This window comes from Myodes glareolus, chromosome 3 (genome assembly GCF_982192425.1).
Source record: "Myodes glareolus chromosome 3, mMyoGla1.1, whole genome shotgun sequence".
In the NCBI taxonomy this organism is placed as follows: Eukaryota; Metazoa; Chordata; class Mammalia; order Rodentia; family Cricetidae; genus Myodes; species Myodes glareolus.
The window spans coordinates 14,531,229-14,819,586 of record NC_142028.1 but is presented as its reverse complement, the minus strand read 5'-3'; the positions used below and the strand labels follow the sequence as shown (position 1 = coordinate 14,819,586).

At 41.5% G+C, this 288,358-nt stretch overlaps 2 protein-coding genes, 2 long non-coding RNA genes and 1 pseudogene across 5 annotated transcripts in view; 3 read left to right on the top strand and 2 right to left on the bottom strand.

Annotated features, from left to right (window-relative positions):
- Positions 1-13,094: 13,094 nt before the first annotated feature.
- LOC146895338 (uncharacterized) lies at positions 13,095-33,945 on the bottom strand. The gene is made up of 4 exons (XR_015000780.2): positions 33,829-33,945; positions 16,279-16,374; positions 15,362-15,587; positions 13,095-14,916 (listed from the first exon to the last, which is right to left on the bottom strand). It is a non-coding gene; the product is annotated as an uncharacterized LOC146895338 (long non-coding RNA).
- A 33,303-nt stretch (positions 33,946-67,248) lies between these two features.
- LOC146895339 (uncharacterized) lies at positions 67,249-118,062 on the top strand. The gene is made up of 5 exons (XR_015737414.1): positions 67,249-67,352; positions 110,914-111,066; positions 113,549-113,737; positions 115,375-115,428; positions 116,075-118,062. It is a non-coding gene; the product is annotated as an uncharacterized LOC146895339 (long non-coding RNA).
- Positions 100,257-208,850, bottom strand: Slc15a5 (solute carrier family 15 member 5). Its single transcript, XM_048432855.3, has 9 exons — positions 208,517-208,850; positions 203,537-203,759; positions 187,657-187,826; positions 170,699-170,910; positions 164,465-164,651; positions 151,082-151,264; positions 136,443-136,574; positions 104,041-104,149; positions 100,257-101,015 (listed from the first exon to the last, which is right to left on the bottom strand). The coding sequence occupies exons 1-9, from the start codon at positions 208,848-208,850 to the stop codon at positions 100,871-100,873; spliced, it is 1,695 nt and encodes a 564-aa protein (XP_048288812.3). The 3' UTR covers positions 100,257-100,870.
- Positions 208,851-235,760: 26,910 nt separating this feature from the next.
- On the top strand, positions 235,761-237,056 carry LOC148122539 (phosphorylase b kinase gamma catalytic chain, liver/testis isoform pseudogene; annotated as a pseudogene).
- A 49,105-nt stretch (positions 237,057-286,161) lies between these two features.
- The window catches only part of Mgst1 (microsomal glutathione S-transferase 1), a 17,468-nt gene continuing 15,271 nt past the window's right edge, over positions 286,162-288,358 (top strand). The window contains exon 1 of one of the 2 annotated variants that reach the window (XM_048432476.3): positions 286,162-286,320. The gene's annotated coding sequence lies outside the window, so the exon portion shown is untranslated. Of the gene's footprint in view, positions 286,372-288,358 lie in introns of both variants that reach the window. The other variant, XM_048432477.3, reaches the window with a different exon arrangement.

The following is a 288,358-nucleotide window of genomic DNA, read 5'->3' as shown; positions in this document are numbered from 1 at the left end:
CTCTATAAATCTTTAGTGCTCTACAGACAACCAAGTTTTCCCTCAAACAATTATGTTTGTTTGCAGAGTCTCACTTATACTTATGTAGACACGCTGGTCTCCTGCTGCGGTAGAAGGTGAGTAGTTTTCATAGCTTGGAGATCCTCCTGCTTTGGCCTCCTAAGTCAAGGATTACAGGCATTTGTGTCACCACACCCAACTGGAATCATCTGTTCTTCTCAGTGCTCATTGTCACAAGGCAATGGTTGAGCTTCCAGGAGAACAGCTTGCAGCTTATCAAGCTACATCAACGAGTAAGGAAGAGAAGGGCTTTTAAATTCAGAGATAGAAACAAGTCCAAAGCTACACTCTCCAATCAGCTTTAACCACCATAAAGCTGTTGGGTTGATCTCCATCTGTCTATCTTTTCTCTCTCTAAATTGGTTCTGAATTCAACTGGGACAGGAAGATGTTATTTATTGGCTGTTTCCGAACACCTAACATATGTTTTCCATATCGAATGCAGTTGATAAGTATTAACTGTTGACAAAGTCAGAATGTAAATTCCACGAGCTCAGAGCCTTTGCTTATCTTGTTTGCTGCCATTTCTCTAGCACATAAAAGTTGTTACAAACAGAAAAAAAAAACAGTTCAGATCACAATATTTCCACTTCTATTTCAGAATAAAGTATTTAAAACACTTCATAGTTGACTACTTACATTAACAATATCTCCTTGAAGGCCATAGTTTAAGATTTCACTAGGAAATTTCTGGGGAGTGCTTTAATTATACACAAGAATGAGAGCTATAGACACTTTGTTGTTCATAGGCTCAAATAACAGACAGCAAACACTACACAGTAGAGATCCCATACCAAGTTCTCCTTGGACTCTCAGCGAAGTCCTAAGAGACACAAAGGATTGAAAACATGGTTCACAAGCAGACCTGGAGATTGTAATATCTCCTGAACCATTGCTTCCAACAAAGCATGAGTGATGGAGGATATCAGAACATGGGATTCTGGAAACCATATTTTCAATATAGAACAATGATTCTCGTTACCAATGAACACAGACTTTCAAATCTGTACTTTAATCCTTTCTAGTTAAGAGTCAGAACTTGGCAGAGAGAGTTCTAGCTAGACAGAAATTTCTAACTGAGCAAGAAACCAAGAGGGGAGAAAGTACTTGGAACTCTACATTGGAAGAGGGAAGACCTGAGAAACTTCTAGAGAAGAGGCCTAAAGATAACCATGGTGTCTCTTAAGCAAAACAGCAAGAATTTATCTTCCAGAGACCTCCAAGCAACAAAGATAATCCTAGAGCAAGAGAACAAAGAAGCACTGGAGGAGAGTGGGAGAATTTTTGATGCTAGAGGAAAGCAGAGGTTAGCTTAGAGGCAGAAGAGGAAATGGTGATGCAGTCTCCCCTGTAAAGTGTTTATTATTGGTCTTTATCAAATGTACATACAGTAAAATGCCCAGAGTTCTCATTTTTGTTTTTTAATTTCTTTTTAAAATTTATTTATTATGTATACAGTGTTCTGCCTGCATATATGCCTGCATGACAGAAGAGGCACCAGATCTCATTATAGCTGGTTGTGAGCCACCATGTGGTTGCTGGGAATTGAACTCAGGACCTCTGGAAGAGCAGCTAGTGCTCTTAACCTCTGAGCCATCTTTCCAGCCCCAGGTTAATTTTTTAAAATGGGATAGTAGAAACCAGAGCTATCATTTTTGTGTGTAGACTAAAGTGTTCGCTAGGAAATTCTTAGTGAAATTCCAGAGTTAGTCATAGTCTAGAAGACTTGACTATTAGAGTTGATGCTACGGTACCTTGGATGGGTCAAGCATATGAACAGAATTGTTTGTCATGATTCTGTGTCTGCAAAGCTCATTACTAATGCAGCAGAACCATTGTCATGCTGGAATAGCTCACAAACCCAGGCTTTATTGATGTGGATTCCCCTTTGTATGCTGTGAATGTGTTTTCTTAGCATTGGTTAATAATGAAACACCTTTGGCCTATGGCAGGACAGAATAGAGCTAGGTAGGGAAAACTAAACTGAATGCAGGGAGAAAGAAGGTGGAGTCAGGGAGATGCCACATAGCTTCCAAAGGAGAAAGATGCCAGAACCTTTCTGGTAGGCCACAGCCTTGAGATGATAAATAGATTAATACTTTAAGATATAAGAACTAGCTAGAATGATGCCTAAGCTACTGGTCAAACAGTGTTGTAATTAATATAGTTCCTATGTGATTATTTGGGTCTGGGCAGCTGGGAAATGAAGACGCAGTCTCTGTTTACACTTTGTGGTTAGCGTGCTTGAGTTTGAAATCTACCCAGTGACTCTCTAGTTGGCTATAAGATAGGTTGTGGGGTAAAGGGAACACTCCTGCATTGCTTGTGAAAATGTAAGCTGGTACAACCCCTTTGTATGTCAGTGTGGCAATTTCTCAGAAAATTAGGAAACAACCTTCCTCAAGACCCAGTGATACCACTTTTGGGTATATGTCCAAAGGGTGCTCAATCATGCCACAAGGACATGTGCTCAACTGCTGTGTGGGAGCAGGGTCCTTTGTTTGTCCTAGGCACCCAACTAGCTTACACCCAAAATAATCACACAGAAACTGTATTCATTTAAACACTGCCTGATCCATTATTTTTAGCCTCTTATTGGCTATCTCTCACATCTTGATTTAACCCATTTCTAATAATCTGTGTTCACCACGAGGTTGTGGCTTACTGGGAAAGATTTAGCATGTCTGACCTGGCAGCTCCATGGCGGCTCTCTGTCTGCCTAATTTCTGCCCTATCAAAAGGCCAAGGCAGTTTCTTTATTCAACCAAGGAAAGCAACACATAGACAGAAGGACCTCCTACACCATTCAACTATGTTCATAGCAGCATTGTTTGTCATAGACAGAACCTGGAAATACCCTAAATGCCCTTCAACCAAAGAATGAATAAGGAAGATGTGGTACATTTACACAATGGAGTACTACACAGCAGAAAAAAACTGACATCTTAAATTTTGCAGGCAAATGGATGGAGCTAGAAAACATCATTTTGAGTGAGGTAACCCAGACCCAGAAAGACAATTATTACATGAACTCACTCATAAGTGCTTTTTAGGCAAAGAAAACCAGCCCACAAATCACAATCCCAGAGAACCTAGAAAGCAATGAGGACCTTAATAGAGACATACATACATCTAATCTACATGAGTAGTTGACAAAGACAAGATCTCCTGAGTAAATTGGGAGCATGGGGAACTTGGAGAGGGTTGAAAGGAAGGGAGGAAGTAGGGAGGGGAGCAGAGAAAAATATAGAGCTCAACAAAAATCAATAGAAATAATATCTGTAGGTTTCTCATCACAAAGTCTTACTTTCTTCCTCTCTATAAATGTACACATGGGGGTTAGGACAGCACTCTCCACACAAAGTTGTAACAAGAACATGAGTCAGTCAATGTACATATAGTTTTTGTAGGCCCATTTGTAGAAATGTAATAAACTGTTAAATTGGTTATCAGGGTACAGAGATAGTCATTCATAAAGTACTTGCTGTGCAAACATGAGAACATGTGTACGGATCCTGTAAATAAGCTGGGTGCTGTGGTATATGCTTTTAATTCCACCAATGGGGAGGTGGAATTAGGTGTATCCCTGGAACCCTCATTGTCAGATAAGCCCTAATCTGTGAACTCCAGATCAGTCTCAAAAAGCAGCAACAACAAAAAACAAAACAAAACAAAACAAAACAAAAATATGGCCACTAGCAACAAAACAAACAAAACAGGATCAACCAAAAAAACCAAGTAGATGGAGCCTGAAAAAGGATAAAAAGATACTTGTCAACCTTTGGTACAACATATTCACACCCTCAAGATAGGAACGTGCACAGAGCCAACCATCCAAACAAATGTATGTGTGACCCTGAAGCTGCGATTTTGCGGGATATTTGTACATTGTGTGAAGATGTGTTGCTGTGATTGGTGTAATAGAAAGGTAAATGGCCAATATCTAGGCAGGAGGTATAGTCGGGACTTCCAGAGACCTCTGGTGGTGTGGGAGAATTGTCTGTATTCTGTCAATCATATTCTAATAAAACGCTGATTGGCCAGGCAGGCAGTATAGGTGGGAAAGCCAGACAGGAAGTAGGGGTGGAGCAAAGAGACTGGGAGCATTCTGGGAAGCAGGAAACTCCCTCCGCCACTCCTGCACAGACCACCGAAGAGGCAGCATGTAACTTGCCCATCTGAGAAAGGTACGGAGCCATGTGGCTAATGTAGATAAGGATAATGGGGTAACATAAGTTATAAGAGTTAACAAGAAGCCTGACCTAATGGGTCAATCAACTTTATAACCTTATAGAGTTCTCTGTGTGATTGATTTTCCTTGGGAGTTGCTGACTGTGGGGTACTGGGAGGGACAGATACCCCAACAAGTCGGCCCTGTCATGTTGCACTCTGGGAAGAAGAAGGGTGCAGTCACCAGCCAGACTCAGAGGAAGCAGGTTGGGCAGTATAAATATGAGGTAATGAACCATATGCCAAAATATAGATTTAAAAATATGGGTTAATTTAAATTATAAGAACTATTTAGGAACAAGCCTAATCTATGGCTGAGCATTCATAATTAATAATGTCTCTATGTCATTGTTTGTGAGCTGAATGTTCATACCTGGCAAACCTCTCGTGAGTCCCTGTAGTGAACTAGCTAAATGAGTAAATACACAATCACCATCATCTAAGTGTATGAGTTTCTGTTTATGTCAGCTTCTCAAAGATGAGGACTTCATTTTCTTCTGCAATAATTTGTGTGTGTTTGTGAATGACACGCTTCTCCCCCATCCTCCTCTTTCCTCTAGGAGCTTCAGAGACATGTAAGTTGGTGGTGTGAGCTTTGCTTTTATCATCTGGAGATAAGCATTATTTCCATTGGATGATTTTGTTCTTTTCTCTCCTTCTCCATGTGCATATATGCGTATCTCTATCATACATATGTCATATATATATATATTTAATTTAGTCTAAGAGTGTATGACTCTGTGTGGGTGTGTGCACAGATATTAGAAGGTGTCAATCCCCTGGATCTAGGGTTATAGGGTATTATGAGTATTGTATGTAGATGCTAGAATTCGAACCTGAGTTCTCTACAAGAGCAGTATATGCTCTTAACTGCTGAGCTTAACCCCTGATATATCATGGAGACCTTTGAATGTACCTTGTATAGTGCTAAAAGCGATGGTAAATCACAAGAAGCAAGCAAATGCATACACACACACACACACACACACACACACACACACACACACACACAGTTTATTCTCAAGCACTTGGAATTTAGTTGAGGAGACAAGCCATAAGCCTTAAACACAATGTAAAATGGCAATATAAAATACAAGATGTGTGCCAAGACCTTTGATGACAGACGACCGATTTCACTTTCCAGCCTTGGCATTATAATGTTGTCAGCCTTCACGATGTGTAATTTGGAATTCTGAATCCTTTCTTTTACACGGAGATAGCTTTAGCCTACAGATAATTATGTGAAGATCCCTCAATTCCATTGTTGTTAGAGGAACATAATGCCTGCATCGAGAGATGCTAGAGATGAGATGAGCACATAAGCCAAACTCTCAGTGTCACTAACGTATTTGGAATTTGATTCAATTGATGATTAGAAGAACTCTCAAAAGCCATCCCCAAATTCGACTGGATGTGCATGAATATAAATGTGAACAAAAGTTTCAAGACTGTGATATTTGGATAAATGTAGTGAATAGGTTTGTAAGAAAGATGGACTACAGACACTCAGATAGGATGCAAGACTAGGAAAAGAAAAACACTGAAGGCATTGTAGGAAAAAGAAGACAATCATCATGACTTGAAGTAGACTAAGTGAGAAAATCACACTACGGATCAGGAAGAGCATAGGCAGGTCTGTTTCTGTCACATTTTGGAATATTATACTCGGAAACATGAAGAGATGAAAAGTGCCAGCGGCTATAGGATCTGCCAGATTGGCTTGTGAGGTGTGTGTGGCCCAGCTATCATCTAGGTGTGTGCGTGTGTCAGGGTGTCTCCTACACCAACCATGGATTATCAAAATAATTATGCCTTTTTCTGTTCTTGTTTGAGAGACAAGCATTGGTTGGCCTTTACCTTGAAGAGGGAGACTCCTGAAAGTTTGTCATCAGACAGGTGCTTTTCAGGAAATAAAAATACATGGAATTCTCAGACCAATGATGATTTTAGGTTTACTATGGATGAACTGAAATTCTAGGTCTAAAAGCAAGTGGACCTGGTGGCGGAGGAAATGGAGAACAACCTTAGCTGCTAACGGCCGTAGCTGCTGCTAGACTTCCCCTGGGCTAACTGCCCGAATACAAGGCTTGGCATTTTTTAAATAATAATAATGCTATGCGGAGAGAGGAGACTAACGACCTTAGGAAAGGAAAGTAACCGAATGCAAAGAAGAATCAAATAAAGTTTAAAAAGATGCTAAAAGATGAGATGCCCATGCAGTGATGTTGTTTTTAGAAGTATTGAGAAAAGGGTGATGAATGGCAGTAATGTGAGCATTCCGGAGGCTGTGGCAGAGGGGCAGCCTTGAGCTGGAGGCTGCTCTGAGCTACCCTGAGTGCCCAGCCAGCCATGACTGCACAGGAAAACCTTTTGTCAACCTTAACCTCTAAAGAGAAGCTGAGACAGCTTGAGCAAATTTAATTATCTTCAGGAAGCTACATAAAATGATCTTGTTCATTAGAAAAAAGATAACATGTTATAAACCACAAACGACCAAAATTTTATATGAATATAAAAGGAATTTCAAGTATGGAATAAAATAGACAGTGTTAAAGATAATATTTACTCAAAGAAGCTGACTGTGCATATGTAAATGTGATGAAAGGAATTCTTTTATATGACCAAGAGGTGCTTTGGAATCTTATATTAAACCTACAAAAATTAATCAATAGAAAACAGTGAAGAATTTAGGAATATATATGTTTCTCTCAACATGATTTACTTTTTTTAAAAAATAGACTTTGGAATATACACAGCATAAAAATTATTCCCCATTTAAAAATAATTGTCTGCCATGCATGGTGGTGTATGTCTTTGAATTCAGCACTCAGGTGGCAGAAGTAGGTGGATCTCTGTGAGTTCAAGGCCAGCTTTGTCTACAGAGTGTGTTCTAGAACAGTCAGGGATGTTGTTACATAGAGAAACCCTGTCTAGAAAACCAAAAACAAACAAAAAATGTCTAAAAACTGCTATATGATATTTTGTTTGTATTCCAACACATAACGCTTGCCTGAAGGTCAGAGGGCAGACCTTACCACTCGTTAGCCATAGAGGCCAGGTAGTGGTGGCCTTTAATCCCAGTACTTGGGAGGAGGAAATAGGAAGATCAGGAGTTCACAGTCACCCTGGGTTACACGCGATTGAACCAGTCTAAAAGAGAAACAGAACCAGGAGGTGGTGACTCACACCTTTAATTCCAATACTGCGGGGGTGGGATGGAGACAGGAATATAAAGGAGGTGGAGACAGGCTCTTGGGCCCATTCAGCCTGATGAGTCATAGAGACAGGATCTCCCCATTCGATTGAGATTTCATAGAGGTAGACATGGCTAGTGGCTGGCTGCTCCGCTTCTTTGATCTTTCAGCTTTCGCTCTAATATCTGACTCTGGGTTTTTATTTAATAAGACTAATTAGGATCACACTTCAAAAAACAGAAATGAAAAGAAACTTAGAACAAGGACACAACCTGTAAATCTGAAAAATTTCAGTGAACAGGGTTATATATGTACTTATGCTTGAGTTTATTGTGTTTGGAAATTCATGCAAAACACCAGAAAAAAGTTAGAAGACAAATGATTCAAATTGAGGCCAGCCAAGTTAGCAATCAAAATATAAATGTACTTTACAGTTCATTTAGTTCCAGGATAGTTCATAAGATAACCTGTTTGCTTGCTGGCACAAAGCATTTAAATTTAGAATTGATTTTGGTAAGAATGAACATCTTCTGAAAAGTCAAAATTAGCTTCGGTGTATCACCTTTTCTTTGCAAAAACCTTTGATTGCTCATCATTGTTTATTGAATTAAATGCACAGTTTGCAACTTGATTTCTTCCTCCACAGTCTAGATGATTCAATCTACTGTTCCTATCACATTAATTGATGGCTTATCTCTTCATGGTTGGTCACTAATTTTTGTAGTAAACAGGGTTATTTTAAGTGTCTTCCTAATAACGTTGAAATCATTTTACATTTCTTCACCTTATCTTAGAAGGTCTCCCTTGTGTCTCTTTGGAACTGAGTTTTGAAAATTAAAATGTCTGTGAGGTCAGTGTAGATCCTGGAAAGGATCAGACAAATGGGAAAGGCCACTCAGTACCTGAAGGTCCTGTCTCTCTATACTTTTCATAGTGGACATGTGATGATGTTAGCTTTGAATTCTAGAGCTTTCCATTCTTAAGGAGAAGCCAGAAATTTAGCTCTTATATTACATCTTCAAACTTTGAACACCTGTAACTGATTGAAATTTACTTGCCTTGATTTGTTGTGTGTGTGTGTGTGTGTGTGTGTGTGTGTGTGTGTACGTGTGTGTGTGTGTTTCCATGTTGTGATTCTTGTGTATGTCCAGGTGCAAATACACATGTTGTATTGGGTGACTATCCCCATCACCTTCCACCTTATTTGTTGAAGTAGTCTTTTTGTTGAACCCAGCATTCATCAGCTTGCTTGGCAGGAATACTTTGTGTCCACTTACCAGCAGTAGAATTGCAGATAGGTCACTTCACCCACGCAGCATTGAAATGGGTTCTGAGGCTTGAACTCTGGTCCTCCAATTTGCATGTCATGTTTGTTAACTACTGAACTATCACCCCAGACCTCACCCCACTCTCTGGCCCCTTTTGCTGTAGTTTTGATATTTGCATATCTACAAATTCAGGTGTTGAAATCCTGCTCCTCAGAGGTGTGGGCCTATGAGTAGTGGTTGGTCACAAGGATAGAGCCCTCACAAACAGGATTAGTAGCCCTACAAAAGCGCAGAGAGCTTTCTCACCTGTAACACATGAGAAGCGGCAGTAATGACCATTTTGAGAAAGAAGAGAACCCTCACCCGGTCTTGAACCTGGACTTTTCAGAACTGGAAGAGCTAAATTTCTGTTGTTTTTAAGTTCACCGGTCTACAACATTTAAAACTATAGCAGCTGAAGTAGATTAAGATACCCTCCTTCATCCTCAGGTGTTTCCTTTCTCTGAGTCTATGAATTGTCAAATCCTTCCTGAAAGTGAAATTTGCCTTTATTTTGCTCATTTGAAGACCAGCTTTGCTCTTATTGCTAAAATCTCTGCAGAGACATATCTTACAATGATGTTCAGTTTCTTAAGAAATGCTTCTAACTTTGACTAGAATTGAAGGGAACCCACCTTACAAAAGCCTGTGTCATGGAGACTTTCATTTCTGCCGAACACTACTGAGTTAATATCACAGGCCTAAACTCTAGTGGAAAAAGAAGTTACATCATATTTCTTAATAGATAGTGCATATCTGCACTTTCTAATGCAATACCTTGCCTGGGTAGAGTTGTCATAATTAAGTAATGGTTGTCTGCACAATCTTCAGTTGCTGACATGTATGCAAGTGGCTGAAGAATGTATGTAAGTGACTGAAGCATGTATGTAAAGTGTACCGGGAGCCTGAGGTTCACCTGCTCCTGAAATCCATGGGGTGAGGGTTGTTTCAAGGTGGGATCCCTAAGAGCTTTATTTAATCCCACTGGCCAAGAATAAGACCACTACCACAATTTAAAGATAAATTTAAAGCATGCTTTAATCAAATACTGTCCAGGTTGATGGGCTCTGGCCGGGTCCATCTCCAGGTTTCTAGAAAATGGCCCTGGGTCATGGTTTGCAGAGGGTTAAAAAGGCAAACCCCATAGTTCATGGCATTTCTCATCAGATCCAGTCAGGGGCAAGCACACATGACATATTATCTGCCTATGTACCTTCTGCCCGCAAATGATCAAGCACATCCCCAGCAGAGGGGCCAAACAAACTTGTTTAGGGGAGTGAAAACCTATGGTTTGTTGTCTCCCATAATCAACAGCCTCCAGCACTTCAGGTACTGTCTGTCCTTGAGCAAAGGGTGTGCAGATCAGAGGCATTTTTGTTTCAAGGATCTTTTAGGCACAGTAATTACAACTTAAAACGTAACTTTTTTCTCACAGTTTGCCAGTTGTTGTTTGAGAAGACAGGAAGTTTAGAGGAGCCAGGATCCAGAATGCAGTTAGTCTCAGGGTTGGTTCTACAGACCTGGAGGGTATAGATGAAGACATCCTCCCCTGCCCCAGACACTACTGAGAGTTAACAGGCAGTTCTTGAGCTGTATAAACTACATTGTTTGAGCCAGGCGTGTGTGACAGGAAGAGCAGCTAAACTCCAATCAAGCACACAGCCATTTGCCCTTGGAAAGCAAAAAAGTTACCTGAGCGCCTTAAGTTAATTTTCCCACGCATAAGATAGGAAAACGAGAATGGCTTCCTTGTAGAGTAATCTTTATTTCAAGATTAAGTGAAATAATATATGTGAAAACCCTTACTTAGATATGCTATCATAGTGTTTACGTTTGTTTACTTGAATAGTGTCGGCTCTGGCTTCCTTGATGGGACTTACTTCATTTCTTGGGAACTCTCTGAAGCCAGCCAATCACGACAAAGTGAAATCTGGTTCCCATCTTGCCTGTGTCTGCTTCACTCGACAGCAGTAGAGCCTACGTGTGCCAACAGAAACCCTACGCCCTGCAAAGACATTTACTGTCTAGCCCTTTACAGAAATAATTATGCTGATTCCTGTGTAATTTTTCACTTCTATGAAGTATGCAAACATTTGGCTTCAAGGCTGAACTTGAAGAGTGCCCCAGCTAGACCCTTTCAGGTTTGCTATTTATTTTTCCTATGGTCACAGGGCAGGAAGGAAAACACCTGTGGGATCTGGGACCAAGACAATAATTGCTTCTAAGTCTTATCTCCTACAGCCAGGAGAAAACAGTCAGAAAAAAAAAAACCCTCTGTAGAGAAGGGCAGAATTAAAACTGTCTGGGGATTTCCACAGTGTTTTTGCTCAGAGAAGGAAGGATGGAAGGCAGAAGAAAACATTTCCGATTTCATGGAATTGAAAAGTGAGGGGGATAAGTTTGAGCAGGAATACCTCTCGTTGCTGTTCTCACACCAGTGGATAGGTACTGGTAAAGGTCCCACTAATTCTTTGATTTGTTTAATAAAAGTCATTAAAAAAAATCAAATGGATCACTGGGCAGGAATTTGACCAGAAACACCTCCCAAGTGATAATTAGCTTGCCAATTTTTCTCAGAGTTTTATGTTACCATAAATATTCATGACACATCTCCCATCAAACTCTAGGTTCTTCAGGAAACAGTTATCAGTTTAAGAAGAACACGAACCACACTGATAAAGCTAATTGGTTAGGGTTTCTCTTTCTCCTTCATTTTAAATAAAGCTGTCGAACGTTCCCAGGGTAATGAAGACCTTTGTTGTTATGACAACTGCTTATTCCTTTGCCTTTGAAGGAGCTGGAGATGTGATAGGCAGTACACATCAGGAATAATTCAAACAAATAATGAGCGAGACGCAGCAGCATAGATGAATAAACCAGCGTCAACTTAAGGCCGTTCATTGGCCTTCAGTTAACTCTTTTCATGTCGAAATGTATTTGGTCTGAGCTGGTCACTTGTCCCAATTTCCATGGTAGTTATATTGAGAGATCTTGCATGTTTGTGAATGTGTGTGTGCGTGCGTGTGTGAGCGAGTGAGTATGTGTGCACTACTCACTGTCCAACCTGCTTTTCTCCTAGGCTGCCTGAAACACCTGTGGTGAATTTGTCAGGATGACAGGGCGTCCTCTGAGATGCTCAGGGAAACTGGGCTGGATTGAGTTCCTCTCATTTTGCGCCAGCAAACGGAAGTGAGAGGGTAGTGTTTACACTATACAGTCACAGAACAGTGCTCCTTTGGTGTCTGCGGGGGGTCCTTCCATTCCCTTTCATTTTATAAATTTAATTTTTTATTGAGAAGTTCATACACAGATATTGTGTTTACATTATTTTCATGCCTCTCCCTCCAATACCGCCTGTGTCCCTCTTCTTCATGACCTCTTCTTCTGTCTTTATCATTGCTACACACAGACAGACAGACAGATACACACACACACACACACACACACACACACACACACACACACACACACACATCCTGCTGGTCCAATTTAGGGTTTCTCTAACATCTCAGTCTCAGTGCTTCAGGTGACCTATGGAGGGTCGCACCCCTGGAGAAGACAAACACTCCATTTCTCAGTAGCCACTGATTTCTACCGCTCTTCACCTAGGGTTGGGCCCTGTGAACTTCCCCTATCTGGGTTGGCATGCCAATGGTGCTGCCCTTATGTGGGTTTTATTTAGGCAGTTATATTAGTGAGACTTCATGGGTACAGCTTCCCTGTCCTGTCCACAGCCTTTTCTCTCTCATCTCTCTATGAATCTCCTGTGGACTTGCTGGCAAGCTTTCCTTTCAGTAGAGGACCTGGAGAGTGGGAGGGATTCCAGCTGTCCTCCACCAGGAAGTGGCTAACTGGGAATTTAAACTTCACTCTTCTGATTCCCATCGCTCTTTATAGGATGCTATTAATAGGTAGGAAAACTGCTTTGAGTCATGGCTACATATGAGAGGCTCTTCTGTGGAAGGCTGCTGTCACTGCCTTCTTAATTCTCATTTCCCCACTAAACATTTCATCTTCCAGCTCCAAGAAATGACATATTTGTGGTTATGATCATTTTATGGATGGAACACAGATTTTTTTTAAAAAATGATGTAGATTGTGATATAAATTATCAGCATTTCCAACGCTTACAGACTAATAGCATCTCTTCCAGTAATTCAAGATCTTGTTGAGATATAAAACATTTCAAAATCGTCTTAGTGACCCTCAGATATTAGAGTAGACAGATAGATGATTTTAATGAGTGCTAACTACAAAACAAGACTTGGGTACGTTTTTCTTTTTCTTTTCTTTTCTTTCTTTTTTTTTTTTTCAAGAACAGGGTTTCTCTGTACAACAGTTCTTAGTTTTTCTTTGCTTTCTGTAGTCATGCTGCAACCTATAGGAAAGAGAAAATAAAAGCCAGGGACATTATGATCAGATGTAGATGATAGGTTATTGGCCCCTTGCTGGTTGGGAATTATAGCTATCCTAGTGTCAAGGCTTAAATCTTAATTCTTTAGACTCCACTGTTACATTATTCTTAGAATATGGATGGTCAAGTATTTAGTTTGTATTTTTTTCTGCTTTTCCTTTTATTGAAACAGATTGGTTTCTTAGACAATATATCATGAGGACTTGAAGGAGACCAAGATGGTCATGTGGTACCACTTTGGAGGGAGATGTAGTGGCAGAGGATGAGCCTATAGAGTGCACAATATCTTTGGAACAACTTTAAAAAAGACAGGTCTTATGGGAAGATGGTTCTAAGAAGTGGTTTCCTGGAACTGGACAAAGAGTTGATGGAACGGAGCAGCATGCTTGGTGTGGACAAGCAGAGCTAGAGACCACCGTGGGACTCTGGCCACCACGGAGCCTGTCTAGCCCTGTTACCCTATGCCAGAGCCACTACTCAACCCACAGTGGAGCTACTGCTGCTGCTTGCACTGCTCTCTCTCCTTGGGGAAGGAGCGCAGATGGCCAGGTAAAAATGTTGCCACAGGAAGCCATGTGGATGATGCCCATGACCTGTGCTGCCACAGGAGGCTATGTTGAAGTCTGTGGTCTGTGCTGCCATAGGAGGCCATGTTGTAACATGAGGGAGGCCTTTTTGTTTGGTTTTCTGTCCTGCCCGGTTCCCACAGCTATTTAGCCCCAAAGAAAAACCACACAGAGATTTCTATAAGTTATAAAGCTGATTGGCCCATTAGGTCAGGCTTCTTATTAGTTCTTATGACTTATATTAACCCATTTTTCTGATCTATGTTAGCCATGTGGCTCAGTACCTTTTTCAGTGGGGCAGATCATATCCTGCTGCTTTGGTGATCTGGGCAAAAGTGGGAGGAATCAGCTTCCTCCTTCCCAGAATTCTCCTGTTCTCATTGCATCACCTCTACTCCCTGTCTGGTTTTCCTGCCTATACTTCCTGCCTGGCCAATCAGCGTTTATTTAAAACATAATTGACAGAATACAGACAATTTTCCTGCACCACCATATTGATGATGCCATGCCACAGGAAGCCATGTGGTTGATGCCCATGACCTGTGCTACCACAGGAGGCGATGTTGATATCTGTGGTCTGTGCTACCCTGGGAGGTCATGTTGATGATGCTGTACCACAGGAGGCCATGTTGATGATGCTGTACCACAGGAGGCCATGTTAATGATGCTGTGCCACGGGAGGTCATGTTGATATTTGTGATACCTGCTGCTGCTAGGGACCAGATTTTTGTCCACAATCCTTACTGCCACTGGAAACCATGTAGAAATCCATGATCTGTGCTGCTGCTGGCTGCTATCAGCAAAAAAGCTTCTTTTGCAGTGCTATTGATGACTTCAGACTCATCAATGAGAATGAGAGACCTGGAAACTTCTGTGACAACCTCTCCACCCCCAACAAAAAGAAAACAACAGCAACAACGAAAACCAAACCAGTTCAGACAGGAAGCTATTGAAGAGAGTCCTTAAATACTGTGATTAAAGATGCTGAAGTGTAGCTCTTCACAGCTGATGGTTTCTAGTATGTGGGAGGACTCAGTTTTCTTTAAGGAGCTGGTGACTGGGAGGTTGAGCATGCTCCAATGAGTATGTGTACAGCATAAATTGGACATTGGTGGTGTCAGTGGCTCAAGAATGGGAGGGTGGGCCTGTGAAGAATGAAAAGCAATTATGATTGAGGTACATTGTACAAAAATCCCCAAATAATTAATAAAAAATATGTTGGAAAAAATACAAAAACCAGTATCTGCTGATTGTAGTTTCTCCACTCTCTACTCCTCTCAATTCCTTCCCAGATCCACTCCTTTCTGTTTTTCATTAAAAAAAAAAGAACAGGCTAAGAGATAACAACTAGAGAGGACAAATTAATATAATAACATGAAGCAAAACTACCATATTGAAGTTGGATATGGCAACCCAATAGCGGGAAAAGTCCCAAAAGCCAGCACAAGAGTCAGAGACCCATTCATTCTCAGTTAGTAGTCTCATAAGAATACAAAGGTGAAAGCTCTCATATATACACAGAGGATCTAGTGTAAACCCATATAGGCCCTGTGCTTGCTGCTTCAGGTCTCTGTGAACTCATATATGTACCTTTGTTAGTTGATTCAGAAAGCCTTGTTCTTCTGGTGTCCTCCATGTATTTTGAATTCTATAGTCTTTTCATCTCTTCTGTGGGATTCCCTGAGCTCTGAGGGGGAAGAATTTGATGAAGATCTCCAATTTAGACTCTCTCTCCACATAATGTCTAGCTGCACATTTCTGTGTCTGTTTCTATCTGTTGACAGAGAAAGCTCTCTGATGATGACTGGATACCCATCTATGAGTAAAGCAGAATATCATTAAGAATAATTTTATTTATTTTCTTACTTTTAGACCCAGTGTTTGGTTTTACCCTAAGACTCTCAGCTATCTAGTCTCTGGTTTTTGGTAACACAAGCAGTTTCAGGTATGTCTTCCTTCTTGTAAAGTGGGCCTTAGATCAAATCAGACTCCCACAAGTTCTGCACCGCCATTGCATATTTTGCAGGCAGGACAGACTGTAGGTCAAAGGTTTTATGGCTGGGTTGGTATCTGTGTTTCTCTTTCAGTAGCCTACAGAGTGCCTTCTCACATCAAAGAGACTGGAATGTGGGGGCAAAGGGTCTATTTGTGGGTGTTGTCTTTGGCAATGCTCCCTCCCATCAGTTTCTAGAGATTAGTCTTTTGTCTTCACAACAGCCTGGGTTATTTGGGGATTTCCATGGGATTGCCTCCTCCCTTGTCCAATAACTCAATTGAATGAACCCTAGTTCCACCACTGGGAGCCTTGCCTGCCCACAAGAGATTGTCAGTTGAGACTCTGTATTCCCCACTTCTAGGAGTCCAAATTAGGACCACCTTCATAGATTCCAAGCAGTTTGCTCTGTATTAGATTTCTACACGTTTTAGTTTGGGTTTTATTGCTGTGAAGAGACACCATGACAATGACAACTCTTATAATGGGAAACATTTAACTGGGGCTGGCTTACAGTTCATAGTATTAGTCCATCTTCATTTTGGTGAGACATGGTGGTATGAAGGCAGACATGGTGCTGGAGAGAGAGCTGAAAGTTCTATATCTGGATCTATGGGCAGCAGAAAGAGACAGTGAACTGTAGATGGAGTCTTCCATTGGGACTGCTGCCCAGCTCAAGAATAATTACACAGAGACTAAATATTAATTATAAATGCTCAGCCAATAGCCTAGGTTTGTTACTATCTCTTACAACTTAGTTAACCCATCTTTCTTATCTAAGTTCTACCACATGACTCATGGCTTATTACCTCATTTTCTACTCATCTTGCTTCCTCTGTATCTAGCTGTCAACTCTTGAAATTCAATCCTTCTTCTTCCCTGCATCCTCCTAGTCTGGCTCTCCCATCCAGTCTCTTCCTGCACCGCTATAGGTCAGTCAGCTCTATATTAACCAATGAGAATAATACAAATACATACTTAACTTACGGTGTGCAAAGATTTTTCCACAGCAATGAGCCACTGGTCCTGGGTTGAGTGTCTGAGACCTCAAAGTCCACTTCTCGTGACACATTTTCTCTACCCCATCTCTCTTCTTCACCTAGGCTCTCCCACTCTTGTCCCCATATGCATCCAGTCTGCCATAAAATCTATTCTTATCCCCTCCCAGGGACACACTGCAAACCTCAGGTCTTTCCTCTTTACCTAACCTTTCTGGGTTTACAGATTATAGTTTTCATTTTGAGGAAAGCCTTCATTTTCCTAGACTGGTTTCAAATTCTTTGTATTGCTCAGGATGGCTTTGAGTTTCTGATCTTCCTACAGCTACCTCCTTAGTGCTAGGATTACAGTTTACATCACCATGTTTGGTTTACGTTCCTCTGAGGAGTTATGCCAAAGCTTTATTCATGGTGGAAATATGTGCCTTACCAATTAAGCCACTATTCAACAATGAGATCCATGATTTGCTGTAGGCAGAGATAGGAGGGCAATGGAAAGTTTAAGGCCATCCTGGTCTACAAAACAAGTTCTAGGAGAGCTAGGGTCACATATAAAAAATCTTATCTAAAAAATAAACATATAGAGAAATAAATATGAGATACCATGTCTATAATTGTGATTTATCCTGCTATCATCAGTCAAACATCCATCCATTCATCCATCCATCCATCCATCCATCCATCCATTTATCCATCCATCCATCCATCCATCCATACATACATACATACATACATCTGTCTATTAATTTTCTGTCTATTAATCTACCGTAAGCAAATTCTAACAACAAGTAAACATGGGGTATAGAATTTTATGTTATATTTTACATTATATTTCTGTATTTTGAAAATAAGTTTATCTGGGTCTAGTGATACAACCTTTGGAATCTCAGATACTTGAGAACTGGGGCAGGGGGATCACAATTTCAATGAATGTCTGATCTACAGAAGGAGTTCTATTTCTCACCAGGCAACTTATTTGAGACTCTGTTTCAAGATAAAAAGAAGAAGATATGAAGTCTGAGCAATGCACTAATTTATGATTGGAACAATAAGTCATTAGGTGTCAGTTTAATACTATTTATTTTTAGTAGAGTAATGCCAGTAGGTTCTTCTCTAGGGTCTATGGCCTTTCTAGCCACGGGTCCTTGGCCTTGGTATGGTCAGGTATAGGTTGCATCTTGTGGCATGAGGCTAAAATCTAACCAGAAGGTAGTTGGTTACTCCCATGACATTTGTGTCACTGTTGCACCAGTGGGTACGTCTTGCAAGGCCAATTACTATTGTAGCTTGCAGAGTTCACAGATGGGTAAAAACTGATGATGACATTTCTCCTCTGCTGATGTGTACATCATCATCTATTTGTTTGAAAGCCATCCTGGTGGGACGAGGCTTCTAGGTCACTACCAGATTGATTTCCCCATGATCTATGACTCAAGTATGTGGTGACTTCAGCAATAAGGGTTTACTGCCAAGCTTTGGAGTGTAACCAAGAGCAATGACAATAACCCATAATATGTTGAGATCTATGGGACTTCACTGGTCAACAACTCTAATAGAGACAAACGTTTCTTTCACTGAGATTTTATGGTAGCCTTTGGTGTCCAGTAGGGGTTTAGGCGAAATAATGATTTACTATTATAGCCATAGATTAGTACCACTCTCAAACATCGTCAGAGGAGCTTCTTTGCCAGTCTACGGTTACTGACACAGAGGCCCACAACTGGTCAAGGTGCAGAGAAAAAGAGACCACATCTAAATGGGACATTTCTATTATACCCATGCCTCCCAAGGCTCAGGGATCACTGTTGAAGAGTGGGAAGGAAGAGTGTAAGGGTCAGAGGCAGATGACTACAGCAAAACAGTGTTTTCTGGACACAACAGGGCAGTTGTACACATGAATTCACTGTGGATTTGACAGCGCACACAAGATCTTCTCTCAAGTCAGACAAAATCCAGAGGCAGACAAAATCCCAGAATGGATAGGAAGGGTAGGTATGAAGCCTGCTCCTGGCAGAGGGGATATAGTACCCAACTTTAAAGCCCCTGGCAGACAATCCTGTGAGGTAAATGGTGAGAATAATGGTGAATAAGCTAAACTCCTTGAACACAGTTGATAATGAGCATTACACACGTTATATTATTATATACTGTGTTTGGGGGTAGAGACTTCAGAGGAGATGTGACTGGGAAGGGAAGAAGATCTTTATTTGCCTCCTGCAAACCACACCTTGTTGCTGGGGATAATGACAACAGCCTTCCATGATGCTGTTCGCCAGCTTTTATAATGCAGCAGAAACAGGTGTAGATGCCGCAGTAAGAATGTACTGCGGTTTTGCAGGATGGGAACACTTTTATTTTTTCATATTAATGTTTTCATTGGAATAAAAGAAACTATATTCAGCAGATTCTAGGAGAAAGAGTGAGATAAAATTTATACTGTTTACAGTATAAAATGCCTTTGCATTGAGTTGTAGTTTATGAAATAATCTCAGACCTCAAAAGCCTTGATTCAACCCTACAATTTCTTCTCCTCTCCCCAATGAAATAGTGTGTTGCATGAATACAGTGACATTTGGGGCAATCCCAGTATGTTGGCGAAGAGCATTATCTTAGTTGTGTGTAATGAGAGTCCTGTGGGCTGGAAAAATGCAAGACTGTTGTGTCTCCCAGCATTCCTGGGAACACATTCTCTGAAGAGAGCTGGGGGCTACTGTGAGCTAGGAGAGAAAAAATAAAACATGACTAAGCTGGCTGAGCATTGCATAATTCTCAAAATACAAACTGCCACTCACTTTTCTTTTCGATACACTTAAACACCTGCAAAGCTCTGAAGAGAAATTTTAATGACTCAGTGCAAGATCTGTGCATAGAATTAGCATGTTTGAAGGTAATTTTTCTCTTCCTTTAAACCATTGTATGAAAGGTGTGATAGTTTCTGAGAATGAGATATACGGACTATGGACATAATGAAACCTTGTTCTACAAGGACCATTTTAGACCATGGGAATGGTGCCTCATTTTCATCTTTTTGACAAGAATTAGTGGTCATGCCTTCCACACAATGGGAAGTACCTAGTATATTGTTTCAAATGGAAATAAGTTAATTTTAAAATTATATTCATTTAGTGTGTGTTTGTGGGTGTTTTGTGTATGTGTGTACATACGTGCACATGACATGGCATGTATGTGAAAGCTGGAAGACAACTTGAGGAGTCCCTTGTCTTCTTCTGTCAGGCATGTCATGGAGACAAAGCAGGGTCATTAGATATTTCCAGCTGAGCGTTCTCACCCTCTCAGCCTTCGCTGTTACTATATTGTATAGGAAGTCCTTCTCTGCAATGAACAATCCAAATGAAATGGTTGCAAACATCCTCTGGGCTATTCCAAATCCTCTTCCACTTTTCTTTTCTTAAAAAAACTCTATAATGCATAACCCCATTGATTTCTCAAAATGCAAATATTCTGTGAAGAACTGTCACACATGTTCCAGTGAAAGACTTCATCAGGTCACTTCCACTGTGTCACAAGAGAGCCTGGTCAGCACGAAAGACTTCAGTGCTCTGGGAATGGTTAGAATAGGGGACTAGGAAAGTAGGAGGCAGGAAGCAAATGGACTGAACACATTGACATATACACACTATAAACACAATCATACACACATACCTGAACATCACATAGTCACACACACTCACACATTTTATGCATACACACATATACACATACATAAACACACATATACATATACAGAAACACACATATACACATACACATATACATACACACATACATGCACACACAGATGTACATACATACACATACATGTACACACATGCTCACACACTCATGTAGAATTTTGCCCTCATGCTACCATGAATGAATGCCATTATCATTCATTATTTGACTTCACAAAAAAGTAGTGTGAGAAATAGATCTGGTGGTTCATTTCCAAAGGCTCTTTAAGCCCATCTACAAATTAACCTAATCTGTTACCTGTTGTTCTTCCCCCAAAGCAGAAGTTCATAGTAGGAAATTACCAACAGCCAAGCATGCCTGCAAGGTTGCACTCTTGCTATGCTTTAAAATAAACAGGATGTAAAATGTAGAGATAAACTCATGCTTGGGTTTGTTGACAAAAGGACAGTTACTAGTCATAGCATTGCTTATGATGATTAAAAATGGGAACAGGCTTAGCGATCAAGTATAAGGCATTAACTAATCCATGATTCAGTTAGAGGATAAAAAAAATCACTGTTAAAATTATGTTAGAGGAGAGGCATGCCTGTGAAGGATTTCTCACAGTCTCTGCATTCAAAACATTGTCAGGTTTTAATTTGGGGCAAAGTCATCAGCAAGGCCAAGCACATGAAAGCCAAGCTTGAAATGAACAGAGGATGTAGAGAGGGCAGAGGATCAATCAGAGGATATTTGTTTTTATTTGTCTTCTTTCCTGTCTTTCTTTTTTTTTTTACTTTTTGATTAAGTAAAAATATTTGAACATTGTTTTTTGTTCTAAGGAAGTGCACATTTGAAAAAGGTCTTACTTAACATACTGGGTTCTGGATGCAGCATTGAGAAGAATAAGTCAGAAACAAAGGTCTATCTGAGTTTGGGGGAAAATCAGATCCAGAGGACGGCGAAGAAAAGAAAAAGCTGGGCATACAATATGTGTGTAGAAAACACAAGAAACAGGGTGAGAAAAACAACCAACCAATATCTTACACTTACATGGAAGAAAAATCTTGCTCCTTCTAGTGTAGACTATAAGCGGGCTACAGATGAATCTGTAGATCTAGACAAGGCCTGAAGTTAGGCATAGGATTATTTGTAGAGAACGAGAAAGAAACATTAGCTTCATGGATACAAACTTTTAATGCATGCCTTACATTCTTTGATGCTAGCTCTATTACTCCAAGGAAGATGGGAGCAAAATATTTTAGGGTATTAAGAAGAGGAATTTACTTGTGTGAGGGAGTGATGGAAGTCCTACTTCTCCATCTTGTCACTGTCCCTAGTATCTATTTATTAAATTCCCATGATCAAGACCCCGAGGAGAATAAAAAATGATGAGAGATGTGAGCCAGCCTCATGGAATTCACATCTGGTGCAGGAGGTGAATCATAGCCACTGGAAGAGCTAGCTACATTTCTAGGTAATTTTGCCTTATGTGATGAATGTGGCATAAAGATGCAGAAAGAAGATTAATTACTTCCAGCTTGAGCCGTCAGGGAAGATTGAACTTTAGTTTGTTCTTATAATAAGCAAGTATAATAAATATAAATATAATATAATATTATAATAAATAAGTATACTTATTTGTTGTTCCTTTCCAATAAGGTAGACAATTCGGGATTCATCTTCAGCCCTTTCACATCCCCTGGGATGTGACAGTCACTTAGTAATAAAAACCACGATTGAATAGATGCACTACTGAAGAAAATGTACTAGATTATGATCACAGACACATCACAAAATCAAGGAAAAATGCAAACAGCGTTTGCTGGGCATTCATGAGTGTCATATTTCCCCCACTTATTTTAGTGACTCATTTAGTTGTCCTGACAGCCCGCTGACATGATTGCAAATATCTCCACCTTAAAGACTAAGAACCAGGAGGTCGGGAACAGTCAGGAAATCTTCTCATTTGTACTGGGCTTAGAAGTTCCAGGCTTCAGACTAGCTGGGGGCGGTGAAGAGATGGATGCACATGGTCACTGTGAGGACACGGCTGCCTCTAGCTTGGTAGCACTACATGACGGGTCTCTACTTTTACAGTAGCTAGTTATGTCTCCATCCATGATTTGGTCATTGCATCAAACCCTACATAAGATATCAGACCCCAAATCATCTTGGTAAAGGCCCTGAATGCTTGACCTCTGCTTTTCTGTCCAGACTTGACCTCAGGGAGCTGTCTCCATTCATCTCTATCCATGCTCCAGGTTTCTTGGCCACTCACTCTTCCGACCTTCTCCCAAGAGCTTCCTCATCTCTCCAACGTGCTTCTCCTCTAGGTGTTTAGTAATCTTTCCAAACAAAGCCCATGCTACTTCTTTTCTTTCCATGTAGACATGTTGATGGTCTTGATACCATGGAGACGTCATTATTTTCTCCTCTCCCCAAGCACCACTGCTGATGGAGTTCTTTCTTCTGTCTCCAGGGTACATTTTACTATTTCTATAGTTCCAAACAGTCTTTCTATGTCTATGTATGGAAATAAAAGAAAAATTGGAGCATTTATCCACATGGTCATGATTCTCAAGTTTTGTACCATCTGTAACCCTTTCTCTTTCCACGGAGTGAAGAGGAAAATATGCTTATTCTTTATACAGCGAAGCTGCATATGCTTGGGCATTACTCACTCAGAGTTCACATATGATTTTGGTTTTAACTAATTCTGAAATCCCTGCTCCCTTGGCGTTGTGCTCTGCCCTACGTACATTCTGTTATCTTGGGCATTTGTTAGCTGCTCAAGAAAGACAGCCGAGGGGTTGCCCACAGTGCAACTGTGCCTGCCTTGGTCTTTTCCACATGGTTTCAGAGCATCTGAGTCTGGGAGAGAAATGTTGGCATCCCAAGAGAGGCCATTTCTTGGGAGCAGCATGAAACAATACCCCTGATTTGCTCTAGGGATTAATTAGCACTCATCTAGTAAATCCTTTAGAATTTGTCCTTTCTGCAACAGAAAAGCATTTAAGATTTGAACTAATTTGCTATTATTTAATGAGAAGAAGGACAGTCTCTCAGAACACCTTTTAAATCTGTATAAAGCCAAAGATTCCCAAGCCATATACCATCACCACTTCACCCAAGGGGGTCAGGCCTTGCCTCTAGAGATTTGGTAAGGAGGGTGAGCAGGTGTGGCTGTCACTGTAAGTCAGATCCGAAGGGAGCATTCATGGTAGGGCAGGATGGCAGTGAAGATTTGAAAACAGAGGGTCACTTGCTTCAACTTCAAGGATATTTACAGGTAGTCCTGTTGACTGCGTCCCGAATAGGAGATCATGAGAATGGAAGGCTGTTCTATGAGCTCTCAGGAAGACTTTGCTGGTTCCTTCTCTCTAGCTAAAAGACAGCAGGAAGAGGCTCACTCAAGCATGCATCATCCCTGAAGAACAGATTTCTAGCTCTTTCTAGCTCTTTCTCCCTTCTTCAGATATTTCAACGTCCCCAGTGTGAGGGAACGCTAAGGCATAATTTCCAGTTACCCCAACTTTAGACATCGGTCTGAGTTTTTGTAATTCAATTTTACTTTTTAAAGAAATCTGATAAAATTTCTGCTGTTTTTCCAAAGAGAACAAATGTAGTCATGTACAAGGACCAAATTAGAGTGTAAAATCAAATTATATGTCAAAACCGCATTTTTATGTGTTCATTTATACCATTATTGAAACTGCAGAAATTCCCAAAATGTGTTGGCAACAACTCAAAACCACAGGAAACTGAAGAAATAACCTTAACAAAAGTCTTTTTCTGACGGGCTCACATTTTATTGACCAAACTCCTTGAGTTTAGGAACGGAAAGTGTGGGTGTGGGGCACGATAGTGCACACCTGTAAAGAATCAGTTTAGGATCATCCTGGGCTCTATAACATTTTCCTCCATAGAATCTACTTCCTAAAAGAGGCTGTATAACGACCAAAGATGCCAGGAACCGTTCCATTTTCTAGAACACGCTCAGCAAAGAAAAGCACAAAGCTCAAATGTCATTTTGACTACACAGTTGTTCACATGGAAGGTTTTTTTTTTGTGTGTGTGTGTGGGGGGAGAGGGGAAAATGAGTTCTTAGATGTCTGTATGGAAATATATAGAGCTGTTACCAGATTACTCTCTTGAAAGGTGAAAACAATTTATGAGAGACAAGTCTCGTTTTCCCTTTATACTAGAATATAAGGCTGAAAAAAATTATTTGAAGCCAGTTAAATGAAAATCTGAAAATCTGAACTGACTCCTGAGTTCACCCCGTTGGAAAGGCAAACCAACAGCTTTAATTAAGTTAACTAAGATAAAGTTTTACTATCATGCACAAATCATGTTGTGGCTCATGTCCTTGACCTTATGTTACCTAAGACACTCATTTAACATGCTTCTTGAGTCCTCCCAGGCCCCAGGGATTGTGCTATGGCTGGAGACGTGGAGGTACACACAAGTGTGATCCCCTGCTAAGAAGTAATTATTAGTATCATGGGGATACCAGCATGTAAATGAACCAGGGTAAAATAGCTAGAATTCCAGTTTCTCTCTGCATAGCTCTTTACTATGGTGTTAGGGCATTAGAAAATGTTTTCCGTCTCACAGTTTCATTTTCATCTTAAGTATAATTCTTGTTTACTTATACATGTGCTATGTATTTGTCTTTTTGAGACACGGTTTTTCTGTGTATCTCTGACTGTCCTGGAACTCGCCTTGTAGACCAGGCTGGCCTCAAATTCACAGAGATCTGCCTGCTTCTGCCTCGTTGAGTGCTGAGATGAAAGGTATATGCCACCCAGCTTTGGTAGTTATTTATATTATAAAACAAAATGCAGACACAGTCAGTGCCAATTGGTGGTCTAGCGTTGGCAATAATCTGTTGATCCCACTGTGTGGGAATCAAGACCACCACTCAAGTTAAGGCCAATTAATCAAGCGTTATTTGCTGGGCCCAGGACTGAGTGAGTCTTCAGAGTGGGAACTGAGAGAGCAGCGCAGGCTGATTTTCCAGACTCCTAATACAGGGAAAAAGTGCAAAGTGGGAATTTCCAGAGGGATTTGGTAGTGTAAGGACTTGGCAAGTGGTAATACAGAAGCCGACAGCAGATGATAGTGTTTGATGGAAGGTCTTGGCAGAACGTCTTATCTCATCAGGTAGAGTTCAGGGTATGGTCCAAGTGTGAGTCAAATCAAGTTCCATGAAGTGGGGAACATGTCAAATTCCAGAAATAGGCTAATGCATGGTCATACTTGATTTTTACAGTAAACAGCAATGGATTTATTCTGACCTTATAACAAAGTGATTTCTAATCTAAAGATGGAGTCAGGCTGGTCCATCAAAGCACAATCCAGGTTTAGAATTAGAACTGGATACAATTGTTCCAGAACCCCCTCTTTGTTCTTCACCCCATCCACAAGACTCTTCCTTTTTTCAAGGCAACCATTCTTATAAAAACATCCACTTTTTGGTATTTCCTCATAGTTTCACCAAAAATGTGTATATATAGGCATTATCATTTTGATGTTTTACTATTTTATGCTTTTAAGTATTTTAAATTTTACTTTTTGAGACAGGGTCTCATGTAGTCATACCGGTCTCAGGTTCTCTGTATATCTAAAGGTGACCTTGAACCACTGATCCCTCTGCCTTTATCTCTCTAGTACTGGTATTACAGACCTGTGCTAATATATCTTGGACTATTGAGAACTGGGGATCAAACCCAGGGCCTAGAGCATGCTAGGCAAGCATTCAGAGTTAAATCCCAAGTCCTTCCATGTGTAGGATCTCCTGTATTGTTTTCCTTTCGGTAGAATTTGGTTGTTTCGGAATAGAAGGCGGTGATAGCAGTCCCCTATGGCCAAGTGATTTGTCTTCTCCATAAATCCAGCTGCAACCAGGCACTGGACCACATTCCTGTATGATCTTTCCCACAAAGATTTCCCTCCCCACTGGATCCATTCAGATATCCCTGTGACTGAAGCTTGTGTTGCTCTGAATCTGGGTAGTGGGAGCCTCATCAAGTCGTCCTGGGGAGTTTTTATCTCAACTCTGGACTGTTCTTTTGTTATTTTGATACACACGCTCATGTTTGACGTCCAGGCTGGCTTCAGACTCACTATGTAGCCAAGACTAGCTTCAACTTCTATGCTCTTGTTTCCTAGTATGCTTCTTTACAAAAACATTGGCTTCCTGTGTGAGTGTGCACTACCATGTTTCCCTACCCTCTGGTATTGCTAATGTCTTTCCTATCTGGCATGACGAAGACTTCCAGACTCATCTTTTCTATTTCTTATCTCAGAGCTGGAAATTGCTACTTCCCCTAAAATCTCTGGGTGTATGAATGGGGAAGAATTCCCCAAATGCTTCACAACTGCCATTAGGAGGCTAGAGACATTCCTGGTTTCTAAATGTCATTATACATTCATAATGATACTTTTAATTTAAACTTAGAAGTTTAAGGTTTCCAATCTTTGTTTTATTATGGTTACTTATTATTTGTAGTGTTGTCAACAAAACCCAGATCCTTGTGCATGGTAGAACAGTGCTCTACCACTGATGTACATCCCTAGTTCTTCACTTAAGTTTTATATTACTTCTGTATTTCTTTTCTTAACTACTAAAAAGCCATAATTTTCTAAGACAAAGCAGATAAAAGTTTCAGAGTATTGCATAATTATTTACTTAATTCTAGCATTACATATTCAAGCAACACAATACCATCACTGGCAATGTAATTACCAAAAATAATTAAAAATTTTTGCATACCCTCTCCCCACTCTCCCGTTAATTTTTATTACTGTACTATACATTCCCTAAGCATATAGCCATTAATATTATACTTTTTCATTTTAATGCTTGTTTGATCTTAGTTCTGTATTAACTGCGGATTTTATATATTTAGTCTCACCATCAGTCCTCATGTCGATGTCTCTCTAGTGACTTTGCTTCTCTGAAGTGTGTTTCTAGAATATTCCCCAGGAGGGGCTCTTGGGGATAGTGTTCTTTGAGCTCTTGCATGTTGTTAACTGTTTGTTTATATTCTTTGTAAGGTGGTACAGCTGCTTAAAGTTGCTTTTCTTACATTTCCTGGAGACATTTCTTTCTTTAAGAATATTAATTAGGCTATTCTATTTGCATCAATCATAAAGCATAGAGTTGAAAAGTCTTTCAGTAACTTTTATAAATAGCTTGCTTTTCTTTTCACTCATTAGATATTTGAAAAATCAGTTTTCTCCTTTGAATTCCAGTAACTTTTGAGTAAACTCTGCCTTTGTGTGGTCATTCTGAGTTGATGTTTTGAGACACATGTTATTGATGTGGGATTACCTTCTGTATGCTATGAATTTGTTTTTATTACCATTGGTTATTAAAGAAGTTATTTTGGCCAATGACTTAGTAGAGTAAAACCAGACAGGAAATCAAAACAGAGATATATAGAGAAAACAGGCGGAGTTGAGGAATGCCATGTAGCTGCCAAAGGAGAAAGATGCCAGCCACCAGCCAGAACCTTACCATAGGTAGGCCACAGCCTCATGGTGGTTCACAGATTAATAGAAATGGGTGAATTTAAGATGTAAACTAGAAACATGCATAAGCTATTGTCTAAACAGTGTTGTAATTAATACAGTTTCTGTGTGATTTTTTTGGGTCAGGGCAACCAGGAAATGAACAAGCAATCTCTGCTTATAAAATGGTGTCCAAACTGACATTGGTATGAATCTTGGTTTATTGATACAAATTTAAGATCAATTTTGTGTTATATATATATACATATATACATATATATATATATTTCTTGATTAAGGTATTGTGTTTGTGTAGCTAATTTAAAAATGTAGTGTATAATTAAGAAATATAGGTTAATAGATAATTATCTATAATAGTCAAGCTTGTAGTTATGTTAGTTAAATTTTCTAGATGTACAGAGATATATTTCAGATGGATTGGTAGTCTTCAAGCCTTTCAAAGACTAATAGAATATGGCATTTAAAATGTTTTTAGAATTTGGGACTTTTCATGACAATGAGACTCATCTGTTCCTGGCAGCACCAATCGACTCCAAGAAGAAGATGGGTATTGAAGAGGCTCTTTATGGAGTTTGTTAGCTATTTGGGCAAGAAACTGCTCTTGCCTGAACAATTGATGGTATGCTGGACGTGCAGGACCCACAGACAAATGACTGCTGAACTTGCTTAAGGTGATGATCCTTCAGGGTTCCTGCTTCACGAAAGAGTGTGCCAGACATTCTGCAGGATACAGAAGAAAGTACTGACAAACTGCCAATAGAGGTGAAACAGTCTTTCAAATTTTGATGTTATTATTATTATTATTATATTTTCAGTGTGTGGTATTTTTCTTCTTATGCTTTGGAGGGTGTCTTGATTTAATGTTTCCAGTTCTGTCCTCATCCTTCTGTCCCTTCTCCTTGGGATTCCCATGTCATGAACTGTAGACAGAAGTTTATATCCTGCCCAGTTCCACAGCCATTCAGTCCCAAAGAAACACACAGAGGCTTATATTAATTATAAATGGTTTGGCCTATTAGTTCAGGCTTCTTATTAACTAGCTCTTACAACTTAAATTAATCCATAATTTTTGTTATATTAGACACATGGTTTGGTAACTTTTATCAGTGAGAAATTCTTATCTTACTTCCTCTGTGTCTGGCTGGTGACTTCAGACTGAGCCTTTTCTCTTCCCATTATTCTTCAAGTGTGCTCACCCTGCCTATATTTCCTTCATGACTACTGGTCAATCAGCAATTTATTAAACCAATACAAGTGACAAATCTTTACAGGGTCCAAGAGCATTATCCCACAGCAATGGACTTCAGATTTGCTCTGGTCACTTCCTCTCTGTCACATTCTCTCTAGTCCTTATTTCTCTGTTCTCTGTCTCACTTTCTCTGAAGGTATCTTGTACTTTCGTGTTCTTCTGGATTCTTTTCTATTTCTGATGTATCTTTTTCTCATGTTCTTCCACATATGTGTCATCTGATTTCTGATTCTTTCTCATTTTCTTTTCCATTTTGTATTATTTTATAACATCTTCTAGCTCATTTTGACTCTGTACAGTTTAGATCTGTCTCTTGTAGCTACTATGTCAAGGTTGTAGTGAAGGCACTCTGTTCCTTCTCTTCTCTTCTCTTATAGTAACTTTTCATAAGATTTGATGTGGATTCTCCTTTGCTGAGCCTTTCATGTAAAGTTGTCTTTCTGTAGTTGTAGTTCCTGGTCCAGGCTGCCTTTGGCAGCTTTGGGGAGTTTCCTTTTTCCGAGAGTTCATGACCTTGCTGTCTGCTTCCACTTTCTTCTGTATCTATTCCTTTCCTTTCTTCCATTGGGCTTTTTCTGTTCAATTTTATTTCCATTCCAGCAAGTTCTCCTCATTGCAGGGCTATTTTCTCAGAGGTAGGCCTGTCTTGGAGGAAATCTCAAAGGATTCCATGTTTACAACTTGCTTCTCCAGTCCTCTCCTCAGTCCCTGGCGCTCCCTGACACCTAGACTGACTGAAGACCCCTTCGTCTCCAGGCCTGCTGGACAGGCAGCACCTTCCTTGTCTTTGCTCTTCTTCTCTTGTTTCCTCTCTGAATTAGTTGCTATTGGTGCTCAGTCCAACCTTTGTGGTTCATAAAAAAAATATAGAGCAAGGGTTTGTAGCTCACACCTGTAAAACTAGCACTCAAGAGGCAGAGGCAGAATAGCAGTGAGTTAAGACCATCCCGGTTTACTTACGGAATTGGAGGGGGGGGCAGCACAGACTATATAGCAAGAAATTTTATCTCAATAAAAACAGGAGGTGGGTGGGAATCTACTTAGTTATTTCACTGTAGATGCAGGATATGGATATATGGGTTTGTTTGCTACCTAATGGCTTTGTCTATGATAATAAAGACATCTAGAGACAGAAATAAATACATTCACACAAGGTATCCATTGTCACAGTCTTCTCCTGAACACAAAGTATTTTCCTTTACCCCTCATGTATTGTCTCATTTAATTTTCACATCTCATTCCAGTAGGAATAATTACCATTCATATTTTGCATAGCAGGTGTCTCAGGTTCAAGAGCTCAAATATTTTCATACAAGACAGAGCAAGGTTTTAAATGTGTATCAAAAAAGTCATAAATCTGTGAATATTTATGACAAAACACTTGAAAATCAATTCTTTAAAGTTTAAACCCAAATGTGTTCTGACCAAAAGGTTGTAATTTATAGTTATGAAAATATTAGAAAATGTTCACTGTGAACCTATAATTTAAAAAGTCTCCTCTGAACAGCTTCATTTTCTATAATATGTATGCATTAACTTCTAAAATGAGTTTTATGAAGGGTTTGTTTGTTTTCATTTTTTATCTGTGTGTGTTTTGTCTGCATGTGTGTCTGTGTACCATGTGCATAATGCAGTGCCCAAGGAGTCCAGAAGGGGGCATCAAATCCCTGGAACTGGAGTTACAGATGCTTATGAGGTTCCATGTGGGTGTAGCAAACCAAATCATAGCCCTCTGTGAGAGCAAGCGGTGCTCTTAACCACTGATCTAGTATGTATTAACGTAAAAATGAAACACCTGACTTTGAACTTCACTATAGATGTTGAAGTGTGGTTGAAAGCTTTCTGGCTAGTGTTTCAAAGCTTGCTTAATCCATGGTACATATGAATTCGATGTGCATAAAGTCAGTCAGACAGACAGACAGATGCATACACCCCATTTGATTAAAGTAACAAGACCCTTGCCTGCCATGTCATTTACTTGTTGACTTGCATGAAGATGTCATGATGATGTTTAGACACTCCTGAGTTTGGATGCTGGGTCTTCATCTTAGGTATGCTCTTAGTTTCCTTATCTGGAGATTGGGATTGTTTCAAAGACTTTTGCTGAACATAAACATTAGAATGCCTGTTAATCAAGGTCCCCCAAGTGGTATTCAGCAATATTCAGCACATGCTACAGTTTGTATGGAAATGGTTATTTAACAATCAAACAAATATAATGAGGAAATCAGGCTTTATTCGGGGCAAGTTTTATAGGATTATAGCTATTGTTTATATCAAGCCTTTAGGAACAGCCAGATTCCTTTTTTATGCTTATTTGTTTTAGAAGGGCAATCATTTTCCCTACAATTTATCAAAGATCAATGATATACTTTAAAAAAATCCTTCACGGGAGGAGACAAGCTTCTCTAAGTACCTTTAGATCAGGTGGTCCAGTGTGGAAATGGCAGGGAATACATCACACAAAGGTCAGAGACTTGGTGTAGTTTGGAAACTGACTTCCTGCGGTGCTCTGGAACCAGACTGGAAATTTCCCCACTGGGTTGGCACATGCTCACCAGAGCCTTTCTTGGGTCTCCCCAGAAACTGATTTAGAAAGTCATTTACAACTCTGGTCAGGATAAAGAAATTGTACTGAATGACAACTGCGCACATGGATTAGAATTACGAGAAGATTCTATCACAGTCATTTAGTTGGTTCTTGTAGGACCGGGCAACACACACCTTCCCTTCCCCCTGAGTTCAGTATTTCATGGTGTCTGCAGTTGAGACAATAGGAGCTTTGAGTTTTATTGAGCACGGACCCCTTATTTGAAATCTTTCACTCTCCTTTCTATCAAGTACTTAATCATGTGTTAAGGTGACAGGATGCTCATTAGAATCAATAGCCAAGACAGAGGCCATTTTCTTGTGGACCCTAGGGATGGCTGAGAAGGGCGGGGTCTGATGCTCGTGTGGCGAGAAAGAAACCCTGCTCTTTCAGGCGGCATCCTAGGTAAGGTACATCCCTTACCATCAGTGACTGCCTTGCTAGTCACTGACTGAAGCAGGTGTCTTTAGAAAAGTTTCTCTATATTAATGCAGCCAGATCTCGTGTCCCTGACTTAAGAGTTATTCCAAACCCTTATCATGCCCATAGGTGTTCCTTGCTGCCCTCCTTGTAATATAAGCAATGTAATCTCCAATCACTACTAGCTGCCATTTGAAACCTTTTGTTCATATGAAACACAATTTTGGCTCTAAAGGGCATAAAGGGGAGTTTATTATGATACAAATATGAGTTACTATGGCCTGTAAACATGGTTCTAGGTTGTGCTGAATGGCATCTCTATTGTGGGAGAGAGTGCATCAACTTTAGTAGACAGGGAACTGATGGAAGCAATAAATCAAGGCGTTCATCAGATACGTTATTGGAGACATCAGGTAGCTGGGTTGGTAAGGCATGGAAGTCTTTGCTCTCAGGTTCAGATGATGACAATGTCCTTAGTTTAAGAGCTGATACAAGCCTGCGTTCTATTAAATTAATTGATTTGGAATTAATACATCCAAAGGTTTGGTATAGTACGTTTGGTACACAGATAATGATTAAGCAGACTAAAGGTGGCCCAAAATAATTGTTTTTTTTTAATTTGCAACATTCCAACTCTCCATATTCATGAAGTTTTAGTCACTCAGAACTTCAGCACAGGTGTGTCTTTTCCAGGGAATTTCAGATCACACTTCTGAATAACGTACTTCGTGATCTTGAACTTGGCATGTCTTCAAATGCATCTACCATCTCTGTTTCATGGGCTCTGACTTTAGATGGAGCATACTCAGGAATGTGGTTCTTTTCTGAGCAGGCCTGTGAATGTTCCATCCCCTAAAGTGATTTCTTATGTGAATATACAGAGGTTCCCCCATGTAGAAAAGAAACATCTCTTACCTCAAAGGAGTAAAAGAGTCATATCTGAGTGGCCGTGGTCTGTGAACACACAGTTAGGTCTTTCCCCAAGTATCATGCTCCATTTAGAAGCCCATTTCATGTCATTTTTTACAGTATCAGAACAAAGAAAGTCCTAAGATAACACACTTTCAAATCTAATGGAGGGCACATCATGTAGGCAGATTAGAGCGACACAGGGGAAGCCCTGCAGTGGGCATTATCTGCTATCTGACCACATTTCTAGCTGCTCGTTTGGTGGAAATCATGACTCTGTTCATGCACTTCAAAGCACTCAACAAGTCGTCATTAAAGATGTTAGGTCATGTATGGGGACCAAAGGTGCCCCAAGATATTTTAGCTCTGGATTCACAGCATCCAATGCTGGGTTCCACATCACTGAAATTTCAGTCAACCAGCCCTGCCAGATAGTTTCTTTCCAGGCTTCTCTTGCATACTCTGACTAGATTCCCACACGCCTTTGTTCATATGTACCATATAGTCAAAAAGAGTCACGTTTCTACCCAATGCAGCTTACTGTGACTGAATGTTCCTTTGCTTTGGAAGTAACTCCTGTGTTTGACACACCAGCTGTAACAGACCCCCCCCCCCATTTCATTTCTTGACTGTGCTTACTTTGGACTCTTCAAGAGGCAAACCTATTATACCAGTTATACACACCTTCCTGTCTCCCAGAGTCCGTTTTTCTTTCCTCTGCGAGAATCCTGGAAAGTCTCTGAGTACTGCCGGAAAGTTTGGGAAACAGCAATACCACCATTTTCCTTGGCTGTGCTTTCCTGCAAAGAGACATTGCAAGGTAAAGTGAACCTGTTAGCCAGCACACAGAGGATGTCAAAATGGAGAGGACTGGATGCATCATATCAGCAAGACATTTCTCCTGAAGTATTCAAAACAAGCTGCGAAGTTATGCAACTATTCTACTTCATTATAATTTTTCCTTATTCTTGAAATTTTCACGCTTATATACAATGAAATACAGTCATATCCTGTCGACTTTCGCCAACCTATGCAGATCTGCCTGGGAGACCTGTGTTTGAGGATATTAAAGAATGAGGTTGTCTCCAGTTTAATGCTGCACACAACTTTACTTCAGTTTCAGTGTGATTCTATACACAAATGAAACAAAGAAAGCAATGTTCCAAGGAAGGCCATTTGAGTCCAGAAAAATGTGTAAATAAACGCCAGTAAACTCATACTCGGCATTGACACAGAAACCATTTCTCAGAATCTTCTCAGGACAGACCAGTTTAAACACAATTGACTGCCACATACTATAGATTATATCTATATGACAGCAAGGCAGAAGGCCATATCCAGATTCAGAGTACATCGAGGACAGCACTCACTATATCCTTTCCCAAGTTGAGTTCTGTGGCTATGATCTGACATTCAACAAGAATAAGCATGTCTCATGTATTGCAGTAAACCTTTTACAAGGGAGACATGAAATCATATCTAAGAACAATCCAGGGAACAAAATGCCCCTGAGGTAAAAGGCCCTCTGCCTCTTTCCCCGAAGCCTCCCTCACAATGCTCCAAGGCGCTGTTCACCACGAGTGATTCTTTTGACCATGTTCTACAATATCCATTCCTTGTTTTCTTCTTCTACTCCTATTTTACCCTCAACATTGTCTCCTCCCATCTTAATGCCCTTTTTTGATAATCCACTATCCAATTCTTGTTTTGTCTATGTACATGGGTGTGAAACTGTCCATTGTAGCATGGCAAATCTTCCAGAGAGGACACCCTCAGAAACAAATGATTCTCCTCTCCCGTCAACTCTTAACTGCCTCTAAGTTCATATTAGGTGGTGAGGCTTGGAGAGCACCTCCCTATCTATGCCCCATAAGGAACCTTGGTCGTCTTAATTTTGTGCAAGTCTTGTGTAGGTAGTGACAATCTTGTGATGTCTTGAGTGTGACGGCCATGTCATGTCCAGAAGAGAATATTTCAGGGCACTCCTCCCCATTTTCTGGCTGTTACATCCTTTCCATCTCCTCTTCCTTGATGCTCCCTGAGTCCTGACTCACAGGGAGTTGACCAAATGTCCCATTTAGGTAGGACTGTAAACTTAGAGACTATATAGTTTTAGTAAATTGAATATTCATCTCAAAATATTCCTTAGCTTGCCTTGACATCCTGACATCTTAAATTTGTTTAAAATATTCAGTTAAAATTTATTATATATTCTATTGAAAATTCTGGGCTTTACTCTCCATTGTGCTGCCAATGTAAAGAAATAGTGTTGTTTTGTGTATGTTACAGCTAGCCTAATGGTTTCACCCAGTGAACCAGTGGTGACGGGAAACCCCAGAGGAGATGTGGCAAGGACTAGAAATATTCTTATTAGTCATGAGTTTAGAGTTCTTATCAGGATGTTGATACTGCTTGTAAACAGTCACCCACCTCTAGGCAAAAAAAAAAAGTTTAGAAATTTACAAACACAAATGAAAGAGTCACGTTAATACAGGTTTAGAATATGCAGGTAGATATGATGATGCATGTCTATACCCCTGGGAGGGCAACTGTAAATAGAAGGGCCAGGAATTCAGTGTCATCTCCCAACACACAGTGAGTCCCAGGACTGCTGGGCTCACTGGTGAGCAGAAACAATGAAAACCAAAGGCTTTGCAGTTGCTATGGACAGTGACTGCATGTGCTACTTGCTGATGAGTTCCTCTGTAACCGTGCTTGTAAGTACAGAGAAAAGCATGGGAACACTAGCGTTTCACAAACAATACCTTGGCAAACAGCAATTGCCAGGGTTTGTGCTTCCTGGGAGGAAAGGGATGGCAAGTTAATTTGTTTTGTCTCTAAAGTGTCTCTTCCCTGATGTCTCCCCACTCTAAACCTGTCCATCAAGCAGCAGGCTCTGGGGCCGGGGCACCGATTCTGACTCCTGGATGAAGCTGCTTTCTGTAAGGGGGCATGGGAAGAGGATGAAGCCTCTCTCAGAAGCCTTAACAGTTTTGTGATGAAGGATGTTTGGAACTCAGACCCTGCAGTGTGGCACCGCTACTGAGAACCAAGGGAGAAATACAGCTGTCTTCTGCCAGTCTGCATGTGTCTGCGGAATATTTCAGATCACTAATTTAGTTCAACTTTGTTGTTGTTATAAAACACGTTGATGAAGGTAACCCAGGAGGGAAAGGGTTTATTTTGGCTTCCGATTTCAGATTATAGTCCATCATAGCAGGCAAGTCAGTTTGAAGGAGGTGGTCTTCAAACAGATCATCAGATCACATCTACAGTCAATGCAGAGAGAAATGTATGCAGAGAGAAATGTATGCTTGTTGTTCAACTTTTTAAATACAGACCAGGAGCCAAACTCAGAAATGGTGCCACTTACAGTGGCACTTAACACATCACTTGATATAACCTAAGTAGTTCCTCAGAGACTTAACTGCAGGGCAACCTGATCTAAACAGTCCTTCACTGAGACTCCTTGCCCAGGTGATCCTAGACTGTGGCAAGCTGACAATTAAAGCCAACCACCTCACCAGCCCAGCACCGAGGCTTTTCCTATGGAGTGAAAAGAGTTTAAAATGTGCGACGTAAGAGGAGTCAAGAGTTTTAACTTGGAACCAGGACATATTTAGCTTGGAATAAGTGGGGCTCGCGGTAACATTAAAATTCTCTTTACGTTTCTTTCTGAACGTTGCAATACAGTCTAAGCAGTTCTGTGGGCCTGATTGACGGCCGTGGGGACAGCAGGTGTGTTGGAACACGGTTAGAGGTGAAGCCGTAGGTCTGGTGAGGCCTGGCGCTCAGGGGCCTGCTGGTGCCCTTGTGTCATTGGACCCAGGGAAGAACAGCGAGGGAAACTCCTCCTTAAACACATTCACTTTGCAGGGCCTTATTTCCCTTCCCCACTCCAATTTCCCTGGCTCATTTTCTCTTAATTGGTCCTGATTGGACGTCATCATAAATCAGAATAATTTCTCTTTCATGCTCTTCAAATTTTAACTTACCAAAAAAAAAAAAAGTCTTTAGCTGGAAATGTCCATAAAAAATGAATGTCAGTGGTTTCATCTCTAACAGGAAGAAAATGAAACTCAGACATTCTTGGAGTCACAGTCAAACTACCTCAGTATGATTGTGAATTGATTTATACAGGGCCTTTAAGAAACTTCATGTCCTTTTTGGAATATACTGAACAGGGATCACTCTTGCACAAATCTAGAAATTATAGCCACCCGTGAAGTTAAATGCTATATCTGTCTTAGCCTGGGTCTGTACTCGGCTGATAATTTACTTCAAGACTCAAAAAGGCAATTTGACTCTGCTAGCTAGTTCTCAAAATGACTTATTCAATACTGAGCATTTAGATAGAGACTAAAGATTCCTCTCCCTCTCCTAGGCTGCTACCTTCCTTCCTTCCTTCTTTCCTTCCTTTCTTCTTCCCTTCTTCCTTCTCTTCCTCCCTTCCCTTCTTACCCTCTTATCGCCTTTCTTCCTTCTTTCTTAAATTCCTTTCCTCTATCCTTCCTCTCTCTTTCCTTCTTTCTCTGTGCTTCTCTTCTTTCCCTCTTTCTCTCCCTCCCTCCCTCCCTCCCTCCCTCCCTCTCCCCTCCCTCCCTTCTTCCTTCTTTCCTTTCTTTCCTTTCCATTCCCTCTCTCTATCTCTCCCTCCCTTCCCATTCTTCCATTTTTAGTTCACACACTGAGGGTGTAGGCGGCCTTGCCGTCCCTCACAGGATCTGCATGGAAGAGATAGCCTTTGTAGGGCTAGAGGCTGCTCACATCTTAGTTCCAAGGCTGCAAATGGCAGCAATCTAGGTACTAGTGGTTTCTAGTTATTGCTTTAAGTAATTAAAAGTCTACCATATGCAAGACATGCATGCGTTGGTGTTTATGAATTTGCTAGAGACCAGATCTAGACTATGAAGATTGACCATAGTACATATAAGTCACGTCATTCTGAACAGGCACAGTAAGGGCTTTATCTAGGCTATCAACTCCTTTTAGGTTGCAGTGTGCATGTAAAGACATTTTAGTAAAATAAGTCTAAGAATGTAACTTAAGTCAAAGACTAACCTTGTGATCTGGAAGGTTCTCCTTTCTTTGTATGTAGCATTAAGAAATTGAACCTAGAGCCTCATACATTCTTAGACCATCACCGAAATATGTCCTCAGTCTTGGAAGGTTCTTTGCTCTTTTATCTCACTGTGCTAATGGTGTGTATGGAACAGAAAGGCCCTGCTGTTCAGAGCTCTGAACTCATTCCCTCTCTTTCCTCATAGCTCCACAGAGACCCCTCCTAACACTAATCGCTCATGCTCCCATGGCTGCTGGGGTGGGTGGGTGGGGACATGTTCTATTTTACATTTTGACTCTGTGGTATTGATCATGTCTGGATATTGTCACGTTTGCTGCCTTTGTGTGGGTGTGAGACCTAAAATGGTGAACGCCAGTTTTGATGCCACAAAGCATGGAGGTTTCATCCTGTGTGTGATGCACTCATGGGAGGTACCAAGGAGTCCCAAGAGACATAACTATTACGATCTGCACAGAGGCGGGCACACGATGAACTGGAGAGATTCCATCAAGGAGCCTATGAGACAGCCTGAGAAGGTGGTGCGTTCGTCTCTCTCCCTTGGGTTTTTGACTGTACTTTATCTACTGGTTAACCATTCTTCTCAATCCCAGGGCTGTTCACACTCATCTAGTGACAAGAAAATCAGGGGCTGTGGACTGCTCAGATTTGGTGAGTGGCATTAATGGGACACCTAGAAAAAGTTGGCCCTGGTAGGTGTGTAATACATAAGTCTGCTAGGTCCCCAGACCTACGTCTATTCCAGTACCTCTTTAGGAAGAGCTGGAAGTATTGAAACAGTCTCAGGTGAGATTCTGCTTCGTGCTTACTGAGATGAGGCAATCGTGTTCACAGGATAAGATGCCGCCTGTGTCCTACGCTGTTAGTCATCTGCAGAAAATGAGGGGGAGACAGTTGAAAAGATGAATGAAGAAAGGGGCAGAAAAGGGAGAGACGGGGTGAAGGAAAGACTGGATGCCTTTGCGAAGCCCCCATGGTGTGTTGAGCACAGCACCGTTCATTTACATTCTGGAAAATGAAACCTTTTGTCTGGTCCTTTTGTCATTCGTTCCAGTGATTACGGTATGTGAGATTTATAGTTTACAGATTAAGAACTAAGAACTTAAAATCGCTTTTTCTTTCTCCGCTGAGGGAGCATCTTTGGATAGTGGGAAAGAAGTGCTGGCTGCCCTACTTAGCAGATAAGGCATTGTCTCCCACTCCTCAATGGGCATCCTGGGCCCTGACAGAAGCTCAGCACCCCCAGGAAGCTCCTCCCAGGCTGTGAGAGTTTTCCTGTACTTTAGCTGCAGCAAGATTAGTGATAAGACAGATGAATAAAGACAGAGACCAATTAACAGTCAGGATGTCCCTTATCTCAGCAGACTGACAGCCAAACAAAAGCTTTGCTCCCTGCCTGCCTAGAAGGTGCTTTCTAGAGAACACAGAGACTGAAAAGGAGCCTCCTTGTGGAGGAGGGCTGGCTAAGACAAGGCCTCATCGTGAAAACCCTTGAAAACTGATGTTCCCAACAAGATTCATAGAATTTTCTTCCTCCCTCCCTCCCTCCCTCCCTCCCTCCCTCCCTCCCTCCCTCCCTCCCTCCTTCCCTCCCTCTTTCCCTCCCTCCATTCCTCCCTCCCTCTCTTCCTTTCTCCCTTCCTCCATTCCTCCCTCTCTCCCTCCATTCCTCCCTCCACTCCTCCCTCCCTCCCTCCCTCTTTCTTCCCTCCCTCCCTCCCTCTCTTTTCCCTCCCTCCTTCTTTCTCTCCCTTCATTTCTCCCCTCCCTCCATCCCTCCCTCCCTCCCTCCCTTCTTTCTTTGCTTTGTGTTTGTGTGCTCAGTATGGGGGTGGGGTATTACTGTGCAAACACACCTGGAAGCCAGAGGTCTATGTGCTGGGTGTCTTTCCCTGTTACTCTCCAGCTTATTTTGAGAAAGGGTCTCTTCTGGGACTTGGGAACTCACCAGTTGACTAGGCTAGCTGAGCACTGAGCATCCAGGATCTTCTTCTCTCTACCTCCCAACACCAAAAGGGGGACAAATGGTTGGCTTCTCAAATGTTAAATCAGACATATTTCCCTTTTCCATTTCGGTTGTTGATTAAGTATTGCTTTTCTTCAAATCTTGAATATATAGAAAAAGTGACTTTTTACAAGAGAATTCATCTTCTTGTGTGATATATATATATATATATATATATCAATTAAAAGTAAATATAACTGAAAACTTTATGAAACAAACCTGCTCCTTCCTGTAGGAAAGGGATACTTTGATGTCTGATTTTTTATTCACCCTGCGATGCGGAAACTCCCCTGATAATTTATTGATTTTTGAGAGTGAGAGATCAACCAAAAGAGAAAATTCTAGAAGGACTGCCATAGCCAACTTTGTATTTAGCTTATTCCTTTTGATGAAAGACTTTTATTTTGCGTATGCTATCACATAGCAAATATCTTGGTAATATACTTTGAAGAGTAATAGAATATACTCTACAGCAGCTTGGTAGCTTTGTGTTATTAAATTCCTATTGATATATGGTCAGGGCTGCCAGCTCTCTGTTTAAAATCACAGGGTTTGGGAGGCATTGAAGTTGGGTTTGGCGATCTTCTTCTCTCTTTAAACCAAGTTTTCTTTCCAGAACTGAAAAGCTGTGTGCCCCTCTTCTATCATCTTGATTACTGACAGTGCTGGACTGGTGCCTCCTTTGCTCACTGTCCCCTCATGTATTTTTATCTCTTATGTTTCCCCCATCTAATGAAGTGTTCAAGAAATGCCATTTAGCTGATCTGTTGAGTGGGAGGTCCTAGTTACTAATATGAAGAGTGACTCACCTTATTTCGGGGCCAGTACGATCAGTAGAGTTTGAATTAGATGAACAGCCTGTTTCCACCTCTCACTTTAGTACGCCTGTCAGAGAAGGATAGATGTTTTATGTAATGCTTTTCTTCTCATGTGCTAATTTCTTTGTAGAATTGTAGAAGAGTGCATCGTTTGAAACCATGAAGCTTAGCTCCAGCATGTAAGAAACGGTCCAAGGAATTTTCTTACGTTCCTGACATGTTCCTTCCCTCCTTCTTATGTGTAGGAATAGTCTTCACGGAACGCTTAAACGTTCAATGTCTTGAGTTTAGGAAGACTTTTCTCACTCCCCTGTCAGGAAAGAGCCACTGTCCATCTCCTATCGCGGCACTTTCTTGGTTTTCTTCCCAGAACTAACTTCCCACATTTCTACAACAGTTTGAAATTCATGAATCTTATGCTGAGAACTGTACCACCATGTCCCCAATATCCTTGTGAGTGTGTGATGCCATGTAGGTACTGGATACTTTAACTTCTTCTGTTGTAGTTTATCTGCAGACACATGTATATGTGCACCCCTGTACCCCACACTCATATAATAAAAAACAGAACAACTATTTGCCCCAAATCTTTGTATCTTCTATCATTGGCCTCTCACAAAGTGTTGAACCCTCAACCCACACAGGTGTTTTAAAACTTGTGTTATTCAAAAGGGATTTGTCTGACAGTGCGACATTTACTAGTTGTAGAGACTAGAGGGAGAATGGTCACTGTTTTTCACTTTCCCAAAATGAAAATGTTTATTCTGAAAATGGAAAGTATATGGTAGGCTATGAATCCAGATTTCAAACCAGTAGGTAGACTTGCTGATGCAAGATCCTCACACTAATTACTTTGAGAATTTGGCTGCTGTAAGAAACTGTGCTGAATCACAGCTTTTGACTGCATAAGTTAGAGTCATCTGCTAAGTTTTGGAAAAGCATAATACCTTGAGTCTACTTCTTAATCCATTGAATGGGAACTGCCAGTAATGAATTATAGGCACGTGCTCATTTTCTTGGAGGCTAAGGGGATGGCTGTAGTGATGTATTGTTTATGTCTTAACAAAAAAAAAATTCGCCTAAAAATCAGAGTGCAGAACTAAGCCACTAGAGGCCAGGGAGTGGTAGAACACACATTTAATCCCAAGACTCAGGGAGACAAAGGGAGAGGGCTCTCTGTTAGTTCAAGGCCACCGCGGGCTACACAAAATTGAATCTGTCTAAAAGAGAAATAGAGCTCACACAAAGGTGACCCCAGCACTTGGGATCTCATGCCTTTAATCCCGGTACAATACAGGCAGAGACAGGCGTGATATGGCTGGGTGGAGAGAGAACTATAAGGCAGAAGGAGACAGGAGCCCAGTGCAATCTGAGGTTTGGCGAAGGCAGATAGAGTCTGAAAACATAGTCTGAGGACAGAATCTCACCTTTGGTCTGAGCATTGGTAGAGGTAAAAGAACTCCCTAGTGACTGGTCTCTCTGCTTCTTTGATCTTCAGTATTAGCCCCTATATCTGACTCTGAGTTTTTTTTTTTTATTAAGACCAACTAAAATTCATGTAAAAAAAGACTTACTGGGTGGCATATCTGCTGTGTCAGCATAAAGACCGTTAGCCCGAGTTTTCCATCCACAACTTAAAAGCCATTCATTCTGCTCTCTCTTCTTGAATAAGGATAATAATTGACTCTTGTTTTCGATTTCCTCAATTTTTTTCTCCTGAATTTTAAACTCCATTACCCGTGTAAATGCTGGAGATGGCTCCTACCTATAGCCCTCAGCACTGGGAAGGGGAGAGGAGCCAGGCAGATCCCATGCTCATTGACCATTTGGCATAACTGACTTCAAGAGCTTCAGGTTCAGGAAAAGATCTTGTCTTAATAAATAAAGGAGAAAATGATCTTGTAAAGCACCTGATGTCTACTTCCGGCCTTCACATATGTGTATACCCTGCCCCCCCGTGAAACATCTAAATTACCACATGTCATTCTGCTGTGTGTCAAAGGTCAAAGGAGAAGGTGAACTTTTGGTGCTTGGCAACAAAAAATTTGTGTCTTGTGTGTTGATTATGATGTTTTGAAAACCAATAAAGCAACAACTACATCAACTGCATGAAACTTAATTTCACAGATGCATCAGGAGTGTTAATCTGTGCTACCGTCTGACTGATTGGTTATAAAGCAGTATGGGACATCTACACTGTGTTCTCCAGGATGATGCACTTCCTGGAAGCACGCCATACAGCCTTCTGTAGACGGATCATCTCCTCTGCCCACTCACCATATGCATTCCTGCTTTTTCTGTTTTAAGTCAGGGTTCTGGGCTTTTCTCCTTCAGCACATTATTTTTTTTTATATGCAGTCTTATCAACTCTTGTTCCACAAACCCCATGGTTTGTGAATTCATTCCCAATTTCCCTTTGTCCATCTCAGTGTTTGATATACATGTCAATAGCAATCTGTGCTCTCTTAATAGCAATTCAGAAAATTTTTGGATGAGCTGCAGTGGTCTGAGTCATGTGGACTCAACGATGACTGTCCAGTAAATATCTGTTGACTAGGTGAGTGGACGGGCCTGCTTACTCCATGTAAACATTTCCATGGAGTAAGACGGTGTGTGTGTGTGTGTGTGTGTGTGTGTGTGTGTGTTGTTCTCAGTTTGTTCTTGTGAAATAAAAATGAAAAGGTTTTCTTTTTTTCTTGTGTCTGACTTTCTTTTGCAGACTTCTCCACCAGCTGGCTAGTGGCCAACTTTGTCAGAGCTGAAACATCAGAGAGCCAGAAGAGAGGTTCTCAGCTGATAAATATTTGATTTTCATGGTATTGAGAGGTTTAAAGAAAAGGAAAGGAGTTTGCCTAATGGGAGTTGTGTTTAATATAGCAAGGAAGCTCACCAATAACCAGGTCTCTTTCCTTTGCGATGGCCAGTGGGTATCTGACTTGATCAGGCTTATTGTGTTACAGACTGTGTTGGACAATGGGGCGAAGCTGAGGGGGGACTGCAGTGCCCCTGATCCTACAACAGAGGCACAGCTGAAGGGAATATCCTTAGATTTTCTTCTCTTCTCTTCTATAAGCTGTGATAAATATTGTATGTCTCAGCAGCACAGGGAAAGGCGATTGATCCTTTTTCAGTGATATAGACATGTGGCCGTATATGTTATATGCAGAATGAATGATGGAGAGAGAACGGGGGGTGGGGGTGAGGAGAGAGATGCAGGTGGCTATGTATAGAATTGCCAGTAGCAATCTATCAAAGGGATGTCAGGAGTGGGAGAATACATGATGGATTTTATCTCTCATTTAATCATTTGTTGCTCTTCTGTCATCAAACTTTTGTTTCATTATAAGTTTTATTTCTCTTCTCCCACCTCAAAAGTTCCAATGAAATAGACACAATTAGGACAAACCCCAAGCTTGACTGAACTAAATACTTAGGAAGACAATGTGCTTTCTTTGTGGAGACTGTACGTCTCTTACAAAGGACGCTGCTGCGGATCCAGTCGGCTTTGAGAACATTGATCTCGAAATCGCTGCAACCTTAAGAATGATGCAGGCCATTCTCAATGTGGACAATACTGCCACTAAGGGAGGAATAATTGACTTTGGGGCAAAACCAAAATGTGTTAGACAGCTTTATGCTTCGTGACCCTCCATTGGTCTGTTTGTACAAATAAATACATGGAGTGAGCCTTCAACTTTGGCTTCTCTTTGCAACCGGCAGCTTTACTTATGGGAATATTTTCTTGGCTGCATGCATTATTTTGGAAGCTTCATAACCAGGTAACGCTCAAAGGACACTGTTTTGAAGGAAACTTGGTTTTAAGGCTGAAATCTGGGGGCTGGAGGGATGGCTCAGTTGTTGTGAACACTTACACAACTTGCAGAAAGCAGGGGTTCAGTTCCCAGTCGCCATATGGTGTTCACAACTGCCTGTACCTCCAGTCCCAGGAAACCCAACACCCTCCGAAGTCTTCCACAAACTCTGCCATGCATGTGGTGCACATAAACTCACACGGGCACACACATACATAAAAAGTTAATAAAGGAACACATTAACAAATCTTGAAACAATATTAGCAACTGAGTGAGATGTGTAGATATTCAGGCTACACTCCAAATTCTCAATGGATTATTTACTTGTTCTTCTAAACATATTTATTTTAGAGAGAGTAAGAGATGAACTATTTCTTGAAATTTTGGAAAGCTGTGTCATCTTCTGGTTATAAATACTATACTGTGGACCTACAGAAAGGCAGGGGATAACACATATGACTTTACTTGAGCAGGTGAGATAGACTTATGAGTTCCCGCATCGCTGAAAGTCATAGCATCACCTAGGAGACACCCCTCTGGCTGTGTCTGTGAGGGGATTTCCAGAGAGCATTATCTTAGGAGAGAAGACCTACCTTGAATGTGGGGCGGGATATCTCCCCCCCACCCCGTCTCTCTCTCTCTCTCTCTTCCTCCTTCACTCCTATCCTCCCTCCCTCCCTCCCTTCCTCTCTCTCTTCCCCCTTCCTCTCACTCAATGTGACCCTGCCTTCATGCTGCAGTCTCCTCAGGCAAGGAGCCCACACTCACTCTTCCTTTTAAAAATGGTTTTTGTGGAGTATTTAGTCACAGCAATTAGACAAGTAACTAAAACAGTTATAAAATCTGTTATTATAACCTTTAGTCCCAGGCCAAAAGCCTGGCAATCAAGGAGGGATGCTAGTTCATGAATCCTGGAGTGCACAAGTCTAAGAGGCTATGGTTCTGATGCCCAAGTGTGGAAAAGTGTCTCAAGAGGGGCTCCTCCTATTTTGATCTAGCTGACCGCCAACTGACTGGTGGCACCCATTCATACTGAGGGCAGATCTTCCTCACTCTGTCTAGCAAACACCTGCCTATCTGCTCAGAAGCACCTTCCTAGACACATCTGCCATTACTGCCTCACGGTTCCCTGAGCATTCCTAAATCCAGTCCAGTCAACATCTAAAGTGTACTCTCTCCCTCTGTTGTCCTGTAGCTCCAAACTGGCCACATGAATTCATGTGCAAAATGAACAGTTTCTCCCTTTGTGACCTGTCATATGCAGGCACTGAAGATTCTCTATAGTATTGCCTGTGTCTTTGTACAAAGACATGCTAATGTCTAGACCAATGCTTCTCAACTTGTGGATCATGACCCCATTGAGGATTCAATCACCCTTTCACAGGGGTTACCTAAGACTATTGAAAAAATTCAGATATTGACATTATGATTCATAATAGTAGCAAAATTACTAGTTATGAAGTAGCAACAAAAATAATTTTACAGTTGGAGGTCACCACTTCATGAGGAACTGTATTAAAGGGTCGCAGCATTAGGGAGGTTGAGAACCACTGACCTAGACAGTCTGTGTTGTGGAGATGGGTGGAGTTCACCCAGCACCAGCTATCGGAGTGTGTGCCAACTTCTCACACTGCCCAATTCATTCCATGCTAAGGAGTTTAGTTCTCAGTGAAGTACACTTCACAAAAAGAAAAGAAAGAAACTCGAAGGTGACTTTGTTCTGGTTCTGATTTGAACATTATCACGATATCCGTAAGAAAGATGTGGGCCTCTAAAGAGCTTATCATCACAATAGCAATATTTTTAAAGTGATAAACTTCAAAACCAGAAAAGGGTTTTTGTTTGTTTTCCTTCTGGGATAGATAGTGTCCCGAAGGGTGTTCCTCTGGGAAATCCTTGTCAGAGGATGAAAGGAGCGAGGTTTATGGAGGCAGTGCCGGCTCCCATTTCCTTCAGAAAAACAAGCAACAGAAATGTCAGCTGCTGCAGGAATTTGCCGTGTGGGTATAGTAAGATCTGCACCTACCTGCTGTTCACTGACCCATCACAAAGGAAGAGAGCATTGTCATCTGAGAGGCTTATTTGATCAACGTATCTCATTAGGATTCTGCCTAAATAGAGGCAGAAGGAGGAGAATGTTGAGATTCAAGTCTCCTTGGCCTCAGAGTCTTCAAAAATTGGTTATGACCAGAATCAACCTCCCAGCTGGAGAGCAGGAGACCTGGGGGAATGTTCACTGGGTTTACTTAAGTCTCCGTGGGTCTCAGGGTGGCAACACCTGTTCTTGTAGCCAGAACTTATTCTAAGGAGCAGGGTGTAGCCGAACCAGCTGAGTCCGACTCTCTTGTAGTCTCCAAGGGAATCCTGATTTGTTTCTTTTAAATCTTTTCTTATATTTGCTTATTTGTGCGTGCATGTCAGCGGATGGTGCACCTGCCACAGTGCGTGTGTCGGGGTCAGAGGGCAACCGTGGGAGTTGTTTCTCTCCTGCCACCATGTGTCCTCCAGGGAGTTGAACTGAGGTTGTCAGGCTTGACAATCGTCCTTATCAGCTGAGCCATCTCATCAGCTCTGTTACATAAGCTTGCACTCGTGCTTGTGCATGTGTGTGTTTGTGTGTGCGTGTATAAGAGAGAGTAAACAAGTTCAAAGGTGACTTTATTTTGTTGTTTTTAATTTGTTTAAACCCCACCACAATATCCATAAAATATGATGTCAGCCTCTAATGGAATGGGTTTAATGCTGACAGGAGCAGCATGGCAGAGACAGGACATAAGGACACACACTCCAGGCCTCCTTGGTCATTTCCACATATGCACACAGAGACACATATATGCATAATTAAATAATAAATAAAAAATCTATAGGGAAAGGATGTACTTGGGATGAAAGGTAGATCTTGAGCATCAGGTACGATCAGGAGACAAGAGATAGGCAAAGACCATAAGAAGGGAGGGACTGCAGCCTTGAACATAACCTACCAGGCCATCTTATCTCAATGAGGAGGGAAGGGAAGAAGCCTGTGAGAGGCAGGCAGAAGTAAAATTGAGGTCCACGTGTCCCAATGACCTGGCCTAACTGCCAATGCTTGGGAATTTGCTGAGGACCCTACAGGGTTCAAGAGAGGTTGGCAGCGGGTTCCAGGTACGAGCGAAGCTGACTGGATTGTTGTTCTTCAGATTCATCCTAGCGTCATTAATGATCCTGATGAGGAAGGAGAGCAGTTCACTAGTGGCTGCCAAGAAACTCACACTCTGCAGAAACACCGTGGAGAAGGCAGATTTTCACAGAAATTTACCTGACATTGGAAACTTCAAGCATCATTCAGTGTTTCTCCACCTTATCCTCTAAGCCAGAGAAGGCCAAAGTCATGATTACAGTAATTTATCTGATTATACTGTCTCCTGATTACATGGGGGAACCTTGTAGCCTCTTTTTTCTTTGCAGCCTCCATCCCCATTCATGCAACATCCAACCCAAAGCCCCTGTGGACCCTTGTCTCAAATACATGAACATCCAATAGGAGAGTTTTATGAATCGGATGGAGGCCACCAAGAAGGCAGCTGAGGTAGGAAGGATTTCTCCCACCGAAATTGTGGTAGCTAGTGACAGGTATCTGTGTCACCAGGATGCAGCCTGTCAGAGTTCACAGATTCTGGCATCTGGAGGAACACATGAGGGGCATTCTCTTAATATTTCTGTGGAAGGACTTGCCCTGTGGTAACATTTTTTACAAATGATCATTTTCTGGAAGGTAACGGAATAAAAACAAAACAAACAGATATAGCTGATGGTGGTGGTGGAGCCCCGTCTCTAGTCTTGGCACTTGGGGAGCAGAGGCAAGAGGGTAAGTAGTTCAGTTATTTGTTAAAGGCTATCCTCATCTAAGGGGAGTTGGAGGGCAGCCCAGGCTACAGAAAACCCCGTCTAAAAACAGTAACAAGCTGTGGGGTTGATGAAGAGATGTCTTAAGTGGCTAGCTGCTTGCTGCACCTCTATGAAGATCTGTTTACATTCTTAGGACCCATGCAAAAACTGCTGTGTGCGGCAGCCTGCATCTGTGACCAGAGAGCTGGCTGAGTGGACACAACTGGACCCTTGGTGCTGGTTGGCCTGTCACTCTATCCAAATTGGTGAGTTTCTGGTGACAGAGGAAAACGATAGAGGAAGTCACCCCGGTGTGTGGGCCTCTGGCTTCCTCACTCAGGTAAATGCGCATCCACATACCAGTGGGCACACACAGGAACCTGTACACATTCACACACTGCACACGTTACACCCTCCTACAAAATCAAGAGCAAGAAACCAGTGACATATTAGTCACCCCTTGCCACCAAGGCTGTTATAAATGAGCCAGCAGTGAGTGAGCTACATTGCTGAAGCCATTAGCTCAAAGTTGGCTCTGAGGGGCTCATGTGCTCATCTATGGGTGACCCCAAGCCCATCTGGGGTGGCCATTAATTCTTTTACTGCTTTCTTATTACATTATCTTTTTATTTTAGTAAGACACACTTCACATAAAAGTTACCGTTTAAACACACTCATTCAGATCTCCCAAAGGGAATCTGTCTCTTTTTAAATCTATCTGTATCATATAAAATAAAGAGTCAATAGAAGCACCATCAAGGAGAGAAGGGCTTCTCAAAGGATATCTGGGGAGTGTATGCGAGGTTTGCTAAGATGGCACCTAATTGCAGAAAGGAGTGAAAGATTGCTCACGAGCATCTGAACCGCAATGAATGCAAATGAGCAGTTCTGACACATCAGTAATCTCAGCGGCCTGTTCGCTGAGGCAACAAAGCCTTGCCCAGCGGATAGAGACTCCTGCTTGTGGTAAGTCAAATAAGTGTAAAAGCATACATATAATAGAGTGGGCAGCAGAGAGACGAGGCAGCAGGAAAGCCGCTGAAGGAATTCATGAGGCAGGAAGATGAGACAGAGAACTTAGGAACTAAATAAGTCATTAAGTAGAAACTCTGGAAAAGACAGAACAAAACAAAAAACCAAATAATCATGAAATTGGGGATTGAGGACATGGCCCAGGCAGAAACATACGTGCTGAACAACTGTGATGACTCGAGTTTGGATCCCTAGCACCCAGGTACTTCCAGCACCAAGGAGGAAAAAACAGAGCCATCCTGGGAGGTCACTGACCAGCCAGTCCAGTAGATCTGGTGAGGTCCAGATTCAGTGAGGGACCCTGCCTCAAAAATTCAAGTGAAGAAAAATAGAAGAAGACACCGGATATTGACTTCCAGCCTTTACACACGTGACTCAAAAGTACATGCCCACAATAGGCATACATATAACATAATACATATATATATATATATATAGTACACATATATACATATAGTACATACAAAATAAAAGTTACAAAATATACACACACACAAACACACACTATAAAATTGGAGGCTTCCTAGGCAAAGATCAATCAAAAAGAGTCAAATTCTAGTGTGGATTTATTACTTACTAGGGATACATTCAGCTATTACATTTGAGAATGTACACAATACATGATTGCAAGGTTAGGTCACTTTATGGAACTAAAGATTTTAGAATGACAGTGCCATAGAGGAACACATGTAAAAAGGCCTCATCCTCATCAACTGTAAAAGCAGTTCATCCATCCACCCATCCATGCACGCACCCACCCACCCACCCCCACATCCACCCATCCATCCACCCAGCCATTCATCCATCCATCCATCCATCCATCCATCCATCCATCCATCCATCCATCCATTATGTAATTAAACATTTCTTTGACATTCTCTAAGTTTCAGGCAAAAATTCTCTCAAAGTTGTGAGCAAGTTTATTCCTCTCATGGTCCTTGTGTCTGGGGTAAGAAAAAAAGAAATAAAAGCACATGTAAACCAGAAAATATCAGCCAGTAACATCTGCTATGAAGAAATTACAGCAGAATGGAAAAATAAAACATACAGTTTTAAAAACACAGAATGAATTATCCAATGCCCTTTTCTTTCCTTCTCTGTCCTAACAGCCTTTATCCTTTCTTTCACACTTTTTAAACATTTTCTCATTTGTGAATGTGGTGTGTGTGTGTGTGTGTGTGTGTGTGTGTGTGTGTATGTTGAGAGGGTAGGGAGAGAGAGAAAGAGAGATAGACACACAGAGAGAGACAGAGAGAGACAGACAGAGAGAGGAGAAAGAGAGAGGAGAGAGAGAGAGAGAGAGAGAGAGAGAGAGAGAGAGAGAGAGAGAGAGAGAATGAGCCACAGCACACACACACAGGTCTGAGTACAGCTTACAGGAGTGGAAATCTGTCATCTCCTTCTACCACGTGACTGTGACTCCTGGGGATTGAACTCAGGTCATCAGGCTTGACAGAAACACCTTTCTCCACTGAGCTGCTTTGCCCATCCTCTTCACACATTTTAACGGAACCCATACTAAGTGCTGGACATATCTAGTTCTTATTTTCATACCACTTAACCCACACGCAAGATAGAAAGTGAAACACTTAGAATGCAATAGACCCTCAGTAAATTATTTAAGTGATTCAGCTGCTGTATGCTTAGACTGTATGAGATGAAGAATATAAGACTATCAGAAGAGAGGGCAAAAAAAAAATACGAGGCGTAATTAAGAGAGGAGCAGGTTAAAATTAGATGACAGTGAGTCTTATTGGCACAAATAATGACTCCGTCAACATGGCATTTGAATAGCAGGAGGCCACCATTTATCTCACTTGTGTGTCTCATCTGCCTTGGGAAGTTGGAGAAAGCAGGGCGTTTTGCCAAAATTAGAAGCGATTTGAATTGTACGTATTAAGAATGTTGACCAAAACTTGTGCTTGTCTGTATCTGAGTTCTGGTGGCTGGCAAGAAGAAACTTGAAAGTTCAAAGAAAGTGGGAATGAAGAGGAGGAGGGAGGGGATAAATATGATCAAAATATATCGTAGGAAATTCTTGAAGAATTAGTAGGACTACTTTAGAAAGGACAATGAGGGTAGAGAGAGAATAGAGACGAAAGAGCCAGTGAGTTTGCGCACATTGCAAAGAATCAGAGGGAAGCAGATCGACGCCCTCTGCGGAGGCGGAAGGGGAGACAAAGCAGGGAGGCAGTGATCCTCAAAATACAACCTGGGAGTTGTTACATGTGTTCAAGAGTCTAAGCATGCTGGGTGGGTGACTGACAAGCACAGGGCAGTCTCCTCTGGTAAAGAAGCTGCCGGTGACATAAGCCAAGCGTTTCCCTTCCGAATGCTCCTGGTAATAGCAATTTATCTTTCTCAAGCCAGGGTGGAATCGGAGAGTGCTGCATGCTAATGCAGATGGGGGACCTTTCTGCCCACCTCCTATGTAAATGCTATAATGGGATTTACCTGATTTAGCTGTGCAGTCCAGTGGGGGCTCTGTCAGTTCATTCTCATTCCCACCCCTGCTCACAAAGGCTATTTGGGTTTCTGGAAGAGATCAGCATTCAGCAGAGAAGAACTGTCACACTAATGCTTCTGGGAAGTATGGGTTTACCATAAAATCCAAACTGATCCGAAATCCCAGGAAGTTCCCGGTGTCTTAGTGTGAAAGTGACTTATCTCCATGGGACTTAGGCTGAGGGTGTAACTAGAGGTGTCTTGTGTTTCCATGCTCATGAATACACTCCCTCCACCTAAGGCATATGAATATACATCCATTAAGGAGCCCACACAATTCCTTTATTTTTAGGAGATCACATTAAATATTTATGCCCCTCTGTCCTCTTAACCAATTCTTTTCCCTAAGAAAAAAAAGTATGTATATAGTGTGATTAAAAATTTACCTTGTAACAAATAACTTCAATTAGCACCTCCGTTTCCCCCTGTTCTCAGAGTTAGACTGCATTGTAAAATAATAATCAGTTCTGAACCTCTCAGACTCGGAAGACACCCTATCAAGGGTGGCATGCAAGTCAAAACACAATGTGGAGTTCATATCAATCAGAATGTCAAATGATCTCATTAGAGTCTCCGGTCTGGATGTGGGTGCATTTCAATGACTTTGCTTTTCCTGCATGGAAGTTTAGCAAAGATTAAGTCATTTAGCGGCGACAGTTGGCTAAGGCAGTCAAGTAGGGGCTTAGATGAGACATGAGACATGTCAGTCATGTTTCAGCAACTCTGCCTTGACAGGAGGCCATCGGGAGGAACCGCTGTCATTCAGTTCCTGCCCACATGGGTGGGATTCTTCCCACTGAACATTTCTCCTCGGAATTTCATAACTTCCTTGTGAGCCCCTTCCTCACTATGACTGTATGCACCATAAAAATTAATTATTCCCTGAACATCATTGCCTGGAATTGTTATTTAATATAATGTAATTTTTGGAAGAAATCTCCCTCAATGTTGGAAAATAATATATTAAAAAGGGGGCCTCTAGAATTTACATAAAGAAATAATGTACTGGGGACTGGAATGTGGCTCAGGGGACAAGAAAGACTGCTGTACAAATGTGAGACCTGGGATTGCACACCTGGTGGCCACATAAGAAACCTAGCAAGGCTGCACGTGCTGTTCCAGTATTAGGGGGCAGAGAAAGGGGGTCCCCAGAAAGCCATAGCCAACTGACCTAGCAGAAATTTAGACAAGCTTCTTGTTCAGCCGGAAACCCTGTCCCAAGGCAGTGAAGTGGAGAGTAATCAAGGAAGACAGCTGATGTCTTGCGTTTGCACGGTTGCACTTGTCTACTTGTGTGTAGACACCACACAGAGACACACAAAGAAATAATACATAAGTGTTACAGAATTAAGCAATGACTCTTACATGATATCCAATTTATTTAATATTCAATTTCAAGATTTACTATTATTCTTCACCTCACCCAAAATATTTTCTTTAAAATAAAGTCTACTTACCCTTATTCAGCTTAATTTTGAGAGTCAAATGCTGCTTCTGGTGCTGTCCCCGACTGAGGGAAATCCAAATGTCTATAGGTAGTACCAAGCATACACTCTAAACTTCTGCTAAAGCAGAAAAGATTCAGCCTTCCAAGGGCCTGGGTCATAGGTCACTCCAGGCGCCATACAGACCATTTTGCAAACAGAGTTTCTAAGATCTGTGACTTCTTTCTCTAGGAGGTTGGTAGTTGTCTGATTCTCACAAAGTCTGAAGCCTCTGAGTTTGTGCACATAAATACCACATAAAACAGCAAGCAGATTTGCCACATGAGGAAGTAAACTTGAAACAAAGGCCATCTGTCATTTAAGCAGAGACGTACGCAGTTTTGACAATTTTTTAGCGAAGGAAGGCTTTCTATGAGCAATCACAAGGTTTATGACCTTTTGTGGGAAGTGCCCAAGAAACCCAGCCACACAGCAGTCTGAATAGAGAGATGTCTGCCAGAGAAAGTTGTATTGGGTGCCATCACCACTGCTGAAACACAGAACATTTTCATTCTGATAGGATTCTTCCGAGTTAGCTTGTGTTTTCCTGCACTAAGAATCATCCTGGGGTTTTAACTGCTGATTGAAGACTTCAGAGAGAGACATGTAAGTAAGTTTGCTAGATGCTTTGATTAACATAAAGAAACAATATTTAGTTTTTATTTTATGTATATGTGTGAGTGGATATAGGCATATCCACACCATGTATATCTGGTGCCCATGAGGCCGGAAGAAGCTGTTGGATCCCCTGGAACTGAAGTACAGATGGCTGTGAGTCATGTAATAGGAGTGTTTGAAATAGAATTGATTCAGGTCCTCTGCTTGAACAGCAAATGCTCTTAACTGCTAAGCCATCTCTCCCTACTCCCCAGGGATGATCATTTCTTTGTTTTGTTTTCAGAGAGAAATTTGGTTTTAAAAGTTGGGTTTGACTCCGAGATCTTGAAAAGTTTTAGTAAACAAAATGCTAAGAGCTGCCGTGAGAGTATAGAGCAGTGAACGACCAGCTAACACTGATCTGAGAAACGGAAAGGCATGTCTGCAGATATCTGCTCCGGAGTGAGGCCCGCTAGAGAAGGCTAGCCTCCAGGGCCTCCAGGATGCCCCCTCCATATGGGTGTCTTGGCAGCGGCAGGGTGTGGATTTGCTGACAAAATGGCAGTAAGGTCAGATAAAGGAATGAAAGAATTCTTCATATAGGGACTTCAGTCTTCCCACTAATGGTTTGTTGAGTGTGAAGGAGGCGATGAGAAACAGGATAAAATAAAAAGGACATTATTAGGTAAGAACTTACTGTGGCATTCTAATGGAAATGAAAGTTCCGCTTGGAATGGAATAAAGTTACAGTGTTTTAAGTTTGTGCTGCACTTTGTGCTTTTACAGTGCAATTCCTCGTCACCTTAACATCCCCTTGCAAGGTATTTTAAGTTTTAATATATTTATTCATATGTCATGTAGGCTCTGTGAATGAGTATTGTCCAGAGTTAGAAATCGAATGATACGCAAGACATTGTTCCTGTGTTCACAGTATATTCTTTCCAGGCAGTGAAGATCTTCCTAGCAGGAGGCTCAACTCCCTGAGGACAAAAATAGTAGTAAAACAGACACTCAGTTTTGTCCATTGAATGAATATTTGAACATGTTTTGATGAGGTAGTCATATAAAATTATTTTAGTAAGCAGAAGTTTGAGTGTGAATGACCATTGATCCTGGAGTCAAAACTTCTGGCTTTGTGTCTTTGTTTGGATGATTCTGGAATTCTTACATCAAGTTTCCAGCCTCAATTTCATTATCATGAAGACAATGCAGTACTGTCATCCAGACTGTCAGGAGGGTGTTCACAAAAGGCTTTGCACACCAAGCTTTTTCTCTCCTGACCCAAATATTAGAATACAGCAGGCCAGTAAGTGTTTCAAAGTGTGTCCAGAAGACTCCTCTGACCATACTATAGGTGTCCTCCCCCAGCAGACTCTGACCATACTGTAGGTGTCCTCCCTTAGCAGACTCTGACCATACTATAGGTGTCCTCCCCCAGCAGACACTGACCATACTATAGGTGTCCTCCCCCAGCAGACTCTGACCATACTGTAGGTGCCCCCCCAGCAGACTCTGACCATACTGTAGGTGCCCCCCCAGCAGACTCTGACCATACTATAGCTGTCTCCCCGTTACCCCCAACACAGAAGCTCTATTCAGTACTTCTTAATAACACGTGACTCTCCGAAACTCTGTGGAAGCTTCTAGGCCATCTGGGTCCCTGTGTCCTTCTGATAGTGATGCCATGACATAACTATGAGGGTGAGCAGCATGTGAGTTTGGGAAAACTGCTGTGGGGAGCAGTGGGAGACTCAACTCTCTTTGCCATCCTTGCCCCGAGAATAGAGAGTCTTAAATGATCTGGTAAGAGGTTTGTATTCTGTCACTTCTGCATTAAAAACCCGGTCCCAATGTTTTGTGTTAGTTTGGACAACTGACGATCTCTCTGATTATCTCCTTTTTCTCAGTTGAAAGGTGAAGTTAATTGTTTCTCTGATATATAGGCCCAAATTTACTGAAGCAGAGGGAACACCTACTTACTGAAAACTAACCAATCCTAATAAAAGAAGTGAAAAGAGTTAAATGTTTGGAAAATAAGTAAAGTGTTTAGGTCTGTTGGAGGTATTTGTGTGTTTGTTCCTGGATGCCCAGACCTGAAATAATCACACAGAAATATGTATCAATTGCAAGACTGTTTGGTCAATAGCTTAAGCGTATTTCTGACTAAATCTTATGATATGGGATTTCCCTCTGTATGCTGTGATTACCATTAATGCATAAAGAACTGCTTTGAGCCTATAGCAGAGCAGGGCGGGGCAGAGCAGAGCTAGGTGGGGAGGATTGGACTGAATGCTGGGAGAAAGAAGGGCGGAGTCAGAGAGAAGCCATGGAGCCACCTGAGACAGAGATGCTGAAACTTTGCTGGTAGGCCACGACCTCATGGTGATGCGTAGATTAATGGAGATGGGTTAAATTAATATGTAAGCATTAGCCAATAAGAAGCTAGATCTAATGGAACAAGCAGTGCTTTAATTACTACAGTTTCTGTGTGATTATTTCAGTTCTGAGCAGCTGGGATGAACAAGCGGCCTTCTTACATCAATCTTATGTCTGATTTCTCTAGCTAGAGGCTCAAGTACTATATTGAATAGATATAGAGAGGGTGGACAACCTTGTCTTGTTCCTGATTTCAGCAAGATCACTTTGAGTTTCTCTCCATTTAGTTAGATGTTGGCTGTTGTTTTGTTGTATACTGCCTTTATTATGTTTAGGTATGTTCCTTGTATCTCTGCTCTCTCCAAGACCTTTATCATGAAGGGATGTTGTATGTTGTCAAAGGCATTTTCAGAATCTATTGAGATGATAATCATGTGTTTTTTCCCCCAGTTTTTTTATATGGTGGATTACATTGACAGATTTTCATATGTTGAACCATCCTGCATCTCTGGGATGAAGCTCACTTGGTCATAGTGGATGAGTTTTCTGATGTATTCTTGGATTTGATTTGCCAGTATCTTATTGAATACTTTTACAACAATGTTCATGAGTGAGATTGGACTGTAATTCTCTTTCTTCGTAATATCTTTGTGTGGTTTGGGTATCAGGGTAATTGTAGCATTATTAAAAGAGTTTGGCAGCATTCCTTCTGTTTCTACCGTATGGAACAATTTTAGGACTATTGGTATTATTTCTTTGAAAATCTTGCAGAATTCTACTCTGAAACCATTTGGTCCTGGGCTTTCTTTCGGTTGAAAGACTTTTGATGACTTTTTCTATTTCTTTAGCAGTTATAGGTCTAATTTGCTTACCTGGTCTTGATTTAATTTTGGCATGTGATATTTATCCAGAAAATTGTCCATTTCCTCTAAGCTTTCCAGTTTTCTAGAATACAGAGTTTTGAAGTATACAACTCATAAACACCTTCTGTAATGTAGCAAAATACAAGACTAACTCAAAAAAGTCAGAATTCCTACTTTATATAGATGATAAATAGGCTGAGAAAGAAATCAGAGAAAAACCACCCTTCACATTATCCACAAATAACATAAAATATCTTGGAGTAGCTCTAGACAAACAAGTGGAAGACCCATAGGACAAGAACTTTAAATCTTTCAAGAAAGACATTGAAGGTAGAACTGACAGAGTAAAATGGCAATCTTTTTTTGTTGTTGTTGTTGTTGTTGCTTTTCAAGACAGGGTTTCTCTATAGCTTTGGAGCCTGTCCTGGAACTAGCTGTTGTAGACCAGGCTGACCTCAAACTTACAGAGATCCTCCTGCCTCTGCCTCTCGAGTGCTGGAATTAAAGGCATGTGCCAGCACTGCCTGGCAAAAATGGCAATCTTACCGAAAGCAACCTACAGATTCAATGCAATGCCCATCAAAATTCCAGCAAAATTCTTCACAGACCTTGAAAGAACAAAAATCAACTTCATATAGTAAAGCAAAAAAAAAAAAAAAGCCCAGGATAGCCAAAACAATCCTCTACAATAAAGGAACTTATGGAAGCACCACAATCCCTGACTTCAAACTCTATTATATAGCTACCGTACTGAAAACAGCCTGGTATTGGCATAAAAACAGACAGATGGACCAATGGAACCAAATCAAAGACCTGGATATCAGTCTACACACCTATGAAACCTGGAAAAAGAAAGCATATTCAACAAATGGTACTGGCATAACTGGATATCAACATGTAGAAGAATGAAAATAGATTTATATCTTTCTCCATGCACAGAACTCAAGTCCAAATGTATCAAAGACCTCAACCTAAAACCAACCACAGTGAACCTCATAGGACAGAAATTGGGAAGTACACTTGAACACATTGGCACAGGAGAGTCCTTCCTAAATATAACCCCACTTGCATAGACTCTGATAGTAACAATTAATAAATGGGACCTCATGAAACTGAAAAGCTTCTGTAAAGCAAATGACACAGTCAACAAGACAAAATAGCAGCCTACAAAATGGGAAAAGATCTTCACCAACCCCACATCAGACAGAGGGCTGAACTCCAAAACATACAAAGAACTCAAGAACTTGGTCATCAAAAGAACAAATACTCCATTAAAAAAAATGGGGTGGAGACCTAAATAGAGAACTCTCACCAGAGGAATCTAAAATTGCTGAAAGACACTTAAGGAAATGCTTAACATCCTTAGCCATCAGAGAAATGCAAATCAAAACAACTCTGAGATTCCATCTTACACCTGTCAGAATGACCAAGATCAAAAACACAGATTACAGATTATGCTGGAGAGGATGTGGGGAAAAGGGAACACTTCTCCATTGCTGATGGGAATGCAAACTGGTACAGCTCCTTTGGATATTAGTTTGGTAATTTCTCAGAAAATTAGGAAACAACCTACCTCAAGACCCACCAATACCACCTTTGGGTATATATCCAAAGGGTACTCAATCATAGCACAAGGACTTGTGTTCAAATATGTTCATAGCAGCATTATTTGCCATAGCCAGAACCTGGAAACAACCTAAATGCCCCTCAACCAAAGAATCACAAGGAAAATGTGTACTTTACAGAATGGAGCACTACACAGTAGAAAAAAATAATCACATCTTGAAATATGCTGGCAAATGGATGGACCTAGAAAACATCACATTGAGTGAGGTAAGCCAGACCTGGAAAGAGAAATATAATATGTACTCACTCATAAGTGGCATTTAGACATAAAGCAAAGAAAAATCAGCCCACAATTCATAATCCCAAAGAACCTAGACACCAAAGAGGACCCTAAGAGAGACATACATGGATCGAATCTACATGGGAAGTAGGAAAAGACAAGATCTGCTGAGTAAATTGGGAGCGTCTGAATTATGGGAAAGGGTAGAAGGGGAGAGGAGAAACAGGGAGAAGAGTGGAGAAAAATATATGGCTCAATAAAAACAATTAAAAAAAAGAAATGAAAAAATAATTTTTTCAATTAAAAAATTGACTAATACATGAATCACCCTACCAACTAATTACACATTAAAAGCTTAGGGTGCACCAGATATCTCATCCTGCAAAGATGGCTGGTCTCTGTAGTGAGTGGCTGAACTTGCTGCGAGATGATTCTGATCAGGTTAGTGATGAACACAAAAGCCACTCCAGACAAAAAATGAAAATGAAGGGCAAGAGAAAGTTGGAAACTCTGAAGATCTATGGGACGTGAGAAAAATCTTTTTCCTTTGCAATTCTAACAGCTAAAGACAAATGCCTTGTGTAGAAATCACGGACTTTGGGTGGGAATCGTGACATTACACAGATTATCGGGTGTTTTCCCTCTTGAACTTCTAAGGCAGGGGGACTCTCACACCATTGCACAAGAGCTCATTACCCCCCCCCCCCAGTGAATGTTTTTAGATGTAAATGATGAGAAACCAAACCAAAGTCTGGAGAGAAGATTCTAGAGCTTGAAATTGGTAGAAAAATATTTGTCACCAAAAGTCCAAATCAAATATATGTGTGTATGCACATGTAATTTTCCCTTATGTGTAGCAAAGTGTTTCCCAAATTAATGCTTCTTAACTCTAGCATATATTAAATGAACAGGATGACAGGTGTCACTATGGCATTTATTCGCATCATGTCCACCCACACATTTCCCTCTCCTGTTTCTACTCTGCTTCCATTGGGTCTGGCCTTCTTTTTCTCTTCCCAAGTACTCTGTCTTCATTTATGGTGTGTGTGTGGGGGGTGTAGTAGTAGTAGTAGTAGTAGTAGTAGTAGTAGTAGTAGTAGTAGTAGTAAATGCTGCATGTGAAAGAAAATTATTATTTATTTGTCTTTCTGAGTCTGGCCAATTTTTCTTATGATGATATCCAAGTTGCATCTGTCCTATTTTGTTCATATTTCCCACTTAATAGTACTCTTCCACATAGATATGCCACTCTTTTGTAGATGGACCTGTAGGCTAACTCTGTAAGTGGGCTGTTATGAACAGTACCACGACAAACACAGATGAGCAGGTATCTCTGTAGCACACTGTGTAGCTCCTGCACAGTCCTGGGATGGCTCAATTTTAGGTGTTGCCAAAGGGGTTTCTGCAATACCTGTACCAACTTGTGTTCCCTCTGACAGTCAATAAGAGTTTTCCCTGTATCCTCATCAGCATTTGCTGTTGTTTGCTTTCTAGCTAACAACCATTCTGAGTGGAGAGACACAAAATCTTAATGTCACTTTGTATTCTATCAAACTAATGGTTTTTGCAAGTGCTAAACTCAACCCAGCAGTTTTCTAGACTTGGGTGTGGTCAGCCGCACTCTGACCGGGATGATCGGCTTCTGTGGGAAAGTTAGATATTAGTGGGAGCTGTGGCTTGATGTGGCACCTCCCTCTCGCTTGTGTGTTTTGGTGTTTTTCAAGACAGGGTTTCTCTGTGTAGCCTCGAACTCAGAGATCCACCTGCCTCCTGAGTGCTGGGATTAAAGACATATGCCACTACCAGTCACTCTGCCTTTTCATCTGGGTAGCTTGGAACTGTTTCTGCTGCAGAGCAAGGAGCTGAAGATAGCTAACTGAGTGTAGAATGTGGAATGTGGAATAGGGGATGAGGGACATGGGATGCGGAATTGTAGAGTGTGGGGTGTGGGATGTGGAATTGGGGTGTAGGCCGTGGGGTGTGGACTAGGGGTGTGGGATATAGAATGTGGAATAAGAGATGCGGGACGTGGAATGTGGAATGTGGGACGTGGAACGTGGGACATGGGATGCGGAATGTGGAACGTGGGACGTGGGATGCGGAATGTGGAGTGTGGGACATGGGACGTGGAATGTGGAATAAGGACGTGGTGCGTGGAATAAGGGATATGGAATGTGGAATAAGGGACACGGGATGTAGAATGTGGAACATGGGACATGAAATGTGGGACATGGGATGTGGAATGTGGGACGTGGATGTGGAATGTGGAATGTGGAATGTGGAATGTGGGATGTGGAATGTGGAATGTGGGATGTGGGATGTGGATGTGGAATGTGGAATGTGGGACGTGGATGTGGAATGTGGGACGTGGATGTGGAATGTGGAATGTGGGATGTAGGATGTGGAATGTGGGACATGGGGTGTGGGATGTGGGATGTGGAATATAGGGTATAGAATGTAGAATATGGAATGTGGAAGGAGAGATGCAAGGCATGGGATATGGAATGTAGAATGTGGGGCATGGGACATGGGGTATGTGACCCAGAATGTAGACTGTGGAATATAGATCGTGGGATGTGGGACATGGGAAATGCGATGCGGCCTTCAGAGACTCGACGTAGAACCCACATGTTGTTATCCCTTGCCCCAAGCTGCACTATTTATAGTAAACCTAAATTCATGAGATGAAGAAGTAGACTCCCCTTTCTCTTAAGTTTACAAGTCCATCCCATAGGGGCGTAGCTACAGAGAGGCCAATAATTGTAGCTATCAATAGAGCCAATTCGCTGTTGGGTAAGGGCACTGGATACACGCAGAAGGAATATAACTGCCCTACCGTCAGACACACTTCAAGACATCATATAAATGAACCTTACCGGAAGGTGATTGACACATTTGACTTTTGGCCTGGTCCTTCTTTTTCTTGAATAGTATTAACAGATGTCCCATAAGCTGACAAATGTGTAGGAAATATTTAAAACAGCAGATTAAAACTGTAGTATCCAGAGTAATAGAACTAGAGGAATGCGGGCAGAGAGCTAGCAGCGAGACTCTGCGAGAGAGCGAGAGAGCGGGAGATTAATTATCTAGTGGGAGAACTGGGAACCCCTGTTTACAGACAAGGAGCTAACTTCTCACAGCAGCTCGCGAGAAGACTTTTGAATTAATGGCTAATTTCAAACAAAGCACTTAATGTCACCACTTGAAATGTTTCAGCAATAATTCACACGGTTTAATTCTAAGCCACTTATGATTAAATTTCAAATATGCTAAGGTATTATTAGACATTTATGGGAGAAATCATTTTTCCCCCTGCAAATTAAATGTTCCTCTTTGACAATTATTCAAGTTATGATGGGAATTCTTGTTTCCTTTTAATTATAGCCCAAACACTTATATGGATAATGCGGCAAGACATTCACTATTTCATTCTGGACCGTTATTACCGAAATGCAAAATATCTCAATCTCTAGCCCTCGCACCCCTCCCCCTCGGTTTTCTTTTTAATCCCGTAAAAGCATCTGTCTTTGATTTCAAGTGGAGTACCTGCTGTGCGGGATGCCATGCAAATCCAATTTGTGTGTAACAAAACCAAATGGGCTGAAATGAACTCTGCATTTTAAAGATGTTTTTGTTTAATCATTGCCATCACTCCTCTTTAATGAATGCATAATCAAGTTAAACTTCAGGCAAGAAATGCAAAGGCTGTGCTTTAGAAGAGAAAAGCAAACTCTTGCCTCGTCCCTCACTGCCCATCTTTCTCCTACCCCTGGCTTGCCAGGCAAGGAAGAGGAAAGATCTTCAAACTCGTGCCACGGCAAACTGTTGAGAACCAGCGTAAGCTGCAACCGCTCCTCCGCCCCCCTTCTTACTTTCTTCGAAAAGAATTAGCGTTTATATCGGGAAGTGAGGTTTTGGGATTCCTAACTTCTCATTTCCCTCCCCCTTTTTTTGCCTTTCACAGAATACAGGTGGTATAATAAGGCTTGGGGCGTGTGCAGAGGGAAATAAGGCAGGAGACATTTCTGTGCTGCCTACACCTTCTAAATGTTCCTAATAATTTCTTAAGAAAAAAATCTCCACTGTTATTGATTTTGGAAGAAGAAAATCTTCGAAGACCTGAAAGCATCAGGTGACTCTTGGCTTTTGCACAGTCATAATGTAGTTTAGATAGAACAATTAATCACGGGCAGAGAAAGAGACAAGTCAGTGTTTTACCATGCCGGCCCCTTACCAGCCACCTGATTACTAATTTTCTGAACTAGAAAGCTGAGCGCAGAATGTGTGTCCACTAACATAAGGTCAGATATGTGTGAGCTGGAGAGCCAGGGCTGTGACATTGACCTCTGATCCTCGGTGTGTTCAAAGCTACAGGAAATCATAACATTTGCCAAGGAAATACAGTCTACAAAAGTCTTTATCGGATAAACTGTCTACACAAGCTTTGTACTCAAGGTGAGTAGGTGCCAAAAGAATGGTAAAATGAGTGCAGATCAAGTGTCTATCTAAGAACTCTTGACAATGCCAGAATGAGGGATTTCTTCTGCAAAGCTCATGTAGACAGACTCGCAACAGACAGGAACTGGGATTCAAATCACTGAGAGTCAGTGACTGCTGAGTCCCCAGCCCCTGGACGGAACATCTGAACCATCTCCTCCAGAGTGCAAGGAACATTCCAGAAGGAGCAGAAAGACTGTAGGAGACAGAGGATAGAAGGAGTGGAAAGGTCTTTATCTTCTGGATCTAACATGGCTATGTGGATGAGGAACACAGAGCAGCTGCCTGCGAAGACCTGCATACTTAGCAAAGGCATTGAAGAGGGAGGGGGACGAATTGGGAAGAAGACAGTAGAGGTGGGAGGGGGAAGAGGGTGGGCTAGGGGGTGAATATGGTCACAGTTATACACGAAGTTGTTAAAATAAAAAATAGTACAAGAGTGAAAGGGCGGGGGCATGAGGTGCCTCAGTGGTATCTTGCTGCCAAGCCTAATGACCTGAACTCTGTCCTTGAGACCCACATGGTAGATGGAGAAAACCAACTCTTACAAATTACCTTCTGACCCTCCCTAAATGTGCCCCTCAGCAAAATAAATAAATGTAGTATCTACTTAAAGAACAAAGGTCAGAGCCTAGATCTATACCTTCTTTCTTCCCCATTATCACTTGTAGAGCACAGAAATATTTTACAATAAAACTGGATAATTGGACATAAATAATTACGGTTCACTTAAAAATAATTTGGATTCACTTTATTCTTAACTGAGAGTCTATGGGATGGGATTCACAAACCAGATGAATGTTGCCTGTTATCAGCCTGAAATCCCATCATGGCAAGTCGCTATTATTTAAAATTTTTATTCATTTGTTTTATTTGCATGAGGGTTTTGTCTGCGTGCATACCTGTGCAACATGTGCATTCAGAGTTCGAAGAGGGCGCACAAGGGCATCAGATGCCCTGGAACTGGAGTTACTGATGGGTGCGAGTCACCGTGTGGATGCTGGGAGTCGACCTCCAATCATCTAGAAGAAGAGTTGGGGTCTTAGCCACTGAGTCATGTCTCCATCTCCCAACTGAAGTTATTTTAGCCTGGTGACAGCTCCTATTAAGGGAATCAGCATTTTCTTTGGCCCTTTAATTTCAGAAGCTCATCAGTTTCCCTTCTGATTCCTATTGTGTTACAGGACACAAAGTGCTGTAGCTGTACCAGCTGTTGGGTGATCTGTGGAACAGTTAGGATTGTGTGCCTGGCCCACACGACGTGTCTGTTTGGTGATCTGCACAACGGTTAAAGAAAGTCTGGCTGGCCCACAGGACGTGTCTGAGTTTTCCTCAATGAGGGCCATGGGAAGCGATAGGACAGTCAGACCCAGTGGAGAAAACGTTGAAGAGGTCTGCACGCTTTCCTGACTTGTTTGAGGGTGGCTGCCCTGAATTAGAAGCCTAGAGAGAAGATCCACCGATCCAGCTTCCCAGCATTCAGGTCTTGGAGGTCTCCTGTTCTCAGTCTGCTCAGCTTGTCCTGAGTGCCTTTTTGTGCTCTTCTGGTGAAGATTGGACTATTAAGTTTAAAGTTTCCAATATGGTGACAAGAAGAATTATTTATCTTTTAAATATGTATTTATATTTTATGTGTATGTGCAAGTGTCTACATTTATGTACGTGCCGTGTATATATGCCTGGTGCCAACAGAGGCCTGAGGAGGGTATGGGACACCCCCAGAGCTGTAGTTACAGGCAGTCATAAACTGCCATGTGGGTACTGGGAACTGAACCCAGGTCCTCTAGAAGAGCAGCCAGTACTCATAATTCTGGGCCATCTCCCCAGCCCAAGTAAGAAGAATTATAATCATAATAAATAAACTTTGTTTGCTGAGCCATTATACATAATTCTACCTTGGGCATTTTTTTATCGCAGCATTATCAAGCAATTTTCAATACTACTACTTTAGGGGAATTTAAACACATATGTACTCTTCCTCCCCATTTCCAAGCTGTACTGCACTTAGTAGGTCCCCTTGGCCCTTCTGCCATTTTCATTTTTCTCTATACCCATGCAAAGTAGATGTATGTTAATATTAGTATATTCTGCACACCAGAGGCCAGAAGGCCATGGGTAGCAATAGAAGGAGTCAAATTATCTATTGTGTTAAGATTATTTTTGGAGGAAGTGAAATCACTTTAATACAGTGATCATCTAGAGCAGTGGAGAAAGCTATAGCCCAGGTCGTCATGGGTAAGAGTATCTGGATAAACCTACTGGCTGGACAGTGGCGGTCTACAGGTGAGCATACTGGCTACCTAAAGGTCATACTTACGATTTCTGACAAAACTGCCAGAAGCAGAAAGTCTTTGTATGTGTGAACAAGCATATATGTTCCTGTACACATGGAGACCAGGGCCAACTTCGGGTGTTATTCTTCGGGCACCTTCACCTTAGGATTTCTTTCTTTTTTTTCTTTCTTTTTTATTTTAGAAAGGGTCTTCTCAGTGGGTCTCTCATTGGCTTGGATCTTGCCAAGTAGTCTTGGCTGGCTCCCCAGTGGGGGCCCCAAGGTATGCCTGTCTCCATCTCCAGTCCTGGAATCGCAAGTGCATGCCAACACACTTGACTCCTTCATGTCAGTTCTGGGACTTGACCTCAGAACTGCATGCTCACCAGGTAAGCACCTTCCTGTAGTCATATTTTTCTTTGGACCACCAGCTCACAAATAACAACATGGAGACTTATTGATTATGAGAGCTTGGCCTTAGCTTAGGCTTGTTTTTAACTAACTCTTACAACTTAAATTAGTCTATTTCTATTAATCTATGTTCTGTCATGCCCATCCTGCTTCCTCCATGTCTTCTTGTGTCTTCCCCTTTTTCTGTCTGCCCAGAAGTCCTACCTATAGCTCCTGCCTACCTATTGGCCATTCAGCTTTTGATTACACCAATCACAGCACTCCATCCTCACACAGTATACAAATATCCCACCACATTTTCTGGACTGCACCAGAAATCTCCTCAGACCTTTCAGTACAAGATGCTATCCAAATCCTCTCTTTATACAGATAATTCAGTTGTTATCAACATACATGGCCACTGGATGTCTCCACTCTTCCTCGAATGCAGCAATGTCATTTCTTAACTGGCAGGTAGAAAAACAAGGCATTTTCTCAACGACTGTTCAGCAAGATCCTGCAAGAGTTCTGCATGTGACCAACAGCATTGCCTGGCCCTGACCTAGCAGAATAGCTTAGAAACAAATGACTGCTGTCATGGGAACCATGCGTAGGGGCGGGAGGACACTTGTTGGGTCTTGTCCATTAGTGTTTCTATGTATTTCTCTTTCATAACGTGTCCCAACACCCAGCTTTCCTAGAACGGTCTGCAGCGAAGCTGGAAGTGTGAGGGACTGGAGGTGAAACAAGGGGTGAGAGGGAAGGTAAGAGCGTGGGAGAATATGAATGCTGACCTTGCAGAGTACACGGAAAACTCAGACCTCCCAGGAATACAAGGCATGAGTACGTGGTGTTCTTTAGCATGCTCCATGGCCTGAATTTTGATCTGTTGTTCATTCTTAATAGCGGGAAGTAACCAGGTAGCCCCCGTGCACGGACTATTGGAGCTGTTGTTAGCAGATCATTTAAGTCCTATTGCTTTGTGACATTTGACAAACATGCTGTGTCTCTAAAGCTGAGGCCTTTGGTGACAAGATGGGATGATACTATTTTCCTCTGATTCATTGAGAAGCTTTCATGATGTTTTATATTAAAAGAACCTGGGACCCTGTATTAAAGGCAAAAAAAAATGTTGGATGAAGATTTGGGAAGCAACGAAAAGTTAGAAAAGATTTTAAATCTTCAAAAGATCTTTGGTCTAGTTAAAATGGAAGGATTTAATACTATTTCCATTTTATTATCTACTCAGAGTTAATGAGAATTATTTAACTGTATTAGCTTCCCCTCTGTGAATGTCCAACATGGAGAATTACACTCTGTCTTGCCAAAGAGTAGCCCCAAAGACCAGAGAAGTGGTTCCGTTCTTATAAGAAAGTACCGTAGCTATTCAGTTAATTCTTGGGATTTATGGAGACAGGAAGGAATGGAAATGAAGTGAGTTTCTTTCCCGACGTGTAACTGAAGCTTGAGCAATGCGGGAACAAAGCGGCTTCACGCCATCCATCACACCGCAGCGCAGAAGTCAGAGGGAGGCGACGCTGCGGCTGAATTTATCACGCTTGCTCTTTAGCGAGGGCAGGAAATGCTCAGAGACTACAGAAAACCGAATCTTACCCTCCTGGAACAGTCCATCAGACGCCCCAGGAAGTCTGTTCCTCTAATTCCATTTCTTCCACCCCAACTATTTTTATATCTATTTAGAGAATGCAATAAAACTTGGTTGTAACTAAGAAGCAGGGCCTGAAAGCAGCGCCTGCAGCCCCTGCACAGACTCTTGCTTGGAGAACAGTACACGACTCATCCGTAGGGAGAGCCTTTGTGCTCGTTCATGAGCACTGACTACCCGGATACTAATTAGTGTTGCTCATTGGAGGAAGCTGACTTGGCTTTGATACTGTGTATTCTCTACACCAGCACCCATGTCTCTATCCACAGTTTGGAATGGATGAATGAATGCGTGAACCACTATCAGGAAGATTGTCAGTCTGCATGATCGCTAACTCAGACACTTCTGATTTGAATGGAATGTGAGCAGGATGCAGAGGATCTCATGAGCTCTGGCTTGGTTGATTCCAGACTGCGGAGAAGTTGGCTAGTTGAAGGAAATTGCTCAGTGAGAATGAATGACCAGGGCTTTACTCTTGTAAGCTGGGTTTGGGACAGCTAGTTGAAACCTTTCCATTGATCGTATTTTATAAAAAGAATCCACCTGCCGTGTAACCGCATAGGATTCTGCATGCAGCTCATCATGGGCTCTGCTGCCTTTGTGGACATTGGGTGAAGCAAATGTGGTTCCTACATACTTTGGGATGTTATTCAGCTGTAGGGAGAGGGGAATAGTGGTGATTTCGAGGAACAAGATGCAACTGGAAATCATGTTAAGCAGAATAACCCAGACCCAGAAGACAAATGTGGCAAGTGTTGTATTTTCTAATGCAGATCCTGTATTTAAGTGTGTGTGGGTGTGCGCACGTGCGCACACACGCACGCGCGGTACTCTAGGCTTATGGGGAGTTTGTCATCACAGTAGAAAGGCAACTGGGGGAGGAGAGAAAGAGACCTGAAGGAAGGAGAGATGGAAATCAGTAAGGGAGAGTAACAGAATACATACAACATGAAAGCAGAAGGGGGCAGTGCTGGGAGTGAGATGGGGGTCAGTAGGGTGGGAAGAAGGACGGAGGGCAGAGGCAAAGTGGATAAGGGGAGAAGAGAGTGTGACACCGCAGGGCGATTGGTAATGAAAAGTCCCCAGACTATCTTAATACAAAATATACAGCTTTAATAAACAGAAGTAAGACTTACAACACCTTACACCAGAATCCAAACGATCTGTCCGGATGCAGGAGCCAGGCGAAAGAGAGCTAGCGGGAGTGCTTGCTAGGTTTAGAGGCAAGCTTTAGCCTAAGGGCGGCACGCCCCCAAAACAGAATGTGATTGGCTGAACTCCCCTATCAAGAGTGTGATGGTGCAGCGTATAAAATGCCACAATGAAACCTCTTACATTCTATGCTAATTAAAAAAATAAGTAGGTGTATAAATATTAAAAAGATCATTGGGCCGAAAAGGAAACTAATTCTACATTACAATTGTGTACTTTTGTGTTACAAATGCCAGGGGACACTACCCACAGGGAATAAGGACTTCCGTGACCAACGCTGGTTTCCCAGTTTTTGTCCCAAGCTTGCCTTCGCCTCCCCACACCGTCTTCCACATGCCAATGTCATCCAGATGTTTGTTGTTCAGAAGTCAGCTGGATGAATGCACAAAGGGTTGGCAAAGAACAGCTTAGCAATGCTGGCTCCTCTTCTGAACACGTGCCCTGACCTGCAAACCTAACGAGTGATAACCAGCACTTGTCTGTAGTGATGTTTGGACCAAGTTTCAAATTTTGCACATCCTAGAATTGCTCGAGAAACCATGTTTGCTTTGGAGCAGTTTCTGGGTTTCATTCCTAGATATTTGTACTCAGTTGTGTCTCTGGTGGGTCTCATGGATTCTTGTAGGGAAACAACCCTAGTTTTAGCTAACATGTAATAATTGCACACTTTTATGAACTGCTGTGTGGGATTTCGGTACCTGCATAAAATGTAAGATCAGACAACTGGCATAGCTGCTGCCTCAGACATTTGTCATTGTCCTTTCTGTTGGAAATACAATTATTTTTATTAACATGTGTTATTGATGATTCATATTTAGATGTTTCTTGGGCCAAACTCTAAGAAATAGCAGTAGACAATGGTTGAGTCATTCATGGGAGAACACTGGCCAGGATGCTGAGAGGACACAGCACCATCTTCCCCCTGGGGTAACAGGGGCAACAGGGCAGGCAACAGGACTGAGGACAGTGGGGAGCAAGCAAGGCGCATGTGGGCTTTGTCATCCTGAGAACCCATGAAAGCTCTCTGTCGCCGTCAGGTAGCTACCGACAGTGGTTTTCTTCAGCCTGTGAACTCCCACATGCTTCGGAAGTCAGAGGGGCTGAGAATGTGGACTTTTTAAGTTTGATTCTTGGTGTTTTACTTACCATCAGGATGAGGGGTGTGTACTCTTTTTTCTTTTGCTACTTTTCTGTAGTCATTAATTCTTTGACATTTATTTATTTATGTCTGACATATGTGCATATGCTTGTGAACCTGCCCATGGTGTCACACATACAGGTTAGAGGACTTTTGCATAGAGGAAAACTTTAAATATTAGCATATAATTTCATAATGATATGTTTATCTATGTTTTTATTTGATCAAGGTATATTATATTTGACCAAGGTATATTTACGATATACCTTGGTCAAATTTACTCTCTCTTCCTCTATTGCTTTCCTCCTTTTGTCTTTCCCTGATTGTTCTTCCAGTCTCCCCAAGTAACTCCTTGCTTCTTTCCTGCCTTACTGCTAAATGAAAACTCTAGATAGAAGAGGAAACCTGTAGTATTTGTCTTTGGAGTCTGCCTTATTTCACTTAACATCATGATCTCTGGTTCTACCCATTTTTTCTGGAAGTTATAAAGTTCTATGTAGGGAGAGACTGCTCTTTCCTTCCCGGCCGCCCAGACCTGAATAATCACACAGAAACCGTTTTAATTACAGCGCTACTTGGCCAACAGCTCAAACTTATTCCTGGCTGACTTATATCTTAAATTAACCCATTTCTATTGGTCTGTGTATCGCCACAAAGCTGTGGCCTACAGGTAAAGGTTCTGGACGTCTTTCTCCCTTGGCAGCTACATGGCATTCCCTTGACAAAACCTCCTCTCTATATCTCTGTTTGGATTTCCCACCTGGTTTTACTCTGCTAAGCCATAGGCTGAAACAGTTTCTTTATTAACCAATGGTAATAGGACATATTCATAGCATACAGAGGGAAATCCCTTATCAGTTCTGGTATTTTTAGGACCAAATAATACTTTATTGTGTATATATACTTATGTGTGCACCACACTTTCTTTACCTACTCAGCCACTGATGGGCACCAAGGCTGGTCACATGTTTTGGATATGGTCAATACCACCATAATAAACCAGGTTATGAAGATGCTTCTACCGCAGGCCAGCTTGCATTCCCTTATGCCTGCATCTAGGTGTAGCAAAGTGGGGGAAAGATGATAGTTTTTGTTTTGGCTGAAGTTTCTTAATCTGTGAGTACTTTTATCTTACTCATTTGTAAAATGATGATGATGATAATAATAATAATAATAATAATAATAATAATAATAATAATAATGTCTAGAATGTAGAATTGTTGTAAAAGTTTTTTCAATGAGTCCGAATGGTGTTTGCCCTGTCAGTGCTTGAGGTGAGAATCACCACTGTGACCTTTAGCTCAGTGCTCGAGGTCTCTATCAGTACTCTGACCTTTTAGCGCAATAATCCAGGTCCCTATCAGTCCTCTAGCCTCTAGCTCAGTGATCCAGGTCCCCATCTGCACTCTGACCTCCAGCTCAGTACTCCAGGTCACTGTTGGTGCTGTGACCTGTCAGTGCTAGAGTTCACTGTCAGTGCTCTCACCTTTTTAGCTCAGTGCTTTGCTTTCAGAGATGGATTTCCAGACGATACAGGTGTAGCAGGATGGAATCACTCAGAATAGAGAGTAAAACAGAGGTCTTCCAGCCCTTAACTCATGTCCGCTCACCAGCAGACAGGTCCTGCTGCTACATGAAGTGTCTAATGCGTCCACACTTGAATGTCCACATCCCAGATAGTGTTCTGACTTTGCTCTGTTTGCTTCACAGGAAAACAAAAACAACAAAAGCCCAATGTTGACATAAAGGAGGGAATGCCCAGACCTTTTCTTGGGCTTTCAGAGTCTGTGAAGTAAATACTTACCTATAGGTAGTTACATGGTAACCAAGCTATCACAAAATTCTCCACCAAATTCTGTAAAAATCCCCAGACACTAGAAGTTAAAAAAGTCCTCACCTTCTCCATGAACTTGCTGGGGCCCCAGAAGAGCGGGATCTCCCCAGGGTAGTGTTCCCGCCTACTCTGGGAACATTTGATGGTGTCCTGAGGTAGTTGTGGTTTTCACCGTCCAATGGTGTGAATGACACCTACTGGGTAGAAACTAGGGGTGCCACAAATTCCATGGTTCACAACCCAGCCACAGCAGGGAAGCATCCGGACTGAACCCCTAGAGTGCTGAGGCCCAGCGACCCTGTAAAAGGAGAAATAGGTGCCCTTGGAGGAAGAACCGTGCGAGTGAGACATTTCCTAGAATAGTGAGAAGCCTGACTTTATGCCCTCTGTCTCCCTGCATCCCCATGGTGTGTATACAGTAATCTAGCTGTCGGGAGACATGTCAGAAGCAGGGGCAAAAGAAGCCTCTCTCCTTCTGCACTGTGCGTCTGACAATAGCTAGCCAGGGCTTCTGAGCAAGCCTATGCCTGTTGTCAACAGAATCACTGTTTGCTGTCGAGGAGACTCACCCCAAATCTTACCTTGCATCTTCATGACTTTGTAGCTTGGAAGTACCCTCCTTTCATGTTGGCTCCTACGCTTCTCCTCCTAAAGGTCAAGTATTTTCCCTCACGGTCTGGGTGTTTGGTTCAGAAGCAGCAAATTTAAATTTCTTCTTCTGCAGCACAGATTTTATCAAGGGAGACATTTCCTTACTTGGGCGATAAGTTCCTACAATAATTAGTGCTAATTGAGATCCAGGTAGGCAGCTTAGAAAGGCTGACAACTAAATCACTCATGACGGTGACCTAGGGACTGGTCTCATAGGCTCTCATTTAGTCACATGGATGAGGAAGAGGCGCAGAATCAAGTGACATTAGCAAGTCAACTTTAAGGACGCTTTGCAGTTACTATGAATAATTAGAAAACGATTTGAGCTGAATGCCAACACACACACACACACACACACACACACACACACACGCACACACGCACACACACCACACTTCTCAGTGGGAATCTGATCTTCACCTAATTACGAACAAAGATCATAGGGCCAGCAACACGATTACTCTTTAGATAATATATAGATCTGTCTGGGAGCCCAGAGACAAGATCACACGTGTTTCAGTTGTAGAGCAGAGGTGCCCTCGTGAGCGGCTCTCACTTGACTCTTTTTCAGTTTCTTCATTATTAGTGACCCAACTAATACTGCTCCCTCTCTCTGGGAGCAGTGCCCCTTACTTCTAGAGATCTATACTCCAAAGTGAGACCGTCACCAAATAGAGCTGCGCAGTTTAAGCAGTTGTGACTTCATTAACTTTCTGGAGTTATAGTCTGGTTTTGAGTGTGTGGTGTTTTGAATTAGAAGCATCCACCGTAAGCTTACATATTTGAACACCTGTTCTCTGGTTCCTGAAGCTGTTTGGGGAGGCTATGAGGAGGCGTGGCCCTCAGTATGCCACTGGGGGCAGGGTTTGAGAGTTTGTAGCCTTGCCCCAATTCCAGTTCACTCTCTGCTTCATGTTTGTGGTTGGAGGTGTGATCTCTCAGCTTCTTGCTTTGACCACGTGCTATTAGGCTTCTTCTGCTTCCTCTCTCTCCACATGCTCGTATGCCTGTTCTGCTACTACAGACTCTCCTCCTCCCACGTTTCCCCTGCTACCACAGACTCTCCCTCCACTTGCTTCCATGCCTCCCTTGCTATCACAAACTCCCCCTCCACAGTCTCCTATGCCTCCTCTGCTGTCACAGACTCCCCTTCCACATACTCCCACACCTCCCCTGCTACCACAGACTCTCCCTCTCTCCACATGCTCTGATGCCTTCACCGCTACCAAAGACTCTCCCTCCACGTGCTTCCATGCTTCCTCTGCTACCACAGACTCTCCTCCTTTCATGTGCTCCCACGCCTCCTCTGCTGTCACAGACTTCCGCTCCACGTGCTCCTACGCCTCCTCTGCTCCCACAGACTCTCCCTCTGGAATCATGAGCCAAAGTAAACTTTGTTCATTAAGTCAATCTTGGTCATAGAATTCATCACAATAACAATGAGTAGCTGTTATAGGGGGTAAGGTGGCTAAACAGGAGGGACTAAGAGAGAAAGTGATACCTGCAACTGAGAATAAGATGCACACAGAGAAGTCTCTGCCATACAGATCTGGGGAACAGACGCCTATCAAAGCTCATGGGATTTTGACAGTTTCTCTTTAATTTTCATGAGTATAGAATGACAAGTGGTAGAGATTGGATGTAGGTAACTTTCCAACAGTCCAGAAGAAATCAGAGCCACCAGGCAGATACTGTGGAGTAAGCTTTGCCCTGATAGTCTTTGGAATTTTCTGTAAGGAGAGTGAAGGAAAACTTCTTTCGAGGGCCAGTTTTGGCATTCAGTAGTGGAACAGAGCTTCTTCCTGTGTCGTTAAGAATGGGGCAGAAAGAAATGACACCTAGCACCCATTTAGAGCTGTTTCTATGAACTCCATCCCACACCGTTCCAGAGGCTCTCAATTCAACCCCGTGTGACTTGTCTTGACCAAAGGTTCTGTGAGAAACAGCATCTCTGTGACTCAGCTCCTGCTCAGGTCTGAAGAAACTCACAAGCTCGCCCCATCTTGGACAAACTCATCATGAGAATTAATCCACTGCCTGGGAGTTATGAGTTTGAACATAAGCTCATGTCACCACAGATGTCTCCCTGGCCCAAAAGGCAAACCAGCGAGCGAAGTCACCCTCCAGATGAGGATGCTCATGGAAGAGAGAGTGCTAGGTGCCCAAGCTGGCTCTAACAGCTCAGACATGCAGTGATGTCCGTTAGGTAATCCCTGTTCTTATGAACACCTCCACAGGATCTGAGAGTGCCTGGATACTTAGCTTTGCTGTTTGGATGTCAAATCAGAGCACAAAATGAGAAGGCAGGAAACAAAGGTGTGGTTTTAGTGAACTGAGAGAGACAGAATAGAGAATCCCAAAGATTCCAGTGGAAACTGTATAAAACAGAGTTCTGTGATTTGTGACTGATTTCTAGGCACCCACAGTCATTCTAGGTACATCAGCTTATGGGGATCCTCTTAGGTAGAGCTTTCGGGAGTGTGTGCCCTGAGCGTGGTACCACAGTGGCGCATTCCACATAAAATAGAAAAGATGACTCTGTGACTGGGGGAAGAACCATTGTGTGATTGGTTGAATACGGTGGAAGCTCTTAAAGTTACAGGCCCAGGACAAATTGGTATAATTGATGTGTAGACATGTGAGTCTCCCCCTTCCCAGTCTTCCTTCTCTGCCTTGGATACCTTACTCCAACCTCCTTCTTAGAATCACTTCTGTGTCCAACCCAGGACCTTGAAAGTGAGACAGAGGAGAGATTACACAGAAATTATGAACACAACAGCATTGGGCCGGCACCTGGATCAGTACTGCAGTGAATGAAATCATTCTTATATAAAAGACAGACGTGGATGTGATATGGGGGACGGATGGTGACTTGGTGGTAAATTATAGGTGATAATAACTAGGGAACAGGGAACATGCCCTCCCCAAACGTCCTAGCGGAATATCTGAGAGCAAAGTTACTGCATAGACTGTAACATCTTGGACGAGAGTCAGGGCAAAGGTGGGCTCCATTATTTAGTGGTCCTAACCTACATGGAAAAATTACAAACTCAAGTCCTGTGACTTTTCCAGTTCCCACATGAAGAACTATTGATCAGTTACATTGCTTCCTCCCCCCCCACAACCCCAGAGCCAGTCTAAACAGTTGGTTTTTGTTCTCATCTACTCTGTTTTTGTTAACTGCATGTCAAAATTTCCCTGGAGGATTCCTTTATTCCCAGATTTCTACTCAGGTACAATGTTCCCATGGATTTGCCAGCTTCGGAGGATACAATGTCACATAGTCCAGGGTAATTAGAAAACTACTTTGCTTTGACCACAGTGTTTGATCCAGAAATGAGCACATGCCTCATTTGAACTGAGGGTAAGCGTGGAGACAATTGCTGGAACTTCAGAGAAAACAGTTTCTCCCAGCTTGCTCTCTTTGATGGTTTTATGTAGTCGTCAATGGATCACAAAGGAGAGCCAAATCAATTCAAAGAAGGTAGGTTGCTGATTCTGAAGTTATTGCAAGCTTCCCATAACTTCTGATTATGGAGCAGGATTGGTTTTGTGAAGTTGGACAAATACCTATTAACACAATGGTATACAGTTTTGCTATTTTTGCTGTGATGGAAATCTTAATACACTGTTCTTTAGGACTTGTGCTTTTTCAAGAGAATCCTGCAGAAAGAGAGGCACACATTTGAACAGGGGTACATGTGATATCAATGTCTGCCATTCCTCATCACTGTTTGCTTATGGCTTCCATGATGACCCATGGGCACAGAACTCCAGTGGACCCCACAAAGTATCCAGATGTAGTGCACACTGTGAATAAACAGGGAATCAGTTGTGTCTACAGCTGCATTAATGGGTCCTTGCAATCCCAGTGTTGGTTTTTTTTTTCTTCTGAACCATAACTTGTTTTGAGTGCAGAAAGAAAGGAATGACTTCTGGGAAATAGGGACAACAGAAGAGTCCTGTCTGGTCCTTTGTGTTGTTCTCCTGTATTAGACAACCATCACTCAGCTCAAAACGTTGTCACAGAAGGAGAGAAAGGACAAATCACAGTTACTGTTGCTTTTAGGTTCTCCTCATCAATAAATCTCAGTTGGAGAGTTGGTGGAATGGGCATGCATCAAGCGAGAGTGACAGTAAAGCAGTGGAAGGAGTGTTTCTGAGGGTTTTGTTGTTTGGGTAGGAATGGTAAACGAATACACATACATGTACGAGACTTGAGATGTGAACTGTGGAAATTTGTGTTTGATATTTAAGTCTCATTCTCTAATACTGGTGTTTAACTTGGCACTGCAAAGCCAGGCATAGTTGTATGTACCTGTAATCTCAGTACTCGAGAAAATCAGGAGTTCAAGGCCAGCCTCAGTCACTTATCAATTTTGAGATCAACCTAGGGTACCTGACATCCTGTTTCAAATCAATGACACTATCATCACCTAACACACAGACACACACAGACACACACAGACACACATGCACACAGTGTGGCTTAAATAAAAGAAACTTATTTTTTTCAAGGTATTGTAAGTAGGACAGCCCAAGATCAAGATCCTGGCGTGATTGGTTTCTCCTGAAGCTTCTTTGCTGATGTGCAGATGACTATGCCCTTATTACCTTTCATCTATTGTTCTGCTGCTGCTGCTGTGTGTGTGTGTCTGTGTGTGTGTCTGTGTGTGTCTTTCACAGCTCTTTGTGTGCCCATGTTTCCTCTTCTTCAGGGAGAGAAGTAGGTGGGATTTGGAGCCACTAGTGCCATCTCTTTCTTATCTGGTTAAGGGACTACAGAGTGTGGACGACAGGAGCTTTCAGGAGAGTAGCAACTCACGCAACTGCATCCCTGAAAAAGGCTCACCTCAGCAGGGGTGCTGACTTATCCTGGAGTTTCCTGAACAACTTCCAGGCCATTCCATCAATTATGTATTACTTGTATCACTTCCGAAAGAGTAGCCTCATGGATCTTGTGAGCCAAGAAAGAGTATTCCGTGCTTGACGAAATCATAGCCTAACACAGCTTCATTATTTAGTGCTCAGTATATAGAGGTGAATTTAAAATAAAAGGCTAGTTTCATGCCCACAGATACTATGATGCAGCAGTATCATAATAACATCTTAACAGTAACATCTAACAACATTCTAACATGCTCTCCTTTCTAGCAATCAAGGCACCTCCTGTGCAGCAAACAGGAGTTTAGTCTATGCGATGAGGATGCATTGGACAAAGCAGTGATCCGTGTGGGGGCAGATGGGATGGCAGGGAGTCTCATCACACTACCCCAGAAGACACCCAAGTTAAAACTTACTAATTGTTTATCTCTGCGATAGTTCCATTAATTTTTTTGGGGGGGGGGCGTTCATCGTTGACTACAAGCAAGTGAAACCACAGAAAAATGCCCCTGGATGAGGAAAGAATATGTACAAATTTTAGCAGGATTATGATACAGCCTATATTAGTATTTTCAAGTGGTATGAACTAATAAATTCTCCCTACAGTCATTGAATCAGAGATGGAGTGTGCTTTACTTCCCTAAGTATATGCAGCCCCAGAGCAACATGGCCGTGCTGTGAGTGGTTCACCCGGTTCTGCATCCACAGTAAACTCACTTGGGGAATCTCATCACTTAGAGCTCACCTTGATGGAGACCAATTCCCAAGGCCACTTCTTAGGATCCACTCCGGTGTTCTGCCACTGATGGACAGAATATCTGTAATGCTCTGAAGTAAATTGAAAATGAAGGAAAAGAGCTGGCTACCATTGCCACAGAAGTGGGGCCAGACGCTTGCGAAGAACTATCTTTGCGTGTCATCGTGGAGACCCAGAGAGCATCAGCGTTCCTGGAGAATCGGGTATCCACCCTTTCATTATCACAGAGAATAAAACAAGGGCTTGGGGAGTCAGGAAACAGACAACCAGAAGCGATAGCCGCCAGGGCGCAAACAAGTTCTTTCCTCTTCTACTTCGTGCTTCTCACCTCTGTTTCTCACAGGACAGAGATGAAGGGTAGAGTTTCAAGTCCTGGGCTGGTTGGGCTGTTTGATAAAAACTCTTCTCTTGGGTTGCCTCTGTGTATTTTTTAAACAAAGGATCGTTTGAATAAAATATGCACCAGTATATCAAGGAGCCTGGCTAAGACTAAGCTAGCAAAGTCAGCGCTGGAGAGTTTTTTCCTGGTTAAGAACTTCTAAAAGATGTAACTGATGCAAATGAATTCATTTCTCATTCAGAGAAAAAAAAAAGAAGTCACAAATGCTACAATCTAAAGTAAGGTCTTGGAGATGTGACTTCAATTACTGTACAGCTGAGGTAATCAATAATTACACAAGGCAACTTCTCTAAGGCAATGATAGGCTTCGGAATCAGATTGGGATTTGAAATTTAGAAAGCCTCCACCCATCCCTGGAGTTAATTCCACATGCACGGCTTAGAGTTTCGTCTCCAGAACTAACAGGCGGCAGAAAAAACACAATTTTACTTGCACAATTTCCTAAGCAGGAGTCACGTACTGGGTGGATGGATATTTTTTATTTATTGAATGTTCTCAGCATTTCTCATTGGTGTCTCCAAGCAGCAGAACTAAGATCAATAGAAAGGCATACGGTTGCAAGCTGGGAATGAAAAATGAGATTAAAAGCAATGCTTGTGGAAATGCAAAGATACATGTCTGGGAGGCAGGTTGTAAGACCCAGGCTCTCCCATCTTCTCTTTTCTTCTTGCGGGAGAGTACCAGTGTTGCGGCTCCTTTGACAAGACTTGCCTGGTTATGGAGGTGGCTCAGTGGGGAAGGGGCCGGCTGTGCAAACATGAGGACACGTGGCCTCATTCCCAGCATCTGTGTCAAGTGGGAGTTGTAGAACAAACCTGTAGCCCCAGAGCTGCGCAAGGGAGGGGAAACCAATGCTGGGGCTCACTGACTAGCCAGCCGAGCTGAGGAGGTAACCTCCAGGGTCGCCCGCAGGAGACCCTGTCTCAAACACGCAGAGTGGGAGTCGGAAGGCAGCTCAGTAGCTAAGAACACTAGCAGCTTCTTTCCAGGACTAAAGCTCAGTTTCTAGCACCCGTGCTGGTGTCTGACTGTCAACTCTAGGACATCTGATGCCTTCTTCTGGCTTCTTTGGGCACCCACACATGTACATAATGCATGTGTGTGTACACAACCCCCCTTCACAGATGCAAATACACAAATACATGATAATAAAATAAATCATTAGAAATAAGTAAGTTGAGAAGTCATAGAAGGCACCTGACATCAGCCTCTGGCTTCCACATAAGCATGTATGGGCAAGCATACCCACACAAATATGTGAACATGTATGTATAACACACATACCCATGTGAGAGAGAGAGAGGGAAGGAGGGGAGGGAGATTAGATAGATAGATAGATAGATAGATAGATAGATAGATAGATAGATAGATAGATAGAGTTGATTCAAAGCAGAAAACAGTAGGACCACTGAGAAGGTCCAGCAGGTAAAGGTGCTTGCCATGCAAACCTGACAACCTGAGTTCAATCTGGGAGCCCACAGAAAAGCTCAGTGTGGTGTTCCACATCTGTCATCACAGCTACACTGGAACTGGAGACAGCAGGATTGCTTGGAAACTCAAGAGCCAGCGAGGCTGGAGTGCACAGTGGCAGAAATCAGCAAGATCCAGTCTTAAAATAAGGTGCAAAGAGAGAAACCTTTCCTGAAAGTTGTCCTTTGCCACCCACATGCTCATAGTGGCTGGCACACACACACACACACACACACACACACACACACACACACACAGATCCACACATACACGCACACACCCCCCAACCACTACTATTACTAAAAACAAGTAATAGATAAAATAATGATTAAATAAATATAAATAAAAACAAAGGAGAAATATAAGGCACTGTGGAAACTAGAGACATTGACAACAAGAATCTGGAAGGGAAATGATAAGTAACTTAGACATGAGACAGGATCAGTGCTCTGATTGGAAAGTAATGTGCCTATATTTTGAGTTTTAATTTCCGATGAATATATAAATACACTCAGATAATGTTTTCTTTTATTATTGTCTTTCCAACAATGCACTATTGCAACACAATAGCAGTCTCTTAAAGTGTGTGTGTGTGTGTGTGTGTTCTTCTAATTCTTGGAGCTAATGAATGTCTGTCTGTTGAACTTTGGAAATTTCAAGAGACCAGTGAGTGTCCATTTAGTGAATAATATCACAATTCAGGTGGATTTTCCCACTTCCCCCTCTCTTTCCTCCTCTTCCCTCTCCCTTTGTCATGATTGCTGTAATCTAAACTAAGATGTTTATGATGTGTCTTCAGTTACAGAATATGAAAGGCAATCAACAATCACAGACGGTAACGTGTCTAAGGCACAAGCCTGGGTTACAGAGATTTATGTCTGCCCCTCTCCTTCCTTTGCCTCCTCATCTCTCCTCTCTCTTCCTTCCTTAGATTCTTCCCTCCTCCTCCCTTCTTCCCTCCCCTCCCACTTCTCTTCTTTCCCTGTATAGTTAGTAATCAAAAGTGGAGGTTCAGATAGAAATGAATGCAATCACTATTTTCATGTGGTTTATAAAGTTGGTGGATATTGGAAGTTTAGGAAAGTCTGAACAATGGCAACATTGCAACCAGCTTCTCAAGGTTGGGGAGGGCTGAGCACCAGAGGGAATCATTTGTATGTGTTCATGTCTGATACAGGATTGTCACAAATCTTGGCTGCATGAGAGATGTAACCTTATTTAACACAGTTCAATCACACACACACACACACACACACACATCCACAGGTGATGTTTTGTCCGATGAATAATGTAATATAAATCAGTTCTGTTTTTTCTCTATTTCGCGACTCCATCAGCTCACAATTTTTTCTTTCTCTTGGGGCTAGTGTAAAACTTGAGATTTTTCAGTCTCATGGGAACAGAAGAGCAGAGATGGTGGCCAACCCCTGTCCTTACCTGTTCTACTAAGGTCTCTGAGATTTATGAGTCTTCCATTTGTTCCTCCGTGTTGCTTCCCGCTATTGCGTTTCTGACAGAAACACCTCGGCAGGGCCCCCATTTTCTCTCCTTGTCCCTGTTTAGTTCTCACCCTCCCTAGCCTTCTCTTTCAGAGCTACATTCTGTGTTATAAAATGTGTCACAGAAGGAAGAATTCGTGTTCCGCAGCTTCAGAAAAGCCTGAAGGCTTGGGGACATCTTGGCCTTCCAGCTCCATAAATCTTACGGACCATTCTGATCCCACTGTGGCCTGACATTGTAAGGTCTATTTGCTAGATAGTGGGTGCTGATTGGTGGGGGCTTCTTCCCAGCGTTCCAGGACAGAAGATGAGTGTATGTTTTTCTCCTTTGGAATTTCTCCAAATCTCCCAAGGAATCTCTTCTCACTCCTTGAAGCAGCTGTGAGAGTGTGCACAGCAGGATGAGATTCTGTCTGAGACTCCTGAGAAATAATTCCAGATCTCAGAGGGTTTCCTGAGTTACGCGGCCACTTGAGGAGGCTGCCAAGGGTCCCGTTTGCTTTGTCAAACTGTACTTATCCTCCACATGCTGGATGGGACAGGCTGCTTCGTTCCTCTCTGGCCTTGCTTGTGCTCCATGACCCTTCTTCCCTATCCTCTTGACCTTTGTATTCCTAGACATTTTCTTTGCTATTCACTAGCAGTTAGTGCATCTTTGAATTAGATACTTTGATTTGTTACTATCATCGAATCAAGGCAGATAAGCTGGGCATTTAGGAATGTTACTATTTTTCTGAATTTTGCCAGTTCACTTGTCTTAGAATGATGCTGCTATTGTTTTACCACTGGCCGCATCTTTACAAACGTGGAGCTAGGGCTTAAGAAGGAAGTGTGTCCCGGTTAGTTCTGGGTCAACTTGACACAAGCTAGGGTCATCTGGGAAGACAGAGCCTCTGTTGAGAAAACGCCTTTATGAGAGAGGCCTCTAGGCAAATCTGTGCAGCGTTTTCTTGATTAATGATTGGTCTGGGAGGACTCAGCCCATGACAGGTGGCACAGCCCATGGGCAGTTGGTCCTGAGTGCTCTAAGAGAGAAAGCAGGCCAAGCAAGGAAGGGGGAGCAATTCAGTAAGAAGGATTTCTCCATGACCTTTGTTCAAATTCCCAACCTCCAGGTTCCTTGCCTTGAGTTCCAGCCCTGACTTCCCTTCACGATGAACTGTAAAATATAAGCTGAAAAGAGCCCTTCTTCTCTTTTTTTTAAAAAGGTTTTTATCATGATATTTACCACAGCCATAGAAAGCAAATTAGAATAAAGGGTATGATTCTCAACTTAATGTCATTTATACATTCCAAAAGTCAGAGAGGTCACCTGGTTTTAGAATGGCATATTTATTTTCAAATACTTCTTAAAAACTATTTTTGCATATATTCAAGTTCCAGAGAGAATGTTTTGGCACAGCTTGAGAGATAATCAAGTTGGCAATCATGTACATGTTGGTTTATATAATCAACAAGCCACGGCTCACAGTACAGACTTCTCTGTGACCATGAATGACTTTGGAAGGAAGAGTGCCCCTCACTCACCACTGCGGAGAACTCTCCAGTGCACATTCAGCACAGGGAAGGCGAGGAATGGCTGAGAACTTGTTAATAGCTGGCCAGTGCCCTTCTCCATGAATTTATGAAAACAGCAGCACCACACTTTCAGAATGAAAATGTTCAGCATGCTGGTGAGTTCATCTTTCCCCTCTTTCTCTCCCTCTCCTTTCTTTTCTTCTCCTTCCTTCCTTCCTTCCTTCCTTCCTTCCTTCCTTCCTTCCTTCTTTCCTTCCTTCTCTGTTTCCTTCTGTATTCTATTCCTAGCCAATATTGCTCCAACCCAAATAACTGGATTAGTCTGGAAATTATGTAACTTTTGTCACAATTGCCAATTGAGGAAATGAACAGACTTCTTAGTCCTAGTCGTTCAAGCATTCTTATCCATTCCAACTAATCCAGTGCACAGGAGACTCTCCTCTCCTCCCTCCCTCCCTCCCTTCCTCCCTCCCTCCCTCCCTCCCTTTTTCCCTTCCCCCTCTCTCTTGTATATTTTTAGTTTTTGAAAATTTCATGCATGCATAAAATGTGTTTTGACCAACTGCATCCCCCATCCTCTCCTCTTCTCTTCCTTCTGCCCTGGTCTACCCTCAAAATTCCATGTGACCTTTTATTTATAAACACACTAATCTCCTTAGTGCTGCCAGATTGTTTCTGAATGTAGGAACATCTACCAGAACATGGTAACCTCTCAGGGTCTCAGGGGCCATATCTATGAAAAAAACTCTCTCTCTTTCTCTCTCCTCAGCTGGGGTGGGACTTCATGACTACCTCCCTCATCCATGTTAAGATTTTGTCCAGCTTGATCTTATGCAGGTCTTTTACATGCTGCCACAACCACTCTGAGTTCATATATGCAACTGCCCCACAGTGTCTAGAAAACAGTTTTTCTGTCTCTGTTCTGGCAACTCCCTCTTCCACAATGATCCTTGAGCCTTGTGAGGAGAAGATGTGATAGAGTATTGTTTAGCACTGAGCTCTCTATGGTCTCTTATTCTCTGCATGTTGACCAGCTGTGGACCTCTTTATTAATCATCATCTATTACAAAAATAAGGATCCCCAGAGAAGGCTGGTAGATATGCTAATCTTTCAGTAGAAGAATAAGTCATTGGGAATCCATTTAGCAGATTGACAGTAATAGTTTCTCTCCTAAGGCCTATGATCTATGCAGCCGTAAATTCTTGGCCCTGTTAACACTGCCAGGCAGAGGTTCTGTCTTATGAAGTAGGTCTTACATACAATTACAATGTAGTTGTTTACTCTCAGAAATCTGTGCCACTATTGCACCAGTGGGCATATATATTGCCAGGCCATTTTTTTTTGTATAACTGATTTCCTGTGACTTAGTTATAATATTGAATTTTCCAAACAGATGCTAAAACTGTATTACAAGTAAATACTTGTCAAGAACTTAAATCGCATATGTTACTAGCACAATTTATAGCACATTAAAGTCAATTTTATTGGGCTAAGAAGTGGCTCACTGGGTAACGTGCTTGTCACACAAGCTTTGGGAGCCTGAGGTTATTGTCAGGTATCTCTTTCAGTATTCTCTATCTTACTTTTTAATACAGAGTCTCTCACTGAACCTGGAGTTCATGGATTGTCTAAACCGGTCAATCGATAAATGTCTAGAATCATCCCTTCTCTGTCTCTTTAGCACTGGACTGCAGTTGGGTGCTGGGAGCCCAACACAGGTCCATAGTCGTGCACAGAAAGTGCATTACCCAGTGAGCCATCTCCCAGGGCCATGAGTGTCTTTTGAATGATTGTCATTTTATGTCTTCTCAGAAGCACTTTTGCAAGGTTGAACTCAGCAGGTATCATATCAGTTGCTTATTAACCTCTCCACTCAAGCAAGCATATTGGTCAAAATCATTAGAACACCTGACAAATAAGTAGACCTCAGTTTACTTTTTATTAAGGTGGTTGTGTAGGAGGACAGATGAATCTAACAATTGTCCATTAAAGAAGGAAATAAGTAAACTCTATGAAGGCTCTCACTGTTTTAAAGAAGAACTTGTAGAAGCATTTAATGGACAATCAAGACCTCATTTATTCCATTGCATCTTAGTAATGATATGGTGAGTGTCTGTGGGATGCTTAACTCCATCCGTAATCTAATTATGAGTAGGAAGGCAGAAAGGGCCTGTTAATTGTGTATCTGGAGACAATCCAAACTCCGTGGGGCTAAGAAATGCTATGATGAACCAACAGGGACTCTGTGTTCTGATAAATTAGATTTCTGCATCTTCACCTCTTCTGGCTCAAGTATTGGATGTATTTTGGGTCTAATATCAAGGTGACTGTTATTACTGGATATATCTTATTAGGATTAACATAAATGGGAAAAACTGATGCTTTTACTTCTGCTGATTTAATAATAAGAAAAATATTAATTGATGCATACCCGCAAATTACTTGGGAGTAGAGATGATATCCAGTAAACTTTTGCTCACTAAGGAGGAAGAAAAATATCAGCTGACTAATTTACATTGAATAACCCCATGTCTGGGGATCTTTAATGCGTGTTAGGATATTTCCAAGGGCTAAAATAATGTAGAATATATTCCCCTATTTTGCAGATGTGGCGGTTGAATCTCTGTGATGATAGTTCATTAAATATTGCCCAGCTATTGCCAGTTGGTTACTTAGTTCACATTCAGTCTTGTCTGATGCTTGTCTGACCTCTTAGCTCATCCCAGAAGTCTATGAAGATGCTCACTGCTGTTCCTATGAAGATAGAAGGCTCTGAGTGTGTGTTTAGTGATATACAGTGCATTAATAAAGCTTTAATAAGCTCATTAGAAATCAAGCTAAACTTAAAAATTAAATCCAGCATTTTCTGCTGATTTTTCCTTCTTTTCTCATAACTCTTTTGGGAAAACTTGTTTCACTAGGTTAGACTGGTAATCAGAGTTTACCAGGTAAATGTTTGCATTTAACTATGGGCAAATCACAGCAACTCCTTGGATCTAGATTTTTTTTTTTATTTATGAAATAAAAGTATGGCTAGATGTTCCTTAACAGTCTCTTAAAATGTGAATTCTTTTTTTTTTTTGTAATTTTATTAAATTATAAAAAGTTTCCATTTACGCCCCTCCTCCCAACGCCCTCCCACTCCCCCCCTCCCTCTCCTCCTCCCTCTCTGTCCCCAAGGGAAGTCAGGGTCTCCTGCCCTGTGGGAAGTCCAGGTTCCTCCCCCCTCACTCCAGGTCCAGGAAGGTGAGCATCCAAACAGACTGGATCCCAAAAATCCAGTATATGCAGAGGAAACCAGTCCCAGTGTCATTCTCAATGGCTTCTCGGAAAGACTGCAGGCCAGCCACATTCAGAAAATCCAGCCACATTCAGAGAATCTGGTTGGATCACATGCTCGTTCAGTCACGGTCCATCTGGCCTTGGTAAACTCTCATTAGATCCGACCCCTTGTATCAGTGGGTGATAGTATCCCTCGCAGTCCTTCGTCATTTTCTTCCTCCTTTTGCTCCTTGTTTGGATCTTGGGGGGCTCAGTTCGGTGCTCCAACGCGGGCCTCCATCTGTATCGTCATCCAACGCCAGATGAGGGATCTATGGTGATAAGCAAAATATTCATCAGTATGGTCACGGGCCAAGGCCGGTTCAGGCACCCCCTCCTCTGTCCAGAGAACAATCTGGGGATCTCTCCTTGGACCTGGGATCCCATATATAATCAAGTTTCCTGTAAACTCTAATATGACTCCCTTAGTTGAAATATATTCTTCCCTGATCCCACATTCATCCTTCCTCCCTTCCCCCCATCCCGGTCAACCGAGCTTTCTCCATTCCTCCCCTACTCCCTTCTCTCTAACCCTCTCCCCTTCCAACAACCCTCCCACCCCCCCCCCATGCACCCAAGGTTACCTGGGACTCTTGACTATTTCCTACCTCCTGGCGGATAGGTAAATAATCTTCATCAGGTCCATCTTCTTATTTAACTTCTCTAGGATCACGAATAATAGGCTCAAAGACCTTTAATTATGGTTAGAATCCACTTATGAGTGAATACATACCGTGTTCCTCTTTTTGGGTCTGGCTTACCTCACTCAGTAAAGCGTTTTCTATGTCCATCCATTTGCATGCAAAATTCAAGATGTCATTATTTTTTACCGCTGAGTAAAACTCTAATGTGTATATGTTCCACACCTTTTTTAACCATTCTTCTATTGAGGGGCACCTAGGCTGTTTCCAGGTTCTGGCTATTACAAATAGTGCTGCTATGAACATAGTTGAACAAACGCTTTTGTAGTATGTTTGGGCATCTCTAGGGTATATTCCCAAGAGAGGAATTGCTGGGTCCTGAGGGAGGTTGACTCCCAGTTTCCTGAGAAACCGCCACACTGATTTCCAAAGTGGCTGCACAAGTTTGCATTCCCACCAACAATGGATGAGTGTTCCCCTCATTCCACATCCCCTCCAGCATAGGCTATCATTGGTGTTTTTAACTTTAGCTATTCTGACAGGTGTAAGATGGTATCTCAAAGTGGTTTTGATTTGCATTTCCCTGATCGCTAAGGAGGTTGAGCATGACCTTAAGTGTCTTCTGGCCATTCGAAGTTCATCTGTTGTGAATTCTCTGTTCAGATCAGTACCCCATTTTTTAATTGGGTTAATTAGAGTTTTAGTGTCTAGTTTCTTGAGTTCTTTGTATATTCTGGAGATCAGACCTTTGTCTGATGAGGGGTTGGTGAAGATCTTCTCCCAGTCAGAAGGCAGCCTTTTTGTCTTACTGACAGTGTCCTTTGCTTTACAGAAGCTTCTCAGTTTCAGCAGGTCCCATTTATTCATTGTTTCTCTTATTGTCTGTGCTGCTGGGGTCCTACTTAGGAAGTGGCCTCCTGTGCCTATATCTTGTAGACTACTTCCCACTTTCTCTTCTATCAGGTTCAAAGCGGACAGATTGATGTTGATGTCTTTAATCCATTTGGACTTGAGTTTTGTGCATGGTGATAGATATGGATCTATTTTCATTCTTCTACAGGTTGACATCCAGTTATGCCAGCACCATTTGTTAAAGACGCTTTCCTTCTTCCATTGTATACCTTTAGCTCCCTTGTCAAAAATTAGGTGTTCGTAGGTTTGAGGGTTAGTATCTGGGTCTTCTATTCGATTCCATAGGTCGACTTCTCTGTTCTTATGCCAATACCAAGCTGTTTTCAATACTGTAGCTCTGTAATAGAGTTTGAAGTCAGGGCTAGTAATGCCTCCAGAAGTTCCTTTATTGTATAAGATTGTTTTGGCTATCCTGGGTTTTTTGTTTTTCCATATAAACTTGATTATTGTTCTCTCAAGGTCTGTGAAGAAGTTTGATGGGATTTTGATGGGGATTGCATTGAATCTGTAGATTGCTTTTGGTAGAATTGCCATTTTTACTATGTTGATTCTCCCGATCCAAGAGCAGGGGAGGTCTTTCCATTTTCTGGTATCCTCCTCAATTTCTCTTTTCAAAGGCTTAAAGTTCTTGTCAAATAGGTCTTTCACATCCTTGGTTAGAGTAACCCCAAGATATTTTATGGTGTTTGTGGCTATCGTGAAAGGTGATGTTTCTCTGATTTCCCTCTCCGTTTCTTTATCCTTTGTGTATAGGAGTGCCACTGATTTTTTGGAGTTGATCTTGTATCCTGCCACGTTACTAAAGGTGTTTATCAGCTGTAGGAGTTCTTTGGTAGAGTTTTTGGGGTCGCTTATGTACACTATCATATCGTCTGCAAATAACGAAAGTTTCACTTCATCCTTTCCAATTCGAATCCCCTTGATCCCCTTATGTTGTTTTATTGCTATTGCTAGAACTTCAAGCACTATATTGAAGAGGTATGGAGAGAGTGGACAGCCTTGTCGTGTTCCTGATTTTAGTGGAAAGGCTTTGAGTTTCTCTCCATTCAATTTGATATTAGCTGTCGGCTTGCTGTATATTGCTTTTATTATATTTAGGTATGATCCTTGTATCCCCAGTCTCTCCAACACCTTTATCATAAAAGGGTGTTGAATTTTGTCAAACGCTTTTTCAGCATCCAATGAAATGATCATATGATTTTTTTCTTTCAGTTTATTTATATGATGGATTACATTGATAGATTTGCGTATGTTGAACCATCCCTGCATCTCTGGGATGAAGCCTACTTGATCATAATGGATGATTTTTCTAATGTATTCTTGGATTCGGTTTGCCAGTATTTTATTGAGAATTTTCGCATCGATGTTCATGAGTGAGATTGGCCTGTAATTCTCTTTCTTGGTTGTGTCTTTGTGTGGTTTTGGTATTAGGGTGACTGTAGCTTCATAAAAGGAGTTTGGCAGTGACTTTTCTTTTTCTATATTGTGGAATACATTAAGGAGTATAGGTATTAGCTCTTCCTGGAAGTTCTGGTAGAATTCTGCATTGAAACCATCTGGTCCTGGGCTTTTTTTGGTAGGGAGATTTTTGATAACAGTTTCTAGTTCTTCACGACTAACAGGTCTATTTAGATTGTTCACCTGGTCTTGGTTCAACTTTGGTATATGGTACTTATCTAAAAAAATGTCCATTTCTTTTACATTTTCCAACTTTGTAGCATATAAACTTTCGTAGTAAGATCTAATGATTCTCTGTATTTCCTCTGTGTCTGTGGTTATGCCCCCCTTTTCATTTCTGATCCTATTAATTTGCAAGTTCTCTCTCTGCCGTTTGATTAGTTTGGATAGGGGTTTGTCAATCTTGTTAATTTTCTCCAAGAACCAGCTTTTTGCTTCATTGATTCTTTGAATTGTTTTCTGTGTTTCTATTTTGTTGATTTCAGCCCTCAGTTTGATTATTTCCAGTCTTCTACTCCTCCTGGGTAAATCAGCTTCTTTTTTTTCTAGAGCTTTCAAGTGTGTTGTTAAGTCTCCAATGTGTGCTTTCTCTGTTTTCTTTAGGTGGGCACTTAGTGCTATGAACTTTCCTCTTAGCACTGCTTTCATTGTGTCCCATAGGTTTGAATACGTTGTGTCTTTGTTTTCATTATATTCAAGGAAGACTTTAATTTCTTTCTTTATTTCTTCCTTGACCCAGGGGTGATTTAGTAGTTGACTGTTCAACTTCCATGAGTTTGTTGGCTTCATGGGGGTACCATTGTTGTTGAATTCTAATTTTAATCCATGGTGATCTGACAAGACACAGGTGGTCACTAATATTTTTTTGTATCTGTGGAAGTTTGCTTTGTTACCAAGTATGTGGTCAATTTTCGAGAAGGTTCCATGAGCTGCAGAGAAGAAGGTATACTCTTTCCTATTTGGGTGGAGTGTTCTATAGATGTCTGTTAAGTCCATTTGATTCAGTACCTCCAGTAAATCTCTTATTTCTCTGTTAGGTTTCTGTCTGATTGACCTGTCCATTGGTGAGAGAGGAGTGTTGAAGTCTCCTACTATTAGTGTGTGTGGTTTGATGACTGCCTTGAGTTCTAGAAGAGTTTCTTTTACATATGTGGGTGCCTTTATATTAGGGGCATAGATATTCAAGATTGAGACTTCTTCCTGATGAATTGTTCCTGTTATGAGTATGAAATGTCCATCTCCATCTCTTCTGATTGATTTTAGTTTGAAGTCGATTTTGTTAGATATTAGAATGGCCACACCCGCTTGTTTCTTAGGTCCATTTGCTTGGAAAACCTTTTCCCAACCCTTTACTCTGAGTAGGTGTCTGTCTTTGTGGTTGAGGTGTGTTTCTTGTAGACAGCAGAATGTTGGATCCTGTTTTCGTATCCAATCTCTAAGTCTGTGCCTCTTTATAGGTGAGTTGAGACCATTGATATTAAGTGATATTAATGACCAGTGATCGATGACTCCGGTCATTTTTTTGGGTAGTAGCGTGTATGTGTTTTCCTTCTTTGAGTTGTGCTTGTGGAGGGTCGCTAGATGTCTGAGTTAATGTAGGCAGTGTTGGGAATGTTGGATTCCTTGGGTTGTGATTTTCCTTCTAGTATTCTCTGTAAGGCTGGATTAGTAGCTACGTATTGTTTAAATTTGTTTTTATCCTGGAATATTTTGTTTTCTCCGTTGATAGTGAACAATAGCTTGGCTGGGTAAAGTAGTCTGGGTTTGCATCCATTGTCTCTTAGTTTCTGCAGTACCTCTATCCAGGACCTTCTGGCTTTCATGGTTTCCATAGAGAAGTCTGGTGTAAGTCTGATAGGTTTACCTTTATAAGTTACTTGACCTTTTTCCTTTGCAGCTTTCAATATCCTTTCTTTAGTCTGAATGCTTTGTGTTTTGATTATTATATGACGAGGGGATGTTTTTTTCTGATCCAGTCTATTCGGTGTTCTGTATGCTTCTTGAACCTTCATAGGAATATCGTTCTTTAGGATGGGAAAGTTTTCTTCTATAATTTTGTTGAGTATATTTTCTGGACCTTTGAAATGCAATTCTTCTCCTTCTTCTACTCCTATTATTCTTAGATTTGGTTTTTTTATTGTGTCCCACAGTTCCTGAATGTTTTGTGATGAGAATTTGTTGGATTTGCTGTTTTCTTTGGTCAGAGTGTTTAATTTCTCTATGGTGTCCTCAGAGTCTGAGATTCTTTCTTCTATCTCTTGTATTCTATTGGTTAAGCTTGTTTCTGAAGTCTCTGTTCGTTTACCCAGATTTTCCATAGCCAGCCGGCCCTCGGTTTGTGATTTCTTCATTGACTCCATTTCAGTTTTCAAATCTTGAACTGTTTCTATTACCTGTTTGATTGTTTTTTCTTGGTTTCCCAGAATTTCATTTACGGATTTACTCATTTCTTCAAACTTTTTGGTATATTTCTCTTCCATTTCTTTACTCATTTCCTCAATTTTTTTTATTATACTTATCTTCCATTTCTTTACGGCAGATTTTCACCTCCTGTTTAAGTTCCTCTATTATTTTCATAAAGAAGCGCTTAGAGTCAAATTCTTCTATTTCTTCTGGCGTAGGGTGTTCAATTCTTCTAGTTTCGAGCTCCCTGGATTCTGGCGATGTCATGCTGCCTTTCAGGTTGTTGGAGGAATTCTTGCATTGGCGCCTGCCCATCTCCTCCACTCTGGATGAAACTCCTCAGCACTTTCTGAATAGAACTCCTCAGCACTCTCTGGGTAGGACTTCACAGCACTCTCTGGATAGAGCTCCTCAGCCCTCTCTGGGAAGAACTGCTCAGCAGGGCAACAGGGCTAGCTGGTCTTCCCAGGACTCAGGAGACAAAGGGCCCGCAGCAGTGGGGGGAGGGGAGGGGTCCCTTGGAACACCAAAGACCCTGCTGCAGATGCTGGGGGGGGGGCTGTGCTCTCTTCCTGGGCAGTGGTGAGCTCCCACTCACCTCTCTGGGAAGAACTGCTCAGCAGGGCAACGGGGCTAGCTGGTCTTCCCAGGACTCAGGAGACAAAGGGCCCGCAGCAGTGGGGGGAGGAGAGGGGTCCCTTGGAACACCGAAGACCCTGCCGCAGAAGCTGGGGGGGGGAGGGCTGTGCTCCTTTCCCGGACAGGCAGGCAGGCTGCCCAGGCTAGCACCCACTCACCTCTCTGGGAAGAACTGCTCAGCAGGGCAACAGGGCTAGCTGGTCTTCCCAGGACTCAGGAGACAAAGGGCCCGCAGCAGTCAAAATGTGAATTCTTGGTGGCCGAAGATTTCTATGTAAGCAAAGCTTCAGATATAACTATCTGGGCATAGGGCCATTACTCCATTTCCCACAGACGTCTCAAATTCATTGTGTTAAACGTCTCTCTTCCAGTATCTGCCCTTCTCCTCTCCTGTGTTTATCTAGTTGAGCATCTTTAACAGTAACAGAGTTTCTTAAGTCAGAAGCTGGTAACTCTCCTTGACTTCCTTCCCTGCGTCCCCTACACATCTGAGCAATGGGGCTTTATGATTAAGTATGCCACTGTACAGTGTTGGTCTCTATGAGTCATGGCTGTCCTTGGGGAAGTAGCTTGATGTCTCTGTGTTTCAGGTTTCAGATATGTAATGTGAGGTTAATGATAATTCCAAGGTCAAAAGTTTATTATAATTTTTTTAAGAAACAATTTAGTGCAAATAAGGCCTGATCCTGCTTTCCACTGATTACCTCACTATTGGCTGCCTAATTTGTGTGTCTCTTCTTGTCTCCATGGTAGGCACTACCACTGTTAGCCAGGAACCTTGCATGGCACTAATTACCTAGCTTAGGCTCTCCAATGGCTCTCTAGCTTCTGTCAGGTTCTCCGTTAGATTTCTGACTGGTTGATCTTTCTGAGACACGTGTGTCTGTACTGCTATGGTCTGGGGACTTGTAACTGGTTGTAGCATACATGCTGCCATTTTCACAACAACCTGAGGCCTTTGCCTCCCACTTGTGCGCTTTGCTTGTGCTGCTTCTTACGTTTGCCTGGGATGCTTTGGCCACCACCCTTCTGTTCATCCAGGACAGTCGTGATGCCCAGACTGTTGGTGTTGATGATCGCTGACCACACATCTCTCTAGCCGGTACTTACTCAATCCAAAGCCTAAAAACTCACAGCAACAGTTTTCTTATGTGCAAGGACACATAAGAATCTTGCTGTGTTTCAGGAAGAGATTGAGCTTATTTCTCTTCCTTTTGGTTGAGATGGAGCCCCATGACTGCCCCAAACAGTAGGGATGTTATGTGGCCTTAAGTTAGGGCACAAGCAAAATAAGTTTTCTGTCTGGAGTGTTTCTTGGACTATTTGTTTGTGGATTTCAGCTCCTAAGCACTCACAAGACTTGAAGTTGTACATGTAGGTAAGCTGTCAGAGTGCCCTGGCTGACAGCCAGTCAATTGTAGGCTGAGATTAATTCCCTTCCTTCCTTCCTTCCTTCCTTCCTTCCTTCCTTCCTTCCTTCCTTCCTTCCTTCCTTCCTTCTTACCTCCCTCCTTCCCTTCCTCCCTCCATCCCTCCCTTCCTTCCTTTATTTCTTTTTATCTATATTTCTGTTATCTATATTTATATCATCTATTTAATCTAGTCTAGCTAATCTATCATCTATCTATCTATCTATCTACTATCTATATTTCTGTTTATCATCTATCTATTTTATCTATCTAATCTATACATCATCTGTCTATTTTCTGGCTATTTATCATCTATCTATATTCTATCTATCTATCTATCTATCTATCTATCTATCTATCTATCATCTATTTATCTATCTCATTCCCTACCATTCTGCCATCTGTCATGTATTTATCATCTATCTATCATATCTATCTTCATGTTTCTTCATTACTGTCTCTAACCCTATATATCTCCACAACCATCCTGCCTTCATGGACCACATCTTCTCTATAATCTGAGGTCACATGTACAGCTTGACACTGCTGCAGTGAAAAAGTTGTTTTTTCCCAGGAAGAAGGGAGACCTTGGGGAACTAGCCCCTTTATAAATTCCCTATGGTGAAAATTAACTTAAGATTTAGCATAAATTACAAGAGAAAGTTCTATGGAGAGAATCCCTCGAGTTCCTCTCACCTGCTTGTCTAGCCTATGAACTTCACAGCCAGTCATACATCAAGTGTTTTTATTCTTCTAAACCTTGCCTTTGTGCTGCATATGGTGATCTGGGCCAGCCGTCTGGGATGTGACTCTGGCTGGAAGCATAGTGCTGAAGTTTCTAGCACTCACTGTCATTGTGGGAGGCAGACTGTTGTCGAAGTGTTATTATTAATGAGAATTGCTGCTGGACAGCTTGAACTGGAGGATAATTTATTCTCCGTGAACTTCTAATTGCGGCGAAGTGGTTCATTCACCATGGCTGTTTGTTGCTGCTTCTCAACCACATTCTGCAGCAGTGAAATCAGGAGGAGTCAAGCTGTAGGGGGAGCAAAAGTCTGGTTTCTGGAGACAGTGTGAATTGGGTCAGGAAGATTTAGTTAATGTAGGAAACATTTGAGAAATAGAGAAAAGCCATCTGGCTTGCTCAGGAGACTGCTATCAATTCATACCAATCATGGTACCTACTATTTGCAGGACATACTCTCCAAACTAAAATGCCTGCTTCTGAATGGCCACTGTCTGCTCTCCCGTTTGAAGCCTGTCTTCTCTTGTCTGGCATTTCTGATAGAGATATGCTTCCCTTCTGATAAATTTTGTGTCGTCCCATTCTGTTCTTCATTTTTCTATGATGGATCCTGCGGGGAAATGCAAACTGCTCTGATGACATGTGTGTTTCTTTTGTAATATCTTGGATGGCAAGAGGTGCCCCTTGCCTTAGCCAAATCCCTATCTCCCACGGACTCTGTTTTTCTCCAGCTTTTATCTGTAGCAGAATTATAGAATTGTTGCCTTGTTTTTCACTTAAGTGCCATTAAATGTGTTCCTGACTTGCTGTTACCATGGTAATAGACACTTGTCATAGGCTGTGCTCTCATTGCTGTGTTTATTTAAGTTTGGTCACTTGTGGTTTCATAAGCCCAAGAACCGCCTGACTTCCATCCAAGAGATGGAATCAGAGCCAAGAGGTGGATTCCAATGCGGCCATGATGAGGGGTAGATGAGGGTTTGGGGGACCGGAGGTTCAGTGATTAAGGGCATACATACTGCTCTTGTGGGGAACTGAAGTTTGGGTCCTCACGCATGTGAGACAGCTCACAACTGCTTGCTGCCTCCCCCGAGACTATCTAAAAGCTGGTGGTGACTTTGATTGCTAAAAAGAACTGAAATACCAGGAAATGGAACAGTTGCGTGCTCCAAGCAAGGAGCACAGGAATCTTCACAATTACGGATCAGACTAAGGGAACATCGATTTATTGCAAATTGCTCTTCCGTAATACAAACACCCAGCTAGTTTCGATGGCAGATCTGAAAGAACTGGGAGAACTCATTTTGAGGTCCATGCCCCCACTGTAGTCAGCTGGAAGACTCTTTCAGTGGGGAGCATGTGATGATCAGGAGTCCACACGGAGCAGCGGAAGGCTCTGTAGGAGTGCTGACTGTGGAAAATGTTAGCTGTTCTGTCAGGATCCCTATCCATGCCATGGCATTCTTCTCTCGTTCCCTTTCGATGATGGAGTGCTTCATTCATGTGGGTTGATTCAATGTTGGTGGTACCTACAGGGTTCTTTGTGAAAGCAGCTATTGCCCTGGAGAACAACGGTGCAACTTTCAAGTCTTCTCTCTGCTTAAAGTTTATTTTTATTTTATATATTCATTTATGTGTGGGTGGTATTTGTACATGCTTGTGTGTGTGTGTGTTTGTACCAGAGAATGCCCACAAGTATGCACACACATGTGTGTACAAGCCATGCATATGGAGGACAGATGCTGATGTTAGGAGATTTGTTTGATTTTTTGAGATAATGTTGTTCACTGAGCTCGGAGCTTAATGATTTAGCAAGGCTGGATGGCCAGTGGTCCCTAGGAATTTCTGTGTCTCTGTCCTCTGAACCAAGTTTATATACATGTGCTGCAATACCTGTCTTTTGACAGGAGTGTTGGGGATCTAAACCCAGGTCCTCAGGCTTAGGTGACAGGTGCTTTACCGAGTAAACCATCTCCCAAGCTCTGCAACTCCTCATAAATCACTGTCTTGGTTGTAGTAATAAGAGTAGGGGCCCATTTGTTCCATCCTGCCCAGCTAGCTTATACCCCGAAATAACAACCCACAAATTGTATTCATTTAAACACTGTCTGGCCCATTAGTTCTAACCTCTTATTGGCTAACTCTTACATATTCGTTTAACCCATCTCCTATTAATGTGTATCGCCACTTGACTGTGGCTTACAGGCATGAGTCTACACAGCGTCCATCTTGGGCAGGAGAAGCATGGCTTCTACCACACTGCCTTCTTCCCAGGATTCTGTTCTGTCTACTCCACCCACCTAAGGGCTGCTCTATCAAAAGGCCAAGGCAATCTTTTTATTTAACCAATGAAAGTAACACATAGACAGAAGACCCTCCTGTACCACTTGGGGTTGCAATTTCTCACTTACAAAATGGGGGCATTACCATGTGCCTCCCTCCCAGAATGCTGGTCTTAAACAAACATGTGGCACAGACTTGTAAACTGCCATGGGTAGCAAAGCTATGGGTCGTGATTGTTAGTGACTCCTCTAATTCCTTTTCTCTCTACCAGACTGCCCTGGGGAGCACCTATGTTTTGCCGTCACTCTGTTGGGGGTTTTATTTGAGGGTTTTACTTAAAGGCCTGAGACTGGGAATCGTATCCTGGCTTTCCTTGTGGTGGGGATGCTTGTATAGCTGTTGCTGGGCCCAACATTGCTGATGATTTTCTCAGACCCAGAGACCCTGGCCATCCTCAGCAGGCATTCAATTTGTTAATCATAATATTAACAGGAAATGTGTGGAATCAAGAGCTGTTATTTGGTGATAGTGTTCCTCTGTTAGCTGACAAAAATACTTTAGAAATTAGTGTGTGTGGTGTGTGTGTGCTTGCGGTTGTGTCTGCATACGTCTGTGTGCACATTCCATGGGCACGGAGGTGAGAAGAGGGTAGTGGGTGTTCTGCCTTGTGTCCCCACATATTCCCTTGAGACAGTCTCTCTCTGAATCTGACGCTCACTCAGTCGGCTATGCCGGCTGGGATCTGCCTGCCTTTGCTCACCAATTCTGGACGTGTGTGATCATGTCACATGATCATGCTGGTTCTCGGGGGTCAAACTCAGGTTCTCCCATGGACACAGCAAGTGTTCTTACCTGTTGATCAGTCCCCACAGTTCTGCAAACTGCTTGAATAAAGCAAGGGAATTCCAGGTTGACAATGAAGGGCTAGATGTTGGAACTCAAGACTGTTGGAATTATTGGAGTGGGTACCACAGATGGGGAGGGAGCTGAGTAGAGAGATAATAAGGGGGAGAAGATCCATCTGCTTTCCGGTCTCAGGTTTTCTTTTATTTGCTTGCTTGCTTTTTCCCCTTTAGGAAACAAGGCACTATGATGGAAACGCTTTTACTGGTAAATTCATACAATAAGAACACATTTAAAAATTTTTGAGTACAGGCACAAGGTCTGGCTTTTGGCTGCCCCAAATATTACAAGAGAAAAAGGAGGAAAACGATGTCCTTGTCACTTGCGGACAGAACCAGATGGGGTCAGACCTGCGTGCTCTGTGGGTCAGAGAAAACATTTTCTAGTGCCTTCCTTTCAAGTCCCAGATCTTGATTAGAAATCCGGCACTGAGGGAGTTTCTCAGGGAAGACGAGGTTCCTTCAGCCTTTCTGACCTGCCCTGAGAGAGTGAGTGACTGGGAGCCCCTTGGCGGAAGTGGCTGGTGCAGAAGGAATGCTGTGGAGAAGCAGGGCTTTGCTGCCATTGAACACATTACGGGAGAAATACAGTACTGAACACAGCAGGCTTCTGCAAACAAGGCATCCGTTTAAGTTAATTGGTGTTATATAGAAGCTGAAACGCTCCGCTTATTTACAAAGCTCCAGATTTATGTAAAGCAAAACCAATTACACTTAATGCCTAAACTATTCCAGGTGCTCAGCGATAATGTCGCCAGGCTCTGGAGAAGGAACTGCCGTGTGAATGCACCCTGTTCCGAATGGAAGCGTGTGCAGTTACTGCAATTTAGCTAATCACAAGTGTCAACGCCAACGTGCGAGTTCTCAGCTCCTCTGCTGCTTGCTTTGGGTCAATTTTCTAATTTCTGCAAATCTTTCATTGCAAAGGAAGAGGGAGAGCGTGACGAACACCCCTTTCTTCCTGTTACAATGTAGAAATTAAGGAGATGAAGGGAAAGTTGGGGAAGGGCCAAGGCCATGCCAGGCCATTTTCTAAAGCAAGAGCAGGCTATGGCTTTTTATTTACACCAAGACGAGGCATTTGGAGCTTTCTTGATCTTTGGGGTGTTCATTATGAGACCAATGCGCTAGATACTGCGCTAACGAGACTCCTTTGGGGTGTTCATTAAGCCTAAAATTGCAAGCTTGGCATTTAACCTTTCACAGCAAGGGAAGTTGAAAGAGCATCAGGCCCTGCCTCACTGCTTTGCCAGGGATTTATGCAAAACAAAGAATCGGAAAAAGTTGTGGGGAAGAATTGCTGTGTGCACATGGACATGTCCTCCAAACAAAAAGGAAGAATTGTTCTGTGCACATGGATGTGTCCTCCGAACAAACCAGTAAATAGCAGATAACTGGAATAGGAAAAACACCTAGTGTTTTACAGCTGGAAGAACATTTTAAAAAGCATATTTGAAACCCAGTCAAGTTGATTACATCTTTTATTCCACAGCTTTAAGCACTGGCTGCATCAAAAGGGGAGGGGTGCTTAGTTACCTTCACTGGCAATGACCTGGTAAAGGCTCTTGTTCAATCTAGGATAGTCCAGGAGGGGAAGTGGATGGAGGTCGTTGGTGAGGACTTTCAATATCTGAGTACCAGAATGGAAGAACTCAGGTTAGGTTTACCAAGACAGGCATTGTGGGGGCAAGAAAGAGTCACCCGGAGCAGGAGACTCAAAACCAAACTTACTGAGATAAACTTGGACAAAGGGACAGGGCATTAATTTTATTCAATAGTAGTAGTAGTAGTAATAATAATAATAATAATAATAATAATAATAATAATAATAATAATAATAATAAAAGAAGCCTGGTGCAGAGGCACCTGGCCTGTAATTTCAATTTGTTGGCCATGCTTGGCAACATAGTTAAGTTTGAGGCCAGTCTGGACTGCGTGATACCTTGTCCCAAACCTAACAAGACCAAATGAAACCAAACCAAGCTACCTCTATGATAGTAACATTGCCTTTAAATTCAGAATTTTTTCCTTAATTGAGATATATTTTAAGTGGAATAATAAGCTCAAATATAGCAGAATTATATATACATTTATTATCTACTTAGAATTGTGTTATCTGTGGTTACAACTCCCTACAATGCAATAAAGAATCAGTGAATGTGCAGAAAGAAAAAATATAAACATAGCATTTCTTAGCTGACATTAAAATTATAAGTAAATATTGCTTGTCACTTTCAATTGCTGAACCATTGTAAAGGTCATGCAATATGATTGCCCTGTTGGCATAGAAAAAAAATAATCATGTTCTGGTCATAAAGTAATCACCAAGAGGCTGGAATCACTTAATTAGTTTAGTACATCAATACAAAAGCATAATAGTTTATTAGAGGATCATAACTGTTCCTGGTAAATAAAGTATGTAGATAGCATCCATGGCCGCTTCCTTTTGTGTTGGCTTTCCTGGTAACATGTATAAAGTGTTCAACTGAAGGAGAAAATAATGACCAGCGGCGCTCAGCACACGGAGTCAAATCCAGTTTCATAGGGCTGTCTCCCACAGATCAATACTTGACGATGCTTCCAGCATGCTGCCATAAAACTTCAGAGACTTTTCACAGAGAAGAGTTTCTTCATGATTTCTTCCACTGATGCTCTGGGCCTTACAATGATTTAGATTACAATATCTAAAACTGAAAGAAAGCGAAGTTTCCTTAGGAGCAGATGTAGGTGACTTGATAAATCACTGGCTTTCCTCCCGTGCTTCCCCACCTTTTATGATGGTGCTGCGAGGGTCATTATTTAAGAGGTAGTCTTTGTACAAGGACAGGGGACTTCTATTTAGTACACAGTAAGGCTCCCATAAGGACCTTTAGAGAGCGCTCTTTTATTATTGAGACACGGTATTGCCCTGTAGCCCAAGCTCTCTTGGGACCTGCTTGGAGTCTAGTCTTGTTTGAACTGGGGTAATCCTCTTGCCTTAGCTTCTTAAGTGCTGGGATTATAGGGGAGCGCACACCATCATGACCAGCAGGATGGTTTTCTTTAACAACCACCTGGAAGTTTCTTCTGTACTGCTAGTGAGAGAAACCCGGAAATTTTATTGGCAGTGGATTTCATGGCTGCTTGGTCTCTAGAGCTCATCAAATGAGCTATAGATTGTACTTTACTGATTAGATGTACTATGAATTTGGTGTTGAGACCATTGCCAAAGAAGGAGTCTGTGACCATGTTTTAAAAATGTCCACCGTCCACTCCTAACATCAGAGAAACTTTCCTTTCCTGAGTATCTTCTCCAGCCATACTACTCTGGGAAGGATGGATTGTTGCCATTTTACACACTAGAACACTAAATTTCAAGTGTAAAAAAAAACGTCCTTATCTCTTACATAAGACTTGGACAGAATGAGACTTATTTGAGAATCAAACCTGCCTTAGTGTGAAGTCCCGAATCTGTGCTTGTTCTAATCTCTGGTGTTGGACATTTTCATTCCTCCCTCTTTCTTTCACCAACCTCAAGCTCTCCCTCAATAACCACAGATATATGAATGTTTTGGATTGGACACCAGTCTCATTCCCTTTGTTCTAATGGAGTTTCCTTGGTTCTTTAGTGCCAGGAACACTGCTTAACAGGCTGGCTGAGTGCATGCATGCACTATGAGCTGATAAAGTCAGATTCCCAAGTAAGACTGACTTGGACTCGATCATGCGCATGGTCAACTGGGTCACATCTCAGCATAAGCATGAGAAGAAGAAAGCAGAAGGAAGGGGTGCATAAGGCCTTTAGTGTTGCTAATACTTTTGAGTATTTACTCAACTTCAAGCACCCTTGCAACACAGTGAGAGGTGAAGAAACCAAGGCATAGCTGGGTTAAGGAGTGTGCTGGTGTTTACATTGCTCATACACTGTGGAACAGAGACATCTCTGACTCTGGAGGTAGCTTCTGTGAAGGACAAAGGCAAATTTCTTCCTTCCTTCCTTTCTTTCTTTCTTTCTTTCTTTCTTTCTTTCTTTCTTTCTTTCTTTCTTTCTTTCTTCCTTTCTTCCTTTCTTCCTTTCTTCCTTTCTTCCTTTCTTCCTTTCTTCCTTTCTTCCCTCCCACCCTCCCTCCCTCCCTTCCTTCCCTCCCTCCCTTTCTCCTTTCTTCCTTTCTTTCATTTGTTTTTGGAGACAGGATATTTCTGTGTAGCCCTGACTGTCCCGAATCTCACTTCATAATCCAGGTTGGCTTTGAACTCAAATCTGTCTGTCTCTGCCTTCCAAGCACTGAGGTCAGAGGTGTGAGCCGCCACTGCCCAGCCAAAGGCAAATTCGTATACAAAGACTACAAAATGGAAACTGGAGAGGTGGTCCTGGACCTTACAAGCTGGCAGATGGGCTCAGCTTCTGGGGTTGGAGACAGTAGCTAGAGGGAAGGAGCACATGTCTTTGGCTTCTGTTTTCACGACAAAACCTGTTTCCTACAAAGCTACAAATCCTTGTTGGAGTTTCCTATGAGACCGATTTTCTAGTTTTCTTTGCGATCTAAGAGCCTGGCATTTAGAGAACTTCCATATTGTGGGAGAGAGGTCGAACCTGTTACACCTGTGTGCTTTGGCAATTAAGAAATAATCATAGTAAAGGGGCTATTCAAATTTAGGTGTGGTGCCCACGCTTCCTCGCAGAGTTTCAAGATTTTCCACAATGGACCCTCAGTTCAGGACTGTACAAAACTCTGAGCATCTGTTGACTTATGACTCTGCAAACTTCTGGTTTGCTGCCCCTCTCTGTCACTGGGATGCTGATCTAAAAGACGTTTGGTAGAAGAATAAAAGACTGATTTGGGCAAGGAAGAGGTGACAAGTGGGACTCCAACTGCTTAGGCTCCTTGTTCTCTGCACACAGCTAGAATATGTCAGGAAGAGAGAGAGGCGGGGCAATCAATGGACAGATGATAGCAGATGATACATGTGCCTGATTCATGGGGGATCTTTGGCAAGTACACATTGCGTGACTGAAAAGTATTTCCATGATTAGGCAGTAATTTGCATATGTTAACTGTAAGACAAGTGAGATTTTGCACAAAGATGATGATATTACACTATTTTGACAACTTGGGTGAGTCTCTAAAACAGCGGTTCTCAACTTATGGGTTGTGACCCCTTGGGGGGGTCATATATCAGATATCCTGTATATCAGATATTTATATTATGATTCATAACAGTAGCAAAATTATAGCTATGAAGTAGTAGTAAAAGATTTTATGGTTAGGGGACCACCACCACATGAGGAGCTGTATTAAAGGGTCACAGCCTTCAGAAGGTTAATACCCACTGCTGGAATGGATTTCCACCTATTGACCTTGAAATGGCCACTGCTGATTTAAAGGCTTGACTGGAACCCAAATCTTTAGGGTCATTGATGATATTTGTCTTTAGAGGTAATGACTTACCCTTATGACTACCTGTAACTCTAAAATAGTGGATCGTGGATAAAGGAAACAACCACCTTAGTGTCATAACCTGCTTTAGAATGGAATAAAACACATATTCATCGTGAGAACTGGTGGGTAAGCAGAGCCTCAACTGAAAGTTTCGCTCAGAGTAATCCATTAAATTTCTGCAGGATGCTAATTTGTCTCGTCGTGGCATACGGGATCCCGTTGGCTCACTCACAAGTCTCAGACCAATATTTCACGGAGTCAGAAATCGTTCCTCTTCCCACACACTTACCCCCGTGAAGCCCTCCAGAATCCCAGGACATTCAGCAGCGTCAAGGATGCCAGCACGAAGAAGAAGCCTTCTAAATTGCCTTTGTTTAATGTGTTTGGAAACCAATTGCCTGTTTGGAGCAAACGTGTAATTGTTATTCAGCTGCAGAGTTGCAAGTTTCTGTGAATATTTTATTATCCTGCGATTCACAGAGAACTGTTCGCCTCCGTAATATAGCCTGCATAAGAAAGCTCGTTTGAAACTTCTTTACCAAAATTCATTTAATTCCGGAAAAATAGAAAAATAACAAGCAGCGCACTCCGTCATATCGGGCTTAAAAGGAAGCAGCGCCTTTCCCTGGGTTTTAGGGTAATCTCGATCGTGATATTAATTTGCCTCATCTATGCCTGTCTCCTTCATTCTAGTTATTCTCAAATCTCTGTGTTTAGTATTGTGCCTCACATATGGAGTAAACACATTCTGAATGACTAAAAGCTCTTTCCTGTGATCAGATTGTCTTCTGCGTGTCTACCTGTACGACCAGTCAGATGACCCACGGAGATGATGGATCTCACACCTTTCAGCAAACAGAGTGAAGCCAGGGTTCTCTTACGGTATGTGCTGCACACGTTGGGTAGACAGCACTAGCCTCTGATTGAGGCAGAGATTTCTTTGGACCTGATGATAATTACTCTAGTTAAAAAAAAGTGCAACAAAGGGTCTTGGCTTCCTTAGAGCATCAGACTGAGTATTTATGGAATCACTCAACGTTCGAGGAAGTTAATTTGCTACTAAGTTTTAACTCTTGATTTTGGGCTTTGCTATGTTTCCCCCCCCCCTCTTTCTACATCTGAATCAATGTTTATTCAATGTATGCTTTCTGCGTGTGTGCATATATGTGCATATTCCCATGTGGTAGGGGCATAAACGTGCCTGGAGAATATGTGTAGTGGAAGTCAGGGGGTAACTTTGAGTTAAGTCAGGCTTTAGGGTCCTTTAAGCTTTTGGTCAAAACAGGATCTTATTGGCCTGGAACTCTGCCATGTAGGCCAGGCTAACCCGAGAGCTTCCAGTGTCAAAACACGGTCAGAAGACTGACTCATGGGGAGCATACCTTGGAGCACTGTGAGACAGGCTCCAGGGTAAAAGGCAGAGGGCCTTTATCTCTGTGCTGGTCAATTGTTTTATGGTTGATGGAGAGGGTGGGATACTTATCGTTAAGCAACCGGCATATAAGAACGGTAATGCTGTGTGCCAGACTGCCTTCCATCCCTTTAGAAAGAACAGAGATCTTAATGGTTCCGTCTGCCTCTGTGCTGATACTGAGCCTGGACCCTGCACTCTGCCTATGTCTACCTATTATCTCACCATTTCTGGGATTATAGGCTTGTGCCACCTTCATGCCTGCCTTTTGTGTGGGTTCTAGAGCCCTGACACACTTCACCTGCAGGACAAGGGCTTTACCACCTGAGCCATCAACCCAGCTTCCTCAGTGGATGTGGATGTACTACTCACTATTCAACATACTACATAAAATACAACATACATGTTATAAACATAATACCCAGTTTTAACCAATACTCTAAAACCAGAAATATGGTCCAGGATTGTGGAATGTTTAAAAGGAAACTCTATTATTGTAGGGAAGGTCCATCTGCAGTTCTGAGTGGCTGGAAAACCGGACACAATTTGGCATTCTGAAAACAAGACGGTTTGAGTGCCAGTGTCTGGGTCTCCTTCCCTCTTAGAGTCACGGCTTCCAAGGTGTTACTGAAGGAGTCTGGAACCATAGCAACCCGCGTCTGTGCCGAAGGCCTTAACCTTCAGTGCAACACTTTGCACCTACTACAGGATGCTTCTGGAGCTACAAGGTGTCTCCCTGGGAGGTACACACTTTCAGGTTGGATTTGACACTTTCAGGTTGGATTTGGGTTAAATGTCCTGCTAGGTTAACAGCCTCACTAAGGCAACTGTGATTGAGTGTGCCTCTTCCCATTCAGTTTTTTTTTTCCTCTCTCTCCTTTCTAAAAGAGAATGTCTAACAACAAATGAGCAAATGTCTTTGTTCTTTGGCTCTGACAATCCTTTCTGCCCTCTCTCTCACAGTGTTTCCCATGCCTTAGGTGTACACACTATGTGGTAAATTTATTACTGGGGCCAGGCTCCCCATAGTCAGTAGAGCTCTGCATTCTGAACAGCTGTAGTTTTCTGTAATGGTCTCAGTTTGTTGAAAAACAGACTAATCAAAAAAAAAAGGGACATGTACTTGAGAGCTGGGCAGGAGTTATAGATACGGGAAGGGTTAGGAGAAGGGATGGGAGATGAATATGATCAAGAAACATTGTATGGAATTATCAAAAAATTAATAAAATAAATTTTAAAAGATTCATCATCACAAAGAGGCTTGATCACAATAAAAGTATTAGAAAAAAAAAAGCTGCTGTCATTTAACTTCCCAGTGGAACATACTGTGGTACAACCATGGAATTATGTTATGGAATTATTGTGTCTGTTTCTTGAACCCCATAAATAAAGTTGTTGCTGAAATCTCAGCTCATGGGGCTGAGGCAGCAGCAGGCTTCTTAGGAGGCTGAGGACAGTCTGGGCTGCCATTCCAGAACCTATTTTCAACGGAAAGCATATAGAGCTGTTTTATAGGTTTTATTACCTCATCTAATGAATTAATTATTATTATTCAGATTGTGTGTATATGGGTGTTTTGACCTCACATACATGTGCATTCAGTACTCTAGAAGACCAGAAGAAGGTGTTGTATCCCCCGGGACTGGAGTTACAGTCATGAGCTGCCATGTGGGTGCTGGGAAACAAACCCAGAACCTCTGGAAGAGCAGCCAGTGCTCTCACCCACTGAACCATCTCTCCAGCCTTTCTTCATCTTACTAATTTGTGTACCCGTATAAAGGAAATGCCTGATTCTGTTGCTATAGTGATATGATGACGTCTTCATCTAGTGTTTGGATGAGTGGTTGAACCGAGTATCTTCCTGTTTGTGAATGAATATGGTAGCACCGTTTCTCTCTTTTTCTTCCTTCTCTGCATTTCTGGGTGTAACATGAAGGGCTGGGCCTGCTTGTTTGTGGGTTTCTTTCCTGCCCTGCCCCCCAGCTTTTTAGTCCCAGAGAAAAATCATACTGAGATCTCTATAAGTTATAAAGCTGATTGGCCCATTAAGTCAGGCTACTTATTAGCTAACTCTTACATCTTGATTAACCCATTTTTCGGATCTATTTTAGCCATGTGACTCTGTACCTTTTCCAGTGGGGCAGCTCACATCCTGCTGCTTCGGTGATCTGGACAGGAGTGGGAGGAATCAACTTCCTCCCCCCCAGAATTCTCCTGCTCTCTTTGCATCATTTCCACTTCCTGTCTGGTTTTCCCGCCTATACCTCCTGCTTGGCCAATCAGCATTTATTTAAAACATGGTTGACAGAATACAGACAATTCTCCCACACCACTTCCCCCTCTTTTTTTAAAAAACAAAGAAAAATATCCATAGTCCATTTTTTGGGAATGTAGGCGTAGTATTCCAGGCTACTTCCAGCTGGTTGGGGGCGCTGATAATCTTATGGTGGTATTTGTGAGTTATTGTTTATAGATAATTACATCGGCATAGATTTTTGTATATGGATACAAAGTTAAATTATATTGACTATTGTATGTATGCATGCTTCTACCTGTTTAAAACATTTTTAATGTATTGATATATATTGTATTGATATATGTATACCATATTGCAGTGTACATTTCTACCTCTGATTCAGATACTCATATATTGTTTATGTATTGATATTTATTGTTTACATTTGGAGGTCATTGTCCTCATTTATTGCACAGTTGTTTATTCTCTTAGTCTTTAAGTTAGATACATGTTAAGAATTGTAGATCAATAATCATCTATGTCTGTCATATTTATGGTTAGACTAATCAGGTTCTTTAGATACATAGAGATTATATATAGTCTTCAACCTTTTCGAAGAGCTGTAGAAAATGGCATTTAATTTAATCTTAGAGTTCTGTGTAATGAGACACAATCACTCCTGGCAACACCGACCTATTCCCGAGAGATTGTTGAGCACCAAAGACATTCCACTTGGAGTTTGTCTTCTTGACAAAACTGGCCTCTGGACAAGGAACTGCCCATACCTCAACTACTGACAAATACACAGTATCCGGAAATGGATAAGCAGAATTGTCAAATCTTACCAAGACAGGGTAAGACGGTTTTGAAAAATCTCTTGCCTGTTAAAATCCGGAAATGGATAAAATCCGGAAATGGATAAACAGAATTGTTAAATCTTGCCAAGACAGGGTAAGATGGTTTTGAAAAATCTCTTGCCTGTTAAAAATAATCTGTCAGTTATTCTAGGCCTTAGTCAAAGTTGGTTGCTCCAACACTGCAAACAGGTGTTTGGTGATTGCCAGTTGTCTCTGTGATTTGTTGCATGTTTTGGAAGTTCTTTGATTGCACTTCCTAATTACTCAGGTAGCATTATTTCCCTTCTCGGATCTTCTATGGGGTTGAAGACTAGATAAATGTAGCTACTTTCCTCTCATGATTTGGCCAAGTTATTTATTATACAAGACTTTAGCTAGTTAGAATAGGATATTTGTACTTATTATATATAATTTTGTAGGTTTGTACTTACTGTATATAATTTCGTAGTAGGCTTAGAACTCTCTTACTTAAACAAAAGGGGGAGGTGCTGCGGGAGTACCTTCTGCTGCTTCAGCCAATAGTCGCTGAAGCATGAGCCCACAGTGCTGTGGAGCGCCTTCCGCTCTGTCAGCCAATAGCCACTGAAATACCAGCCCACTGGGGCGTGGCATATTTCTCTTTAAAAGAAGAGTGGCAAGCCTCGGTTAGGCCTCTTGGTTCCGGTGCTTGGTTCCTGCTCCTGCTCCAGTGACTAGGCTCCTTTCCTGACAGTTTATGTGCATGTAAGTTTACCCCCCAAAATAAATACCCCTTTAAAACATAACTGGTGTGGGATTGATTCGCCATTACGGGGTCTGGCTCTGTCCCTCTGTTCCCCACCTCTTTCTTCTTTCTTTGGATTTCTGTGTCCGTCTCTCTGTCCCACCATGTGTGTGCAGTGAGTAAAGCTGTATTAGACTGGGGGAGTCAGAGTATAGGTCAAGGAAAGGTGAGGTAACACACCGCTTATTTCCAGAAAGAACTCAGCTACCTTACTAAGCCTGTTCAAATAGTGCTATTTTCTCTTTCTCTTGACTTAATTAATATCCCAGTCATATTTCTGTCCTTCCCATTTCACTGCAGCACTTCATGTGTCATGTGATCATACCATTTTATCATCGTGTTACTCTGGCTGGGGTAAGAGGTTTGCAAGGAGCCTGCGAACCCTGAGAATTAACATGACATTAATTCTTCTTGGAGCATGAATTTCGGTCCATAATAAGTAATTGGAAAGACTATCTTTATATTATAACAAAGTCAAATGAGGGAGAAGAATATAAATTTTGAAATACCTTTAGAGGTAAAACATCATATTTCTAAGAGATTTTGCAATTACAGCAAATACCAGCCTTTCGGGAGGCCGTACCAAGTCCCCTGGGCATGACAGCACACTTCCAGCTGTCCTTGGGGACATAGTGGGCATGAATAAAAATCACTGTGACTTGGTATATGGGAATGTGGAGGAGCCAAATGGGAGGACACTGTCCCAAGAGATTAGAGGAAGTAGGTGGAAATATCAAGCTATTCATTAAACATTTTGTAAGTGTGGTTACTTAAAAAATAAAATATCAGGTTTCAATATTACCTACTCTAATTCCTAATTACCTACCTATCTCTATCTATCTATCTATCTATCTATCTATCTATCTATCTATCTATCTATCCATCTATCTATCTATATCATCTGATTCTGGGGATTGAACTTAGGATCTTGTACATGCTAAATAGGTTCTTTACCAGTAACCTATCTTCTTAGGCCGTTTCTCCATGTTTTTATTTGTTTATTTTTATTTTGAATTTCTGGTTCTGACAAATTTCTGGGTTTGCCTTGATTTCGCTGTGCGGCCCACACAGTACTCGAACATGCAACCCTCCTGCCTTGCCCTCTGTGGGTAGCTGGCCATAGAGACTTATATCACTAGGCCTTGCTCTGTATTTCTTCTGACTTTTAAAACATCTGACTTTTTAAAATAACTCTGATCTTCACATGAGCCCCACAGGTTTTCAGTGCATTCTGATTTAACATTCTGAATAAAGCTTGCTTTTGTGGGAAGCACCACGGTAAACAGAACCCTTGCCTGGATTGACAGCTTGGGACAAAAATGAATCCTTCAGTTCGACAGAGTCTTCATAAAAGCTAAATGTTGCTTATTTAATACTTGTCTTTCAATAGCAGGAGGCATATTGGGTGTAGGGAGTCATTCAAAGTCTCTGGGCTTGAGGCAGACTTTTGAAGTCAAATCTTGTTTCTATTATTGATTATTGTTATTGATCAAATAACTGGATGGTTTAAGCCTCAGTTTCTCCACCTGAGAACAGTGACAGAAATACCTTCCTTTTTATTGCTCTTATAAGAATCAAAGAGATAATGACTGGAAAAAGTTGGGCACAAAAAGACCACCATTAACTTCAGGCCATCACCTTCGCTACCCCCTTGAGAGAGAGAGCTCACACATCAATCAGATACCCAGGACTTGATTTGGGGCTTGTTTCCTGCCTATATTTCTTCATGCTCTGTGTGCCATTTTTTTTTATCATTATCTCAGGACCGGCTGTAAAATGTTCCATTTAACATTGTCAGTTGACTCAGCGCTTAGTGCTATAACTTGATTTTAGTAGCTTATAAACTTTTATTGTCATAATTCACACTTGGGCCATTTTTCACCTGACATTTCTAGGGGCCGACTGAAGTTTGGAGCATCCTTGTAGAAGGAGACAAAGTGAAGACATCAGGTCGAGAAGGAGGCCAAGGAAACTTCTCCAGAACACAGCTCAGGAGAACAGGGAGTTAGTAGGAGGAAGACAGCCACTGATGGCCCCTTTATTGAATGGTATTTGTAAACCTGATGTGGGAAGTCTTTATGTACATGTGTTGCTTTTACTGGCTAATGAATGAAACTTTTTTGGCCTATGGAAGGGCAGAATAAAGTAAGGTGGGAATTTCAAACAGATAGAAGAGGAAAGAAGGCAGAGTCAGTGAAATGCTACATAGCCACTGAAGGAGACAAATGCCTGGGAACCTTGCTGGTAAACCATGAACCTCATGGTAAAATACAGAATAATGGAAATTGGTTAATTTAAGATATAAGAGCTAGCTAACAATATGCTTAAGTGATTGGCCAAGCAGTGTTGTAATTAATATAGTTTCTCTGTGGTTGTTTGGGATCTGGGTGGCCAGGAAACAAATGAGCAGTCTCTGCCTACATAAACCCTTTTAGAGAACCCTAGGTACTCTCTTTAGTGATATACCAAGCTGGTTAGTGGGGACTGTTGAACTATTGAAGCAAGAGAACATACAGAATATTTGGCATTGTTCAGCATCTCCCTAGAGGGTTTACTCACCTCAATTTATTTGCTCATTGAAATCAATTTTAAAGAAGCTTTTGGAAGAGGTCACTCCAAGTTGCTCAAGAGAAGTTTTCAAATTAGAGAGGAAAATGCAAATTGCAGTTATTCTGAAACACTGGACTTTATACACACTCATTAAACTGTCTCTGTTTGTCTGAAGTTACCACAACCATTTCAGAGACAAAAGGATTACGGACTCCCACAGAGAGTTCCTCCATTTTTTTCTATAGACTGAAGTGTGGAGGCCCTGGGTAGGGAAGTGAGGCACCACTCAGAAGGCTCCTGTTCCATTCTGACCCGAGCATGCTGATTGCCCCCTCTTGATGCCAAATGCAACTACTACCATTATCATTCAACTTATAACAAGAAAAGCTTCTGGATTACTGTCTAGAATAACTTGACTCAAATTCTTCTCCAAACACACTATTCATGCAAGGCCCCTACCCAATCTATGAGACTCAACCTCAAGGCAACATGAGGTTCTTGGAATAATTTTCAGCAGAATATAAAGCTTTGAAGCCTATATGAGAAACATATAGGGTGACACACTTTGCACTCCAAATAGCAAGACTTCTAATAAAACAGAAAAATACATTTTTTTCCCTCTCCCGTTACAGGCTCTGTATCGTAAGAACCAAAATGTCATGTTCGGCCTTGTCTTTGGGCTTCACAGGGCCCCAAAGTCTGACCTACACATTTTCTGGTTCTTGTTAGACATGTTCTCCACCTGCAACACAATGTCACAAATGCCCATGTGACAGGCTCTATGACTAGAGAAACTGGCTACCTTTTTTTTACACAGCCTTTGCCCAATAGATTTTACTTTCCTGCCAATGATTGAGATGACTCCAAGAGAAAGGGAATACAAATTAGAAAGGAAGGAATCAAAGTATTGTTATTTTCAGATGATATGATAGTATACATAAGCAACCCCCAAAATTCTACTCCTTCAGCTACTAAAACCATTTAGTACAATGACAAGATACAAGTAGCCTGCCTATACACAGATGACAAATGGACTGAGAAAGAAACAAGGGAAACAAAATCTTTCATAAGTAATATGAAATATCTTGGAGTAACTCTAACCAAGCAAGTGAAAGACTTGTTTGACAAATCTTCAAGCCTTTGAAGAAAGAGATTGAAGAAGATATCATAAGATGGGAAGTACTCCCATGTTCATGGATTGGTAGGATTAACATAGTAAAAAGTGGCCATCTGACCAAAAGCAATCTACAGATTTAACAAAATTCCAATAAAAATCATAGCACAATTCTTTACAGATTTTGAAAGGACAACACTCAATTTCATATGGAAAAACAAAAAGCCCCAAATAATTAAAACAATCTGTTCAATAAAAGAACTTCTAGAGGTAGTACAATTCTTTATTTCAAGTTGTACTCAGAACTAAATTAACAAAAACTGCATGGTATTGGCATAAAAACAGACATGTTGATCAATGGAATTGAAGATCCAGACATAAATCCACACACTTACGGACACCTGATTTTTGATTTAAAAAAGCCAGAAATACACAATGAAAAAAGAAATAATCTTCCAAAAAATGGTGCTGGTCTAACTGGATGTCGACATGTAAAAGAATGCAAACAGACTATCACTCATATTCCTAAATATTGTTTATAAATGTTCTTTTACATTTAAAGGGGGATATGACATAGATATGAATAATTTGCATTGGTATGGATTTTAAGGTCAATTTTATTATATGTATATGCATTTCTGATCTTGATTAAGATATTATGATTATAAAGTTCACTTAAAAATGTAATGTATAAAAAATGTAATGTATAATTAGGAAATATAGGCTGTTAATGGATAATCATCGATAATAGTCAAGCTTGTAGTAATGTTAGTCTGATTTTCTAAAAATGCATAGATATATTTCAGATAGACATACATATCTTTCAAAGACTACAGCACATGGCATTTAATGTTTTAATAACTTAGGACTTTTCATGACAATGAGACACGTCTGCTCCTGGCAGTACCAATCTACTTCAAGAGGAAGATGGGCATCAAAGAGGCTCCTTATGGAGTTTGGTAGCCATTTTGGGCAAGAAACTGCTCTTGCCTGGACTGTTGTATAAACTGGACACAGAGAACCCGCAGAGAGAGGACTGCTAAACTTGCCTAAAGGTGAGATGATCTTTCGGGGTTCCTGATTCATAAAAGAGTCTGCGAGACATTCTACAGGACACAGCAGATAGTGACTAAACTGCCTTTAAAATTTCCTACTTCATGGAAATGTCTCTGGGCCTGAAGGCCAAAGATGGGTGCCCCAACAATATAGAGAAACTTTGGGTGACTGTCCAGGCAGCGAGATGTCTCTGTCATTTCTAGAGTTTTGGAAGTTGCTTACTTCTTGTTACTTAGGTAATATTATATCCTTCTGGAGTCTTTGATGGAGTTGAAAAATGGATAGTCATAGTTATAGTTTTCCATTATTATGATAAAAATATAGTTATAAATATTATGACTGTAATTCTTGCTTGATAACTGTTTTGTTATATGTAATTTTACTATGTTAAAATGAAAGCCTTTCTTTTTTGTTTAAACAGAAAAAGGGGAAATGATGGAGGAGGGTTATCTGTCTATTGTGTTATTTTCATTGGTCAATAAAGAGACTGCCTTGGCCCTTTGATAGGACAGAAAATTAGGTAGGCGGAGTAAACAGAACAGAATGCTGGGAAGAGGGCAATGGGGCAGACGCCATGGAGTCAGCCACCAGGTCAGACATGCTGAATCTTTCCCAGTGAGCCACACCTCGCGGTGCTATACAGATTATTAGAAATGGGTTAATCAAGATGTGAGAGTTAGCCAGTAACTAAATCTCTAGAGATAATGGGCCAGGCAGTATTTAAATGAATACAGCTTATGTGTTATTATTTCTGGGGCTAAGCTAGCCAGGCGGGAGCTGGGCAGGATGAAAAACAGGCCTGCCTGCAGCTCCTCACTACACAAGTCCAAGTGGATTAAAGACTTCAACATAAATCTAGTTACATTGAACCTGATAGAGGAGAAACTGGAATGCATCAATGCAGGAGGACAACTTCCTGAACTTAACACTAATAACACATGTACTAAAAACAATAATCAGTAAATGAGACCTCATGAAACTGAAAAGCTTCTGTAAGGCAAAGGACACTGTCAAAATGACAAAGCAGCAGTCTGCAGAATGGGAAAAGATTTTCATCCAACTCCATATTCAACAGAAGGGTAATATCCAAAATATATAAAGAACTCAAGAAACTAGATGAGAACAAGCCAAATAGCCCAATTAAAAAATTGGTACAGATCTAAGCAGAGAATTCTCAATAGAGGAATCTCAAATGGCTAAGAAACAAAGAAAGGATGTTCAACATCCTTAGCCACCAGGGAAATGCAAATTAACACCTGTCAGAATGGCTAAGATCAAAAACACAAGTGACAGCTCATGCTGGTGAGGATGTGGAGTAATGGGAGCACTCCTCTATTGCTGGTGGGGTGCAAACTAGTACATTCACTGTGGAAATCAATATGGTGGTTCCTCAGAAATTGGGAATTGATCCACCTTGAGACCCAGTTATACCACTCTTGGGCATATACTAAAAGGATGCTCCATCTTACCACAAGGACACTTGTTCAGTCATGTTCATTGCAGCTTTATTTATAATAGCCAGAAACTGGAGACAACCTAGGTACCCCTCAACTGAAGAATGGCTAAAGAAAATCGTACATTTGCATAATGGAGTATTACTCAGTTGTTAAAAATGATGATATCATAAAATTTGCAGGCAAGTGGAAGAAACTACCTAAGTCAGGCAGCCGAGTCCCAGAAAGAAAACATGGTAAGTACTCACTTATAAATGGACATTGTCTCTTAGGTAAAGGATAATCATATTAGAATTCACAGACCCATAAAGATTAAGTAAAAAGAAGGATTCAGTGAGGAATGCATGGATCTCCCTGGGAAGGGGAAATGAATAGATTTTGTGGGTAGACTGGGGGTGGGTGGGATGGAAATAAAAAGGGTCGGGTGAGCGATAGAAGGAACACAGAGAGAAAGTATTTTGAAAGATGTCTGGAACTGGGGGGCATTTAAAGAGTGATGTAGAAACCTAATGCAGTGGAAACTCTGGAATCTATGAGAGGGGCCCTAGCAAAGTCTCCTAGTAATAGGAGATATGGGGGTCCAAACTGGCCATCTTCTCTAACCAGTCAAGACTCCTAGCAGTAGTACTGGAACATCAACCCAGCCACAAAACCTTCTACCTACAATCTGTCCTGCCTGCAAATGTGTTGGGATAATGGTGGTACAGAACTTGTGGGAGTGGCCATTCCATGTCTGGTCTAACTTGAGGAGGGAGCCCATGCCTGACAGTGCCATGATGGTCAGGAACCAGAGGCAGAATAGCTAAAGACCCAGGATAGAACCAAACACAAGTTAAAAAAGTCAATGGAAAGACTCTTAATGATATTTTACTATATCCATAGATTGGTGCCTCATCAAAGGGAGTCATCTAGCAACTAATGGAAGCAGATGCAGAGAATCACAGCCAAACACAAGGAAGAAACAGAGAAACCCCACAGAAGAATGGAAAAAAGTACTATAGGAGCCAGAGGGATAAGGGACACCATAAGAACATGTCTCACGGAATCAGCTAAGCAGGGCTCATAAGGGATCACAGAAACTGAAGTGACAAACACTGACTCTGTATGGGTTTGAACTAGGTCCTCTGCATATATGTTAAGTTTGTATAGTTTGTTGGGACTCCCAAGAGTGGGATGAGGCTGTGTCTTCTGTCTGCACTTCAGGCATTTTTCCTTCTCCTGGGTTTCCTCATTCAGCCTTGATATGTGGGCTTGTGCCTAGTCTTATTGTAACTCATTTTGCTTTGTTTGATTGATACGCCTGGGAGGGCCATTCTTTTATTTATTAATTTTTTGAAGGGAAATGGATAGTATAGAAATGATAAGCTAAAAGGGTAGAATATTGAATCTACTTTAATCTAAAATCAATTATTAATATAAATATTTTGTATTGGTATGGATTTTGGTTTATTGATAGAAATCTAATGCTGATTTTGTATGTATGTTTCTTTTTGTTTAAGGTATAGGGCTAATGGAGCTCATTTAAAAATGTAATGTATAATTTAGAACCACAGATTAATAGTCATCTATAAAAGTCAGACTTTTAGTCATATTAGGTATATTTTTCATAGTCATAAACAGATATATTTAGATAAATAGATGTTTTTCAAACACTTCAAAGACAGACAGATTATAGAATTTAATATGCTTAACAAATTAAGACTTTTCAAGATAGTGAGACACATCCACCTCTGTAACACTGATCGACTTCAGAGAAGATGATAGACATTGGAGAAACTCTATACGAACTTTGATTTTTATAGCAAAAGCTAGCTATGTGGGCAAAGAAATTGTTCTTGTCTTAATTTCTGATACTTAATGTCCAAGCTAGGCCAGCAGGTCACAAAAAAGGTGGCTGCCAAGCTTTGCCAAAATAAGGTAAGATAGTCCTTCAAAACTCCCTATTTCACAAGAAAGCTTGTCAGATATGCTAGGCCTGCAGGCCAGAGTTGGGTACCTCAAAATTACAGAATCATTTTGGGTGACTCTCCAGGTAGCAAGATGTCTCTGTCATCCTTCTGGGGTATCTGATATAGTTAAAGACTAAATAATTATAATTATGGCTTTCTTTAGTTATGATAGAAAGCAAAATAAGTATAAAACTTTAGACTCACCAAGATAAGACAGATATTAAAGTATTATCTCTAATTTTGCCAGATAAATAGATTGGATATAGTAACTATAATTCTTACTTGATAACTGTTTCTGTTGTACATAATTTTACTATAAATTTATAGCTATAAACCTTCCTTTTTATTAGACAAAAGAGGGAAATTCTGTGGAAGAATCCTTCTGTATACTCTGTGAATATATGTAACTATGATTGGTTTAATTAAGAAGTTGACTGACCAATAGCTGAGCAGGATAAACTTAGACAGGAAAGACAAACTGAGAATGATGGGATAAGGAAGGGAGGAGTCGGAGAGAGTCACTGGTAGACACAGAGAGAACAAGATGATGATGCTGTACTGAGAAAAGATACCAAGCCATGTGGCAAAGTATAGAGAAGAAACATGTGTTAATTTAAGTGTAAGAGTTAGTTAGTAAAAAGCCCAAGCTATTGGTCCATCATTTATAATTAATATAAGCCTCAGTGGGGTAATTTGGAAAGTAGCTTCTAGTTATTTGGTAACAAGCAGTAGGGCAGGAAAGCACTGTCCATAGAGAAGGAGTGGATTTGGGGGAGATGGGAGCTGGGGGTCTGGGAGGAGTTGAGGCATGAGAAACTGCCGTCGTGATGTAATGTATGAGAGAAGAATAAAAGGAAAAAGATAACTTCAAGAAACCAACCATATCTTCCTTCAGAAACCAGGGTTACCTCTTTTCTACTGCTAAGCCTGTACCCATGGGCCTAGCTGGTTCATGCTAGTTCTGAGCACAACCCCCCCCCACACACACACACACATGGTCTTGCAAGGAAAACTGTGTTCTCCTATCTCATGTTGTGAGTTCACGACACTGAAAAGCTGCTACCATTACCATAGGCATAGTGTCAAGTGCTTGCCTTTAGCCATGGTCTTCTATTTGGGAACAGTGGAATGTCTTTTCCTCATCAGTGAGATAAGTAGAATGTAACAGAATGAGATGCCATGTCACAGAACAAGGAAACGTTGAGACAGAATATGTTACTCTTTCACATAAATATTGGATTATTGGTACCCCTCCCTCTTTTCTTCCTTCCCTCTTTTCTTCCTTCCCTCTTTTCTTCCCTCCCCTTTTATTTCCTCCCTCCTTTCTTTCCTCTCTCCCTCTTTCCCCCTCCCTCCCTTCTTTTTCCTGTGCTGATTTGTTTCTGTCCACTTGATACAAATTAGTTTCCTAGAAAGAGAGGAGGTTAACCTGGGATTTGTCTCCTGTGGACTTGCTTGGCTGTGAGACATTTTCTTCATCACCAAATGATGTAAGAGATCCCAGGTCACTGGTGGTAGTGTTGTCTCTGGGCTGCTTAATATGCACTATATAAAAAAAGTAGCTAGACAAACCATAGCAAATGAGTCCCATCATTCTTCCATGGTCTTTACCTGACTCCAAGCTCCTGCACTGGCTTCCCTCATTGTTGGAGTGTGACCTGAAAGTGGAAATGAACTCTCTCCTCCCCCAAGCAGTTTTTGGTCACTGTTTTATCACAGAAACAAGGAAGCAAATCAAGAGCCTTCCTTTTCTTCCTTCCCTCCTCTTCCTTCTCATTCTTGGAAAGATAAGGAACCCTGGTGGATATTCCACAATACTATTCAGTACTAAGCTGTCTGCTTCTGAGCTACACTGGACCATAGAACAAGAAGCAATGAGACACAGCTCATGAAGGGTACACGACATCCAGGAAGTGCCTGAAGTATGCATTCTTTGTGGCACAGATCAACACATATGTTTCAAACTGTAGACTACAGTCAACCCTTCTGATGAGGATGGAAGTAGGAAGGTCAAGATTGGTGCACATGAGGATCTCCCTTCAGCGCAGCAGTCAGGCTTCTTTCCGTTTTTAACAGTAGCTGGGGTTTTAATGGAGGTGCTTTAACTGTAGACTCTAGCACAACTGTTCTTCCATGCTCTCCACTGGCAACCATCTGTCTCTGGGAATCTCTGCTTTTGAAGATGAGGAAATAGAACAAAGGAGGCTCAATATGGAAAAGAAACATGACTATAATATGTATTATGACTGTTGTTTACAGGAGACAGGACGTAAAGGCTTAAAATGAAATAATACGGTGAATAAAGAGGAAGTCTTTAGATGGAAGTAAAAAGAGAAACACTGATCAGAGGCAAACATGAATTCAAAGTGGAAGTAATCAAAAAGGACTTGGGGGGACTTTTTGCACTGATAAAAAGCACAATGTGGACCAAAAGACGATTCAGTGGGTAAAGTGCTTAGTATGTAAGCACCTGAATTACAGTCCCCACTGCCCGTGTAAAGCTGGGTGTAGTCACAGACATCACAACTTCTTAATCTGCAGTGAGAGGAGAGGAGCAGACAGAGGAAGCCTCAGAAGCTGTGGTCACATTGTCTTGTGCATACAGTGGAGAACAGGAGGCTCTCTGCCTTGACAATTTTTAACAAATATTTTAATGCATTTGGCTCAAACAATAAACCATTTGTAGCGTTTTAACAAAAACAATTGCAAAGCAGACCTAGAAAGTTAAGTTACTGTTCTCAAATAGCCAACAAGTTTAGTCAATTAAACCTAAAGCCACAGAACACTGAAGACAGTTCAGAACATTGCAACTAAAATGAAGGAGTATGGATGTGAACTTCAGAGTGGCACTTAAAAAGGCATATACGTTTGTTGTAGACTATTATTTTAAGCTGTGTTGCTTTTGTTAATGTTGCATTTGTTTAACTCTGTAAAACTGTGTTACTGTGTCTGACTAAAACACCTGATGGTCTAATGAAGAGTTGAACGACCAATAGCAAGGTAGGAGAGGGATAAGTGGGATTGGCAGGCAGAGGGGATAAATATGAGGAGAAATCTGAGAGAAAAGGGATTTGGGAATGAGAAAGGAAGGAGGAGGACTTTAGGGACCAACCAGCGAATCACCGACCTATACACTCAGACACAGAGTAAGAAGGAAAGAAAGGTACACAGGAATAGAGAAAGATAAAAGTTCCCAAAAGATAGATAGGAGAATTTAAATTAGGAAAGGCTGGCAAGAAACAAGGAATACTAAGGCCAGACATTCATAATGAAGAATAAGCCCCCATGTGAGTTTTATTTGGGAGCTGGGTGGCAGGCCCCTCTAAAGGACAAAGAGTCAAAAGAGTAAGAGCAAAGAAATCAACAACACATTTTCATTTTTAATGTAAAAATTAAAATAAATGAACTAACCATGCAAGATTAAAATAGAAGAATGAGTAGAGGAATGCAAAGAAACTCGAAGGAATTAGATGAAGATGAGAGCAAGAAATCAACGTAGCAGAATATGTTGAGTTTAATAATTCTAAAAGCTAGTAACACATGAGGGATATCAAAGCAAGACAGAAAGTACCAGTATCCTGTCAGGACCTGAGACAGGGATGTAGAGAGCACAGGGACATTAGTGGTACCTAAGTATGTTCTGCTGATGTCAGAACTCTTGTAGAGATGGGATAGTGACTATAAAAAAATCTTTATGCCAAAATTGAAACTAGGAAAATGCAAATTTGTCAATGGCCAACAGCATTGAAACAAGACTTTGAAGAACAATATTCAGGAGAGATGCCAGAAATCCTATCAATATTTTGTGGGATATTCCCTTACACTGTGTGAGTATTTGTCACTGTGTTTGGCTTAAAAAGGAAGCTTACTTGCCAGTACCTAGATAAGGCTAGGGAGAGCCAAACAGAGAATGATGGGAAGAAGAAGAAAGGTGGAGTCAGGGGAGTAGAGAGCAGACAGAGAGAAACAAGATGGGCATATTGTACTGAGAAAGGGTACCAAGCCACATGGCAAAGCATAGACAAGAAATATGAGATAATTTAAATGCAAGAGTTAGCTAGTAACAAGCCTTTTTTATAATTAATATTAAGCCTCTGTGTGGTTACTTGGGAGTGGCTAGCAGAACAAAAAATTCCACTTACAAAATTTCAATGATGTTTTCTAAAATTAGTATGGAATGAAAGAAAACCTTCAGTAGTTAATGCAATCTTAAATACAAAGAACAAAGCTGGATAAATTACTATACCTGATTTTAAACTATGTTACAAAGCTATAGTAAGCAAAGCAGAATGGTACTGTCATACAAGTAGATATGATATAAGACTAGAGGAACAAGTAGAGAGGCAGAAATAAATTTATACATTTATAAATAACTAATTTTCAATAAAGGTATTAAGAATACATAACAGGAAAGAGATAGTTTTATCAATACATGTGGAGAAATGGAACACCACTGAAGAATGAAGTTAGACTTAAATGACGCTGTAAACAAAATCAGATAAAAGAAGTCAAGGACTTAAGCAGTAGTTCTTAAGTTATAAATTAAATAGATGAGATAATAATAGAGAAATCCATAAACATTTAAAAAACATCAAAATAACCAAAAATATTGACCAAAATGAAAATTAAAAGCAAAATTGGATATTACATCTCATCTGTGAGAACAGCTGCATGGAAAAGAAGGAAGATCACACTTGTTGGTGATCATCTGAGGAAGGGGACTTGTACACTGTTGGTGGGAATGTGTCCTAGTGTGCTCTTAAGCGACCTACAGACAGGCTCACCTGGGTAACATTTGTAAGCTTGAAAGACTGGAGTCAGTCTAAGCCTTCTCTGTAAGAAAGAAAATGTGTGTATGCACACCACACATGATAGAATATCCTATCCACCTAGTTGTTAAATGTGGGTTTTAAATTTTTCTTTCACTTTTGCAATTGTGATGGCAAATGAAGCAGATTCACAGTATTATTTATGGGAGTGTGAAACATGGACTGGACATGTGCCTGTTGATTGGGCAATGAGAAGATTCCCTATAATCCTATTTCCTGACTATCTACACAAATATAAACCTTAATAATTACTCATGTGCACAAATAGAAAACTCTTGGATGAAAATGTATGAAAATAATTTGTCTATCAACTTTATTTTTAAAATATTTTTCTTTTATATGTATGTTTGTGTGTGCGTGTATATGTGTGTGTGTGTGTGTGTGTGTGTGTGTGTGTGTGTGTACAGTACGTACAGAGACTAGAGGGGGCAGCAGATCCCTTGGAGCTGGAGCCATAGGCAGTTGCCACATAGGTGCTGGGAACTAAACTCAGGTCCTCTGGAAGAGTAGCAAGTGCTCTTAACTGCTGAGCCCTCCCTCCAGCCCTGATGCTCATCATCTTTTCAAACTCAACCCCCACCTCTTTTATAATTGGATTTATTTACACATATACTTCTTTTACAGCAAGAGACTGGAAAAATCTTGTGACTAATTATGAAATTATCCAGTGCTGAGTTTTTACCACCTGCATGTCTCCATTAGCTTGTCATTGGCAGCCTTGAATCTGCACATTATAAGGCATATGTTAATTATAAAACTGTCCAGAGATATTGTTCTAGAACCCCAGTACGCCCAATAAGGAGAAGGAGATGGTTGCAAGGTCTATAGTCACTGGTTCCAGCAGGGTATTACTCCATAGAGACTTATTAGACACCTCAGACATGCATGGTATAATTCTAGGTGCTATCTCCCACTCCTTTCAATTCTAAACCTAACTCTGTTCTTTCTGGGGGATGATATTGTGATCCCCTTTTATTAGCTACTTCATTTGGAAGGCTAAGGAATGAAAAACTGTTGATATATACATTTTGGAATGCCTTTGAAAGGCAGCTGGGTCCTGAGTTACTATTTCTCTTAGACTTCATTATTACTTTTTAAAAAGTTATTTGGTGGGACTGGTAACCTAGCAGCAGGTGTCTTAGACTGTTGAGAGAAGTTTAAATGGATTGTATATTTTAGGTGTGTGTGTGTGTGATTTTAAGAAATGTGCAATTAAAGAGATGTACTAGCCATTCTCCAGGGTGGATCATCTTCTCCACCCTGGGAAATAAACCCAGGGCAGAGAGGAGAGCTTTGGAACCGGAAATCCCCCACGGCTATATGATCTTGGTAACTCATATGTTTTCTGAGCTCATTTCCTTCTTATATATGTTGGGGCTACAGATATCTGCCTCCAAAGGCCTGTGAAGATTTAGTGAAATAATATCTTCGTGGAATGCGTACTGCAAGGCCTGCATATAACTGACACTTAATAAATGCTAATTTCTTTCCTTTCTCCTTTCAGTAACCTGATTTAAATGCTTCATTTGAGATTCATAGCTTGCCTACCTGAGTTAATTTTTAAAACACATTAATTTTCATGATACCTGAAGGAAATAATACCTAACAACTGTATTCTAACGTTGACTTTTCTATCATTTTTTCATAGTTATCTAATAAAAAACTCAAGTTATTATTTCCTTTAATTTACTGACAAGGAAACAGAGGCACAGAAGGGCTGAGCTGTTTGCCTAAAGTCAAATAAAGGAGACAGAAGAAATATTTGTTGAGCGAGCAGATGAACTGAAGTCGGGCTCAGATCCACACACGGCTCCAACCCGGCTCTCCGCATCTCCTGCATCTCCACTTCAATTTGCATTTCCAGTTCTTGGGAATTGTGGATAAAAATGAACTCGAGCTGCTGTTTCCAGGAAGGGACACCGTGTCTTTCAGAACCGTTAGAGAAATCACCAGGCATTGTGCACCTGAACAGGCAGGGAGAAGGGCCTAGATGGTATTTGACAGAACAGGCTTTCTTGTAAGGGTGAGCTCATTCTTTTGAAGAGCATCGGGAGGGAAAACCCATCAAGATAGTGTGTTCTCTTGATGATTTCAGTGAATTATCATGGAAATGAGCTCCAAAAGAGAGGCCATGCTTTGTGATAATAGCCCGATAATGCCATTAGCTATGAACTGTAATTGTAATAGCATTAGTCAAATGAGTATATCTGATATTAATTTGAGTGTCAAATATTTCTGTAAGGTTCTTCTTGTTAATTAAGCATCAGCCTGGGCATTATTAATTCACCATCTATCCAGTCCTTGCACACAGTAGGCACCCGCTATGTATTTGTGGACAGAATTAATAAATCAGTCCTTAAGTGGAGTTACTAAAAATAACAAAATGCTAAGTTTCAGTACTTTCATGGGTAGAACAAGAGTTTCTAAAGATTTATTTATGTTTTAAATTACGGGTCTATGTGAGGGCATGTGCACATGTGTGCACACCATCAGACACCCTAAGACTGGAGTTACAGCCAAATGTGAGCACCCTGACCTCACAGTTGGAACTGAACCGTGGTCCTCTGTGAGAACAGCACCTTCTCTTAACCACTGAGCCATCTCCCCACTCCTGAAGTGGAGTTTATTTTGTCTAGTAGCTTCTTGTTTGTAAAGTCTTTTTTTTTATTTGCAACTCAATTTACCTGAGAGCATAATTTACCAATTTTAAAATTTAAAAGAGACACTTTTTCTTCTTCTGCATATATAGAAGAAAAAATATTTTCCTCCACGTTAATTGTAGTACGGAGTTTTTGCCTTTTCAGCCTGTGTATGCCGTAGGCGACTTGCTGCGTGCTTCATAAAGAAAATGGGGTGTTGCTCAGGAGGAGGCTGCACGCCTGCTTGCATGCATGTTTGGCTTCTTCATTCTCTCCTGAGGCTTCGTTCCAGAAGTTCAGCTCTCCATCCTGGCCCCTGACTGAGCCTCCATTCCCTCTTCCTCAGCACTTGGGCTCCAAGTTCCTTCCTTTCTCGGGCAACAGTTTCCTTCTCTGCCGATAGAGGGCGTGCTCACACTCACACATAGACTGAAAGCAGCTCGAGTCTATGCCTGAGATTCCCTAGCTGAGTTTTGGGGCACTGAATCTTGTACTATAGGGTACGTACATCTCCAGTACTGCATAGGTCACCCTTTGCATGTTTTCGTCTCCACTGCATAGGTCACCCTTTGCATGTTTTCGTCTCCACAGTGCACAGGACATACTAAAACACTGAACAATTTATTTACTTTGTATCTGGAATTAAGATTTAACTGCATACACAGTATTTTGATTTGCTAAATCTGACAACCTCAGCCACATCGCCTTCCAGATGTCACTTTCCTCTTAAATCTTCTCAGTCCTGAATTCTTCAAGAGAGCTCCGTCATTTCCTCGCTTACCTAGACGCTCTTCAGTCACACTGATCAAGTTCCCACTCCCGTCTCACCATGGAGATGGCTCCTATGGATGCTATGAGCTACTTTTTCATCCCGTTTGCTTCCACAGTAGCATTTGACACCATGATACACTTAAAATAGCCTCTTATGTTTAGTGGAAAAGTGCACATATATACACACACGTACACATTCACTACATACATATCAATATAATTCATACATGTACACATACTTAGGTGTGTGTGGGTCTATATCTACACCACATATATAATAAACATCACACATACATATACACACACATACACACACAGACACACAAATCTGCTCCCCCAAACACCTGGTGGAGGCAATCTTTCCTCAGTTTTCTTCGGTAGACTTTCTTATTTCATCATCTTCTTGAATACTTCAGAGCTAAACTTTAAGCCCTGGGATTTTTTTTTCTCTTCTTATTTCTAAAGTTCACACTTGGTAATTTCATTCAGTTGTATGGCTTCCAATGTTATTTTTGTGCCAAATATCTTTGTGCTTCTCTACCTAGCCAAAGTCTTTCCTTTTTAAGCTTTGGGCGTTTCTATCCAGATGACTTCCCAGTATGCCAAACCCAGTGTGTTAAGTGTTGCAACCTACTCTTCTTCCAAGTCTTTTCCCTTTAGTAAACAGAGTTTTCTCCTGCCCAGCGCATTCCTAGGCAGTCCGTGTTTCTGTGATTCTGCCTCCTCCCTCTTACACCTATTGATTTCCAAAACCATCCCAAGGCAGTGTTGATTCTGCCTCTGAGACAGAGCTTTGTCGCCCACGTCTCCTCCCCGCCTATTCCTCTGTTTCATTCATACCTCATTTTCCTGTATTATTTTGCGGCCTCCTCCTTCTTCTGAATGTGTCTTTTTTCCTCTCTTCCAAACCATACTATATCCACTGAAACTCAATGCCTAAATGATTTACTACATTGAAGCTATAAAAAATCCTCTGTAAGCCAAAGGTCTCATATGATTTTACCCTTGTGCAAGTTCGCCATGTAATGCCAGTCTCTCTGATGCTGTGTTTTTTCAGACTGCCAGCATTCTGTGGGCTCCTTCAATGTAACCAATGATTCTCTACTGCCAGCCCTTGTCATAGGAACTCTACCAGGTATAGGCCAGGTCTAGGCTCACCCTGGAGAAAACCACATACTTTTCTAGTCTGGGCTTCAGTACCATTTCCAGATACTCTCTGAATGAAGATGTCTGTGTCTCTGGCTCTACCTTGCTCTGTGCGTTTGCAGTGGTGAAGAGGTATCATTCATGATATAAATCCACGAAGCCAAGAAGAACCCCGGGCACTCTGTCTCAGAACTGGATCTGAGACAGAGGTAGACTGTGAGAACTAAGCTTTGCATCATGGATGCTTTCGTCCCTAAAATATTTTTGAAATACTACAGAAAACCACATAAACATACACTTCACTAACCTGGAAGACATTGGAAACTCATTCAAATTACAGCAACCTTAATCACACACACACACAGTGTATATAATTGCTTATATATAATATGTATTATTGCTTATATACACTATGTGTGTATTATCTTACAAGTCATGTTATTTTTTCCTATAGTTCTCATAAAAGTCCTCGAAGTAAAGTTATTAAAAGGTCATTATAGAAGAATAGCTCAAGCTCAGAAAACAAAGGAAAACAAAAGTAAAGGCTCTGGATGGTTCTGTGAGTAAGAAGTAGTTGTGCAAGTGTGAGGACCTAAGTTCAAATGTCAAATGCCAAGGACACGTACAGAGTCTAGGCACTGCTGTGCTTGCTAGGCACTCAGTGCACCTATGGGACAATGGGACCTGGAGACAGAACTGCAGAAAATTATCATGGCAAACACAGCATTAAACAACAAAGAGATCCTGCCTCACACAGGGTAGCAGACGAGGACTGACACCTGAGGTGTTTCTCTCTCTCTCTCTCTCTCTCTCGCTCTCTCTCTCTCTCACACACACACACATGCACACACACCATGCCACATTTTTTAAAAAAGATATTATACACCCTTTCCCACATTTTGTGAGTCAATAGCAGTAGTTAATGACTACTTATAGCCTAATTGATAATTTGGGCTCTTCCTTGTTAAGAACTTAAATATTCCTGGGTAGCAAGACAGGTTTTCCGGGGCAAAGGTTGAGGATATATAAAAAACCATTTTATCTTAAAACACATTCGTAATTAAAAGCCCAGTCATAGACATTAATGGGAAGAAACACATTTCTTAGAAGAAAGACACAGGCCTACGAAATTCAGCTGAGTACTTTTCCTCACATAGAGCATCTTCTCTTCTCTCCAGCTCCCAGTAACTGCAGATCCCTGTTCCGAGAGCAGCTCTGTGATTCATGCTGACACGGCTGTCAGTGCCCTCAATTCCTGTAGATATTTAAATGAGAATTTAAAAAGATCTCATTTTTAATTTAAAATGGTCTTGATTTGAATTAAACAGCCAAGTTCTTTGTACTTTTCCTTGAAGCTGGAGCAGGTGAGACGGAGGGGACGGGGGATGCGAAGCCTGACCTCTTCATTCTGCTCCGTTGCCCCCCTTTCTTCCAGGCGCTGTTCCTCACCTCTAAGTCTGTAACTGAGATGTCATTTCTTCCCGAATTTTTAGTTTGTTATTTTTGTCAGAAGGTGAGTTTGGAGTCAGGAGAGGGAAGAAATTGATCTTGCTCCTAATGGGATAGAGGCGGCGCAGGCGGTGTGACTGGCTTCTAGGCTGCCTTCTATCAGCATTGCTACTTTTAGAGAAACCGTTCCTGAAGTGATTAGTGTGGGAGGACGGGTTTAGTCTCCTGTCTTCTCCTTTAAAACACTCCGACTGAGCGATCCCAGAAGGATCAGATTTCTCACTTGTACTGAAAATGTCACTCTAACAGTTATCTCGCTGCACAGTTGAGTTTTTGAGAAATCCTTTGAATTTCTGCATTCACACCACTTCTCCATCACTGTGCTAAAAATGACTAATGTAGCTCGGAGCCCGAGAGACTGTGATATCTGATCGCCAGCCCCACCCCCAACACACACACACACACACACACACACACACACACACACACACGACTGACATGGATTCTTAAAGACTGAAAATGCCGTAAATGCTGCGTGGAACCCTGAGGGGGCATTAGGTGCCTGAAACCTATCTTAAAGTTGGTTTTATTCTGGTCAATCCTGTTCCGCAGTCATCTGGTCCAACATGACCGACTCAGCTTACCTGGTTTTTAGGAGAATACACTGCTCCAATGTGTGAGAGTTTTATATTTAAAACTAAACCCTGACACTGGACTTTCGAAAGTCTTTATTTAATTTTATCCTCTAATCATCTCTGGGGAAAACGAAAAGCATTTCCTCTTTTTTAATTAAGAGAAAACAGTCTTAGAGGGATAATGACTTACCCAAAGTGATATTTGTAGTAGAAGGCCCATTCTCTTTGGGGGACACTAATTAGTCACTGTAAGCCAGCATAGGATCGCAGGAGCAGATCATCTAAACAAAACTCATTTCCTTTCTTGAATTATATTCGAATGGGTAAGGGGGTTGTCACAAACACAGAAGGAACCCATTCCCAGTAAAGCATAATAAAACCTCCTGTGATGTCGTTTAGGGAGGGAAGAGGAGGTGGCTGGGTGGAATGAGAGTAATTAGGTGAACTGGGAACTGATTAGAGCCACAAGGGGAGGATTAAGTTGGTTGTCATTAACTTGCCGTGAGGTCTGTGGGAATTTCACATAGGGCTCTATTTTCAGGTCTGTCCAATTCAACAACTGTGTCAATTACCTGGGAGAAGTCGAGGGGCTTGCTTACTAAACCTGCAGACAACACAAGAGAGATCAGCAATTCACTGGGTGACAGAATCAAGTTCCAAAAATGTCTATTTTTCAGCATGATGGGTTGACACTTATTAAGGGGAAGGATAACATCCTATATTTAATTAGGGAGAAAAACACCGATGAGTGCCGCTTAATGGAGAGTAACTGCCAAACCAAGGATAAGGAGTTTGAGGTTTTAATTGACCACCAGCATCGTATAGCTGCTGAACAACTCAACAGAACCTCCAAGTGTGGGGGGTGGAGAGGAGAGAAAGACAGACAGAGGAGACCGATAAGCATCCTGGATGTGCCTATTTTGGTATTGTGCTTGAATTCGGAAACCATGTTTTGAAGATATTGACAAATGGTTCTGTAATGGTCGCAGAATGACAGGGAAAGAGCAGGAACTATGTAAACAAAAAGAAAAAGACGTGGCTTTTCTATAAAATAGAAGGGGGTTGTGACGGCAATTTTTGCTGAACAGTAGCTGCGGTTATTAGTTACTTAATTCTCAGAACAATACAATGTAGTATTTATGATGATGATGATGAACATGGACACAGAACATGAAGGGAGACTTTCCTGATTCATACTTACTTAGGTGGTCTGACCTGAAAACTTATAACACATCATTCCTTTGAATATTTATCAACACATATGGTAAGAAGTCAGGTTTGTTCTATGGAATACACATATCAGTGGAAGGAGATTGGAGTTTCATTGTCAAGCAGAGATATTTTCTGTATGCTAAGGGGTGACTGAGCTTCTATTTTTGGTACAAGGTTAGACTCAATGTGACATGAGGCATTATTCAACTGAAAGATTCTAATTTCTTGAGATATGATTTGATGTAACTCAATTTTATTATGCACAGAAAATAAGAACCTTGAAAAGAAGAAAGTAAATTAGTTAATTGCTAGTTTAAATGGTGGCAATGTCAGTACACGTTTGGAGTGTCTGACCTCAGAGCCCATTTTGGTAAGTGTCTTTGGAAAGGTCATCAAAACTTTGCTCATTACATAAACTGTCTTTTTCCATCTTCTACTCTATCTAGAATAGGATCAATATTATCTCATGTGCACACCGGCAGACAGAGGTTACTTAGTAGGAATTAAATATGTCTTTATAAGTTCCTTATGCTTGGGGACTTCTTCATTGCCTAATATGCTAAATGATTTGGACATGTTGGAATAATCAGGTCTCTTTCGGACACAAGCTAAACTGCATGGAATACTTTATTTTTTCTGCTTTAATCATATCATTAAAAAACAAAGAAAGTGCTATGGCCTTCTCAAAAGTTTTGTAATAAATCTAACAATGAAAGTAAAAGCCTCTACCCTAGCTAAGACTCCTAGCAATAGCAGATACATAGTCGGAACTGGCCATCTCTTGTGACCAGATTGGTCATCAGAGAGGCTTCATGCGGGAACTGATGGAAACAGACGGAGACCCACAGCCAAACATTAGGCAGAGTTCAGGGAATCCTGTAGAAAGAGGGACTGTGTTGGGAATTAGCTTGATACAGGAAATAACCAGGCCAGCTTAAAGATAACAATTATATTTTTAATGTTTATAAGGGGAAACTCACGGCACAAGAATGGGGAGTGCGACTTCTTCTGTGTCCCCCCAACTCTGGAATGCCAGAGCCATATCCTTGTTGTTGTTGCTGTTGTTGTTTTCAGCTTTCTATGGCCCTGGGAATATTTGAGCCTCACATTGGTATGCCAAAATATGTTTGTTTATTTGTTTGTTTTCACTCTTTGCTCTTTGGGGCCTGCCACCCAGCTCCCAAATAATCACACGGAGTCTTATTCTTATGAAAATTTCTTACTTAACATGACTTATTCCCAGCCTTTCCTTTTTGGCATGAGATGTAGTTTGAGACAGGGTTTCTCTGTATAGCTTTGCAGGCTGTTCTGTAATTCATTCTGTAGACCAAGCTTAGCCAGCTTTTCCTACATTATCCTATATACCTATTGCCTCTGGGCTTGTACCTTTCTTTATTTCTGTGTATCTTTTCTTTCCTTCTTAGTCTCTGTCTGACTGTGTGGCTGTGTGACTATGTAGCTATGTGACTGGCCCCCCAGCATCTTTCTCTCCTTCTCCTTTTTTTGTTCATTCATCTTCTCTTTTTCTTTTCTATTTATTCTCTCTGCCTGGCAGCCCTCCTATCCCTCTCATGCCTAGCTATTAGCCATTCATCTCTTTATTAGACCAATCAGGTGTTTTAGACAAGCAAAGTAACACAGTTTTACAGAGTTAAACAAATGCAGCATGAAAGAATGTAGTACATCGTTACATCATTAAACAAATATTCTACTGCATACATGAATGTAACACATCTTAGTATAATATTCCACAACACCCTCTGGCTCCTACAATCCTTGCAGTCCTGATGGGGAAGCTCTGTTAACCAATCACACCCAGTTAAGGCGTGGCTATCTGGAACCAAGGAAGAAAAACTGAGAGGGACCAGGTGCATGCTCTCTGGGCGATTCCCACCAAACACAGAGCAAGTCGCACTCGCTATTCTTGTGGCGTTAGCTTCCTCTTATAACCATTAAAAATATAATTGTTATCTTTACGCTGACCTGGTTATTTCCCGTATTTAGCTAATTCCCAATACTTGGCACCCAGTTCGTGGAGCCACTAGAGCCTCTGGCAGCTCTGGCCAGCATAGACTGGGCTTTCGGGAGGCTGAGGCAGAAAAGATTTTATTTATTTATTATGTATGCAGTGTTCTGCCTGCGTGTTTGCCTGCAAGCCAGAAGAGGGGACCAGATCTCATTATAGGTGATTGTGAGCCACAATGTGGTTGCTGGGAATTGAACTTAGGACCTCTGGAAGAGCAACCAGTGCTCTTAACCTCTGAACCACCTCTCCAGCCCCTGAGGAGCTCAGTCTTACTGCAACTTAATAGGCTATGTTTTGTTGATACTCATGGGAGACTCACCCTTTCCTAAACAGAAATGGAAGATGAGGGGACTGGGGGTGGGAACAGAAGTGGGTGAAGGTGGGAACTGGGAGGAGAGGAGGGAGAGGAAACTGCAGTCAGTATGTAATATATGAGAAGAATAAATAAAATAAATAAATAAAAATTTTAGAAATATATATATATATATATATATATATGAAAGTAAAAGTTTCTACTATGCAATGTAAATTATCAATGATAATTTTGATTTTCAGTGAAACCTTTCTGCAGGAAGGAATCGATTAAATATGTTAAGAGGCAGCCAATAGAGTGGGAGAGGGTCTTTGGCAGCTATATATCTGACAGAAGATTGATATCCAGAACTTGCAAAGAATTAAAAACATAAACAAGAAAATAATCAATCCAATAAAAGTGGGCTAATGAAATAAACCAACAGTTTGCAAAAGATGAAATACAAATGACTGAGAAACATAGGAAGAAGCATTTAACTTCACTAGCTATGGAAGAAGTGCACATCTAAGTTACGCTGTGATTCAGAAAGTCAGTGAATGAGAACCAACAACATATACTGTAAAGTGAGAATGCGGGTGTCTTGGTCGTTGTTCTATTACTGGGAAATGACAATGCAACTAAGACAACTCATATAAACAAGGAAGTATTTAATTGGGGGACTTACTTAAAGTTTCAGAGGTTTAGTCTGTTGTCTTAGTTAGGGTTTCTATTTCTAGAATACAAATAGAAATATTCTATTTCTAGAATAGCAATAGAAAGAGTTGCTATTTCTGTGTAGCAACTCTTATAAAGGAAACATTTCATTGGAACTGGCTTACAGTTTCAGAAGTTCAGTCCATTATAGTCTTGGCATTGTATAAGCAGGCATGGTGCTGGAGAAGGAGCTGATAGCTCTACATCCTGACCCACGAACAGCAGAAGCAACTGTGTGCCACATTGAGAACAGTTTGAACACAAAGTCTGCCTCCACAGTGACACACTTCCTCCACCAAGGCCACACCTACCTAACAAGGCCACACCTCCTAATAGTGCCACTCCCTATAGACCAAGCACTCAAACACATGAGTCTCTGGGGGCCATTCCTATTCAAACCACCATATTTACTATCATCATGGTAGGACGCATGGTGGCACACAAGGTGATGGAGCAGTAGATTTGCTAAGAGCTCCATATTAATCTCAAGGCTGAGAGAGAGAGAGAGAGAGAGATGCTGGCCTGGTGTGGGTTTTTGAAACCTCAAAGCCCAATCCCCAGTGACACCCTTCCTCCAACACGGCCACACCTCCCAATCCTTCTCAAATAGTGCCATTCCCTGTTGACTAATCATTCAAATATATAAGCCTATGGGGCCATCCTTATGCAAACTACCACAGTGGGAAACAAAGAATCCTGTACACTGCTAGTGGGAAGATAAAAGAGTCCACTCTCAATGGAAACCAGTATGGAGGTGTCCCAAAAACTAAAAATAAATCAACTATATGACCTAAATATATCATTCCTGAGTATCACTCCTAAAGGACTCCAGATAAACACACCACAGAGACACTTGCACACGGATGTCAATTGCAGGATCACAATAGCCAAGTTATGTAAACAAGCTAGGTGCACAGCAGGGGAATGAATAAAGAAAATGTGGTATATGTACACAATGGGATGCTTGTCAGCCATAAAGGAGAATGGAATTATGTCATTCGCAGTGAGATGTTTACAGTTGAAGATTGTCATAGTAAGCAAATTCCCTATAGACACATGGAAGGGAAGAAGGAGGGTTAAGAAAAGACAGTGTAGGGGTAGCAGGCATCAAAGAATATGTGTAATATACAATATATATTCAGGAGTTTTTTTAAAATTAGTACAAAAAAAGAAATGTTTGCACGAATAATCATGTCATAGATTTTGATAGATCTGGTTTCTGGAAGCTGGGAAGTATTTTTGTTATAAATTTCTTGAAAGAGCAGAGAATCTTTGGTTTTCATGGTGGGTAACTCATGTCCTAAATAATAATTTATTCTAATAGATGATTCTTGGTAGGGGCAGGTGTTACAGTTTGTGTGAATGGAATGATTCAGAATGAAACTGACTAACCAAAAGCATGAATCACAGGCTCTTAGCCAAGTTATAGACATCCAAATTGGAGGGAAGAAAAGGAGGAGGGAGACTATATTCAACAATGTCAATGATTCAGTCAACCTTGCCTGCCTAACAGAGTCTCAGAAAGAATGGTGAAGACGTGATATAGTGAGTTTTGGCTCTGGGTTCAATTTTCAGCACTGCCTAAATTGGGGGTGGTGGTGCATGTCTGTAATCCCAGCACACAGGAGGCTGAGACAAATTTCTCCTAGCAAAAGGCAACAATAGTGTGGCTGCATCAGCTCCTATGGAATTCAGAACTCGGTTAAGGCATTCTTTGGGGATGCTGCTCCATTCTCAGTTTTGCTGGCCGGTGGAGACAAGTTTCCTCATTGCCCTTCTATGTCCCACCCCCTTTCTATGTTCCCTCAGCCCCCTTTGAGTAGTAGTGGTTAAATGAACTTGGGTTCAGTAATAGTTGGGGTCTACAAAGTTGTGACTGGTGGACAACATGCAGGAATTTGGGGGAGCATTCAGGAAAGTCGATTTCACTGTGGCAAGATGCTTAAGGCAGTAAAGTCAGCTTCAGTTTGTAAAGACATAAGCTGGTAATAATATTTGACTCTGAAGTTTTAGTGTATGTCAGATGAGATTTGATTGTCGAAGCTCTCTTTGTATGTATATTTATATGTATATTTATTTATTCTGTGTCTCCCTTAGTACGCTTATTGCGTCTGTTCCATTTTTACCTTCCACTACGTGTGTTTCAGGGTTGGCAGCCAGCCCCTTCACCCACTGGGCCATCTCACCAGCCTTGCAGAAATTTTTAAAAGTCAACTTTCAGAATTGTTTCATTAAGCAACATGAAATAAAAAAAGCATGTTTAGCATGGGAAGTGCAATTTTAAATGAGACTTCTTCAGGTCACTTATAAAATCTTGAAAGGAATACTTTATCACAACAAAACTAGCCATCAGAGGTCGAACACTCTAAGTTCTGGAGCTGATGCTGTGAGTTTGAATTTGAATTCTCTGAGAATCACAACAGGATTGCATGCCATTCTGTGTGATGTGGGTCTTGAGACGCAGTGGGTGAGTGCCCCACATATGCTTTTGCTGAACTTTCTCAGACACTTACAGGCAAGGTTTGTCCTTACCACCCAGTCATTTAAAATTGACAGATTTTTGCCAAACTTGTTATATTAACTGTTCTTGATGTAAGTGGTTCCCTGAATCACTGGGAATCTTCTAGGGGTTTGGAAAGTGTTTATTTTGCTGGTCCTGGCACCCCAATACCCCATACATAAAACACAGTAGTTTCTTGATAAATAATTTTTGAACTTTGTGTTGAATTTATCACTGAGTGATTATTTTCTTCATAGTCTGAGAGCAAGCAGACTGAATCTGTTTAAGAGAATACAAATCGTCTCCCCCCTTTACATTACTTTAAGTGTACAACCATGAATATATTTGAAAGTAGAGAAGAGTAAGTCTATTTTCCTTAAAGTAAGCAACAGCCAATTAAGATAAAATTTTAGGTACAGTGACATTCAAAAATAATATTGTAAGATGGGTTGATTTAGAAATATAGTGAAAGGCATGTCCCTGGCCATTAATCATGATGTCCACGCTGCCTGTCTTTTCCACTCACAAACCAACTTAAGATTAGAATTTTAACATTTGGACCTCAATTTTTCGTATTTCTTGTTTCTCTATCCAAAATTTTCCCTGAAAAAATTTTCCAGATCATTCATTAGCCACCTTAGGATTTCTCCTGGGCTGTATTGGCAACATTTGGGGCCCATCAAGAGCAAAGTAGGTCACGGGGCAGCCTACGGTTCTGCATGCGTGCAGGCGCTCTTTTCAGCCTTGCCTGCTGGAGCCACCAGCCATTATTGAACACAGCCTCATCACAAGACCTAACGTGAATACGATGACCAGTTCACGTTAAAATGCACTTTCAAAAGACACTCTACGCTGTCTCGTGGGAAGTGACATTCTGTAATTACCTCCTCCTATCAAAAGAAAAACAATTCCCAGAAATTAATGAATACAGCAAGACTCTACCTCCTATCTTAATTCTATCTTAATTGCAAAAGTGGATCAATTAAAAAAAAAGACTATGCTTGCAAAGACCGTCTCTTATGGTTTTGTCTCCCAGCTCCCTAGTCATCAGTTCAATGTATACAAGCATGAGATGAGTGAATTCTTACCTTTTGAGATGAGATAAACCAACTCCACCAGCAGTGCCCCTGTGAAACAGGCAAATCCATGAAACAGCGTCAAAAAATTCCTGGAAGTTCCTCTGAAGGTGCTTGGAATGAATCTGTGTATTACCATGGAGACTGGGAGAACAAGAAGAGCATTTAGGACTCCACCTAAATCACTTAAGTACACTATGTCCCAACGAATGCCTACCACGCATCAAATTTACCAATGAGCAAAATGTGTGGATGCGACTTTGTTAAGGTTAGTGCCCAGGTAGGTTATGATGCAATTTACGGTTAACTCCAAGGAATAAAATGTGACTGCATACAGCCTCATACAACTGCCAGGAGGATCTGATTGCCTGGCAGGTGAGTGCTGTAATGTCTTCACCAAATTTCACCCAATCTTAAATATTTCTGATGCATTTGTATCAAGGTGTGAGCTGTTCTGAATATCATTTCTGTCACGAAGTCTCTGCTTGAGATTTCATGGCCTATGGAAAACTTGAATTTATTGCGGAAAATTTGTGCAGGGATTCAGGAGATAAACAAGAATGATCTAAAACCTCCTGACAACCATTTATTAGTTCTTACGTGAGTTTATTAATCTAAGTGACCACATGTGAGTTTATTAATCTAAGTCTCAACATCTTACTGTTTGAAATGGGAATATTATCATTACTCACAGACAGAGAGGTATGGTTATATATGATGTACTACCTATAACATGCTGTGTTTATTGCTGCCTTACATGTGTTAAATAAGTCTAGGTACTTTTACTTATTTTTTATTTTTATTCTTTTTATTAATTCTGTGAGAATTTCATATAATGTGTTTTGATGATATTCATGCTCAACTTCCCCTCGTAACCCCTGCCAGATCTACCCCAATTATTTATCCACCCCTGCAGCATTCTATCTTCTTTTTGTTGTTGTTGTTGTTGTTGCTTAGTAACACACGCAGTCCAGTTTGTGCGACCCACATCTCCTGCATGTGAAGCCATCTCTTGGAGCATTGTTGACCTACCAGGAGCCACACCCTTAAAGAAGACTGAGACTCCATTCCCTAGAAGTCATTCTCATTTACAGGTGGGGACCGAGACTTATGAATTTCTTCCTATTCGGTGATGTAAAGTTGACTGGCTTCATCTTTTGCAGGCACGCACAGCTGCTGTGAGATCATGAGGGTAGCGATCCTGTCATGTCTAGAAGATGCTTTCCCTCTGGTCCTCCCCAGCTTCTGGCTCTTATAATCTTTGCGGCTCCTCTTCAGCAGTGATCTCTGATCCTCGGGATGAGTGTGATGTAGATGTCTCATTTGTGACTGAGCAGACAACTGATTGGTGTTGTCCTGGGTACTTTGACCAGCTGTGAGTTTTTGTGTTAAGGTTAGCTATCTTAAACAGTATTTATCCTATCCGTGCAAGGCACTGCACAAGACCCTTTGTATACAATTTGGTTAGCCCAATTGTCACCTTTGCACAGGCTAAAGTCATCTTAGAGAAAGAGGCTCCACTGAAGAATTGCCAAAACCAGGATAGCAGATGGGAACCACATGATTATTAATTGATATAGGAGGACTCTGCACACTGTAGAGGGGGGAACCATCTTTAACCACATGGTTCTGAGCTGTGTAAAAAAGCTGGCAAGCCTAAACCAGCCAGGGAACGAGAAGTGTGGTGAGATTGCAAATAAAGCAAATAAAACTTGCTTGAAGATCAGAGTGCAGAGCTAGCCAGTAGTTAACCACAGAGACCAGGCAGTGTGGTACACACCTTTAATCCAAGCGCTTGGGAGACAGAGGCAGATGGATTTCTGTGAGTTCAAAACCACCCTGGGCTACATAAAATCAATCCAGACTAAAAGAGATTCGGAGTCAGGCAGTGGTGGCTCACATATTTAATCCTAGTACTTGAGAGTACATGTTTAATTCTAGCACTAGGGAGATAGAGACAGGAAAAGATTTGGCTGGACAGAAAGAGGAATATAACATTGGAGGAGGTAGGAGCTCACGGCATTCATTTGAGCATTCTGTCTGAGAATTCCTAGAGATAGGAACACCCATTTAGTCTGAAGATTCAGTAGAGGTAAGAACTAAGTAAGAACTGCTGACTTCTCTGCTTCTCTGATCTTTCAGCATCTATATCTGATTGGGGTTCTGATTACTAAAGCCAATTAGAATTCAGACTACAGCAGGCAACATTCTTCCATGGTTATATGGTTTCTAATTTTCTTCTTTTCCTTTTGTGCTTTAAAAATTTTTCTAGCCGGGTGGTGGTGACACACGCCTTTAATTTCAGCACTCAGAGGCAAAGGCAAGCAGATCTCTGGGAGTTCGAGGCCAGCCTGGTCTACAAGAGCTGGTTCCAGGACAGGCTCCAAAGTTACAGAAAAACCCTGTCTTGAAAAAAAAACCAAACAATAACAACAACAACAACAAAGGCATTTAAAAGACAAGATCTCCTGAGTAAACTGGGAATGTGGGAATCATGGGAGAGGGTAGAAGAGAAGTGGCAAGGAAGAAAGAGGAGAAGAGAAAAATATGTAGCTCAATAAAAACAATAAAAAAACACCATGGAAAAATTTCTAACGTGAGTGTTGCTGCCTATAATAAAATAGTCCCACACTAGCTCAGAATGGAGTATAGTAAAACTTTATTTATTATTTAGGGGTAAACTCACAGAAAAGGAGGTGATCAGCAGTTCTCTGCATGGGCGGGGAACTGGGATCAAATCCAGTAGCCAAAAGGGGCCACACATGGTTTTACATCTGCATACATAGTACATGTGACCACACCCAAAATGGACCAGTGTCTTAAAGGCTATTGGCTGAAGAACTGCCACCTCACTTCCCCATTTTGTTTAATCATGTGAGCTATTATTTATAGATAATTTACATTGGTGTAGATTCTTGTATATTGATATAAATTCAAATTATATTTATTATATTGAATACGCTCCTAGTTCTGTTAACAATATTTGTGTACCTAGGCAAAGTTATTTTTTATAGTATATGCATATATGTTTCAACCTCTGCTTAAGATATTTTGTATATTGATGCAATTTTAAGATATATTTATCATATCGCACTATATATTCCTAACTCTGTTCAAGATATTTATACATTGTTTACATTTGAGGTCATTGTCATCATTTGCTGTACAGTTGTTTAAAGATTATTAATATTAATATTTTAATATGAAGTTTTAGTATTTAAGCTATATAGGTATTAATAATTATAGGTCAATATTCATCCATGTTTGTCATACTTATAGTTAGACTAATCAGGTTCTTTAGATACATAGAGATTGTATTCCACATAGATAGCTAATCTTCAACCACTTGAAGGAACTGTAGAATATGACATTTAAATAACTTAGAATTTTGTTAAAGTGAGACACAATTGCTCCTGACAGTACTGATCTATTCCCGAGAGAATGTTGGACACCAAAGACACTCCACTTGTAGCTTGTTTTCTTCCTGGTAAGACTGGCCTTTGGACAAAGAGTTGCCCCTGCCTTGACCACTGACAAAATGCATGGTGTCCAGTCTGGCCAAACAGGATACAAGCAAAAAGACTGCCAAACTTTGACAAGGCCAGGTCATATGGTTTTAAAAATTTCCTGCCTCTGAAAATGGTCTGTCAGTTAGCCAAAGTTGGTTGCCCCAACATTGCAAATGAGACTTTGGGAGATGGCCCAGGTACCTGGTTGTCTCTGTCGTTTCTTGCACCTTTTGGAAGTTGCTTGATTGCATTTCCTGTTTACTCAAATAGTATTATTTCCCTTCTCAGGCCTTTTATGGGTTTGAAGATTAGCTAGTCATAGTTACTTTTCTTTCATGACTTAGCCAAACATTTCTAAAACAAGAGTTTGACACCTTAGGATAGATGATATTGAAACATATGCATATGTTTCTTGCTTGATGTTGTTCATGCTGGTTGTAATTCTAATTTTTATACTTGATATTTGTTCTTATTGTATATAGTTTTGCATTAGGCTTACAACTCTTTTATTTAGACAAAAGGGGGGTGCAGTGAGAGCTCCTTTACCAATGACCTTTAAGATACTGGCCCACTTTGGACATGGTCACATGTACTATATATGCAGATGTAAAAGCATGTGTGGCCCCTTTTGGCTGCTGGATTCGATCCCAGTTCCCCGCCCATGCAGAGGACTGCTGATCACCACCTTTTCTGTGAGTCTACCTCTAAATAATAAATAAAGCTTTACTATACTCCATTCTGAGTTAGTGTGGGGTTATTGTATTATAAACAGCAAAAAAATGAGATCATAAGTTGATATTAAGACTCAGTTTTAAAAAGAAGAGATAATAGAAAATGGTTGAACTTGAAGCACTGAACATTTTGTTGTCTTGTCTATAAGAGTAGAGGCATGTTTTAATTACCTCTTTTGTCTCTTGGGGATTGGTCAGACCTGACTTACTTGTATTTCCTCTAGAAAAGCTCTGTCTCTGCCCACAGCATCCCCTGACTATGTTTTTATCATTAATTATATCAATTTCCGGGATTGCGCTCCTTCGCGTGCTCTAAATTGCTTCTCGTCAAACATAATACACACATTTTCAGCTGTTGAAGAATAACTGGAGTGAAAAACAAAGAATCCCAGCATTGAATTCCCCATCACAGGTGCCTTAGGAAGGTGGTTATGTCTCCATATGCTGCAGACTCGGCACACACTGCGGGTGCCATCCTCACAAACCATCGCCTGCTGCTCTCTGGAGGTGCATTTTAGCACTCGTTGGCAAGAAGACCGGTTCTCATAGACACTTGGAATTTTTTTTTTACTGAGTCTCCATAGTGTAGTGGTTATTTTAGAGTAGTGACTGACTTGTTGATAATATCTGCGCCATAATGGGCTACAAGAAGCATCTTGGAGCCTGGAAGCAGAAACTGATGATCACTAAAGTTGAACAAGATCAGAACATGCAATTAGGCCCCCGAGATTTGGAGATCTGAAGGCTTGAAAAGCGAAGTCCTATAAAAGGGAACTGGAGGCTTTGGAAAAATGGCTAAAATGACACCAAAGGAAGATTAACCAGCAGGCAGATAGCTGGCAGAGTGTATTCATGAATTATGCACTGCACCAGAAGTTCTAGCAAGAGAAAAGCATGGGATTAATAATTAAGTAGTAGAGTAATCATGGTCTCATGCACTGTGCTTCTTTCCAGGGAAAGGAATCAGCCCACTTAGTCTTCCTGCCCATTATTGGTCTCCCTGTATTTATAGTGAGCAGGATTCATGAACCAAATCCATCGTCATCAGAATCAGTCCTTCCCAAAGCATGTGAACCTTCCTTAAAGTACTAGAAAGCTTGACCTCACGGACCTGTTGGTGATTTCTAACATACAAAGAGCTGTAGAACCTGGCCACCAACATTAGATGCTTTCTTTGCAGTGTGTTATTTACTGTCATCATTGTCCTTGCCCCTAGTCAATGTTTATTCAGTTGGCCTGTGTAGCACCGTGCACTCCTCTGCCACCCCTCCTAGGGCCTAAAATCAGAGAAGGAAGGGATACGTCTACCCATCTCCAGACCAGCTCTCAGCAGCTTTCCTGGAGAATAGGCTGCAGTGCTCCTAAGTAAAGACAAGTAAACCGGAAATGCTGTGCAATTACAGGGAAAATTAGTAATGCAGTGGTATTGTGTATTAGTAATTTCATCTAAAGGGCTCAACATTTAAAGTAGGTACATTTAAAGTTAGAGTTTTTATTGCTGTAGAGAGACACCATGACCATGGCAAGTGTTATAAAGAAAAATATTTAATTGAGATGGTACTTTACAGTTTCACAGGCTTAGTCATTATCATCATGGTGGGAAGCATGGAGCCTGGGAATATAGCAGTTTGCAGCAGACATGGTACTGGAGAATTCTACATCTTGATCCAAAGGCAAAAGGAAGTTAAATGAGACACTTGGCATGACTAGGGCATATATGAAACCTCAGAGCCTGCCTCCACCATGACACACTTCCTCCAAAAAGGCTGTTCCCACTTCAACAAAAGAACACCTCCTAATTTTCTTTCAAACCACCACAGTCCTAAACAAGAGTTGAGGAGATGGCTCTGCAAATGAACAAGCTTATTACTGAACTTGAGGACCTGAGTCTAATCACTGGGAGCTATGCATAGAAGGAAAGAACTGATCCCAAAAAGTTGCCCTCTGACCTTCACACAAATGCCATGCATATTGTGCCCATGCAGCTGGCCACACCCTCCATTATGTATTGTCACCAGCTTAGTTTGAACCACAGTGTCATAGTCTAACAACTACTATAGAGACCAAACCACAAAATCTATCTATTACTGGCTACTTTGTAAAAGTGGCCAGGACCTGACTTAGTAAGTGTTTCTGCATTATAATTGCCTCTGTGCACCCCTCTCAACTTCTATCTTTCCTACTTCCTGGTGTGGGAGAATTGTCTGTATTCTGGCAATCATATTTTAATAAAACGCCGATTGGCCAGGCAGGCAGTATAGGTGGGAAAGCCAGACTGGAAGTAGGGGTGGAGCAAAGAGACTGGGAGTATTCTGGAAAGCAGAAAGATCCCTCCGCCATTCCTGCCCAGACCACCAAAGAGGCAACATGTAAGCTGACAGCTGAAAAAGGTACCAAGCCATATGGCTAACATAGATGAGAATAATGGGTTAATATAAGCTATAAGAGTTAACAAGAAACCTGAGCTAATGGGCCAATCAGTTTATAATCTTATGGAGTCTTGTGTGTGATTTTTCTTTGGGGTTTGCCAGCTTGTGGGGTACTGGGCGGGACAGAAACCCCAACAAGCCAGCCCTCATGTTACATATGGCGCCCAGACGTGGATAACTGAATCCACAGAAAGCCTGAGAAAGTTTGGGAAAGAATAGAGTAAAGCATGTTTTCTTGGTAGCAGCAATTTCTCAGGTCTGCTCTGCTTGTTAGAGGCAAGCAAGCGCTCTTATCTAAGAGAGGCTTCCTGATTCAGCATTAGCTGCAAAACTTTGCAGCTCCTTTAAGAGGTTCTGCCGCGAAACACTTAAACGGTGTTGATGAAAAGCTGAAGGCATGCTTTTCGGTTTTCAGCCATAGCAGGAAAAAAGCTGTGCTGTTTTAAAATGCCGGCTTTCTGGGCTGTCCTGCCAGGACAAACTCTGACTCTTGCACGCAGGCAGTCCGACTGAGTGTGGTCTGTGAGCAGAATGCTGCAGCTTGCTTGCTGGCAGGGACCTTGAAACACTGTAGAGTTGTGACGATAAAAATGGCTCTAACGGTACCTCTGCCATGAGGCTGGAAAGCTAAGGAATGGGCTGGATCTAGCCGTCAAAGCCACAGCTCTCCATATTGCTTAGTAAATTAAAGGCTCACGTGGTCAGAAAAAGAGATATACGGTAAAGAGAGATTCAAAGAGGAAGAAAACCTCTAAATGGTTTACAGTGTGTTAAAAATATATGCAAGCTGAAGGTTAAAGTTCTTAAAAGTGAAAAAGAAAAAAAGGGAGTAGTTGGGTGTGGTGGTACACACCTTTAATCCCAACACAAGGGAGGCAGAGGTAGATTGACCTCTGTGACCTCAAGGTGTGGTAGTACATGCCTTTAATCCCAATGCCTGGGAGGCAGAGACAGATCTCTGTGAGTTCAAGGTGTGGTAGCACATGCCTTTAATCCCAGCACTGGGGAGGTAGAGACAGGCAGATCTCTGTGAGTTCAAGGACAGCCTGGTCTACAGAGTTATTCCAGGACAAAAATGTATACAGAGAACCTGTCTCAAAAAGTAAAAGTAAAAATAAAAGAAATAGAGGTTAAAATAAAGCTGTATAAAGATGGAAAATAAACAGAGAATCTTGATACTGTATGCTATTATTCTCTCTTTGACTTGTTTGAATGCTGAGGAAGGAGCAACAGCTGCTGAAAGACTTTTGTTTATAAATGCTGCTGAACTAACCCAAGATAGGTATTTTGAAGATACCTTTGCTTCAAAACTGAAGTCAAAAGGTATGTTACTTTGGAGAAGAGATTTTGCTTTTGTTTCCACAGAAAACGAGAGGCTCTGAATTTATTCAGAGTTAGGAAAAATCGTTTTTGATCAAGGGAGACCACCCGAGAAATCTCCAGTAGGAACGGATGACCCAGATGTCTGAGTTCTTCATCCAGAACAGGTTCAAGACTGCTGCCTGAGATGATCAAAACTCACAGGATACTCCAGTCAGAACTTGATTATAACTCTAAATTTTCTTTAGGTACCCATAAGATCATCAGCACCCCTAACCAGTAGGAAGTAGCCTGAAATACTATGGATTCCCAACAAATGGATTATGGGTATTTTCCTTTGTTTAAAAAAAAGAGGGAAATGGTGCGGGAGAATTATCTGTATTCTGTCAATCATATTTTAATAAAACGCTGATTGACCAGGCAGGCAGTATAGGCGGGAAAGCCAGACTGGAAGTAGGGGTGGAGCAAAGAGACTGGGAGTATTCTGGAAAGCAGAAAGCTCCCTCCGCCATTCCTGCCCAGACCACCAAAGAGGCAACATGTAAGCTGACAGCTGAAAAAGGTACCAAGCCATATGGCTAACATAGATGAGAATAATGGGTTAATATAAGCTATAAGAGTTAACAAGAAACCTGAGCTAATGGGCCAATCAGTTTATAATCTTATGGAGTCTTGTGTGTGATTTTTCTTTGGGGTTTGCCAGCTTGTGGGGTACTGGGTGGGACAGAAACCCCAACAAGCCGGCCCTCATGTTACAACTTCCTCTCCACTCTTCCATGACTAAAAGGTTGTAAGATATCCAATGACATAGTTTAGACAGATTTTTGTCTTGACGTTTTCTTGTGTTTTGGTTATTGGTGGTAAATCTAAAACTTCCAGGCCTATAAACAGCTGGAGAAGATACTGCTATAATTAAGCCTGGTTTGAGAGGTTTCTTTTACCCGCTAGGACTGCTAGCACATCTCCAGTGTACCACAGGTCATTGTAGGGCAGAAGACCAACCTGGAGATCTTTAGAGTTAGCTACTATGCCTCCTTGTCCACTATCATTAACACAGGACATAAAAATCATCGATTTGCCTAATTTGTTTATTAACTGAATTAAAAATACATTTGTTTATAACATACTTTGCATACAGTCCTTTCTGGGAGGCTGAACTCAGGGAACTATAAGGACAAACCATGGGGGCAAAAGTTCTTGCTTGATGAAGTACATACTCTTCTGCTGAGAGCCAGACAGTATATAAGGCAATTCAAGAATTTTGTGTTATTTTTTTTAAAAAAGTGTGTATGTGTGAGAGAGGAGAAGGGATGTTATTATAGAGAAAGGATGGGAAATCACAAATAAAAGTGACAAGAATTGTTTCTCTGAGTGGGTGACTTTTGAGAAAACTCAATGAGAAAGATGAAGCCATCATTTCAAAACAGAAAAAGGCATTACACACCCAAAGTCCATGCACAGGCCTCTGGAATAGGATCACACTGGCTGACATAGAAATATAGAGAATTGTGTAAACAGTGAGAGTCAGGATATTATAACATTCAGCGGGAACACCACACAGATGCCAAATCATGGCAAAGGTAGGGAGACTGTTCACCTCTATGTCTACTGGGAAGTGGTAAGCTTCAACTATGGATGTTTAGGATAGACGACCATGGCTGCTCTCAGGAGCATGGACTTGACACTGAAGAGATGGATCAGATGGATCTTATGGCTTCTGGAGACACTGGGCACACAGTCTGATGCCCAGATGTACATGAAGGTGGACAATCGTACACATAAAATAAAGTAAGAATAATTTAAAAGGGAGAGAGAGAATGGACTAATGTGGTAGGAGAAGGAGGAGGTATAAGTTCAGAAGTCTGGATGAAACAGGTGTGGCCAAAGCTAGGTCATATTTCCGAACATTCTAATTCTTGCTATTGGGTTGTAGGCATCATGGAAGAAAAGAATAGAGAGGGGTCCAGGGTGGCTCATGGGAGAAAGGCAGTTCTGCTCACATCATTAGGTGTTTAATTTGTTTGTGACACAAAGAGCTGTGTGGAGTCCTGAGGATGGCACTACTAATTTCACACAAACAGCAGCGAGGAAAATAAACTCACCTGATGTTGCTGATTGCAAAATGTTGTCGACGTACAAAACACTCAGTGTTTTGCTTTACATAGAATACTTCCCTGGGTTCTTGGGCTAACTCCTCTAGATGATGAGAAAAGTCCAGCATTGCCAGGTAGTAAGCAGCAGAGCAGGGTCTGAACTCAGGTGCAGTGATATTTTCTTTGTGTTTTAACAAATAAAGCTTGCCTGAAGAACAGAGTGCAGCGCTAAGCCACTAGAGGTCAGGGAGTGGTGGCACATACCTCTAATCCCAGGACTTGTGAGACTGAGGCAGAGGGATCTCTGTGAGTTCAAGGCCACCCTGGTGTACACAAGATTGAATCTGTCTAAAAGAGAAACAGAGCTCACACAAAGGTGATCCCAGCACTTGAGATCCCACGCCTTTAATCCCAGCAGTAGGGACGTGGAGACAGGAGTGATGTGGCTGGGCAGAGAGAGGAATATAAGATGGAAGGAGATGGGAGCTCAGTGCAGTCTGAGGTTTGGTGGAGACAGTTGCAGTTGGAGGAGACATTCTGAGGACAGGATTGCCCGTTTGGTTTGAGGATTCGGTAGAGGCAAAGTGTCTCTAGTGACTGGCTGCTCTGCTTCTCTGATCTCTCAGCTTTCACCTCCTAATATCTGTCTCTGGGACTTTGTTATTAAGAACAATTAGAATTTGTGCTACATTCAGGCCAGTCCAGGTTTAAGATCAGAAAGTTGAATGGTCATGCTGCCCCACCTGTCTGGCATTACTTGATTTTACAAATCAACAAACCCATTCACACTTTATACAAGTTGGTTTTTGAAGAATTCTGTCCCATTCCCATTCACTCCAATGCTGTGATATAAGGAATAATGATTATTCTTTCTATTTTTTAAGATTAGAAAGTTTAAACTTAGAGATTAAATGAGTCCCTCATGTAGCAGGTAGAAGACTGGACATGAGACCAAAGTCTGTCGTCTCTGATGCACAAACCCTATCTATAGTAAACAGGTAAACTCGGTTTTGTGATAGCTATTCTAAATGTTTAAATTAGGGATTACATTACATGATTCATCATTTTTTAATAATTCATGGTTTTAATGATCTCTTTGGCTTCTAAATGTCTAATCACTTTGCTGAGCAGGCTAGGAATTTTCCACACGTACTCATTCTTTTACAGGAAGCCCAGAGAATTTTACCTATTTTCAAGACCTTCCTACAAACAATATTGGGCTGATGACAAATGCCAATGTGGCAGCATTTGTTCACAATTCTTATTTATTCTTTGCTGGGTTTACAATGACCTTCCCATCACAGACTCAATTCAAATGGAACATGTGAATTAAACGTTTTAACAGAATGAGAAGAATTGTGAATATGTTTGAGACTATGATTAGACAAATTTCATTCATTTATTTCATTTATTTAAATTAATTGCTCTGGTTTTGTCTATGTGCACATTGTGTGTGGGCATAAAGCTATTAAGTGTGTACATAAAAAGTTTGAAATAACTCAGACTGTAATAGACTCATTGGAGGTTTTAGATACAAGTGAAATGATTGGAATTTTCGCTTAAGATGATTTTGCAGAGGTGGTGGAAAACAGGAGACACCGGATATGTGGAGACAGTTAAAGGGACTAGAGAGGTGGTCAACGGTTCAGAGCTCTAGCTGTTTTTCTAGGAGACCTAGGTTAGATTCCCACACCCACAGTGTGGCTCACAGTCACTTGCAGCTCCAGTTCTAGTGAATCAGATACCCTCTGGCCCTGAAGGCAATGCATGCACAATACACATGGGCAAAATACTCATACATGGAAATTAGCTAGCAATCTATTTTCTTTAGTTAATCATGTAAAATACTCTCAGTGAAGAGTAATGTGGATTGAGTTACATGTAGCTATCGCATTCCAGGGAGCTGTGAGGAGGTCAAAACCCAACATAGGCTTGCTAGGTTACTCTGATAAGTGTGTATACACACAAACACACTGACAACATCACAGGAAGTTCTCAAATTCTTGTGATAAAGTATAAAGTGGCTATTCTAATCAATATAAGCAATTGAGATAATCTAGAAACTTCTGATATTTAATAAACATAATTTGAATATGTCTTATGAAATACTGGTGATTACACTTAATCTAGGGTAATTTAATTTGAAGACATCAAGTTATTAGGTAAATTGCATCAAATTTTCATCTCATTTGCATGTTTATGTGCTCTCAAAGTCCATGCTCCACTTTTGGAAGTGTGTGTGTGTGAGTGTCTTTGTGTTAGAGGGAGGGAAGTTGGAGAATGGATTTTAACTCAGTGTACTGCAGTTCGTTGTCTTCCAGATTTATTTCTGCCCATTTTTGTCTGACCAAATGGTCTTGGTTCTAATCAGGTCGTGAGTCCCTTTATATCCTAATAGAATCATGCTGGGAAATCTCTTTCAGCCAATGGCCTTTGAAGGCTGGACCAGGTTGAACTTGGCCTTGGGCACCAAAAAGGTGCATGCTCACGTGCTTGTTCCTTCTCTCCTCTCTCTCCTGGATGTTGGATTTGGTTCCTGTTCCCTTTTCATGCAAAGGGTTGTGATCTGTGAGTCCCCCTTAAATAAAGAACCCCTTATTATCCTCAATTTTGTGTTAGCATGGGATTATCTTATTCACGTTCTCCTACAGGTTGCGGAATGAGTAGCTGCCCAAGGTACTTCAATTAAGAACTTTAGAAAAACTCAATGGATTACTCAGAGATTGTTTGCAATTATACCAGGCAATAATCTTAAAACTTAACCATCATTTTAATTTTACAGGATACCATAGAAAAAACATCGACCTCATGACAGCTGAAGGTAATTCTAGAAGACAGCAGCCCTTCTACCAATAAAGTTTGTCCTCAAGGTTAGGGACATCAATTCGGGGTTTGTTATAACCAGTATAGGGTTGGGGTGGTATAGGTTGTAGGCTCAAAGATATCACTTAAATAAAGGGAAATTGAATGGTATAGTAGGTATTATTATATAATAATACCTATTAGTATTAATAGTGAGTAATAGAGTGAATACTTGTGAGCTATTATTTATAGACAATTTGCATTGATATAGATTCTTGTATAGTGATACAAATTCAAATTATATTTCTTATATTGAATATGCTCCTATTTCTATTTACAATATTTGAATACCTATGTGAACTTATTTTATCATATTGTATGCATGAATACCTCTTCTTAAGACATTTTGTATATTGATACAATTTTATGATATATTTATCATATTGCACTATATATTTATACCTCTGATCTTATACACTGTTTACATTTTGAGGTCATTTCCCTCATTTGCTGTACAGTTGTCTAAAAGTTGTTTAATATTCTAATATGAAGTCTTAGTCTTTGAGTTGTATAGATATTAAGAATTATAGGTCAATAGTCATCCATGTTTGTCATACTTATAATTAGACTAATCAGGTTCTTTAGATACATAGAGATTGTTTTTTGCATAGATATGTAATCTTCAAACACTTCAAAGATATGTAGAACATGGCATTTAAACTTAGGGTTCTGTTTACATGAGACACGAATGCTCCTGGCAGCACTGATCTATTCCCAAGAGAATGTTGAGCACCAAAGACACTCCACTTGGAGATTTCTTTCTTCTTGGCAAGACTGGCCTTTGGCCAAAGAATTGCCCATGCCTCAACCACTGACAACATATGTGGTGTCAGAACTGGACAAACAGGATACAAGGAAAAAGACCAGCAAACCTTGCCAAAACAGGGTAAGATGGTTTTAAAATTTTTTCTGCCTCTGATCTGTCAGTTACTCTAGGCCTCAGTCAAAGTTGGTTGCCCCAACATTGCAAACATTGGGTGATTGTCCAAGTAGCCAGTTGCCTCTTTCATTTAATGCATATTTCGAAAGCTGCTTGTTTGTACTTCCTTCATACCCAAGTAATATTATCTCCCTACTCAGGTTCAATAGGATTGAAGACTAGATAGTTGTAGTTATTTTCCTTTCATGACTTAGCCAAGCCATTTCTAATACAAGACTCCTTAAGACAGAATAATTATTAAAACACTTAGCATATGTTTCTTGCTTAATATTTTTTATGTTGGTTGTAATTCTAATTTTTATACTTGATATCTGTTCTTATTATATATAGTTTTGTATTGGGTTTGGAACTCTTCTATTTAGACAAAAGTGGAGGGTGATGGGGAACCTCCTTCAGCCAATGGCCTTTGAGAGGCTGGACCGGGTTGGGTGTGGCCTTGGGTACCAAAAATGTGTGAGCTCACGTGCCAACTCTCTCTACTCTCTTACATGGATGCTGGATTTGGTTCTTGTTCCCCATTTGTGCAGGGGACTGTGATCTATGAACTCCCCCTAAATAAAGAACCCCTCATTATACTCAATTCTGAGTTAGTGTGAGATTACCTACTTGCATTCTCCTACAGAATTAATGTTGGCTACAGATAATAGAACAAAGAAAAACAAGACATTATTTTAAATAAGGGTATAAACAGGCTTGTGGAAGCATTGCTTTGAATACAGGCCATTGGGGCATGCTCTTCTCAAGCACTCACTCACAGCCTTACTTACCCGCTGGGTTTACCAGGGCCTCAGATACTCCAAGCAGAACATACTGAGGAACCAGAGAGCCACAGGCTAGCAAGGAAACAGAGGAACCTTTGCCTGAAGAAGACTCCTCCCAGGTGAGTTTTCTGTGTATTTCTAGGAAGCCGGCTATGACCACAGACAAGGCTGCACAACTGTTACCAGCAACTGAAGAGAAAACAAAACAAAAAGATATGGGAAGCATGCTAGCAAATCACAACATTACTTATGCCTTTGGGGATGCTTCTGGAACATCCTTCTGATACCCAGAGAACAACAACCCCTGGAGTACAGCCACCCCAGGCTTAAGCTCCAAGGGACTGAGTTCACTCCATTTTTCTCATTGTACTCCTTACAGGGCTGTAGTCAGAAGTTTCTGTTCTTCCCAGTCCTGCAGTCGTTCAGTTCCAAAGAAACACACAGAGGTTTATATTAATCACAAACTTGTTGGCCTGTTAGTTCAGGATTCTTATTAACTTACTCTTACAACTTAAATTAACCCATAATTCTTGTCTGTGTTTATCCATGTGGCTTAGTACCTTTCTCCGTGAGGCATTCTCATCTTGCTTCCTTTGTGACTGGTGACTGCATCTCCACCTTTCCTCTTCCCAGAATTCTCTTAGTTGAGTCACCCCAGCTATACTTCCTGCCTGCTACTGGCCAATCAGTGTTTTATTAAACTAATATGCCTGACAAATCTTTACGGTGTACAAGAGCATTATCCCACAGCCCTGGGCCTTGTGCTTGTTGCTTAAGCTTATTGTCACTCTCTTGACCTCCAAGTCCCAGGAATAAAGCTAACATTCTAGAGTAGTTGTAAGATTTCAATAAAATACTGTCCTGTTAGCATCATAAAAACTCCTGGTCACAAATAGTCATGATGATTATAGAAGATACTGCTATAGGTTTTAACTTTCACTGTCCACATACCAGTCTTTGTTAAAGGGAACTTCCCACCCCCTGCTTTGTATGAAACAAAGTCTCACACTATAGCCCAGGTGAACATCAAATTTGTGAAAATTCCTACCTCAGTCTCCCCAATGCAGAAGTACAGATAAATTTCAGAAGATATATTTGACTGAATCTATGATTTGGGAAAATTTAAGACAAAAACCATCTATTTATTTAATTTAAATTATTGTTTTTAAATTACTTGGAAATAGAATCTTATCATCTTTATGATTTTTCTATATTGTGTTTCTGATCTCTGCAGCTAATAGAGAATTGAAGAGTAGAAATCTTAAATAAGAAAGGTCAAGAAAGGGTGGGGAGATGACTTAGCATTGACTGTGAAGGCAAAGGATTCAAGTTTAAATTCTTAGGATCCCCTTAAAAACAGAACAAGGCCATGTGTGAGTTTACCTCCAGCATTTGAGGTAGCAGATGATGATCAGGCCCTGGGAGCCCACTGGCTGGCCGGACTAAGACCACACACTTCAAGTTCCTGGAGAGATCCTACCTCAATTCACTTTTCTTTACAGCTGAAGAATATTACACTGTGTATATATATACAATGTTTTCTTCATCCATTTGTCAGTTGAAGACATCTAGGCAGTTTCTGTTTCCTGGCTATTATGAACAGAGCAACGAAGGACACAGCACAGAAAGTACGTCTGTAACAGGGACCAGAGTCCTTCTGGTATATGACAAAGAGTGGCATAGCTAGGTCGTATGGGAGACCAAATTTAACTTCCTGAGGATTCTTCATATCTATCTGCATAGTGCTGCACCAATTGCAGCAATTGGTCCCCTTTCCTTCACAATCACATGAGCATCTGTTGTCATTTCATTTTTAATTTTAGGGAGAGTCAGTTTTCCTCAGATCTGCAGCACTGGAGAAGCAATCCATGTTCCAGTAGATTGTCCCATGATCTATATAAGCATCACTAAGTGTACTCTGCATTTGAACAAAAAAGCACTCGAAGTTGAGGCTAGAGGCTAGAGGAAGAATTGAAGGGGAGGAAAGCGGGAAGTAGATTTAATCAATGCACATTATATGCATGCATGAAACTCTAAATGAAATAAATGAAATCAAGGTTGATAGACTAAGCCCGATTACACATTTTTATGGCCTCCACATGTGCATACAGTGGTATGCACACCACATGTACATACCATCTCACATGCATACATGTACTGCACACATGCATATTAACAGACTGCACTGGTATATCCACCACCACCACAATTTGTATATGCACCACACACATGCGTGTAACACACCACACAAAAATTGAAAAGAAATCTTTAAAGGAAAAAATGAAGAGCAATTATAAAGGTGAATGAAAAAAACCTAGAGATGAAGAGTGAAAGACAAAATCAGGCAGACATCCACACGCCAGGCAAGCCCTTCCTTTTCACTTTCAGCTAGTGCCTAGAATGTTTAGGTTCTAACTATGGATTTTGGGTCAGTGTTTGATAGAATCCACTTGAAATTTAGAGATAGCTACATTTTCTTAGCATGCATAACATTTTAAATAGTGTAAAGTTTTCCATTAACAAGACCAGCAGTTTTCAGGACCGTCTTAGCTAAGTACAGAGGCCGGTGTGAGTCAGGGAAGAAAAGGAAGGTGGACATGTAGGTGGACTTACTGAGAGTAGCTGAAGTAAGTGAAAAGAAGTGGCAGACATTGGTGTTAATACGAGTCTAGGTGACTGAGAACATGGTGGAGACAGTAGCATAAATGAGATTCATAAGAAGACAGAGGGAAAATTAATTTAGTTTTTAACAGACTTGGTGGCACAAAGGGGGTAAAATCAATAGAACTTCTCAGAAGACATTTAGAACATGTGCTGCAACTCAGGAGACTAGATGAATCAAGGGAGGACTGCTCAATTAAGGGTTTAAGGTCAGACAGAACTGAAAAGGGGTTGAAGAGACCATGCAAACAATGTCCCTGATGATTATATTTGGAGTCTAAAATAAGACTATGAAAAGGACAGCCAACTGGACAGGGGAGGGTTTCAGAAAGGAGAGAACAGACCCAAGTGATTCTGAAGCACCAGCAGGAGCTTTTGACTTGGAGACCCAGGAGTTTCAGATGGTAGTGAGAGGATGAAGGGAAGTTGGAGAATCAGTTGAAATAAACTGTGGGATTCTCAAATCTCCATTTCTCACGTAAAGGAGAGGTGAGCACCTCATTCCTGTTCTTCCTCTGAGGAGGGACTGGAGATAACTCTCCATGTTTACATAAGGTGACCTTGAACTTGGGGAGGAAGCATAAGAGAGAAAAGTAGGGTTCTGGACAGCAAGCCCTCCCATCCACACCTCACGACCAGCACTAGGAGAATCCTGAAAGCAAGGTGTACAAAGAGTTTTCTTTTGATAGTGGAATACCCCTACTGCTCTTCATCTCTTGTCTTTGTGGGGGGATTTCCACCATGATATGACCTTTGGAAAGTTTCATCTGTGTACACACACACTATCCACAGCACCATATTCCTATAGTTGACTTCATCCAGTCATGCTTTTTAGTTATTGTCTAGACAAATGGGCAGGAGATCACCGGAAGTTTGAGAAGAACTGCGAGAATACAAGAAGGAAGCAGAGAGGAAGTAGAGATGTTCTGCGGTTAATACTCTCAGAGATGTGGGAGAAGCTATGGTATCCATAGTAAAGAAATGTATTGCTGTGAAAGAGAAACCAAATATGAAAGCTAATGGTCAACCTGTGGTAGACTTTGAAGGGTTAAGTCAATAACATTTCCAAAAGATTAGATCAAAAACCAGAAAGAAAAAGAGGAATTCAAGCCACAAAATCCACCCACCCACCCACTAGACATACAAATGACCAACGAACCAACCAACCAGTTGCCTAACTCACCAGCTAACTATAATCAAACAACTGATCAACCAACCGAACAGACAAAAATCTTAAGATTATAGACATTTGAAGAGAAAATTTTGAGACATTCACTGAATTGTTTTTGGAAAATTCAACATCTTGTCAGTAGAATTCAAAAATGAAATGTAAAGAAAATAGAAGGACGTGTTTTTAAAAATAGACAACAGCCAGACATTATTCAGAGAGTGAGAAACTTTGGGATAATCAGTCTTAAAACAGGATGCCTCCATCAATCCATCCTCTCAGGGATCAGGGAACCCTGTGGAAGAGGAATAAGAAAGAATATATGACCCAGAGGGTATGGGGAATACCAAGAAAACAAGGCCCTCTAAACCAATATGATCAAAACTCACATGAACTCACAGAGACTGAAGTAGGAGGCATAGGGCCTGCCCAGGTCTGTACCAGGTTCTCTATACATATATTATGGCTTCCAGTTAAGTGTTTTCATGGGATTCCTAAGTGTGTGAATGAGTGAATATTTGATTTTTGAGCCATTTCTTGACTCTCTTCCTTCGCTTTGAATGTCTTGTCCAATTCTGGTGTGATGGCTTTTGTTTTTTCCTATCATACTATATTTTGTTTTGTTTTCTAATATCCCTTTGAAGCCTGTCTGTTTTCTAATGAGAATCAAAAGGGAGTGGATCCAGAAGGGAGGGGAAGTGGAGAGAAACTGGGAGTAGTAGAAAGAGGGGAATCATAATTAGGATATATTATGTAAGAGAAAAAAATCTATTTCCAATAAGAGAAAAAAAGAGAAGATATAATAGAGTTTCTTTTTCAGGATTGAGTTTATCCAGATCAACTACACAATGGTTGAAAAGTTGTTTACCAAGATGCAATAATATGCAGTTTTTAAAAATCTTAGAAAAGCCTTTCTTGTCTGGAAGACAAGTCATAAAAGCAGGAATGAGTGACAAGTTGATTTCTGAGGATTTCTCATCGTAATTTGCACCCCAAAGACATAGCTTAGTGGTAAAACATTCCCTTAGTGTGTGAGGTCCTGGTTGAACCCCACCACAGAGAGGTACCTAATTTAGAATTGGACTTCTTGGAGTAGCTTCTGAGATGTCCTCCATGTTCTGTAACTCAGACAAAGACTACACACACTTTGGGTATTGACATCACTTGGTCTATACCCATCCCACCCCATCTCATCTGACTTTTCCTCTCAGAGGCCAAGCAGGGGTTGTTAGTGCTTGGATGGGAGACCATCAAGTGACGGTCAGGAGGTTTACAGTCACTCTGAGAAAGTTTATAGTGTGTCTGCTGATTTGTTAAACTAGGCTCTGTGGTTCGGGTTTTCGGCAAATGGTTAGTAATAAGTATAGTTCCTGAGGGTCAAGGAAAAAGAAAACGAAAAGAAAATGCAAACATGTGTATAACAATATGAATTTTTTTACAAGTTTTAATGATTCACATTCAAAAATTTCACTTAGCTGGGGTTCAAAGTTAACACTTCTTATGATCAAATAATTTAAGATGTTCATCTGTGCAAGCATCTCTGGTCTGGGACCAGATTTGGTCCAGAATTATCGGAAGTCATGTATTTAGTAATCAGTGTTTGATGTTTGTTTTTTAATTTTATTTTTGGCTTGATAACAACTGTAGCTTTGTTCTGGGCCACTGCTACTGTTCTCCATATCTGCATGGAATCTTAGACAACTATCTTGTCCCTCTTCTGTGCTTGACATTCCTCTGTGTGACCATCTGGCACTGTTGTCATTGAGAGCTTGTTAGCTATGAGAACTCTCAGGTACACCAACAATAGAATCAGAGCCCGCCTGAAACTATGTCCTTAGATGGTTTTATCCATGTTAAACTCTGAGATGCTCTGTGTTGTCATTGAATATTCAGCCTGATCTAGCTCTATCCAACCAAAGGCTCCTCCAACCCGATCTAGCTCAATACCAAGGCTCATTCTCCTCACAAATTTGGACAAAGCACATGTTTATTCAGAGGTCCTCTTATTCTGCTGAAAGAAAACAGTTGCAATTGTTCTCTTATGGAGAAAAAGTTTTATTTTCTCAGTTCTATGGGTTAGGAAGTCTAAGACCAGGCCTCAGAAACTTCACTTGCTTGGTGCAGGCTGATGTTTGGTTTACACTGGTGCCTTGGATGCTACATCTTCAAAAAAGGATGAATGCTGTGACCTTATAGAGTGGAGTCAGAGGGAAAAAAACAAAAACAAAAACAACAACAACAAAAACAACCCACACTTCTTTCATCTGGCTCTTTTTTTTATAAGTGTGGAATTCACTCATGGCTAGGTGACCTCTTGCAGTCCAAACATCTCACTACTGGGGGAATAAATTTTAATGTGATTTCCGGAGAGGATGAGATCATTCAAAGGTATAACACGCATTACTTAGATGATCTGGGACAACGTTCATTGTATTAAAAGGATCTAAATGCCTGTGTTTGCTACTGCAAACTTAACGCCAATGAAACTAATTCTAAGTTGAATCTACTTCCTTAAAAAAATTTAACTAAGGTGAGATCACAGTATACCCAAGGCAGAGTGCCATTGATCAGAATGCAGAGATTTTAAAGTTCCTGTAGATCTGTATTTACAAGATTGAGCACAATGGTTCCAGAGGAGATATCAAATAATATATGCTTTAATATTGGCTGTGTGACTGCAGACAGGCCTGTAAGAGTCTCAAAACTCTCATAATTTATATTATTATCCTACCATGTAATACTTTTCAAAATTAGAGTGCAATGAAATAAGAGAAAGTGGAAATTCATTCCAGAATTAACCCTTCCTTTACTGTTATATATTGAAACAAAAATATATTAATAGGTATTAGTCATACCAAGATTTTTAAGGTATTGGCTAAGCCTATCCATTAGGAAGATGATGGAATTTTCATGGATAGTCTGATATATGGAGTCTAATGTGTCAGTGAGTCACCATAGCTGTGAAATTTCTCCTGAGAGCTTAGGACATTGTCCCTGTATCCTTCCTTTAGCAGCTTTCCAGGAGAAAATGAACTTGGCAATGACTTCATTACCATGTGTTTGCTGCCTTTGGGGAAGATACCTGCCACTATGGAAATGGAGTGAGAGAGACGACAGAGGCTGGAGAGGCTGAAGAGGCTGGAGAGGCTGGAGAGGTTGGAGAGGCTGGAGAGGCTGGAGAGGTTGGAGAGGCTGAAGAGGCTGAAGAGGCTGGAGAGGTTGGAGAGGTTGGAGAGGCTGGAGAGGCTGGAGAGGCTGAAGAGGCTGGAGAGGTTGGAGAGATTGGAGAGGCTGAAGAGGCTGGAGAGGTTGGAGAGGCTGAAGAGGCTGGAGAGGTTGGAGAGATTGGAGAGGCTGAAGAGGCTGGAGAGGTTGGAGAGGTTGGAGAGGCTGGAGAGGCTGGAGAGGGTGAGAGACTGGAGAGGTTGGAGAGATTGGAGAGGCTGAAGAGGCTGGAGAGGTTGGAGAGGCTGAAGAGGCTGGAGAGGCTGAAGAGACTGGAGAGGTTGGAGAGATTGGAGAGGCTGGAGAGGCTGGAGAGGTTGGAGAGGCTGGAGAGGCTGAAGAGGCTGAAGAGGCTGGAGAGGCTGGAGAGGCTGGAGAGGCTGGAGAGGTTGGAGAGATTAGAGAGGCTGGAGAGGTTGGAGAGACTGGAGAAGCTGGAGAGGATGGAGAGGTTGGAGAGGCTAAGAGGCTGGAGAGGCTGGAGAGGCTGAAGAGGCTGGAGAGGCTGGAGAGATTGGAGAGATTGGAGAGGCTGGAGAGGCTGAAGAGGCTGGAGAGGTTGGAGAGATTGGAGAGATTGGAGAGGCTGGAGAGGTTGGAGAGGCTGGAGAGGCTGAAGAGGCTGGAGAGGTTGGAGAGGTTGGAGAGATTGGAGAGATTGGAGAGGCTGGAGAGGTTGGAGAGGCTAAAGAGGCTGGAGAGGCTGGAGATGTTGGAGAGGCTGGAGAAGCTGGAGAGATTAGAGAGGCTGGAGAGGCTGGAGAGACTGGAGAAGCTGGAGAGGATGGAGAGGTTTGAGAGGCTGGAGAGGCTGGAGAGGCTGAAGAGGCTGGAGAGGTTGGAGAGGCTGGAGAGGCTGAAGAGGCTGGAGAGGCTGGAGAGGTTGGAGAGGTTGGAGAGGCTGGAGAGGTTGGAGAGATTAGAGAGGCTGGAGAAGCTAGAGAAGCTGAGAGGCTAGAGAGGCTGGAGAGACAGATCGTCATTTAATAGAGTTCCTTGATCTTACAGATAGTTGGGGTTTGATTCCAGCACCATCATGGTGGCTCACAACTGTCTGTTCCAGGGAATCTGATGCCCTCCTCTGGTAGGCAGAGGAGCTGCATACAGGTAGTGCATAGACATACATGCAGGCTAAATAAAATACCTACACATAAAATAAAAATAAACTCTTAAAACTTGCCCTGTTTAAAAATACTTTAACTGGGTTTGCTCTTAGTTGCATGCTTTTTTGTTGGGAAGAAACTACCCTCCATCTCGGTATTGTTTTTCTTTGGATCACTGATCTCATTTCAGGAGATGGGATTCAGTCTCTCTTAATCTTTGAATGTGAAAGAGATCATTCTTTTGACACAATTAGACTCTGCATTTCTCTCTATAAAACATTAAATAATGCTTCAGATGATGCACTAGATCTACTTCACTCCAAACTTATTCCAATTTAATGCTAACTTTAAGACCTGAGGATATCAATGTGCCTTTATTAAACAAATGAACAACTAAGAAGAAAACTTAACCGAAGCTCATATCTATAAAAGTGACTCCTTTACCTGTTTCACAGATCTTTCTAGTAAATATTTTGCAACGGACATATAGTATGTTTCTTGGGAAAATTCATCAGTTTGGAAACCTCACAGAAAATAGGAATTACAACCAGGCCAAGCCTCAGATTCCTGTACTCCAAGTACTCTGGAGGTTGAGGCAGGGGGAGGAGGTGCTACCATACGTTGCGAGCTCAAGGTGGTCCATGACTGTAATAACATGAATATATTTAAAAGTAGAGGAGAGACAAGAGAATATAGAGTGAACCCTACTCTCAGTTAATGATACTGAGCCAGGACTTTGCTAATCATCACTTCCTTTCCAACCCAAATGGGATCTTCATAGGACAACCATCATGTGAAGTAGTAGAAGGTACTGGTTATGGATAAAGAGGCTGATACTTTGTACCGTACTACAACAGCTTTTTGTTACAATCAGAATTTTCAGGTTATTTTAACATAGATCTTACAAGTATTTCAATATATTTTGTCTGCATTTCAATTTAAATGATACTCCAAAGCTAAGAGAATTGTATTCTCAGACTTTGCATGGCAATTGTTAGCAACCTTAGTTGGGCTCATTTCAATCCGGTTAATACTGACCTGTATCAGCACTCAGTACTTCATGCCATAGGTTACATAATTGTAATTGATGCTAAGGAAAAAAAAACTACTCATGGTGTAAACAGCTTCGTACTATGAAAGTCTGAAACAATGTATGGCAGTTATGACAGTATAAATCACAATGATCTTTCCAACTTTAGAAGTTTGGTAAATTAAGGTTGACCTTTTATTAGGGAATATAATCTATTAGCACCACCCACTTCACCTGAATATAAAAATTCCTGAAGGGAGAGCAACTGAATAGTGTAAGGAGTGGGAGGGACACTGTGAGAAATGGCAGCTCACTATAGCAACAAGAAGAGCTGTTGGGTGATGCTCACTGTCAACTCCCCAACATCTAGTATCTTATTGGGAACTAATCCCTGGGCATGTCTGTGAGGGGTATTCCTTACCCACCCTATGGTGTAGGAGTTCCTTCTGTTTATGCATTGCTTTCATTGGTTAATAAATAAAGAAACTGCCTTGGCCTAGTTGATAGGGCAGAACTTAGGTAGGCAGGGAAGACAGAATTGAATGCTGGGAGGAAGAAAGGCAGAGTAGAGAGACACCATGGGGTCGCCAGAGACAGACATGTCGAATCTTTCCTGGTAAGCCACTGCCATGTGGTAATATATAGATCAATAGAAATGGGTTAAATCAAGGTGGAAGAGTTAGCCAATAAGATTTTAGAGCTAATAGGCCAAACAGTGATTTGATGAATACAGTTTCTGTGTGATTATTTCAGGGCTAAGCTAGTTGGGTGGCCAGGATGAACAAGCGGCCCTTTCCCTTGCAACAACCCTATTCTAGTTTCATTATTTTGCTGTGACAAGCAACTTGATCAAACGCAACTGGGGGTGGGTGTGGGGGTGTGTAACATGAGGGGCCTGCTCGTTGGGGTTTCTGTCCTGCCTGGTACCCCACAGCCAGCAAGTCCCAAAGAAAATCACAGAGAGGTCTCCATAAGTTATAAAACTGATTGGTCCATTAGCTCAGGCTACTTATTAGCTCTTATAGCTTATATTAACCTATTATTCTTATCTATGTTAGCCACATGGCTTGGTATCTTTCTCAGCGAGGCAGCTCGCATATTGCTTCTTTGGTGGTCTGGGAAGAACTGCAAAGAATTGGCTTCCTTCTTTCCAGAATTCTCCTGTTCTCATTGCTCCACCTCTACTTCCTGTCTGGTTTTCCCACCTATACTTCCTGCCTGGCCAATCAGCATTTATTTAAAACATGATTGACAGAATAGAGACAATTCTCCCACACCAGGGGTGGGAGAAGGAAAGGGTTTGTTTAGCTGTTACTCCATGTCACTGTTTATCACCATGGGAAGTTGGAACAGGAAGTCGAAGCAGAATCCTTGGGAAATGCTACTTGCTGACTCACTCAAGACTCCTACGTACTAGCTTTTCTATATAACTCAGGACCACCTGCCAAAGGATGCTTCTGTCCATTGTCCAGAATGGATGAAGCCCTCCTACATCAATTAGTAGTCAGGACAATCCCCTATAAACTTTCCAGAAGGCAAATATGATCAGCAGTTCCTCAAGGGAGCCTTCTCCAAGCTCTAGGTTGTGCCATGATGGCAGCTGAAGCTAAGTAGGACACACCCTTAAAGTAGGCAGCACCAGTCCGTGGGCTGGAGTCCCAAGCTGAGTTAGAAGAACCTGAGCTGACTGCCTGGCATTCCCTCTCTTTGCTTCTTTGTGATACAGTGTGACCTGATGCCTCTTTCTCCTGCATGCCCTCAAGGCATGATCCAATGAAGCCTTTCATCCTATGAGTGGTTTGCATCAGTTATTTAGGTCACACCTTCAAGAAAAGTAACCAGTCAAGGGGCATTTTATTTACTTTCCATTGCTAATTGAAAACAGCAGTAAAGGTTTCAAATTAATGATGATAATTTAACTATAATCTAATAGTCACATGTAGTTGGATAATTGAAAAATACTAATAATTCAATGATAACAATAATAATAGTATAATAGCCACAAGATTAAAAACCTGAATTTAAAAAACACTGTTTTGATGAGCTTTGGTATATTAAATTATGGTTTATGATGTACCTAAAAATAATATGTACATGAGTATACCCATGTTCATACTAGGAACTCATAAATACACGCCTATTCATAATTTATATGCCTATATGTTTCACTCATATTTTCAGGTATTTGAGTTTAAAGTAGAAGGAAATTTTTGTATTAGACTCAGTCAAGTATGTAAATTGGTATTAGAAAGTACCCTTGGTTTGGCTTTCATGTCCTGGTGAAACTTGTTCATCTTCCATAATCATAACCAGAATATGGAAAACTTACCCAAATATCTAGTTTAAAAGATGCATATCATCATACTTTTATATTCCCACAGCAAAATATTATGCAAATAAATGAACAAGTATGCAAATGAATGAACAAGTATGCAAATGAATGAATGAATGGAGTCTGGCTTAGAAAGAACTAAATTCACTATTCCATACCCAGGGGAGCAAAGCTCTATTTCTTTTGAAGTAAGTCTAGCTTTCTTTTCTCCTGCCCAACAGGTCTTGTTACCAATTTTGCAGGGGGATAATTTAGTTCATCAACAACATCAAATGATGTACTAGATAATTCTCCCACCTTTATTCATGAGAGTATCCCTAGCAGAATAGTCACAATTTTAAATACGTCATAGAGAAAGTTGATCCAATTTAAACTGAACTTAAGATGTTTTATTCTAAGGAGAATTTCTAATTAAGCTCTGGTAGCTGTGGTGTTGATCTGTTTCCCCTATGTGGGCCAGGTTTAAAATTTTTGTGCATAAATTTGGTAGCTCTGCCTGTAAGTATCATGATACTTGTATAAGACTGCCAAGATTTTTGACATTTTGTAACATCAATGAATCCTTGCTCTCACCGTATGCTTCTTTATTCTGTTTCAATAGTGAGCTCATAGAAGTCAAATACACAAAGTTCTACCTAATTTTATTTGTGTCTTCAAAGTTCAGAAGAGAATTCTGGGTCTTCTCTAAATAATACTGTTTTCTTGGATTTCTGCATTCAGACATAGAAAACATGTTTTAAACCTCAGAGATTATAAAATAAAATATTAAGATTTATAGGTTGCTAAATGCTGTTTCAAAAGTGACAGGCCTACCTGGTGAGAAGTAAATTCTGGAAGCTTCTGTGTTAAAGATCTCTTTGTGGATGACTATAGACACTATGATGATTTTAGTCACCTTGAGTTCTAACCAAAACCAAACACCTAGTGCTCTGATTGGCAGAATCATGCTCATGGGTTTCAGGAACACCAGGAAACACACACAAAACTATGAATTGTCAGATGTTTTCAAATCTCACATAACCAAATGACCCAAGATTTTTGTAGGTTACACCCCTCGAAGAAATCCAAAACAAGCAACGTGCAGACAGGAGGGCTTAGGTGTTTGTTTCAAAGTCACACAGTAGCTGTTCAGTGTCAGAGAACACACCGACTTCCCTGTCACCCTTGCCCTGTGGCTCCCTGACAATGCCTTATTGAACAAGGTTGGAAGGATATACCCAGCAGAAAGGACTCCTTAACTTTTTCTCCATGAACCAGATGGGTTTTGTTTTATGGTTTAATGTATGTGTCCTAAGGAAGCTATCTTAAATGGTTCCACTTTGAAAATCATTGCCATACCCCTTACTATCTGAAGAATTACTATACAGAGGCTGTGAATTAGAGAATTAATTTTTTTCTCTTTCAGGGATGGAGACAGAACTTGTGGCTTTATTCATGTTAGGGAAGCCCATTAGAGACGTGTCTCCATGCTCACAGTGCTAATTTTTAATAAATTTCGTTACTGGTTCAGAAATTAAAACTATTAATTTTTTGAGATTCACTAAGCACCCTCTCCCTTTAACAGTGCACTAGGAACTAACTTAAGAGTAAGGATGGCCCTACTGAAGAAAATTCTATTTAGTGGTGTTTGGAGTTCCACTGTCTCTTTCTATCGACTGTGCCTTCCGCAGAAGTGTAAAAGGATAGATTGAAGATGTCGTATCGATGCATGGGTAAAGACTCAGGGACCTGGAAACTTCCACTCATAAATTTATTTATTTTGAAATTTGTGAAAACTGTATGCCTACTCAGGAGCATGTAGCTAGTTTACCAGGCTCTTTTCTGTTTTGGCATTGCAAACAATTTTCTCAGAATCCCACGTTGTACTTACTAATGCATGCTGACAGGAACAGTCCATCTCTCTTAGAGGGAAGAAGACAGTTGCTGAAGTAATCTATGAAGGGAGGCAGGATTAATGATGGCAGGATGCTGATGGCATTCATTAGTGCAATTGGCAGAGGAAATCCGCCCAAGTTCCGGTTGGAATGCATGGTCTGAAGATAATATCCTGAAGGGATCTGCATTCGAGGAAGACAGGAGTTAGCCAGTGGCTTACCTTTGAAGGAGGGTGCTCTGTCAGATGACTCCCCCCTTATCTCCTGTGTGACAGGAGACTTGAATGTCCCTTAGTTTTTCCAGACCCAGTTCTGATCCCAGAGGCCATGCTCGGCCCAGTGGCAATGCTACTCATTGCGAGGACTTTGCTTTTACATTTAGTTCAACTTCATGACTTTGTTATGAAAGCCACAGGTAAGGAATCAAGTTTCATAAATTCTCCATACTCAAATGGACTAAGTTTTCACGAACATTAGAGCAAAACTCACGAGAAAGTGAGAAAGGGCATCTGCTTTCACTCTGATGAAGCAAAGAGGAGGGCCTAGAATAGAATTTCTAAAAGCCATCTAGGTTGGCAACAAAACAGCATTTATTTATTTTTTTTTTCTGAGAAAGGAACAATGGAGACACATTGCTCACTGTAGGCTCTCTCTGCGAGCTTCCCACAAGGGTTTTGTTTCTAGCTTCAGTCAAGCAACAAGAAGAAACACAAGCCAACTTTTCCGTGCTGTGACTTCTGTTTAACAGCTTCCATCGACACTTTATGTGTATGGACGGGCTTTTTGCTTGCATGTTTGTCAGTGTACAATGTACATACAGTTACTGACAGACCAAAGAGGGCACCGGATCCCTCTGGAACTGGAATTACAGAAGGCCGTAAGGTGCCACATGGGGGCTAGAAGTTGAACTCAAGTCCTCTGCAAGAGCAACAAATGTTCTTTATGGCTGGTCCATCTCTCTTCAGCCCTGTTACTTTTAAAATGATTCTGCTGTGCCAATTGTTGTGGTTTTCCATGTGAAATGTCCAGTCCCCCAAAGAAAGATGCTCATGGACAGTTGGTGCCCAGAGCATGGTGATGTTTTGGGAGGTTGTGAATCTCTCAAGACTGGGATGCTAACTGGATAAAATGCGCAACTCGGGGTGGGATTTGAGGTCTGATGACTGTCTCCATCTCCTGTCTGGTCGAAGTTTTCTGACTGCAGAGGCAATGCAGCCAACTGCCCCCTGACCTCTTTGTCATAATACTGTGCCCCTTCTTGAACTGGGAGTCAAAATGAGCCCCTCCTCCTTTGAGCTGTGCCAGGTATTTTATCACAGTGATGAGACAGGTCACTGAAAGGCTGGAGAGATGGCTCAGTGGATAACAGCACTGACTGCTCTTCTAGAGGACCCGGTGCAATTCCCAGCTCACAATTGTCTGAAACTCCAGTCTGGGGATCTGACACCCTCACAAAGACATACATGCAGGCAAAAGACTAATGCACATAAAATAAATAAATAAATATCAAAAAAGGAAAGGAAAGAGAGAGAGAGAGAGAGAGAGAGAGAGAGAGAGAGAGAGAGAGAGAGAAGTGACTGATACATTAGCTCACCTCAACAGACGCTGTATGGAACAGGTCTCTATATTAATACAAAAGATGGCAGACTCCTTAAATCTCCTTTGCTGCACCTTATAGTCTCAATAGATCACAAAACCTTTTTATTATTTAAGGAAACCCACATGATAACTGGAAACCCCCATGCTAATTAAATCCCTAACACTAGCTTCTGGTCTCTTCCCATATGCCAAGCCTTGAGGAGTCACAATACTGGAAATAAGACATACAGCTCATGGCATGGGCATTGCTTCACACTCTCTAAATGTCTTTAGTGGCGAATAAGATGCTTTTGATTCCCAGCAGCAACCCAAGCCACTGAGAGGCACAGAGTTAAGGCCTGCATGCCACTCCCTCGAGGAACGGCTTTTGCAAACTGCTTTTCATACAGTAGTAGAACTGACAGGAGAGTTCTGCCTTCCCATCACCCCAGGAGAGACACTCGGCTCAAACCCCCACATCAGAGCTTCTCGCTAAATTCCTCACTGACCCCTTCTCTCTTGTCAGTTGTACCAACTGGGAGTTTGGAAAGAGAGTCGAAAGAGTCAGTGCCATTGGTTACCAACTGACCAACGGGAAAAGGCAACGCTTGCTTTGTCATCTGCCCAGACACAGGGCTGGCCCACATTTTCTTATGGCTTCTGCCTGTCTGCATACAACACTTTCTGATGATAATTTATCTTCCAGCTTTTAATGGGATACTTGGGGCAATAAACAGGTCTTGCTTTGGTTGAGCTTCATACGGCAAGAGTGAAGGGTGCATTAGCTATTTCTGCTCTGCTTCCATGCAGTTATGACACACACACCCGAATCTGAGGGAAATGAACGATGGATGTGTGGTTTAAAACGTGCTGGCAGCTGAATAAGTTTAAGACTGAGTGGCTCCTAGCATCAGAGCGAGTTTCTGTTACTGATTTCAAATGAGAATTATTGTTAATAGGAATAAAGTTATTATCGGCATGAATCACAGACACTGAAGCCTGTTAACTTAATAATGTTGCAAATGTGTCATTAATCTTCAGCGAAGAGATATTAATATATTGCCTAATCCAAGAAAAGGCTGTGGTGTCTTGAAAGCTTGAAATCATTTCTGTTTCTGCCTCGAGTTCTGAAATCCTCCCTATTTAAAATTTTAAATACTTTTATTTCACAGAGGCCTCTGAGTATTCAGAAGTAATTGCTGTCAATAGAGATTCATTTTCACCTTCGAGTGGCCCTAATGTCAAATGGCAACCTTGTCGGCCTTAATATCAACATATTTTAAATATATGTCTTGAACCTGAAGGTCAATACTTGCCACTAAATTTAAAATATGGAATTCTGGGATGTTTTATTCCTGGTGCTTTGATTGTCTTCGTGCTGGTGATTATTTTATCTGGAAGCAAAATCTAGTCTTAGCCTATCCAAATGGAAGTTCCAACCTGGAGAAGGATGCTCTAGCATTTTCTTTCAATTTCTAGCAAAACATCACTCTATATAAGGTTGGCATCTATAATAGTTTGCATCAAGATATTTCATAATGCATCAGAGAGGTGTTGTGGGTAATAGTAATAGGCTTGGATGTCAGCCTTGAGTTAGGGCAACCATGTAGCCATACAGGAACAAATCCAAGGTTACTTAGTCTTTCTATTCTCTGGAACCATAGGCATTTATTTATTCTAAAAACAAGGTCTCAATGTATCACCAGGTATCTAGCCTAGCCTTGAACTCACTATGTATCCTAGGCTGGAATTGAACCCACGGCAACCCTGCTGCTTCCGCCTCCCTAATGCAGTGTAGTTATACACATGAGTTGTTACATTAGCTGCTATGTCTCTGATGTGTGATAATGACAGTGACTCTGCAGACATTCTGCGAGGATAAAATTAGACGCCCAGAAGCCTAGTTGGTGAGATGCTCAGCTGGTCAGGGCACCAGCCCTTGAGGCTGACGATCTGAGTTTGATCTCAGGAACCCACATGGTAACGGGAGAGAAATGACTACTGAATGCTGTCTTTGACCTCCCACTCCCCAGACCATGAAAGGCATACATGTCCTCCATCAAGTAAATGTAAATATTTGTAAGCCATCTTTAAGAAGCTGTGGTGATTAATAAATTATCAATAAGTGCTTGAACTTTTCTTCAGTAAAATGGGCATTTATTTCCTTAAAACTTTGCTTACCAACTTTTTATTTACTTGTCCAGCCACCCATGTTCCTGTAAATAACACTTCACCTATGAAAAAGATAGTTCACTGGTGTATGTGTGTGTGTGTGTGTGTGTGTACAGAGAGAAAGAGCAGAGAGAAAAGTAGATGGGCACTATATGGGAAGAGGAAAGGGACAGAGAAGTGTGGAAGGGGACCAAAGCAGGTTATGTGGGGTGTGACTAAAACCATATTTACCAAAATGTGTTGTATTTACATCAAAATACAAATGAGTGGAGAGAAATACAAGTTGCTGCTCGACCGTGAAGACAAGGAGTCAGGAATTTGTGGTTTTGGCACAGAGGGTTTACAGCTAGCTACAGACTGCTTAGTAGTTCGGAACTCAGCATTATTTCTCAGGTCTAGGTGCCTTTTTAACAAGGACCGCATAAGTGAGGAAGGCTTCTGCGGTGTGTTGTTTTGAGACCTGCTACTCTTTGTACAGCCAGGAGGACTCTCCCCACCTGCATTCCTCCCGTGCACTGTTTGGACCAGGGGTTAACAAGCTTTCCTGTAAGGGGCCAGGTGATGATGATGTCTGAACAGGGGTTCTTTGGCAGCTTTTCAGTTCTGCCACCTTTGGACATGCGTAGCCACCGATATAACAAACCAATTGGCCAGGCAGTGTTCTAATAAAACTTTATTAGTAGGCGGCGACATTTAACTTCCATATAATTTGTAAGCACCACCAACTACTCTTTTGTTTCTCCCCAATGGTGTAAATTATTGAAGCCGTGCTAACTTTCACTATATACAAAAATGAAAAAGAACACCAAGAGATGGCTCTAAGGATAGAGGCACTTGCCACAGAGACATGGGGATTTGGGTTCAATCCCCAGAACCCACATAAATGCAGGAGAAGAAAACCCACTTCTACTGTCTTCTGACCTCTACATGAGCACCAAGCCATGTTTACATCCCCTCCACACCATGCACTTAGACACATGTAATAATGACAAATGTTGTAAAGACAGGCCATGGACTGAGTTTAACTTGGAGGCAGTGGTTAAGCTGGGTGTATTGTTTACTGTTCTGTTGCTGGGATAAAGCTGTGTGGCCAAATGCTACTTCAGAAAGAGAGGGTGTATTTTAACTCAGTGCTCTAGAGGGCGTGTGAACAGTGGGGAAGAATCTGGGCACGGTGGCAGGAGCAGAAAGCCGTCTGACCACCCTTTCACTTACACATGGGAAACATAGAAAGACCAGAAAATGTAGCAAGGCTAGGAACTCCCAAAATCCACTCCCAGGGATGGAATTCCTCCTGCAAGGCTCTGCCTCCTCAAATGCTGTCACCCAGTGGAGGTCAAAAATTCAAACATGTGAGCCTATGGGAGGCTTCTCACATTTAAATCCTCACTGGGGTTTACAGGAGCAGGCATGGGCTGTTCTGAGAGTCTGCTTCTTCCACCTCCTCCTTGACTGCTGTTAACTGACAGACTACCTCTCAACATCAAATCACTTAACGTTACAGGCCTCTTCTTTAGCAAATGGAGCTGGAGTTAGGCCAAGTTTTCCCGTCTAATGTCCTGTGACCGATGCATACAATCAGGCGTTAGTTTTTAAGCTCTACGTTGGAGTAGTCACCGAGAAAGTCCTCAGTTTGTTCAATGACTTACAATTGTCTCCTTCTGCTCTAGTTATGACTTGACCTTTGACCATAGCTGCACGAATTTGTTTAAATTCACATTCATCTACAAAAGACACCTCGGGCTTAGTGTTTTCTCTTTTATTTGCTCCCAGCATAAGAACTGATTCCCTGAAGGATATTATGCGAGCGGGAAGGGAATCATTTACTCATAACTAAGAGTTAGTGAAGGCCGGGTTGCTTTCTAAAGATTTAATGGGGTCGGGGAGAGGCTCAAATCTTTGGTTAAAGGGAGTTTAGGAATTGCCTCTGCGTCTTGAGATTCTAAGGACTGTGCAGTCTGAGATACCATCTGCTCCTTTCGCCTGACACGGACAGTCCTACGAGATGATCCCACCCAGGGTCTCCTCAACAGTTTCAGCTTGACTACCCTGAGCTCTTAAAACCAGGGACCCCCACTGTTCAGAAGGTAGGACAAAGGATCGGGATGTGTTTGAAAGTGCCTGCTTGGGTGTTGTGGTTTGTATGTGGAATGTCTCCCTTTGGTCTGCAGATGGTGGTGCTGTTTGGGAAGGATGAGGAAACTTCAGGCAGTGGAGGAAGTGGGTCATGGGAGGAGGGTTCATGCTTTCCCAGAGCCAGTCTCACTTCCGGTCTGCGGACTGTGAGCGATCTAATGCTTGTCGGTCCTTCCGCGCTGCGACAAACCCTACCCCCTCAAACTGAGCCCAGATAAGTCCTGCCTCCCGTAAGTGACTTTGGTCAGCTATTTCGTCACAACCATGAGAAAAGTGACTAATACAGGCTGAAAACACATGAAGTCGCTTTATTGTCTTCGGTGTGTGTCGGCTGTCCTCCTTACCTGCATAAGGCACATTCTGTATACGAGCTGGAAACCGAAGAGAGGCCAGAGGGTGGAGAAGACAAGGTCTGTGTCTTCCTCCTGGAGTTCTCTGCCGTGTTCACCGTGTATTTGCAGGGCACGGCCTGACCAGCTTGTTCCATCTCGCCCAAGGTGGCAGCATTTTTTCAGGGCCGTAAAAACCACGCCAGAGACAGTCACGGGCGAGCAACCTGCAAAGCATTGGAGACAGCATGTGTTAGCTCTGAGAGGGCTACTCTCAGACATGAATCAGGACCTGACACTCCTGAGGAGGAAAGGTAGCAAAAGTGGTGTCAAAGGGTCCCACTCCTGAGGAGTTGGGTTCAAAGGCACTGCGGGCAGAATAGCTTCCTGATGACCAGCCCAGGGTGCAGCCTGGCAGCCAATGTAAAAAAATGAAAAAGGTGAGATCAATGGGGGCACATTAGAAAAGAAGTGACAGCAAACACCGGCAGAGTAGAGAATTTCAGAGTCTCTAAGAAGTCTCTAACTTCACTCATTAATGAATAAGAGAACCTGGGAATTCTTTTACATCTTTTACTCCGGAACCAGGACCATTCTGTAAAATATAAATAGCCTTCATTTTACTTGGCAGGTAGCTGTTGGTTCTTTTATTTTGACACAGAGATGAAGGCGAATGTATTCTTTTCTTTGATTTTACCCTTGAATTTCAGATGTAAAATTAAATGTTGAACCCTTTAAATGCCTTTATGAATGTTGACAGTGTTACTGAAAAGCCAGGCTGTATTAGTTGACTTTTCCAGGATTTCCCTCTGCGTTGGTATGGAGGATGCCTTAGCATCAGAAAAGTCATATTGCCTCAGTTGTTAGCAGTTGCCTCGTCCCAGTTATTTGAATTTCACCCTAGCTTCTTTTATGATTTTTAGATTGTACAGAAAATTTGTCTCTCTTAGGAGTGTCTGCTACCACGACAAGGAAAATAGCCACACTGTGTAGTCTAACTGTGTCATGCTGATTGTGACTTTGTTTTCCCATAATACTCACTTTCACCATATAAATCTTTCCACAAATTATAGACACTGAATTTTGGTTACAGGAAAAATAGTACAATTCACAAAAAACATCTGAGTTTCTCTCAGTAGGTCAGCTAGGGACAATCAAACCACAATTTGAGTTGTCTTACTGTGTCCAAATTTCCCATAAGAAAATCCTACGTAAGATGAATGCTAGCCAGATTCATTTAGATGCCACACACTATTGGCTGTTCTGTTTAAATAAGGAATATCTATGAACATCTCTTTTTATGGCTATGAAGTTGGCTATATTGATTCCATCTGATCTTTTTCGTAAGACCTGTAATAGGCTGATTATGTTAGCCTTTGATTAATTGAGGAGCTGGGGGCCTGGTAATTGAATATGTACCCTTTCACCTCAAGTCACTGAATCAAATCCAGCCCAAATTGGTAGTGACCAAGAATGATTATACTTGTGACTCTCTGATGGCCTCTGTGAAGTATCTTTAGGTCACATGGAAGAGCATCGTGATAATTGCTGACAGGAGAGCCACTCAGACCCACGGGCTTTGGCACCTCTTCCTGACCACTGTTTCCAAGCCCAGAGGAAGGCTCAGGATTGGTCTAAGGAGACAGAAACACGTAGGTGTTGCCAGACTTGTGTCCCTTAGAGAAGAAGTAATAAGGAAAGGGCTCCATCATTGTCGGAGCACAGACTGCTCTATCATGAGGTGTTCCTAGCCATTTCAGTGAGCTCACTTCAGGTTTAAGTAAAATGAGAACTGGATGTGTGATAATGGAGTCTGGAGTTGAACATGGGCAGGCCTGGGCTAATGACAACCTTGACATTTTCTTACAGCTGTGCTTGTGTTGCTGGGTGTGTGATGATGAAGCCTAGAGTATGAAAGTGGGCAGGCCTGGGCTAAATGACTTAACTTTGACATTTTCTTACAGTTTTGCTTGTATTGCTTTTCTGTTTGTTTATGCTGGCTAGGTTGATGTCAACAACACCAAGGAGAGGCATCTGGGAAGAGGGAATCTCAGTTGACATAGTGTCCCCACCAGACTGGACTGTGGAGCGTTTGGTTTCTTGTTTGATGACTGATGTGGGAGAGTCTAGTTCTCTGTGGGCGGTATCGCCGCTGGGCTTATGGTTCTGCGTGCTGAAAGAAAGCTACTAGGAACAATCTAGGAAGCAGCATTCCTCCATGGTCTCATGCTTCCATTCCTGTTTCCTACCCTGAATTCTCTCAGTGATGGAGTGTTATTGGTCCATGTAAGCTGAAATAAACCCTTGTTCCTCCAATTTGCTTTTGGTCATGGTGTTTATAAGAACTGTAACTAAAACATTGATGAATTCTTGAAAAAAAAGCAGTGCTATGTAGACATCAGGGTTATGATGATTCATTTTCATCCAAATGACTCCAGGTTTTCTGACAGTTTTTGTCATTAAATGGTAATTATTTGTAGGAGGAAAGTCATTATTCTTTTTTCTTTTTCTCCTAAAGACATTTTTTTTTACTTTTCTCCCAAGTTTAAAAATTCAAGGTCTTGTATTACATATGGATTTTAAATGGACCATAACTTTATTATAAACCAGGCATACTTTATTGTGAGATTAAAATTGAATTTACTTCTAAGAGATGATTTAAAGATTTCTGAAATCTTCTTAAACGATTCAATATTGCTATCATATTATTTATAAAAAAGGATAGCTGAGATTGGTGTTTTATTGTACTTTGTTAAAAATCAGTTTTGGGGATGGAGAGATGTCTTTGTGTTTGTTAGTATTTATCATTCTTCCAGAGAACCCAGGTTAGGGTCCCAGTACCCACAGGTGGCTCAGAACTGCCTGTAACTCCAGCTCCAGGGATCTGATGCCCTCTTCTGGCCTCCAAAGGCACCTGCACTCATGTGCACATACCCCAGCCTTACAGACATATAGACAAAACTAAAAATAACCTTTTAAAAGACAAATCAGTTAAGAAGACTCTCCCAGATGTCTGCTACTCCTGCACTTGGAAGGTGGAAGCAGGAAGTTTATTAGAGCCTGTCTTATAAAACAAAGAAAATTCTCAAGTAAGATTGCCAACATATGTGTGAAATACACTAAAAATTAAATATAAGAAAGATATAAAAAGATATGCCCTGGGAGCTTGTTTGATCCATCAGATATCAGATGTAACTTCCACAAGCATTTCTACATATGTCTTCCACTGTATTTTTTTTTATTTCATAGTAGCGATGATTCTCAGGCCAGCAGCATTGCTCTGTGGACCAGGTTCTAATAGTACTTTGGAAAATAAATTCAATGAAAAAAAATGAATCTGATACAGTGAGGCAAAATGAATAAACTCAAAGAGGTTGAAAATTAGGGAATGAATGATCGACGATAATTTCTAAAATTCCCGCTGGCACAGAAAGCACCCAATGCATCTCCATGAAGTGAGGGCAAGATCATACAGTCAGTCTCCATATTTACTGTGAACCAGGGGCTTTCTTTGTCTTTGGCATGATGGCAGCGAGCAATTCTTACAAGCCCACCAAGTCTTCTTGGTGCTCCCAGAGACATTGTGAGTAGGGAACTCCTTACATGAGTGTGGTAGCAATGCAATGGGTAGATATGATAGAAACCTACTAGGGATGGCATGGAGTGGCATGTAGACATTTCCTAAGGTGTTGACGTATGAACTGAGGACTGAGGACTGGGAGCAAGCAACATCACCTGGAGGAAACAGGCCAGTAGAGGTGAGCTGTGATATTGTGAGCAGCAATCGAAGTTCTGAGTGGGGAGGAACTAATGAGAAGAATATGGTAAAAGATAAAGTTCAATGCTTGATAGAGGCCAGACTACACAGACTATGGGAGGGACGTATAGTCCACCCTCCGAAGGGTTAGAAACCACTATGAGGTTGGAAGTGGGAGAGAGATAGTGTATAACCCACATTTTAAAAAACTACTCTGGAACCTTAGAACACTCAGCCCTAAATGGGATGTCTCTATCAGATCCCTCTCCTGGAGCTCAGGGTAGCCAGTGGAAGGGGAGGTAGAAAGAGCGTACCAGGCAGAGAGAATGGGGATGGAGGACACCAGGAGAGCAAGGTCTTCTGAATGAACATAAGCAAAGCTCATACCTTGCAGAGGTTATGGCAGCATGCACAGGGCCTACATAAGTCTGTACCAGCTCCTCTGTGTGTACACTATGGGATTCCTGAGTGTGCTATGAATGAGTGGGTCTCTGATTCTTTTGCCTTCTGTCTATCTATGTATCTATCTATGTGTCTATGTATGTATGTATGTATGTATGTATGTATGTATGTATCTATCTATCTATCTATCTATCTATCATTTTCTCATCTTCTGTCTGTTCGTCTGTCTGTCTATTTTTGTCTTGTCTGACTTTGATGTGATAGTTTTTGTTTTATCTTATTATATTTTATTTTGTTATATATATTTTAAATGAATTAACTTCAAAAAAGCTACTCTGGGGCCTGATTTGTTACTCAGTCATAGAAGGCTCATCTAACATGTATGAGGATTTGAGCTTGCTTCTTAGAACTGAAAAATAAATGGTAAAAGAAAAAGTAACCCTTGAAGCTGATGGCTGATAGATTTCTGGGGATGAGATAGGAAAGCAGAAACCAGACAGAAAGTAGTGGTGATGTGGACGGCAAGGAAACAGGAGAGAGGAGTAGAGTGGAGGATGGCTGCATTTCACCTTGAACAGTGGGATGTTGGTGACAAATCATGAAGGTTACAAGAATTTAGTGTGAGCTAGGCATGGTGGGGCACACCTTTAATTTCAGCACTTGGAAGGCAATGGGAGGCAGATCTCTGTGAGTTCACAGGCACTCTGGTTTACGTAGTGAGTTCCAGGCCAACCAGGGCTATGTAGTAAGATGAGAGGGAAAGAAAGAGACAGAAGCAGAGGCAGAAAGAGACAGAGACAGAGAGAGAGAGAGGAAGAGATAGGGAGGGAGGGAGAAAGGGAGGGATGAATGGAGGGATAGAGGGAGGGAGAGAGTTTGTAGCTGGATGAACTGGGAGTTGGGTTGGGTTCACATTTGAAACACCACTTGATCACCAAGTATAAAAGTCAAATAAAAAGTGATGTACTTTTCAAGGCTGGAAAAGAGGTGGATGTGGATCTGAGAGGCCTGTGGGTACTGCTAAGGGCTGGGGCTTGGGGACACTGGAAGAGGAAGGCATGGATAGAGAAGAGGTATGGTTCCCAAAAGGAATCCTGGACCTCAGTTGTCATCAGGCTACGTAAGCGGGGAAGGGGCCGAAGGACTGAAGAGGAGAACCAAAGGCAAGATGTGCTATAGGTGAAAGAGGGAAGGAGCTCAGCATGAGCAAATCCTAGCTGGTTGGCAGAGCAGTCTCAAGAAGTCAGTCAGAAAAAGAAGCTGGCAGACAACGTGTTGCTAGGGCATGGGGAACTGTTCCCATCATTGGAGTTCCCACTGTTAAAATAACCTACATATGCATGCTGCGCCACCTCTATGGATTAATCAATTAGGCTTAATAGAAAGCTCATATCTGTTGTCCAAATAACTGCGAGTGTCATGGACACTCAGCATTTAAGAGAATTCCATTGTCATTGTAGTTCTTAGATTGTTTTTGTGCACCCAGGGCAGAAAAGGGAAGTGAGGAGAAAGAAAGAAAAAACAAAACAAAACAAACAAACAAAAAATTCCCATAAACAAACAAAAAAATTAACAGTAACAAAAACCTCTGTCTGGAATGAAGATTCAGTTGAGATATGAAGCTCTGGCTTAAATGCCCAGGACACACACAACGGCTGTGCACTTTAGAAGATAAAACACATGAGCCATTTTAAATATTTTATTGCAAAACCCAAGGATGACACCTATTGCTACTTAAAAAAAAAAGTTTTAGGAAGCCATTTTCCTCTTTGTACCTTTAAGTCCTTGGCTCTTACGTTCTGCTCCTCTGACCTTGATCTAATCATGAATATCTATGGTACTTAATTATAATTAAAAAAACCGCCTACATTGCACTCTGCATGGTAGAGGCATATTTTTTTTCTCCTTTGGTCACCTGCCAGTTCTCAAAATTATAGCAGTGGGAAGAAATGCAAATGAAGGGCTTGCTTGACAGCTAAGCATAATGGGAGGCACGGTCCACATCTGAAAAGTTACCTTAAGATAAAAGGTAGCATGGAGAAAAACCATTTCTTTAAGGTCACCTATGGCTTTGAATTATAGCTTGGAGAGATTTCCAATTTAGTCATCAGAGAGGAAGAAACCAAAATAAGGGTTATATCCTTTGCTGGGAAAAGATGGAGTTTTACCTCACAATCATTGGGTGATCCAGGAAAGCAGAAACCACAAACAAAACCATCAAAGGAAAAAACAAAAGCACCCATTTCCACAGCCATCGTATAGAAAGACTTTTGTGGATACGTCACTGAGGTGTATCCTCTAGGCTAATTGTAGTCTTGCAATGTATGAAATTGTTTTCTTAGTAATAAGTAGAGAAAGAGAATTACCTTGCCATATGATAAAACGTGCAACTTGTGGACTCCACTAGGTAGGTGAGAATTGCAGTTGCAATGGATGACTTGAAGGAGTGTATTTCTTTACTCAGATAAACATATTTTCAGATAGGAGGTGGAGAAGTAAATGGACACCTATTGCCTCGCTCGTTGGAAAATGTGAAAATACATTGTTGGATATGTGTGTGTTCATTTGTCACGCTTTCCTTGTTTGTGTGTCTGAGACACCAGGCTGGCCTAGAGTTTGAAATCTTGGGATTGTAGATATGTCCCATGTTGATGCTCATCCCCCTCCATCTCTCATAGTGCTTGAGAATTGAACCCAGGACCTTGTATATTTTAGGCAATTAGAAATACCATTGAGATAGCACCCCCCATGTATATGTATTTATGTGTATGTACATTATCAACAAAAGCACAAAATTATTTAGTAGTTAGACAATATAGAAAATGCCAAGGTAGTTCCCAAATCAACTCTCCCCCCGTACCCATTTTATGTTGCTCTTATTTGTTTGGTGTTTGAGATCAACAGGATATCTTTCTGAATATGGACACTGCTCGTTGGTTACCAGGATGGCATGTACCATGACGTGAAGGCCCACAGACTCCAGAGCTCTGACTTCACTTCTGCTAACTTCTGTGAGGTTTTAGTCATAAGAAAATAAGAAAGTCATCTCATCCTTTTGGATATTTGCTCTGCACTCTGGTGAATAACAAACCCTGAGCCTTTTCAATATCGAGTATATGAAACATAGGAGTCTCTAATTCTGGCCCTGAAAAGACAGTTTGAACAAGTTGGTAAGAACAATGGAAATAGTAAACTTAGGTGTGCCAGGAGTACAGATGCAGTGCACGGAGCCTAGTCTACAAAGCAGTGATGCCGCCTTCTCCACCTGCCTCACAGGCACATGGCAGAAATAAGGTGACTCGCGGAGTGATGCTGGGGAGTGACACTGGAGAATGATGCCAATGAGTGACTAAGGTGTGTGATGCTGGGGAGTGACACTAGAGAATGATGCCGCTGAGTGACAATGATGGACGGGGTGACATTGGTGAGTGACATTCGTAAATAGAGCAGCTCATGATGTTTTCTATGCTGGGGACTATGCAGCCGAACAGGAGAGGCAGGAACAGGTCAGAAAGAAGGCAGGGTTAAGCACGACAAACAGAAAGCCTGATAAAGGGAACAATGGAAATTGTCACAATTCAAGATGCAATGAAGAAGACTTATCCAAGCAAGGTCAAAAACGGGGACGTTCTAGTAAGTGAGACTGGAATAACTTGATAGTAATATTGACAGAAGATGTGTTTATTCATAAAATCTGTCTGAATATCATTTCCAGTAGTTCAAAGTCAAAAATCACAATACTAAAACTAAAAGAAAGCATTTTACAAATCCAAAGTTAAAAAAAATCCGACTTATTCTACCACATCTCAGAATGTGGTACAAGAAACAAAAGAGAGGGCAGATAAATTTGTTTATAAAATTAAACCTATCTACACAGCTAGTTCCAGGACTGCTAGGGCTATTGCACAGAGAAAACCAGTCTTGAAAAACCAAAACCAACCAAACAAACAAACTAACAAAAATCCCAAAACAAAAAATTACACCCCTAGTAGAACTAACATGAATAGAAAATAATACATGAACTGTGATTAAAATGCATACTATATATTAGAAACAATATGTAGATTTTTATCATAGTGATTTTTTTTCATGGGTGAATACATATACGAGAGAGTGAAATCTTAACATTAATAAGCGGGCCTACAAGACTATCCTCTCGTAAACAAACAGAAAAGAAATAAAAGAATGTTAAAAAAAAGGTTTTGCGACAAATGGTAGCAAATAGAGCACTGAGGATAAAGTCTATGGCCACTGGAAAGGAAGAAATGTCTCATAACCTAAGCTGGCACTTCAAGACTCTAAAGAAATAAGAGCAAAGTAAACCTAATGTCAGATGAAGGAAAGAAGTAAAGACAACAGAAGAGAAACATGATAGAAAACAAAACAAAGCCCAAGGAAACCAAGTTTTGCTCCTGTAAATACCAGAAACAGACAAATCTTTCTGCATCATGAAGGGGTGGGAGAGAAAATAGTGATAGCCAAAACTGGAAGTGAAAGACACAGTAAAACCATACTAAAGTTTTTGTCACAGAAGTAAGAGAGACAATGCTGTAAGCAACTGAGTGACAGCAAAATGTATGACCAAGAGAAAGTGGCTCAAGTTCTTGGAAACACATGAGATGATGTAGCTAAGTCATAGAGAAGAAACTTGAAATATCTTGTAATCAGGGAGGAGTCTGAGGAAGAATCAGGAATAGGAAATATCAGTAAAGAAAAGCCCAAGATGTGGGGGAGGGTGTTCTACCAAGCACTTGAAGAATTAATAACAACCTAATGCCAATCTTTACAAACTCGATAGAGAAATTTAAAAGGATACAGAATGTTAAAATGTTCTGTGAGGTGCTGAATTAACCTGATACCAAAACCATATGAAGGTGCAACAAGAAAACAGAACTAAGCATTAAAATAATCCCCGTTAAATATTAATGCAAAAGCCCTAAGTAAAATACCAGGAAGCCACACTTGAGAACATACTAAGAGGACTGTATACCACAACAAGGGGAATTCATATCTATAATGCAAAGATGGCTCAACTTCTAAAAATAATATAGATTGCTTTAACAAGATAAAGGGCAAAAAAAGTGCTGTGGGAATTCATCCAGCCAATAACCTCTTGGATAAGAGCCTATAAGGTCATGGTCTGAGTACTAGAAGCACAGACAGGAAGCATACTTGCCACTTTTTGCTCTCTTTTGGTAGGTGGTCAGAGTTCAGGTCACAGCTTCCTGCATCTATAGTGGATAGTGGTTCTTTACCTTTATTGTGAGTTTTTCCCCAAATCAGTACACACTTGTTATCCTTTATTTCAGGCTCTTGTGGACCTGTTTAATTATGCCTTCAAGGAAGGAAGGAAGGGAAGGAGGGAGGGAGGGAGGGAAGGAAGAACTCCACCATTTCAATAATGCAGGAAAACTTTTGGCAAAATGTAGTGCCCTTGAGTTATAAAACCTCTTGAAAATATGGAAATATGGGAAGAGCAGAAAACCACCACAACATAATAAAAAGTGTATGTAAAAAAACCTACAGCTAACCATCCATGAGTGTGAGTGAAGGCTTTTTCTTAGGTCAGAAACAGAGCAAAGATGTCCATAGTGACATTGTTATTGAACACAATGAAGCAACTATAGCTTTGAGTCATTTGACTAAGAGAGAAAGAAAGAACAAAAAAGAAAGTGAGAGAGGAAGGAAGGAAGGAAGGAAGGAAGGAAGGAAAAAGTTAAAACAATACTATTCTCAGATGAAAAGATCTTAAATGGACATTACACACACACACACACACACACACACACACACACACACACACACATCTGTGAGAACTAATTGGTAAATTTAGCAGAATTCCAGAATTTAAAATGATGGGGATGAAAGAAGGCTCAGCAGTTGACAGTGCTTGCTACTTTTATAGTGAATATGGGTTTTCCAGGTTTGGAGGCCCAGCACCACCTCTATCTCCAGTTCCAGAAGATCCAATGCTCTCTTATGACTTTTTTTTCTTTTTTTTTTGGTGTCTGCAGAATTAATGGTAAAAACCTGGTTGTGAACTTGGATCCTCACAATGATTGCTCTTAAAAAAAAGTTAAGGAGACAGTATCAATGTGATTATATGGGTTAGAATGTTAATTCAAGTCAAAGAGATCCTATTAACTCTCTCTCTCTCTCTCTCTCTCTCTCTCTCTCTCTCTCTCTCTCTCTCTCTCTCTCTCTGTGTGTGTGTGTGTGTGTGTGTATGTGTGTGTGTACAGAACAGGGGAAAAGTCCTTAAACTTGTAAGGGATCTCAAGTTCCCTTGAATAGTCAAAATAGTGTGGATAACTCAAAACAAATTTGAATGTCTGATATTTTATGATTTCAAAGCACATTACAGAGCAACAGTGATAGAAAAATGTATAGTTCTCATAGCCGAGCATAATGGCGCACATTTTTAATTCTAGTACCTGGGAGGCAGGGGCAGGTAGAGCTCTGTGAGTTGGATGCCAACCTGATCTACAAAGCAAGTTCCAGGACAATCAGGGCTATTACTCAGAGAAACCTGGTCTCAAAAACAAAACAAAACAAAACAAAAACCCCCAAAACCTTCAAAACCAAACAAAGAAAGGAAGAACGAAAGAAAGAAAGAGAAAGAAGAAAGAAATAAAAGAAAATGTGTAGCTTTTGTCCAAAGACAGAAATATAAGTTCCTGAAACCAAATAGATCACTAAATGATCCAAACAAGGTATTGATATTCCACAGAAGGAAAGTGAGATGAGGAACATGAACATCCATATACAAAAAATGGGGATGGACATTTACCTCACACTATAGGCAAGACATTAACTTAAAATAGATTAAAGACCTAAAATCATCAAACTCTTAAAAAAAAAAACAAGAAGAAAGTCTTTGTGATCTTGTACTTTTGGAAATGACATCTAAATCACACACACATACACACACACACACAAAGAGAGAGAGAGAGAGAGAGAGAGAGAGAGAGAGAGAGAGAGAGAGAGAAAGAGAGAGAGATTGTTAGGGTAATGGTTAAAAATTTCATGTGAAAGGAAACAGTGTGAATTGAGCAAAAAGGCAAAGTGTTAAATGGAAGAAACCGACTATAATTTACACATCCAGTATAAGGTTAATATTTGGGTTATAACAGACTTCCACAGGTTGATAACAACTAGGTGCAAATGTCCCAGTTTTAAAAATGAACAGAAGACCTGAATAGATAATTTATCAAACAGTACATAAAAGTGACTGGCTGATAAACATTGATAAGATTGTGTCATTCATCATTTGGGAAATGCCATTCAAAATCACGAAGAGACATCACTTCACTTCCATCAACATGACTACAATTAAAAGTAAAAGAAGACTATTAGTGCTGATAAAGTATGGAGAGTGTGTGAGGAATTTCTGTGTTCTAAGGATGGGAGCGTAGGAGATGCAGGTGTTGAGGAAAGCAGCAAGAAGCGCCCCCAGACATTAAAAGAGGAAGAGATCAACTTCAAGGCATGTGGTTCTGGTGGAGGGACATGACTCTGAAGGTGTCTGCACATGTGTAAACAGCAGTGTTTGCATTAGGTAAGAGGTGTATTCTGTGAGCTGTCCAGTAACAGATGAATGTATAAAAAGGGTGTTTTGTGTTGAGCCACATACTCATAATCCAAGCATTTGGGTGATGAAGGATCAGTAGTTCAAGAGCATCCTTGACTACATAGTGAGTTCTAAGCCTGTGTCATCTGTCTAAAATCACCAACAATGATATGTTAGGTACTCTGGAGAATTGTGCAGATGATATGTAAGATGATATGTTAGGTACTCTGGAGTATTGAGCAGATGACATGTTAGATGATATGTTAGGTACTCTGGAGAATTGTGCAGATGACATGTTAGATGATAAGTTAGGTACACTGGAGTATTGTGCAGATGACATGTTAGATGATATGTTAGGTACTCTGGAGTATTATGCAGTCTTGAAATGAAGAAAATGCTTTCGTGCTTCCACATGTGTGACACTTGAGGGGATCTGCTGAGAAGGAATTATTCATAAACAGACAAATACTGTATATTAATATGATGCCAAAACCAGAGGCTACAAAATAAAAAATAATAAACATAGGCTTACATTAAACTTATGAAATCACATAAGAACATTAGAAAGTAAATTAAAACCCAGGAATGAAACCGGAAGTAGTAAGCCGGTTACTGCCATCTTTGAGAAGTGATGGGGGAAAGCAGTGGGCAGTGAATACAGAAACTCAGTATTTTGAGAAGAAAAAGTAGTATGGAAATCTGCTTTGCAAGGCCTGAAGGACCTTCTGAATATAGTACAGACCTAATTTTCCCCTTTAATGGGGGAACATAAGAGAAGTCAGTAGATACCGTGACTATAAAAGTCAAGATATGATGTTAGGTTTCCCTCTGTATGCTGTGAATATGTCTTATTACCATTGGTTAGTAAAGAAGATTCTTTGGCCTACCATCAGGGCAGAATGCAACAAGGCAGGGATTCCAAGCAGAGACAGCAGAGAAAGTAGGTGAAATCAGGGAGATGCTGTGTAGTCACTGGAAGAGACAGACACTGGACGAAACTTTACCGGTAGGCCACAACCACATGGCAATACACAGATTAATAAAAATTGGTTAACTTAAGAAATAAGAGTTAGCCAGGAATGTGCCTAAGCTATTGGCCAAGCAGTGTTGTAATTAATATAGCTTCTGTGTGATTATTTTGGGTCTGGGCAGCTGGGAAATGAACAAGGAGTCTTTGCCTACAAAATGACACTCATTTTGTTGTTGGCAATGTACATCCACATAAAGCTTTAAAAAAGAAGAGGGCATTTAGAACCACAAAAATGGGAGCCAAGTGCAGCTATTTTATTTTTTCCTGAATGGGCTGTTTGCATGGCTCCTTTAAAAGAGATCTTCCTGACTCAGCAGTGGCAAGGAAGGCTACATGGCTTATTTAGGAGACAACTTCCTGGTTCATCAGTGCAGCCAGAGCTCCTACGCTTTCAGGAGGTCTGGCTATGGAACATTTAAATGGGGTTTGTGAGCAGAGTGCTACAACTTGCTTAATGGCAACATAGACCTGTTGTGTGCCTGGAAATGGGGCTGTGAGCATGACTCCCAGAGCTGGCACTGAACGGGTCTCTACCAATTTGGATTGGGTGAAGCTAAAAGGCAAAGCAGACTTAGTCCTAGCCATGCTGCTTAGTATTTTTAAGAAGCAGTCCTGGTCAGAAAAGGATTACAGATAGGCAAAAAAAGACAGATTCAGATTTTTAAAAAAGACCTGTAAATGGGTCACGGTGTTGGATAAATGTAATTAGGCTTGGGAGAGAGAGAAAAATATAGATAGTTATAATATTAAAGAGTACAAACAGTCATAGGTTAAAGGAGTAAAGAAAAATAAGCCACGAAAAGATGGAATATACACAGAGAGTCTAGATTATGTTTATTATTGTGTTTTCTTTGAATTTTTCACTACAGAGAGACATTTATTATGGGGGCTACAGCCCAACATATATATTTTAAAAGTATCTTGACTTCAAAATTTGAATCTAAGGATATGTTGCTTTGTAAAAAAGGTTCTGCTTTTCTTTCCACAAAGGATAAGAACCTGTGTATCCCTTCCAGACTAATGTGGTTTGATGGACTAAGATCCCCTGAAAGGTTGCTGTGAACATCTAAAATTACTTTGCCCAATAAAAAACAGAAAGAAGTTTAGAGATAACTATGCCCAAATTCCCAAATATTGTTTATGAATGTTTAAATTTACATTTAAAGGGGGATATAATATAGAGATGAATACTTTGTGTTGGTATGAATCTTGGTTTATTGATATTGATATTGGTTTAAGGTCAGTTTTGTTATGCATAAATTTTTTACTTTTGATTAAGGTATTAAAAATATAATGTATAATTAAAAATACAGATGAAAAGATAGTCAAGCTTGTACTCATGTTAGTTAGGTTTTCTAGCTGTACAGAGATATATTCCAGATGGATAGTTATTCTTCAAACCTTTCAAAGACTAACAGAATATGGCATTTAATTTTTAAAAAATCTTAGGACTTTTTATGACAGTGAGACACATTTGTTCTGGGCAGCACCAATCAACTTTAAGAGGATGATGGGCATTAAAGAGGCTCCTTATGGAATTGGTTAGCCATTTGGGCAAGAAATTGCTCTTGCCTGGACTGCTTGATGTTATGCTATATAAACCGGACATGTAAAACCCACAGAAATCTGACTGCTGAAGTTGCCTAAAGAAGGTGAAACAGTCTTTCAGAGTTCCTGTTTCATGAAAGAGTCTGCCAGACATTCGGCAGGACACTGAAGAAAGTAACTGACAAACTGCCAATTTAATTGGAACTGTCTTTGAAATTTCTTTCTTCATGGAAATGTCTGCCAGATACTATGGGCCTAGGGGCTAAAGATGGATGCCCCAACAGTACAGAAGAACTTTGGGTAACTGTCCACATAGTGAGATATTTCTGTCAATTCTAGAGTTTTGGAAGTTCTCTGTTAATTTAGGTAATATTATATCCTACTGGGGTCTTTGATGGATTTGAAAGTTATAACTATAGTTTTCCTTAGTTTTGATAAAAGATAAAGTAGATATAAATATTGTAACTATAATTTTTGCCTGATAACTGTTTTGTTGTATGTAATCTTGCTATGTTAAAGTTAAAACTTGCCTTCTTATTTAGGCAGAAAAGGGGAGGTGATGTGGGATTCCCTTCTGTTAATTAAGAAGCTGCTTTGGGTCTATTACAGTGCAGAATAGGGCAAGGCGGGAATTCCAAGCAGATAGAGGAGGTGAGAGTAGGTGGAGTCAAAGAGATGCCATGTATCTGCCAGAGGAGAAAGAGGCCCATGTGCTGATACCAGTAAACCACAAACCTTGTGGTAAAGTATAAAATAATAGAAGTGGGTTAATTTAAGATGTAAGGGCCAGCTATAATTATGCCTAAGTGATTAAGCAAACAATATTGCAATTAATATAATTTCTATGTGATTATCTTGAATCTGAGCAGCTTGGAAAGAGACAAGCAGCCTGTGCCTACAAAGACATTAATTATACTTCTTTTATTTATTTATTTATTAAAAATTTCCACCTCCTCCCATCCTCCCATTTCCCTCCCACTCCCTCCCTCCTCCTCCCCCTCGCTCTCCAGTCGTATGAGAAGTCAGGGTGCCCTGACCTGTGGGAAGTCAAAGCCCCCCCTCCATCCAGGTCTAGGAAGGCGTGCACCCAAACAGACTAGGCTCCCAAAAAGTAGGTACATGCAGTAGAATCAAAATCCAGTGTTATTATCATTGGCTTCTCAGTCAGCCCCCATTGTCAGCCACAGAGAGTCCAGATTGATCTCATGCTTGTTCAGGCCCAGTTTAGCTGGCCTTGGTGAGCTCCCATTAGATCAGTCCCAACATCTCCGTGGGACTGATCTAATTAATTGAAGTTAATATCACAGACCTTTTGAGAATCTGATTAATAGAGGGAAGGCGGGAAAACTGGTCCGTGGGTGCTGCCTTATAGTCAGATACAGTCTGGAAGTTCTGGTGTGCAGTCGTAAAGCAGGGTGACTATAGATAACAGCAGTATTCTGTGTGTTTTATTTATTTATTTATTTTTGTTGCTGTTGTTGTGACAAGGTTTCATGTACCTCAGTCTGGCCTCAGACGTGCTTATGTGGTCGAGGTGAGCCTGGCCTCAAACCCTTGATTCTGCTTACACCTTCCAAATGACAAAATTGCAAGTATGGACCACTAGTCCAGTCAAAGTCCCTGTATTTAAAATTTAAAAAAGCTAGAAAAATATTTTGAGTGTTTTACCATAATGAAATGATACGTGTTTAGCCTAATTTAAACGTTTCAGACAATATATATGTATCTATATTAAAACATCACATGATAGCTCAACAACATGCTTGCTTTATGTTTTTAGGTATTTATTAAAAGTAAATTTAGAATCTGAGGGATGGTTTAGTGAATAAGAGCACTTGCTGCTTTTGTAGAGACTCAGAGTTCAGTCCCCAGCCTCCATAAAGTGGTTCACAACTGCCTGTAACTCTAGCTCCAAGGCGACCAGATATCGGATGCCCTCTTCTGGTCTCTTAGGGCAATTGCACTTACAAGCTGCCATTAAAAAATTAAGTATACACATATAACTTGAAAAATTACATGTATTTCAAAATATGAAATTATATATATATACTTAAAGATATTTTAAAATAAATTAATTTAGGATTCAGGCATAGTGACACATGCCTGTAGTTCCAGATCTCAGGAGGTGGATGCATGAAGATCCTGACTTTAAAACCAGTGTGGAAATTCATGGAGAGTTCAAGGCCAAACTGCTATACATAATGAGATCTTGTCACAAAAAACAAAGCAAAAATAAACAAATTTAAACTAAAATGAAGCAATTCACTTTGTCTCTACCATCACCTGGTGGACAATGATCACACCGAGAATAGGTTTTTTTCTCTTTTTTAAAGTATTTAACATAAGCATTCACACAGTGTGTAATGTGTATTGTGTATGTATGTTGTGCATGTGTATTATGCATGTAAATGTTTGTCGTGACATAGATGAATGAGATTCTAGAACAATTATGGTGTGTGAATGCCAGAGCAGGACAGAGAAGCCGTGAATGTCAGCACAGGAGCTGGTTTCGCAAGGGGATGATGGGGGCGGGGGTAAAGGCAGAGACATGGGACATCCTCTGTCTGTGGAAACCTGCAGTTCTGTGAGTTCAAAGACGTCGTAGTCAGTTTAAGGAGGAGGTAAGAAACCGACCCTCTTGCCACCAAACCTAAGGTGTGACTTACGTTTCGCTGGTTGATGGATCAGGTCACAGTGCGTCATGTACAGAGATACCAGGGCCATGAACACAGACAGAGAAGGAAGCAGGACCACTACGGCCCCAGCCCCGGAGTGCTGGATGCATGCGATTCCCAGAAAGACAACTGCTGCATTCAGGTTCGTAGACCAGGAGGCCCTGGGCACACAGAGAGAGAGAGACAAGAAAATTCCCAGGTTATTTCTCAGTCTTGAGTTGTGGGTATTTTATTTCTTATATGGAATATGAACAGGTGCCAGGTACCTGATTCAGACTACACAACAGCATTTTGTTGTAGTTTCATAAGGGTAGGAACGTTACCACCCCGTGTACATGTTCTGCTTAGAATAGGTGCAGTGAGAGTGGATTCTTTTTTTTTTTTTTAAAAAAAAAAAAACAAAAAACTTAACATATGGTTTCTGTTAGGAGCTTTCTGTAATTAGGATCGGGCTAGGCGTGTTTTTATTATTTTATTCTTCCAGCATCAGCTAAAGAAGGTGAAAGCTGAGGACTGCACCTAAGCAGGAGTCTGTGCCCCTTCAGTCTGGAAAATGTCTATCATTTAAGAGCAAAATATTCCAAAGTGCAGATAAACACAGAAACCTCACGATTATCCAGTTAAAACCCAGGCTAGGCACTAAGCCAAAGGAGTGGGTGAGGTTTGAACAATACCTTCTCCCTTCCTAATGACAAGTATCATGAAGAAACTACCTACCACAGAGTCTAGTATGCAATTCATTTTTGGAGGCTCCTCTCACCTCCCAATCCTTCACTGGATCTGTATTTAGCATTGGAACCTACTGGCTTCGAATTCAATAACATAATCCTACCGTGTCAAGTTAAAAATCTAGTGCTGAGGTTCAGTACAATACAGTACATTGCAATCGATACAATACAATGCGATACAATACAATTTACTCATTTAAGTACAGATGCCCCCTTTGTAATGAAGTTTTATTATGTGATTATTTATATTTCAGTTGTACAAATTCTCCTAGAATTATGCTTTCATATATTTGCTTTGATAGTGGATGTTTAAGGAGTTTACATGACTAAATTCCCCCGTTGGTTAACTCAATACCACTGAACTCTGAGGAATCCTCTTCCCTTTGCTATATTGTATGGTTAGGGGAGCTATTCCCTATCTTTGTAAAAGTCACAGGTTGTTCTTGTGCTCAGCGGGGTGTGCCTATGCAGAGGTGTGGTCTGTGGGAGTTCCTCATGGTCTGCCTACCATGACTTCCAATGATTGTTTCCTTCTTTCCTTCCTTCCTTCCTTCCTTCCTTCCTTCCTTCCTTCCTTCCTTCCTTCCTTCCTTCCTTCCTTCCTCTCTTTCTTTTCCCTCTTCTCCTCTTCTACCTTTCTTTTCTCTCTGCCTTTTCCTTCCTTTACCTCTCCTCCCAGTTCTCCATCCATCCCTGGCTCCTCCCCATATTTCTTCCCTCCATTTATCATCCCTCTATTTTCCCATCTTCTTTTCCCTTCCTGTCCCTCCCTTCTTCCCTTCCCCCTACCTTCCCTCTTCCTCCCTTTCCCTCTCTTTCCCACCTTTGTATCTCCTCTATCCATTCACAGCCTCCTTCCCTCTATCTTCCATTACTACAGCTCCTCCTCTTTGTGTGTGTCCCTCCTCCTCCTCCCTCCTCACACATTCCCATCCACATTCCCTCTATATACCCCTGCTACTTTTTCTATACCACCTTCCGTGACATTTCCTTACACAACATTTCCTTCACACCCCTACAACCCCCCACCACACATCCACTACCCCCCCTCTTTTTGGGACACCATTTCTCTGTAGCTTGTCCTGGAACTAGCTCTTGTAAGACCAGTCTAGCCTCGAAGTCACAGACATCTGCCTGCCTCTGCCTCCTGAGTGCTGGGATTAAAGGCGTGCACCACCACCACCCAGCCCCCTTTTCCACCTTACCTCCTCAACCACACACATCCACACCACACACTGTCACCATCTCCCACCCACACCCTTCCTATCACCTTCCTGTCAGTCACCCTTGACAACCGAGTTCCCTTCTACTCCAAAGCCCCCTTCACCTTCCACCTATTTTCTACCTACCACTTTCTGATACATCTTACACTCCCTCCCACACCACTTCCATACCCTATTGCTCCCGCCAACAAACAACCCCAGCCATCAAACTGCTATCCACTGCCTTCCCTACTCTCCCTGACCATTCCCTTCCACTGACTTCATATCCCATCACTCTCCTTCACAAACCCCTTTCACCTCTGTCCGTATCCCTTATCCACAATCCCTCTAACCTCCCAGCCGCCACTTCCTCCACCTACCTCATGCACTGCCCCTCCATAACCCCTATGCTTATACTGCTCCACCATGGAACTAACACCAGCCCCTTCCCCATGCCCTGTCCTCCAGCTCACACCCCTCCATACTCTCCATCACACTCATCAATACCCCCCTGCACAACCCCACTGCACATCTCCAATACTGGTTACCTGTCATGCACTTTGCTTCCACCCACTCCATATACTGGCCCTCCACACATCCCGACTCTGACCCACAACACACACACACACACACACACACACACACACGCATGCACGCACACACGTGTTTTCTTTCACTATGCATCATTATTCACCCCTCCAACTGTCTTGCTTATCCCTCAATACCCTTTCACCCACCATCTATACTCTCTTCCACACCCTGCTCCATTGTTTATTTGCCATATATACAACATAATATCCTATTTGCCCCATAGAACTGTGCCTCATCAAACCCACATCCACCCACCACGCCCCTGCATCCACCCTTTTAAAACCCCATCTATACTCTGTCCAGCTCCCCAACCATGTAGCCCATCCATCCTTATCCACCTGAACTGCCCATAATCCACATCTTATCTATCTTCATTTCCTGTATGCCTCCATTCATACCTATCACCGATCATTGCTATCCACCATCCACCCGACTTCCACTCACCCCATTCATTCACTACCCAGAAGCAACTATTTCCCATCTGGTCCCTTATATACCCTCATCCACCTCCATCCAGCCCTATGCATTACCATATCCATGCTCACACTTCTCCACCTACCCCTTCCAACTGCTATCTGACCCCATTTTCCCCATGATCACTTCTCACCCATCTTATCTGCACCCACAGCTTACTGTACATCTTTACCTACACTCTACCAACTTCCCATCCAACCACTGTTGCTAGGCCCCCTTCTGTTCACTTCCACACACTCCTCTAATCCACTTTCCCATCTGTTCCTCCATCAACCCCAACCCCCCATTCAGCCCCGTTTACTCCCCATCTACCATTGTCCCCTCCCCATTCACCTGCATCCACTACTCCCTCGTCCTGCCTCATCAGGACATTCCCTTTTACTAACAAGTAGGGTCCATTATATAAACTTTCACTATTTATTCATTCATTATTTTTCTGTTAATAGATATTTTTCTAGCTCATAGCTAATACAAACATTGCTGTTCAAGTGTTTGCACAGATATGGGCATTCACTCGCTGTAGGGAAATGTCTAGGAGTGGAATGGCTGGGGTTTGTGATACCTGTATATCTAATATCATAAGAAGTTTACAAATTGTTTTTGAGACCTTTACATTTTGTGACATTTCACGTTGTCATCATACGTCTATGAATGCTCTAAACCGTTCACATCATAGTCAACACTGAAGATGGTAGATTGGCATCAGTGTCCATTGTTGATGGCTTTTGCATTTCCCTAAGGACTAATGATATCCAGCTTTTTGTAATGAACTTTGAATTTCTATATCTTCTTTGATATAGCTTTCACACAAATATGTCTCTCATTTAAAAGAAAGTTGGTGCTGCGAAGGTGGTTCAGTGGGTGGAATGCTTGCCCTGCAAACAAGAGGACCCGAGTTCAGGTTGCAGCACCCATAAAAAGCCAGGTCCAGCAATCCCTGCAATCCCAGTACTCGAAGTCCTAAACTGGAGGATCCTAGGGGATTGATTGTCTGGCTGGTCTAGGCAACTGGTAAATACTACCTTCAATAAGACATCTTGTCTCAAATGTAACGTGGAGGATGATAGAAGACAGTCAACATTGACCCTTCACTTCCACACCTGCACACACATAACACACGCACAAATTAAAAGGTTACTTATTCCCGTAATAATGAATTAAAAACCTTCATATGTCTATAAATGAGTTCTTTTTAAAGTAATAATACTTTTAATACAATTAACTTCTCAATCACACATTTAATACGTTAACTCTCCCCCTTCTTGGTTTCTCTACATTGTGTGCAGCAGCACTTTGACTTGGTTATTCATGGGTTTATTTTATTTCCTACCTTTATTTTGCATTTGAAAATCTTTCTTGGTGATTTGCATGAGTCACTAGGTGCCTCAAGTCAAGTCTGACCGGGATCCTACTTTACTGTCTACAGTGGAGAGACTATCTTCCCTGTCCCATTAAGTCTGACCGGGATCCTACTTTACCATCTACAACGGAGAGACCATCTTCCCCAGGGCTGTCTCCACCCACCCACACACCTGACCTCTCAAGCACTCACCCTCCTGCAGTCAAGGGGAAATTCTTCCCTTGCCCAGAAGCTACTATATTAAACTATCAAGGGTCCTAAGGCAAAAAGGGCAGGAGGACCTCTAGTCTCGAGATGGGGAGAGAGGAATAAACTGGGGAGAGAGAAATGTGTTTAGGCTCTAGCATCATGAAGTGCCATGTCAGTCACTGGTGTGCGGCTTGCTATAACTAAAGGCAAGAGGCCTCTCCCTTCCTTATCTGATTGCCAATGGGGACTGATGGAAGGTAAGTGCTTAAAAGTGCTTATCTCTCACGTGCAAAACTCAGGCTTCCAGTGTTCTGTGGGAAATGTGAAGTAATGTGGCCATGTGATTTACCAAACTCCCTGCACACTTGTGCCATTGTACTTTGGGGTGTAGGTTCTTCCAGGCTAACTTTTGTGTTCTACTTCCTGAGTAGCAAGTATTTGGGGGGATGTAACTTTCTCCGAGACTCCACAAAGCCAGGTGTGGTGGTGCATGCCTTGTTGTCCCGGCAATTGGAGGCAGCAGAAAGATAGCTGCTAGTTTAAGGCCAGACTGAGCTAGAAATAAAAACAAACAAAAAGCCCAGTTAACACACGTGAAGGAAATCAGCGCCAGATTGCACTGCCGTTCCCACTGCGACACGGGCGCTGGAAAAGCCGGGCCGACAAGCACTGGCATGCTTGTTGTTGAACAGCAATACCTGGCTCTTGAACCAACCTGTAGCGAGATGGACTGAGGTGACCTCCTCAGTGTGGCCTGGGAGAAGCTGCCTTGGGTGGGGGTTGGACATTGATAGTAGGGGTTTCCCAACAGATGGGTAGGCCCTCGGCCAAGTCTTACTGACTTCAGATGGCCAATGTGTGCCCTGGCAATGGCTGTGGGAGAGAGCTCCTTGTGTACTTGTCCCATACTTAAAACCCTAAGGGTTCTCAGAATCAGTCGCAGCTGACTGGAGCTAGCTGCCTGCTCCAGCCCTGTCCCCAGCGGTAGGGCAGCCCAGCTTCTGGCTGGTCTCTATTCTTTTTTTCCATACCTTAACACATTCTACTGGGCTCAGGGGCCCACAATGTTATTGAAGTTTAAGCTGAGTATCATCTACTACGTAACTGGCAATTCTTTTTTCTTTCTCTAGTATTATATGATGTAAATTTTAATTTACTTTTTCATTTAAATCCCTCAGTTTTCCTTTCTCATTTTTTTTTTGGTTATAAAAAAACTTATTTTTTTCTATTATTTAGTTCTACAAATCTTCCCCTTTAGCCTGGGACTTGTCTTTTAATTGTCTAACAAGGCATTGATGGCATCCCCTTGCCAGGTTTATTTTCCTTTGCAGATCAAGCTTTCGGTGTGGTTTGTAAGAGTTTTCTGCCAAACCCAAGCTCACAAAACTCACAAAACTTTTCTCCCACTTTTTCGTCAGAGCAGAAATCTGAGCCTTGGAGCATCGAAGTGACCCATCCGGCTTGATCTAGCCATGCTGCAGGCCCGGGAGCCAGAGCCGTTTGTCTCTGTGCAGCCTACAAGCAGGAACTCGGGCTCTGCGATCTTTCTGTGCCTCTCTCCTGCCTCTGCAGTTACCGGTTTTACGACACTATTATTTCCTTGTTCATCCGGGCTTTGACATTTGATCAACGTGTTTCATCTATCATTAACTATAAATATTGTCCTTCCTCTTTGAAACGGTGGGCAGAAGACATGCATTGGGGCTAACCTCTTACAATCACTCACACCCTACCTGACTGGAACTCAGTGCTATTTCTAAAATAGAGATCATACTTCCGAGACAAAGATTATTTTAAAGAGTTGAGTGAAAAACAGATGTTAACGGTAAGGTGCTAGGCAAAAGTCTCTGTTACTTTTCCCTCCGGTCCCGACTTAGGAAACAAGAGCTTTGTACAAAGAACTGTAACACAGAGTTGAGAAAAAGGAGTGCAGTGTTTAGGATCAAGCGGATAAGTCTGGCATCGATTGTGTATAGTGGCCACCATTAAGGGATGGGGTTCTATTCTCAGATAGCTGGGGTGTCTTGGGAAGGAAAGAGAACATGGGATTGATCAAATCTGACTTTAAGTGCAAAGGAACTAAATGATCATAGTAGCTCTGTGATGATAGACAAAGCAGCATATGGAGTCATAACCGTTATGATGATCTGGATAGAGGGCAAGAGAAAGCTGGCCAGGGGTGCCTTAGGACAGGCGGAAGTGGCAGGTGCGAGGTGTGTGTGTAGAAAGTGGTACGTCACCGGATGACACTGTGTCTGAAACATATGCACTCATTGTTGCCTCCGTGACTTCTTATCTCCCTTGGCTCGCCAGGTCTTGCTCGTAAGGTACACATTAGCTGTTTTCTTGAGTCCCGTGAAGTCATCTATTGTTCTCAGGCCTTTCATGAGCCTTCTAAAGTCGTCTGTCATTCTCCTGTCTTTCTTGAACCTTCTGAAATCATCTCTTGTTCTTGTGCCTGAACTTTAATAGGAAACAGTGACTTCACCTTCGTCAAACCTCTCACTGACATCACCATATTCTGCATCTCTTCTTCTGTCTTCATGGACCTAGCGCAGAGCTAGAGCCACAATGATTGGGCAATACATGACATCTTAATTAGAGATGCGACATATTTTTTAAAAAAGCATAAGCTAGTAAAGACTCCTAATAATTGACACGGGGCTGGGGTGCTAACAGAAAGCCAAATAAGACCATGATCAACAAATTGAGTTAATAGAACCTAGGAAGAAAATTTATCTGCCATAATATAGGTGGGGTACCCAGTAGGAATTTTCTAGGACAACCAGGTAGAGTTCTGAGACTCAGCCTGAGATTAACCTTTTATGCTGTGTGCCAAGCTGTCCTCTTGAACGGCAGCTGTAGCAACTGAGAGGGGGAACCAGAGCATTGTTGCTTCACTTTTGCTCTTCAGAATTCCTTCCCTCTCTCAACAATAAGCAAGCACTACTGAGAAAATGCCAGAAAACATTCTGTGACTCTTCAGTGTGCCACAAGATGATACACACCAAACGGCTTCAAAGAGGGTCAAGGAAAATAAAAAAAAAAAAAACTTTAAGATTTAAATCTTGGGAAAGCTAGTTAGAAACCCAAAGAATTGCAGAGCTGAATTATCTACGGACAGGAGGGAATTTCACATAAAGCACTAAATGTCGTTTAATAAATGCCATCCCGCCTGTTTGATTGTGTAATTTTCTGAAAGAATTACTTAGCACAGACATACTCTACATTCGTCTTTGTTTTTCTAAGGACAGGACAAGCCACAGATAATTAAGGGTGGAATTATGTATGTATTATCTGCAAAAAATAAATAAATAAAAGGGAAACCCACAGTCTTGGAGCTTACCATTAAGACTCCTTTCCTCTCAGAGTTCACCAGTAAATTGAATGTATAAAACACCTCTCACACAGAAAGTCAGGGAGCAAAGCACTAAAGCAAAACAAATCCCAGTGATTAAGGGGAACTGAAAGCAGCAGGAGGAACACAATTTAGCCCACGGTTAAGTGTGGGCACCAAACTGCAAATAACTGAACAGTGGAGGCAATTTTAAAAATCAAAGGGTTCCTGGGAGTTCTCATCACAAATCTCAGCCATCATTTCGGCATTATTTTAAACATTTGCTTAATTTATTTAGTAATAACTTGAGAGTTAACACCATTCCTTTTGTTTAAGGTTTTTTTTTTTTTTTTTGGACTAGAGGGGTTCTTGACTAACTTAAGAAGATGTGCAGGAGGAGAGGCAACTTTTCTGGAGGTTTCCAGTCTTCCTAACGTGAGAGAACAACTTAGGGGTCCGAGAGAAATTCATTTGCCTGCAAATTTCAAGACTTTTTTCTGCTTTGTAGTACACCATTGTGTAAAATACCACATTTTCCTTATCCATTCTTCAGTCAGGGGGGCATTTAAGTTCTTTCCAGGTTCTGGCGGTGACTAATAATGTTACTATGAAAATAGTTGAGCACATGTCCTTGTGGTATGATTGAGCATCCTTTGGGTATATACCCAAAAGTGGTATTGCGGGGTGTTGAGGTAGGTTTGTTTCATAATTTTCTGAGAAATCACCATACTGATTTCTAAAGGGGCTGCACCAGTTTGCACTCCCACCAGCAATGCAGAAGTGTTCCCTGTACCCCACATCCTCTCCAGCATAAGTTGTCCTCAGTGTTTTTGATCTTGGCCATTCTTACAGGTGTAAGATGGAATCTCAGAGTTGTTTTGATTTGCATTTCTCTGATGGTTAAGGATGTTGAACATTTCCTTAAATGTCTTTCATCCATTTTATATTCCTCTGTTGAGAGTTCTCTGTTTAGGTTTGTACCCCATTTTTTTTTTACTGGATTATTTGTTCTTTTGATGACCAATTTCTTGAGTTCTTTGTATATTTTGGAGATCAGCCCTCTGTCTGATGTGGAGTTGGTGAAGATCTTTGCCATTCTGTGGGCTGCCGTTTTCTCTTGTTGACTGTGTCCTTTGCTTTACAGAAGCTTTTCAGTTTCAGGAGCTCCCATTTATTAATTGTTTCTCTCAGTTCTGTGCTACTGGGGTTCTATTTAGGAAGTGGTCTCCCATGCCAATGCGTGCAAGAGTACTTCTCACTTTCTTTTCTATAAGGCTCAGTGTGGTTGGTTTTATGTTGAGGTCTTTGATCTATTTGGACTTGGGTTTTGTGAATGGCAATAGACATGTATCTATTTTCATTCTTCTACATGTTGATATTCAGTTATGATAACAACATTTGTTGAAAATGCTTTCTTTTTTCCATTTTATACTTTTTGTTTTTTTGTCAAGAATCAGGTGTTTGTAGGTGTGTGGATTGATAGCCGGGTCTTTAATTCGATTCCATTGATCCTCCTGTCTGTTCTAATGCCAATACCAAGCTGTTTTCAGTACTGTAGCTATGTAGTAGAGTTTGAAGTTAGGAATTGTGATGCCTCCCTAAGTTTCTTTATTGTAGAGGATTGTTTTGGCTGCCCTGAGTTTTTTACATTTCCATATGAAGTTGAGTATTAGTCTTTCGAAGTCTGTGAAGAATTTTGCTTGAATTTTGATTGTCATTGCATTGAATCTGTAGATTGCTTTTGGTAAGATTGCCATTTTTACTATGGTAATTCTACCTACCCAAGAGCATGGTATATCTTTCCATTTTCTGGTGTCTTCTTCAATTTCTTTCTTCAAAGATTTACAGGTCTTCCACTTGGTTGGGTGCAGTTACTCCAAGATATTTTATGTTATTTGTGGTTATTGTGAAGGGTGATGTTTCTCTGATTTCTTTCTCAGCACATTTATCATCTGTGATCTGTGTAAAGGAGGGCTACTGATTTTTTTTTTGAGTTAAACTTGTATCCTGCTACATTAGTGAAAGTGTTTGTGAGTTGTAGAAGTTCCTTGGTAGAATTTTTGGGGTTCCTTATGTAAACTATGTATCATCAGCAAATAGTGAGAGTTTGACTTTTTTTTTCTGATTTGTATCCCCTTGATCTACTTTTGTTGTCTTATTACTCTAGCTAGGACCTCAAGTACTATATTTAATAGATATGGAGAGAGTGGACAACCTTGTCTTGTTCCTCATTTCAGTGGGAGACTTTGGAGTTTTAACTGACCAACAATGGCTTCCCTCTCTTTCCCAAGATCTCTAGTTGCTTTCTATTTTTTCACCATCACCATCCTTTCCCCCCTTCTTTTTCCAATACTGAGCTCTTATTTAAGAAATTTCGTATGCATGGTGTTTAGGTTCAGATTTGAGAATTATTGTTTGTAAGGGGTTGTAGGAGATTACAACAAAGTCTCAGGCAGAGCCACCTCACACTTGATATATAGCCTGGTACCTTCACCTCCTGATCCTTCTGCTTCTTCTTCATATATATGCATTTTTAGTTCATTTGTAAATCATCATTTTCTCTGCCATAAAATGTCCACAGTTCCCCTAAACAATACAGATAAAACCTGATTTTTACTTATTCATTGATTTCTTTGAGACAATTCTCTATATGCTCAGGTTGGTCTCAAACTTGTTATGTAGCTGTGGAGTGCCTTGGACTCCTGGACAACACCCTCACAAAGTATCTTACTTGCTTTTGTAGAATATTAAAGTCAAGTAACACTATTTGAGAACAGTGGTTTTCAACTCTATTCTGTCAGCTTGAAAATGCAGAAAATAATTTCCCTTCCCTGTGTCCTGTGTCAAACTGATGTAACCAAGGCTCCTGAGGTGCAGGAACCAGTAAACTTTTAAAGGATGCTTTGATTGCTTTAGTGTTCTTCTAGAGTTGAAACTCATTGTTCTTTGGGTTCAGCTTCGGGAAAAAAAAAATGGTGTAAGAATCACTTTTTAGCTCCAGTGCCTCCCTAACATAAAGATTCTACATTTGAGTTCATATTTATCTCAGTTAGGGTTTCCATTGCTGTGAAGAGACACCATGACCATAGCAACACTTACAATGGAAAATGTATAATTGTGGTGACTTGCTTACAGTTCAGAGGTTTAGTCCATTATTAACATTACATGGAGCAAGGCAGCAGGCAGGCAGATGTAGTGCTGGAACAGGAACTGAAAGTCCTACATCTCCTCTTGCAGGGAACAGGAAGTGTTCTTTCTCACTGGGAGTAGCTTGAGCATAGGGAACCTCAAAGCCCACCCCCACAGTGATGACACCCTTCCTATAAAAAGGACATATCTACTCCAACAAAGGCACACCTCCGAATATTGCTACTCCCTTTGGGGGCTGTTTTCTTTCAAACCACCACAATACTCAACAGAGAGCATTTTTGTATTGGACAGACAGTGTAGGGTCAATTTGGATACTCATATCTGAAATGCGGGGGATGGGATAAATTCCTCTTTTGCCCCTCTCAAGAACCCAGTCAGTATTTTACTTGGGACTTCGGTTCTGCCTAATGCAGCACATTGTGAAATACATAAAATGTGAATTATCAGCTAAAGGAGGTAGAAAAAAAATGCAAAGAGCAATTTGAAGGCTTTAAAATCACGGCCATGAACAAGTTTCATTTTCCACCTCCTCTGGCTTCCGGAAAGAGGAATCTGCTCAGGTGTGCTTACTTGCATTATCTTCAGTGTGGTGGCTCTTAACTGCACGCCTAAGAACCTGGAAATCCCTGAAAGAGCCGGTTCCGATCTGGGTCCGTACACCAGGCTGCTGGCAGAGAGTTCCTTTTCAGAGAACTTCAACTTTGTGCCTCCCGTGAGGTACACAGTTGCGGAGACACCGTTCCAGATGGCACTGTTGGCTAGCAGTGGCTTTCTCCCTTCCATTTGGCAACCTTACTCAGAATCGCTGTTTTCAGCTCCTCAAACTTCCAGCCTACACTGCTTAACAGGATCGCGGGGAAGCTTTGGGTGGAACAGACGCAACGACACATCTCATTAAAGGTCTTGCCACTATGAACATCCGACATCTGAGCTGGAAGCAGGACCAAACGCAGACTTCGGTTAGGTTTAAGTGGTGCGTTGTCCCTTGAAAGGAGCTGCTGAAATCAATTACGTCCTCCATGCTTGCAACTTTTAGGGTTTTATTTTTCTTTTGTGGCACTGGTAATTGAACCTGGGGCCTCATGAACACGAGGCAACCATTCTACCACTGAACTATAACCTCAGCCCATTAGGGATTTTAGGACTTTGAGAAAACAATTGAGTTAACCGACGGCCAATTTTAAAGATGGCTACCTATTAAATAGGTTTTCTCTTTCCTATCAATAACCAAGATTTTAAGCTATGACTTGTTCATTGTTCAGTAATAGTAACAGCCTTTAAAATTCTAGCACTAGTGTTAAGTTAGGATACTCTGTGTATAAGCAGCAATACATCCCTCGGAGGTATTCCTACATTGTGACTGGGTAACCCTGATTTCTGCAAACTACCGACCTTGCTGGAAGTTATAACCGTCCCAAGTGACCAATACAAGATTCTGCCAGCTAGTTGCTTGGCTGCCTGTGGAAGCTCTGTTAATCTTGCCACCCATCCATTCAGAATGTTTTAGAATAGATATTTCATTCTTGTCATTTATTTCTACTAACTTTAGTAAGTAGACGATGACAAAAGTTGTTCTGTAGTTCAGTATTTAAACCAAAAAAGCAAACAAACCAAAAGGAGTAATACTGTGGTTCTTTGTCTACTTTTTTTTTTCCTAGACACTTGTACCTTCAGGCTTCAACAATTCCACAGAATTATTCTCTTCGGAGATTTTAATGAAATTAGAAAAAAGTAAAAAGTGTTTGTTTAATGTGTTCTTCCTGAATCTGTCCTGGCTCCTCCCAGCTTCTCAATTTCATTGTGTGACACTCCACATCCTCCTACCCAAACCCCTGAAGCACAAACCCACTGGGAGTTCACTCCATTTCCCAAAGGAAGGAGTTCATTCATATAATGTCCCTTTTGTAATCAACACCGAGAAATGTCACTTTGATTAAACACAACTCCGAATGACTCCAACCACAGTACAATACAGTCTCTGGGGCTATCTTTCAGAACAACTGGTGGCTCTCCCGTCGTAATCCTCCAGAGTCTTATTTAATCAAAATGATGTTGCTAATTAAGGATTAAAACCTCCAAATGGAATGAAAAAGAAGGATTTCATTCTCCTTTGGGCAGGTCAAGGAGGCAGAATTTGCTATGAGGAAGTGAACATCCCTTTTCCCTTTGATAGACTGCATCCTTCCCTTACATTAGGACTTAATCCAAAATAGGCCTGAGTGTTTTGTAATATTAATAGAAAGCAGGAGGAGACGCATGAGGAAGAGAAGAAATCTGCCTCTAGAGCTGCATATCCATATATAACATTGACTTTAAACACATCGTTGAAGGCATTTATTTTTTAAATTTAAAATGTGTGTGAGTGCATTGCCGCCACATATGTATGCAATCCAGCTGTTTGCCTGGTTTCCTCCTAGCTCAGAAAAACATGTTCGATGCCCTCTGGAACAGGAGTTATAGGTGACTTCTCTCCACATGCGGATGCTAGCAACAGTGGAGCCTGGATCATTGGCAAGAGCAGCAAAGTACTTTTAACTACCGAGCCTTCTCTCCAGTCGTCACTTCATGTTCCCAACATTAATTTTCTTTTTAATATTTCTGCCTGGTGCTGTCTGCCTTGATTTACCCAGAGATAACAGTGGTAGCAAGAATCTAGACAATGCTGAGAGCCCATTTTACACACACGCACGCACACACACACACACACACATATACACACACACACACACCAAAAGAACAACCCAAACCAAACCAAACCAAACCAAAACACAAAATAAAGCAACAACAAAAGCAAAAAACCCAACAGACAGACAAACCCAGAATGGAAACCATGCATCTCTGGTAGCTTCCACCTGTTTTGACAAACATGTATGTAACAGTCAACTTAGAGGGAGGAAAGTGTGATGTCCCAGCTCCCGAGATTTTAGTGAGCCCTTTGTGGACTGACCCATTGCCAGGGAGTCTGTGATAACGCAGTACCTTGTGGCTGTGGCTGGAGCCAGATGATCAAACAAAGCTTCTCACCTGGTTGAGGCCCAGAAGCAAGCAGGACAAGAGGAAAGGGCCAGAATTTCCAGTCTCTCCTTCAAAACCAAATGTGTTTTATAGAAGACTCCACTGTACAAAGGTCCTACAACCTCTCTAGAGTACCATAGGTCAGGGACTAAACACTCCATACATGGGTATTTGGGATGATAGTTTGGATTTAAACAGAACTTTCCTGAAACACTAGCTAACCCATCCTGTAGATGAAAGGTGTGAAATGGCTCTTATGCAGACTTTAATAGACTTTAATGGCTGGGAAATACCCACAAATGAGAGCACCCAGATAAATTCTTTGCTAAGCTATGAACAGTGAGCGACTCTTCATCAATTGTCAAATCTCAATTGTTTTCCCGAATCCTTATTTTATAGTATATAAACTGGTTCCTTTTAAAGCATATAGAACCAGGTGGTGGTGGTGCATGCCTTTAATCCCAGCACTTGGGAGTCAGAGGCACGTGAATCCCTGTGAGTTCAAGTCCAGCCTGGTCTACAAGAGCTAGTTCCAGGACAGCTAGGACTGTTAAACAGGAAAACCCTGTCTCGAAAAACCAAATAAATAAATAAATAAATAAATAAATAAATAGATAAATAAAAAAAAAAAAGAGCCTGGGGTGATGGCTCAGTAGGTAAAGCGTGTACTGAGCAATTAAGCAATTATGGGGACTCGAGTTTAGTTCCAAGAACTCATATGAAAAGCCAGGTGTGGCGATGCACACTTGGATTCCCAGCTCTGAGCATGTGGAGACAAGTGGGTCCCTGGAACTCACTGGTCATCCGACTGAGCCTTACTGGAAAGCTCCAAAGGGCCAGTGAGAGATCCTTTCTCAAAGAACTTAATAGGTCCTGAGGAATAACACCAGAGGCTAACCTCTGGTCACCATAGGAACACATGTGTGTGTGTGCACACCTGCACACACACATATACTTGCATGCACATACCCTCATATTCCCCAGACCAAGCAGCAAAGCAAGAGAAAGATAGTTTGGTTGTCACGAATCACCTCAAGGATCCTGGCAGGTATCCAATGTGTTCTGAAAGACTCTTTTTCGCTGTCATCTCCTCTTTATGCTGGACTGTGAACTTAACAACCTTGCCAGTCTCTGCTGCAAGTAGACATAGCGACGACAGCCTCCCTTCCCTTCTTTGTGATCATCTGTAGCCGTGCACCACGTTCTCTGATGCCGCAGTTACGTCTGACTAAGCTAATGCTGTCTTCAGACATGAACACGCTAGAGAGAGATGACTTGGTCACGGACAGTTGTGGTAAGTAGAGGTGAGACTTCCACCTGGCCTTTTGGGCTCAGAGGCCACATTTTATTCATTGCGACAAACCACTGTATGCCTTCTTAGTTGGAGGATAGATTATTCAGTTTTCCATGAAAAGTTGATGGTTCTGATCTATATCTGATCATTATTGTTTTAAAGATAAGTTTTATTGTTTATTGATATGTTTGTGTATGTGTCTGTATGCCTATGTTGTATATACATGTGTGTGCCTGCAGAGACTGGAAGAGGCCATTGGGTTTCCTGGAACTGGAGTTACAGGCACCTGTACTCCGCTTGACTGGGTTGCTGGGAACCACACTGCAGGCCTCTGGAAGAGCAGCCAGTGTTCTAAATTGCAGAGCCATGTGTCCGACCTTGACCAGGGTTATTAGCTGAACCATCATCACAGAGGTCACCACATTTTCACTTACCCAGGCCAACCAATGAGAAAGGCCACACAGAGAGAAAACCCAAACAAAGAAAGAGTGCGACAATTCTGTTGTTTTTCTCCTAATCAGTGCTACTTACCAGTTAAAAAAAGACCTTGGCTTCTTGGATTCGTGTTCCTGAGGGCTGTAAGCATCAGATGGGCAGATAACAGCCCTTATCCCTCCTGTGCCCAGGCAGAGGGTCAGCAGTGCTGTGTGAAACATTCCTGCCCGCTCCTCCACGGGCACGTGGTTGACCACAGGGTAAGAGCCTCCGTAGAAATCTTCCAAGGGGAAAGCAAGCATGGATAACAACGTAGTGCCTGTTGGCAGAGAGAAGAGAGCATACGAATAGTGCAAACCCACAGACTCACCGAAGCGCGCCCTAAAGAAGCGTTTCCCTCTGGAAGAGAGGCTCCAGGTTGCATGAGAATCTTACTTGCATACTTAGGTCAATCATTGCGATTTCAGGGATGACTTGGGTTTTCTAAGTGTGGAAATTCTGCGTCTGGAGAGACGGCCTGGTGGTTAAGAGCTTGTACTGCTCCTGCTGAGGACCGAGCTCGGTTCTGTGCTGTTTAGTGTCAGATTCCACTTCTGTTCTTTGTGTGCTGTGCTTACATGTTTGTACCCCACTCTCCCCCACACATAATTGGAAATAAAATAACAAACACAGGATTTTCATTCATTTATATATAAAGAAATTATATAAAAATGAAAATTCTCTTTATTGTGTGTTTAAACATGTGTATTGCGTGTGTATTTCCCTTTCAGCTTAAACCATTGTTTTACAAAGTTTCTGTCCCACTTAGTCCCTCAATAAATACATAGAAACTATATTATTTGCAATACCGTTTGGGCAATAGCTTAAGTATATTGCTAGCTAGCTCTTACATAGAGAATTAACCCATTTCCACTATTTTATATTTTACCACGAGGCTCATGGTCTACTGGCAATGTTCCAGCTGTCAGCTCCTGTGTTTCCCCTGTGGCAGCTCCATGGCGACTCTCCTGACTCTGCCTACTCTCTCTCTCTCTCTCTCTCTCTCTCTCTCTCTATATATATATATATATATATATCTTCCAGCCTGGCTACACTCTGATAAGCCATTGGCCAAAAGCAGCTTCTTTATTCATTAATCAATAAAAGCAACACACAGACAGAAGGATTCCCCACATAAAACCATCTTTTATCTAAGAATGTGTAAGCAAATGATGCTAATTTTCAACAACATTAAGATGACTCAGAACTATATCATGTGAAACATTAAGACATTTGGCATGCCTGGCAGAGGATACTTGTGGTCCTAGCTCTGGGGAGGTAAAGGTGGAAAGGTCAAGAGTTCAAGGTAAATCCTTTGGCCAACCTTGTTTCTCTGATTTCTTACACAGATTCACAGAACCTTCCTGGCATACACAGAGAGGTGAAAAACCGGAGGAGCAAGCATGAGTGTGTCCTGGATTCATGTAGACCAGTCAGGAGGAGGTAGGGGACAGAGTGACAAGGGAAGCTTGAGCTTACTTCCCACTTTTACCTTGTGGGCCCTCACAGGACAATTCTACTCACCAAATGGAAGTTACTGTGCAGTCCCATCGTTTGCTAACTTGTTCATTCCTTCATTTTCATAAGCTGTATTGTTTACTCTTGAAATCAATATTGAGATGTCAGTTGGTAGAGCTCCCTTCCTGTCCTATCCCCTTCTTCCTCCCTGCCTTCCTTCCTCTCTTCCTTCCTCCTTTTTTCCTTTTTTTCCTGTGGTACTAACAATGGATGGACCCCAAACCCTCACACATATTAGGCTTTCACTCTGTCACTGAGCTACATCCCCAACATTATTAATGTTAGTTCATCCATTTGATTACTTTTGTTCTACCCAACTACGTTGACGTTACCTTTTTTTGATATGAATTTTTAGAGAGTGGCTCTGGGCAGTTAGTTCCTCAATTGGAACTTAAATTGAAATTATAATTTCACAGAAATATGAATTGGGAACAGCATTTAATGTCTTTTCTACATGTTTTTACCATGTGGAGAATATATGCGTTTGATTGTCATTCAGCAATGGGATAATTCACCTGGATAGTGGACCCTTTAATGTATTGAGTTTAAAGTGTTTTCTTTCAAGGTTAGCCAGGAGTGAAACTACATGTTTCTCTACTACTTAAGTTTCTCTAGAAGTGTGATGTGAGGTTTGGCAGTACCAAGGGCTATGCAACAGCATGTTCAGTTCATTTGGCCCATGCAGTAACCAGCTATTTAAGGACAATCTACTTCTAGACCATACGATGCCTCAGTGTAAGCCACAAAAATGTTCTATTTCCACCCTTTGAGAAAATGTCACAACGCTCTGATTTCATTAGATCAAGACTTCATTTTTATCTGCAGTAAAACTGATGTGATAAAAATACAAATCTGTGATATATTTGATAAGAATTTCTGTCTTTGATGTATGCCATTGTATCCTGCATAAGTCATCTGCCTGTATCTGTAAGCACTGGGGAACATGCTGTCATATCTTATGTTAGGTGGTGGGGAGCAGTTCAGGAGTGGGTACATCAGAAAAAGCAGACATGCAGAGAACAGGTGCATGGCAGAAGTGTAAATGCAGTCATGTAGATTGTGTGCCTGTGTATGTTCCAACACATATGTGTAAATGTATGTGGGAGCCAGGGAACTCTGGGGGTATTATCCCTCAGAAGTCACCCACTTTGCTTCTGCAGATGAAGGTATCTTAGTGACGTGGTGCTTGCCAAGTACACTAGCGGTGTGCAATGCTTTCCTCTGAATTGAAACATTCTTTGTAGGAGAGAGAGAGGGCTGATGAGGTGACCCCTCATTCACATATCCAGGGAAAGATGAAATTTGCACAGTTCACTAAGTCCCCTCCCCAGAGCCGTAGAGGCAGCAAGCAAGCTCTGGTGGATCAGACAGATGCAGAGAGGAGACTCCTGACCCTGGAGCTGTCTGAAAGTCAAGGAAAGAGCTCTGGGGACATGGATTTCATGTCATCACACAGGTTAGTGTGTACTTTATGCTTGTGTTACCCCTGCTTTTGACTCATCCCCACTCATATAAATTACCTCTCCCTACAGTCCTATTAGTAACTCCAAATAAAAACTCTCTGGTTCCCCAAATTGAACTTTGATGTAATTATTACTTTAGATGTCATAGGTTCTTTATCTGGGACGAATAGGGGTGTGTGTGCGTGTGTGCGTGCGTGTGTGTGTGTGTGTGTGTGTGTGTGTGATACCTAGGAAAAGCCACTTGCACATTAGCAGGCAGCCTGTCTCCATCTCCCAGTATTGAGCTAAAAGTGGAAACTACCACATTGTGTATTTGGACACTGGCTCTGGGATGAGCTCAGGCCTCCATGCTCACATGCAAGCACTTACTAACTGAGCTGTCAGTCTCTCCAGCCCAGGAGTCCTCTATATTTGATAACAGCATGGCTAAATGCTGAGAGGACAACAATAAACATGGGTCATGACAAAACAGCAGGAGTTTTGAAAATCCTCAGGTATGGAGTGAATACTTGAAGAAGTTAACTCTTTCAGACAGAGAGGAAGAATGAATGACAGAGGGAAAATTAGGTACATATCAAGGATCTCAATGCTATTGGAGGCAAGCATAGACTGTTTCAGGGGATTACATTTTATATAAATTATAGAGGTCTGATAAGCTAAATTTGGAGTTTACCTTTTAGATAATAGTAATAATTATTTCAATATGAAATAATATGAATTCATTTTTTTTCAGGAAGTCATGCTGGTAAAACGGTATGTGGGCTGGAATTGGACAGATTACTGGCAGCTCAGTAGAAAGGCCATCATCAAGGGAAAAGCTGCATTTTAAATCTAAGTTCATATAAATTTAGACAGAGGTCATGCTTTGGTTAGAGTCTCTGTTATTTAGTCACAGGTTGCAGTGTCCTGGCAGTTCTGAGGGGAAACTCTGGGGCACAACTCATAGAAGAAAGGGAAGGCAAGCTCGGCACCACAGGCTTACCATCCACCTTGCTGAGAGGCTAAGGTAGGAGGACTAGTTTCAGGGCCTGATAGAGATACACAGTGTTTTCTAAGACCATCTGGGCAGCCCAGAGAGACCCTGTCTCAAAATACAAAGGTACAAAGGGTTGGGGATGTAGCTCAGTGGTGGAGTGCTGCACGAGCATGTGTGGTCGTGTCTTCCATACCCAATATCGGTCAGACTCAATGCAAGTAAGGGTCTGAAGATGGGGTCAGTGGGTAAAGATGCTAACCATGCAACCTCACAGACTCTGAACCCATGTAAAATGCTGGCCGTGGTAGCACACACCTTTTATCCCTGCACTTTTGTGGAGAAAGAGGGAAGAGAACTGGATGAAAGCTTACAGGCCATTTACTCTGGCATACGTGTCAACAGCAGAAACAAGGGAGACTCTACCTCAAGCAGGATGGAAAGTAAAAATCTACTGCTAACATTGCACCCCCCCCTTCACACACATACACACACACTATAGATTATCCACCCTCTTGCTCTTTATGCCTCAGCAAGCATTCCCAAGCATCTGGAGCATGTTTATTTTTCTTTATGTAAGCAATCCTACTGCTCTGTCTGAATTCACTTATCTTTAACTGTAGTTGAATATGTTTGTATAAAATCTAATTACTATATGATTAATTATAAAACCCAAACATCTCTTACTTATTCTCCATGAACTTCAGCAACCTTTTCAGCATAATTCATCCAGTTGTGAAGCAAGTGCATTTCATGTTTCATATAGAATCTGTCACAAATTTCAGTTGGAGCACAAAGAGGAAAGCAAGGGCATTCTAAGGTGTACAGATGATTGACACACAAAGAGGTAATTAGCAAAAATGAAGTAATCAGAATGCTTTAGGTATCGACAGTCCTGGAAAACACTGCACACACACACACATCTACTAATGACAATATATAGAATGAAATAAACTGAAACAATATACTTCATTTATTAGAGCTTATGCTAAGAATAGGGCAGGAATAAAATAAAGTAAAAATTCTAACAAAAACTTGTTGAACTATGTGGCAAAAGGAACACAGTTGGCAGGGGACACTCACCTAGAAAATGTAGCAGTAAGAATACGTGCAACAGTTTGCTCCTTCTGAAGTAGTAATCTGCCAGCCACCCAACAAACACAGGGCTGAGGACCGAGGCTCCAGCAAAACACAGGTTGAGAATGGCTGCCTGGTGGTTGGAATAGCCAAGCTTGACTGTGCAAAAGGGGATCATGTTGCAGACGACTTCAAAGAAGGCAAACTTCCCGCACAGTTCCACCAGAAGCAAGCAAATGCCAGCCTTGAGACACCCGGAATGTCTCCCTGCCCTGGGCTGCTCAGGGCCACCGCCTAAGGCTAGCTCTTCCTCCGCTATGGTGAAGTCTGTAACAGACATGACTGTTTTGCCTTCAATACGACTTATGTGAGTTGTTTGGACTTGGTTTTTTTTTTTTTTTTTGGACCCCATTCCTCTCATGAAAAAAAATTTAAGATGTCTGCTTTGAATGTCACAGCTCCATGCTGAAAGTTCTTCATTTTTTTTTCACATTAATGCTATTCTTCTGGACAATCTACAAGCCCAAGAAGAAGACCATGGCATTTAAACACTCAAGGCTCAGCACAGCCGAATCTGATTTGTTTGTTTAATTACTTAGAGACTAAATTAGATACTTCTCCCAAAATTATATTGAATTATGTGAATTCAGTTCCATACATATGGAAACTCATCTGCCTCCCGCAGATAAAAGCTTAAATATGGAGACAGAAGAAACAGTCTTTCAGGTGGGGGGAGGTTGAGCACCAGATCAGGAAATAATTTGAGTCTAATAATTTCTGATATTTTAATTAAACAAGCCAGAACAGTGCCAAGAGATAAAGTGGAAAAGGAAATCTGTTTGGAGGAGGCAGGGTACCTTATCATGATTCCATTTCTTGTTACTTTTGCTTGGGATTCTGATAAGAAAGTTAATTAGGAAACAAAAGTGCTAGTACATTTAGGTAACGAGCAGGGTTTACAAGGAAGTAATTTAAGCTCACTAATGAAAGGAAAAAATATTAAATAAACTCCACTTCCTTTAGGTTGATCCCATGCTTGTAGAACAGCCTCTCCGAGGAAATCAGAATCAAAAGGTGCCATTTGACTATTAACCAGCAGTCAGGAATACAGCAAGCAGTCTGCACGGGCTTTGGGAAATACCGGATCTAGTATTATCCTGGCTCCTACTGAGTGAGTGGGGGCAAGCATTCCATTTTGGAAAGCAAGGGTACATCAACCAGGCTGACGAAAGTGAGAATATCTCACCATTTTGGGGTTTAGCACCTGGGATTCACAGAGACAAGTGGATGGGACTATCAGGTCAACCTGTAAAACTTTAACAAGCGACTCTTATTTTCATGTTGGCATAGCAAACCAAAAATTGATCAAGGCTGTGGACTTTGATTCGCATCATTTGTCCCTTGAGGACAGAGTAAAATGCTTTGATTTGATCCCCAGTAACGGTCTCTGTGTACTGGTTCATGTTTTGATCCGCCCAGCTTCCGTGTCCTTCTTTGGCTGTCATATCTCTTGTGGGTTGTGTGTGAATGTCCCCACGTGCTTATGTGTGTGACTCCTCGGCCCTTGTGGGGGAATTGTAGATTCTTCAGGAGGTGGCCCCTTGCTGGAGGGAATGGTCAATGGGAGTGGGCTTTGAGGGAACACTGAGGGTGCTGTTTTCTCTGCTTCCTCTGCACGGTACATGTGATCAGCTGTCTTCCTGTTCCTGCCACTGTGCCTTCTCTGCCTGCTGCCAAGTCTTCTCCTCCATGATGACCTTTGCCCCCCGGACCTGTAATCCAAATAAACCATTTTCACCTCGATTTCTTTTTGTCAGGTTATTGATATCAGAGAAATGGAAAAGAAACTAATATTACGTCCTATTTTTCTTTGTGCAGAATGATCACACAGTTTATGCCTTAGACTTGAGCACTTTGGTGAGATTAAAGTGGTCTTCTTTTCAGCATAGCTTTTCCTGGGAAATGAGTCTACGTGAAAGCAGCATGGAGCAGAGCCCAAGCCATGTTGGAGAATGACTCCCGTCTATCACGGGAGGTCATGGTGGACCTGATCATCAGAGAATCCCGTGAAACAGGAGTGTGTCTACCTAGTGAAAGTCGGTCACTGGCGGCTCGTCTTTGAAGGCTGTATATTGTCCACATCCCTTCCTGTATTTAATTTTCTATTCTTCTTGGCCTCCCTGACGTGACCTTCTCTGCTTTTCCACACAGCTGTTTGGTAACATAGCTCGGTGAGTAAAGGTATTTGCCTTGCAGGCCTTGTGGCCTGAATTCAATTCCTAGTACAGACTTAAAAGTGGGAGGAAACAATTGATTCCTCAAAAAGTTGTTCTCTGACCTCTCACATGTGTACCTCGGTATGAATGACCACATATATGGTTCACACACACATACACAGGCATGTACACACATATACACACACACGCAGAGTCATAATAATAATAATAATAAAATAATCTAAAGTTTCAAAATTTATGGGTGGAATGACCCAAGGATGGACATATGGAATCTGAATCATCCAGATGACAGGACACAGAAGAGGCCACCGTGAGGCCTTGATGAAAAACTTAGTGCCTCCTGGCTCCTCCTTTGACAAACTTGCCCTTTTGTAAAAGACCCAGGTCATTGCAATCTGTAGTTTGATTAAGTTACAAACCATTGTGGTTTCTGTAAAGTACCGAAAGTTAATTTTACTACCAGCCAAACAGTTTCCGTCTCTTGTGTTTGCCCCACAAGCCGCTCACTGGGGATGTAACGGCACCGACGAAGGTGTTTCTCTGGTCTTTCCAAAGCCGCTCTCTGGGGATACAACGACACCGACGAAGGTTTTCCGTGGCATCTTTCCCAAGCAGAGCAGCTCTGCTTCTTGCACGGGCCACTGGTGAGCGTGCTGGAATTCCGTGGTGGGAACTTGGGCTTTGGAAAACTTTCCTCTGTGAGAACTGCAGAGGTTGCCTGTTTCCATGACCTTCAAGAGGGCAGGAGGACCACTTACTGTGAAGCTAGGCTTCCTGCAGCTTTGGGTGCAGAGGGGAAGTCTGGATAGTCTTGTGATAAGGACAGAGTAATTAGTAAAAGGACATCCACGGAGTTGGGAGAGGAATTTAGCGGTAGCCCTGCTCTTTCTCTTTCATCGGTGAGTCTGTTACAGTGACTGTACACAAAGCCCGAACCAGAAAGCCACAGAGGAAGCTCAGGGTAGAAACGACTGAGGAAATGTCACAGCTCTCACACAGAAGTGCCTTTTATTGCTTGTTCCTTTATATCTGTATTCCTCGAATACACTAAGTAATGCAGCTTTGGGAAATATGGAGCCATTCTCCGGGTCCTGCTTGCACAGAAGACAAAAGTCAGAAGGATGGATTATACTAACTGGAATTGAAGTAACCAAAAAACCTTTATTGGTTCCTTTCCTATCATTCCCTGACCCAAATTTATTTACTTATTTACTTACTTATTTACTTATAAGTGGAGACTGTTTGTTTGTCTCCCAGCTGCCCAGACACAGAATCTATATTGATTGCAACACTGTTTGGCCTATTAGCTCAGGCTTCTTATTAACTAGCTCTTTCATCTTAAAATTAACCCATTTCTATTAATCTGTGTATCACCATGAGGCTGTGGCTTATTGGTAAACTGCGTCTGTCTCCTTCAACATAGTGTCTGTCTCCTTGACTCTGCCTACTATCTCTCTGTATCTCTTCCAGCCTGGCTATATTCTGCCTTGTCATAGGCCAAAGCTGCTTCTTTATTAAACAATAGTAATAAAACATATTCACAGCATACAAAGGAGCATCCCACATCATCTATCTATCTATCTATCTATCTATCTATCTATCTATCTAATGTCTATCTATCTATCATTTAATGTGGATGAGTATTTTTCCTACATATATTTGAAAAGCAGAAAAACCACACGCATTTCTGCTGCCCGTGGAGTCGAGAAGAAAGCACTAGGTTCCCCAGAACTGGAGTTCATGTTGGACTAAGTTTCATTGTGGGTGCTGGTAGCAAAACCCGTGTCCTCTGCAAGAACAGAAAGTGATCTTAACCACTGAGCCATCGCACTCGCCTTTCCTAAGCAATTCTCAATGCCCCACACAGAGCACACTCAAATGACAAGTGTCGAGTGCTCTTGAGAGTGACACTTAACAGAAAATTTTGACTATTTTCCTTTTCATAAATAAAACTGTCCTTGAACACTGGAGACATGGCTTAGTGTGTAAGAACCTTTACCACATAAGCCTGGGAACTCAGTGTGGGATTTTGGAACCTGGGTAGAAGCCACAAGGTGGAGAGCAAGGTCCATTGCCCAAGGCTGTCTTCTGATCCATATGTGTGGCATGCATGGGCAACTGCACACACCAGCATCTACGTATGCACAAACACAAACAAGTAGGGTGGGGATTTGCAGATTTTAAAAAGGCTATAGAACCACTGTTAGTCATTTCAGTGACTTCATTGATACTCACAGCTGTGTGTACAATGACAGTGTTCCTCTGAGTCTTCATAAGATCCTCTCCAGGTTTCTAATTTTTACTTATTTTATTATTGAGAATTTCAGACAATGGGTTTCATTCATTTCCCCAAATCTCCCTATCTCTACCTCTTCCCTCTTCTCACAACCTCATATCCCCCCCTTTCTTTTTCTCAGGGCAGAAACAAAAAACACACCACTAAGTACAATTCTGCTGTCCCTGTGCTATCCTTGGATTTGGGGGTGCCAACTGGAACATGCTTGACCCACCAGGATCCACATACTGTAGAGGGCTCAACCCTAAATGGGGGCTCTGTATCACGCCTTCTCCTTTCCAAGGCTCAGTGATCACTGAAGAAGAGGACACAGAAAGATTGTAAGAGCCAGAGGTATTGGAAGACTACAAGGAACCAAGGAAGCGGTATTTTCTGGACACAACAGGACAGCTGAACATATGAATTCACAGTAGCTGTGACACCATGCATAAGACATGCAGGAGTTCAAGCCAGGCAAGAGCCCAGCATGGAGAGGAGAGCGGCCCATGGAGGCCCACCCCCAACTGAAAGCTATTGGCAACTGGCAGCTTTTGGGGGAGGAAGAATCTATCCTTTTCGTGTTCTTTTTCTTCCAAAGTTTTTATTGATTCTTTGTGGATTTCACATCATACACCCCTATCTCATTCAGCTCTGCCCCTTTGTATCTGCCCTCTGCCCTTATAACATCCTCCAAATAAAGTAAAATAAAATTTAAAAGAAAAGAAAAAGAAAAATATCTTCGTGGAAACTGTAGTGTGATGCAGTAAGACACACAATATACTCTTTACTCCACACATCTTTACTTGCAAATGCTCATTGCAATGAGACACTGGTCTGGTTCCAAGGTCTCCGGCTTCTACAATACTATCAATACTGGGCCTTCACTGGAACTCAACTTGGATATCCTGTTGTTTCCCTGTGATGTGGAAATCCTGCAGTCTTGGATCTTCAGGGCTGTCCCCTACATATGCTCCAGCAGTTCTTAGGTGGATAGACGTTGAAGTGGGTCAACTCATAGCCCTGGTTCTGGGCCTGGATTGTTGCTGGATTGGGAACCAACAAGTGGCTCTCATCCTCAGCCTCAGTCACAGACTCAGCCAAGGCCACAGACACAGCCTCACTCACAGGCCTGGCCACAGTCTCAGTCAAGCCAGAGACTCAACCTCAACTTCAGTCACAGCCTAACCCACAGCCTCAGTCTCAGCCTAACCCACAGCCTCAGTCTCAGCCTAAGCCACAGTCACAGCCACAGCCTCAGCCACAGCCACAACCACAGCTGTAGCTAATTTTTTAAAAAAGTCTTGAGGGAAGATTTAAAGTCTTGGTTAAGGTATTGCCTAGATCAGACTAGCCTGTGGGTGTGTCTGGGGGAGTGTGTCTTAAATATTAATTAATACAGGAAGACTCAGCCAGCTGTGGGTGGTACCATCTCTAAGGAATGAGGTTATGGACTATATGAAAACTAGCTAAGTATGAACCTGTGTGTGTGAGAGAGGAAGAGAGAGAGAGAGAGAGAGAGAGAGAGAGAGAGAGAGAGAGAGAATAAGTCAGAATGCAAGTCAGAGAGTGACCCAGACAGCAGTTTCTCCTGGGCCTCCTGCTTGAAGTTCCTGCCTGACTTCCCTCAAGGATGGGCTAACCTGGAAGAGTAAGCCAAATACATTCTTCCCTCCTCTAAGTTGCTGTTGGTCAAAGATTTTAGTCACTACAGAAGAAATAGAAATGGGACAGTCGTCAGTGATGGGTCTAAACAAATTGAACTAATTAATAACAATTTTAAAAACCAACAAAATACATGCCCCTTTGCCGTGAGCCCAAGTTTATTTCCGCAGCCTTTACTTCATCAGTAACCGGGTGAAAGTCTGTCCCAGAACTTTTGCCATTTGACTTAAAAAGTAAAAAATGTAGTTAACTGTCCAAGCTCTTAGCTGCTCAAATCCACAATGTTGCAGGAATCCGACTTTAGACTGTTCTGCAGTAGCTACAATCAGAGCGATAAGCCTCATTTCGTAGGACATTCTGTTTTCTGCAGTAAAGACTGTGAACTGGGTGGTATGTAACACTCTTGCTATCTGGGTCTAATTTCTCTTGCTAAAGACTAGTAATTTAAAAGAAATATATCTTTTCCACAGTCGTGATAGACCCATCTGCCTATAAATTCTATTCTTCACTTTCATAAACTAAGCAGGGTGTAAGATTTAATTATTTTTTAAAAATGCAATTATCATAGTTCTCTCTAGATTTCTATCTTTTCAGTCCTGTCCCTGTGGTTACAGTTGAAAGTAGAGGAAGAGATATTTCTCTATCTTCCTGGAGGCTAGAGTTAAAAAATTATCCCTGGATTTTCAATATGTATATAGAAGAAAGAATAGAAAACTTAAGAATATATGGTTATAAATAGCTCTTTGGTTCTGGCTTTGTTGTTTCTTTCAACTCTGAAAATTTTATTCTAGGGTCTTCATTGAAATATACATAATTACCTAAGCTTCACAGTTTTTCAGACTTGCAGGGCCCGTGTATTATTGCACCTGTGCAGCAGCTTTATAATTCAGTGGTAATTGAAGAGCAATTATTTTTCACGACACATGTACATTTTTTATATCAGATTGTTGGCAGATATTCTTTACGATGGTGTCGTCTTCGCTAATGAGAAAATTAGAACAAGTTCTCTCCAAGAGTGAGGCGTCTTGCTAACTCGTTTCCTAGCTCCTGACACAAATTTCAGGAAAATCTTTTGTACTGGAAAGCAACTTGTACAAATCGGCACGATGCCTTCTCTGAAACTGGAGAATCATGGGAGGGATAGTGAACTGTTTCGTAGGACCTACCGGTAAGGGCTTGTTTGTTTGGTCCGTATGATGGCTCTTAGAGCAAGTTTGCATAGACACTTCTGTGGATATTTAGATCACAAAAGTCTTAATGAATTTTAAGTTCCCTCCTTCCACAGCACATGCATGTGCAACCTACTGTGTCTACTTGGCACTGTTGGTACATACATGTTTCCAGGACTGACCACTTGAAATTGGACCGGCTGTGTGGAAACCCGTCCCTGAAGAAAACTGATTCTTTCTGTCCCAGCAGTCATTGACTACCTGTTGCTCTTCTTCTAGGGTAGGGGCACTGTGGAATTTCCTCTGTCCATGTTGGCATGTCATCTCGTATTGCCCTTATGCTGGTCTTCTTCAGACCACCATGCTGTTGAGATTTCATTGTGTATCTTTCTTGTCAAGTAGACACTGTCTAGCAATAAGTGTCCCAAGCCTCCAGCTTTTACAGTCTTCCTGATCCCTCTTCTATTATTTGTGCTGACCCTTAGCTGTAAACTTTTTTCTGTAATAGACGGAGACATACAGAGATCCAAAATTGGTCAAAATGAAGAATTTAAGCTTTTCATAGTTACTTTCCAAAAAACAGATCTAGTGACTTGCACAATAATTTGGTGTAAGACAAGACACCATAAGGCTGACATGTATCCACTATAAACTTAGGTAACAAATCACTCAATTTAGACCATTTAGAACCAATCAAAATTCAACACACACAGAGCATCTGCTCTCTGTCAGGCACTCTGCCAGATAGTAAGAAGCTAACTTTCCCCTAACTACAGTAAGTGGATCAGATATCCTAGATTTGCCATATCTGCACAAACAGTAGTGATGATACTACCTCCGGAGTAGGGGATGCAGCTCAGTTGGCAGAGTGTTTACCTAGTATGCACAAAGCCCTGTTTTCCCCAGCATTACATACCTGGGGATTACACATTCATGTACTCCAGCGCTCTGGAAATGTATGTAAGAGGCGCAGAAGAGGCATCGAGTTGGTAGCCTGAATAGCAATGGGGAAAAAAGAGACACCTTAAAGATTCACGTCTGATGAGGAGGTGCGGCTGGGCCAGGACAACAGACCCAGCAACCTTTACACATAGTACAAGGAGCTGGGGGAGTGGTTGAGGCTAATAAGTGGAGAGAGGGTGTGAGACTGGGCAAATTGAAGGATTTTGACATTGAAGACAGAAAACAGAGTTGCTTTCGGAGTGTGGGGGAAATTAAAATGTTGTGGGTGGAGGTGCTTGAAAGGACAAAGTAGTCGGTATGTCACGTTGGTCATACTCAAGCATAGTGACTTGACCTGCTGACAGCCATGGTTCTGATACCTTTCACGAGGGAATGTTTCCCTGATATTCAGTGCTGTGCTGAAGGTGTGTTCAGAGTGCTCAGAAATGGACAAGGATATCTTCTGAGATTGGGGACACAGTTGGGTGATGTTTTAGCTCAGCCTAAAGAAAGTGAATGTCTGTCATGTGGGGAAGGTTATACCAAGAATTACATTCACAGAGGCATTAAGAACTAAACCTAGAAGGGGATAACCATAGCATGTTAGGCTTGCTCTCTGACTGGAAAAGAGTGGATCCCCTCTTTTCCTCAAGGTTATGAATTTCTTCCATGCATATTTGTTAATCAGAGTGAAGAAGAAATGAATAAGTTTCTGAAGTCCCTTTCTCCATGAATTTCTTCTTCAAGAGGCTTCATAAATAGGGCTCAGAGTTCAGACAAAGGGAAGAAAATGGAAGAAAGGACAGAAAGAGGCTTGAGACCCGGAAGTACTAAAACCAGAAAGATAGAAGCTCTAGTGGGCATAGTAAAGGTGCTGGTTTTCTTAATATATCACTTCACTGCCATGGGACAGAAGTATCTACAGATGCTGTCTTCTTTTTCCTGCTGCCTCACCCTCAGCCCACATATATTTGTATGAGGGATATTTAATAGGTTTGGAAAATTTAGAAGAAAAAACAGGCTATGGCTGAATATTTACTTTGAGTTTAGATATTTTATGCAAAAATTCCAGGAGGAAAATGAGATAATGATTGATATATTGGCCTAGGACATGAGAATATGAATGATAAAGATCTTCATTTTGGGGTCATTAATATATAAATGATTATTAAAGCCAATGGAACAGTTAAGGTCATCTTGGAAAAGTATGTGTAGTCAGTCTATAGTGGTATGCTGTTTGTGTTTCAATCAATAAAGCTTGTCTGAAGGTCAGTGCAAAGCAGTCACACTGGTCAACCATACAGACCAGGCAGTGGTGGCACACACCTGTAATGTCAGCAGCCTCACTAGTCAGCCATAGAGGCTGGGCGGTGGTGGTGCACACCTTTAATCCCAACGCTAGATAGAGGAATATAAAATGGGATGAGGCAGGAAACTGCTCTCCTTCAGAGAAGATTTCAAAGAGGTAAGAGTCCTCTAGGGGCTTGGCTGTTTATACTTTTCTGATCTTTAGGTTGAACTCCAATATCTGTCTCTTTATTTTTATTATTTGTATTGTATCAGTCAGCCAAGATTGCTACCCAGGACAAAACCCCATGGCAGATCAAAATTTCTAGATAGGATAACTATATTCTTTACCCTTTGTGATGGCTTGCATAAGAATGGCCCCATAGGCTTATATATTTGAATGCTTTGTCCCCTGGCAGTGGTACCATTTGAAAGATTGGGAGATGTGGCCTTGTTTGAATAGGTATAGACTTGCTAGAAGAAGTATGTTACTGGGGGTGGGCTTTGGGGCATTCCAAGGCCCAAGCCAGGCCCAGTGACTCTCTATTCCTGCTGCTTGTGGACCTGGATGTAGAGCTCTCAAATACTTCTCCAGCTTCGTATGGTGCCTATGCAGCACCATGCTCCCTGTGTCAATGAATTTTGGTGAACCTCTGAAATTGTAAGCAAGCCTCAATTAAATGCTTTGCTTTATAAGAGTTGCTGAGGTTATGATGTCTATTCAGAGCATTAGAACGCTGACTAACACAACCTTCTGTGTTCTGAGGGAGCTGTTGTTGACCGTAGTCATGATTTTATTGTTTAGATGTGAGGTATCCCTACCAGGCCATGTATTGAAGGGTTTTCACCTAGCAGGTAGTGTTGAGATATAATTGGATCATGGCTGCCAACCTCACAGTCTCCACTCATGTTCACAGGGGAAGAGATTACCGGGAGATGGGAGTTAGTCAGAGAATGTGGGTCACAGGAAGGATGCTTCCCAAGGGTACAACTTGTCTCTGGCCCTTTCCTCATTCTAGCTTCATCTCTTTTTGGCCCTGAGGTTAGCAGCCTCCTATGTCACATGTTTCTAGACCCACAGTGTTTTTCTTTGCTACAGTCTAGAGCAATGGAACCAGCTGTCAATGGAAACCTGAAATCATAAGACAAAATAATTTTTTCCTTGTTGTGTGGGTTTGACTGAGAAATGTTCTCCACAGGCACATGTGTTTGACTGCTTTGCCCCCTTTAAGTGGCACCATTCACAGAGGTTATAGAAATTTTAAGGAACCATGTTGGAGAAAATACAGGAGCGGGCATCTTTGAGGTCTCATAGCTTCTCCTGGCATCCTCCTCTCTGTCCCTGCTTTCTGTGTGTATGGAAATGTGACTTCCTGCTCCTGTTGCCATGCCTCCCCTCATTATTGCCATGTCCCTTCCACTGTGGTGGACACTAGTTCTCTCACACGATAAGCTCAAATAAATCCTCTCTTCTCTGAGTTAAGTTTTGTCAGTACATTTTCCCCCCATAGGAACACAAAAGTTATGATTACACTCCTTTAGGTTATTTTTCTAAAAATATAGCCATGATGATGGAAAGCTAACTAATTTAGACATAGTAGGTGAGTAAAATGGACACCCAGGAACTCTTCTATATAGTTAAGTACTAGAACCTCTTTTAAGAAAGAACATTATGGGGGTAAGGACATAACTTTGTGGGTAAAGTGCTTGCCTTCTTTGCTTGAGAAACTGAGTTGACCCTAGAGCCCATGTAAAGGGGGCATGAGCTTGAAATCCAAGCACTTGAGGCACAGACACGGGCTTTCTGGTCAACCTGCTTAGACTACTGAGTGAGCTCCAGACCAGTTGAGTTTTAATTCTATGGTTTAATTCTCCTTAAGGTTTGTTTTTATTGTGTGTTCATGTGTTCATGCACAGGTGTGTGTGTTTACATGTATGTATCTGTGTGAGTGCCAACAGAGGTGGAAAGAAGGTGTCGGTCCTTTGGTGCTCCAGTTACAGGATGTTGTGATCTACAAAGCCTGAGTGTTTGAAATTGAACTCTATCCTCTGGAAGAGCCACAAGTACTTTTAACCACTGAGCTGTCTCTCCAGTCCATTTAATTCTTTATTTGTTGTATTTTTATTTGCAACAGTGATAGGGCTGGCCCACATAATTTCACCTTCTAGTTTCTGGATACCTCTGTTTTAAAAAAGAGTGCTTGCTTGTATATTTGTGGGCATAGCCAGTTAATACGATAAAAAAAAAAAATAAAAGAACCTACCCTGACCTCAGTTTGGCAGTTTCTGCTGAGAGAAGTCAGTGACTGTTCCCAGGCATCTCTTAGCGCTGTGCTGATTGTTCCCATTGAACACGCAGGTAGCGCATAGCATTTAGCCGCTGCATTCCTCACATTTGCGATTCATTTTCTGTGTCAATTCATGTGTTTGATATTATAAAAATCATTTTAAACCTAGTTTAACTTTTCTTTTTTTACGTTCGGCTTATTCATAATTTTATGAGCTATAAATTTTATTGCATTGTGAATTGCCTTTCCCATCTACAGATAACTCTGAAGAAGTCCTTGGAGGAATTGCTTAGGATAGGATTTAAAAAGAGAAGAGAGAAAAGGGACTTTTGTTGAAACTTGGTACATGTTAGGCTACAATGTATCCTTGAGAAGAAAATGACCAAGATAAAAAAGAAAAAGGCCTGACCTTGTCTGGCTTTAGTTAAAGTGTTTACACCAACCAAACATGTAGATTCTGGTTACATCATGTAAAATGAATATGAAATTTGGTATGATTGCATATCTTATTAAAACAACTCTAATAATTTATACAGAGCCCTTCATTTTAGGCTATAGATTTTGTTGGTGTGAATTTTCCAGATACCTTGCTGCCAACAAGTTTGAAAATGATGAGAAAATGCTAGTTTTTATTTTTCTTGGGAAATGCTGACTTAATCTTGATACAGATTAAATTTGGCTTAATCTTGATACAGATTAAATCCGGACTTACTCAGGTCATACCAAACACTCACTGAATGTTCTAGTCTTATTTAAGCCTGTAAGTGCCAGAACTCCACATGAGGGAAGTCATGCTGGTTGGTTTCACATTGGAGTTGTGATTACTGCCAAAGATGAAATAGCTCAAAGCATATGGAAGAAAACCTACAATAAATTTGGAATCCGAGTTCTGATTTGATGGTTTATTGTTGCTTTTCTAGATATTTACTACAAATATAATTTTATTTAATCTCCTTCCATTCATGTTCTAAGCCTCTCATTTTAATTTTTTCCTGAACATGTTACAGTTATGTCCCTGGAGAGTTTTAGAGGTTCTGTAAGAGACAGTGGGGGAGGCAAAGGAGCGCTGATTTGGATTAACATTGGAATGGCAACTCTGCTCACAAGGATTCCACTAAAGCACATACATCCTTCTGTATCTTGTGCTTTAGGGGCAGAGTCCCTGAAATGCATGCCTTTGTAACATGAGGGCCGACTTATTGGGGTTTCTGTCCTGCCCGGTACCCCACAGCCAGCAAGCCCCAAAGAAAATCACACACAGGACTCCATAAGATTATAAACTGATTGGCCCATAATCTCAGTCTTCTTATTAACTAATTCTTACATCTTAGGGTAACCCATAATTCTTGTCTGTGTTAGCCATGTGGCTCAATACCTTTTCCAGTGGGTCAGGTTACATCTTGCTTCTCTGTGGTCTGGGCAGGAATGGAGGAATGGGCTTCCTCCTTCCTAGCCTTCTCCTGTTCTCATCGCCCCGCCTCTGCTTCCTGTCTGGTTGACCTGCCTATACTTCCTGTCTGGCCAATCAGCGTTTTTTTAAAATACATGATTGACAGAATACAGATAATTCTCCTGCACCATGCCTTCATCTTGAATCTACAAGCCCAGCCTATCTGCTCTGGTCTTTTCCTTTGAATTTTCCTCTCCAGAATGCTTTGCTCCCAGATTTCCACATGCCCAGCTGTTTTAGTTTCCATCAATCCTTCATTAAGAAATCACTTTCTCAGTTGGCTTTAGACTGAATTTCTTTAAAATAGTGGAACACTTTTCTTCTTCCTACTCAAGGTGACCAGTACGCCCTAGCTTGCTGGGACTCTTCTTATTTTAGTATTGAAAATTCCACACCTAGTGAACTATGTTGGATACAGTATCTTAGAAGTCCTAAAGATTCAACCTATCATCTATCTATTCACCTATCTCCCCATCCATATATCCACCCTTACACACATCCTCTGTCACCTATGTATCTATCTAATCCATCTATCATCTGCCCACTCATCTACCCACCCCCTCATTTAATTGAACTAAATTGCATTCCACAACAGTAGGCTTTTTTCTTCTTCTTCTGTATTCCCCTATCCCCAAAGAAGCATTCCTAGGGCTCCCAAATAAATCTCAACGAGTATTTGTTAAATGAATGAAAAAAAAATCTATATGTCAGGGCAGATTAGTAAAAATGAGAATAGAAAGGCCATGTTGACATTGCCCGTCTGTCCAAATAGCTGCCAAAATTATGTCTTGATCCTTATCATCTTCACAACTCGTACTCACAGGCAACCCGCACGAGTCAGAGACTCTAAATGGTAGGAAATGCGATGCTTTATACACAAACAGTTTGAACTGAAAATTGAGATTTAGGTAATGGAAATGCTGATTTGTATCAGAAGTGCCCTGCAGGATGATCAGATTGGATGAGCTCTTTCAGGCCTGCTGCAGGCTGTTGGAGACACTAATAGGCAACGTTGGGCCCGAAAGCATGACAGAACTGGTACAGCATCTGACTTTAGAGGGGGCACAACACCGGAAGCTCCCAAGGCTTGAGATTGACATGCAGTTGGCCCAACTGCACTCAGACGTCCACTTAGAATATCCCAGTATGAGCCATCTAGTGGAAAAGCCAGCAGCAGAAAGGAAATGTAGCAGACTGAAAAGGTTATCGGATGGCCTCAGATTGGGTGACTTACCTGGAATCATGTGTATGGTGCTTGTCACTCTGTGTCATGATCACAGTTGCATTTTCATGTTTGTTGTTCTTGTCCTTGGCTATTTTTTTAGTGTGTGCTTTCTGTGTGTGTGTACACTGTGTGTGTGTGTTTGTGGTGTGTGTGTGTAGTGTGTGTGGTTGGTTGTGTATGTTCATGTGCTGTGGCATGTATGTGTTTGTGTGTGGTGTATGTGTGGTGTGGTGTAACATGAATTCTAGTTGTTCTTAATAATAAAAACCTAGAGTCAGAAACAGGGGTTAATGCAGAAAGATCAGAGAAACAGAGCAACCATCCACTAGAGAGTTCTTACCTCTATCAATGCTCAGACCAAAGGGGTGATCCTGTCTCTACGAATCCTCAGACTGCATGCTCAAACTGAATCCTCAGACTGCATCTGAGCTCCTGTTTCCTCCTGTTTTATATTCCTCTCTCCCCCCAGCCATATCACTCCTGTCTCCACCTCCCTAGTGCTGGGATTAAAGGCGTGGGATCCGAAGTGCTGGGATATCCTTTGTGTGAGCTCTGTTTCTGTTTTAGACAGATTCAATCTTGTGTAGCCCACAGTGGCCTTGAACTCACAGAAAGCCCCCCCTTTCTCATCCTGGGATTAAAGGTGTGTGCCACCACTGCCCAACCTCTACGGCTAGCTAGTAGCTTAGCCTTGTACTCAGATCTTCAGGCAATCTTTATTTGTTAGATTACAAACAAAATATCACTACAGTGGTGTGTGTGTGTGTGTGTGTGTGTGTGTTTGTGGTGTGTGTGTGGTGTGTATGTGGTGTGTATGTGTGTTTGTGGTATGTGTGTGTGTGTGTGGTGTGCATGTGTCTTAAATCTTTCTCAATCACTCACCACGGTATTTATTGAGACAGGGTCCCTCACTGAAGCTAGAACTCAGTAAATCTGCCAGGTTAGCTGGTTAACTAGCTTCCAAGATTTTTCTTTCCCCCCTGCACTGGTGACAAAATTACAGGCATGTGTCACCATGTCTGGCGTTTTCACCTGTGTGTTGGTGACTTAACTAAGGTCCCCACACTCGCATGGCAAGCATTTGACAGTCTAACCCATTGTCTCAGCCCCAGTTTTTTTTTTTTTTAAAGTTAAGTCCCAGACCTAAGGTCAAGGGTCACCTTTTATAATTCCCTTCTGTCTTCCTCATTTGATTTTAAAATATCTCTTCCCCATACCATCTTTGGCACTCAACCAATCATCAGGCCCTATCCATTTTATTCTTAGCCATTTTTTAGACCATGGCCTCTTTTCTAACCTTCTTTCCTCATCCATACTTGATGTCTCTCAGTAACTATTGTAATTCTGCTCATCTGCCCCCACCTCTTTTTGTCACGGTCCCTTCTTTACTCAGCTGCATGGCCTTTTGTGTGCTAAGTCACTCTTCAGAACAAAATCCGTGCTCCTGGAGACGACCCACATTGCCCGCCTCATCTGTCTTCTCTGTTTCTCCGTGTTCTGGGCTCCAGCAATGGGAACTTCGAGTTTGTGTGGGAGTGCCAGCCTTTCCTTCTTTACCTGTCTACTACTTCATGAACACTGCCCTCTCCATCTCACTGTATGTCTTGGAACATAAATAAGATTATATTCCAAGATTCATTTTCAGTGTCTTGTCTTCCAGGAAGGTGTTTTGATGCCCTGGTCCATGGCAGGTGAAGTGTGCCTACTCTGATCCACTGTAACACAGTGAGGGTGGTGGGGACTTTGGTGCCTCATTGTCATCTACTTGTGTGTCTTTTTCTTCCTTTTCCTCCTCCTGTATTTTTAAGCACAGCCTAAGCCTTACTTATCTCTGGATAGGTAGCATCTAAGGAGGGACTTGATGATAAAGCTGTTGATTGAATAGTTGGTTACAAGAACTTGAACGACTGCAGGGCTTCACTGTGATCAGCATTATATCAATAGGCACACCCACCCTGCTTATTTTCCTCTTCTCGAACGGAAAACCTTGTACTTCAGTATTTCAACACACTCATCAACTATCATAAAAATTTCCATATCGTGTCAAGGTCATGCTCCTGAGGATCCATGCTGAAATCTCCTCTTTTATTTTGATTCCCTTTGGGCAGTTGTAATGGACTCTTGGCTGCTGTCCCAGCACCCATGATTAGCGTACTTCAGTGGGTATGAAATGCTGCTATAGAATTCCATCCAACGTTGAATCAAATAAGTATGTAACTCCGGCTTTTGTGTCATCAAAGTTAGAGATGGGAAATAATTATTGGTTTCACATTTGAGTCTGTTCCTCTTGGGAACTGGGGCAAAATTGTTCCCTTTGGGCATTTCATCCAACAATTTAAGTGAAGAACCAGCAGGTTCTCTGCTATTTCCTCTGGGAGACCCTTCCGCTGTCAAATAGAAGTGATTTTCAGAACAAAAAGTAGAGGGAAAGTCTTCCTTCCATTTATATTAGGTTTTCCTTATAGACCCTGCCTACCTAAGTCCTGAAGCGCCTATACATGCTGGGGTGTATTCTGTGGGGGGAAGGGTTATGTTCCTCTGTGAAGACCCTTGAAGACACAGCCTTTTAAATGACCCATTTAATCATAGTCATTTGAGAATGAGTTGTTCCTTTATTCACACAATCTAAGTTGGTTTTAACATCTTTAATGCCAGATTTTTTGGTGTGTGTGTGTGTGTGTGGTTTTCTGCTCATGTTAATGTGTACACCTCAATCTGACTATATTGGCATCAGGTCCAAAGCAATGATTTCTGGGCCCTGGGAGCCAATTGCTGTATACTATATTGATTTATTAAACAACTTAAGATGTTTGTTTGGATTTGGCATTTGCAATCTGCGGCATTCCAGTAAAAGGCTTTACCTGGGAATGATTGCGTGAGAGGGAGCAAAGGACATTCAAAAAGCAAAAGCCCTGGAACCTTACAGGGATTGCTATCTGGGTTGATGTCGGTATTCGTCATTAAGGTAACACTCCAAGTTTGACTAGAAGCCTAACCTAAGGAGATGTTTTCCTCCATTTGCCTTCTCCCAGTGCAGTCAGCATACAAGAGGGAGGATTTTTAGCACCAAGGAAAGAAGGCTTCTGGGAATTGAAGCCAACTGAACAATAACTCAAAAACCCAATCTTCAGTTTTCTACTTGTGAAATATCAAAGATGTTCGGCATTTGCCAATCTCTCATGTCTCATTTCAGTAATGCGATACTTACATGGCTGTTGCAGGGGGGTGTAACATGAGGGCCAGCTTGTTGGGGTTTCTGTCCCGCCCAGTACCCCAACAAGCCAGCAAGTCCCAAGGAAAATCACACGGAGTCTACATCAGGTTATAAACTGATTGGCTCATTAGGTCAGGCTTCTTGTTAACTCTTATAACATATATTAACCCATTATTCTCATCTATGTTAGCCATAATGGCTCCGTACCTTTCTCTGCTGGGCAAGTTACATGCTGTCTCTTCGGTGGTCTGTACAGGAATGGCAAGGGAGGTTCTGCTTCCAGAATACTCCCAGTCTCTTTGCTCCACCCCTACTTCCTGTCTGGCTTTCCTGCCTATACTGCCTGCCTGGCCAATCAGCGTTTTATTAAAATATGATTGACAGAATACATATAATTCTCCCACACCATTTCCCTCTTTTTTTTTTTAAACAAAGGAAAATACCCATAGTCCATTTGTTGGGAATGTGGGCGTAGTATTTCAGGCTACTTCCTGCTGGTTGGGGGCACTGATGATCTTATGGGGACCTAAAGAAAATTTAGAGTTATAATCAAGTCCTGACTGGAGTAGCCTGTGAGTCTTGATCATCTCAGGCAGCAGTCTTGAATCTGTTCTGGATGTAGAATTCAGACATCTGGGCCATCTGTTCCTGTTGGAGATTTCTCAGGTGGCCTCCCTTGATCAAAGCTGATTTTTCTTAACTCAGAATGAATCCATAGCCTCTCATTTTCTGTGGAAACAAAAGCAAAATCTCTTCCCCAAAGTAACATACCTTTTGACTTCAGTTTTGAAGCCAAGGTATTTTCAAAATACCTATCTTGGATTAATTCTGCAGCATTTATAAGCAAATATCTTTTAGCAACTGTTGCTCCTTCCTCAGCATTCAAACAATTCAAAGAGAACATAATAGTATACAGAATCAAGATTCTCTGTGTATTTTCCATCTTTATGTGGCTTTACTTTAACCTCTATTTCTTATATTTTTACTTTTACTTTTTGAGACAGGTTCTCTTTATATCTTAGTCCTGGAATAACTCTGTAGATCAGGCTGTCCTTGAACTCACAAAGATCCTTCTGTCTCTGCCTTCCCAGTACTGGGCTCAAAGGTGTTTGCTACCACACCTTGAACTCACAGAGATCTGTCTCTGCCTCCCAGGCATTGGGATTAAAGGCGTGTACTACCACACCTTGAGGTCACAGAGGTCAATCTACCTCTACCCCTTGAAGTCACAGAGGTCAATATGCCTCTGCCTCCCAGGCATTGGGATTAAAGGTGTGTACCACCACACCCAACTACTCTCTTTCTTTCCTTTTAACTTTAAGAACTTTAACTTTTAGCCTGCATATACACACTGTAAACCATTTAGAGGTTTTCTTCCTCTTTGAATCTCTCTTTACTGTATATTTTTCTTTTTCTGACCACATGAGCCATTAATTTACTAAGCAATATGGAGAGCTGTGGCTTTGACAGCTAGATCCAGCTCATTCCTTAGCATTTCAGCCTCAAGGCTGAGGTACCAGCCAGAGCTGTGTTCACTGCCACAACTCTATGGCGTTTCAAAGTCCTTGCCAGCAAGCAAGCTGCAGCATTCTGCTCACAGACCACACTCAGTCGGACTGCCTGCCTGAAAGAGTCAGAGTTTGCTCTGGCAGGACAGCCCAGAAAGCCGGCATTTTAAAACAGCACAGCTTTTTTCCTGCTACGACTGAAAACCGAAAAGCATGTGTTCAGCTTTTCACCAACAGCATTTAAGTGTTTCGTGGCAGGACCTCTTAATGAGCTGCAAGGTTTTGCAGTTAAGGCTGAGTCAGGAAGCCTCTCTTAGAGGAGAGCCTTGCTTGCCTCTAGCAAGCAAAGTAGACCCGAGAAATTGCTGCTACCAACAAAACATGCTTTACTCTATTCTTTTTCAAGCTTTCTGTGGATTCAGTTATCCACGTCTGGGCGCCATATGTAACATGAGGGCCAGCTTGTTGGGGTTGGGCGCCAGATGAAGGCGTAAGTCACAGACAATCCCACACCAGTTTGGAATTATGATTAATAGAATGGTTATTTATTCAAAGGGGAAAAAACTTACAGATTACCGTCCCAGACAACAGCCCCTCCGCGCGAACAGGAAAGGAGTCCAGGGGCCGGAAACGGAGCCGGAAGACAAAAAGAGAGTGGAGGACAGCCGCTGCTTTTTTTAAAGGGAGAGACCACGCCCCAATGGGCTGGTAACTCAGCGGCGATTGGCTGAAGGAGCTGAAGGAACTCCCACAGCAGGGGGGTTAACTGGTGTAACATGTAACATGTCTTGGTGCACTGTACACACCCAAATCATTTTGTATTACTTTTTACCAAGAAGATTACTGTGCTGTCCAAGTCTCTGTGGACAGATTGGCAAATGTATGTGAATGACTTCAACAAATTTAATATGCCTTTCATGGAGATAGGAAGCTAAAGTACATGTTATATTTATTTAATTATCAATAAATTACTATGAATGACATTAAGTAACAAGTTCCGCATAAGTCTAATATACATCTGCTGCTACTAACACCGCCAATTATTAATCTATTAAATCCTTTCGACAGCCTCCTCTTGACCTATAAAGCCCTTTAAACGCCTTTCCTCCAATGTACGTAACTATGTTCTCGAATCTTACTTGAGGCACCTCAACTGTGCCTGCTGTGTGAGTAGTATGCAAATGTGGCCTACTAGAACTGTATTTCAGACATCCTTGAGGTGTTTGCCTCCCCTCTTTCTTGCAATTAATTTATCAACAACATTAATTAAGTTTTCAGAGTAAGCAAAGTGCATAGAGGAAGGGATGTTAAGCACTGAGCAAAAGGCTGGAGAAGTGTAATGCCATCTGGCAGAATCTAGTCTCTCAAACTACCATTATTCCCCCGGATACCTTCTCCCAGTTTAATATATATATTTTTTTTAGATAAACACACATGCTTATATAAGCACACTGTATTATTTTTGTAATGGAAACCACTCTGAAAACAATTTATTTGTCTAGCAAGAAGGATATGTTTAAATAAATTACCATACAAATCATAAATTATCCAAGCTGTATTTTGAGGTCTCTGAAGCTTCATTATTTGGCTTATACTACTTTGTATCCCTCTTTGTTGTGCAAATAATCAAAGGCAACAGAGTCTGAGGATTTAGGATGTAGATCCTAAATTTAAAATTTAAAGATTTAAAAATATTGCTGGCTTAGTGTCTTCACTGTGTGTCATATTTTAAAACGTTCGGATTCTTTTCTAAATATGTTTTTAATTGCAATAGAATGACATCACTTTTTTCCCTCCTCTCCTCCCTCTAGCCCCTCCCTCTATCCCCTCGCTCCAGCCCCTCCCTCCAGTCCCTTCCTCTCGCCCCTCCCATAACCTCACTGTCAAGTTGAAAGCTTTTTCTTTGCTGGTTGTTATACATACATGGAATTTTTTTTAACAACTCTATTTAAAAGATAGAAAATTAGCTTGCTGTTTTCAGGAGTGTCACCACGTAACTTGGGGGCCATCAAACTCAAGGCAGTTTTCTTCCCTCAGTCTCCCTCATGCTAGGATCACAGGAGTGCCCAGCCTAGTAAGACAGCAAAGTGAACTGAGCTGGGAGGAAGTTGTTCCCACAGGCAGGTGGGTGTTTTAACGTGTTGTGTTTCTATCCAGAACAGGCTCTGATCCCTTTAAAAGAAGTACCGCATCAGTATTAATTTGGTTACTTTTACACACATTTACATACATTTGCATTAATATCCATGAAGTCCTTCTCCAGACATGCAAAATTGAATATCATTAACTAATTAGTGCTCCCTCTGTCAACTACATTCAAGCTTGAGATGGAAAGTGTGAAAGTGGCTGAAACATGGGAAGTCTGTGAGTCAATCGGTGCCTCTCCATGCTTGGCGGAGGTGCACAAGGGAAGCTTCAGAACCTCATACACAAAGGACAATGGCAGCTATAGGCTTCTTTACATTTGAAATGGGAAACGTGGCCAATGGACCTGTCTATCCCTCCCCACCCCAACCCTTGCTCTTCATGCAGAAAGCATGTTGTCACAGATAGCAGCAAACCACAGGGACTCGAAGTACAGAGCTCAATCAAACTTCCGTTTTTTTTTCTTTATTGTAGCCATGTTTTTAGATATGTCCCACTTTTAAAACACAAGATGCACAATTCCGTGTGGAGTCAAGGACTAGGACGAGTTGTCGGTGGTGGGTGGTGGGATTTGTTGTGTGAGGGGGTCACCAAAACCAATGGAAGAGGGCAGGAAGAAGGGAAGAGGAGTTGTGAGCAGCGAGGTTTGAATTGCGGATTGCTACCTCCATGGCTGGCCACACGCATTCATTCTCTGAAGTAATGATAATACATAGACAGGAAATGCAAAACAGGAAAGGAAAACACTTTGGCAGAAAATGAAATTTAACAGGAAGACATGTCTATAAAGGAGTTTACAAATATTTTTCCCTCCTCGCAAGTCTGTTGTTTCTCTATAGATCTTAGCTCAGGGCAAGACTCCCTCTGTCCTAGACTTCTCTGTTTTCTGAGCTCAAGATTTCGGGAAAAAAGTCTTGGAAGCAACTAATAAACAGCTTGCACGACGCCCGCGTGACAAGCACTGTCCAGCTGAAGCCAAATAAAGGAAAGTAGATGAATGTATTAACAACAGCAAAAGTTCTGAAATGTTTAATTGGAAAATTTTTTTTCAACCTAAGACAGGTATCCAGAATTATGCCATGTACTACAAGATTAAAATCTAAAGCTAATAATTTTCATGAAAAGTCATAAACAGCAAATTCAAGTTATAGAATATTTTTAGGGAGGTAGTCAGGAGAATGCAACTGTCAGCGGTAGGTGGGAGAGGGGACATTTCCATTTGCAGTTTTGTATTGCTGCCTTTCTTCTGTGTTAGAAGCAGAAACTTTCACAGCAGTATAAAAGGACTCACGGCTCCCTAAAGATGTGATTTTTTTACAGCTTCTTTTGCAGGTATGCATGGTCATAAGACTAAACCCTTGCCAACATAATATGATTAAACTTCTCCATTTCTTTAGAGGAAACTGTTTTTAGTCCTCTATCCCTTCTCCCATGTGCTAGAATATCGATGAACTGCTGGTAGCCCAGTCTCAACTCTCAGCCCACAAATATTATCTAAATGGAATTTAAGAGTTTAGCTTTTATTTCCACGGTTTGCCTCTCTCATCAATTTCATCAGCAAATATTTATTGAGCATGTACTATGTACTGTAACCTACGTTCAGTATTAGGGACATGGTGCTGTGTAAATTAACGGGGTAGTGATCCTGATGGAACTTGTGTATCCACCTAAGAACCTGCCAATGAGCAACCTCTATGTCTTTTCTATGCATGTGTGTGTGTGTGTGTGTGTTGTGTGTATGTGTGTTTCTGCATGTGTATGGGGTGGATATGCAAGCATGTTTGCATGTGTGTAGGCACACAGTGTGTGGGTATGAGTGCATGTAGGTGCATAAATACATGCCTGAGGTTGACGCCAGAATAACTCTCAATTGCCCTTCTGCCTTAATCAAGGAGGAGGCAAGACCTCTCAGACAAACCCAGAGCTCAACGATGCAGCTGATTTCACTAGCCTGCTGCCGCTTGGGGTTCCTTATTTCAGAGTTTCACCTTGTGAGGTTGGAATTACAGGCCAGTTGACCCCCAGTTGCTATTTATGTGGGTTTTGGGAATTCCAGCTCCTGTTTTCATCCTTGGAAGGACTTAACCACTGAGCCTTTCCCCAGCCCGGTTCCTATTTTTATTCTATACTTAACTTTAGTTGAAAGAACACTGCCGAGGGGCACTGATTTTCTTCCAGTGGTTCAACCCAATTAAAACAATTCACACCCAGGTTTTTGAGAAGGGCATTTGGGATTTTTTTTCAAGAGTTTTAAAGTTTGTTCTGATTCTTTAAGAAGTGATTTGGTATTCTCTTCCGTATGCTGTGAATATCATTGATTAATAAAGAAACTGGCTTGGCCTGATAGGGTAGAACAGAGCTAGGCCGGGAAAACTAAACTAAATGCCAGGAGGAAGATGGAGGGAGATGCCATGGATCCACTGCTGGAGACAGATGTGTTGAAATTTTGCAGGTAGGCCCTGACCTCGTGGTGATGCACAAATTAATATAAATGGGTTAAATTAAGATGTAAGAGTTAACAAATAAGAAGCTAGAGCTAATGGGCCAAGCAGTGATTTAATTAATATAGTTTCAGTGTGGTTATTTCAGGTCTGAGCTGCTGGGCAGTCGGAAAATGAACTCGCAGCCTCCCACAACAAAGAAGGTATTTTGATTATTAAGAAATACTTAACACACAAAAATTAGAAAAACTCATCTGCACAGAGAAGAATAAGAAAATGAACAGGAATGAGCCCATGAAAGAATAGGAAGTTACTGATTATGAGAGTCATCTTTATCGGGTAGCTCGTGTCTCTCATGTACTACCATCCCAGGCTTCTATACCATTAGATATATGTATTGATTTATGTTGTAGTAACCAGCTAATTTTAATCAGATGAACATTGTCTTAAAGTTTGTATTGCTGTAATTAACACTGTGACCAGAAGCAACCTGGGCAAAGGGGATTTGTTTCATGTCTCGATTACACACTATCATTGAGAAAAATCAGTGTGGGAACCCAAGGCAGGACCCTGGAGGCAGGAGCTACAGCCAGGAGGAGGGCTGGTTCCTGGCTTGCTCCTCATAGCTTGCTTAGTCTGCCTTCTTACACAACTCGGGATGACCAGCCCAGGCATGACACCACCCACAGTAGCCTTTACCTTCCCACATCAATCATCAATCAAGAAAATGTGCCACAGACTTGCCTACAGGCCACGATTATGGAGGTATTGAACTGAGCTCTGCTTTTCTCAGGTAACTCCCCCTCGTGTCGAGTTGACATAAAACTAGCCAGCGCAGATACATTGCATTTTATTTATTATTTGGCTGAGGACCAGGGAGGTCATTTTCTCTTTAAGGCTGTGAAGAGAAACCATGTGTAAGATCATTTTCCTCTGAGGTTAGAGTTTCTCTCGAATATTTAGGAAGTAGTTAAGAGAAGAGTTGTGACTGAGTGAGACCTGTCTGTCCAATCATGCATCTTAAAACAAGGGGAACTCTTGTCAGAAGGCTGGATGTCTTTAGATCATCACCAGAGGGTGTAAGGGTCAACACCTTGGCTTTGCTGAAATTGTAATATTGCCATTTAAATTGTCATAAATTAGTTTCTCACTGCGGTTTTATATCACCTTTTGTGATCCCCATGAAGACAGGCAGCTTTTCACATAAACTGGGTCACCTGTGGCACCTTATCTATGAGATGCCCATGTTGTCCCCTTTCCAAAGTCTTGTGTGCACACGAGCATGGGAGTGTGAGGCTGAGATTTTGTCTGGTTTGAACCTGTGTGGGTTTTGTGTGTGCTGTCAGTCTCCATGAGTTCATATGTACACACCTTCATATTATGGGGTGCCTTTGTTAATGAAAATCTGCACTTTGAAGTATAGAGGCATTCTCTTTAATATCCTAGAGTTCTATAATCTGACCTTTCATATTTGTCTTAAATCTAAAAGCAGTAACTGATTTTTGCATATGATAAAGGTTAAACATTAAACCTATTTATTGTATTGTAGATAGCCAATTATATTCTTCAGAGTAGAAGGGCAGGGAACAGGGCCACCAAGGTTGAACTGTCATGGCCTTTCCACTGATCTCTAATTTCTGCTTCAAATTATTTGTATGAGATTATTTTAGAGTTCCAATTTTGTCCATTATTTGTCTAATGCCATTAACACTCTGTCCCTTTATAGCACTGTGCACATGCAGGCATGTACATGTGTGTGTGTGTGTGTGTGTGTGTGTGTGCATGTAGAGCTCGTGTGGGTATGGGTGCAAGTGTGTGCCTACACATCTGTATATATGTAGAAGCAAAAGGTCAACCTTGGGTGTCATCTTGTACTATCTGAGCCATTACTCAGTTGAGGTTCCTCTTCCTGGTGGCTCTAGGTTGTGTCAATTTGACAATAACTAACAACACTATCCATCTCTTGTCAACAAATAAACACATCCTTGTTAAACTATAACTTTTCATTTTTTGTCCCGAGATCAGATGTTAATATTATGATATAAAACACAACCCAACTTTTAAAAGTCTTCATTTACAACATTTTATAAGCCGAAAGTCTTTTTAAAAACTCCAAAGTCTCTTAACTGTGGTCTCCTATAAAATAAAACATATAAAAAAATGACATATTCCAAAAGAAGAACCAGGGCATGAAAACAATCGGATTTAAGCAATGCAAATTCAAAATATGTAGATGAATGTTCAATATCTCGAACTCACTGTTGATTTTTTGGGCTCCGGAGAGCTTCAGAGGCCCACCTCTCCAGTTTTGTCACACACACACACTGATTATGAAATGCACCCTATAGGCTCGGGCCAGCTCATGCTTCATACTTGCCGCAGCCCTAGGCCTGGTGTCTGCCAGGCAAGTGAGCAGTCTTGAGGCCTGCCTCGACTTCCCTCAGTGATGGACTATGAACTGGAAGTATAAGGTGAAATAAATCTTCTTCTCATCTGAATTGCTTTGGTAAAAGTGTTCGATCACAGCAAGAGGGAAACAGAGATCGGTGCCAGAGTGTGGATGTCTCTGCGATGAACCTGACCATGGAGCTTAAAGAATACATGCATACGTTCTGTACATCCTGGGAGAGCAATAACTTCAGATAGAAACAAAGAAAGTGACAGTCGTGAGAGACTGATTAAGGGCAAACAGATCCCTTCCCATTTGCACAAATCGTGAGGAGAGGTGGAAGGACCTAAAGTCTGGTCCGTGTTGGCTTGGGATGGCTCACTTATGATGGTATTTTGGTTGTGAAATAACTCTGGGAATCAGAGTGTGGAGCGAGACACTAGTCAGCCATAGAGGTCAGGCAACCTTTAATCTCTGCACTCAGAAGACAGAGGCACCCTGGGCTACGCAAAATCAATCCAGTCTAAAAGAGGATCAGAGTCAGGTGGTGGTTGCTCACACCTTTAATCTCAGTTAGGTGGGAGTCACGTGCCTTTAATCCTAACACTAAGGAGGTGGAGACAGGAAGGGATATGGCTGGGTGGAGAAAGGAATAAAAGGCAGGAGGAGACAGGAGCTCATGGCATTCCATTTGAGGACTTGTAGAGACAGGATGTCCTATTAGGTCAGAGCATTGGTAGAGGTAAGAACTAGTGTCTGGCTCTTCTGCTTCAGCATTAACCCTTATATCTAACTCTGGGTTTTTATTAATAAGACCAATTAGAGTTCCGAGCCACCTTTCCCCCCTCCCTTCCCTATCCCCTTCCCTGTCCTGCTACCCTCCCTTCCCCCTTGGCCCTTCGGTGTGGTCTCCCCGGTCCTGATCCTTCCCCTACCCCACCCCCGCCCCCCAGGACCCTGGCGCCCCAGCCGCAGGTGTTGCACCCCCGGGAGCCACGATGTGCTTCGTCTCAGAATCCGTGGGTCTCCCTGCCCTCACTGTCCTCCGTTTCCTCCGCGCAGGCCCCCACATCCCTCAGAATGACGTTGGACGTGGGGCCGGAGGATAAGCTGCCCGACTGGGCTGCGGCCAAAGAGTTTTACCAGAAGTACGACCCTAAGGACGTCATTGGCAGAGGGGTGAGCTCCGTGGTTCGCCGCTGCGTTCATCGAGCTACTGGTGATGAGTTTGCTGTGAAGATCATGGAGGTGACGGCTGAGCGACTGAGTCCTGAGCAGCTGCAGGAGGTGCGGGAAGCCACACAGAGAGGGATGCACATCCTTCACCAAGTCGCTGGCCACCCCCATATCATCACTCTCATCGATTCCTACGAGTCTTCTAGCTTCATGTTCCTGGTGTTTGACCTGATGCGGAAAGGAGAGCTGTTTGACTATCTCACGGAGAAGGTGGCCCTCTCAGAAAAGGAAACCAGGTCCATCATGAGGTCTCTGCTGGAGGCAGTGAGCTTTCTCCACGCCAACAACATTGTCCACCGAGACCTGAAGCCCGAGAATATTCTCCTAGATGTCAACGCGCAGATCCGCCTTTCCGACTTCGGGTTCTCCTGCCATTTGGAACCTGGCGAAAAGCTTCGAGAGCTGTGTGGGACTCCTGGGTATCTAGCACCAGAGATCCTTAAATGCTCCATGGATGAAACCCACCCAGGCTATGGCAAAGAAGTCGACCTCTGGGCCTGTGGGGTGATCTTGTTCACACTTCTGGCTGGCTCGCCACCATTCTGGCACCGACGCCAAATCCTGATGCTACGTATGATCATGGAAGGGCAATACCAGTTTAGTTCGCCTCAGTGGGATGACCGCTCCAGCACTGTCAAGGACCTGATCTCAAAACTGCTACAGGTGAATCCTGAGGAGCGCCTGACAGCTGAGCAAGCCCTGCAGCACCCCTTCTTTGAGCACTGCGAAGGCAGCCAACCCTGAAACCTCACACCTCGCCAGAAGTTCCGGGTGGCGGTGTGAACAATCCTGGCTGCTGGACGAGTGGCACTGAGCGCTCACCGCCAAGGCCACTAACCAAGAGTGCACTGTTGAGAGACCCCTACGCACTGAGGCCAGTGCGCGTCTCATTGACAACTGTGCCTTCCGGCTCTACGGGCACTGGGTGAAGAAGGGGGAGCAGCAGAACCGGGCAGCCCTCTTCCAGCACCAGCCTCCTAGGTCGTTCCCCGCTGTGGCCACTGAAGAAGAAGGGGACTCCAACACTATCACAGAGGACGAGGCAGCACTGGTGCTGGGCTAGAACCTCATCCCTGGCAAGCCCGAAAGCAGGACTCTCCAGGAGGTTTTTTTTTTTTTTTTTTTTTTTTTTTTTTTTATCGTTCCCGACTATTGGAACTCAGACCTTAGCCCTGCCTTGCCAAGCCTACCACTGCTATCACTGGACTGCTACCACTACTCATCCTGGACTTGGAGATCAGGGCTGACTGAGATGGAAGGGAACCTCTTCCAGTGCTGTGCCTGGCCTGGCCATCGCTGTCTTGTGCTGCATCTGAAATAAAACTGCTACAAGCCTGAAAAAAAAAAGACCAATTAGAATTTGTGCTATGTACCTAAACTCTAGAACCTCTCTGAAGGAAAGAGAAGGGCTATTTTAAGGTAAATACTGAGGGTAAGTTTATTATGTAAACAAAGTTGCATGCCAGATGTTCACAGCTGGGATAAATCTTACTTGCCTGAAGCAATTGTAAAATCATTTTTGAACTGCTTTTTATATCTTCAGGAATTTTGCTACCAAGTTCCAAGATTACTCCCTACTTTCACAGCACTTGGCGGGGTGGGGGGTATAAAATAAATGGTTAGGATGCTGTCATGTTGAGGAAAGTTTGATAAAGTGTGTTGCACAAAAACAGAAAGAAAACAGGGATTAATCACTCTGGATAATTAGTATTCATGAAGGCTGGATAAAGCTTTGCTTTTCTGGTTTTCTTTTTTATTTTATTTTTTAAAGAGGAAAGACTTTTGCTTTGGTATTTATACTGAAGTTCATAAAGTAAGTAAAGAATGCTGGGGAGCTCACTTTTAAAAACTAAGCAGGCTTTTAGCTGCTGGGATCACACAAAACTCAAAAGGACAAATTTTACCTACGCTTGCTTTGCTGAAGCCAGTTTTTAAAACCTGGTATTAAGCTGAGCTCAGGGACACTTGGATAATCCCACAGGCTCGCAGGAATCTGGTAGTCATATGCATCTTAGTTTTTTGCTTCGGGATTTGGGATGACAATTACCATCCTGGGAAAACCACGTCACATACAGGTGATTAAGCAGTCTCTAATTATTTCTTTTGACCCTCTTGTATACCAATAAACGACCCACTTACAGAACATTAAAGCGGAATTCTTTCCATCAAAAATGATTTCCTTGCTAGTGAACACGATCTAGGTTTAATGCACAGGATTAGTTAACATGAGGTTGTCCTAATGTACAGTGGATGCTTTTCAGTGTCAAGTGATTGGAACGCTAATTAGGTTTCCAGGCTCAGTCAATTAATTAACCAGGAGGGGAGACGAGCCTCTCTACAGTGATCTAAATATTGCATATATTCTTAGTTTGTTTTTGGCCAATAACTTTTTGATTGAAAGATCTGGAGACTGAAGTGAAGTTGTATAAAGAGTTTTAGAAAGTGATGAGCCTAAGGAGACGTTTCTAGATCACCTCATCAGGTCAAGTTTAAAGTTTTATTTGGATATGCAAATGAGCAAATGCAGTAGCCAGTTCTTTTGGCTTCTGACACACACCTTATCCTATCGAAAGCACTGTGGGTCCCTTGGTGTACATAGTAGGCATCTCATAATTAGTTTGGGGAAATGTAATATTTCTAGGGTTGATTGATGATAAAGTGTCAGGTCTGATTTGCCCAAAAAAGCCAATCACAGAACAGTGAGGTATGTAAAGGAGAAAGAATTTAGTCAAGCGCAGATGGGAGAGCAAGGGTCCACTTCCCCTTCCTGAGGACAGGGTCTAAGTGTGCTCATGGGGTAAATAAAAAGGGGGCTTTGAGGTGTATGGAAAAGTTTTTACAAGTGAGAGAAAACAAGACTTGATATTAGCCCGGCCAATGGTCTCTGTGGCCCTTCGCAATACCCATGCTTTAAAAGCCCTGAGTTAGCATATTCTGAGTTAGCATATTCTGTAGACGTCTCTCACTTAACACGTGCACATGCCCAGGTGTTGCTTTTGTGGTTTCAGGTCAGTTTGACCTCCCTTTGAGTTTCTGAGAAGCAATTAAAAAGTCATAATGTTTGTGACCCAAACACTCAGGAGTCATCTCTAATGGGGTTACAGTGTTCATCCATGTGAACTCCAACATTCCTGATGAGAGCAAATGCCTACAGGACAGTACATGCAGACACTTTGAGTGTCCCTTTGGTTCCATGTAAAGTTTTATTCCCATGAACTTAAATTCAGAATTTAAAATTTGTAAAATATTACAACTTGTTTATCTTCCTTTCAGTATTGGGGATGGAATCTGGGGCCTTAGACATCATAGGTAAGTCTACTGGTCACAACTGCTCTTTTATTTATTTATTTTTATTTCTTATTCTTATTTTGAGAATGGTTTTCACAAAGTTGCTTAAGCTATCCTTGAGCTCACTCTGAAGCCCTAACAAACCATGACTTGCATGTTCCTGCTTCAGCCACCTGAGGAGCTGAATTGCAAGCCTTTATCCCCTGTTCTGATGGGACACCAGGTATTAAATGTGGCGCTTCTTTTAAAGACCAGTTTTATTACTTTTAATTATATATCTTTGTGTGTGTGTGTATCTGTGGTGCATAGAAGGGAAAGAGTCTGTAGATGTGTTGAATTTCCCTGGAACTAGGAGTACAGGCTGTTGTGAGCTCCCCAACATGAACACGAATACTGGGAATTGAAATTCATGGTTGGTTGTGTTGTGTGTGTGTGTGTGTGTCTTTCCAGATAGGGATTCTCTGTGTATCCCTGGCTAACCTGGAACTCACTCTGTAGACCATGCTGGCCTTAAATGCAGAGATCTGCCTGCCTGAGCCTCTCGAGTGCTGGGATTAAAGGCTGGTATCACCCCTGTGGCTGAACTTTAGTCCTCTGGGAAAACAGTATACATTCTTAACCACTGAGACATCTTTCCAGCCCAAATATAGCTATTGAATAAATAACATAGATAATAGATATTTTAAAACTGTTAGATTGTAACCATACCAGGAAAATCCACGTCATGAACTCACTAATTATATGCTATCAGGAGGTTAAAGGGAGGATTTAATGAATTTTTGAGTTGCTGTGTAGGAATTTTATTCACTGAACAAATATTTACTGAGCATCTAAAGAAAAGCAGTCACATTCCTTGCCAAAATATTACAAGAATGGTCTCTAGTCCATATATTAATATTCTTCTACTCTGAAACTTTTTGGCTAAGGTTACCATAATCTACGTTGCTGTCAGCATCACTGTCTTCCAGTTTCTACTAATATAGCTCTTTAAGCCTCACTTAAAGCATTCAACTGCTTTCCTAATCTGTAACATGTAGGGCCAGCTTGTTGGGGTTTCTGTCCCACCCAGTACCCCACAGCCGGCAAGCCCCAATAAAAATCACACACAAGACTCCATAAGATTATAAACTGATTGGCCCATTAGGTCAGGCTTCTTATTAGTCCTTGTAACTTATATTAATTCATTATCGTCATCTATGTTAGCCACATGGCTCAGTACCTTTCTCAGCGTGACAGCTCATATGTTGCCTCTTCGATCGATGATCTGGGCAGGAATGGCAGAGGGAGCTTCCTGCTTCCCAGAATTCTCCTGTTCTCATTGCATCACCTCTACTTCCTGTCTGGCTTTCCCGCCTATACTGCCTGCCTGGCCAATCAATGTTTTATTAAAATATGATTGACAGAATACAGACACTTCTCCTGCATCATTTCCCTCTTCTTTTTTTTTAAACAAAGGAAAATTCCCATAATCCATTTGTTGGAAATGTGGGCATAGTATTCCAGGCTACTTCTTGCTGGTTGGGGGTGCTGATGATCTTATGGGGACCTAAAGAAAATTTAGAGTTATAATCAAGTCCTGACTGGAGTATCCTGTGGGTCTTGATCATCTCAGGCAGCAGTCTTGAATCTGTTCTGGATGTAGAACTCTGTCATCTGGGTCATCTGTTCCTATCGGAGATTTCTCAGGTGGTCTTCCTTTTTCGAACCTGATTTTTCTTAACTCAGAATGAATCCACAGCCTCTCATTTTCTGTGGAAACAAAAGCAAAATCTCTTCTCCAAAGTAACATACCTTTTGACTTCAGTTTTGAAGCCAAGGTATTTCCAAAATACCTATCCAGCAGCATTTATAAACAAAAGTCTTTTAGCAGCTGTTGCTCCTTCCTCAGCAATCAAACAATTCAAAGAGAGCATAATAACACACAGTATCAAGATTCTCCGTGTATTTTCCATCGTTACGTGGCTTTATTTCAACATCTATTTCTTTTATTTTTACTTTTAACTTTTGGCTTTTTGAGACAGGTTCTCTGTATATATCTTTGTCCTGGAATTACTCTGTAGACCAGGCTGTCCTTGAACTCACAGAGATCTGCCTGTCTCTACCTCCCCAGTGCTGGGATTAAAGGCACTTGCTACCATACCTTGAACTCACAGAGATCTGTCTCTGCCTCCCAGACATAGGGATTAAAGACATGTACTACCACACCTTGAGGTCACAGAGGTCAATCTGCCTCTGCCCCTCGAAGTCACAGAGGTCAATGTATCTCTGCCTCCCAAGTGTTGGGATTAAAGGTGTGTACCACCACACCCAACTACTCCCTTTTTTTCTTTTTTACTTTTAAGAGCTTTAACCTTCAGCCTGAATATATTTTTAACACATAGTAAACCATTTAGAGGTTTTCTTCCTCTTTGAATCTATATTTACTGTATATCTCTCTTTTTCTGACCACACGAGTCTTCAATGGGTAGGACTAAAGCCGTGACTTTGACGGTTAGATCCAGTCCATTCCTTAGCTTTCCAACCTCATGGCTGAGATACCAGCCAGAGCTGTGTTCACTGCCACAACTCTCTGGCATTTCAAGGTCCTTGCCAACAAGCAAGCTGCAGCATTCTGCTCACAGACCACACTCAGTCGGACTGCCTGCCTGAAAGAGTCAGAGATTGCCCTGGCAGGACAGCCCAGAAAGCCAGCATTTTAAAACAGCACAGCTTTTTTCCTGCTACGACTGAAAACCGAAAAGCATGTGTTCAGCTTTTCACCAACACTGTTTAAGTGTTTCGTGGTGGGACCTCTTAATGAGCTGCAGGGTTTTGCAGCTAAAGCTGAGTCAGGAAGCCTCTCTTAGATGAGAGTACTTGCTTGCCTCTAGCAAGCAGAGCAGACCCGAGAAATTGCTACTACCAAGAAACCATGCTTTACTCTATTCTTTCCTAAGCTTTCTCAGGCTTTCTGTGGATTCAGTTATCCATGTGGGTGCCATATTTAACATGTAGGGCCAGCTTGTTGGGGTTTCTGTCCCACCCAGTACCCCACAACTGGCAAGCCCCAATAAAAATCACACACAAGACTCCATAAAATTTAAACTGATTGGCCCATTAGGTCAGGCTTCTTATTAGTTCTTGTAACTTATATTAATCCATTATCGTCATCTATGTTAGCCACACGGCTCAGTACCTTTCTCAGCGTGGCAGCTCATATGTTGCCTCTTCGGTGATCTGGGCAGGAATGGCAGAGGGAGCTTCCTGCTTCCCAGAATATTCCTAGTCTCTTTGCTCCACCTCTACATCCTGTCTGGCTTTCCCGCCTATACTGCCTGCCTGGCCAATCAGCATTTTATTAAAATATGATTGACAGAATACAGACAATTCTCCTGCATCACTAATCCAAAACCCAAAATCCAAATTCCTCCAAACAAATCACTGTCAGGCCTATCACAGCAATACCCCACTCCTGGTAACAACTTCTGTCTCACTTAAGTTTATATTACTGTGAGGAGACACCATGACCATAGCACCTCTAATCAGAAAAAGTGTTTCATTGGTGCTGGCTTACATATTTAGAGGTTTAGTTCATTATTGTCATGCCGGGAAGCATGGTAGTGCATAGACAAACATGTCACTAATGAAGAAGCCAAGAATTCTACGTCTGGATCAGCAGGGAGCAGTAAGAGAGAAAGACACTGGGCCTGGCTTGAGCAAATAAAACCTCAAAGCTCACCTCTGGTGACACACTTCCTCCACCAAGATCACACCTACTCTAACAAGGTCACATGCTACAGTTCTTTCAAATAGTGATATTCCCTTGAGCTTGTAGGGATCATTTTCATATAAACTACCATACACATTAAACTAAATAAAGACTTAAAAGTAATAGGAATGCTGCTTTCTATTCTTTCCTGGTGTGGACGAACTGTCTGTATTTTGTTGATCATGTTTTAAATAAATGCTGATTGGCCAGGTAGGAAGTATAGGTGGGAAAACCAGACAGGAAGTAGAAATGATCTAATGAGAATAGGAGAATTCTGGGAAGGAGGAAGTTGATTCCTCACACTCATGCCCAGATCACCGAAGCAGCAGGATATGATCTGCCAACTGAAAAAGGTACTGAGCCACATGGCTAACATAGATAATAATAATGGGTTAATATAAGCAACAAGAGCAAATAAGTAGCCTGAGCTAATGGGCCAATCAGCTTTATAACTTATAGAGATCTCTGTGTGATTTTCTTTTGGAGGCTAAACAGCTGTGGGAACCGGACAGAACAGAAAACCCCAGCAAGCTGGCCTCCATGATACAGAATGGTGCCCATGTGAATAATTGCATCCACAGAAAGCCTGAGAAAGCTTGGGAAAGACTAGAGTAAAGCATTTCTGATTTCAGTCATATCAGGAAAAAAGCTATACTGTTTTAAAATGCCGGCTTTCTGGACCATCCTGCCAGAGAAAACTCTGACTCTTTCAAGCAGGTGGTCATGGACACACTGTTGCAGCTTGCTTCCTGGCAAGGACCTTGAAAAGCCATAGGAGCTTTTGAATGTTGTTTTTGGAAACTCTGTTGCAGATTACTTCCTGGCAAGGACCTTAAAACGTCATAGAGTTGTGGTTAAAAAAAAAACAAAAAAAAAAAAAAACCAAAAAAAACCCAAAAAACTTCTCCATATCCTTAGCAAATTAAGACCCATGTGATCAGAAAAAGAGAGATATGCAGTAAAGAGAAATTCAAAGAGGAAGAAAACCTCTAAATGGTTTAAAAATATATACAGGCTAAAGGTTAAAGTTCTCAGAGTAAAAAAAAAAGAAAAGAAAAGAAGAAAAAGAAAGAAAGAGAGTAGCCCATTGTGGTGGCAAATGCCCGTAGGATTTGCTTGGGGAGGCAGAGACAGAGGGATCTTTGTGAATTCAAGGACAGCCTGATCTATAGAGTTATTCCAGAACAAAGATATACAGAGAACCTGTCTCAAAAAGTAAAAGTAAAAATAAAAGAAATAGAGATTAAAATAAAGCTGCATAAAGATGGAAAATACACAGAGAATCTTGATATTGTATGCTATTATGCTCTCTTTAAATTGTTTGAATGCTGAGGAAGGAGCAACAGCTGCTAAAAGATATTTGTTTATAAATGCTGCAGAATTAATCCAAGATAGGTATTTTGAAAATACCTTGGCTTCAAAATTGAAGCCAAAAGGTATGTTACTTTGGAGAAGAGATTTTGCTTTTGTTTCCACAGAAAACGAGAGGCTGTGGATTTATTCAGAGTTAAGAAAAATCAGCTTTGATCAAGGAACCTGAGAAATCTCCAGCAGGAACAGATGACCCAGATGTCTGAGTTCTTCTTCCAGAACAGATTCAAGACTGCTGCCTGAGATGATCAAGACTCACAGAATACTTCAGTCAGTACTTGGTCATAACTCTAAATTTTCTTTAGGTCCCCATAAGATTATCAGTTCCCCAACCAGTAGGAAGTAGCCTGGAATACTTTGCCCACATTCCCAACAAATGGACTATGGATATTTTCCTTTTTTTAAAAAAAAAGAGGGGGAAGTGGTGTGGGAGAACTGTCTGTATTCTGTCAGTCATGTTTTCAATAAATGCTGATTGGCCAGGCAGGAAGTATAGGTGGGAAAACCATACAGGGAGTAGAAGTGATGCAATGAGAACAGGAGAATTCTGGGAAGGAGGAAGTTGATTCCTCACACTCATGCCCAGATCATCAAAGCAGCAGGAGGTGATCTGTCTCACTGAAAAAGGTACTGAGCCACATGGCTAACATAGATCAGAATAATGGGTTAATATAAGCAACAAGAGCAAATAAGTAGCCTGAGCTAATGGGCCAATCAGCTTTATAACTTATAGAGACCTCTGTGTGATTTTATTTGGGGTTAAATGGCTGTGGGGTACCTGGTGGGACAGAAACCCCAACAAGCCAGCCCATCATGTTACACTCTCCCTATTCAGCTTTCCCATTAACCCTCTGCAGACAGATTACACAACAGGATCACTGCACATCTGATGTCCTAGTACTCATGTACATGAGATATGCAGATGGTCTCCAAACCAGTAGCCACTGGATTTGTACACTACACCAGAGACTGGGGGTAATAGGACTCGAAAAATGAGGAAAGACCATTTGTGGCAGATGTGTGAGAGGGGCACAGAGTGAAGATGTTTTTGTTTCTCATGTGAGAGGTCACCAGAAAACTCTCCTTCTCCAGTGACCATAAGAACCCAGGTGGGTGGGTGAATGGCTTTGTTTTGTGACTACCAATCATTCCTGAATTTCCACACCAAAAGGTCATCAGGCAAAAAGGAGTAACACTAAAGGGGGTGGGGGCTGATTCTAAAGACTCTCAGTAACTCACATACCTGAACAGGAAATGAAGTGTCCCTGAGGAAGGGGTTTCTTGATCTTCATTTGGGTCTTTGGTCTGCTGTGCCAACCTAAATAGGCAAATGTAGCCACTGCTTATATCTGAGGTATCACATGAGGGCAAGGACACCAATCAGTTGAGTTTCTGCATAGGGAAATGAGAATGGGTGAGTGAAGAAAGAGATATAAATTTCAGTATGACCATAGGATTAGTTAAAGCAGTTGAACCTCTGACATATTTTGAACATAAAACACCCCGAAAGGCATATGCAAAATGACATGTATTACTTCTTGGTTCCAGCTGGTGACAGTAACATTAGGAGGCGGGGACCACTTGGCTAAGACAGGTCACTAGAGCAGGGCCCACGGACACTTGCTTGCTCCTATTGCCGTGGTATTCTGCCAAAGCTTCTATTCCTAGGGAGCAGGATCAGACCCCTGAGAATCTGTGAGCTAAAATGTATCTTTCCTCTCCTAGACAATCCTCTCAGTTGTCCAGGTCACAGTTAAGTGATAACTTCTTGCTATGTTCCAGAAGAAGAAACAGATGGGCTCTTGGACTGGACAAATAGCTCTCCTCTGGGGAAGATGTGAGGCTATCTTAATCATATAGAAGAGCCTTTTATTGTTGGTTGGCAGAGACACAACTGCGTAGTACTGAGTACACTTTATAAGACTCAGAATAACCTGTTCTGGTGACCTATAAACACAACACTCTAGAGGTGAAGATTGGGAATTGAAGGCATAAGTCACAAACAATCCCATACCAGTTTGAAATTATGATTAATAAAAGGGTTATTTAAAGGAAAAACTTACAGATCACCATCCTAGACAACAGCCCTTTGAGCAACCAGGAAAGGAGTTCAAAGCAAGAGAGAGAGAGAGCGCACCAATACCACTGCTTTTTAAAGCAAAAGAAACCACGCCCAAGTGGGCTGATATCTGAAAGGCTATTGGCTGAAGGAGCAGAAGTAGCTCCCGCAGCAGGAAATAGAAATTTAAGGTTATTTTTAGCCACACTGTGAGTTTGAGGCCAATTTGGGATACATGAAACCCTTTCTCAGGGGGGAAAAACAGAAGGAAGGAAACAAGGGAAAAAGAAGGAAAAAAAGATGGCTCTATCTTCTACAGAGAGATACTTACAGACAACATCTATTGAAACCCAGTCAGTCCTTTACCTGTTTTCTCCATCTGTAGCAAGACCAAGGACCTCTCTCTACAGCAAAACAGTGGTACTCGTGTGTGGTCCAGTTAAGACCCAGAAGGCCTTAAGCTCTGAGCCATTATCATTCTTCTGAGATCACTCTACTGGCAGGAATATGTTCTCTGGCACGTGCTCTTTCCAGTTGTGCATAGCATAGCCATTGTGTGGTCCCTTGATTTGGACCATCTCACACTGCCATGATTCTGGCTCTTATGTGGGCACACATTGTGCTTGGATAACAGCAGCAAAGCATCCCTCTCGAGCCCAGCAGACAGAACCAGCTGGTTAAGCTCTGGGTCTGTTGAGGGGCAGAAACCACTCCAGAGACTTATTCCACTTCTGTGTATTTCCAAACAGGAGTACACGAACTGCTATGTCTCCTTCATCTCCCCACAGCTACAGGAGCCCAATTTCACTGTTCAGGTTCGTGCTGAACTGGAACAGCTTGGCAAGCCATGGCTGAAACTCTTCATCACCTTTAGGTCTGTCACAGTCAATCTGTTTCTTCCTAATTATCTCCTTGCCCTTCATGTTGTTTTCCTTTCTTGTAGGCTACAGAGAAGCCGAGGATAAGGTTTCTGTTGGTTTCCCCATCCATCACATCTTCTTCTATAAGTCTTGATTCAGTACTATGCCTCTCTTGGCTATTTTGATTGAGAGATATTTGTTGTACTCTAAACTTTTTTGTTTAAAATGGAATTAAAGTGTAATTTAATTACAGTATTTTATCCATTATCTTTTATCCCTCCAACTCCTTCCATATGAAGATCCCATCTCATGCTCCCTAAGTCATAGTCTGTTTATCTATCATCTACCTATATATCTGTCTATCTATGTATGCATCTGTCTGTCTGTCTGTCTGTCTGTCTGTCTGTCTGTCTATCTTCCCTCTGTGCATCTCAACCAATGTTTAAAGAAAACGATAGCAATAACCAACCAACCACTGAATGGACTTGAAGTTATAGGTAAGTTCCTATGATGATGGGGTTTTATATCAGCCCATGAGTCTTCAGTTGTTTCATGTCAACCTAATCCTCAACTATTTGTCTTTCAAAATCCAGCAATATCTCACCTGGTCACAAGCCTCTGCCACAGTAAGTCTTCTGGTCTAACAATACTTCCAATAGGAGTAGTCCTGTCAGGAGCAAGGAAGTATGTCCTGGGACCCGCTTTCAAAGCATCTACATAGTGAGAACCAACCATATGTGGGAGTTTTGGTTTTCAAGGCCTTTGGAAAAGCCGGTTGCTACTTCAAAGGTGATTCTCATCTCATTCGGTCACAAGAAGATGGTCCTGGAAGTAGAGCTAAGATCTCATTACAGAGTAATGGAGCAGACAGGACTTGTTGCTCTGCTTTATTCGGTGTTCTACTCCACTTAGATACCTTAAGGGGATAAAGCCTGACCCATGCATCGGAGTACACAGGCTGCACAATCTGAAATCCCAGTGTTCTTCTGATGTTCCTGTACAGCAGAGGAGTCCTGTTCTCTCTTTGTTAAAGAAGACTGCTCTCCATTCACCTGATATCCTTCCTCATCCATTCAGTCTGCGATAACAAAACCCTGGAGGCAGCAGGCTTCTAAACAATAGACTCTCATGCCTCACTGCTCCAGTAGGTGGAAAGTCAATGAAAGACTCCAAAAATGCACCACAATTATACACAATAGATAGCATTTTAAACACCCAACATTGGAATATGCTTATTCTCCTGAGAGCAGTGAGAGGGAAATAAAAAGGCTGTAGACATACATGAATTATGAGTTATGTGAAGTTGATAACCAAATCACTCAGGTCAAAGGGAAAGTCTACGGAAGGCAAGGAGAAGAAGCAGTCTTACTGGGCCATGCTGACTCACAGAGATCATGTGGGTTCATGTAGTCAACCTATGATTAACTGTCAAGTCTCTTGAAGCATATCTGAGGGAGATAAATGGGTTACAATGTTGGTAGATTCACTGTGAATGAATGGTACAATCACTGTTTTTATGATGTGTGGTGTAAAGTCTATTAGGATAGGAAGGAGCCAGTGGAAATGTCTGTATTCACACCCATTGTTCAGATAACAGAGTGCGTCAGCAGCAAGGTTCCATTCCAGAAGCAGTCACAGAGATTGGAACCTGTGTTTGCTCCTTTTGCTTGTAGATGTTTCAAGATCCCTGGCAATAGCAACTCAAGAATGATTCCTTTAACTTCTAGGTTAAAGGTCTGTGGTTTCCTATGGTGGAGAAAGAATGCAGCCTGAGAATGAGCAGTTATTGCTTCTACAGTCACTAAACAGAGAGAGGTGAACTCTTGTTTGCTTTTTTCTTCCTTTTTTATTCAACTTGAGATCCCAGCCTGTGGCATGGTTCCACCCATGCACAGGGTGGGCCTTCCTGCCGAAGTAAATCTCTGTAGAAACAACAGACAACTCAAAGATGTCTCTCCTAAGTATTTTAAATGTGATCTGGTGGGCAGTGAGGTTATAGATTGCAGCAAACTGAAGAAGGACATGAAGGCAGTCCCCTCAGATTTTGATTTCAGCTTGGCTATTCACCCTCTGACACCAGATGATACAACAGGCTCTCTGTACACTTGATGTCCCAGTACTCTTGTGCGTGACAGATCCATACTGTCTCCAAGCCAGTAGTCATTGGGTTTGCACAGTATAGCAGAGACTGTGAACAATTGAGGAGAGAACATGTGGGGCAGATGTGTGAGAGGGGCACCAAGGGTTTCTCATGTGAGAGGTCGCCAGAAAACATCAGCTTCTGCAGGAGCCACAAGAACTCAGGTGGGTGAGTGACTGCCATTCAGCCCAGGATTTCCACAGCAGCAGGTCAGCAGGCAAGAAGAGTTACACTGAAGGATGCCTCTGAAGAGTCTCAGAAACTCGGGGTCCTGGACAGGACGAGATGCATGTCCTGAAGGCTGGGATTTCTTGTCTTCACTGGGGTCTTTGGTGAGATACCACAGCTGAAGCTGGCAGTTGTAGGCACTGTCTTGGCCAGAGACTGGAGACCTTTACAATAGAATTGGTGCCCCCTTGGAGCATAAAAACACCCTTAGGTGGATTTCTACATAGGACCATTAATGAGGGTAAGTGATGGAAGTGATTTGTCTTTCGAAATGTCCATAGGATATGTTAAAAAGGTTGAATCTCAAAATATTTTGAACATGAAATACTACCTTAATCATACACACATAGTCATGCTTTGCTGTTTGGTCCCAGTTGGTGGCACTATTTTTGGTAGTAATGAAAGCTTTTAGATGTGGGGCCCACCTGGCTGAGACAGGACACTAGAGTGGTGTCCACAGACCCTTGTTTGCTCGGTCCGTTCTGTCTGCCGCAAGGCTGCTGTGAAGCTCAGTCTCTATATGCTTCTATTGCTGTGGTGTCCTGCCCAAACTTCTAGTCCAGGTGAACAGGGTCTGAATGCTGTGAAACTGTGGGCTAAAATATACTTTCCTCTCTTAGACAATCCTCTCAGAGGTCCAGGTCACAGCTAAGATAACCCCTTTCTATGTTCCAGAAGAAGAAACAGGATCTTGGGAGACTGGTCAAGTAGAACTCCTCTGGAGAAGATGTGAGGATATCTTAATCATATAAAAGAAGCTCTTATTGTCGATGGGCATGAATAGAACTGAATAGCACTGAGCACACTTTACTAGGCACAGTCTATGTGGTATCCCACACCAGCCTGCCTCTCTTGCCTCTACATATGATGCTCACCTATTTTTCAGACGTTTAACCTCTGTTGAACCTAGCAAGTGCTTTCTGAATGATGGCCTTTGGACTTAACCTTTCCACCCATCTCCTCACACTTCCAGTGGTTTTAGCTTTTCCTAGAGGTATAATTCTTGGCATCTGAATAGTCTTTGGAATTCCATAGAGAGCCACGACTCTCAGTGCTGATGGCAAGCTTGAGTGGGTAGTTAAAGCTTTCATTTTTCCCATTGGCAACTGAGGAGGACAGGAAGCCAGTTTGGACACGTGGGCTTCACTGTACTAGTGAGAGACACTGGACACTTTTGTCCAATCTGCGTCTTCTCCTGGCTTTTCCCCAGCAGAACGTCCACTCTCTCCTGTGGATAAGATCCATTGTTGAGGCTTCCTTGCAAACCTGGGCCCAGCTCAGTAAGAGATGATCTTCTTCATTTCCCTCCCTGCCTCCGTTGTATCCCCACTCACTCTTCTCGACAAGGTGTTGGAGCTTACACTTTACATTAAACTCTGATTTTTCAGAACACTTTGGCTAAGACACTATGATTGAGTCTTGTTAAAGGTTGGCTATGGGGGACCTCAAGTAGACAGTAAGGAGTGACTGGTAAGTATACAATATTCTTGGAAGATCTTCACATTTGATTTTGAAAAGGATTAGGATTGAAGAGCTAAGTAAGGGTGAGACAGGCTATCGAGAGGATATCCACACACCTGCTGAGATCGTGGCTTATAGACATCTGGAGGACAAACACATACAGCTGAGGCAAGGGGGCAGACGTTGAGTATTTCCTAAGGCCAGTAGCTCTCCAGCCATCCCTGTACTGACATACTGAAAGAATGTAGAGAGCTGTCCTTGCAGCTAACATGGTGGCGTTAGTAAATGAAAGGCTTGGGTCAGTTTGCTGCTCTGTAAATTTTTTATACACAGATTTTTTATAGCCACATTTCTGGCAGACACGTAGGTGTGTTTCAACAGTGAACGGAACACCTTTTAGAGAATAAATCACCTGGTAGCATTTATTTGAATGTCCCTTGCCCTAAAACATTTTAACAACCCTGTCATTTATTTCTTCCAAATCATCTATCATTTATCCTCTCCTGGCTGAGGCCACATTTATCCACAGGCCTGGCTATAATCTGCCATCAGAGGCAACAGCACAGCAGCTCTGGGTCCTGAAAGGTCCATACTGCCTTGTTTAAGCTCAGTCTTCACAATGAGCATTTCCGCTTTTGAATAGAAGATGCACGTGGCCAGAATTCTGTGGATTATTAGCAGGTGAGGGAGAAGTGAAGCTATAATTAGAGGGAAAGAAATAATGGCTGAGAAAGAGGGAGCAGGGAGGCAGAGCAAGGAAAGATAGAGAAGAAGAGAGAAAGGACAAAGAGGGAAGCAAGAAGTGATGAACAGTGGAAAAGGGGAGGGGGCACAGACAGAAGCAAGGGAGAGAGAGGAGAAAGGGGAAGAAAGGGGAAAGAGAAGGAAGAAGAAGGGAGAGAGGAGGAAGTAGAGTGGGGAAAGAAAAAGAGAGGAGGGAGATGAGAAGAAGAATAGAGCTCATGAGGAGAGAGAGAGAGAGAGAGAGAGAGAGAGAGAGAGAGAGAGAGAGAGAGAGAGAGAGAGAGAGAGTTCTGAGCAGTGGTTACAGTTCAGGTTTTGTGTTCGTCATTGAATTTGATTCATGACCAGCCGCGTGCTCCCTGATTCACCCTCTCCATCTCTGAAAAGCCAGTTCACCGAGATTCTGTTTTCTTACGTATATGAGATCAAGCAGGAACACTGCAGATGCCTCCAGATTTGCTGTGCGGATGAAATGAACAAAAGACACTTTACTGTGGCAGCATAATTTTAATTACCATTTTGTTATTATGCTTGTATGCTACCTCTTCTACAAGCTTCATGATGTCAAGTACCATATTTCTATCTTACTATATTTATGTTCCAAGTGGTAAAGAACCAGCATAGAACATTCACCCAGTGAGTATTTGTTTACTGAGTGATTGAATAGGAATGCGTAAACGAGAACGTACATGATAGTCAACGACAGCTGTAATCTACCATATGTATTACATGTCTGTACCCACTTGCTTTATGACCATTGTGCACCAAATCTTATGATACTGAAACATGAAACATGCTACTGGTACTCTTAATAGGGCAGGTGAAGTAAGAAAAGTTTTAGGCTAAGCAGTAGAACAAATTAGATAGCTGAGAGGATTTTCTAGAGATTAGCAAGAAAAAAATAATGAAATTAAATACAAATAGGGAGCTTGCTGGTAAATTAGAGAAGTAGAACTTTTAATCTATAAAAATAAAAGGTGGGGTAAGAATGGATGTGCTTAAGAGAGGGAGTGGCATTCAAAAGCAAGAGGGTCATTTGACAAGGGACTACAGACATATGATTAAATTGGCAATCATAACCCTTCACTGAAGAGGAAAGCCTCACCACGCTTTGCAACTGGATGAGAGTGGCTTCTCCTGAGGCCATGCAATTTCCATTTCTCTGATTCCGTATTTACCCAGCAGTCTTCAAATTTAAATTCAATTTCTCAATGTTCCCTGACCTGGATAAGGAGTCAGTAAAAACAAAACAGAACAAAAACTCACAAAAATACCGATAACCTGTCTGCTTTAAAGCAATAATTTTCATAGAAAACCATTCCATTTGTTCTCTCTTGCTGACTTAAGTTATGATGAATGGGGGTTAGTGCTGTGTAAGGGGCCCTTCCTGGCTCTGACGGTAGCACAGAAACTTAGTGAAATAGCACACTCTTCTCAGAGGAGTCCAAAGTCCTGAGGTAGACTGTTTCAGTGAAGCATGAACCTCATGAGCTAGAGCTGGCCAGTCATTGTTTGTCTAGTCCTCTGCATACCACAAGGGACGAACTCTCTGAGAGCATTACATTGCTTGTCTGGCATCGCTTCCTCATTATTTCTAATTCTCTATCCGGGAAGATTGCACTGACCGTGTTGAGCCACCAAAGGACTGAGAATGCCTGGCCTATGATAATGTCTGCCTAATACTGACCTCAAGATTTTTTAAAATTAAATATTATGTCTATATCTCTATCATCTATATATCTACCTATCATCTATCTATTATCCATCATCTACCTATCTATATCAGTGTCACATGTGTACAGATGCCCATGGAAGCCAGAAGAGGTCATCAGGTGTCCTACAAATGGGCTTACAGTGGTTGTGAACTGTTATATATAGGCTCTGGGAACTAAAATGGTCCTCTGCAGGAGCACCAAGTGTTTTCACCACTGTCTTAGCTCTCCAACCCTGTGAATTTCCTTTTCTGTTATTGCCTTGGGAAAACTTAAGACACCAAGTTTGTGTGATCTTAAAAATAACTTCAATATGCTCTCTCTCTCTCTCTCTCCATACACACACACACACATACACACACACACACACACACACACACACACACACACACACACACACACTTCCTTCTTTTACATACCATTTCTTGCTTTCCTGAGTTTTCTTTCTACTGTCACAGACTAGAGTCATGTACATTGTCTGGAATGAGGATGGGTGGAAGGAATATGAAGTTCATATGATTGCAAAAAACTTAAATTAACTTGTTTTTACTTGAATTCTTTGGCTTATTCATTAGCTTTTAATGCCAGAGACCCTTTAGCATTACCCAGTAAGCTTTGGTATATGGTATCTTCTTGTATTAGTCTTAAGATGATATGTAATCATCTAGGCATGCTGGCACAGACCTGTAATTCAGATACTCAGAAGGCTGTGGTAGGAGGCTCATTGGTTCAAGGCCAGTCTGGGCTATGCAGTGAGTTCCAGGCAGGACAGGTCTATGTAATAAGGACCTGTTTAATAGAAATGACTTCTAAGTACTCAAAAATTGCATAGTTCTTACATATCAGCTATGGGAAAGATAAGATACACCCAGAACAAAGGGCAGAGAGTTGTATTAGAGAGGAAATAGAGGCCCCCTGGTTGTCAACCTGCTCTGTAACCTTGTAACTCTGACTTTGGCCCCTGAGTTTGTTAGACTGGGATTCTCATATTCCAGCCCAGGCTAAAGTCAGTCTAAGATAAATACACAGCCTTTCACCCTATCCCTTCCCTCCCCATGCCATTGCTTTTTCATAGTTAATGTCTACGTGAAACAGACTCACTGCACTGGTTTTCAATTCACACTCCCCAAAGCCTCCTACGGAGTCATAAAACCATGAATAAGAGGAATTAGCAAATAGAAAGCCTGTGATTTTAGAGTATCTGGGGTAAATGGGAGTATAATTAGACTGGTGCTGGTTTAGTATTAGGAGAGGGATTATATCAGCCGTTACTCGCTATCTCCAGGTAACCTGGAGAAATATGACTAATTTGGAGGGGCATTGCCATGTTAACCCATAGCTCCAGGCCAGCCCCTTGCTCCCCTAGCCAGTGTAGCCCCTTCTTAAAAAAAAATCACTGGCTCCCGCCCCTGCTGCTTTCCAAATGCTCTCTTTAGTCTGACACAATTGTGCTCTCCTTGTCGAGCAATTTCCATTTAGAAATGGACTTCCAATTGTGTTGGCACACCTCATTAGCAGAGACCGACCTCTTAAGTAAGGAACTTTCATACAAGTGTTAAGCACGGCAAGGAAAGGAAAATAAACAGACTAGCCATTGGAGAAAAGCTTCACTGTTCTCGAAAATGAATTCACATTCCAAGTCAGTTGTTCTAGCTGATCTTAAGGCTTATCTTTGTTGTTATTATTTCTGATGTTGCCTTATTTTCCTTCACCTGGGGTTAAGAAGTCATCTATTTGTGGGTGGTGAGGATGTATTGGAGACAGCTCTGGCCGTCTTCTATTATTTATCTCTCTAAGGCTCTTGCTGCCCTGCCTTTGCTACATCGTCAGGTGTACCATTTGGAAATATTCGGCTAAATCCATTTAAATGTTTTTATTTTATCAGCCTCTGCCGCGGCTGTGTTTGGCAGTTTGTTTTGCTTACTGGCTTATCCACTGAGTCATTTTTCAGTTGTCTAAGGGAATAAATGTGCAGAGAGCTGTAGCAGGTGTTTAAGCCTTTGGCAGGGCTTGTCACTTGGAAGAGGATCAACCTAGCTTGGGCCAGGTCATGTGGTAGTAAATCTCAGGGCCCCTGTTGCTTTCTCCTGCTCATTGATGATTTACAAGTCAGAAGGAACATCTAGAAAGTTCTGTGGAGTCAGGTGATGCTGGTGGCCTCAGAAATATTTGATGAACCAGTCCGCCGTAAAAGACCAGACTGAAGACAATCACTTTTCTATTTTCTTCTTCTACATCCCCCTCTTATTTTCTCCCCGAGGTCTTCCGTGTGAAAGAGAATTGCTTCATAAACCTGCTGTGGGCAATTAATAAGTGATGCTTGCCTTTTCCCGGACATATTTTTTAATGTGACATGATTAGCTCTTGCTAACATCAGAAGTGGGGGAGAAATGTCAGGAGGGAGAAGCCGCTGCTGAGAGAGCTCATGTGACAGACCCACTTGCCAAAGCTGGCTAGAAAGGCACATTATGGATCAGAGGCGGCGACTGGCAGAGTAGACAATGCTGGGAGGGTCCCCTCTCCCAGGTAACACTGTACACCTCGCTTCCTTTGGGTTCTTTTCTTATGGGTTGTTCTGTACAGCGCACTGTAGCGCCTTGCTTGGGTAAATTCGCAGTGTTTAGAGTCTGGAGACTTTCCACCATCACTGCAGGATACCGTTCCTCCATTTCATGGAATGATTCTTAGTTTAGCTTCCAGTCTGTCCTCTCCCTTTGTTGACCACCCATCGGTGGCTTCATTCTGGTTGTGACCATCATAAATGATGCTTTGTGACCCACCACTTTAATTTTGGATTGCACCATTGCCCCTGAAATAGGTCAAGGAGCCTGCCACTCGAAACACATATTCTATTTTGCTCAGACATGCTTCCTGTAACGCCAGTATTGCAACAATCTGTACTTGTCCTTTTAAAACATGGAGATGTTTCTTTGCTAATATGTTTCAATTTTCTTGTTGTTTGGGAAGAGGAGCAGTGTTTCTAAAGCGTGTCTAAACGTAGCACCTACCTTCTTGAAGGAAGTGATTGTGAGCATGAACTAGGTGGGTTTAAATCAGATTCTCTAGGGGAAGGGACATAGGAATGGGTATTTTTGACAGAACTTGTTCTTTTCTAATCAGACAAATTACGGAAATCCCTCTGTTTCCAATGGCTCGCCTATGTGAGAGCAAACAAAGGTCTATGAAGGCAGAAAGAAATGGCTTTGATTCTCTGCCATTTACTGGTTTTGTGACTGTGACTTTAAATAAGGAAATGTCTCCGAGTTTCAGTTATTTGATTGTACATGAGAGACGCCACTGACAGGGTGAGGCTCACATTAAAAAATAATTGACAGGGCAGGCGGTACATCAGGAACCAATCAGAATCAATACTGATGACACACTGCCGGCATCCAGCTTTGACTTACTTAGTCATGGGAAGGAAGAGGGTAGGTGAAAAAAGACGGCCTGAGAACCCTGGAGTGGGAGGAAGGGCACTTGGAATGTTCGATCGGTGGTGGCTTACCAATCAATGAGTACGTGTGATAGTGTTTGCACACTCAGGTATTCTGTCCATTGACTTACTGTCAGCCCTGGCTAAATAAAAAGAATTTCTCAGTTCCCAGCATTAAAATAATGATTGAAAACACAGTGCTTAACACCTGATGTATATTCAACAATAGTAAAGTTTATTTACTATTATTAGTAGTAACATTTTTTTCATTGCTGGGGATGAAACAAAGAACACACTGTGCATGTGCCGGGTGAGTGTCACAGAGTTATACTCTAGGCCTCATTTTTCTGTCTTAACATTTTTTTCCGTTGAAATTTGTTCATTGACAAGTTCATAGTGTATACAATGTGTTCTGACCACTTTCTCATTTCCCTTCCACCAAGACATTTTTCCACGTACATATCTTTGCTTTGTTTGGTCACCCATTAATTTTATTCAGGACTGTGTGACCACTGTCCTGGTACTTTCTATTGGAGTCTGGTAGGCTCACCAGTGTGTACACAACTGAAGGCAATGACTATCCTTCCCACAGAATCCATCATTGGCCAATAGTCCATGACTGACTGTGGTAAATCCATTCTTTCGCAGTCCAATTCCAGCCAATCATAGCTGCTGTAAGATTATATTTGTAATGAACAGCTGTACCATTCCCTGAGAAGATATTTCTCAAACCTTCTCCACTTCTTCCAGTTCTTACATTCTTCATTTTGAATCTTTCCTCTGATGTTCCCTGACCTTTAGAGTGACGGTATAAATGTTCTATTTAAGGACAGGAGAGATGGCTTATCACTTGAGAGCACTTTCTGCTCTTGCAGAGGACCTGAGTTCAGTTCCCAACAACTATGTCAGGTAGTTCACAAATGCCTATAACTCCAGGTCTAGGGGAGTACAATGGCTTTGGCCTCTTAGGACACTTTTACTTGTGTACATATATCTGCACACATATATGCGCATAATTAAAAGTAAGAAAAGACATGTCCTCTTTAGGATTGAGTTCTGAATCATTGCTTGTTCTTAGTACCTTGTGTATCTCTGTATTCACAGTTAGTCACCTCAAAGAGAACTTCAATGATTAAATACAAGAACAGCACTTGCTTGTAGATCTAAACATAAATATTTTGAAGGTGATCTGGAGCCATGTCAGTTTAGCTAAGCATCAGTAATGCATTTCTCTTTAGGACATATGTTCTCTCCAGACATGGGTTTGAAAGGCATGCATTCCCTCCCAAACTCAAGTTTAATTCAAGAGCAGTTGGTTATTCCCAAGACAGTTGAGCCACTGGTGCATCAGTGGTCACATCTTGCTTAGCAGGTTGACATTGAGTTCATAGTACAGCTTTGTAGAGTTGTGATGCTTTTTCTCCTCTAGCAGCCTGTACCTACGCTTAGACACCACAAAATGTCATCAGCAGGAAGGAAGTTTCCAATTCAGTTCATGCTTGATTTCTCCATTTCTTACTACAAGGGTGTGCTATCTTCAGCAATAAGGGCTCATCGTCTAGTTCTGATGGGTGACCAAGAGGAATAGTAAAAGTCCAAGTCCCCCAAACAACTCCTAGGAAGGTATCCCATGTTTTCAATTTTCTTTTAAATATTCAACTTCTACTTTGGGCTTCCAGAAGAACAGACCAGGATACCCTCAGAACTTCTTAAGATAGAATTATAATCCAGCTTCAGCACTAGGAGATCAGGGACGTGCCTATAGAAAAGGGAATCTGAGATCAGAGTCTTCAAAGGGGAGAAGAGGTAGTATGTGATCCAAGGTTAAAGATAATGTTACATCTAGGGAGCCAAAGAGGCAGAATATAGTCATATGCTCAAAAATTGATGTTGAGTACCTAACTATGTAGGTGTGATACAGTGGACTGGGGAACATGGACAATGGACCTGTGTAAAGGGTATGAAGTCCAAGGGGAAGGTGCTAGCTGATCGGATTCATCGCTAGGTACCTCCCCTTGATGTGTGCACAGGTATTTTCTTGCTAGATTTTTACATGGTGGAGCGAGAAATCATGTCTGATGTATCTTCTTATGTGGGCACAAATTCCACCTTGACCTAATATCTCCATCCCAGATACAATCACATTGAGGGTTAAGTTTTAACACATGAGTTATGGTGAGAAATGAACAGTGTATGCACACCATGTGAGCCTAAGTAGTAAAGATGAGACAGGATTAGGAAACAAGTCTTGGGGAAAATTGATACATGGGTCAAGTGTTGTGGTGACAAACTAAGAGACTTAAATGGAGATAGACGTTCTTAAATATGTACACTGGTGCCGACTGCTTTTAAGTACGAAGCAAATATTGGCTACAGATGAGGACTGATGACATGTCTCTAACCTGCACTTCAATCTGCATGGGAGAAGCCAAAGAAACTCTAGAGATAATGGGAGAAGATTGGGTGAGAGAACCACAGAATGATACACAGTGGGATGCAGGTCTGGGATGCAGGAGTGGGGAGCAGTCATGGGAAAATGACTCTTTGGGGGATGTGCCAGTGTTTTTCCCACACCTATTCCCCTCTAACTTTTGTCCATTCCTGTCTCGTCAACTGCCATCTCCCTTGTAACATAACAGTGTGGATACATCTCCGCATTGCTCCAGGAAAAGATAGGCTACACTCAGTCAATGGAAACAAAAGTAATTGTAGAAAACTTAACTTTTCAAGGAAAGCTCTTAAGTGGTGTGAGGAGTATAGTTAGTCAGTTTGCCATTGAGCCACCGCCAGAAGGAAGAGGAATCTTGACGCTGACACCTCTGGAGGAAACTGAGAGCTACCAGAGTCAAATTTGAGAATATTTTGTGTTTTATAACTCATAGCAGTATTGATTGTTTTCCGCTGCCTTCTGTGGGAGCCAGAAATAATTGTAGCAAGAAGGCTGGCTTGGGGCAAGTCGAAAAAGGGTCTTCCTGGTCATTGCAAATGTGGGGGTAGGATTGGGAACTGCAATCTCCGAGTGTTCAGCTCTCTTCTGCATGTACTCTGGCCATACTGATGTGGTATAATGAAACTAATTTCTCCATTCTAATGTTAGTAAACACCCAAGAGAAATCTCACCAACTGCCTCCTGGTTGCTTTCATTTCTAAACTTTGTGCTAATGACTAGAGTAATTTACAGGATGGGTTCCTTGTATTCAGTGGCTTAAATAAGGCAGATTTATTTATATCTAATAAATATATAAATAGTTTCTTAGGCCCCCTGTGTTCTGAGAACTGTCACGGCAGAACTGAAGAGGGTGAGTTCACCCTGGAAAGACACTTTCTGCTTCCTGAGTTTAAATTAAATCCTTGACAATATAAAACATTACGGGTATATTACCATTGGCAAGTGTGTACTGTTCATATAAAGGACTTTAAAAAAACTATTGCATTATTCAGAATTAAGTTAAAAAATTTTTATTGTGTTTGAATGTTTCTCGGATATGGACAGATCAATATTTCTAGCTTGTGCACACACTCTACCTAAGGGCTGTGAATCATATTTGCTTTGAGAGAAATAACACTTAAGGGCTGTCAGTCAAGTCAGTTGTAAAAAACATAAAATTAAAAAAAATTATTCTGCCTCCTCCTCACATCTAAATATAGCTAACTGGTTGGAATGTCTATGAAAGACAGCTAAGCTGCTTTTAAAATGGTCTAGTTACAACTGATCAAGGTAAGAAAATATCTTCAGGATTTTCATCTACATATACAATATAGGTCATCTTTATTAAGTTGAAAGTTAAATAAGATTATGAGCAAAGAGCATGTGTTAGGAAATGGCCCATGTTCTTAAAGCTGCTCGTGTATCAATATTGTAATATTTTACTTCTATTACTCTCATAATCAGTTGACAAAAGGTAGAAAGGGGTGTAATTTCAAATCCAAGTTTGGCCATTGCTTAACCACATCACCTGTTTATCCACCCCACCCTTATCATGTGACAGAACCACATGTAGTCCAGGATGACCTTAAACTCTTGAGTTTCCTATCTTCACCTTGGGACGTTCTGACAGGACTAGCTTGTTTATCATTTGTTTAAAACAAACACCCTCGCCACCCCCAAATCCCTACCATTTTAATCTCTTTCTTTCCAATGTTTGGTTCCCTTTCATGTGACAGGTTAAAGCCAAAATATTAAGAATTATTTGGAACCTAAGTATATAGTTCATTGACAGAGTGCTTTCTTTTCTTACAGCTCAGGAGTTTGGGTTCCATCCCTAGCTCTACTAAACCAAAGAGTTAATGACATACGCCGTACTTGTTTGGTGTATCCCTGAAAAGCCAAAGTTAATATCAACACAGCTTGATACAGAAAGAAAAAAAAAATCCTCCCTTAACGGTGAAACTGACTTGCCTAATTAAAATCTGTTTACCGTTTCTGAAAGTAAATAAAAGCAAACTCATTTCTCTCACAGCTCATCTACTAATAACCTAACAACTGTTTATCTAGCGACTACTTGCTTTCAGCTCATTCTTGGGTGAATATATTTGATCTTCTCCATGTATGAGCTTTCGTTTATCTATCACATAATTTATATTTACAAAGTGGTATTTGGATTCTTCTGGTGCATTATTGCTAGGAGTGCCAATAAAGGAGCCACACTGTGCCCTGATAGTCCCAATTTTATTTGTACTGGTGTGTGTGGCGTTCGTATTAGCCGACGGAACAATGGACTGTACCATTAAATTAGCACGATTTTGCAGCATTGCCTGGCAGAAGCTCACACTTAATCCAAGAGGTTATTCAACCCTATCCAATATGATTACTCTATAAATATTTGCCCAAGCTCAGCACCAGCCATTAGATCACTAATCACACACAGGTTTGCTATAGTGAAGACCCTGAGTGTCAGCAATTTCAGATACAAAGCTAATTAGTTTTGATTTAGGGATGGGAAGAGTTAGTAAGTTGAAGGCAAATCTATTCCCGTAGTACAGTATCTATTTAGAGCACACATGAATGAGAAAATTTATCATTGTTTGCGTAGGGTTTTGAGGAAGAGTGGGAGAGCTTGCTGGGTGAGACGTGCAGACACATGTGATGGTCTATGGCAGTATTTAGCAATGACTGGTGAGAGGGCAGGCTGTGGGTGGCACCGAGAAATACCACCTTAACTGTCCTACATTAAATAAATGCATGTCTAAGTAAACGGCAAGTCCCTGACTTTATTGTCTTCTCTTTTTGTGTGTGTTTGTTCTTATGTGTATTTGAGACAGGTTCTCAGGTAGCCTGGACTGTCCTGGAGCTCACTATGGAGTCAAGGATGAGCTTGAAATCCTGCTTTTCCTGGCCTTACCTTCCAAGTGTTGGGCAGACCGGCACGCACCGCCACACCCAGCTCTCGTTTTCACTTCCTAACCTGGTCATTGTCCCGAAATTCCCACCATAAGGAATTCGGTGAGCAGCACTGGCCCTGACCCAGCAGTTTTGATTTGGGAGGAGGGTAGCAAAGGAGTCCATTACCAGACACTGTCGCCGGTCATCTGTGACACTTGCATTTCTCTGCTGTATTCACACATCTGTGTGTTTTAAAAACTGTCTTAAATGACAATCCCAGTGCAGTCCTCCTACCTCTGGGGTGGCAGGCAGTATCCTTACTTAGTCACTGTGATTGTTAATGTTGATCGCCAACTGGCCAGGATCTAGAATCACCACAGGACAAGTCTCTGGCATGCGTGGGAAGGCATATCCAGATTATCTAGATCGGGTTATGGGAGGAGGATGGCAGCGTCCCAGGGACACGGAGAGGAGCAAACTTTGAACACGCGCATTCATTTGTCTTCCAACTGAAATGTGACAGGCTCCTGATGTGTCATGCCATGCCTTCTCCTCGCTGTGGTGGTCTGTACCCTCAAACTCTGAGCCAAACAAACTCTTTCCTTACACTGCTTTGTCACAGCACTAGAGAAAGCAGCTAATGTAATAGACAACAAACAATTTTATAAGCTGCACAAATTAGCAGAACACCCTCATTCTAGGCTTTGAGAGGCAATGTCTTTCTAGGGAATGCTGGTCGGTCTGATTAAGGATGAAAATTAATACTGATTGAATCCAGAATTCTGCCAAACCTGTATCACTCTTTATCAATATACTCTCATTCAATTTGATAAGGCTTTTTAGTTCCATCTTAATGGTAAGATCTAATAAAATAACCTCAATGAGTTCTGTAGTTAAAGGGTACTTGTGTTTGCAAAAGATCTGGATTTGATTCCCAACACCAACATGGTGGCTCACGATCTGTGATTCCAAGGACCCACATGATGGCTTACAATAGTCTGTAACTCCTGACCTAGACAAACTGAGGACTTCTGGCCTCTGTGGGTATGTGCACACCTGGTGCACATACATACATGTAGCCAAAACATCCATATACATATATGTACAATAAAATAAGCAAATCTAAGAAAAGTAAAATGACTTCATTGAGGTCAGTTTACCCTGAGTTCCTTGGGACCCAGTTCTTTCCACTCACATTTGAAACCTTTGGTCAATTGTTGCCTTTCTCTGGGTCACTCTTCTCTTCTGTGAAGTAAGAGGAGATGACATGAAAGAGTTTCTGAATTTCCTGGCTATGTGTATGTATATATGTATTTATCTATGTGTGCATGTATTAAACTCCCTTTTTTCTGGAAATTGAACATAAGGTCTCACACATGACAAGATTACCATAGACCCTACTTTGGAAACTACAGATTAGACAATGTGCATAGTTCATATAAGTATTTTTTTAAATCTATGCCTCTTTGGTACGGGAGAATTGTCTGTATTCTGTCAATCATGTATTTTAATAAAACGCTGATTGGCCAGGCAGGAAGTATAGGTGGGTCAACCACACAGGAAGTAGAGGCAGGGCAATGAGAATAGGAGAAGGCTAGGGAGGAGGAAGCTCCCTCCACCATTCCTGCCCAGACCACTGGAGAGGAAAGATGTAAGCTGCCCCCGCTGGAAAAGGTACTGAGCCATGTGGCTAATGTAGATAAGGATAATGGGGTAACATAAGTTATAAGAACTAATAAGAAGCCTGACCTAATGGGCCAATCAGTTTATAATCTTATGGAGTCCTGTGTGTGATTTTCTTTGGGGCTTGCTGGCTGTGGGGTACTGGGCGTGACAGAAACCCCAACAAGCCGTCCCTTCATATTACACCTCTTCTCTGATTTACTAATTTTACTAGCAAAAAACACATTTAATAGAAAAGACAGAGGATCTAGGATCTAGGGGGATCTAGGGTAATAGTAGCTCAATCTCAATGATAAAGTACATGTCCAGCATATGCTAGGCCCTAGATTCTATCCTCTGAAAACAGAGAGAGAGAGAGAGAGAGAGAGAGAGAGAGAGAGAGAGAGAGAGAGAGAGAGAGAGAGAAATAGAGGAAAGAAGGACAGGAAGAGAAGGAAGGGAAGGGAGATGAGAGAAGTTGGATGGGGTGGGGGAGGGGAAAGCCACCAGATAAGCCTGGACAACTGAGGCCAAGAAAATTTCCTTGAATACCCTGAGCAAGGTAATTTAGAGAAAATAAGAAGTTAGCAAATGAGGAAGAGAAGTTGTGGTCAAAAGATATGATTGCATAATAATAATTATTATTAGGTCAAAAAATAGAAGGATTTGTATTGCTACCCTTGTTTTAAGTTTAGTTAATAAACTAATCATCACAATAACCTCATTAGATAAGTGTCATTCTTTTTGCCGGTTTACAGGGTCGGGAAGCATAGGAACAGAGGTCAAGAAACTTACATACAGCCAGTCACAGAGTTAGTGGCAGAAATGAGATCCAAATCCAACCGCCTGGCTCCAACACCAGACAGAGAAAGCAAGGAGAATCAGAGAGCACTATGAGGTGTCTTTAAATATTTTGTTAAAGAGCTTGTCATGGACCAAGACTCCCCCCTCCAACCGTAAACGTGCTCCTACATTTCCTCTTTGGTGTTGGTAGAGGCTTGGCTACCATCCTCAATTCTAGACATAATCCCATTTAATGTAAGAGATTCGTGTATTTCATTTAACTATTTTCAGAGCTATCTACCTGATCAAATTTAAATAAATTTGCATCCCTGAGGCTAGTCTCATGATGTTTTGTGCTTCTGGGTACAAATATCTCTCACAAACATGAGGGAAAAAGTTGCCTGAAATGGGGCTAATACGAAGGAAGCCGGGAAGTTAAATGGGCAAAGACTCAGTGTCATTTTTATGAAACTTGATTCAAACCCCCGAGCAACACAATTACCCGAGTGAATGCAACCCTTTGATTTGAGTTTGGGATTGATGTTCTCAATACCAGCCATATCCATAATTCTAGCACATAGAACAATGTGAGAGAGGAGGGAGGTAGACTCTGAGATCAACCTCAGGGGGCAGGTAGCCAGTCAGACCTTTTATCAAAGGACCAACTGACTACCAGGCAGACCTGAGGTAGCACCCGGGGTGTTTTCTTGTGTTCCTAGACGCAGAGGAAAGCTGGCCTGACATTTTTCTGCCAGATGGATGGCTACTTCCCTGATGGATTTGTGAAAGTTCCATCTACGGACTAACAGATAAAGATGTAGAAGACATATTAAGACTAGAAATGTGGTTGATGACTCCACTGACATCTATTCTCTACACTTTGACCAGCCATAAATTTATGCCACCAGAAAGTTTTACGATGAGGTCAGAAGGCTTCACTAACCTATGTATACAGAGAATTTAGAGGGCAGATTGATGCTAAGTCAATTTAGCAACATAAGAGTAGCACAGTCCCTTCTATGAGCTAGTCATGGGGTTTTGGTTAAAGTCACAATATCAGGAATGTGTTTAATCTTGTGGAACAGACTTTAAATTTAGTTAGAAAGTAATTGGTTATTCCCCAGTATTTGTGCCACTATTGCATCCATAGGTATATAGTGCCATTCTGGTCATTATCAAAGGTCACAAAATTTACAGTTGAATAGATTTTTGAAGATTTTCCCCCCTATGCAGTTCCTTACAACACTATAAAAGCCAGCCAATTGGCCGAGAAGAAACTCCCAGGCCAGTAACATTGATTTCACCATGTTCTGTAGTCAATGTAGATAGTGTATTCATCTGCATGTTTCATCAGAATCTGGTGGCCAACCAAGAGCAATAGCAATATCTCCTATTTGGGGCTCTCTCGGACACCTGACCGACCACTCAAGCAGAGATATCTTATACTAGTACTGTGCTTTTATTTGCCAGCCTATGGTCTCTAGGATAAGCATAACTCCCTGTGGAAGGAAATGCCAATTAGCCTCTCTTATGGAAGTATTCATATTTAGGAAGTTTATCAAATGTAAGTTTCCGTAATTTTTTTTCAACAGTGTTAGTGATATAATTATCCACAACTCCCTCATCTACCCTGCTGCCAGACTTTCTTAGGCTTACTCCCCAGGAAATGTGAGTGCACTATCCACCTGTTCCACAGTCCCACAATGCAAGGCAATCAGATCAGCAACTCATGATGCAGTTCTATCAGATGCAATAAGCAGTCAAGTCAAAGTAGGAACTCAGTTTATTACTGTGAGTGTCAGTTTATATAGGTTAGCTGACATTGTGTGATGTGTGTGGGGGGGGTACCTCCAGTCAATGAGAGACAGCCAAGCCCTCCCTCTGGCTGCAGGGGCATCTACCTATATTTTGCTGTCTCATTCCCTCTCAGTAGCTTTAAGACTATCCTTCAAACTCAAGCCAGGCTTTTCTCTGTCTTACAGGCCTTGAGGTACAGGCCCTGAGATAATTCTGGCCCAACATCTCACCTTTTTTTTTGTTTTATATCCCACCCCCTATTCTGGTCACTAAGTCAGAATAGCCCACCAGGAAGAGAGTACAGGTCAGGGCCACGCCATCCGGAGTTTTGGCTCAGATACCCTCAAGCTGAGAGTTCAACTGTGGGGTGAGATTTATTGAGCCTTTCATAATGTACTCTAAGAGCCATGAGTTGTACCTGTTGTATCTGTTTTTAAAATGCTTATTTCAGCCTTTGGAGAATACATGGGTCAAAAAAACCCATCAATAAACAAATGGCCCTTGGCTCAATTAGGGAAGAGATGAGTGTGGTAAGTCATGGGAACCAATTAAACCAGGTCTCATGGTGGGTCCTTGACTCAAATGAATCAATATCTTTTCTTAACTCATCTAGGGTTCTTGTAACTAGCTCGAAATGGTCTGCATAGAAGCAGCACTCTTCCCCAAGTGTCCTGAAAATTCCTCCCTGTTCCATAAACAGCAAGTCCAAGCCTCTCCTATTTTGTAAGGTTACCCTTGCTAAGGAATCCAAAGACTTTTGTAAGTAATGTAATGCCGTCTCTGTCTTTTCTAATTGTGTCCAGTCCAGTCTGCTCACATTCCCCAGGAAGAACAATAGTAATCAGGAGACCCCCCTCCCCCGCAGGTTCTAATAGCAGAGTCAGTCTGGTTGTTTTCTGGGTATACATAAAAGAGTGTCTGCAGGAGGGCATCTCCTCAGGATGTGAGAATACCCAGGCTCATTAGGGTAAGATGCCTGGGGTAGGATGCACCCCTGAGAACCTTCACATTCAGGTCTCCCTTCGTTCCCCGGAATCCAGTTTCCACATCCCAGCTCTCATGTGCCAAATCACAGCAGTCGAACATCAGGTCAGGCCACCATGTCTAGGGTGTTGTCATCTGAGAAGTCTGGTTTAGGATCCCTCCAGTGCCAGTGCTTGACAAGATCCATGTCACCTTCTGTGGTTGGTGGGGGCTTGCTGCCTAGACCTTGTTCCCCATGAGAAGAGTTAACATGATTACCTCCGGGAGAGCCATCTGAAATAGATAAACAAGACAGCACTTTCCTCAATGGTCAGTCTCCCTCGGGCAGTGGTGATTTTTCTTTCTTATATTTGAATTTAAGGGTTGTCCACCACAAACACAGAGCTGTTCTAGGGGCTCATCAAAGGCCTTATATGTCCTTCTTTAAGCAGATTTCTGGTGATTTCCTTGAGCATCTTAAGTTTAAGTTCAGGTAATGGCCACTGATCCAACTCATATCCACTTACTAGGTGCTCACCTAAGGGGGATGACCCTGGGAGCAGCGGCCTTTACTTTTGGGTGTGGATCCAGGTGTCGGGAGTCTGCCTGATGACATTTTGCTCACTTTTATCATAAAAGGCTAGGTGGTCAGTGGTAATAATGGCATTCATTTGTCCTAACAAATCTCATCTCAGGAGGTTTGCAGACAACCCTGGGAGGATCAGAGGCCTGAACTTTCCTATGTCTCCGTCCAGCCCCACTCAAGAGCATTTTCATTTCCTCCTGGCAAGCATGGAGCCCCCTTAATTGTCCCTTTCTCCTCTTCCATTTTATCCTTTCCAGGGTGGCTGAGGCATAAGGAGGCGGCCTCTTCTTGTCACAAATAATATCTACTTTCCTTTTTGTCTTTGCCTCTGCCTGCCTAATTCCTTCTTTCTGAGACCACACTTCAGTAAATTGCAGCCATTTTTGATCTTCCCCCTTGTCTGTCTTCTTTTCTCTCGTTCTTTTGGTTAATTGGTTATTTTTAGATACTTTAGACCTCTCCCTGTCTCTGACCTTTTCCTTACCTGCTGTGGTGGAGGGAGACAGAGCAATGGGGGTGAAAACATGCCTTAAAGGCTATAATAGTTCGATAGAATCCCAATGGTGTAGGTCTATCAAATTGTTTTTCCTTTTCTCTGGCCAGAGTCTTCACTTGATTCCACAAGTCCTATGAGAAAAGATTTCCAGTGGGTACCCAGGGGGCCAGGGTAATTAAATCCTCCCATGCCTGGATCGCATTGTGGTCTGACAATTCCAGGCCTCCGGAGAGTAGCATATATCTCAACGCCTTAAGTGCTGGGTTATTGTTGTGTGAAGTTGCATTTCCCATCGTGGGGTCCCACTCACCTTGACCAACCATTTGCCCTGGGACCAGTCACCCCACTTGGATGCTATTTGCCAGGCCTCCTTGGCCTTATTCCTCAGGGAAAGGTGAGTGCACTCTCCTCCTGTTCCACAGCCCCACAATGCAGGACAATCAGATCCACAGCCCCACAATGCAGGACAATCAGATCCACAGCCCCACAATGCAGGGCAATTAAATCCACAACCCTATGATGCAGGACAATCATATGCGACAGGGAGTCAAGTCAGAGCAGGAACTCAGTTTATTATTGTGAACATCAGTTTATATAGGTTAAGTGACATCATGTAAGGTGGGGATACCTCCAGCCAATGAGAGACTGCCAAGCCCTCTCTATGGCTGGAGGGGTGTCTACCTAGATTTGCTGTCTCATCCCCCCTCAGTAGCTTTAAGACTATTCTTCAAACTCAAGCCAGGCTTTTCTCTGTCCTACAGGTGTTGAGATACAGGCCCTGAGATAACTCTGTCCCAACACCCTACACTCTCATCTCTTTCCCCACTTCAACTTCTTTTCTCATTATTCTCCTTTCGTTCGGACTTTTTTTTTTTTTGTTGATGTTGTTGTTGTTGTTTCAATCTCCTTATCTGTGGTCTTCTTAACTTATTGATATCTTATTGGTTAAACTTTGGTGGTTTGGATATATCTAGACATTCATTAATTTTTTTAGGTTTTCAAACTTAATGGAGTATAGTTTTTTTAAAATATTCCCTTGTGATTTTTCTGTATTTCTTTAGTATATGTTATAAAATTTTCTCATTTATTTCTGATTTTATTAGTTTTGGTTTCCTCTTTCATTTGATTAATTCAGCTAAATATCTCTCAATCTTGCTTATCTTTTTAAAGAACCAACTCTTAGATTCTAAATATATATACTGTTTTGGAGGGTTTGGCTTAAAATGCATCATTAAGTTATTTATTTGCATTCTTTCTGACTTTTAAACATAGGCATTGCTTGATATAAATTTTCCTCTTAACACTGACTTTAGTGCATCCCAGAGGTTTGAGTTTGCTGTGTTTCCATTTTTGTTTATTCACAGGAATTTTTTATTTCCTTCTTTATTTGTTCTCTGACCCATTCAACATCCAGTAGTGTGTTGTTGAAGCTTTATAAGTTTGTTTAACTTCTATAGATTCTTTTGTTATTGATTTCTAGCTTTTTTACATTATAGTCTGATAAGATAAATGGAGTTATTTCAATTTTTCTAATATTTTGAGTTTTGCTTTATATCTAATACATGATCCATTTTAGAGAGACTTCCAAAGGATGTTTAATTGATTATGTATTCTGTGGGATTTGGGTGGAATGTTATACAGATAAATATTAAGCTTATTTGATGCCATTTAATCCCCCCGTCTCTCTGCTTATCTTTTGGGTTGATAACCTATTTATTGCAGAATGCGTGATTTTAAGATCATGCACTAGATCTTGGTTGAGATTGTTCTGTATCTTGAAGTCTAGTAGTTTTTAAAAATGAAATTGGGTTTGCCAGAATTTAATACTTATATACTTAGGATTATAATATTGTCTTGGTTCATTGTTCTATTGATCATAATAAAGTATCTTTTTTATCTTTTCTGTTTAATTTTGGTTTAAAATTTATTTCATCAGATATAAAATAGCATTAAGATAGTGATGCCTGTGTTTTCTGGTCACAGTTGCTTGGAATTCTTTTTTCCATTCTTAAAGAAAATTTAAGGTGCTGCTTGTCCTTGAAAGTGAGGTGTGTTTGTAGACAAAAAAGATCTTAAAGTTACTTCTTAACCTAATTGATTATGTGGCATATTTTGATTGGACACTTGAGGACACTACTATTCAAAGTCATTACTGAAAGATGTATGCTGATTGTTGTCCTTTTGTTGTATTTTATGCTTAGCCTCATTCTGTATTTTAGTAATTGTATCTTCATTTGTTTACTTTCTCTAGTTTCTTGACTGTACTTACTCCTCTCTACAGTTCAAGTATTGCTTCTAGTATTCTCTATAAGGTTGGTTACTTCTTTAGCTTCTTTATATCATGGTAAGTTTTTATTTCTCCTTCAACTACAGCAGATTAGTTTTGCTGGGTCAATAGTCTAGGTTGGCATCTATAGTCTTTTAGAACTTGAAGTTCAAAGTTGTCCTGGCTTTAAAAGTTTCCATGGCCAAATCTGATTCTGATGGGTTGGCCTTTACTTGTGACTTGTGGGTTTTCCCTTACACTACCATTTGTTTGTTCTATTTATCTAATATTTTAGCTATAGGATGATGTAGGGTGCTTCTTCTCCAGACCTGTCTATTTAGTGTTCTATGTGTGTCACAGCTGTATTGGTCACATCTATGTCATTGATCTGGGATTACTATTTTTTTTGTCAGTGCCTATGATTTATGCATTTGCTCTCTCCCTGAAGATCCTGCATATTCTTTTCACGTATTTTCATTTTTTAAAAACTTCTATGATTGATTGGTTTGATTCCTCTATTTCTCTTTGGGTTTCAGTTGTCTTCTGTGTGATCCAGATTTGACTGTGTTTCCAATATAGTTATCAATTTTTTCAACTCCAACTTTATTTTAGCTTGTGTTTTCTTATTTATTTGTATCCACTTATTGAATTTGCCTTTTCAATTCTGAATTTCATTCCTTTTTCACTGAGTGATTTGTTTGTATTTTCTTGGACTTCAATCTGGGGTTTATTCCTGTTCCCTTTAAGTTCATTCGTGGTTTTGTGACCTCTTTAAATTACACAAGTTCTTGATCATTTTAAAAATTGTTCTTTTAAATTCTGTGTTCTGAGGGTCTCCTAGGCAGTTCTCATTGTGGAACATTTCTGTGTTCTGAGGGTCTCCTAGGTAGTTCTCATTGTGGAAGATTTCTACACAATGGGGCTAGTGGCGTTTTGGGGGTTGTTGATCATCTTGGTCTTTTCTATTATTTGTGTTTTTGTGATGGGAGCTGGGCAAGTGGCATAATTTCATTGGTTACGCATTTAATAAGAGAGTTTCTATCACAATATGCTGAGCGCGAGTCTCATTTTTCTTTTGCCGTACAAACTTTGTTGATTTGAGGCCAGGTAGGAGAAGTATGGAAGTTCTTTCAGTGTAGTCTTTGAGAGAGTTGGTGTTGAGTTTGGATTGATTGGAGACGGTGAGGTGATTCCAGTTCGGTGGCAACTGGTGTATTGAAGGGGTCCTAAGTGATGACCCATTTTCTTGAGTGATGTTCAAGAAAGGTCTGGGTGTGAAAGGGCAGTGTCAGTGAAAGCCAGGAACCAGGTGAAGTCATTAAGAAAGCATGTGAATACCTATTCTGTTTCTTTTTCTTAGCAGCTACATATGACTTTGAAGTTATTTAAAGTCTGTTCTTCAATTTCATAGTCTTTAAGTAGAAGACGAGGCTTGTCTCCAAGTGTAATTTTGAGGCTCAAAATATCATAAGAGAAAACCTAGGGGAGAAAATGTATGTGTTTTAGAATTTGAAAGGCACTTAGGGGTATAAAAATTATTTAAACCCATGTTCTTGAGTGAGCTATCTTTGTCATTGCTTGAAAGAAAAATGACATTTAATTTACATAAAATATATTGTTCCTTCCTATCGATGTTTGTAATTTGGTGGTGTACTCTTGGGTCTCTGACACACTGGGAAACATGAGTATTTGATACATGAGAAAATTTTTAATTGAATCTAAACATATAGCTCCATAAAAATCTTTCTTGGTTGATCGGAAAGGTTTTGAATGACATGAGTCAAACCAGGAGTTCTCAGTTTGGGGTGAATTATTCTCTACTCACCACAGAAACTCCTAATAATATTTAATAATCTCAGTGCCTGTCACCCACCCCTTCCTAGCACAGAGGCCATTTCTCAGTTATTCTTGCAAATCTGTCCTGTTGCTATGATGTTTCTTTTTCTAGGAAGAAACAGACTTTCATTTTCAGGGCTGTCAAATGAGGAGCTTCCCGAGCACACACAGACTCCCTCTCTTATTGCACATCACAGAGCTCCTGCCTCTAGCTTGGAAATGGAAGTCTTTGGTGTGAGCATTTGCTGTTTGACAGCTCTGTTCTAAATTTTGAAACTCGCGGTGTGTAAAGTGCCTGTCTGACAATGGTATACCAGAGCTTAGTGGTGCGAAATAATTACTGTTCACGGTTCCTTAGCTGAAGTCAATAACTCCCTGCAAAACACAACATAATGCACAGATCTAAAGTTACTAAATCAAAACTGAGGAGAAGAATTTTAAACAAGTTTGGCAGAGGAAAAAAAATGGGCTCAATGAGATTTGCCAAGTGATTTCTCATTACCTGTGGATGGATCTAATCTAAGAGGAGTTTTCTGATAGAAAACTTGGTAATTTCTATTAGTACATTCTGGTAATAAGACAGTAATCTTATGTGGTGTCAAAGAAACTGGCTATTACACAGGCAGCAAATGCTGTGCACTGCCTGTTTTCTGAATTTGAAATATTCTGTGAATTCAGTATTTGAAAGTCACCAGGACATCACTGAAGGGATGATGTTTTATAAAACACATATGTTTTACAAATACATACATGCTCACACACCCATATAAACCATTAAGTGTAAACTTCTTAACATGAACGATGTATGTGTACATAGAGACTTATTTTTACTTACTTGTTTCAGTTTTATTTTTGGTGATTGGGAGGCAGATTGCTTTCCCCAAATCCACATATAGGATCCACAAATCTGTAGAGAAGTAAGCCTTAGAAATGTCAGTTATTAATTCTGTAAATGGTGGTTATGTCTCGATGTTGCCTGAAGCCTTGGCCAGGGAATCCTGGCAAGACTGGGTGGTGTTGCTGGATGGTTTGAATGAGAAGACGAATCTTCATGAGAACCCTGTGGAATCGAACTTTAGCTTTTCCCCTTCTTCAAACAGGTGCTGGGTCCTTCGGCGAGGCAGACACACAGAAAGCACCAGGATTTCACAAACTCCCGTGTGACCGCTTCACCTTTGCTCCTCTCTTTGATTTCGCGTCAGGGTCCAGGTGACAGGAGCCAGGATAAATAAGCGACAATTGTCACCAAAGCTCATTGCTACCTTCTGTAAATATCAAACCTTTAACTCTAATCTCTGTGCTGTAATTTGGACGTGAAGAGATGCACTGATTTCGAGTGTTTAGGTCATCACCAAGCATGACCAATGTCTATGTCTGTGCAACAAATCCTCTAATTTGCACGACTCCAGAAAGTTCTTTATGCTCTGCAATGGGTCTGAATACTTGTATCTCCAAAATCTGTGTGGAAACCCAGTTGCCACTGTGGTGGTACTGAAAGGCTGGGCCTATGGGAAGTGATTAAATTGGAATGGAGTTAGTGTTTTTATCGAAGAGGTTGGAAGGAACTGCCTTGGAAACTGAATGAGGCTCTGCTCTACAGGCAAAACACAGCCCTACTGGTACCATATCTGCTTGGTATCATGACCTCAGACTTTCCAGTCTCCTAAAGTTCCATTACTCATAACTCCATCATGGGCAGAGAAATTGGGTGCTTTAAAGAAATCTCACACTGGCTCAGAATGGAGAGATAGACCGTTACTTATTGGGGGATTCTCTGCTTGAATGGTGGATGGGATGAGATCCAAAAACAATCTGACTAGCCAAGCAGAAACCAGGGGGACCAGAGAGAGGGGTCAGGCATGCTTCCGTATCTGGGTAAATAGTCTATGAGGTCACACCCCAGTAGGCAGGTAGTTACTAGCTGTAAACCTTCCTGCAGCACCTCTCCCTTTTGTTTAAATAAAAGAGTTCTAAACCTAATACAAAATTATATATAATAAGAACAAATATTCTATTCTAACTAGTTTAAGTCTTGTATAATAAATAGCTTGGCCAAGACATGAGAGGAAAGTAAACTACACGTATTTAGTCTTCAACCCCATCAAAGATCTGAGAAGGGAAATAAGGTTACCTGAGTAATTAGAAAATGCAATCAAACAACTTCCAAAACATGCAACAAATCACAAAGACAACTGGCTATCTGGGCAATCGCCCAAAGTCACATTAGCAATGTTGAAGCAACCAACTTTGGCTAAGGCCTAGAATAACTGACAGATTATTTTTAAAGGCAAGAAATTTTTTAAAACCATCCTACCCTGTCTTGGCAAGATACGACAGTCCCGCTTATCCATTTCCAGATACTATATGTTTTGTCAGTGGTTGAAGTATGGGCAGTTTCTTGTCCAAAGGCCGGTTTTGCCAACAAGAAGACAAGCTACAAGTGGAGTGTCTTTGGTGTTCAGCATTCATTCGGGAATAGATCGGTGCTGCCAGGAGCAATTGTGTCTCTCTACCACAGAACTCTAAGTTATCTGAATGCCATTTTCTACAGCTCTTTGAAGTGGTTGAAGATTATGTATCTACATAGGACATAATCTCTATGTATCTAAAGAACTTAATTAGTTTAACTATAAGTATGACAAACATAGATGACTACTGATCTATAATTCTCAATACGTATATAACTTAAAGGCTAAGACAATAAACAACTGTGCAATAAATGAAGATAATAACCTCCAAATATAAACAATGTATAAGTATCTTGATCAGAGGTAGAAAAGTACATTGCAATATGATAAATATATATATTATACATATGTATATATATTATATATACACATATATAAATACATAAAATGTTTTAAACAGAGGTAGAAGCATGCATACATACAATATTTAATATAATTTACCTTTGTATCAATATACAAGAATCTATACCAATGTAATTGTCTATAAACAATAACTCACAAATACCAATCTACTATCCCATCATCCAATTTTTCCTCTTTTTTTTAAAAGATCCCTGAGCTTATAAAATTCCTCCCCCAACCCTCAACTGTATACCAATTATAATTAACCCCTAAATTCGTCGTTTACCGCACCTCCTACATATACCTGAAGGCAGAGGTTTCTTATTTTTGCCATTCCCAGATGAGGTATTATTCCTAGAAATTCCTTGCCTGCGATCCCTTTTCAGATGTCCTAATTTACCACAATTAAAACATTTCACAGTTTGATGTCTCCTCATTGCTTTGGAAATCGCTTTTCCTACCCAAGATTCATCATCGTAGTTAAACACCTCAAAATTCATTGTATGCTAAATCCATTCATTCATTGGTGCTGATCTAGACCTTAAAGGCCAAATTATCTTTTTGCATTTGTTTTTATTTTTAAAATCCAGAGATTTAAGGATTATTAATCTAGCTTTTGGGTCTGTTACTCCTATTTGAAGAACCTTAATTAATCTTTGCAAAAAGTCAGTATGGGTTTTTTCTGTTCCTGCCTAACCCTGGAATATGATTTGATCCTTTTTCCTGATTCTTGTATTCTATCCCAAGCATTCAAGGCTGCTTTGTGGCATAGGGATAATACTTCTTCGTCGTAAAGAGCTTGGACCTGTGGATCAGCATATGCTCCTATGCCAATAATTTGATACTGAGAAACCTCCACACCTTTTGCTCTTCCTTGCTGTTCCATATGTTTGGATTCTTCTCTGAAATAAATTCCAAACATCAAGGAAGGTCCATCATCCAATATTGCTGATGCTAACGGAAAGAAATCATTGGAATAGCCCTGACATTGGAAGCCCAAGTCCTTATCATTTCCTTAACAAATGCAGAGTGTCAGCAATAAGTAATAACAGCTTGCTTATTTTCTTTTAGATCATTCATTCCTATTGGCATCTATCTACCTTCTTTGGGTCTCTTTGAGCCTTTAGAAGTTGACACTTTGTCGGAGTAAATAACAGGGTATGACACTAAAACCCTGGGTAAACCAGTTCTGACTGCTGGTGGTGACATTTTATCTTGTCCTTGTGCCTTCTTACTCTGTTCACCAGCTCCAGGGTCTTAATGTTTCCATTCAAAGATAACATCTCCTTCTTGAACTGCTCCTGGATATCATGTAAATTGCCATCCTGGAGGTACATTCTGTCTGTTACCTTATCAAAACTCTGCGATAATTTCTGAATGTTAAATTCAACAGCCTGAACCCTTTCAGGTAACTTCTTAGTACCCTTAATTTTGCCTATCATGGTATCCACTTGTTCAGATAACCTCTGGTTTTTGATTGTATTAATCCTGTCAACTAGTTCCATATTCTTCCTTAATGATATAATATGGAGAAGAAAACTGAAACCTAATACACAGCCAGGCAGGACAGAAAAACCCCCAACAAACAGGCCCCCCTCATGTTACATAATGGCGCCCATGTGAATAACTGAATCCACAGAAAGCCTGGGAACACTTGGGAAAGATTAGGGTAAAGCATTTCAGTTTTCAGCCATAGCAGGAAAAAAGCTGTGCTTTTTAAAAATGCCGGCTTTCTGGGCCGTCCTGCCAGGGAAAACTCTGACTCTTTCAAGCAGGCAGTGCAGTCCACGAACACAATGTTGCAGCTTGCTTCCTGGCAAGGACCTTGAAACGCCTTAAGAGCTTTTGACTGTTGTTTTCTCCATATTCCTTAGCAAATTAAAGACTCATGTGGTCAGAAAAAGAGAGATATACAGTAAAGAAAGATTCAAAGAGTAAGAAAAACCTCTAAATGATTTACAGTGTGTTAAAAATATATGCAGGCTAAAGGTTAAAGTCATTAAAAATAAAAAAGAAAGAAAGGGAGAAATAGGGTGTGGTGGTACACACCTTTAATCCCAATGCCTGGGAGGCAGAGACAGATGGATCTCTGGGAGTTCAAGGATAGCCTGATCTACAGAGGGAATTCCAGGACAAAGATATGCAGAGAACCTGTCTCAAAAAGCCAAATGCTAAAAGTAAAAATAAAGGAAATAGAGGTTAAAATAAAGCCACGTAAAGATGGAAAATACACAGAGAATCTTGATACTGTATGCTATTGTGCTCTCTTTGAATTGTTTAAATGCTGAGGAAGGAGCAACAGCTGCTAAAAGATATTTGCTTATAAATGCTGCAGAATTAATCCAAGATAGGTATTTTGAAAATACCTTGGCTTCAAAATTGAAGTCAAAAGGTATGTTACTTTGGAGAAGAGATTTTGCTTTTGTTTCCACAGAAAATGAGAGGTTCTGGATTTATTCAGAGTCAAGAAAAATCATCTTTGACCAAGGAAGACCACCTGAGCAATCTCCGGTAGGAACAGATGGCCCAGATGTCTGAGTTCTTCATCCAGAACAGATTCAAGACTGCTGCCTAAGATCAAGACTCAGAGGATACTCCAGTCAGGACTTGATCATAACTCTAAATTTTCTTTAGGTCCTCATAAGATCATCAGTGCCCCCAACCAGCAGGAAGTGCCTGGAATACTATGCCCACATTCCCAAAAAATGGACTATGGATATTTTCTTTTTCTTTTCTTTTCTTTTTTTTTAAAAGAGGGGGGGACGTGGTGCGGGAGAATTGTCTGTATTCTATCAATCATGTTGTTTTAAATAAACGCTGATTGGTCAGGCAGGAGGTATAGGCAGGGAAACCAGACAGGAAGTGGAAATGATACAAGGAGAGCAGGAGAATTATGAGGAGGAGGAAGTTGATTCTTCCCTCTCCTGCCCAGACCACTGAAGCAGCAGGATGTAAGCTGCCCCACTGAAAAAGGTACTGAGTCACATGGCTAAAATAGATCAGAATAATGGGTTAATCAAGATGTGAGAGTTAGCTAATAAGTAGCCTGACCTAATGGGCTAATCAGCATTTTAACTTACAGAGATCTTGTGTGATTTTTCTCTAGGACTAAACAGCTGGGGGGCCGGGTAGGACAGAAGAGCACAAACAAGTAGACCCCTCATGTTACATCAGTAAATTGAGGTATCCCCAAAATCATATAGGCCTCATGTAATGCCTTCCATCGTGATAGCAAGAAACGATGCAAAATTTCCATTAGAAACAAAATCTTTTACATTACCTGTTAACCAGCTATTGGTGCTGTTTCCGAATCACGACTGAAATTAATGCAATGGTGCCTCGACAGGTCCTGTGTTAAAAATCCGTCTTTGTACTTGTTAAAAAACTGGGGAAAATGAGTCACTCCACAGATTAGATGTAGTCAAATCAATTCCATTCACAGAGCAAGAAACCCAGAGTCCAGGGACAGGGAACAGAAACCCAGAAGCCGCAAACCAGGCTGCTGTCCCATGACAAGGAATCGACTGGGGTGGGTTGCAGGTTGGTAAACAGTGGTCTGTGCTTTGGCTGCTGTTTAAGGTCTGCAAACGCCTCTGTGGTGGCACTTTGTTGTGGTGGGGATTTTAAGGGGATTCCGGCCCATTAAGTGGCTCAGCAATTCTCCCCTCCCCAGAGGCATGGAGTCAAAATCTACGTTGGGGCACCAGGTGATGGGCGGAAAAATCGGGGGCTTAAAAAAAACTCACACTGACTCAGAATTGAGAGATAGACTATTATTTATTTGGGGAAAACTTACAAAACCAGGTTTCTCTGCTTGAATGGCAGATGGGATGTAATCCAAAAATAATCCTACTAACCAAGTGTAAACCAGGGGAACCAGAGAGAGGGGCCGGATGCGCTTCCGCATCCGGGTATACAGTCTATGAGGCCACGCCCCAGTAGGCGGGTATTTACTAGCTGTAAACCTTCCCACAGCCACTCCACATACCTAAGGTATTTTATCATAGGAGCAGAGACATTTTTTTTTATTCCCAGTCATTCACCACCCTCATTCTAATAAAAAACAGCCACTTTTCTCATTTTTATTTTTGTAAATTAGTTTCCCCTTAAAAAAAATCTTTCACTAAATAAAGTTGTATAATTTGTGCCTGGTCTTCTCTTGTTTAGCACAATAATGAGTTTGAATCATGCCATCATATGAGCAGTAGCTTATTGCTTTCCTTCCTTTGATATAGACAGTAGAACCCTCTATGAACATACCATAATTGGTTTTTCCACTCTTCTACTCATGAATATTTTGATTGTTCTTGGATGTCTTTCTTTGTGACCATACTTACTTCTCTTGGGTCAATATCTAAGACTAATCTTATTAGAATATAAATCTGTTTATATTTATGAGAAACTTTGAGACAGTTTTTTCTCATTGCATGGTATAAGACTTCAATATTTTCTACCATGTTGTGTTTGCTTCCCCTTTAATGCATGCAGAATTAAACTTTTGACAGCATGTGTACTTCCAAAAAGCAGTGTTAATCATGAACTTGAAGAAAAGTGGCCATAGCAAGCAAGATATGCAGAAGTGGACAAAACAGAGGTACATGGTAGAGAATGGCAATCTGTCTGCATGCTTTTATTGCAACACACACACACACACACACACACACACACACACACACACACCACTGTTGTTTCTCTTAGTTTCATCCAATTAGAACAAACTAGACAGAATCAATTAGAATATTTTTAAATTCAGTAGAAGACCAAAAATGGATTTGCTCTACATCTAGGAACCAAGGATCCTAGTTCGTTTTCTGCGGTAACTCATAGTTCTATAGTCTTAAAGCCAACACTCGTAGCTTTCAGCCTTCAAACTACTATGGGTGGCAGAGCAGCCTGTTAGTGCTCACATTAATGTCAGGGTGGTCTATCCCTTTGGACACACCTGTAGAAATGTTTGGGAGAATAAACCAAAGTGAACGATGATGATTTTCATGTTTCTAATAACTAATGACATGATATACCTTTTCATACACATTTTAGTCAGTCATATATTTTTTGTGATGTTTCTAGTCAAATATCTTGCCAATCTTCTGTTTTAATAGTATACTTTTGTATATCAGTAATTGTCATGTGCATTATTTTGGATATGTGTTCTTTGTCAATCGTAATATTTTCTGTGACTATGGGACATCTTCTGATGAGTAGATTGTAATTTTCATAAAAACTAACCATCACACATCTTTTTTTGTTTTACATATAAAAAAGCTTCTGGATCCTGTCTGTGGCACTTTTGCTTATACAACATTATGAAGTCCATTTGTGTGTGTTTTTCTAGAAAGAAATTTTAGAGGATTGTGATCCATTTTGATTTACTTTCTCTGTGTGGTACAAGATAATTGTTTTCCTCAGAGATGTTCAGTTCTGCCATTTCCACACTTTATTCAGATTCTTCCTTTCTCCATTAGATTGTCTTGATCCATTTGTTGAAATCAATTGCCCAAATAATTATGGCTCATTGTCTGGACTCTGGTCTGTTTTCTTGACCCATTTGTCCACCCTCAAGCTCTTCTATGTTCTCTTGGCTGGTTTCAGTTTGTTCTGACCTTCTTTTGGCGGCCATCTTTTCCTTTTTGTGGGTCTTATCTTCAGAGTCTATTTCATAAGCCAGACTGGATATCAATGTCCATACATTAAACAGGAAAACTAAGAATTCCTTTGTATGGTTGTGGTCAAAAGTAAACAATTTAACACACATTTTAAAAGTGTATAATAGGGGAGAAAACAGGAACCTGCCCAGCTGTTAAGACTGAGCAGGAGAGGAAGATTCACACATGGCTGTCTGCCCTGGGTGGGGAGGAGAAAACACAGTTCCTACTACGGTAAGCAAATATATGGTGGGGTGTTGTGGATTATAACTCTAACTCTGCAAAGATGTGTCACACTTGTTTTTGCTGCACTTGTTTAATTATGCAAAAGATGCATTGCTGTTTCCCCTTGTTGCCTGAGGCACCTGAATGGTCTAATAAAAAACTGAACAGCCAAAAGCTAAGCAATAGAGGGATAGGTGGGGCTGGCAGGCAGAGCGAATAAAGAGAGGAATCTGGGCTCAGGAGAAGAGAGAATAAGTGAGAAGGAGAAGGAAACACCCAGGGACAGCTGGGCAGCTGCCAGTTAGCAGGCATGGAGTAGGACATATAGACAGAAAGGAAGAAGGAAAGAAAGAAAGAAAGAAGGAAAGGGGGGAGGGAGGGAGGAAGGAAGAGAAAGAAAGGCAAAAATTGTAGTAGAAGCCCGCTTGTTCTTTACCAGCTGCCCAGACGCAAAATATCCACACAGAAACTGTATTAATTAAATCACTGCTTGGCCTATTAGCTCTAGTTTCTTATTGGCTATATCTTACATCTTAAATTAACCCATTTCTATTATTTTATATTTACTACGAGGCTCATGGCCTACCGGCAAAGTTCCAGTGTGTCTGTCTCTGGCGGTGGCTACATAGCATCTCCTGACTCTACTTTCTCCCTCAGTTTTCCCTGTCTAGCTCTGCTCTGCCCTGCTATAGACTCAAAGCAGTTTCTTTATTCATTAGTCAATAAAAGCAGCACATATACAGAAAGACTTCCCACATCAAAAAAAAAAAAATCCCTGAGGCAAACCATAGATGGACAGAAGCAGGTTAAATTAAGTTATAAGAGCTAGCAAGAAATAAACCTAAGCTAAGGTCAAGCACTTAGCACTCGTAACAATAAGTCTCTGTGCCATGACTGGGGAGCTGGTTGGTGGTCCAAAACAGAGCCTGTCATAGTGGGGGTATGGATGAGAAAGACAGGATGGTTCATGTCCTGTGGAGAGAGGCAGATCTGTAGGAGTCAAGATGATGAGGAACAGATTGAGGTGGGTGGCCTGTTTGCCACCTGGGACCATGGTAATATCTGGGCCTGGGCTGCTGCCAAGGGCCATGTCTATGTCTGTGGCCCTGCTGTAGGCAAGGTCTGCTGCAGGCAAGGTCTGTGTTGATGCCCATGGCTTCTGTTACCACCAAAGGCCGAGAGGATAGAGCTACAGAGAGTTGTTTCTGTCCCTCACTAACTGCAGCACTTCAGAGATCAGGTCCCTGCCCCTTGCTACTTACTGCATAGGGTTATCTAGCCAAGTCAGTGCTAGAGAGCCCAGCCTGGTGTTGAGGGTGAGGGAGAGCTGACTTCTTGACCAACCTAGCAGCCACCCAGGCCCAGAACCAGGACTATGAGTTGGCCCATCCCATCATCCACACTATCTATAATCTTCTGGAACACTTGAAAGGGCCTGTCTGCAGACCCAAAGCTTCAGGATCTCCATGGCAGAGACAATGATAGGATATTCAAAAGGTGTCTCAGTGAGGGCCCAGGATTGACAGTGCAGCAGAAATCGGAGTCCTCGAATGAGACCAATGACTCATTGCAATGAACACTTGCAAATAAAGATGTTTGGGCTATTGGGTATACTCTGTGACTCACTCTGTCACACTATGGCTTCCAGGGTGAGATTTTTTTCTTTTAAATTTTATTTTATTTTTTTTCTTTGCAGTGGGGGTGAGGTTGCAAGGACAGAGGGTAGATATGAAAGGGCAAGGACATAAATGGCATCTAGATGCATGATGTGAAATCTGCAAAGTATCAATAAAAAGTTAAATTAAAAAAAATTATAGACTGGGGCATGAATATAGTGTGGTAGAACATCTACCTAGCATGCACAAGGCCCTGGGCTAGATCCCCAGTGCTGCCAAATAGCAGTACATTGTAATCCTATAGCAACATTTGCACATTTGGAGTGTTGCTTATACTAACCTCACATTTTTGCTCTCCTTGAGCTTAAGACATGCTTGTTTATTCAAATCTCTAAGTGGATATTCTTAAGTAGTGGGGTGGAAGTTGGGGAAGATTCTTGCTGATTTAAGGAAAAATAAAGATCCAAGGCAGCTGAAAGGGGTGATAGATACCCGTTTTCCACACGTTTGCTGGAGGCCTAGTCTTGCAATGCTGGCAAGCCTGTCTCTTTTTTTCCCTGTTGTGTGCTTTGTCCTGGTAGCTCTACCTCTGTCTTTTCCTGCTAGGGATTTCTTTTTCATTACAGCAATTATGGTTTGCAGAATGATCTTTGCTCGCTCTGCCTCCAAATCAAGGGCTTTTGAAACTGTTCTAATATTTACTGCAGGACTATTTGTCTGGAAGTTTGGAGCGAGTTTTTTTCGAAAGGTTTATCCTAATAATAAAAGGGTGGTAAGAGGAAAGGTTGAAAACCAGAATCTTCCTTTTTACTCGAACTAAGACGAGCAAAACAACAATCCTTCTCTTTAATCATGTAAGAGCACACCAGGAAAGCAAGAGGCACCCAAAGCTGTGCTTGCTCCTCACATGGGCCCCAGATATCAGTTAAATACAGGATAAAAGCCTTGTGTCTCTGCTGTATTTTTTGTGCCTGTCCCCTTTTCTCTGGACCACCTGCTTGTCTTGGCAGATCACCACGTTATTCTCTCAAGTAGTAGCTGCCTAGCCTGCCTCATCCTCCTGTAAGTCTGAAAGCACAGAGATCAGACATTGTTCTAAGTCTGCAGCTGCCTTGATTCCAGCACAGAGGACCCTCAATCCAGATACTGCATTATCCCTGAGAGTAAGTCTGCATCCTGTAGCAGCAGCAGTCACTTCCTGTAAACTACCTGGCCCAATCAAGTGATAAGAAAATCATCTTCTGATCACCTTGTGAGACCAGACCTGAGCAGGACCAACTTGAGCAAGACCACACTTTGACCAGGACTGCTAAGTTATGTATACTTCTCCATTGCCGCATTTCTTCTTCCACTTAAACCTACAGCTCATGCCCGGGACATAGACTTGGGGTTCCTACACCCCTTTATCTGCTCCTCTCCTTAGAGCGGCCACACTGTGAATCTCAATGCTCTTAACTGGCCTGCTGGGGACTGCTGGCCAAAGCCATGGTTTTCTGCCTTACTGTAGTTACGGGAACACGAGTACAAAGTACCCATTCTTTCTTGCCTTTCCTGTCACATTTCTACTTCATGCTTAGCTATTACCCCTATGTTCACATCTTTTATTCCAAAGTTCAATGGCAGCTTAATATTTTTTTGGCCTTTGTTGTAGTATAAACTTCCTTTAGTTATAAATTTTATCCTCAACCCAAGTATGCTGGATTCACTTAATAAATTTTTACTGAATTTGTCTATTCCAAGCAAATGTTCATATTAAACCAGAGCAACATACGTATGTGTGGTCTTTCTGCTATGTACATTCATACAATCGTATTCACCAGATAGCCCATATTTGCTAAGGCATTATAACACAAGTCCTGCATTTGTTGATTAATTAGCTGATAGCTTGGACACATTTCAATTAGATCATTAGATGAATCTGGTTGTTTTTCTTCTATAAAAGCATGGTATTGACTCTTTCCTGGCTTTCTGAATATAAGATTATGAAGTCAAGGACTCTCTCGTACTCTTCCTCCTCTAAGATCTTGTCTGCAGTATTTGTGTCATCTTCCTTAGCAGAAATGAAGTGTTCTTTACGTCCTGGAGTACTCAAGTTTCACAGGGGAATTCAAGATGGCTGCATCTCCTCTCAAGTTCTGTTCCATTGTAGTCAGTGTTCCAGCCGGTTCCAGAGAGGAAGAGCTAACTAAACCAAGTTTTCAAGTGAATTGAAAAGTGAAACCGAGTAGTCTTTTCTGATGGTCTACCAACCATGCCTCTGAAGAAACCATTGTCAGGCCCAACTAACTTCTGCTACAGACAGCAAGATACCTCTAATTCCTTTTTGGTTTTAGAAGGAAGTAGGAAAAAGAATTGTCTATAAAATCTTTAAAATAAAAAAGAGGGCAAGTCTTGGTGGTGCAAATCTCAGAACTCGGGGACTGAGGCAGGAATGGTCACAAGTTTGAGTTTAGCCTTAGTGGGCTAAGTAGCAAAATCCTCCCTAAAACAATCAAAACCAAACTGAAGAGGCAAACAGACAAAAATCAATCAGAAATTAAGTAGCACATACTTAAGAAGAAGAAAAATGAAAATGAGGAGGAAGAGGAGGAGAAATAAAAAAGAAAGGAAGAAAGATTCCCAGAACAGTGTGGGGTACAGGTGTGAAACGGTGTATATCCGTGAGTGAAATTGCACAGATGGGACCATACAATACTTGGAACTTGTCAGGGAAGCCTTCAGAACTGTTCTTGGCCACTATGGTGGGGCTGTGTGCAATAGCTTTGATGTTGCCCTAACAACCCTGCCTTCTTGCGACACTTTTCTAAAAGTCACTGTGGAAAACACGCAACGTTAATTGCCTAACAGACTCAGAATTTCTCTGGTTCCACTTTGCAACCCGAAGGAGGGGCCATCGTTGTCACAGCAATAGACTCCTGCCCCGAGATTTAAAATTCCCCAAAGTGCTGTTTTTAAGTTTGCCACATGCAACACTTAAGGTTGCATGCTTCCAGCGACATAAAACTTAGCAGCCTTGCTAGTTCTCTTGCTCCCGAGCCACAACAGAACTGCAGAGGTCCTCGGCAGAGCCCGGTCCTGGCCTGCCGCAGAGCTGAATCCGGGCTTCTTCCGGGTGGGCGGTGGCCGCAGGGACCGCGGGTGATTCGGGGGCGGGACTTGGCGAGCTCCGGAGGCCTGTAATTAAAAGAAAGCCTGAAAAGCGGCAGGGCCAGTTCCAGCCCTCTAGGTGAAAAGTCCCCGAGGTGTGCTAGCTTGGCCCCACAGCTTGCGGTGTTTCTCACGGGACTCAGGTGGGTGCACAGCAGAGGTGCTGCGCGGCCGCGGTGCTGTGCTTCTTGCAGGCAAGGAGAGCGTGGTGGGTGCAAGGGGCCGGTGGGGGGGGGGCGGGGGCAGGTGTAATGCAAGAGGGTGGCTGTGCCTGTCTGACAAATCTTTGTTCCCTTTCGCTGCTTAAGTGTGCCCTTTAGTGGCCTGCTCTAAAAGAGAACTGTGCCTTTATCTTTCTGCATTAGTTTCTATTTCTCGAACTTGAAGAAGAAACTTGCAAGCACGTGTCGTTTCGTGCTTAAGAGAGGGTCTTCTTCTTATTTTCAAGCCCAAGTAGCACCCCCATTTTGAAAGGGCCATTTGATCTTGAGGGGAGGAAAAAGTGCATCTGAGTTGTGGCAGGATGAGAAGCCACTGCAGTTTCAGCAACTTCTGCCCGTTCCCACGGTGTAAAACCCTTCAGTGTCACTTGCGACTCGGACATGAAGGCCTTTGCGCTTGTGGAAAGGCTGCTTGCTTTTCTACGTTCAACTTTGGTAGGCAAGAGAAGCCTCGAAAAGTCTTTAAGATAATACTGTCGTCAGATGTTGTGTAAAGACTTGGCAGACCAGCTATTGTGGTACTGTAGGCAGAGGGCCAGAGAGCTGAGGGAGCGGCCTTGGCGGGCTTAAGGCAGGGGCCAACCTTCCCCTGCTCCACTCCAGTCTGGAGGAAAAAGGAAAGTACAAGAGTGTCTTCTTTGGGGTTCAGCCTGTGTTGCTGTGGTGGGTGGACTGGGGCAGTAATGGAGGTGCCTGGGTCTTCCAGTCTGTTGGGATCAGTCTCGGGTATTCCGGGGAATTCCCGAGATGCCACCTAAGCTGCTTTGTAAGAAAGAGTCCCGGCTGAGGGTCTGTGAGCCTACAGTGTTCTGGAGCCATGCTGGAGCCACTGTTTGCTTTCCAGGAAGTGCGTCTTCCAGTGAGTTAGGGCAGTGCTGCTTCTGTTGTTCTTGGTTTATTCCAAATCAAGAGGACAGATGCGTGCTGACAATATTTGCCTATTTTTAAATATGACAAATTTGGTCCCAACTTAAGTATTGCTCTGTGACAGACAAGTATTTTTAGGAAGTCATTTTGGTAATTTCTGAAGTTTGTGAGGAAAGTCAACATGGCCTCCAAAGAACCCCTGACTCCCCAGGGTCTCCAAGAAACATATGATTCCCCATGGCCCCCTCTCCCTCATATCCTCCTCCATATCTATTTCATTACTTATCCCCTAACCTACCTCTCTCTTTGAAACCCACCCTGTCCCCTTATCCACTCCGAAATTCAATCCCATATTCATTTATCCCATGTCCACCTTCCCTCAGCGTGCACTCCAGCCCCACAACTACCCTCTCCCATGGTCATCCCCTGTGTCTCATGCTCCCCTGTAAACCACTGTTATTTGGGCTCCTAAGTTCTCTTTCAATGAGGCCTCTCAGTAAGCTTAGGAGGCTTCCGCCATCTCAATCCCTTCAGGACACTGTAGAGCCCACAGGCAGCGGTATGGCACTTGCAATCCTCTTTTCTGTTATCCCACAATGCACTTGCAGCATTCAGGAGGTTCAAAATTGAAGAGTCATGGCCTTGTGGCCGTGTGCCCAGATTTTCTGTGTTTCACAACACTGATGTAGGAGAGCTGGATAGTTGGAAAAGAAAGGAACTTTGCTCTTCTTGGCCAAGGGCCTATGAAGGGAAAGGAGTGTTCTTCAACTGGAGAGGGCATCTTGTCTGCGAGCTACTGTACCAGGGTGAAACATGGCGATGGGCATTTAAAGAGAATCTTCCAGGAGAGCACAGTTTCTTCACAGTTCCTAACATGGAACTCCACAATTCCTAACACCATAGAGAGCCCAGAAATGATAGGTTGAGAAAACTGGGCCCCAGACTGGTGCCTCCACTGTGCCACCTGGTTTTATTACTACCCTAAAGTGGACAAAAGTCTTCGCTGTGTTGTGGTCTTTCATCCCAAGCCATTCATTTCTAGTCAACTGGCTGGTGCCCCTTTCTCTCCCGACAGGAATCCTGGGTAAATGAA

What these genes read in the sequence shown, in the direction of transcription:
- Slc15a5 (XM_048432855.3), bottom strand. Translation starts at nt 208,850, where the DNA reads ATGTCTGTTACAGACTTCACCATAGCGGAGGAAGAGCTAGCCTTAGGC. An exon ending in GATCCATCAACCAGCGAAAC is followed by an intron (nt 170,911 to 187,656) that starts GTAAGTCACACC and finishes AATGCTTTGCAG; the next exon opens with GTTGCTCGCCCGTGACTGTC. An exon ending in ACAGAATGTGCCTTATGCAG is followed by an intron (nt 164,652 to 170,698) that starts GTAAGGAGGACA and finishes CCTCGAATGCAG; the next exon opens with ATCCCTTCAGGATATTATCT.